Here is a 288,358-nt window from a genome sequence, read left to right on the forward strand (position 1 = left end):
TCCAGGCTGTGGGTGCAGTGATACTCCACTGGGACTTCCGTGATCCTGCAGGAAAGTGCCCACTGTCTAAGCAACAGATGAGGCCATGTGCTCCTCCCTTACCTTGGTGATGGAGTGCATGGCCTTGAGCATGGAGTGGGCCACTCAGCCACCTCCCCACCCCCACCATGCACCTGTCCCCCTGGCTTCTCCTCCGAGTCCCCCCAGGAGCCTCCAAACATGGGGCAGTGGGACCTCGAGGGTAGCCCCATCCCTTGTTCCTGTTGATATAGTGTGAGGCATGGTGGTTGGGGGCCAGGATGGGGATGTGGGTGGCATCTATGGCCCCCTGCAGTTGGGGAAACCCATGGCGGCAAAGCCATCCACGATGGTGTCAACCTTGCCTGGAGTGACAGCCCTCCATAGCAGCACATTATTAATGGCCTTGGCTACCTGCAGAAGCAAGGCCCCGACTGTGGATTTCCCCATGCCGAACTGGTTCCCCACAGAGTGGTAACTATCCAGTGTGACGAACTTCCACAGGGCGATGGCAACATGCTTCTGCAGGGGGATGGCAAGTCTTAGCCAGGTGTCCTGTCACCTGAGGTCAAGGGCGAGCCATTCACAGAGCTGCAGGATTGTGGCCTTCCTAAAGCAGTTCTGGAGTCACTGCTGGTTGTCCCATCGCTGCAGGATGATGCAGTCCCATGAGCCAGAACTGGTCTCCCTCTGTCAGAAGGAGTGTTTCATGGTGTCCAAGGGATTTAGGGGCATTTGAAGCAGCTGGTACACGAGGAACTGGATGAAGCGGTTCTTTGGTTGGGGCTGGTTGTCATCCTGCTGGCAGTGTGGATGAACTCTGCCATGAGGTGCAGGACGAGGTCAATGAACCTGGTACTGCTTTGCAGCAACTCTGGCTCCATGATATGAGTGCTGTGGCATTTGCAAGGGCAGCCAGAGCACCTGAGTCTGGTGTCCCACAAAGGGGGAAGTAGTGGAGGAGCGGTGTGTGAGACGTGGCCATGGAGAGGAGCCCCTGAAAGCACAGGGGCTGACCAAGCAGCCAGACGAAGTGTCCGCCATCCTGGTGCCCTCCCCAGAGTGATTTTAGGGATTCTAAGTCTGAAGCAGGTGCCAATCAATGTGGCCACACGATTTTGAAGTAATTCTGAGCTATTTCAATGATCCCTTGTAGTGTGGACACGCTATTTCGACATTTTTATTTTGGGAGTTATTTCAATTTTACTTATTTTGAAATGATTTCCTAGTGTAGACATGCTACTACAGACTAATGAGTTTCCTACAGCCTTAGCTAAGAGTCAGGTGGCTTTTAACTCATGCAATAGAGGCTCATGCATTTAATTCCAGAGGGCTGAGGTTTGATCCTGCCCACTGATGACCAGGTTCTGTCAGTGTAGAATTAGACCCAGTATATAAATTGGCTTATATATGTAGACCTGCTTGAAGAGCCAATTTAATCAAAGTGCTACATAATTGCGAGCTACAGTTTGACTAAAAAATAATCCAAAAATGAAACCAAATGGGTCTGATCATCAGACAGAATAGTTCTACTGATCTCAGGGGTGAAGTCCCGACATCCCCCACTTGCAGATCTCGCTGAATGAGGTGAGATGAATGCAGCCAACAAAACTGTCGTGAATGACCAAACTTAAGTTGTCATCTTAGAAATCTTAGAGACAGAAGACCACAGAACAGATTCTTTCATGAAGGACTACAGTAGTGTTTCATTGGATTACATCAGCACATGGCTACTAGAGAAGTAGAGAAATATGCTAGAAAAGCATATTTACTTTTTTGGAGGTGTTCAAAGATCTTACAGGACGGAATCAAGATGCACAGAATACTAAATGATCACCATAGTGAAAGGCCATGCATTATTTACAAGCACAGTGTGAGCTGTCAGGTCACTTAAATCAATTATTCACCATTTGTTCAATTTAGCTTTGTATAAATCTTCTTTTTCTCACTCAGCGAATTCCAAATTTACTACACAGCCGTATGCTGTGTCTATAACGAGAACAGACTGGAATGTACAAAAATGCAGACAGCTTGCTAAATTTATAATTGATTGCTTGGCAAATTATTGGTGTCTACCTCTTGCTCTGTTTCGTCCATCGTGTGATTTTTTTTTAAATGCATAAATCAAATATGTGGTCTCTCTAAATTTATTATTTGAGCTCGAGTTCTATGCTGCTTTCAACTAGCGTATATAGCACACTTCAGCCAAACCTGGAGAGCTCCCCATAAAGACTCAGCAGGAGAGCATGTATTCATAGGCTTATAAATCCAGAAGGTCCATTATGGCCCTTTACCTCCCGCAATAATTAAGGCCATAGGAGAAAAATGCAAACCACGAGTCAAATGACCATCCCTTGATAATCTGGTCCAGCTGGTAGAAATACATGTGGTGTAATACTATTATCCATAGCCTGGTGTTGATCTTGATGACAAGGCCAGGAAGTATGACTTAAACAGCAGCAGGCTTAGGTTCTGCTGGATCAGTGGGAGAAGTGAATTCCTGAGCTGAGGTCTATCATTGAGAGTAACTCTGCTCTGGCTCCCTGATTCAATGTGTGGTTTAGTAGCTGAAACACTTCAGACAGTCTATGATGAAAAAGGTGAACTCTAAAGCTCTGGGACACATCCATTGCTGTCTCTAACATTCCTTCTGCAAAGCCACGCCAGCAGGCAGCCACAGTCCGTATTGGCAGGAGCATTGATTGGCGTACATCAGGAGGCATCACAGGTAAATGGCTCATTGTGTCAGGGTTCATATTCAAGAGGTGAGGTTGCCATTTTCTGGCTAACCACAGATGGGCGGGAAAAATCCTTTAACTGCCCAAGATATCTGCTGGAAAACTAAGACAGCAAAACCCAAAATGTCCAGGAAGTTCTTGGAATGTACTGGCAATAACTTTGTGTTAGAAGGTGAGGAAGTAACCAGAGCACCCATTTTAGATGCAATTCTGACTAACAGAAGAATTGGTTGTGAATCATCCAAGTTGCCTTCCATCTTTAGAAAGTGATCCTGAAATAAGGGATTTCGTGATTCTAAGGAAAAGAAACAATGAAAGCAACAGAAAAACAAACAGTGGACTTCAAGAGCATGTCAACACTGCGGAGAAGAGCATCCCTCTGGAGGTTGATCTAGCACTTGATTTAGTGGGTCTAGTATATCAAATCAAATCTAGTATGCCCAAATCATATGGTGAGGGCAGCCCTCATTCTGCGAGGAGTAAGGAAAGCCAACAGGAGCATGTGCTCCTGTTGGCCTCCCGCAGTGTAGATGCAGTGACTGGGCTTAAAGTAAGTGAAATCCAACTACACATTTTGTGTAGCTGGGTGGTGTTCCATAAGCCGACCTGGCTGGTCTAGTGTAGACCAGGCCCAAGAAAGCAGACTATAACAAACTCAGTGAATGGATAGTTAAGGCCCCATGGGAAGAAAATCCAAGGTGAAAAAAAGTTGTCAGGAGAGCTGGCAGTTTCTGAGGCAAAGGCACATCAGCAAACAAACCTGAGGCAAAGGAAAGATAGAAGGAATAGTACGAGTCTTCTAAAATTCCATCAGGAGCTCTTTAATGAATTGAAATGAAAAAGGAATCCTACAAAAAGTGCAAATGTGGAAAACTTGTGAAGGAGGAGGACAAAAGAATAGCCTAACTGTGTAGAGACAAAACGAGCAAGGGACATGAAACATTGCAAAGCTCTAGAAATATATTAGGAGCAAGAGAAAGATGAAGCAAAAATATAGCTCTCCTGCTTAGTAGGGAAGGAGAGCTAATAATGGAAGACAGTAAGCAGGATGAGGTGTTTAATGCTTGTTTTTCTTCAGGATTTGGTAAAAAGGTAAATTGTAACCAGATTCTTAACAGAATTCATATTAACAAGAAGGGGGAATGAACACAATCCAAAATCATGAAAGAACAGATTCTAACCTAGGCACTGACTCTGTGAGCTGGAGCACCCATGGGGAAAAAATGGTTAGCACCCACTGGCAGCCCTGTGGATCACCTCTTTTCTCACCTGAGGCCCTGCTGATCAATGGCTCCCCCTCCCTCTTAGCACCTCTCCCCATGGTGATCAGATGGTCAGCTGTGTACAGGAGGTGCTGGGGAGGAGGGAGGGCAGGAAAAGGCTGGGGAGGAAGATGCAGAGATGGAAGCTGGCAGAGGGACCCGGGGCGGGGTGGGAGCTTAGGGAAAGACGGAATGGGCGTGGGGCCTGAAGTGGAACAGAGGTTGAGACCTCAGCAATGGTACTCTGTCCAATTGTGGGTGACACACTTTAAAAAAAGTTGGGAACAAATTGGAGAAAGTCCAGAGGACAGCAACCATAATGATAATAGGTTTAAAACTATATCCTATGGGGAAAAGTCTTTGAAAAAAACAACCCTGGACGTTAGAGAAAAGAAGACCAAGGGGTGAGCTGATAACAAACTTCCAATATGTTAAAGGCTATTATGGAGAGAGGATGGGAATCAATTGTTCTCCATGGCCACTGAAGGAAGACAAGACATAATCAGCTTAATATGATGCAAAGGAGATTTAGGTTAGAGATCAGGAAAAGCTGTCAAACAATTAGTCTAATTAATTACTGTGTTAGGCTTCCAAGGGAGGTTGTGAAATCCCAGTCACTGGAGATTTTTAAGACAGGTGAAAGAAAAACCTCTCAGAGATAGTTTAGGTTTATTTAGTCCTGCCTCAGCACAGGAGCCTCAACAAGATAACTTCTTGAGGTCCTAACAAAACCCCCAATGCTTTAGGAAAATTGGTTGGTGAATATGCATCTGCATAACTCAAAGATGCTTTATGCAAAACAGGTCATGTAACATATCCATTTTACAGTTACAATCTGATATATCCTATTTTTGTGCATGTATCATTCTTGTACGTGAAGTTAGAAATATGAGGTATGACTCTGTATATAATTCTAAATGTGCCACCATTAGTGATAGTTGAGGTGCTTAATGACTCAGGGTATGTCTACACTACAAAGTTAGTTCGAACTAACGGACGTTAGTTCGAACTAACTTTAATAGGTGCTACACTAGCGCTCCGCTAGTTCGAATTTGAATCGAACTAGCGGAGCGCTTAGTTCGAACTAGGTAAACCTCATTTTACGAGGACTAACGCCTAGTTCGAACTAGCTAGTTCGAACTAAGGGCTGTGTAGCCCTTTAGTTCGAACTAGTGGGAGGCTAGCCCTCCCCAGGTTTCCCTGGTGGCCACTCTGGCCAACACCAGGGAAACTCTATGCCCCCCTCCCGGCCCCGGACCCCTTAAAGGGGCACGGGCTGGCTACGGTGCCCGTGCCAGGTGCAAGCCTGCCAGCACCCAGCTAGCAGACCCTGCACCTGGCACGGCACAGAGCCACCCACCCGATGCCCCCCAGCCCACCCCCTCTTGCCGGGACCAGGCTGGCGGCTCCCGGGAGCTTGCCCTGGACCGCAAGAGGCGGGCACCTTCCTGGGCTAGTGCGGACATCGTGGACCTCGTCCACGATCTCCGCACTAGGCACAGGAAAGTGGCTGTCTAGGGCAGGAGAGCTGCCAGCCTGGCCACCCACGAGCAGGTGTGCATGAAAATCAAGGGGGTCCACTGAGACCCCCGACACTGAGCCCTGAGCTTACAATGGCCGTACTGGGTCAGACCAAAGATCCATCTAGCCCAGTAGCCTGTCTGCCAACAGCGGCCAACCCTAGGGACCCTGGAGGGGATGGACCGAAGATAATGACCAAGCCATTTGTCTCGTGCCATCCCTCTCCAGCCTTCCACAAACTTTAGGCAGGGACACCACTCCTACCCTCTGGCTAATAGGACTCCATGGACCCAACCTCCATCACTTTATCTCACTTCCCTTTAAACTCTGTTCTAGTTGTAGCCTTCACAGCCTCCTGCAGCAAGGAGTTCCACAGGTTAACTATTTGCTTTGTCAAGAACAACAACTTTCTCTTACTAGTTTCAAGCCTGCTACCCATTCCTTTCCTTTGGTGTCCTCTAGTCCTTCTTTATGGGAACTCAGGAAGAACTTTTCTGAATGCACCCTCTCCACCCAACCCCTGCTTTTAGAGACCTCTATCCTGTCCCCTCTCCGTCTCCTCTTTTCTAAGCTGAACAGTCCCAGTCTCTGTAGCCTTTCTTCATCTGGGACCTGTTCCCAACCCCTGATCATGTTAGTTGCCCTCCCCTCTCCCAGCCTTTCTCTTCCCCTCTCCCACCTCCTTTTCCCAGTGTCCCCCAGTTTTTTTCAATAAAGACAGAGTCAATGTTGGAAGAAACGTTATCTTTATTTTGTACATCAATAAGAAGAGGGGCTAGGGAAGGGTAAGTGGAAGGAGGTGAGGGAGGAATGGGGTACGAGCCCCCGATGGGGAGGACTGGGCTGGCTCTGCGGGCTTCTGGGGGTGGAAGCTCTCCTGCAGCCCCCCAATTACTCCCTCTCCCCAGATGGCAGCCTGCGGCAAGTGCAGCCGGGCTGATGGCCGAGTGGTGTGATGTGCCCAGTGTGGGCACTCAGGGCACTCCAAGCCAGAACTTCTTTGGAAGCGGGGCACCCCTTAGAACTGTGTGTCCGGGGTGGGGGTCGGGACCCTTTAAGCGCAGCCCTCGGCTAGCCTGAGACAGCATCTCCATGCTCTAAGTCCTCCTTTTATGCCCTGCCGGCACTGCTTCCGGCCATCCTTAAGCCCTGTTCAGAGTCCACTCAATGTGGACTTACTAGTTCGAAGTAGCAAAACGCTAGTTCGAACTAGTTTTTAGTTCTAGACGCGTTAGTTCGAACTAGCTTAGTTCGAATTAACTAATTCGAACTAAGTTTGTTCGAACTAGCGCTGTAGTGTAGACGTACCCTCAGTACGCAAACCAACGATCTGTGAATGGTCAGGTTTGGCCTATAAGCCCAAACTGTGGTTGGTCAGCCCTGGGGGTGAGTCTATTTAAGCAATGAGAAGCCATCAATCCTTTTTCAGCTGGCCTTTGAAATGGCAACAGACACTGGTGTAGATGTACTGAGCTGTTAGTATAGATGCAGCCTTGGAGGGCTCTGATTAGTTATCACCCACCCTAGCTGTTCAGGTTTTCACCTGCCAAGGGCACCTGTCAGCAAGGGACACCCTAGCTGTTCATCACTAGTTCTTAGAGTGCTGGCAAACATGGCAAGACAGACTTGTGCTGCAAATGGGAAGGTTTTCCATGCACCACCTCTCTCTTCTCTAAGGGAGCCTCTCGATGTGGACCTAGCTTATCCCACAACGTTTACTATAAGAGCCGCGATATCAGTGTATGTCAGCCAAAGTGTTTAGCAAAACACCCTTATGGAGAGGTCGCTGAGAGTAGAGACAGGGATCCTGATGAGATGTTCTATTTTTCAAATAAAGCGCCTTACAACACACCAAATTTTGTTTTATCGTGTCAAGTTAAGGGGTGAGAATTACATCAGCTGCCTTTCACAACACATTTTAAATCCCCAAGTGACACAATACATCAGTGATAGAAAGCTTCCTCCACAAAACCCCGGCAAGACTCCCAGCTAATGACGTTCCATGAAACTTCTTCCAGGAAAATTGCTTGAAACCGCTGAAGTAATATCTAGGATTTCTGCAGCCTGTTCTGCACGATTCATTCAGCCCTCGGTAGCTTAGACGTTATTAAATTTGCATGACTTTGTATTAAATAAATAAAGTGAAGCACAACAGCTGGGGCTACTCATCTCTCAGGCATATGCCATCCTGTGTCAGATCCAAGAAGGACTTGACAGTGTTGTAATTACCAAACTGGGTCAGTGGTTAAATAGAGTGCAAGGATTGTTATAACACTGACCACTTGGGCTTTGCAACTTTCTTTTTTAGTAACAAAATCTCAGCGTATGCACTGTATCAGAAGGTGCCTATGGACTCCAGCCTGTCTGCGAGGAATCCTTATTTATAGGACTAGCCTCTACTTATACAAGTAAGAGTATGTCAGACCAAACTCTTACTGAATAACACCATGCACTGAATAGGGTTCATGTTGCAAAATGTTTACTTGCAGAAATCCCATTCAGACATAGGAGAAAAGGTGACCTTGTGGGTTTCCAAGGTTTTGAGACCTACTCCAGATTCTGCTACAGACTGCCTATAAATCCAGTGTTCTCCCCAAGCTACCACCCATGTAGCATCAACAAGGTCTCAGTAGAGGCAAAAAAGTAAATAGGACAAAAAGGGGTGAGGTGTGGCAAGGGCACCAGATCATGGCACAGAAGTTTGGAATACAACTTGAGAGTGTCATTTGTTTTACTAGACCATACAGGCCATTGGGTTTGCCCACACAACACACCAAGCTTGGATCTAAGTGACCCATACCTGAAGACCTGCTGTGTTCAAGCCCGTACTTGTGCATCTGCACTGCATTGGAAACCTGGACCTCATAACCACGCTGCTTTGGCTGTACTGCACTGTTCAGACCAACTCAGAACTTCAGCATCTGGTGTGTATCCCAGGGCTGCCAGTGCCCTCACCAGCTGTAGCCATTCAAGAGCTCGTGCCATAGGGGACTGTGCACTTGTCTGTTGGTGTGACCCACAGGACTGGACCAAAAGAGGGTTGGGTGGCTTTAGACTGCAAACACATGCAGCCAAGCCATCAACAGAATCAGGTAGATTGTCTGTGAGGTGCTAGTGGACAGAAGGTTTTGACCGGCCAAGGGATTTGCAACCCAGCTGGTTCAACTGGCTCATGCCTTTTGCTTTAGCCTCATATTCCCCCTACGCTTCTGGAGAAGAGCCACAAGCACAGACAGGTGGGATTGTTCTGAAGACCGGGAATGACATGACTAACATTGGGTCCCGAACTTTCACATGAAGAAGCAAACATTCCTGGAGGTTTGTGATCAACTGGTCCTCCAGGACCAGAGCACTCACATGAAGGCCTACATTTTTAACTGTGAGAGTAATTAACCACTGGAACAACTTATCAAGGCTCCTGGCCAATGTTCCCTCTAATTTTTTTCATCCATATATGGATTTTCCCCTCTGGGTGCGGAATAAATTTTACATGCACCAAGGCATATGTGAATGTGCACCACCAGTAAAAACAAAACCTAGCTGTGGGCACTCTGCTAACCAGCTGGGCAGCATCTGAATCTCTCCTGAGTGGCTGCCCAAGAGCGCAGGTTACAGGGCACACAGATCATGTCAGATTCTCCAGCCTTGTCAACTTTTCAATCAACACTGGATGTTTCTCTGAAAGATCTGCTCTGAGGATTATTGCAGGGAGAATCTGATATGGTAGGAGATCTACTGATTTAGGTTTTGCTGGGATAACTCAATCCAATGTTGCAATCCCAGAAGTGTTACGTTAAGCTACACATTCAGATTGGCTTGTCGGTTTCATATCTGTATATAATCACAGGGCTAGATTGTGGCTTTTCCATCACAGCCCAGGGTAGTCCTGAGCAGCTCAGGAACTGCACCTGGAACACTACCTACCTGAGACACACAGGCCTGGAGGAGGGATTACCCTAGGACTAGGGGACCCTCCACTCCATCTTCTGGTGGATCATTTGGGAGGCTTTGACCATGCCCAGGATTAGGAGGGTAAGTGGTAGGAAGTGTCTAATGGAAGCAGGCACAAAGCACTCCTGGGTGTTTGATTTCATTGCCTTTCCCTGAGCAAGAGCTTGATGGAGAGGGAGCGCTTGGCTTTCTGTGGTCCTTGAAGGGGCCACAAAACTGGAGATGAGGGAGGTAGAGACACTAAGCCCTGAGGTGAGGGCAGGTAGCCTACACAGCCCAGGATGTGGGCTGAAGACTTTATTTGGGGAAGACATTGGACCTGTATATTTTGTTGGTCTGAATCCCTGGAAAGGGCTGGACTCAACAGGTGACCAGAGAGCTGAATCACTCGTCTAGAAAGGAGTCTGCCTGTCCACCACAGCGATCACCAGCAGGGGCTGCTAGAGATAGGGCAGAGTTGGGACCCAGGTACCTAACTACAAGGCAGCATCACTGGTAAGTGCTGCTGGCCATAGCTGCTTATGGAACCAATAGCATGGTAATGCAGAACTGCCTCTGTTCCCTTCCTTGGGGAGTAAATTGAACAAAATATAAGAACGCGAGAGGTTTTGGAGCTTGGCTTAGCTTCTCCATTTCGTGTGAGCTGCTTCAGATTTGGGCCTGGGCCAGTAGCTGAGTTTTGTTTATAGTTTAGAACAAGGGTTGGTGATGGAAGGGAGGGCGAGAGAAGCGAGTTTGCGACAGCGCTGGTGCTTTAATCTCTCGGGCTGCATCACTCAGCACCCTCATCCAGCACCTGCCTGCGGGAATTGGTGCTAGCCCTGACTAAGGCAGCCACGTCTCTTCTTCAACCGCAGGAGCCACGCCCCATGGGAGACGAACGTTACACCCAACAGAGTCAGGCTGGATGCATGCACCAAGTTCACATGGGAGCAGCACCTCCCCAGAGGAGCTCCAAGGGAAAAGACGGAGAGCTTAGAGCATTGCGACAGTGAGGATTCCCTCACCAAAGGTACCAACTAACTAAGGACTTGATGGTGCCATTTAAACATTGCCTTTGTCAGTGGAGCTACGCTTATGCTTTCTGCCTTAGGTGCCTAAGTGTACAGAGATTTTATACCGCTCAGGACCCCACAAAGGGACAAACACTTATTTCCCACCATCCTCTCTCTTGGTCAATGTACAGGGTGGTGCAAAGCTATGGTCCTGCAGTCTGCAATTGGGGGAGTAAGGAGGGAATGGTCCATTTGCTCTCTCTTGAGAGCAGGGCCTTCTATTCTGGCTGGAAGAAGAGGTGATATTCTCATTTCTCCCCCACCCCTCAGGGTACACCTACATATGGACCAGACACAATTTGGTCCTGAGGGAATAAATAACAAATACCTGGTGTTTTTAAAATTAGAAACTAGTGCGAGGGAGATGCTGAGTAGGACTACGCTCCTAATAGCACTTGTACAGCAAGCTGCTTCGCTGTGCTGCTAACATGTCTCTGCACGCACTGTGAGGTTAGTAACATGCCCATTGTGTTTGTCTGTTCGCTCTTCCATGAGTTTATAGCTACTTTATGTAACTAGCACACAGGGGCCACATACTACGGAGCTGGCTGGTGACATTTTTAGCTGCAGCTGGAGTTTTCTAAAAGCTGCACTCCTTTCCTTTTAGTTTTAATGATTCTTAAGGGCTAGTTCCAGCACTCTGGAGGAGAAAGTGTCCAGGCAAAATATTTTAGTGTGTCCCTGTGTGTTTGTGTCACACTCTGGAGGGTTCTCATGAACACTGAGTACTGTCTTCAGACACTTTTGAGCAGAATTTGGACCTATGTGTTTCAGATGCAGGAGAGGAGGACTTCTTTCTGCTCACATCAGAGTGCTCTGTGGTCGGGTCCGTTTTTTTCTATGCATTTTTCCAATATTCCTTGATCTTTCTACTCGTCACACTTGCTGACACCAGGAATGACCTTCCAAAGGCCAGGGCTCAAAGCTGCGGCAGTCTGTGGCATTGACATACATGTGAAGTGAAAGCTGTGGCCCACTGGGCAATGACATTTATGTCACTGAACAGCGTGCTGTAAGCTACAGCATGTTCTGAGAGTCTAAGGTCAGAAGGGACAGCTCTGATCATCTAATCCGACCTCCTGCATAACACAGGCCATAGAAATTCACCCGGTCACCCCACGTTCCACCCAGTAACCAGTGGTGTCTAGACACATGTAGCAGAGAATCACTTTATGATTGGGCATGATCTACAGACCTGTAGCAATCACTCTTCAGTCAGAACACAGAGTGAGGATCGCTAATGGATTTTAAGTGCCAGCCACCTCTTCACCCCACTGGGGCTTTGGTTCCTCTTCTGGAAAAAAAAATGGATCTAACTCTCATTTAATGAATAACTCTCAAAAGCCATGATGTCTCAGGTTAAGGGCTTTGCCGTGTCCTTCAACTCAGAGGCCATTCTTGAGGGCCTGGTGGGAGGAAGGACAAAGGGTAGTGGGAATCAAGCTAGCTTGTCCCCATTAAGGTTTCTTTCTCAGGAACAAATCGTATGAATTTAAGATTATATTTCTTATTCCAGGCAAAATTACATTGAAATAAACCCATTTGGCCTGATTTGCCACCTGAAGCCACTTTCAAACCACTTCACTAGCCTAAAGGGGGCAGCAATGGGGGAATCTTCCTTGGCAGAGGCCTGTGTAGCCAAAGTCAAGTGGCCCTGAAAGTCCTTTACTCCCTGTCCTAGAATCGGGTATGTGCCAGGGGAACAAAGGGGCAGGCTGGCAAGGGCTGCAGCCAGAACCCATTGCACTCTGATTGTTCTCTCTTTGAACCTGCTCTTGCTTGTGCTGAGGGCAGAGCAGCTCCCGCGCTGCCCTAGAACACCCATTGAGAGCAAAGGTTTAAAGGGCACAAGTGCTGCCACTTTTCCTTCCTGGCTCCAAGCCCAAGTCTAATGAATCAAGCCCATGGTGTCTCCATAGCTGAGATGCGCTATTCCAGGTCAAACCACACTCCCTATGGGCTGCTGAGTCCACATTAGCAAGATGGGAACAACTGTCCTCCTGCAGACTTCAAAAGACACCAGGAGCGCACAGCCTGGAGTGCAGTCAGTCTGCCAGGGAGCCTGATCACACCATTCGCAGGTGAGAGCAGCGTGCATGTGAGGGCAGGATCAAGCCCACAGCTCATAGCCTATGTGGGGGCTAGATTATAATAATTGCTGGGTGGATCTTAGTGTTGCTACATTCATATCACAGCAAAAACTCCTACATACGTTGACTGGCTTTTTGGTAGAATGTAACAGGGATGCTTCCTGGAGAAAAAAAAAAGACTCCAGAGCAATTATCTTGTTATTTCATTACTCTTCCCAGGCTGCTTTGTCATAAATCGCATTTCCATCCTTCGGGCTTGTGGGTGCAGAGCTGCTGAATGTGTTTAACATCTTTTCATCAGCTGACTACTACGGGATGACAGAGCTAGAAACTGAATAACTCATTAATAGTGCTGGGCGAGGTAGAGGGATCTTGTGGGCTTTAAGGTGGACCTCACACTCTCAATTATTTGTGGAAGGAATATAAGCTCTTTTCAACTTGCACTAGTTACCACTGAGCATATTTTTGTCACCAGTCCACAATGCAAGGAAACTGTGGGGCTGCTCTACATTGTTGCATCTGTTACCATTACATCTTCTCCACACTAGGGATGGTCTGCAAGAAAACTCCCCATTGCCAGGAGCAGTCCAGATGCACTGGTGTTAGCAATGGGCAGACCCCTAATGCAGCTGTACTGCCCACTGGCCATTTTAAACATCGTAACAGTGAGACCTGCTCTGCACAGGGTAGGATGCCACATGGTTTAAAACACCAGCAGGAGCTCATGGTCCTTTCTAGGGAAGGGCTCTTCATGTTGCAGGGGAATTTACGCTAGTGACTCTGTGTGTATGTGTGTGTGTGTTTATGCTAGTGACTGTGTGTGTGTGTGTGTGTGCGTGTATGTGTGTGTGTGTGTTTATGCTAGTGACTCTGTGTGTGTGTAATATTGCTAGCATAAGCACAGAGCATACACAAGAGGCACAGAGCCCACGTCCTGTAACAATGAATGGTCATACTGCCATCAAGTGGGCATACAGTGGAAAAGCAATGGGAAAGGGAAACTAGGTGAAAGTTCACAGTGCACAGGCATAGCTCAGGGGCTAAACATATCCACCTTTGTGGAAAAACCACAGAAGGGAAAAACTGGTCCAACCCCACAAGGGACAACTGAGGTGTAACCTCCTTCCCCCGTGGTGAGGATGGGAACCTCGTGAGAAAGGCAGGAGATGGGCAGCTTTATCTATAGAGGCTGGAAGTCTCTGGGAAACTAGGGTGTCTGCTGCATGGATCCCCAGCTGGGAAGGTGGAGATGAACACCGCTTGTCTTCCTCCCCTGGAGGGATATGACTCATCTGCCCCACCATTATCTTAGCTGTGCCCTCCTACTCCTCCCTGCAGGGGGTCATGCAGCAGTCTGCCATTGAGCTGGTCTCCTTTCCCAACGGGAGCATGGCCGATAGAGTAACTGCTGTCCGGCCTGTCCAAGCCTGTCCCTCTGTCACACTTGCAGCTCCCTTCCCTAGGTGGAGCTCCCAGAAAGCATGTGCAGTGTGACGGAGGGGAGGTGTATGCACTTCGGGCTCTGGACCCATCCCTGCAGTTATGTTGGGAACTTTCTATTCCTTTCCGCTTCTTTTCTCCCTTCTCAGTGCTTGGGCAGGACCATAGAGGCCTGGTTCACAGGCCTTCCAAGTGTCCTCTTCAAAAACTTAGCAAATGTGACAGTCCCAGCAAAGGTGTATCCAAGTGGGTGCCCACATGTTCCCCACACGCTAGTTCTAGTCCATCTCTTCTCCTGCAATACATTGTCTAGCCTTTTTCTTTTTAAATGCCAAGCCATGGGAGTCCCAAAGCTTTCGTTTGAAAGACTGTTTTTTTCTGTCTCTGAGAAGAAAAGGTCCAGGCCCTCTGCAGTATGGTAGCATTTCACAACAGCTATATATTTTACTTTAATATACAAACACAGTCGCAGATTATTCTAAATTGCAAATGGGCCTGTAGACAAACTGCAGATCCCAGCAATCTGGGATCCTTGTCCCAGCGTAGTGGCCATGTCCTCAACAAAGCAAATGCCCTCTTCTATCCTGTCAGCCCCACACAGTTCATACACTTGTGGGAGCTGAGCACACAGGAAGCGTCAAATTGATCTGCAAGCTCTAGACAGTGGGTAAGGGGTGCAATATATTCCCATGGTGCAAGGCTGCATGTGCATGGTCCTCACAAAGACACTGGAACAATTTGTATAGTGGGGGTGTTGAGAGCCATTAAACCAAACTGTAAACTCTGTGTATCACGGAAACCACTGCAAGTCTGGAGGTGCTGCTGCACCCCACCTGCCAGCCCCTTTGAAACCTCATATACCGAGATTAGAACAAACTTCTTCGAATTCTTCACCTTTCCACACCGAAAAGAACAAAGCAGAGAAGTTAGCCATGTTGGTCTGAGGGGTGTTCAGTGCATTTGGGGCCTGGCGATTTCTGCTTTATGCCTGTCAGCGTTTCGCACAGTGGAATTTGCCACAGGCCAGCTATGCGAGTTCCACATTCCAGATGACTATCGTGTAAGACAGTGTGTGTGAAATGCTCTAACGTGCAGGAAATTGTACCTTGTTTTTCAAACCATGCTGAGGGAAGGACCCTCTGAGGCCTCATCTGAAGGCACCTATTGTCTGGTAGCTGGGTCACTCTGGATCTAGGGAAACTCAGTGAACTGTACCTGCAGAATCAGATACAAACACTTCTGTCAGGTGGGGATGAGACTGGTTCATGTCTCTGATGGAAGAATTCAGGGACCAATCCTCAAAACCATGTTATTGCCCCAAATCCATAATGGCTCCTGACTCTGCATACAACACAGATCACCATCCCCAGGAGCTACTCCACTGGAATGGAGGGTGGAGACCACAGGAAGGGAAGACTGAGCCCAATTAGTCCCTATGAGGGGGCTTTATGAGGAGAAGTAATACTGTGGAGTGGGACAATGGGTCGGCAGCCTACTTGCCACACTGGACACCCTACTGAGGGCCTTTGAGAGTCTTGCTGGAAAGGGAAAACAACGTATTGAAGCTGGCCTCCCTACCAGCAGACATCTAGTAGGATTGCATCCCCTCTCCTTCCGGTGATGAGGGGACCCTCATTCTGTGAAGCTGAAAAAGTCCTCCTCTTTGGACAGTCTAAATATAAGCAGGAGTCAGGGGCCGTTATGGATCTTAGGCAATAAGATTGTTTTAGGGTTTGGTCCCTGGATTCTCCCATAAGTGGAAGGAGCCAGTCTCACTCCCATCTGACACAAGAATTTGTATCTAACACCTGCAGAATTTAATCATGGTGAATGGCCCTGTAGAGCTGAGTATGGAATTACAGCCCTGCTGTGCAATATAGTGGGATTATACCGGTTGTCTAAGGAAGAGGCACCATTTGTTCTTTGCTACATCCAGCAGGTTTTCAGAGTAATTTCTGTAGTACTTGTTGAGTTCTATAATTTTACAATTATACAATTTACCTTACAGGTAAAAAATAGTTTGTTTAGGCAGCAGGTTTTGAGTCGATCCCTATTTTGTCAATGGGAGTATTTCCCTCCAGTGACTTTAATTGTGTTTGAATCAGTTTCCTGGTGAGATGGGGCTGCTCCCACTGTCATATTCCCTCCCCATTTCCCTATGTAGCATTGCTTGGCTGGCTATCGGCCTGATTTGCAATCAGAAAGTTAGTTTTTTGGCTTCACGTGAGAAATCATCCCTCCCCCCCAATCCTTTGACTGTTTGCGTCAAGCAGTGCAGAGTGTCTGCAATGAGGCAGTTCTCCTGCGGTGGAGCCAACTCTGTGCGCCGAGCTTCAGCTGTTTTTTGGAGCGTGTCTGTTCACATCACTGAGCCGAGACTGAAGTAATGCAAATTACGAGATGTGGAAATGTGATCTCTTTATTCTGTAATTACTGCACTGTGAAATCTGAGACTAGAGATTTACTTTAATATTCTCACAGAGCAGGAGGTCCCCAAGATAGGGAGCAGGGGGAGGGAAGGCCAGCAAGGACAAATAGCATGGACCCATTTGTACTTGATTAAATATGTTGACTATAGATCATACCCTCCAGGGCAACAACCATCAGCAGCAGCATCCAGCTCATACCTTGGTGTTTGAAAGCAACTGACACTTTGTGGATACGTTCCTATGTAGTAGTTCAGGGATGGGGAGACTTTCCCTGGTGGCCTTACCAACTCTTGTGACGTCATTACAAGTTGCACAATTTTTAGCCTAACGCCCCAGGTTCTGGAGTCTTGTGGTTACATGAGCTGGTCAGCTTTTGTACTCGTCCCTCTATCCCCACTCTGATACGGTTCTAGCTATAATGAGCATGGAGAAAATCAAGAAAACACCTTAATGGCCTGAAAACCAGAACTCAAATAAAGACCCAAAAATGTGTAATTGTTTTAGTCTCACAAGTAGGAAGATCAGTATTGCTGATATTATAACAGCTTCTAGAGGCTTCAGTGAGGACCCTGCTGTGTTAGGTCCTCTATGAATATCGCCATGTCTCAAGAGGCCTATGTACCCTACTCTTCATTGCCCCAATATGGCTTAAAGTCCAGGTTAAAAAGTGAGAATTATTTACCATACACTGTGATCTTTCCAAGGGTGAGGTATACAGAGTTCTGCGGAACTTGAGTGTACACCGTCACTTAAGCCACTGCCAGTCTGGGTTGGGGGCAGGGGAGATGGAAAATCCATGCTAGATCTGCAAGACACTTTGATCTTAACCATGCTGATTTTCTTGTGTGTGCCTCCTCTCATTGTTGGCCTTCTTTTGCGGGGAGAGAAACTGGTCCAAGGACTACCCTTTGAATTTTTCTATGGCTTTAGGATCTCTTTGCTTTCACTGTGTACAACATATTCCATTTCAGGGCTATTGTAGCTGCTGCTTGGTTCTCTTACTAAGAAAAAAAAACCCGCACACAAATTGCAAAAAAAAATTACAGTCTTTCTTGTGTGGCACATGGTGGTTCCTCATTGCCATATTGGCAGTGCTACCCCTGCTCTCCCTGTGAGGTAACAGCATCCCCAGCCTGGACAGGATTTGAGTGTGGGGTAGATGAGCCCTGATCCCTGCCCTGGGCCAGCCATCAGTGGGTCACCCCGCCAGCCCGCCCCCTACCACTAGTGGGGTAGGCCCGGACTGCTAGCTCTCTACAAACAGCTGCCACCTCAGCACAGAAGGGTTGTGGGGATGCTGACATAACTTTGCCAAGACCCCCAGATTTTTCTGAAATGATGCCTCTCTTCTCTCAGTGCAGATCAAGAGGAGAGTCTGAGCAAAATATGGCCTGAGACCACTTTTATGTCGTCCCCCCCTCTTCACCTCTGGGGCTGGCGATGGATGTGCCAGACTCTGGTGTAAGTTAATGCTCTATGCCACCTTGGCTTCTCTCCACACTAGAGGGGAGCAAATCTTTAGGGAGCTTGGAGTGTACTTGGTTTCCAGCTGCTTTGTGCAACCAGCTCAGCTCAGCACAATTAGAATGCGAGGCAGCATGTGCACAAGAAGTTGTGAGCAGTTCTATTTGAAAACAGCTTTTCAGCATGTAGAATTGAAGCCCTTTATGCCGATCTCATTTACACCTGTCTAGCAGTGGGATAAGGCCATTGCCTACAATGGCATTGCTTCTGTATGTAAGTGCAAGTGCTATCCAAAACCAGCTCAGTGTCAGGAAAATGAGACGCAGAAAACACTGATTAACAGCATTGTTCTCTACAGTATATTTTCTAAATACATAGCATCTGCTTTGCCCTATAACACATTAACGGCTCCAAAGAAGCCATTCCAGTCAATTGAGTCAATGATGCCCAAACTAATACTCTCTTAAGTAGAATAGTGATAGAAATGTAGCCGTGTTAGTCTGGTGTAGCTGAAACAAAATACAGGACTATGTAGCACTTTAAAGACTAACAAGATGGTTTATTAGATGATGAGCTTTCGTGGGCCAGACCCACTTCCTCAGATCAAATAGTGGAAGAAAATAGTCACAACCATATATACCATAGGATACAATTAAAAAAAATGAACACATATGAAAAGGACAAATCACATTTACCTTCCTCCCCCCTGCCCTGTATTCCCCTTCTGTTCTGAAATGTGATTTGTCCTTTTCATATGTGTTCACTTTTTTTTTAATTGTATCCTTTGGTATATATAGTTGTAACTATTTTCTTCCACTGTTTGATCTGAGGAAGTGGGTCTGGCCCACGAAAGCTCATCATATAATAAACCATCTTGTTAGTCTTTAAAGTGCTACATAGTCCTGTATTTTGTTTCTCTTAAGTAGGGCTTTGATGCAATAAACTACAACAGTTCTAGAAGGAGTTGTTACAATTTACTAGAAGGTCACTCAGTTTCTCTGAGTGGCCTGTGATCACAGCTATTTTGGAGGCATTATAAGTGTCTGATGGGTTAATGATCTGCTAAATAAGAAGTCTTGAAGCAGAGACCTTGGCAGAGTGCATGCTACTGGCTCAGTCATACCAAAAATGCATGTATTTATAAAACCATAAGTATTGGTGGTAGTTATTACCCTGTCTGGAAGCCCTAGTCTACACTAGGGAATTATTTCAAAATAACTTCCCTTCTTTCAAAATAATAGGTGGGCCGTCCACACTACCAAGCCCGTTATTTCAAACTAACAGGCTGGTTATTTTGAAATCTGTACTCCTGCTTTCCTCGGGGAACAAGCTTATTTCAAAATAGTTATTTTGGGAGTTATTATTTCAAATGTAGTTATTTTGAAATAATTTCCTAGTGTAGACATGCCTGAATAGACTTGCTTCTATTTTGTGCTATTTATTTTGTCTTTTATTTAAAAAACCTCCTCGTCATCAACCAGTCTTGCAAAGTCATCATGAAAACTGGTACTTTCAGAGCAGGAACAAATCTGTTCATCCATTCTTACAGCAAAACATTGAAAAAATGGATAGGGTCCAGCTCCGAGGTCTGGCCACCCTCCACGCAGCACAGAACTGGAGAGGTAGTGATAAAGATGGCTTTGCAGCTTCAAGGCTGCTCTAACTTTCCATCACAGTGCAGCTTTCTGCCCCCTTTCCCTCCTGGCATGCACTGAGGGAGCTGACAGGAGGACAGTGTAGGTTTAGGGCATTGTGAAATATAAGCTGAGATGCCCACAATACATAACACACTGAAGTACAACAGAGGCAACCAGGGAATGGCAAGCAAGTTTTCCAGCACTTATCTAAGGGTAGAAAGACCATTTTTATCCACTGACTCGAGCAGTGATGTTTCCAGGTAGATTCTGGATGAATCCCCACTCTGCAGACGTCTCTCCTTCCCTCTGTGCTGTTTGTGTGGATTTTCTGATACTACTGGATAGAATATGGAGCTGTGAACTCCAACAATAATCCTCCATTTTGGAAGGTGGGGCTCTAGCCTGCCTGGGGCTGAACAGATTATGGCAGATCACAGTTTACAATAGCCTCTCAGGACCATTTTATGTTTTAATAAAGATAATCACTGTTAAACACACAGCTCTTGCTGCTTAATGTAAAGAACACCACTTTATTTAGGCACTAGAGGATTTACCCCATATTGCCAGGGTCCTGGGGGGGGGGGGCACTTAGGACAGGGAGTGGTGGTGAAGGAGTCAGGCAGGGGGTTAGGTCTGTGGAGGCGGGGTTCAGGTCAGAGGTGGGGTGCAGGATTGAGGGCAGGGAGCTGAGAGGATTCGGGAGCTCAAGATAGAGGGCTCCGGGGGGGGGGGGGGGGGGGGGACACCTCAGGACAGGGGTCTCAGGGCAGAGGGTGGGAGTGTAGGATTCAAGACAGGAGGTGGAAAGCCAGAGGGAGGGAGCCTGAGGATGGCACTCCTCCAGCAGTGTCTCCTCCCAGGGGGCTGGGGTTGCACACCCTGACCAGCAGCTCCTCCTGGGGAAGGTTCTGGGGACTGGCCCCAGCCTCCAGCCGCTCCCCGCCCCCCCCCCCCCCCCCCCCCAGCCTGCAGCTCTTCAGAGCCAGGCCACAGTTCCTGGTCCTGGTCTCTCCTTGGGAGGGCCTGTCCTCTGGGTTGGAAGTTAGGCCGTGGGTCTCTTCCTCTCTTGTGGGGGTGGCATCTCCTCCAGAGTGGGTGGGGGGGCACAATTCCCTGTCCCTGCCTTTTGGGGGGGGCATCTCTCAGAGGGGGAAGTCTGGGTGGCACAACCCATCCCCAATGCTAGTCCCAGGGGAACCATGATGGCAAGACCAGTGGGCAAGGGGCTTCCCCGTCCAGCACTGTTTGGGGTAGGGCAGCACTTACCCAGTCTGGTGGCCAGGAACACGGGAAGCCCTGTGCCTAGCTGGCCACTCTCCTGCTTGTGTGGGTGCCCCACAGTGGTCACTCTACCACATAGCTGTCCCTCTGATCAGCCCTCTTTCTTTCTATGTTATGGAAAACAATCCCATTCCAGGCACTTCCCATTTTCCTGGCACAACCAAACCCTGACCTTGCTTTAATTTAGGATGAGAGGAAGCTGCATGCCAAATTTGGTGGTCCTAGTTCTTACCATTTAAGAAGAGTTCTTGAACAAATGCACTCGCAGATGGATGGGCAGACTCAGACAGACAGATACACAAACTCTCTAAGGGTATGTCTAGACTACATGCCTCTGTCGCCAGAGGCATGTAAATTAAACTACCCGACATAGTCAATGAAGCCGGGATTTAAATATCCCCCGCTTCATTAAAATAAAAATGACCACCATGCTGTGCCAGCTCAACTGAACTTTGGCACAGCGTGCGAGTCAAGACATGGATCGGTTGACAAGGGAAGCCTTTGTCAACCGCTTCCCTATGCCTCGTTTCACGTTTCACGAGGCATAAGGGAGTGATCAACAAAGGCTTCCCTTGTCGACCAATCCGTGTCTTGACTCGTGCACTGTGCCAACAATCAGCTGAGCCGGCACAGCGCGGCGGCCATTTTTATTTTAATGATGCCGGGGATATTTAAATCCCGGCTTCATTGACTATGTCAGTATGTCTAATTTACATGCCTCTGACGACAGAGGCATATAGTCTAGACATATGCTAAGAGGTAGATAGATTAACATTGTAAAACACAAATATGTTGAGTTCATATTCCATCCCTCCCGTATTGTTTTTTATTCTGAATCTCAGCTCTGAGTTGGCTGGACATTGATAGTTTGACTTCCTCTGCTTTCTTTCTTTCAAGTGTATTTACATGCTGGTAGCTGAAGCCAGGTTCTCACAAAGCAAGGCCACGTGGCCTTTCTGAAGCAGCAACAGGGTGAGTATTCTGAGGGGTACATGTGTTCATTGATCATCAAGGTGTTGACGCTGTGAAGAAGAGCAAAGGCTTGTTAAACCCGAAAAGAATTTTTTCACTTGACAGTTGTGCTTCGCTGCTGAAGTACATGCCAGACAGTGACTGATAATATATTGATAGTTGTACTTTCTTAAAAATAAACTGTGCTATGTAGGACATACCATAATTATTGCCACAGCAACAATTTTTCATTCTAAGATGTGTAGGTGTATTTAGATGGGAGGCTTAAAGGGCTGCCTGGAAGAACACAGTCTTATGATTAATGATTAGAAATAGCATACATATTTTATATGTACTAACTGGGATGGTTCATGATTATATGAATCCCTGATGATAAATCATCACCTTTCTTCCATTGCTTTCTATATAATGTGGACAACTCTAAACCCCTGAATGGGTATCCAGCTATAATTCACTTCACTGGGTCTGTTTATGTCATAAATAGACAGATCATGGTTCAGTCAGTTTATCTGCTCTATCCACTGCTTGCTAGCAGCAAATATAAACTAACACAGAAGAAGCCAACAGCAACATTCAGAGCTGGAAACAGTTTTTCCCAAAGCACAAAGGAGTTCAGAGCTTGGGTGTTAGTTCAGACCTGTCTTTGCAAAACTAAAATATATAATAATAGCTTAAGCTTATGGGATGTTACCTTTTTTCAAAGGATTGTAAAGCTTTTCACAAACTAGATACACAGAGAAATGCACCTACCTTTCAGGGTGAGTGTAGCAGGCAAGTGACATAATATATTATGAAATTGAATGTGGAGGAATAATTACAACCAGTAGCACAAAGGCATAAGGGAACCATCACTGAATCTGTGAGACTTAGTTCTGCTCTCATTTACACTGGTTTCAACCTACTGTAACTCCAGTGACACAACCATGGAACTACACCAAAGGAGTTAACACAGATAAACACATAACGCAAAATAGAACAAAACTAGGCTTTTAAGCCATGTCTACATTAGGGGTACGTCTAGACTACAGGCTTTTGCCGACAGAGGCTTTGTCAACAGATATTGTCGACAAAGCTTCTGTCGACAAAGAGCATCTAGACTACATCCAGTTCTGTTGACAAAGCAAGACGCTTTGTCGACATGAGAGTGTAGACGCAAAAGACAGTGTAGATGTGTGGGGGTTTCCGGGTGCGATCACCCCCTCTTGGGCCAAGAGGGGGGGTCAGCGAACCCTCGTGTCCCCCTTTTTGGGCCTATTCGGCCTCGGAGCCCCCAACGGGGAACCCCCGGTAACGGGTGCGATCACCCCCTCCCAAGGGGAGGCGGGGTCAGCGAACCCGGCGACAGTCACCCGCCCGAGCGGGGTGGGGCAGCCGGCCCCTGGTCCAACGTTTCCCCTTGTGGGGTCGTAACTCACTGCGGCTCTCTGCGCCAGCCGCGGGGAGTGGGATACTCCCTTCGGGGAGGGAGGGGGACCCGGTCCCGCCCTCTCTCCGGGTCCCAGCCCGGGGCCCTGGGTGCCGGGGCTTGCTAACGCCCCGACGCGGTGGACGAGGGAGCTAATCCCTCCGAAACTCGTCCACCCATGGTCGCCAAAAGCGCCCTGCCCCGGACTCCTTCCTCCCCCCGGGCGGTGCCCGCCAATCGGGCCCGCCGCCTTCCCACCTACCCTGGTTCGGGGTCTCGTGGGGTCTCGCTTCCCGACGTATCCTCGGGGGATCGCTCTGAGGCGCCGTTCCGTCTCCGCGCGTCCCGCTCCTGCTGGGCGCGGCGCGGTGGGGTACGCCCCCCATCAGCCGACGGGCTGAGGGACCGCCAGGGGCAGTGGCTGTCCCGAAGCCCCCGGGCCCAGCGCCGGGCTGGTAGCCGCGGGGTGTGCCGCCCGGGCTCCGTCCTGCCTCCGGCTCGGTTCCTCTGCTCCTGCCGGGAGCCTGCCTCCTCCTGTGCCGGCGGCCGGCCCTTTTGAGCTGGCCCGCCGTATTCACCGCTCCTGGGGACTCCTCCCCTTCCGGGCACGCCGCCGTGCAGCGTCCTGCCGCCCAGCCGATCCGCCCCCCCCCCCCGCCCCCGCCGTCCGGCAGCGCGGGGAAGGAGCCGGCACGGCGCAGCCGGCGCAGGCGCAGGCGCGGGGGGAGTTCCCCCGCCCGCCACCGCCGCCGCCCGCGCGAGCTGGGGAAACGCCGGAGAGCCGGTTCCCCGGCGGCAATCTCCGGGGGATCGGGGTTCTGGCCGTCCCGCCCCCCGATCAGTGACAAGCTGTCACAAGATGCAATAACACCTTCTGTCGACAGAACTCTGTCGACAAAAGGCATTATTCCTCATAGAATGAGGTTTACCACCGTCGACAGAACTCAGTGGTAGTGTAGACGCAGGTAGGGTTTTGTCGACAAAATTGGACTTTTGTCGACAAAAACCTGTAGTCTAGATACACCCTAGGAAATTATTTCAAAATTACTAAATTCAACTTAATAACTCCTGATTTAATGCATTCGAACTAGCATGTCCACACTACGGGGAAGCCTCAAAATTAGTTGGAGGCAGGCTCCATTACTGGAGATGCGCTATCTTGGACTTAGTGCCCCAGAAAGCTCTGGGGAGTAATTAGTTTGAATAGCAGCACCAGAGCATCCATACTATCGCTATTTCAAAATAGCTATTTTGGAATTGGTGTTACTCCTGATGAAAAGTTTCTCTCGAATTGTTGCAAGTTTTTTGATCAGCAGTAGAGCTTATCATAAAAGATTCTTTTTGAACCCCAGCATATAAAAAAGTTTGGACCAAACTTTGGTGAATCCCCCACCTTTTTCCTGATGGCTTGCCTCATTAGATAAGGGTTAATGCGGGGGGAGGGGCGGAGGTGCTGAGGCCATTAAGCAAACATTTCAGAGTCTTCATACAGTTGCAGTGATTCCAGTCTAAAAATGGGATGGGAGATTTTTGGTGGGAGGGAAAGGTTCCACACTCATCTCATATCTCATCTAATTAAATCAATCATTTCTTAGGCCAAATGGGACCATTGTGATCCAGTCTGACTGCCTGAATAACACAGGCCATAGAATTTCCTCAAAACAATTCCTAGAACAGATCTTTTAGAAAAATATATAATCTTGATCTTAGAATTGTCAGTGGTAGAGAATCCATTACAACCCTGCATAAATTGTTCCAGTAGTTATCTATGAATCCATTCTCTTAGCAATATCTCCCTGCTAATTCCCTATTACTAGGGCAGATCAAAATTTTCCCATCAAAACTATTTTTCTATGGCTGGGATGGGATTTGGGTTTTTTTGGAAGTCTGCTTCTGTAAAAAGTTCATTCAGATATCCTACCCAAGTGCATCATGAGAACTGTAGTTTGGGTGTCTAGTCTATTCTTCCTATGGACTGAGCTCTCTTGCCAGATTACATCTCCCATGATGCAACACTCTCTCTTCCCTATGAAAAATCATGGGAGTTGTAGTTCAAGCCAAGTAGCTTAGCTTAAAATATTTCATTTCCAAATAGTCAAGATTTGTTTCCCCCTCTGTCAAGGTTCTTCCCCACTCTGGCATTCCGAGTGCAGAAGGTGGGGGCCCATAGGAAAACTTAAATACCTTGCCTCTATACGCTTCTGCTTACACAAACTCCCCAAGCTCACAGATTTCCTGGCCTTGGGAGGTAGCTGCCACCATCAAATGTAAAAAAACCCACCCTTCTTCTTAAACCCAGAAAGAAGCACTTGAACTTATTCCAGAGAGGTCTCCTTCCTCCCCCCCCCCCCCCCCAAGCTCTTTTACCACAAGAGAGCTTGAAGAAAAAAAGAGAAAGCAAAAAACAGCAATCTCCGATAGCTGACATTTCAGTCTAAGCATGCATACACAGACCTCCTGCTACATTCCAGGACACAAGAATCAAATCATCACCTTAAAAAGATGATTTTATTAACATAACAAAAAGATATACTTGATAAAGCATACTTGATTGCTAGGTGTTACAGAGCAACTAAAAAAAGAACAGATTAAAACACAGAGGAAAAAGTGGTAACTCTGGGTGCAGCTTAGATATAGTGAAGTGGGGGCACATGGATTTAACACAGAGAAATTTAATCAAAAAACAAAACAAAGAAAAATAGCCTGATCATGACTAATACATTTTTCTGTCTACTCATGATCCCTACTGATTCGTACTTCCAGATCTAGTCCATTTCCATGCCCAATATTCCTTGTAGACATGGTAGTTCTGCCTGGTTCAATTCATCTTGCTTCCCGCAGCTCCTTATTTAAAACCTCACACAAAGGAAACAGCAGGCAGGTAAATCTTTCAATTTAAATTTCAACACCTTCTGCCATTAGCTATTCTGGCTCCCTTCTAGCATCCCCTAACTACCTGAGTTTAGCTCTTTAGTCACCAAATGCTGGCTATCACATGCCCCCCAAATCATAGATGATGCTGGACAGGCTGGCCCACAATGGCTGTGATTTCTTACTGGAGGTTTAGGAGAGAACATAGTTAATAATATACATGCATACACTAAATTCACTATTGAATACACAAAGAACTAAACACGATCCCCCACATGCATGTAATACATGACTTCAATACAGGAAGAATTTTAACTGGCTTAGTCTGGGAAACTTTCACACGCCCTTAGCTGTGCTCAGACCCGGCCTGGTCCGTCACACTCGCATGCTGTGCCGATGATCAGCTGAGCCGGCACAGCGCGGCGGCCATTTTTGTTTTAATATTTAAATCTCCACTTCATCGACTATGTTGGGTAGCCTATTTTACATGCCTTTGCCGACAGAGGCATGTAATCTTTGTTAGAAGCTCCTGACGTGTTCTATGTCAAAGACCAAGTCTTGGTGAGCCAACTTCCACCTAAGGAGTTTCTTGTTAGTCTCTTTGACTGTGTGAAGCCACTTTAGAGCAGAATGGTTAGTCTGCAGATGAAAGTGCCATCCCCAAATATATGGTTGTAGCTTCTTTAAAGCATACACAATAGCATAGCATTCCTTTTCGGAGACAGACCAGTGGCTTTCCTTCTCCAAGAGCTTTTTACTGAGGCACACAACAGGGTGGAATTGTTGATCTAGCCCTGTTTGTATCAAAACTGCCCCCACACCACCCTTTGACACATCTGTGGTGACGAAGAAAAGTTTGTCGTGGTCTGGGGCCCTTAGGACAGAGTCAGACATAAAAGCAACCTTAAGCTGCTTAAAAGCTTCCTAACACTTCTCAGTCCACTTAACTGCATTTGGCTGCTTTTTTTTCTTGTCAGGTCTGTCAGTGGTGTGGCAATCTGATTGTAGTACAGTACAAATTGCCAGTAATATCCTGACAAGCCTAAGCAGGATTGGACCTGTTTTTCTGACTTAGGGTCAGGCCAGGTTTGGATAGCCTCTACTTTAGCCTTTAGAGTATTGATAGTCCCTTGACCCACCTGATGTCCCAGGCAAGTTACCCTGTTTAGGCCTATTTGACACTTCCTAGCCTTAACAATCAGCCCTGCCTCCACTGGAAGACAGCGTGGAGGTATTCTAGGTGTTTTGCCCATGAATCAGAGAATACAGCCACATCATCTAGAGAGGCTACTGCAGATTTGCCAAATCTAGCTAGCAGATTATCTACAAATCTTTGGAAGGTTGCAAGTGCATTGCATAGCCCGAAAGGGAGAACATTAAATTCATACACCCTCCACATGTGTAATGGAGGCTGACTTTTCCTTGGCTAACTCATCCAGAGGTATCCCTTGGTTAAGTCTGGGGTGGAGATGACCTGGGAACATCCCAGTTTCTCTAATAGCTCATCTGTGCAGGGCATTGGATAGTTGTCTGGGCGAGTTACGGAATTTAACTTACAACAGTCCATGCAAAAGCAGATTTCTCCATCTAGTTTGGGAACTAGGACTACTGGAGGGGCCCATGAACTCTCAAAACAACAAATTACACCCATTTCTAACATGTCCTTGACCTCCTTTTCTATAGTAGGTCAGTGCCTTTTCTCCGGCAGTGCCTTTTGTGCTGGTGCAGTTGCTGCTGTAGGCTCTATGGTGCCCACAGCTGCTGGTTCCGATTCTGGCACTGGCTGCTCCATCAGTTCCTGCTCTTGGGCTGGTTCCACCTGGATTCCAGGAACTGGACTCACTGCTGCTGTTGCAGTCATTGGTCTGAGGTCTAGTTCCGCTATCTCCGTCTAGGACTCCAGCACTGGGGTGTCTGGGGATACAGACTGGACCCCTGTAGAAGACTCAAGAACCAGGTTAGGTGTGGAGGCCTGCTTAGCCCTGCTGCAGGTGATCATTCACACCTTCTTAGCCTGTCTCACATGGTTGGCTAAGTCCTCTCCCACTGGCATAGAAATGGAACAATCATCCTAGACTATAAAAGTCCAAATTCCTGACCAGCTCTTGTACATAACATGGCTGTAGGCAGGTCAAAAGAGTCTGCCTTGGAAGTGTAACTTGGGCCTTTGTATTGATGAGTCCAGGGTCCACTAGGGATTAGTGGATTGCAGACACCTGTACTCCAGTGTCTCCATGCAATCACCTTCTTTCTGCTCACACTTACAGTTTCCCTTCACTCTGGGGGTATTGGGGAGGCATCTGGGCCTGAGGATTCTTGGTGTGACCCCGGTGGAATGAACTGCCCTCTGCTGGTGCTCTTGGGGCAGTTGGCCTTCACATGCTCCAGCTCATTACATTTAAAACATCACCCAGCTGGCCTGTCACTGGAGCGAGGTGGGTTGCTAGAGAATAGGGTTGTGGGATGGGAGGGTGTCTGGGGTGCAGAGGGCTCCTCCCTACAAGGTTGGCCCATGGATTGCCCTCGGTGGTGGGATGTCATCTCTGGGCCCCTTTCCGATTGTCCCTCAAATGTCTGTCAGTTTTGTTTTCCTTTGTCACCTCCATCCACCCAGCTCTGATTCTCCCCATCTCCCCTATCTCAGATGTAGCTCTGCAGCCCAATAGGAAGGTCCCCCTAGGAACTGTTCCATTTGTATCAGGAAAGCTAGCTCTTTCATAGTCTTAAATGTCTTCTCCTGATATCCATGCTCCACAGTTCATTTTAATCTTGTAGGCACACTGAGGCAACTCCATGTCCAATTTCCACCTTATGGCTCTGAAATGGCGACAGCCATGTTCGGCGGTGAGCTCCATCCTAAGTCCGGCCTCATTTAAAAAATTCATAGTTATTAATGTGTTCCCTAGGCATTTCAGCCACCACTTTTGTTAAGGGTCCACTGAGTTGTGATTTCAGCTCCATCATGTACTGGTCTCGGGGTATGTTGAACCTGAGACAGGCCTACTCAGAATTCTCTAAGAAAGCCTTTACATCTTCTTCCATCCAGTACACCAGGTATTTCTTGAGATGGGGAACATTAGTGGGAAGAGGGCTGTTAGTTGGTGTAGTTGGAATGCCCGGCTTCTTAGCTTTCTCCAGTTCAGCTTCTAACCACCTCATTTCCACTTCTGCCTTCACACGCTTTTGCTTCTCCTTTGATTCTAAGCACCTGGTCTCTGCTTCTGCTTCTAAGAGCCTTTGCTTCTTCCTCTCCTCTTCTTCTAAGTGCTCCATCTGCATTAAAAACTCCATCTTGTTCCTAGTTAGAGGTCTGTCTGTCTTAAGGACTCTCTCCCACTCTAATGACAGTGGTAGGGTAGGGGCATGGCTGCCATCTTCCGCTCCTGCCCCCACAAGATTACTTCCCCCTGGCCTAACAGGGACATTCTCCTGTCCCTTCACTTCATATGAGTCTTCCCTGGAGGTAGACATCTCGCCCTGATCTGAGACTGTTTTCACCTCAGTGTGTTGTTTTGGGAGGGTTGTAAGAGTGAGGGTGGAAAAACACACTAGTAGTTAATGTATGATAGAAAAATTCCCCATTTAGCTGGAAAGACAGAGGAAGAAACAGCATTCTTAGTTATCCAGTAACATGTTGGGCCAAATTCTGCTCTTATTTAAATTGCTGCAATGATGCAATTACGCTGTTAAACCAATAGAGTTAAGCCAACTTTTCACTGATCTAACTGAGATCAAAATTGGACTCATTGTTTGTTTAAATTTCTGTGTACCCCACATAAATAGCTTAAACAAATACTCTTTGCCCTCAAAAGGGCTTGAACAGCTGGTCTTTATCAACTTATCTAAATGTCAAATACCATTTGCTTAAATTTGCATAGGATTTCCATATTTGTCCATTTGATTAACTATCCAGTCATCCACAGCTGCAAAACAAAAGGTTTTATGAGAAGCTTTTGGGGAGGAACTAAGAGTGGGATTCATTCTTTTCTTCTTCAGCAGATATTTGCATGCTGGCACATACTCTGATTCCATGTGAGAAAGGAAAGAAATAGTCAAAATGAAGCTTATTCACCACTATATATATGACTATTAAGATAGAGATGGGAATTATGGTCCAGACATAAGTGTTTGAGAATGGTGTTAGTGCTCTGTTGGTGGGTACAGGGGTTGCAGACCCAGCATCTATTTCACTCTTTGCCACTGACTTGCTTTATGGCTTTAGTGAAATCACTTCTCTTTTCTGAGTGTCTGCTCTGCCTTATACCTTTTGTTAGTCTTGTCTCTTTTCAGATGGTAAGCTTTTCAGGACAGGGACTGTCTCCTACGATATGTTCGTATAATACCTAATACAGTGCCGTCCCAGTCTTGATTGAGGCCTATAGCAGATGGATCAGTAGCTGGGAAAGTTTTGGATATTTGTTTGGGGTGGGGGGACAAGAAGAGATTAACTGTTTCTTGATATTCTTCAATTCCTCCACCTGTTTATTGTGGAGGAGGTTGCTTCTCCTCGGAGCTGTAAAAGTTAACATACTTTTGGGCTATTGTTTCTAGAAATGATTGGAATTAACATACCAGGTTGCAACAGTGGCGAGATAGGCTGGTATCTTGTCTCTGAGGGTACATCTACACAGCAACATATTTCTAAATAACTAGAGTTATTTTCAAAATAACTTAGTCTGCATCTACTCAGTAGGCGGTTATTTTGAAATAATGTTGAAATACTGTCAAGCTGGCAGACTTCTTACTCTGACTCCTGTAACTCTCATTGTACGAGGAGTAAGGGAAATCAGAGGAAGAGTGCTCTATTTGGAAATAAGTGCTGTGTAGACGCTCCCAATTTTGAAATAAGCTATTTCAAAATAAGCTACACAATTGCTGTAGCTCAATTTGTGTAGCTTATTTTGAGTTAAGCCCTGCTGTGTAGACGTACTAGAGGGTGTTCAGTAAGTCCTGAGCTGATAGAATCCCCATAAATGACAACCATAGAGCAACTACTCCATAAGAGAAATTTCTTCCAAATCCTAGGCACGAAGGTTTACATTCCTTAGAACTTGTGATATGCTATCTGTGACTGTTGTTCTCATCCACATAGATATTTGACCAATACTTTTAAACCAATGTGCTTAATTGTAGCTTACTTAGATGCCTAAATATGGAGTCAAGAGCCTAACTTTAAGCACCAACGTTTAAAGCTTTTGGCTATCTTATTAGGATTTTTAAAATTCTGCTGAACTCATTGAATTCATGTGGCAATGAGTTCCACAGATGAATTATGCATCATGTAATTGAAAAAGAGTGTTCTGTATATATGTTTTAAATTTGCCTATTTTATTATCTCCTTCTCATTGATTAATGAGAGCCAGCAAGTAAAAGAACATGATTTACTTTTTCTGATTTATTAATTTATTTTCTACCCGGTTACAATTTTCTGTCTTCTTTCCTTTCTAAATGAGATGCTCTCAGCTGATGTAAATTAGAGCATTCTCGAGGTCAATAGAACTATGCTGATTTTGATCGGCTGAGATTTCAGCCCTCAGTTTTTCTGCATGGACTTTCTTTCGTGTCCTTGATCATTTTTGCCATAGTCTCTGAACCCTTTCTACTTCTAGATCTCTTTGTGGCTGCTGTGGCCAGACTTGACCATAGAATTCAAAGCATGCTATTAAGTAGTATAATATTTTCAGTATTATTTTCTATTCCATTAATTGCATATCCTAACTATTTGTTAGAGTCTGGCTTCTATGGATGAATGAAATGTTAATACTGAGCTGTGCAAGAAGGGACTTTCTTTCAACAAGTAAAATGTCTTTTGATCTGTGATCCAAACAGGTGTTTGTAACATTCTACACTCACTATTTTACCTGTGGAACTTTAAAAAGAAAGGATCCAATCATAATGCTCTTTGAAAGCAAACATACTCCTAATAATAATGAATAATAATAATAATCACCCCTTGAGGAAGTTCAAGTGATTTTTAAGGGAGGTGTTTCATGCAAATTTTCTCACTTTCACTGGTATTTATTTGCATTATCCACATTCCTTTTCCTGAAGTGTTTCTCTCCTTCTTTGCCCATAAACTTTATTTGGGTTCTGTAGTTAGCATTTTATTTCCTTAATAGCTGACTTCATCTCCTCAATGGTAACTGTTCTTTGTTAGCTGATAGTAATTGATAACTTTTAGAATCATATGAAAATCTTAATCTTCATGGCACAAAGAGAACAAAACCTTCTAGCAGTAAATGTCTAACAATGGGTGCAGCTTGCAGAATTTGTTCATGGAAACGTTTCTTTGTCTACAAACTCATATTACCAGGCAATAGGTTATTACAGAGGAATCAACATACAATATTACATGGTGTGGCTTGTCTTAAAAAAATACAACACATAATATGATTTAAAGGTGGAACAATGTTGCATGTTGTGCTTCTGCAGAGATATTATTTATAACAGTAGCAACTCATTGTGATCAGGCTCTTAAGACAAAACCTTTCTTAATAAAATTGAGCTGCCATAGAGATTTCACTGCATTCCCTTTATTGTAAGAGACACTGGCCTATATATTTATAATGCTGTTCTAGCACTTAGCACTTTCCATCCAAGCATTTCTGTCCTTTGCATGCAGCTACAGTAATTAATTACCATGCAGCACTACCACATGGGAAGCAGGAAAGTCATACATCCTCATTTTACAGACCAGGAAACTGAGGCACAGTGAGTCTTCAAGACCACACAGCCAATTTGTGAAAGGGGTGAATTCTAAATGTATTGATTCTCATTCTGATGCTTTAATGACTGGACATTCTGACTCTCTGAGACCTAGATCTTGCAAACACACACATGCTTAACTTTAGGCATATGAACAGTCCTACTAATGTCAAGGGGAGAACTCTTGGATTTCAAGTTAAGCACAAGCATTGAAGCATAGTAGGACTGGATAGGACCTTGAGAGGTCTTCTAATCATGTTTTTTTTTTTAAATTTGCCATCCTAGGTCATGTTTTCTAGACCTTTAATCATTTTTGTTGATCTTCCTTTGGACCTTCTTCAATTTATCCACATCTTTCCTGAAATGTGGCACCCAGAGCTGGACATTACACTGCAGTTGAGGCCTAGGCAGCATGAAGTAGAGTGGAAAAATGATTTCTTATCTCTTAGGGTATGTCTACACTAGCTCGTTAGTTCGAGCTAGGTAGGGTAATTAGGGCAAACGGGTAAACACTCCTAATGCCTGCTATGATCTCCCCTTCTTATCTCAAGGAGATGCAGCTTCCTTCTGCAGGTGGGTATATGGTTCAGTTGTATAAGGGCGCTCAGCATCTTGTGGAAGCATTTGACAGGACCAAACCCATACCCTCCAATCCAGCACAGCACTGTGGAAAGGGATTTGTGGTACGTAGTAGACCACAGGCTGAATATGAGTCAGCAGTGTAACACTGTTTTAAAAAAAGGGAAATATGGTTCTGGGATGTAGTAGCAGGAGTGTTGTAAGTAAGGGTACGTCTACACTAGCTCATTAGTTCCAGCTAGGTAGGGTAATTAGGGCAAGCGGAGTTACAAATGAAACCCGAGATTTAAATATCCCGGGCTTCATTTGCATGTTCCCGGGCTCTGCCATTTTTAAATCCCCCTTAGTTTGAACCCGTGCCTGCAGCTACACGCGGCATGGAGTAGGTAGTTTGAATTAAAGATCCTAATTCGAACTACCTACTCCGTTCCATGTGTAGCCGCTGGCACGGAGTTCGAACTAAGGGGGACTTAAAAATGGCGGCGCCCAGGAACATGCAAATGAAGTCCAGGATATTTAAATCCCGGGCTTCATTTGCAACTCCGCTTGCCCTAATTACCCTACCTAGCTCGAACTAATGAGCTAGTTTAGACGTACCCTTACTTACAACACTCCTGCTACTACATCCCAGAACCATATTTCCCTTTTTTTAAAACAGTGTTACACTGCTGACTCATATTCAGCCTGTGGTCTACTACGTACCACAAATCCCTTTCCACAGTGCTGTGCTGGATTGGAGGGTATGGGTTTGGTCCTGTCAAATGCTTCCACAAGATGCTGAGCGCCCTTATACAACTGAACCATATACCCACCTGCAGAAGGAAGCTGCACCTCCTTGAGATAAGAAGGGGAGATCATAGCAGGCATTAGGAGTGTTTACCAGTGGGAAGGGATGAAGATATAATGAGCCTGTTACAAGATGATGACTTCAGGGCTGCTTTTTTCTAATACATTTAAAGAGCCAGTCCTACATTTTCATACCACATATGCAGTTGCTGTAAATGGGAAGTCCTAGAGTTGGCAGTAAGGGGAGAACGTGACCAGGCACGAAGGAAGGTGCTCCAAGGAAAATAGCTGCTACTGCATGTTGAATATCACCAATGTAGCACCTGGTGGTTATCACATACATACCCAGGCCTAAAAGTCTGAGAAGCTGGCTCTTAGCAGTATAACACAGAAGTGACGCTTTCAAAGAGAAGTCCACATCAGAGTCAATACTGAGCAGCAAATTATATGCTGCCTCAATAAGAGAAACCAATGTTATGTCTCATCAAATGCCACCAAACATTCTTCTTACATTCCATATTTTTCAAGGTTATTCAGTCAGATTATTTTGGCTCACATTTTCATACATCATGTATCCAACTGTGAATGGGAGGTAGTTTAGTCATTCACTGGGAAAAGAAAGGGAAGATTGTTTTCAGTCTATATTCCATCATTTGAGCTCAAAATTAACTTTTGTTTGAGTATATATGCGAGAAGATATTGACCTTATGAATGCGAGCAGAAAGCAAATACAAAACTCTCACAGACAAGGTAGAATATATATATTTTTAATTCAAACAAATGGAATTATGGAAAATGATTTTGTACTGGCTGAGCTTCCATTAAGAAATAATACTGAGCCAGTTACAAACATCCTTTCAGGTAGGTTCATGGGTAAGCTGAGTTGTTTCTGTTGTTATCAAGTGCTAATCAGTTCTAGCATTCACAATCCCATTATGTCATTGTGTCCTATGCAACAGGAGGCGCTCAATGGCAAACCCAGCCTGACAATTGCATCTGACATCTCAGTGGGTGTGTCAATAAGGTCACAGTAGCCTGCTAACAATTCATTTTCTTCTACTACTAGGCTTTTGCCCAACTCACAGCTTTAATAGAATGCTCGGCTTTGGCCAAGGAATATTGCTTTGAGGATGGCGTTCTTTGGTGTCTTCAATCTCATTTGAAGACTCAAGGTCAAATCCTATCCTGATTTACATCCTATGCAACCTCATTGGCTTTAATGAGATTGTGCTGGATGTAAATCAGGACAGCCTTTGGTCTTGATTTTATTGATCCTTTTGAGCCTGTTCTTGTAAAAGAGCATGATATATTACTCTATCCATTAACAATTAAGTAACAAAGTAAATAAAGTTAATGATGCTACAAGTACAGGCCACAAAATTAATAGTCCTTGGAAAGAGATAACAGTTCTGGAGACCTGAAATGAACAAGGGGTCCCTTAAGCACCAGTTACTAATTCTTAGTATTATTAACACAGACTACAGAATAGGGTGAAACCTCATAATTACAAATAGTGATATTTGACATAAGACAATGCCTTGTTTGTTGCATGGGTGAGGAGAATAGAAAGCAAAATAACTGGGATAACTCAAAATTTCTTGATTCTACCTTGACTCAAATTTGCCAATACTCATGAATACAGACCTACACAAGAAAATGCCTTGCATTCAAAAGTTGCATCTTGATTAGTTCACAAATTAAGTTTGTCTAGAAAGCCAGTTATCTCACAATCAGCTTTTATACTCTTTTATCAGACATACATCATCATGCTTACAATAATTACAGCATGGAGCCAAGAAACAGAGTTTTTAGATGCTCTGGTGGGCATAACTGTTCCTTAGCAGCTTCAGAGTGGTAGTCGAGTTAGTCTGTAAGTAGAAAAACTTAAAAATAAAGAATAGTCTAGGAATTAATGAGTGGTTCTTTTAGACATCAAGAAGTCTTAAGCAGCTTTTCCCCCTTTTGATTCCACTGCCAAATTTCTGTACCTAGTACCTCATTTATTTACACATCTATTGTCCATCACTTTCATACATCTCCTTTACAGCCATTTCAGATTACTGTTAAGGAGCAACAAATAGTCTAGTAGCACCTTAAAGTCATCTGAAGAAGTGGGTTGTGCCCACGAAAGCTCATGATACGATATACATGTTTTGTTAGTCTTTAAGGTGCTCCTAAATTAATAGAACCGTTGGTGCTGGATTTATGGCTTTTTATACTTAAAAAGAATGGGATGAAATGGGATGGCAGGGGGTTAGTCTGTAATTACTGCTAGAAAAGTGGACAATTGCCCCATTACCTTTCTATTGACATTGTGGAACTGACAAGTGGTTTCTTAAATAGGCTAGCTTTTAAAATCTTGCTTAGAAATGATTTCCTTATAAATGCACACAGCCGCAAAGGTCAGGGCAGGGCCTTTGTAGGATAAGCTTCAAGAAATGCATAAAACTCTTATTTGACATAGAGACAGTGGCAACTGAAAAAGCAAAGACTGGGAAGGTTAAAAGCTAGTTACAAGAAGGAATCTGGCCTAAAGGCCTAAGGTCTTTTAAGCAGTACTATAGTTGTGTGAGTTGTGGGATTAATTGGGTGAAAGACATTGTCACCTCTCTTCACAAAGACTCTCTTTCTGGGTATGTGTACACTGCAAAGTTTTTTTCAAAGAAACGGCCGTTTTTCCGAAAAACTTTGCTTATGTCCACACTGTAATCGCATTCTTTTGAAAAAAAATCAAAAGAACAGAGGGGTTTTTCCGACATTGGTAAACTTCTTTCTATGAGGAAGAAGCCTTTTTCTGAAAGAGCTTTTCTGGAAAAAGGCATGTGTGGATGGGAAAGAGGGAGTTCTTTTGAAAAAAGAGGAAAGAGGAAAAAGCACAGGTGCCCTGGTAGCCACTCCGTCCATAGTAATCACAGTTTACATGCGAGTTAGTGTCCATTCATTGTGGATGCTATCTTTTGAAAAAGCAAATCGCTTTTTCGATGTGCTGTGGCAGTGTGGACACTCTTTTGGAAGAAGTTTTTTCGGAAGATCTCTTCAGGAAAAGCTTCTTCCAAAAGAAGCTTGCAGTCTAGACATAGCCTCTGTTCTAACTGTTGACAGATATAACAATTAAAATCTTCAAGGAAAGCCTCTGAAAGAGGGGGTTTTTAAGTTTATAAATGTCTCCAATATACAGTAATAAGAAACTGTATGGCTCAAGGTCAAAATATTAAAGCACTTGACTGCATTATAGTGTATAGTGAAGTGCTTGCATGTTATAGGCTCTGATTCAGCAAAATATTTAAGTCAGAGTTTAACTTCAAGTCCATGCTTACGTGCTTTTTGAATCAAGGCCTTCAAGAGAACTTCTGGTGCTAGTGTGGAGCCAATGAAAAGATCCTTGGATTTCTAATACATAGTCAGAGATTACTGCTGTGTGACTTCGGGCAAGTCACTTTGCCTCTGCCTCAGTTTCCCCAGCTGCAAAAGAGCGATAATGATATGCCCTCTGGCCTTGTAATGCAGCTTGAGAAATAAGATGAAAGGAGCACTATAGCTGCTATTATATCCCATATCCTTAATTATTTGAGTTGCGGTCTCTTGAAGAAGGGGTCTACTCATTTTAAATAAGAAGCAAATACATTGTGATGCTAAATGAGGGATGGGCAATAATTTTAAATGGGGGGGCACTTCAGAAATTTGTGAAGGGGTCCTGGGCCGCTCTGGAAGGGGTGGGGCCTCTGGTGGAAGGGGCAGGGCCAGGACACTTCCGTGCTTCCCCACCCACAGACTCTGACTGGCTTGGGGGTAGGGAGAGTGCATGAAATCTTTGCCCCCACCCCTGCAGAGAGAACTGCAAGCTGTTCTGAACAGTGGGTGGTTCCCTCTAAGCTCCTGCGCCCTTAGTCAGTCAGGGCCTGGGGGATCACAGGAAGTCTTTAGCTCCCTAACCCCACTCTGCAAGTGGGTACCACGCTTTGAGTCAACCACCAGCTCTGCTCAGCTGGTGGTTGATTCTAAGTGCCGCATTCCCTTTGCAGGGCAGTGGCAAGGCGGAAGGAGACTTCATGCACTTCCCTCCGCCCTAGGCCCTGATTGGCTGGGTGGTGGGGAGAGCATATGAAGTCTCTTGCTCCCTCCCACTGTCCTGCGAGGGATGTGTGGCACTAAGGGTGAGTCTAGACTACATGGCTCCGTCGACAGAGCCATGTAAAGTAGTTTACGTGACATACTCAATGAAGCTGGGATTTAAATAATCCCTGCTTCATTAAAATAAAAATGGCTGCCACGCTGTGCTGACAATCAGCTGATCCAGCACAGCGTGGCAGTCTAGACACGGATCAGTCGACAAGGGAAGCCTTTGTCGACCGCTACAGTATGCCTCGTGAAACGAGGTTTACCGGAGCGGTCAACAAAGGCTTCCCCTGTTGACCGATCTGCGTCTAAACTGCAGCGCTGTGCCGGATCAGCTGATTGTCAGCACAGTGTGGCAGCCATTTTTATTTTAATGAAGCAGGGATTATTTAAATCCCAGCTTCATTGAGTATGTCACGTAAACTACTTTACATGGCTCTGTCGACGGAGCCATGTAGTCTAGATACACCCTTAGAGTCAACCCTGGCAGTTGACTCTAAGTGCCCTGCACCCCTGGCAGGGGAGGAGACTTCGCATACTCTCCTGTCCCAAGTCCTGATTGGCTGGGGGGTAGGGAAGTAGCAGGGCATCCGTAGGCCAGATCAACCTGCTTGGTGGGCCAGATCCAGCCCAGGGAGGCCCTTTTCTCCACCCCTGTGCTAAACATCTATTAAACAGATGGTGTAAAATGCTGCCTCCTTTGAAGTCAGTGGGAATTTAACCATGGGGTCAGGAACTGATCCGCAGAATGTTAACGATAAGTTAAATGATGAGCTAAGACAGACACAATTAGGGATCGCTAATTTTCTCCTAAATTTAGAGGGGTACAAAAGCCCAATATAGGTTGTAAGTGCTATTTAAATGGCACGTAGAGCTGATGGGAACCCTCCATACCAGAGTGAATTTCACCTAAAGGGAGGAAAAGAGAGGAGAAATTAGAAATTAGTTGGCATCTCACTTCAGTATCCTCAGACTGAAGATATGTGTCCAGGTAATGCTATGCTATAGATATATGCACTAACTACACTATGCAAGCACTATGGGGTGAATCAAGGATGACACAGCAGTCATAGTTTGCATTTTCTTCTCTTTTCACTTTACCTTTACATTTGCAAACAGGACCCTGAAATGTAGTTGCCTGAGTTTTACTGAGTTTTGAAGCTGCAGCATTTATTTCTCATATCACTTATGGGCCCCCTATTTTAATGTGCTTGTTATACATTACACCGGTATTTTGTAAATATGCTTTTGTGGTTTTTCATTTCTATTAGGTTTTAATTTGATCTACAGAAAAATAAATATTGCTTTGCATTTAAATATATGCTACAAAGTATTATGACTATATTATTGCAGAAATTAAATAACAGTATATTTAAAGTGCTCAGAGATTAATGCTTTAAGTAATTTTGGGTCGTGTTTTTATATTAATACCAAAATAATGTGTGACAAGTTATTTCCAACATGGACGAAAGTGAGAGGTTAAAAGAAACAAAATGAAACACTTCAAACAGAAACCTTCTTTTCTTATGAGATCATTAGACTAATGTTCAGTCAAGTTTGGCTAACTTCAGATTTTGGGTGATTATCCCGTTTGAATTTTTTTTTTCCAATTCACCCAACACTAGTAAATTCATTCGCAAGAGTAGCCTCTTTGAAGTCAGCCAGATTGGATCACAGGAGCGGAAGAAAAGTTGCTAAAGATAAAAAGCAAGAGTGATCCATTGATGTTGAGTAGACTTGACAAGAATCCACTAAACACTTCTTCAATCACTCTTATTCTGAAGACTGGGTTACATATCTAAAAAGGGCAGTCATTGAAGGTGATTTTTGTTTTTTGCTTGACAAAGCATAAACTCATATGCCTTCTTTCTAGATCTACCTGGACATAGAAGATATAAAAATGGTAATTTTGTGAAATGTCTTTCTTTATCATCTGTGTACATTTTGTGACTCTGTGAGGAATGTTTCCCACTCTTTGCTTTTCTCCACTTGTGAACATGATGAAAGATCACTCATAGGTTTTCAATGAAGTCACTGACAATCATGAATGCTGGAGACAACAGCTGTTGAGGACTGACTTACCCCCTGGCTGTTTAATCTCTTGGCCTCTCACCAGGATGATTGCTAGAAGAAGGTAAAGAAGCACAACTAAAATTGTATAGCTTTCAGCAGCTGTTGTTATTACTGAAAGCCAAGAATGGGTCAAAAAATGTGATGAAAGTCCTGGATTGTTATCAGCATTAGGGGTGGCCAAAGCTTATGGCTTCTCTTGGGAATAGGATTTCCTTTGTGGAATGAAACATAGTAAAGTTACTAACTCCACGAGGGCTTAGTTGCCTGGGAGTTACAGTGAAGTGTATGCACGCCTTGGAATTTCTAGCATTAGAAGTGCATTAAGTCAGTGCACAAAATGATATTGGTTGTGAAAGACGACCCTTGTGTTTGGTAACGGGAACCGAGACAATTGGATGGCAAGAAAAGATAACATGAAACGTTCATTAAAAGAGTGAAAAAATGAGGGCCAAAGTACAGTGCAGTTGCACATGTCAGTCAGGATTTCAGAGAACTTCCCTGCTTCCCCTGTGAAGCTTTGATTATCTTACACAGCACAACCACACATGAGCCCCCTTTCCCTTTCAAGGCATTTGATTAGTTAGCTTAAGTTCCCAGCAGACACATGGTTCCCAGTGGACACTTTTATACCTACACATTTTTCACAATATGACAGCAGAGGCTTTGAGAATGAAGTGTTAATATGGACTGTGCTTTCCATGGGAAAATATAGCATATCAAATTTGTGGTCACCTAGGATTTTGTATTGAGAATATGCTATGCTCTATAGTCACACAGATGTCAGTGGGAACAGAATTTGCATCCTTCTTCAAAAGTGCAGCCCACAAGAGCTAAAGTACAGTCTTGACTGTTTGCAGTAGAGGGCCTATGAAAGTAGTGGGCACCTGTGGCCCGCACAACTTCTGTCTGTCACCCTCTTCCACATGCCTCAGATTAGAGAGGGGCCTGAAAATGGCAGGTATCCTGGAGATACCTGTGTTTAGAGGTCTATATGTAGGTTGGGAGGCTAACATTGCCTCTGAAAAAAAATTAATCAAGAGAGGCAGAGACGAAATCCTATTCTAAAATAAAAGGCTTTTTAAATGTTCTCCACACACTGACAAATTTACAAAGCCAAATGAAGGAACATCAGAAGCTACGTCTACACTACAAGTTTTCTCTGCAACAAATATGCAAATGAGGGACTCATTTGCATGAGTCACGATCTCATTTGCATATGTTATGCCGATCTGCAGACACTATGCAAATGAGATTGTGGCTCATTAGCATATTTTTTGCCAAGGAAACGCGTAGTGTAGACGTAGCCAGAGTGCTCAAGATCCCAATGTGTTCTACAAGAAATGTCATGCTCCACCTCTCCTACATGCACAGAAAGCAAAGTTAATAGTGCAATGCACTGACATACAATTTTGCAGCATAAACTAGCCCAGTAACAACCCCCTGCAATGAATTGGGATGATGGTTGTGATGGATGGTTTGACTCAGGGGCACACAATTTGGGATGTTTAAATTCACATGCATATCTCTTGAGAAAGCCCCTCCCCTGCCTCTTCAATTCCTGTTAATCCCTCTCTCAAACAAATACCAGCATTACAAGCTCACACTTTCTCATGACATTTCAGCTTCTAGGGCAAACTGGAAAGAGCGAAAGTAGAGAGATAAAGAAATGAAGGGAAAGCAGTTAGGATCCTGATTCAAATTTCAAGAAGGCTAAGGAAACTCTTTCCCCGATTTCACAGCACTGCAACCTTTAATATCTTGGTAACTTCTTAGTGATACAGATATATGGCTGTGCAAATTCTTTTCTATACCTATGTGCCACTAATAAATTTGTCATTTGCATCAAGATCTGTTTCCAAGGCCAAACTTGGGTAGGGCCATTTTCTGTCTGTGTCTTAGTTTTGGTACCTAGATAGCTGGTCTCTCAAGTCTACACCAATGAATTGACATACATTAATTAAATTAATTAATTTGAGAGAATGGGCAGGTTCTGTAGCAAAAGAACTTTTTTCCAAGAGAGAAGAAGGAATTTTGATCTAGTCAAGTAAGAATATGGTCTTATTATTTCATTCTCCAAAAACCTCTAATTCTTCCTTGAACAGCTGGGAATAAATGCAGTGGACCTGAAAATAAAACAAACCTCCCTCCTGCAGAGACAGAATGATAAAAATAATATCTCACATTTATTTAAAAATCTTTTAGCCCAATGGTCTTTAATGGCATAGGTATGTGGATTCCTTAACCTTCTGTTGAAATGCAACTACCTGTGGTGCATGGCCATTCTTTCCAGTCTATAAGAATTTTGGGATGTAGGAATATCCGCTTAGAGGCAAGCATGTACTCTCCATATGGTGGCCCTCTAAATTCTCGAGGAGAGGAGAAGGACTTGTAGCCAGTTGAGGTAATTTCTGGCTGGTTTAAGCAGTAGTATGTTCCTTTTGGCAAACAACTTATGCCTGAGGAGTATATACTGTTTCCAGCATCTTCCCTCTAGCTCCACCCCTCACTCTAGAACTGCATAATCTTGATTCCACAAAAAGGCCCTCATGAGATGTGCAGTGCAGGGAGATGGCAACAGAGTGGCCTATGTTCTGGTACATTTCGCTACTATCTGTGGTAGGTGTCAGAACTAGGGGTGCTGCCGCATCCCCCTGGCTTGAAGTAGTTTCCATGATAGACAAAGGTTTCCAATTTGGATGAGTGGCTCTCAACACCCCACTATACAAGTTGTTCCAGGATGCCTGCCTGAACATAGTGAAGAGTCACGTATGGGCCATGAGTGCAGCTGGTTCCCTTAACATCCTGCCAGAACCAAGGAAGCCATCTTGAATTATCCTGTCACCAGGAGCCGTGTCTGGCTTTTACTGGAGAATGATTAAAACAAGCAGTTGTGATTTTTCTTTTATTCTTTTACAGAGGCTTCTGTGCTCTCCTTGCATAGCTCACTCCAGGGAGTGAAACAGCCAATGATGAATGTGGATGAACTATCATTGTAATAGAGTAGCAGCAAGGACACTTACGGCCTATCTATACTATGAAACTGACCACATGTAAGCTCTGTTATTCCCAGTGGTAAAAGTAATTTAAATATTTTACTAGTACAGGGGCCTAGCTCTGGGCCCCTGGAAGGGACAGGCCCTTAGGCAGAAGGGTGGGATTGGAGGCCAGCCTCCTCCAGACAGCCTCTCAGAACTGCCTGACCTGTGCCATCTGGGGCTCTGGTGGCAATTTAAAGGGCTCCAGGATCTGGCTGCTGTTGCCCCCCCACCCCTCACACCCATTGGCAGCCCTACCCGTATAGTTCTTAAGGTGCTGCCATGCTGCCCCAGCAGTGTTTTAACATCCCCTATGTACCAGCCGCCACTTTCTTACCAGTATGCGATACCAGCCCATACTGGCCCACTTTCCCCACTGATTGTTCCACATGGTTGGGAACAGATCTTGTGTTTGAAATATTTGATCCTGTTTTCCATGATACACTAGTCTCCATCAAGCTTACGGCCTGGTTTTGTTTTCTAACTGGAAATAACATGGTTTCGTTTCATCCTGAGGCAGAACTGCCCAAGGGTGGACACAGCCGGGTTAAAAATCCATGCTGTAATGTAGTCACTTTCCTAGTTTAGGCAGAAGGCTTAAGGGACGGAAAGGATTGCACCTGCATGTGCACAATTGATAGAGGAAGAATGTCAGAGGGTCAGTACCTGCCACCCGTGAAAAATGAGCTGCAACTTGCAAAGTAGGTGCTTAGCAGGCAGCAACAAATTCCTTCCTCTCTTTAGAGACACGTTTGTCTACCGCAGCATCATTTTCTAGAATCTGGCTTTGAGCTCCAAGGTTATTTTGATGATGGAAGAAAAACATCTCATCGCTCTGAAGTAATAGACTTCTAAGCTGCTTTCTGTGGTTGTGGCCCCACCGGTCTAAGGTACAATAACAAGAAGCAACTCATCCAGTGAGGTTGCAACATCATGACTTTTCTTGTGGTGCATCAAGAGGTCAGCTATAGGGAGTGTGGTGAGGAGAAAGGGGGGACAGGTGAATGCATGGGCAAGAGGAAAAGAAAACATCACCCTTACTGACTTCCAGCTAGAAAGTGCTGGTGATACAAAACAGCATATTCCCTAATGTGGAGAGAAAACAGCTTTCACAACCTTTTTGCCTTTGTATTGGACTTTGGTGGCAAGGGAGGAACAGAGCTGCTGCCCCATAGCATCATAGCACTGTCCCTGGGGGATATTCATGCAATCGGCATGAGATCACACCAAGAACAGAATCTGTTCAAATCCCAGGGAGAGACTTGGCTTCTGAGCAAAGCTGAGTCAGCTAGGACACAATAAAGGTACATAAAGTGCAGAAAAGCCAAGAGAAGGTAAAGCCGACCTCCTAGTCACCCTTTCTTATACTACAGTGCAAGGGACTGCGCCTCTAAATGCAAAAGTTTAAAACTGACTTAAGGAAGCAATTTTTTGCCCAACATCCAGTTGTACTGCACAATTCCATTGGGCTCAGTGATCTCTTTCCTCTCCAAGGAAGAGTCAGAGAAGGATTAGATGCAGATAGGAATAACATCCAGAGTTACAGGAGTGAGAATAAAAATGATTTAGAGAAGTAACCCTCAGCTTTCAAGGTATAATCCAACGCTAACTCAGTGGAGTTAAGAAGGACGATCTTCCGTTTGCATAATATCGTATAATCGCCCATTGTAAAGAGTTTGTAGTAGCTAAAGCATGTAGTAGCTCAGTAGCACCACAGTTGTAGCATATTATGTTTCCCCTGCAGACAGTTGGGTTGAGGTGGAGGAGTTGGGAGGAGGTGGAGAGGAAGGGATATTCTGCCTCACACCTCTCATTTCAGAGGGCTCCCAATCTGAGTGGTGTTGAATTTTGCACAAAGGTCTCAAAGCCACGTAGGTTTGGCCTTGATGGAGGGGCTGACGGGCCAAATGTGAGTGATACAGCAGCCCCCGTAGGGATACTGGTTCAGCTGTGCATAGCATGTGAAAATATTTATGGGGGGGGGTGCCCTTGCTACTCACCATTTCTGGTCACTGGTCGTCAGCCAGATGGGCCACTGATTTGTTAAGACAATTCTTGTGCACCTATGAAATTTTGGCTTCTAACTCTTGGATCTCATTGAAGTCAAGAGGGAAAGCGCTGGAATCTCAAGCTTAACATTTTCAGCTTCCCTTTTACTGAGGGTATCTTGAACGAAATATTGCCGGACAGGGTTGCATTAACTGCTTAAGAAAACAGAACAAACAGGGCCACTTTAATTGTAAACTGTGGAGAAAACATCACAGTCAATGCCACACTGAGAATGACAACCCTGGCCTTTAAATGTGACCAGGGCAGCAATTACATCAGTCCAGCCACAGAGATTTGTCCCCCAGATTGCTAAGCAATACATAGTGTCTGGAATGGAAGAATTGGGTTACAGAAACATTTGTCTGATACTGCATGTAACTTGAAGTCCTAGCTTGCTGAGAATGTGGTGAAAAATGAGAATGATGCTTGGGTCCAATTTCTCCATTCCTTATGGAGCTTTGCGCGACACAATCATCTTTCCAATCTGGACTAGCAAGAAAAGCCCTCTCCTGTGGAATATTTTAGCACAACTGGGTACATTCTGGCTTCGCATCAGGTATACATTATTTTCTGGTGTAAAAGATGCTGTTCAGATCTGGATCCGGATTAGATTTAGGATGGGGTTTGAGCTCAATGCCACATCAAAGCTTAGGTTCTGATTTGTACCATGCACTTTGAAACTCTTACAAGCTCTTTTGAGATTTCAGCCTGACATGGCAGTAGTCTCTTGGGATCAGCTGATTGTTGTGAGCTAGAAACCAACCCCCTTTTCAATTTTGCATCAACAGATCTGGTTGGCTTCACTGCCCACCCTCACAGCTTCCAGAAATTTTGGAATATATTTCCACTTTATGCCCCTTTCTGCTAGTCTATTCAGGGTTCTTCTTCCCTCCCCCTCATCAAAGTAGAATTCTTGCCGTTAGAACAAGCTGAATCTTCATCCTAATAGAAACAAGGGAGCCAGAGGGGGAGGGAACAATAACTCACTCCTCGGCCTCGCTGGAAGGAATGTCTGGAGATTCTTGCCGATAGACAACAATTTTCTAAGGGAAAGTGGATGTCATGTTCTTTACTACAGCTTGTGCGGCTAGTTGGGAGTGGAACAGAAGTCAGAAGGTTAAAAACGCGGAGACACTGATTTTAGCTGGCTCTACAAGTTAGACGAGTAGCCACTTGAACAGTTTGTTTGGTTTTGGAAAAGGTACAAGCTGTACCCATAACTGAGCACTGCTTGTGCACAAAAGAAGAATACAGATAGGTCACCTTCTCACCTTTGGACAGCTTTAGGAGTAACTGGTTTGATACATTTTGCTGTGGGATGCTGTAGACTCAGTATAGGATTGGGACTCAGGAATGTCTTTCATTAGTCTATTTGCTATGTGACCTTGAGTAAGTCTGTTATACAATTTTTATCATATCCAGCAGCCTAACACTAGGCACTAGGGATGTTAGATGTTGGGTAATGGAATAGTCGAGTAACCGCGTGAATTCTTAGCAGTTACTCGACTATTCTATAGTCCCCAGGAGTGGGGCTAGCAGCTCCACACCTGGGGAGCCCCCTGCCACCCTGCCCTGCTGTATCAAAGGCAGCAGTGTGGGGAGTCAGGCAGGAGTCGGTCTGTGAGGGGAGTCAGTTTAAAAACCAGCTCCCCATGCAGACTGGCTGCCTGCCACACCATGCTGCTGCCTCTAATATAGAGGCAGCAGCATGGGGTGGCACCAGCTTCTGTCCACAGGGGGTCCGAGCTCCCCGCAGACAGAGGCTGCTGTGGGGGTGGGAGGGAAGGGTGAGGAGCTGCCACAAAGCTGTATCAGAGGCAGCAAGGGGGGAGGGGAAGCAAGAGTCGGTGCTGGGGGGAGCTGGTTTAAAAGCCGGTTCCCCCCAGCACCAGCTCCATGATGCCACCTGCCTTGTTCCCCCCACCCCACGCTGCTGCCTTGAAGCAGCCTCTGTCTGTGGAGGGACAGAGCTCCATGTGGACAGAGGCAGCTCCACCTCCCATGTGGTGGGTAGGGGGGATGTGTGTAGTCGGCAAGATTAACCAATAATTGGTTAATCGTATAGTCCACCAAACATCAACATCCCTACTAGGCACCTGAAAAGCTGGCCTGATTTTCCACTGAAATCGGTTTGGAATCTGTGTGGGGAAGAGAAGGTACCAGACTTGAGACTAAAATCTGTTGATTCAAAGCTGTACGGAGTCAGTTTTCTAGTTTACAGGGGGGAAAATGATGAACCAGATTATCCAGCTGCGTCCCACCAGAGTACTCCTCCATCCAGCCATGTATCTATTTATGTAACCCGTACACATTACCATGGCGTCTGCCACTTTCCCTCTTGGGCTTCCTTATTCCTGATTTGGCACAGTTTTTAGCTGCAGCTTTGGCCTGCCGGCTGGTCTTTTACAAAGGTATATTTCAGCTCTGTAATTTCAGCTGGAATTCACTTGGGTTGCTTAGAGAGTCCCTTGAAAAGATGTGCTGCAATGTAGCATTTCTCTCTCCTATTTTGAAGACATTTGTGCTGCTGTGTGGCCTACAATAGCTAAGATGATGGGGGAGGATTAGCCTGTGAAGCTAGTGATGAGCTGCCCCATCAAAGAATGGTACTGCCAGCCTCCTACTTTGATCCTCACAGACCGAGAGAAATGCTTTAGAAATAACTCTATGTTAAAAAAAATGGAAGCATTCCAGAGAACTCTACATCAGATAGCATAACTTACAGCTGGTGTAATTCAATTACATGATAAAACACACCACTTTTCTTATGTGGCAGTGCACAGGCCAGATTTTGCATTCAGTTAAATAATCTGTTTCTCCTCTTACGTGGGGTGTAAATTAGGAGTAACTCCACTGAAGCCAATAGAACTAAATGGGGGTAAAAATGGACAAAAAAGAGACAACTTAAACCCATAATAATTCTATTAACTTCATGGGAATTACAGCAGATTCCCACCAGTATAAACGAGAGAGGGTTTTGACATTTCCCAGAAGGTCCTCACACCTAATTTTCCCTTCCTGCATGAGCTGAAGCTCAAAACTGACACTAATGGACAATACCAGGCAACTATGTTATGTCCACATTTAATACATACCTACAACCACACCAGAAAGTGTAAGCTGGATCAAAACAAATCCATGTAAACAGAAAATACACCAGAAAAGAAAGTGTACCACAAAAAATTACAAATATATAAATTACTAGCAGATTTACCCAGCATTGCTCAGGTCCTTAACTCATTTTTTTTTCCATTTAAATCATTGCTCTGGGGTGAGGCTGGGATGAACCGTTTAGTATACAGACTCCCTGGGGAGAGAGGACTACACCAGCCCTCTCTCACTGCAGCAGATTAGAGACAGGTGAGATGCGCCTCTTCATGGCCACTTCAGCTCCAGAGGGTACAGCCGGGGGAGAGGTGCATATCCCCTGATTGGGGCAGGTCCAGGTTTGTCTGTCCTCTGCACTCCCCAGCAAGAGAAAGGAATGGAGCAAACTGTTCACTTTCCCCGTGCTCGCTGACGAAGGGAAACAGGCATCAGTGCTCCCTTATGAATCGAGGGTGTGAGGAGCTTTATCCCCCACCCTCTGTAAAGGGCACTTGAAGGGGTGGAGGACTTGGGGCTGGAAAATCTGAGGGGATGTATGCCCCCAGATAGCCCCTTTCACCTGTCTGGTGATTCTGTCTCTTTTCTGTATGATTTTAGGAGAAGCAATCCCATTTCAGGCACATCCCATTTTCCTGGCACAACCAAACCCTGACCTTGATTTAAGTTATGGTAAGAGGAAGCTGTATATCGAAGTTGGTGGTCCTAGCTCTTACCATTTAGGAGGAGTTCATGAACAAACAGACAGACACAGACACAGACAAACTCTTTCAGATATATGGTAGATTGTATAAGGCGAGATTAATCAGAGAAAGAACTAGATTTGGTTTAGCAACTGAGAAAGCTGCAGACAGAAATAGCACTCAGCAGTAGAGTGTACGATATAGTTGTATTGCATCTGCTTCTCATCTTTCAGTCTTTTAACTGATGCCATTCCTGTGCCATGCCCTATGGGTCTCACAAATATATTGCTGTTACCTGGAGTGTACCCTGCATGGGATCCCAGTGGCTGCATACCGGATAGGCGATAAAGGGCTGAGAATGATATTTTTCTTGTGTTGATATTGGGGGCTGCACATCTTACACTCAGCTGTGATTCTTACTGAAGAGTAATAAACGTTAGTGGGGAAATTGTGATCTTTGGCTGAACTGCAGAATGCCCAGAGTGCAGAATCTTCAGAGATCAGCTGTATGCAAGGGCTGGATGCAATACTAATGTCTAACAGAAGGGAAGAGAGGTTTGGAAGTGATTTGGTGCCCTCTAATGGTACGGATGTTTTTAACCAAATTGTTGAGATGGATATACCTCAATGCAAATGTAGCCATTGTCTCTGATAACTTGACAGTGCCAATTGAAACACGTCTGCTTCAAGCACGGGTGTAGTTCCCTGTCACGATTAATAAGAACTCTGTGGAACTTTGGAACTTCTGTTTTACTCCATTATCCAAGTTTTGTTGAGGCTGCTCTACTAAAAAATAGAAATGTAGCCGTGTTAGTCTGGTGTAGCTGAAGCAAAATGTAGGACTATATAAAGTGCTACATAGTCCTGCATTCTACTAAAAAATATGATCCTCATGATGCCATGCCATGTATACTCTGCACAGAACCCACTGCCGTCAGCTCTTCCATTCCTGGAATAATGTCATCTTTGCCCCAGTTTGATCTGAACTGGATACTTTGTACTCCATATTTAAAAGACTACAGATAAACCCTGGACATGCATTGGACAGTGTAACTGAGCATACGTGCTCTGTTGTCAGACGACATACACAATGTCATTCTCTGTTCAATTGTGTGTCATCAAGTACACCATTAATCACTTATTTTCTCCCCAAACTATATGGGGGGGAGAGATAGCTCAGTGGTTTGAGCATTGGCTTTCTAAATCCAAGGTTGCAAACTCAATCCTTGAGGGGGCCATTTAGGGATCTGGGGCAAATCTGTCAGGAAGGGTACTTGGTCCTGCTGTGAGGGCAGGGCACTGGACTCAATGACTTCTCAAGGTCCCTTCCAGGTCTATGAAATGGTACATCTCTATATTATATAGCAAACCATTTTAGTTAGTGTCTGGGGCTAAATCTTTGGGCCAGAGTGTTTTGTCTTAGACAGCCATACAAACTGGCTGCTGGCTGAACTACCCAACCCTGAGGAAAGGGGTGAGCTTGGCTGAACAGTCCCTGTTCCATGGGTAGTAGGCACACAGCTCCTAAGTGGACTGGAAGAGGCAGGGAACCCATAAGTCCTGGCCTTCCCTATAGAGAAGGCGATGGGAATTATTGCAGCACAAGAGCTGCAGCAACTCACAGGAGGCAGAAAGGTGAGAGCAGGTCTAACTTCTTGGGAAATCCTTCCTGCCACAACCTTTCACCCTGATTTGGGGTGATTAAAAGGGACTGCTGAAACGGGGGGATGTGATTCTTTGTTTCTCACACCTGATATGAAGGATCTTGGTACCACTGGATGGGTTCTTTCTTCATATGCCTTCTTCCCTCTTCTCAATCATCTACCTCAGCTGTCTACTGAGGCATTGGTCTTCTACCTGCATGGCCTCTTTAGTTCTTCCATAGATGACAGGAGCCCCACACCTAGCCTCCCTGGGTGTCATCCCTCAAGAGCAAGGCAGCCATATATGAAAGTTCGCTTGGTTGGTTATAAACTCCACCTCAGGGGAAGCGGAGAGGGTCGATGTTACTTTGTGAACACGCATCTGTTACAGGGTGAACCTGCCCCACACAGGGCCTTCTTAGGTGAATGAGGCTGTTCTACCCACACGGGCATTGAAACTCCCATGTGAATCACATCAGTGACAATATCGGAGCCAGCCTTTGTCCTGTGCTAGCCAGCACCCTCTAGCGAGTTCATCGGTACATCTACAAAGCACCGTTCTGTTGTATGCGCTCAGTGTACAATAAACATGTTTCTGCCACTTTAATTCTACCCCTATTGCTCATTATACAGCTTGGGAATGTGTTTAATTGGGACAAACTTTCAAAGGGGTTGTGTTTGTACAGTGCCCAGCAGAAGGGGAGCCTTGATCCAGGATTGGGGCCCCTACATGCTACAGTACTGCAATACAAATAATAGGTAAACCCTGTGACCACTTCACCGAGATTGATGAATAACCGCAAATATGAAGTATAGCCTCCTTTAAGGGAAATATCTGAAACAGCATTAAATAATTTTCCAGCGCATGTTTTCAATTGCCTTCAATGGATCACGCAAAACCACCTTTATGTCTTTGCTTTCCTTAAAATGACCACAGGGTGGCGATGTATCACTATGAGTTAATTTTATAGTCTGAGTCTCAGCAGTCAAAACTTGGTTAAAGAAGTTGATAATTTACAGCACCGCACATCTATAGGGATGCCTGTAGAGGGAAACTTCTGGACCTATTTTACCTCACAATTTGTATTTATTGCTTGACTGCACTGTTTACAAGACTGTGTGCCTTACTCGTCAAAGCAGCCGGGAGTTTCTAAGACTAGCGGTGGTAGAACAGGTGTTTCTGCTTAGCAGGTGTATCCAAGTCCAGAAGCATTCTGAGATACATAGAGATGATTGTTCTTAGTGTGCCCTCCTGATCCCTCTTCCAATTTTCATCCTGATTTTCACCATACCTGGGTGCAACTCCTGCCAAAATAAAACACCTGAGAATTGTATAAATACCCACCACTGTAATTTCTCATTCTTTCAGATCCCTTCTTAAATTATTTCTTCCAGCTATAAACCAACAAAGGCAGATGCAAAACCACATGTGTACTGCTTTGACTTTGGGCTTTCAGATGGTGCATCACATGGATCTAATATATATTAATATGTGTATATTGACATCAGGGGGCATTGGATCAGGCTCTTGAAACCCAAATACAACCAACAATATAGGATAAATAACTGTTAGATCTTTATATTTATATATAAATATTATAATCTTATAGTTATTTATGATTTCAGTGGATCTAGTGTCCACTGAAGTCAATGGGAGTCTTTTAATTGGAAATGTCACTGGGCATTTGGAGGTTGAGGGACCGGAGCCTTTTCTGTGTTCATGCACAGATTTTTCTCAAATCCAGATCTAAGTTTCAGGTCTAGAGGGAACCATTATGATAATTTTTATAAACAGGTCAGAATAGATTAAGCCAGAGGGATCTGTCTCAGAACCAAATGGAACCAAGAAATGACCTTGTCATGACTGAGTTTGTCTGGATGGAGGGCAGATGGTTAGTGGGGATAAGAGAAGTGGTTTTTCCTTTCATAAGAAGCACACTGTTTCCCAACCCCAGAATGCTGCACGCTCACAATGAATTTTGAAAACTGATAAATTCACACGTTTTTTCTTTGCATTGCCACTGCTTCTCTACTGATATTTTCCAGCGAGGACCTGAAGGAGGGCTCACAATGCCCCTGAAAGAAAGTTCATTTTGAGGTAGTTTGGGCCTGAACTAGGAAATACCAGGAATACCATGTTCCTGGGCAAATTCTAGCCCAAATTTCCATAGGATCTGATAGGTCAGACAAGCACCCAAATAATAATATTTAGACCTTCTCACTGAAGAGCTCACTGTGCTTTGCAAACACCAATACATTTACCCTCACAACATCCTTTTGGCATAAGCAAGTATCATAGTCCCTATTTTCCGTGTTAAGAAATGGAGGCACAGAGAAGATAAGCAATTTACCTCACAGTATGTGGCAGAGATTAGATCTAAATGCCATTCTTATATCTAAGCTTCAGGGCCTTCTTCAAACACTGGGGAGTCTTATCTACACTGAACCAAAACTTTAAACCTTCGAGGGTTTGCCCATCACTTGATTTAAGAGGAACCTGTGGTTTCTCTCAACACATATAGTAGTGACATAATTCTGAAGTTACCCTGTTATCACAGTACTCTACTTCCAGTCTCTCTGTTCTTTACAACTTTATTGATAAACTGAATATCAAACTCTCTCTTCAAAGCTTTTAATAGGAGAAGACTCCCAATACTTTAACACTGCCCATCCAGAGAGCTAGTTAATTTTTAAAGGGCTTCTATGTCCTACGGATGTGGCAAAGCTTACTACCTCATTTCACATAGGGTGAGACTGAGTACCGGAGACTTGAAATGACCATTCCCAAACCACCCATTGTGACTGGCAGGTTCAGTCTTGCACTCTCTGGCCACTAGACTGATGGTGATGCAGCCTACTGAGGCTCTACCTGCAGCCTACAGACCTCCTGTCTGCCTCTCTCCACAAAGTGCCTCTCCCACTCCCCCCCTTCCCTCCCAGAGCTGGAACGCCACAAATCAGAGCTCTGAAACTGCTGGGAGGGGAGGAGCTGGTAAGTGTGGGGCTCCAGTGCCCCTGTGCAGGAGAGGCATGGGGGAGAAGGAGATAAACATGGTGGGGAGGAATGCAGAGCTGCTGCAGCCCACTGAGGTAAAGGAGGCCCACTCATGATTTGTGGTTGCCAATGACTGTACTAGACAGTCCTCCGTTTGTCAGCCAGGATGTCTGATGAATACCGGCTCAGGCAAAAGTTAATTGGAGCCTGGTTATACAGACAACAGGGCCCCTACTGTCACTCGCCAATAGACTTCTCTTCTCAGTCAGGCAAGTGGTCATGGGCTGTACGCTCACTGCCACGGCGCCTCCCACTGGTCACTAAGGGAATCATCTCCCTGCCTCAGAGTGCCCTCTGCTGGTCCGTGTCCTAGCACCTGGTGCAGGTCTTCTGCTGGTTCAGCCAGGTGTCACTTTCTGCCTACAGTGCCCTTTCCTCCTAGTACTGCCCTATGTCAGTGCCCCTGCACTCTGGGGTCCTCCCCTCTCCTCCCAATTCCTCGATACCCACCTTGCTTCAGTGACCCACTGAAGGAGTGAGGAACATTTTGGAATAGCAGGTTATTTCGAAATTTGGTGCTGTTGTAGACAGCACAAAATTACAAAATAAGCTATTTTGAAATAAGATCAGAATAGGATACGCAATTTGCTCAAATTGCATACAGGCAGTCCCTGACTTACGTCGGATCCGCAGTTACGAACGGGGCTGCCCCAGGGTACACGGACTGCGGGACCTCGCGGTCCTGCTGCCCGTGTACTCTGGGGCTTTCTCTGCGTCTCCCTGGTCTGCAGACCAGGAAGATGCAGAGCAAAGCCCCGGAGGGGCTTGGGCAGCGGGCTGGCCCGCTGCCCGAGCCCCCTTCCCCTCCCCCAGCGGCTTTGCAAAGCCTTGGGGAAGCCGGCAGCGGGGCAGTCCAGGGGCGCCTGGGCTGCCTCGCTGCCCAAGCCCCCCCCCCCGTGGCTTTGCAAAGCCACGGGGGGGCTCGGGCAGAGGCAGCCCAGGCGCCCCTGGACTGCCCCGCTGCCAGCTTCCCCAAGGATTTGCAAAGCCGCGGGGGGGCTTGGGCAGCGAGGCAGCCCAGGCGCCCCTGGACTGCCCCGCTGCCAGCTTCCCCAAGGCTTTGCAAAGCCGCGGGGGGGGGGGGGCTCGGGCAGCGGGGCTCCCCAGTTGCGCCTGGGCTGCTCTGCTGCTGGCTTCCCCGAGGCTTTGCAAAGCCACGGGGGAAGCCGGCAGCGGGACAGCCCAGATGCCCCACTGCTGTCCTGCTGCCGGCATCCTCAGAGGCTTTGCTCCCCATCTCCCTGATCTGCTGGTCTCCAGCAGACCAGGGAGACTGGGAGCAAAGCCGCGGAGGACCCAGGCGGCGGGACCGCGGTGCGTCTCGGTCCGTCGCCCGTGTCTTCCTGGTCTGCTGGAGTGGGGGGGGGCGCAGCTAGTACGCCCCCCTCCCCAGCAGACTAGGCTTTTCTCCGGACGCCTGTGGCAGAGCAGCTGGGGTGCTGCCGGTTGGTCCCGCAGCGCTGCTCTGGGCGCTACTGGTCCAACCCAGCAGCACCCCAGCTGCTCTGGTCCTGATTCAGCCGCTGCTGGTCAGTTTCAGCAGCGGCTGAATCAGGACTCCTGGGGCAGAGCAGATGGGGTGCTGCTGGGTTGGTCCAGTAGTGCCGAGGAGCGGCGCTACTGGAGCAACCCAGCAGCACCCCAGCTGCTCTGCCCCAGGCATCCTGATTTAGCCGCTGCTGAAACTAACCAGCACTGACTACAGGAAGCCCGAGGCAGAGTTGCTCTGCCCCGGGCTTCCTGGAATCACCTGCTGATCAGTTTCATCAGCAGCTGACTTGGGGAACGCTTGGGGTTCTTAAGTTGATTCTGTATGTAAGTCAGAACTGGCGGTCAGTTTGAGCAGCGGCTGAATCTGGACGCCAGTTCCGACTTACATACAGATTCAACTTAAGAACAAACCTATAGTCCCTATCTTGTACGTAACCCAGGGACTGCCTGTATCTTATTTCGAGCTGTGGTGCAGTGTAGATGCACCCTTGGAGGATTGTTGTTTTAGACCCTGTAGAGCAGGGGGAAGGATAAGATTGGTGGAGTGGCTTGTCTGTGTCTCCAGTTTATGCAAATGAAAGAAGATGGCAACTTCGAGCAGCTTTGTTTTGCTAGTCAACATATGGTAGAGGCTGAGGAAGAGAAAGGTGAGAGCCAGATTTTGCTCACATGAGGCTTCTCCTAGTCCTCTCTGTCTTGTAAAGGCCAAATTGTGGCAACCACCAGTTAGAGAAAAGGCACCAGAATTGCCTATGACTGGCAGGGTGGGTATGCAGGTTAAGGCTGTGCTTTCAGAGGTCATTTCTCTAGTGAGTGATTGGAGAAGGGTGGTTGTGAAAGACTGGTCTTGCTAACCACAATAAGGAGCTGTAGTCAGGGCTGGTCCTAACCAATTGGCAGCCCTGGGTGACTGTCTGGCTCACCTGTAGGATTGCCAAATGGTTAAAAAAAACCAGACAAAAATTTGTCAAGCAAAAAAAAAAAAAGGGGGGGGGGGTTGGGGAGTAACTAGGGAAATCTGGGGGAAGGATTCAGGAGGTCAGGCCAAAATACCCAGGGCAGCCCCTTGAAAATGTCAGTAGTGATTCCTTCTAAGCATGGCTTTGGCAAAGAGTGCTGTGCTATGGCAGTTGTTTCTTACTGTAGAAGTATATCATAATTTTTCTTGATGTAGTCCCCTTATTAAAGGTGCCTCTGACTTTTTCTGGGAGGATCCTGTGTGCTGCAATCTAGCCCTAGAGACTACAACTCCCATGAGCCCTTGAGGAAACCAGGAAAAGAGGGTTTGTCTGGGTATGTTGAGAGAGGGTCTCAGCTGTCTGGGGCTCTCCATTTTGGGGGAAAGGAGCCAGACTGCTCTGGAAGAGCCTTATATCCAGCCCAGGAGCTGTTGTGTTGTGGCTACAGCCTGGGACTGAAAGTCTGCAGTGCTTGGATCTAGTAGGCTGCTAATTAGTCAGGGGAGAGACTCTGGCTGCACCTGTGGCTGAGGAGGACTACACAAAAACCAGCATACAGGAGGAGGCTGTAAGTAAATGGGCTCTTTGGGAAAGTGCTGCCTGGGTTTTGGTTTCTGATGCATGCTTTGGGTGTCTAAAGCTGTATTGGGTCAGGTTTCTAGAGAGCTCTTAGCTGGGCCAGATTGATGCTTGTTGTCTTATACACAGTACAGCTGGGAGAGACAGAAGATTGGTGGAGTGGCCTGTCTGTGTCTTCAGTTTATGCAAATAAAAAGGGATGTCTACTTAGAGCAGCTTTGATTTGATAAGCAGCCTATGGAAGGGACCCAGAGCTGAGAGCCAGGTTCTGCTCAATGTGGGGCTTCTAGTGTTCTCTGGCTTCTGAAGGCTAAATTGTAGCAACCCCCAGTTAGAAGAAAATGCTCTAGCATGGCTTGTGACTGACAGAGCATGTGCTGATTAAGGCTGTGCTTTCAGGGGTTATTTCTCAAGTGAGTGAGTGGAGAAGGGCGGTTATGAAAGCCTAGCCTTTTTAACCACAGTGGAAAGCTGTAGTGGTGGGGGTTTTTTCTGAGCATGATTGTGGCAGGGAGTGCTGTGCTATGGCAGTTGCTTTCTGCTGTGGAAGAGTGTCTTCTTTTTTTTGAGAAGAGCAAGGGAAGGGAGCATAGTCTGAGTGGTTACCTTTGAGCTTGTTTTATGTGAAAATCAGCTTGGGTATGGCTGCTAGGAGCTGTGCTGCTTGTGAATTTGATGAGTCTCTAGTTATGAGATATTTCCTCTGCTTTTAGGTGCTATGTGACTAGCCTGTATTTTTCATCAGGCTTTAGAGAAGGACTTCCTTGCTATACCTACTGGCTAAGTCTACACTGGCAGCTTCTTGCGCAAGAACAGTCGTTCTTCCGCAAAAACTTGCCTGCTGCCTACACTGCACGAGTGTTCTTGGCGCAAGTAAATTTACAGTATGGTGCTGTAAAACAGGGCTTCTTCTGGAAGAGCTCTTCCTCTCCCCACGAGGAATAAGCCCTCTTGCGCAAGAGCTCTTCCACAAGAGGGCAGTGTAGACAGGCAACATGAATTTCTTGTGCAAGAAGCCCCTATGGTTAAAATGGCCATCAGAGATTTCTTGCACAAGAGAGCATCCACATTGCCATGGATGCCCTTTGCGCAAAAGCACATCTCTTGTGCAAAAGCACATGGCAGTGTGGATGTGCTCTTGTGGAAGAGTTTTTGCACAAGAAGCTGCCAGTGTAGACGTAGACACTGTGTCTGTTATAGCTTTGCTCCCAGTTTCTGCAGTCAGCAGGATTACCTTTCCCCTTTCTTTCTTCTTCTGCTTTGTGTTCATAGCTACAGATGGAACCTCTGTAGTCTGGAACTCTTCGGTGTGGCAGCATCCATGGTCCGGTATGATTTTAGTTAGCTGGATGCTCATTTATCATGGGTGTGGCCAACTTTCCCACAGTCCCATAAAGTTTGTCTACAGGCACTGGTTCTGGCTCTCGGAGTTCTGTGCTGTTATTTAGCTCCAATTTACCTCTAAATGTCTTCTCAGAGGTGGTAAGCAGTGGAAGTAGCCATGGAGAACAATTATTAACTGTGCTTTTAACATCTGCCTTTAATATATTGGAAGACCTGTGTCAGATCTCTGCTCATGTCTTGTTTGTTCAAGAATACAGGTCTAGTTTTTGTGCCTTTCCTAATAGTCAGTTTTTCTAAAATTTTTATCATTTGTATTGTTCTCTGAACTGTTTCTAATTTGTCCTTATCTTGTTGTGTGCTGACAAAACTTAGGCTATGCCCCAGCTAAGGCTTCACAAATGCTGATTAGAATGGAACAGTGAACCTCCAATATCTTGTATATCACATTCCTGTTCATACAGGATGATAACCGCATAATTATATTAACCTTTTGTGCAGCTGCATCACAATGTTGGCTCCTATTCAGATTGATCCATTACAACTCTGCCTCCTTTACAGCAGTTCTGTCTAGCAGTTATTTCCCATTTTGAAGTTGTGTATCTGATTTTTCTTTCCTAAGGGTAGTACTCTACTGAATTTTATCTTGTTGATTTCAGACCAATTCTCCAATTCATTGAGGCCATTTAAAGTCTAATCATGTCCTCCAAAGTGCTTACAACCCCTCCTTAATGGGATCATCTGCACATTTTATAAGCACACTCTTCACTCTATCTAAGCCATTAATGAAAACATCGACTATTACCAGACCTCCTAGCTATATCACCATAGTCTCACAGCAAACTATTGATATTTATTTTCTGAGCCTGGTCTTTCAACTAGTTTTGCTCCCAAAAGCACATTCATCGAGGCCGTATTTCCCTAGTTTGCTTATGCGAGTGTGTCAGGGGACTGTGTCAAAAGCCTTACTAAAATCGAGCTATCCTGAGCAGGTGCCTTACCTTTGTTCCACATTCTCACCACACATCTTCCTCACCTACTGAACATGACAGGAAAGGGACTGGGTGTATATTTATCTGCTGGGCATAGTCAGGAGTTGGTTCAAAACAGTGATGTCATCCAAAAAGGCCCAACCAACAATCAGCGTTGGCACAATCTCTCCCCCATTCTTCCAGACATGTCTGGCAAGTGACTGGGGCAATTCAGAGTTAAGCAGATGTTAAAGAATCAGGGCACATGTAGCGCTTATTTCATTTTCAATGAAAAAATTATTTGAAGTCCACTTTGGTGTTTGGCAGGAAGGGGTGGTCTTGTGGGGGAGGGGAGGCATGCTGGTGGTCCCTCTGCTGTTAGGAAGCTTCTGCCACCCCTACCCACTTCTTAGACCCTCTCTGTGAAGAACTGACTCATTAAGCCTTTATTCAGCTCCTAGTCCAGCTTTGTACATTTTGGCTGCTCTGAAGAATCTGTAGGTGCTTCTTTGTGCTGGGACTGGCCTGTGCTGAGAAGTGGTATTTTCCCTTTAACATCCTGCTTGTAGTGCTCCTGATCATCAAGCCATTAGACCACCTAATAGGAGTAGTAAAGCTGCTATATGGAACATTTATTTTTACTATACGATAAGACGCAATGTTAAAAACTGCAAAGTGCCGGCCGGATTTTCAGCAGTACATAATATGTCTTGCATTTTTACAGTAACCAGCAAGGCATAAACATGTCACAGAAATTGCCCAGGATGCAGAATTATTCCTCACTGAGCTATATAAAAAAAGTTGGATGCCGTTCTTTAAAACTGAACATACACAATTAACAGGAAAATATGTTACCGATAAAAAAGGAGAAAGATGGTTCATGATTACAGTTAGATGTGCTAGTTTAAAGTGGAGTGGGGTGGGGGTTCAGCAGCATTTAGCAGCAGAAAATGACAGTTCAGAGTATCAAAAGCACTTTTAAAGGAATTCGTGCTTTAGTGGTAACAATCACAGCAAGTTATCAAGTTCAAATGGAGAGACAGTTGCTTGCTGAAGCATATGGGAAGATTCTATGTGATAAGGATTCAGTAAAATCCTGGAAGGGCTTTATTTTTATTCATTTTTTTTTCAGAGAAATATTTATGAGAGTGAGGAGAAAGATTTCAGATTTTTTCCCATGCAAATTTAAGTGCTTATTTTCAGGTACGAGGCAAGTAATTTCGTCCATACAGGGAAGAACAACATAGAGGCAACTTGTATCTACTGACTCCCCTTTCTACGCTTTAACCATTAGACAATTCTTCCTCTGAAAGTATAATCTTTGTACTCCTGCACTCATCAGATGGCAATCTACGGTATTTCTGGTCCCATTATTGTAATATCTAAGCGCATCACAATCTGTAACATATTACTCCTCACAACTAGAGCTGGGTGAACAATGGATTGCGGGGTGTTGGCAATTGCAAATAGATGGGAAAATTATTTCAGGTTTAAAAAACTTCCATTTGACAAAATTAAGCCATGTTGCTATATTTGGACCATTTTTATGTGTTTTAATGATATTTAAATATAGTGGAAGGATATTTCAAACCAGAACATCAAAATGTTTAATTTTGAAATTGTCAGAATCAAATATTACAAATGTTTCAGAATGTTTAGGCTTTGTGGGGAAGATATCGCTTCTCCATCTCCCCGACTCCAAAACAAATAATTGGGTGAAATGAACAAGAATTCATGAAAGATTTTGAGCTCACTGAATCTGCATTTTTACCCCAAGAAGTCTGAAAAATATCACCCAATTGTATTGGCAGCAGCACCACATGAGATTAGGCAATGCTATTATCCCCCTTTTACATATGGGGAACCAAGGCATAGAGAGACTTGCCTGAGGACACACAGGAAGTCTGTCAGAGGAGGGAATGGAACCTGGATCATCCAGGATAGCAGCCTAACCATTGGACCAGTCTTCCTGTCACAGCTGATAGAAAGGCACCTGTTCTGAAAGCTGTTCCAGGTGGGCAAATACCTATGCTCGTGCAGATCGCCAGTGAACTCTAAGAATGAGGCCAAACATAATGAATTCAAGGCAAACATCCAGCATCACAAGTTCTATACAGGCAGTGCATTTCACAAAGTAAACGTCTCCAGTGCTTTGCAGCAATAAACAGTAAACATTTTATAACATTTTAATAAACAGCACATAATGCAATGATTTGCAAGAAGAAAATCATGAATGGAGGCATTGTCCTGGATAACCAGCACCGAGGAGACATGGGAGTAATTCACAGTAGGTTCCTTATTAAAATGTATATTGAACATGTTGATTTGGAGAAACATTCACTGGGAAAAAAATCTGGCTCAGAACTTGCTGCCAAAACACAGTAAGCCTAGATGTCAGTGGCACATTGCTGATTTACAGTAGCTGAGAATCTGGCCCAAGTAACTTCACTTAGGGTGGATGGGTAATTTGAATATTTAGGTCCTGACTATCCCAAGTTGCACCAAAAGAGTTCAGAGGACAAAATTGCACTAAAATGTAGTCTGAAAATGGAGCCTGTTGCCAACCCAAAGAGCAAGAGACTTGCTTAGAAATAAGCCTGTAAATGCATTAGTTTGAACCAGCTCAAAGCAAGAGCCAGAGTGAAACTCAGGTTATGTCTAGACTACGGAGTTTTATTGGAAAAAGATATGCAAATTGCGCTCCTCAATTTGCATACTTTTTTCCGATAGTTTTGTCGGGAGAGGCTTTTCTGAAATTTGGCTTATGTACACTGGACCAAATTTTGGAAAAACCTCCTCTTTCAGAAGCCCTTCCTCCTTGTGAAAGGAGGAAGACAGAGCTTCCAAAAGAGCGTGTCTGCTGTTCTGCAATAAATGTTGGAAGAGCAGACTTGTTCCTTGGATGTGGGGGAGTTTTTCCAAAATACCCCAGAAAAACTCTATAGTCTGGACAAAGCCTCAGTGTTAACTGCCCAGGAGAGGAAGTGTGTGGGCTGATAATGTGAAATCATGTCAGGGAGAGTGAAAAGGGGGGAAAAACCTATCAAAGCCACAAAAGCTCTTACCCACTTACAATACGCAGAGAACACTTGATACCCATCTAGACAAAACTGGAAAAGATCACCCACACAGAGCTCTACATATGGCAGCAAACCCTCCAGGACTGGCCTGGAGTCCCCTGGAATTAAAGGATAATCTTTAATTTGAGATTGTTATGTGATGAACTCTGTGGGAATACAGCCAACCAAAATTGGTGACCCTGGCATGGCTGCTGTCATATCAATGACTAAGGAAAGTTTTAGGACAACATATGGGCTACGTCTACACTGGCACCCTTTTCCGGAAATGCTTAAAACGGAACAGTTTTCCGTTATAAATATTTCCGTTAAAAGCGCGTCTACATTGGCAGGATGCTTTTCCAGAAAAGCACTTTTTCTGGAAAAGCATCCGTGGCCAATGTAGATGCGCTTTTCCGGAAAAAAGCCCCGATCGTCATTTTTGCGATCGGGGCTTTTTTTTGCGGAAAAGACTACTGTGTTGTCTACACTGGCCCTTTTCCGGAATAGTTTTTCTGGAAAAGGACTTTTGCCCGAACAGGAGCAGCATAGTTTTTCTGGAAAAACACTGACAATTTTACAGTAGATCGTCATTGCTTTTCCGGAAAAGCAAGCGGCCAGTGTAGACAGCTGGCAAGTTATTCCGGAAAAGCAGCTGCTTTTCCGGGATAAGTGGCCCAGTGTAGACACAGCCATGCAGGATACACTTCCCAATCTGCTTCTATGAAGTTGTGATGATGATACGTATCAAAAATAGGAGCCGTACTATTAAAACAGTGTCATTAACATGCCTGTAATGTGAGTTGTCTCCCTTATTCTTTTAACTAGCAACAAATAAACTGAAGATGAGCTCTTGTAAGCATGAAAGCTCGTCTCTTTCACCCACAGATGTTGGTCCAATAAATGCTATTACCTTGTGATGGGGTTTTCTACTCACTGTTTGGATGCCCCTTGTGATTGTGGCTGAGAAATAGCTATGCCCAGTCTGATGTCCCTGTGCTCTCTCCCTTGTGCTGCCGCCCCTTTCACCTTCCAGGTGCGTTCCCTTTGTGAGTTGGGATGCTCTCCTCTTCATGACTTGGTGTTCCCTTTTCCTGGCTTGGGCTTCTGGCCAGGTCACTATGGCTACGTCTATACCGCAGCACTATTTTGGGATACTGGAGGTATCCCGAAATAGCTATCCCATGTATTAACAGCAAGCTGGTTATTTAAAAATAAAATGGGCCCACTATTCTGCCTCATTCCATGAGGAGGAAGGAACATTTTGGAATAGCAGATTATTTTGAAATTGACTCGAAATAAGCTACACAATTTGCATAGCTTAAATTGCATAGTTTATTTTGAGCTACGGGTACAGTGTAGACTTCACCCTGTGTGGTTTTCTCCTAGGGGTGATCAAAATCTCACAGTACAAATTGTCTCAGGCAATTTTCTTCTCCAGCGCTTAATTTGAGATTGTTATGTGATGAACTCTATGTGTCCAAACAAAACTATTTCCCCAGTGGCTGAGAGCCTGGGCTCACCCAATACTCAACTATCTGGTGAGGCCACATCTGGAGTATTGTGTCCAGTTCTGGACCCCCCACTATAGAAGGGATGTGGATGCACTGGATAGGGTCCAGCGGAGAGCGACCAAAATGATTAGGGGGCTGGAGCGCATGACCTATGAGGATAGACTGAGGGATTTGGGTTTTAGTCTGCAGAAGAGAAGAGTGAGGGGGGATTTGATAGCAGCATTCAACTTCCTGAAGGGAGGTTCCAAAGAGGATGGAGAGAGGCTGTTCTCAGTAGTGATGGATGGCAGAACAAGGAGTAATGGTCTCAAGTTACAGTGGGGGAGATCTAGGTTGGATATTAGGCAAAATTATTTCACTGGAATGGGTTACCTAGGGAGGTGGTGGAATCTCCATCTCTGGAGGTTTGTAAGTCTCAACTTGACAATGCCCTGGCTGGGATGACTTAGTTGGGATTGGTCCTGCTTTGGGCAGGGGGCTGGACTTGATGACCTCCTGAGAACTCTTCCAGCCCTATGATTCTATGAGCTAATCAGCAGCTCAACTATATAATATAGTCTGCCCCGTCCCAACTAGTCTGCCAGTTCCCTTATCCTAATCCATCTCTAGCAAGCTTCCTGAACCACCAGCTGTCCGAGGAAAACCTTTCTGCAGAGCCAAGATCTCAGAGCTTCTACTGCACCCCTGGGATTCTGCCTTTTCCCTCTCTAAGCTCTGAGGGTAACTGCAAGCTCCCACACGGAACCTGTTCTGGCCTCTGTTTGTCCTTGTATTAGCTCTGTCTACTTCTGCTCAGCTGGGCTCCATCCTCAATCAGGGATTGCTTATCAAGTCAAACTCTCCCTTTGGTGTGATTACTCTTCTCCTGTTAGATTATTTAACCCCTCCTGGGCCATGTTAACCTTGTCATGTGATCACCCCTTCACACACCTCGTCCACCTTGTAAACAGTAGTAGTGGTATTGTCATCTCACTTGGATGTGATTCTCTGGGTCATGGACTGGTTCCTGTCTTGCACCAGGGATAGCTCAGCTATGCACTGCCTTGTACAAGGACTGCTAGGTTACAGCCTTGCCCTGGTCAGTGACCATCTTGCCACATTTAGTCTGGTTCTCACCAGTGGCAAAGGCCTTGATTTTCAGTTTAGAACGTTGTAGCAATTGTGTCTTGCTTAATTTCTTTGCCAGAATCTGAGTGATTTGTCATCCTTTGTTTACGTCTTCCTCCCAGTGATGGCGTATGCATTCCTCTGAGATACAGTAGCTCTGGCAGTGATTTTCCAACTCACAGATGTTTTGCTATCTGGTTTTTGGGAAGCCACATTCTGCTGTTCTGTTTGCTTGTGGGCACTCTAGGGCTAGGCAGAATCTTGAAATTCTCCATTTGCTCAGTGTTTACTTTGTTAGTTTCAGCTGGTGGGTTTGGGGAGATAATTTTTAGCTGCATTTGTTTTTTAAATAAAAAAGAGTTATCAGCCGTCACTAGAGTTAATGGATATCAGTTAAATGACAGGAATGCAACCCCCACCATATCATGCGACTGGTATTGGGGGGGAAATGAAAACCTCTCACTTATCAGCATTGATGTGTGTGTCACACCTTTATTCCAGGCCTCTTCTTCCACCACTAGGGTCACCAACTCTTCCGACTAGACAGCCCGGATGCCATTGCTGCAAATGGTCTCTAGACTGTCCAGTTGGGAGTGTTGGCAGCCCTAGCATACACCCTTCTATGTCCTTGGACCATTTCATATATGTGAGGAGAGCCTGAGATAGGGTCAATTACATGTTTTGTGCATTTCCTTTAGTCCCTTGTAACATGCCTCACCCTGTCTGCCACCCCATTTTTTCCTATGCTAGTGCCTTAGCCGGTAGTTACACAATGATGCCTGCATCAGCCCTCCTGCTCTTCTTTCAAATGTGCTGCATCTGCTCTCAAGTGTGCAATGGCCCTTCTAATCACAGTCTACCTGAGTCCTTATCCTCGCCCATACCAGATCTCTCAATCTCACTGGTGTGATGCAGCTAGCATTGGAATTCCTGGGCACTCCAAGGGGCTCTGACATCCCAACAGGCTGCAGGAGAAAACCTCTGTATATTTCAAGGACAACATATACTTGAAAATAATTTGTAGCAGTACTGGAAAAATCCAGTCACAACACAGTTCCACATTAAAGCACTAATTCTATCAATTAGTATTGCTGAAGCCCCAGCTGTCAGAAAACATTTGTTAATCATGTAGACAACTGAGTTTTCCCTTTAGTTATCTGGAAGCAAATTCTTATTAGTTACTACAGACATGGTTCCCCAGAGCTCTGCTTGATCCATATACCACCAACATAAGGAGATGTGGGGGATTTGTCCTATAGGCAGCAGGTGTAGGAGAAGACTGGGGTTATATATTGTATGGAAGAACTAATAGGTTTTTAGGGCTTGGCTCACTTTCAGAACTGGAAAAAAGCACCCTATTAACACACCCTGAGCATGTGCATGCAAAATTTTGGTCCAAATTTATCCCAGATGTAACTTCGTTGACATCAATGGGGTTGGGCCAGAAATTAATTAGTCCCTTTAGTTTTAGTGAAATTGTGTTCCTGTTCTACTTAAATCTTTGCCAGTGTGCATTGATTCTCTTTATCAGGGTTAGGCTAAGGAAGCAAAGGCAGGTCTGTTGCTACAAGGTGTCTCTAAAATAGTCCATAGTAAATGGAAATATGTAGCTTCTTTGTGCCAGGAGCATCCCAGAGAAGAAATTGCTGTCACAATCACTCCGTCCTGTGTCCCCTTTTCTTCATGGAGATAGGAACTTTCTGCTGGCTTCTAAGATCTTCAGAATAATACCATGCTTGCTCAGGTCCACTGGCCACAGAGCATGCAAGCATCCAAAGCTCTGGGGTACATGGATAACAAGAGGAGCAGGAGTTATAACAGTGAGGATTAGAAAATAATCAACAGCGTTCCAAGCAAAATAAATCCTCATCCCTCAGTACATAATGACCATCTAATGGATGATAAGAAGAAATGTTCCCGGAGGCAAAAGCAGGGTTCCCTGGATCTTCCTCATGCTGTTAGTCAGAATACTCAACTTGATGGACCAGTAAGCAATTCCTATGCTTTCTTTACATCCAGTCCCTGCCCAAGCACAAGGAGGGAATAAGCAGTTGCACATCATCCACTTACTCCTATGCACACAGACCCAAGGGTCCAGGAGCCATTGAACTGGTATAAGAATGATGTTCTTACTAGCCTTGGGGTCTTGTTGCCAAGTCACAATCTAGCTTTTTCAGGGCTGATGGGGGAACACAGAGCCTAGCACAGAAATCTTTAGTATCAGTTTACTGCTGGGTCCTAAATAATTCACTGAATTTTCTGTCTTACTTGACTCTAGAAGAGCTAAAGAAAATAAAAGGCATGGAGAGCCATTCCCTGGTTTGCACTCTAGATTAAATCCTAGGGGGGAAAAACATTTTAAAATGGTAACAAGCAACATCAAACACTTTTGTTGTACAAGAGGTGAAACATTCTTCCAAATGACATGCTAAAAGAAGTGCACAATTGGCTACATTTGTGTACTGGGGGGGAAAAAAAGATTATTTTTGCCTTCAGCAGAGAAGGAAAACAAAGCGGCACTAAACAGATTTAATAAAATGGAGGGCTGAATTCACGAACGTGTTGAACTGCAAAATATGCTGCGCTCTATCAATGGCTTTTTGTCTTATACCATCTGGGTAGTGCTAATAGGGACCACATTCCTATACTGCATACCGGTCAACTCACTTGGAATGAAAAGTAAAGCTTGTTATTTTCCAGTGCAAAAGGTTAACACTGACGCTTTACTTTATGGAATAGGAAATGACACAGTGAGTGCCACTAAGGCTATGTCCACACTGCAATCAGGACATATGACTGCAGCATATGTAGTCAGACCCAAGCCAACTTTGGTCTAGCTAGAGCAAAGCTAGCTTGAGCAACAATAGCAGTGCAGTGATGGCAGCCTGAGGAGACCTACCCTGGTTACATATTCAAGCAGCCAATGCTCATGCTCCCAGGTTTTCATTGCTATTATTCATGGGGCTAGATGACAGCTAGCTCGTGTATGTCTACAGTGGTGCATGCTGCAGTGGTATTCTGCTCTATCTGTGCTTAGCATGGGAAATACCATGGTGCATTTGGCCACCGACAAATGAAAACACTGAGATTAATTTGTGTTTGTCAAAAGACAGATTTGACATCTCCTTACACTGTTGAAGTGTTACACCCATTTGACTTCAATGGCAATACACTGGACAGTGCTAAATGGCTGTCTGGAGGAGGATGGCCCTAGCCCTGCCCTTTTTCCTGAGGCCACACCTCTTTTGGAGGCCTGGAAGCAGTCTCCCCAACCTTGTCTAGGGGCCCAGCAAATCTGTCAGCAGCCCTGAACTTAATCCTTCAGCCCTCATATAGATTGTGTCAATCACTTCCATTCTTCGCCTATTCCTATCTTTTTTCTCTTTTCATGATCAAATCTTCTCATCTTTTAGGACATCATCCGAGCGGTCATTCCAGTTTCCATGCATTCCACTCAGGGTGTGTCTAGACTACACCTCTCTGTCGACAGAGAGATATAGATTGTCTCTAAATTGCTCATTAAGCTGGGATTTAAGTATCCCGTTTACAGGATCTGTCGAAAAAGGGTTTATTTTCGACAGATCAGTGTCTAGACTGCTGTTTTTCGAAAAAACTCTGTTTCGAAAAAAGCGGCGGCCATATTTATGCTAATGAAGCATGGGATATTTAAATCCTGGCTTCATTAGCAATTTTGATGTGCTTGATTTGCATCCCTCTTTCGACAGAGGGATGCAATCTAGACGTAGCCTCAGCGACAGCCATAGTCCATTGATGGTCAGTGAGCTTATCTGACGGGCCCATCACATTTTACTGTACCTGCTTTCAGCAACAGTGTTCTACACGCCACTCCGCTGCCTTATCTCTTTATCAGGGTCTCAGACATGGATTGAAATCCCCAAATTCTTCTTTCCATTGCCCTTTCTGTGACAGACAGTAGTTGCTCCTCTGTCTTCCTCAGAGTCTGTGTGTTACAGCCATACAGCTTTGCCCACAGTACTCTTGAGCTGAAGAGACTGGTGCATGTTGTCTTGTTGATTTTCTTCCTCGGAGAATACGCTTGATAGAACTGATATGTCTACACTGTGGGGTTTTTTTTTTGCAGATGAGGATATGCAAATGGGGTGCTTATTTGCATATTTTCTTCCAATTATTTTTGCGGAAGAGCTTTTGCTGATAAACAGCCCCATGTAGATGAGGCCATTTGTCAGGAAAAACAAAAAACCTTTTTCGGAAGATCACTTATTCCTCAAAAATCGAGGTTTATAGGATATGTAAAAAGTGACATGACTTTACTAAAAATTATGTTCTTAAGGTCTTGGAGTTAAGAGAAGACAGCAGGAGGTGACATAACTCAGGCTATATCTACTCAGCAGTGTTATTTCGGAATGACTGACATTATTCCAAAATAACAAACTCGGCGTATACACTACAAGCAGTTATTTCAACATAATGTTGAGTTGGAGGACCTCTTACTCCAACTCCTGTAACCTCCATTATATGAGGAATAAGGGAGGACCTGATAGTGTCTTTCTCAGACTTCCTGCTGTGTAGACAATGCCAAAAGCCGAATAAGCTATTTTGACTTAAGCTATGCAAATGTCATAGCTCAAGTTGCATAGCTTATTTCAGCTTAGTCCTGCTGTGTAGACATGCTTTCAGGGATACTCCTTTCAGGCAGGAATGGCTGACCCCTAGCTCCTTGTCTGACCATGTCTGTATTGCATTTTATGTCTGTAGACCTATTTATATACTATGTCTACACCCTCTAGAGTGCACTTTGCTGCTTCTTCCATACCTCTTGACTAGGACTTCTGCTAGCTTTACCATCCATGCCACACAAATGCATGGGCATATGCATTTATGTGTATGTGTTGGGGTTAGACCTAGGTGCACAGACCACCTCCTTCAAAGGCTATGGGTCCTGATTCTGACCGCAGGCTGGTTTTGCTGATGTAACGAACTCCACTTCTTCGATGGAATCATTCCCGATTTATATTAGTGCAAGATAAAAATCAGGCTCTTGTTCTATGACCTGTCACATCAGCCAGTTTTTATCCCAAGTACTATGGATACAGTGAATGCTTTAGAGGCGGGATTCTGGTCAGGTGAGAAATATTTCTGAAGGCACCAGACTGGAGAGAAGGAGCCAGTGAAGGAAAAATAAAATATAAGACCTTCTTTGACCAATAGCTTTAAACATAAGAATATTAGCCCATACTGAGTCAATAGTTCACGTAGCCCAGCATCCTGTCCTCTGACTATGACCACTGCCAGGTTCTTCAGAGGAAAGAAAGAGAACAAGGCATGAGTTGAGTGGTCCATCCCCTGTTGTCCAGTCTTAGCTTCTGGTAGGTGGACATTTTGGGACACCCAGAGCACGTGGTTGCATCCTTGATCATCCTGACTAATAGACACTGATAGACCCAGTCTCTATGGACTTATTTAATTCTTTTTTAAACTCTGTCATACTTTAGCCTTTGCAACATCCTATGGCAATAAGTTCTATAGGTTGTGCGCTGTGTGAAGAAGTACTTCCTTTCCTTTGTTTTAAACCTGCTGCCTACCAATTTCATTGGGTGACAGCCCCTGTGTTATGTGAAGAGGTGAATAACACTTCCTTAGTCACTTTCTCCACACCATTCATGCTATATAGACTTCCCTCTTTGTCGTCTTTTCCAAGTGAAACAGTCCAAGGCTTATTATTTATCCCTTTCCTAAATGTTTTTGGACTGCTGCTGCATGCTGAGCAGATGTTTTCAGGGAAATATCCATGATAACCCCAAGTTCTGTTTCTTGACCGGTAACAGCTAATTTAGACTCCATCATTTTGTATGTATGGTAAGGATTATGTTTTCCAATGTGCATTCCTTCGTATTTATCACTATTGAATTTCAACTGCCATTTTGTCACCCAGTCTTGAGAAATCCCTTTGCAACCCTGGACAGTTAACTTTGGACTTAACTTTGGTATTGGCTCTAAATTTTGCCTCCTCGCTGTGACTCCTTTTTCCAGATGATTTATGAATATGTTGAACAGCAGTGGTCCCCACATTGACCCTTTGGGGTCTCTGCTTACCCATAAACACTGGCTCAGGTTCACATCCTTGAAGGCAGCATAAGTAAAGTACCATGAAATGTAATAGCACCATCCTGTAGCAACACACACATGTACATATATATCTCCCAGCCAGAAATATGTGGGGTGATTAAAAAATCCTGTAAAAGGGATAACATTTTCCATTTAATGCTGTAAATTTACAGAGTAATTTCAACAGAAGTACATTACATTTCAATATCATTTCCAAGGTGAATTTCTTAGGAATCTAGGCATTTATTTTTAAACTTGGAGTACAACTCTGCAACGTAGGAGTAACACAGAGGACTGAAGGGAGATACATTGCAGCTTTTTTTTTTTTTTTTTTGCATGTAAGAACAATTGTATAGTTTTATTGGTATATAACCGTACAACAAAGTAACAATGAAACCTTTCCTTTGCCTAGAGAGGCAGAGACAAATTCTGCTTTACACAGGTGGCATCCTTGCAGCAAAAAAAAAAAAAAACAAAACACCTGCAATAGAGCTCCCCCCTCAGCTATATGTCTGATGTCTTTTCCTGGAACATCCTTCTGTTTCAATTTCTTCTCCTTCCCTTTCTATGAAATCTAAAGTATGACTCTGTTCTCTCAACCACACTGAGAAACGAAGAATGTTGCAGAGGTTCACTTTGAAGGCATCCCATGCCGTGGATGCACAATGCCACATACGGATATGGACTTCAAGGTAGCCAGCTGGTTTATAGACCTCCCGCTGGTGGCCCATGTGTAGCCCTATAGTGTTCACAGACCTAGTGAGAAGAGGATCCTAGCAGGGTGCTTTGGATCTGTAAACGAGATGAGTCTTTAACCCATTAATGAGCAGTACATATCGAACATGTCTTTTCCTCAAAAGTTAGATGATTACCAGTGTTTCCTATAGGACAGAGCAGGGCAAAATACGGCCTGAGGGCCGGATCTGGCCCACCAAGCCACCAGATTCGGCTGGTGGATACAGCGGAAAGCCTGAGGAAGACTCTCCCCCCACATGCTGCTCAGAAAAGCAACTGCCGCGCCGTTTGTGTTTCACAGCTTTGAGCCAGAGGGAGGGGCAGAGAGGCATCTCATGATGCCCCCGCCCCCAACACAATCCCATTGGCCAGAAACTGGTGTATAATTGCACAACAAACAATGAAACCTTTCCTTTGCCTAGAGGGCAGAGCCAAATTCTGCTTTACACAGGAGGCATCCTTGCAAAAAAATAAGCCACCTGCAGTAGAGCTCCCCCCTCAGCTATATGTCTGATGTCTTTTCCTGGAACATCCTTCTGTTTCTCTTTCTTCTCCTCCCCTTCCTATGAAATCTAAGGTATGACTGTGCTCTCTCAACCACACTGAGAGGTGAGAACGTTGCAGGGGTTCACTCTGAAATGTCCCATGCCGTGGACATTTTGTAGAACAGGAAGCACCTGAAGTACCCTCCCCTCAGGATCTTATTCACAGACACAGATGGCCCCTGCAGCCAGTGCAAGGGTGGAGCAGGCAGGGAGGTTGCCCGAGAAACTTGTGGGCTGCTGGGCAGGAGTTGCCCAGGTAAGTCTCACAACCAGAACCTGCATCTGACATCCCAGCTTCTCCCTCCCCCAGCCCTCTGCCCCCCACTTCTGCCCCCCTACCCCACGTCAGACAAACCCTCTGCCCTCCCCCCCCTGCATCTATACCCTCTCCCAGACTCTGTACCCCAGTCCACGGCCTCAGGTCACAACCCCCTCCTGCCTTAGGACATAACCCAAACTCTTGTACCACCCCACCACTCCGCATCCCCATTCACTGCCCCAGGTCACAACTGCCTCCTTCAGCCAAACTCCTTCCCAGACTCCACATACCTTCCTGCACCCCAATCCTTTACCCCAAGCTCCCTTCTGAACCCAACCTCCATCCCAGACACCCTGCACCTCCTCCATTAATATAATGCAGGGGTGGGCAAGATACGTCTCACTGGCTAGATCCGACCCACGGACCATCCTGCCACACAAGCAGCTGCTGTTTTAAGCACAGGGCTGCTCTGTATGGCTTTCTGCTCTGGAGGGAGGGGGAGCCTTTGTGTGCTCTCACTGCCCCCCACCCAATCCTCACCTGAAAACAACCAGCCAATAGGAGCTGAGAGATTGGCCTGAGGGACAGAGGCAGCGCAAGCCTTTCCTCTCTCCCGGAGCTAAGAGCCACATGGAGACAGTAGCGATGTAGGGCTGCAGCAGGCAGGGAGCCCAGCCTGCCTTGGGGGTGCTGCAGGGCTGCTGGCTGGGAGATGATTAGGTAAGTGCATCCCAGCCAAAGCCTACCTCTGGCACCCCTGCCCCTCCCGCACTCCAGCTCCCTCTTCCAGGTAACCATCCAAACCCTCTGCACTCCCCTCTCTGAGGTCACAACTCCCTCCCAGACCCTATACCCCCTCCTAACACCCTCCCGAGGCCAGAATCCTCTCCTGCACCCATACTGCCTCCCTGACCCTCCACACCAATCCTGTGATCCAGGTCACAACCCCCTCTTTCACCCAACTCCCTCTCAGACCTCACACCCTCTCCTACACCCGAGTCCCTTACCCTGTGTGCCCTTCTGCACCCATCTTAGACCCTTAAACCTCTATCTTAGACCCTGCACCTCTTGTACAGACAAGTGCCACCCTTGACCACTTTCCAAAATCTTGGAGTGGCCCTCCATCAAAAATTATTGCCTACCCTTGCTGTAGGATCTCTCTGTCCACAGTCCTACTTATCTCTCCCATAGACACACTCCCGCTCCCTGGGATGTCATCAACATACCACAGGTACATTGTGATGTGAATCAGCAGAAATAGGACCTCATTTCCATGAAGAACTCCATCCTCTGCATACAGGGAGGATTAAGAGACTAACTCAGAGCCCTGATGTGTGGCTCAAGTGAGATTTACACTTATGAGGAGCTGAGCACTTTGTCACAAGTGCTATCAGGAATATGTTATGATGCCAGCATAAAGTGACAGCTACTGATAGGAAACCATTGCCTCTGTGCTAAATCTGAGGTTCTCAAACAGGAGGGTGGGCTCCCTTGTGGGTGGCTGGGATGTATTCAGTGGGGGGAGGGATAACTCAGTGGTTTGCGCATTGGCCTGCTAAATCCAGGGTTGTGAGTTCAATCCTTGTGGAGGCCATTTAGGGTTTTGGGGCAAAAATTTGTCACGGATGGTACTTGGTCCTGCTGTCAATGCAGGGGACTGGACTCAATGGAGGGAAGCAGCCAGATCGCTGCTGTACCCCTAGGTGGGGGTGTTGGCCCCAGAAATCTGTATGAAAGGGAGCCATGTGGGGTATTGAATGGGAGCTTGTTGTTTTCTGATCCTGTGTACACTGTTTATGTGAGTATATAATGTCTCTGTGTGTAGATCTGTAATCTGTGTGGAAACTGAAGATTTCCCTGCATGTGGTTAAGCATTGGGCAGGGCCGAGCCTGTGGAGCCTGTGGACATGCTAATTACCTGTGGGACAATGGTTCTCAATGGGCCAAAGACACACCCAAAGAATGGGGGCTGTCCTGAGAGCAGCCAGCAGGGAACACAGAGAGGCTGAGGACCAGGTGACCTGCTACATACTAGAAGAGGCCAGGAAGGAGTATAAAGAGGCCATGTGGTCGATGCCATTTTGTTCTCAGCTCAGCACTTCATCCCAGAGGCAGCATTGCAGGGATTGAAGAGCCCGGAAGACCTGTGAACCCATCCTGATCGTAGGATGTGCAATAAGGACTTTTAACCAGCAGCTGCAACATCTCTGCTAGAGCCTGCATCGAGGACTGGGAGATTCGGTGCATGTAACGTACTGTACTTTAATAACCTTACTCTCAGGCTTTTCTTTCTTGTGTTAATAAACCTTTAGTTTTAGATTCTAAAGGATTGGCCCAGCGTGATTTGTGGGTAAGATCCAGAGGGTAAATTGACCAGGGATCTGTGGCTGGTTTCTTGGAACCGGACAGGACTTGTTCGGGGTAGGTGGGATTGGGTGCTAGGACCCCCCACCTGTGTATGAGGCCCGGGGCCATCTGGGGCACGGATATTGCTGGGGTGTCGGAGGGGTTTTGCTCGGGAGGCTTCAGGCAGGCTGCTGAAGCGCTCTGTGAGACTGGTTTGTGGCCTGTGTGGAGAGGTCGCCAGTCAGGGGGACTGTAAAGAGCCCCGGATTTGAGCAACTCGCCCTGAGCGGACGCCCTTAGCTGTGCCCAGACACGGCCTGGTCCGTCACACCAGGGTTGTGAGTTCAATCCTTGTGGAGGCCATTTAGGGTTTTGGGGCAAAAATTTGTCACGGATGGTACTTGGTCCTGCTGTCAATGCAGGGGACTGGACTCAATGACCTTTTAAGGTCCCCTCAGTCCTAGGAGATAAGCAATCTCCATTAATTTATTTATAAGAGAGGCCTAAGGGCAGGAAAAGTGTATGGAGCATATTTTACCTGCAATAATGAATAACTAGCAACGCTGATTCCTGTAAATATATCAGGTCCTCAGACAGCTCTGTGCATTTGATTCTAAACGGCACTGTGTGTGTGGTAAAATTTCTGTTAAGCTTGCATAGCTTATATAATGTCATTCCCATCCTTTTGCTACATGTTTTGCACATTTAATTGTAAGCATCAACCACAATCACAGTTTTGCTCTTAATACAGTGGATCGTTGGCTCATTCGGGCAGTTTATGGAACTCGTCTGCTTCAAAAAAAGGTGCACACCCATCACACTAGTAACATTTGTGTGATGGCAGTAAGTTGGATCTCACTTAAAATTAACATTGCTATATGCTTAAATGGCTTTATTTGAATCAATGTCTTAGTGTTCTTAATGAAAGTTGCATATTGATTTTGTTTTATCGGTATATGAACTTATGTGGCGGGAAGGGAGTCATAAACTACTACAGAGACAAAGAAGAGTGGTGAGATCAAATAAATTTGAGAACCACTGCTCATATTTGTTACAAAAAATGAGAACCCACCTTGGGGAGAAGTTAAGTTGCAATAAAACACAAGGACTGGATTGTCTGCTCACCTGAGAATTGTGAAAGAACTAAGGCCACATGTCCACTTACTGGAAGATTGACTCTCTGGCAATCAATTTTCCAGGGTTTGATTTAGCGGGTCTAGTAAAGATCTGCTAAATCAAACACTGAGGGCACCAGGACACCTGTCTTGAGGAGTAAAGGAAGTTGATGGGAGCATTTCTTCTGTCGACCTCCCACTGTGGAGACAGTGCCAAGCTCAGTTTAAGGTACGTCAATTTCAGCTGCATTATTTACATAACTGGAGTTGTGTACTTCAAGTTGATTTCCCCCCACAATGTAGACCTGGCCTGAAGCTTGACTTCTTTGAGCTTCCACCCTCCACTGTGTTATGGATCAGTAACAGCACTTACTACAGCTGAGGACTGTAGAGTGCTCACTCAGTGCTGTGCTGAACTCATCTTACCAGTTGTTTCAGTACCAGAAGAAACTGCTAACACATTTCAGAGTCGAGCTGGAAAGTGTGGAGGTGAGTTTTATGTTATAGGGACAATGCAACATAGCTTTTGTAAGGCTGAATTATCCCTCTCACCAGTTAAAAGTTTTGCAAGGGCTAACAAAGGAGAAGGGATGGCTATAACCTGCAACAAGCTCTTGTACGGGAGCACCTGCAGGGAGAGGGCACAAGGAACTTATGAGGACACAATGGCTGCTCACTGCTAGCACTACCAAAGTATTTCCATAATAGAAACCTCCCCTTGCCTCTGACTCTCAGAGGACCTCTCTGGAGAGAAGGTACTGGGCATGCTCAGGAGGAGTGGGCAGGCCACAGTCAGATGTACATTGGTGCCTAATCAGCCCAGTGAAGTTTACAAGGAAGAGATAATGCAACCTGAGGCTGTATCATTTTTTCATGGATCTCCCTTCATGTCTGGATTCTAGCTTCAAGAGGCACTGCGGCTAGAGCAATGTGTTGGCAGCCTGTCTTCAACAAAACTGCCCTGCAAAGGAGTAGGGTCAGAGCTGCTGGGAACCAGAGTTACAACAGAGTCACATGGACTTCTGTGCACATCACTCTGATCTCCTACCATTCCCTTTGGGATCCATGTAGGTCCTGAGACATCTGTGGAGTTTGGTGGTAGGCTCATCAAAACAGACTGGGAGTTTCTCTGCAGAAGAGATGATCCAGCCAGTTTCACATGCGATAGCTTTGCAGAGACTAGATTGTGACCACAAAACCATCATAACTCTAGATGTTGCTTGGTCCTGCCATGAGGGCAGGGGACTTGATGACCTCTCGAGATCCCTTCCAGTTCTAGTAGTCTATGAATCTTCACACATGTGCGAGTCTTTATATGTCCTTCCTATTTGGAGCAGTGGTATCAGAATATCCTAATTTAAGACAAAAATCTACAAAGCCATTGACAATACTGACTTACCAACTCTCTACTTTAGATACAGCCTTCCCTTCATAATAGCTAATCTCATTATTGCTCTTTCATTTCTGTGAACAGACTTGCACAGTTGACATATCACCAACCCGAGGCTGAAGCATAAGCCATAGTAATGCTTTTAGAACAGCATTTCATAGAGTTTTCCCTAACTAATTCATGCCCTGACCTTTAACTGATTAACTAAAAGGTGGCTCTGATTGTGGGACTGCGGAAAAGCCTTATGTCACGAATTGATCGCCCCTAAGGTTAGACTACTGTGATGTGAAGCTGCTGTATCTGATATAAGAAAACACATCACTTGGCACATCAAGAGACTGTCAAGAGGGCCAAAAAATGAGGGGGGCAGAAAAGAATGTGGACAGCTCTGAGTTCCTGGGAGGGCTGGGACCAAGGGCAGTCGGCCTTCAATGCCACCCGGAGAGAGGTGCCCTTAGTGCTGCATGGAGTGCATAGAACGGTGGTTCAGGAGTGATTGAAAAGTCCCATGGCTCCAGCAACCACCACCACCAAGCCCCAGGGCAACTCGTCTCTTAGTCCCCTTTGTCCCCCACACTCATAGGCAGGCCTGGGCCTATACCATCAGCAAATTACCGCATCCTGTGTGCCAGAATATGGAGAGGGCAGGTGAACAAGAGTTCCACCCATTCCTCTGCCTGCCTGTCTGCTCGGGAAGGAGAGTAGTATGTAAACTCACACTCTGGATGTACTCCTCCCTGTTCAGCCTCAAGGTCCAAGTAGATCATGCAGGGATGTAAGCGGAATTTTAATTCCCATGAGTGGGTGTACAGGCCAAACCGCAATCTAGACATACATAAAATGTTCTGTAGGACCCTCTTACAAAGGCTTGATGGCTTCTGACCTGTGTCTCACTGTTCCCTAACACAATTAATATCTGACACATAGGATTAGCATTTTATCAGTAAATGTTGGTAAATGTCAAGTTCACCATATAATGCAAAAAACATTTTCATAAATAATAATAGAAATTTACAGCCAGGTAAATTACAAAAAATGCTGAAAACTTCTTAGAGTCTGAGGTAAGGACATTTACTTTGTATATTTTGATACCTGATGTTGCCGATTTGGGTTTTAACTATTTCAGATTTCATGGCCTAAAATTAATTAATTATTGTCTGATCCCTCCCTCCCATTTCCAGTCACTGTGAAAATGTGTACAGGTAAAAATTTAAAATACTTAAAAATAAACATATACATTATCCATCAAAATTGTAAAACAATAAAATTCTGCTAGAATTTAGAAAATTCTGATTCTGCTAAACCTACCGATACAGTTTAATGCATTAATCTGGAATGTGACATCACCTCATCCCACTTCAAAATCTCCTTCCCCCCTAATGGACAGAATATATCATCCTCTGAACTCCATTCAGTTCATTGTCTTCCTTTGGCACAATAAAATCTTGGTTTGACTTATCATCTTTGCTACAGTCCCACAGCTAGGTAAAAGCCAGGCTACACACCCAGCTATACAGTGTAGCTGGGCTTCATCGCCAATGTAAGGATATTGCAAAAATAGTAATAAAGTGGTAAAAATCAAAAGTGGGTAAAAGTACAGTGAAGATGTATTACTTGCCATTCATTCTGGCTCCACTCTCATATAAAGTTGCCCAGGGCTCCAATATACAATTAAAAGTAAAGGTATTAACGGAACAAATTTGGAGCCGAAGTTTCCTCTAAGATCATTCATCAGCTTGGCAATGGAAATGCACTCAATATAATACTTGAGAAGTTTGGGTTTAATAAGATAGCTTGTAACAGTCTTGCTTTGACTCCTTTTTTACTCAGTATAATCCACTTGGCAGCGCATAGTGACACCTAAGGCTTGCTCTTTGTTGTTCAGCTGACCAGTTTATTGGAGGTTATATAGTTCTAAAAACACTTGGCCAGTTTGTCACAGGAAAAGCTAGACGAGGGGACTTTGGAGAGGAAATCGCCATGAGAATTCTCCTGTGGGGTTTTCTAAATGGGATGAATGACATGGAGTCCCAACCTAAAGCTTGGTGGTTCCGAAGGGGATCTGTGGGAGGCCAGAGCCATCCATGTTAAGACTGTGTAGCCCCCAAAGGCTCCAGTGGTCCCATTGTTCCATGATGCCTGGGACTCTCCCTGACTTCGCTGTCCCCTATAGGGATGTAATACCCAGCCTGGAATTTTGTTAGCTATAACATGTAAGTTCTGTGGGGTTTCGGGGGGAAAGAATGATGTGTAACTCCCACACCTTTACCTGCACCCTCCTTCCCCAGCTTCACTCTTGGATCTTGGAGAACCCAGATCATGCAAAGGGAACCATGCAGAGAACTGCATGTAGGATGGAAGAATCCCATGCCCTGCTACAGGCGTGGGACTGACTGGCTAAGTGGCAGTTCTGCAGAAAAGGACCTGGAGATTACAGTAGATGAGAAGCTGGATACGAGTCAACAATGTGTCCTTGTTGCCAAAAAAGCTAACAGCCTATCAGGCTGCATTAGTAGGAGCGCTGCCAGAAGATCGATGCAAGTGATTATTCCCCTCTCTTCAGCACTGGTGAAGCCACCTCTGGTATACTGCATCCAGTTTTGGGCCTCTCGCAAGAGAAAGGATGTGGATTAATTGGAGAAAGTCCAGTGGAGGGCAGCAAAAATTATTAGGGGGCTGGGGCACATGATTTATGAGGAGAGGCTGAGGACACTGCAGAAGAGAAGAATGAGGGGGGATTTGATGTCAGACTCCAACTACATGACAGACTCCATGAAGGGGCATGACAAAGAGGAAGGAACCAGGCTATTCTCAGTGTTGGCAGATGACAGAATGAGGAGCAATGGTCTCAATTTGCAGTGGGGGAGGTCTAGGTTGGATATTAGGAAAAACTATTTCACTAGGGGGATGGTGAAGCACTGGAATGAATTGCCTAGGGAGGTGGTGGACTCTCATTGCTAGAGGTTTTTAAGGCCAGGTTTGACAAATCCGTAGCTGGGATGATTAAGTTGGGATTGGTCCTACTTCAAGCAAAGGTAGACAAGATGACCACCTGATGTCTCTTCCAACCCTCATCTTCTATGATTCTAACTCTGCAGGGTTCTGGCGGAAGGCCAAAGAGGCATCAGACCTCTTTTTCTACACAGGAGAGGGCAGCTTTGTGTATGGAGTACCCCTCACTGAATGGATCTCTGGCTGTACAATCTGGCCCTACAATAAGGAGTAGGGTTAATTCCACTTAACCATCACAAATATTGTTGCCTGGCTTCACACGCTGCTACATTGTGCCTAGAAACAAACCATGATGGAGACATGAAGATAAATGTTCTATTTATAGAGCTAGCAGAGGAGAGACAGACACAGAGGGAGCTATCCAGCACCCAGCTGTCTGCCCTGCTTACTTTCCTGTTCTGGCTGCAGAACTGAAACTAACATGAAAGTGAGGCTTTGCACCAGGAAGAGGGTTCTGCTCAAACATTTAAAGGGACAGCACATCACAATCAACATGAGGAAATGTTTTTGCTTAGGTGTTTTAACCTTGTTTGCCCATGGCTGCTTATGTGACTATAGCTGATAAGGGTGTCTTTCCTCAACCTATCCTCCATGTCCAGACTGGGCTTGATGATTCTGATCTCTTTTACTTTACTGTTTCACACCAGTGTGAGGTCACTTGGCTGATCACTGATTTGTTAATATGATCAAAGCATAGTAGGAGTGTGGGTAATTCTGCTTCCGCCCCTGATAAATTCATATAGTGACTCATGGGCTCCAGAGATGTCAGCAAGTTCAAGGCCTCTACAAGGAATCATTGTTCCTTAGGCAACTCAGAGATGCAACACTTTTTTTTATATAGTTCATGTTAGTCAATAGAATCTCTCAACCGATTAATTTATGCTTTGCAAAGGATGAAGTAATGAGCAAAGCGAACATTTTCTATTTAAAACATCTCTGTCAGGTGCATGCTGGCCTGTTGTGCATAATAATCAAATGTCTGTATAAATCTCATATACCACGTGTAGGTGTTGCTGTGCATTTTCCTCTCGTGTCTCGGTGCACAAGTTCTGGAACTCTGTCATCACAGAGAGAATTTATTGGTGAGATGGTTGCCAAAAGGTCAAGTGGTAAGGAATACTGCTAAAAGTTACAGAGCGGCCACTTTGTGTCTCTTCACTTGAGCAAAACAACCAACCTGGCAGCTATAAATCGCTCCTCTACCTGGAAATTTCAAAATTACGTGGTGTTGCCACACAGGGCTAAAATCTGCTCCCAAAAATGGTGGTGGTAAAAACCTAGAATCTCTCTACTAAAGTTGTTGAATTAGTCTGGATTTGACGCATAGTGATTTTGTAATGTGGAAGAATTTTTTTTAATTCAAGGCATTTTTAATCTTCCTCTATGCCTTTCATCAGAACAATTTAGGTGATCCAGATCAGTCTGCAAATTGCTACAGACTGTTGCTTATGAATTATCCCAGTGCCTTTGTGCCAGCATATTGATTGCTCTAATGTCAAGAGAAAATAGATGCATAGCCTAGGAGAGCCATAAAAAAAGAAAAGAAAACCCAACGGCAAGCACGGAGATTATTCATCCATGTAGCTTAAATATAGACCTTGTAGGTACATGGCTGTGATTAGTGAGTAAAAATAGACGTATTACCTACCATTCCAAAACTATGTCACATGCCACAAAATCAAACCTCTCAAATAAACTGTTAAAAACAGAAGCATTTTGGAGAGTTAATGGAAGAACATTCAGGGAAGGAAATGTATTTTTGGGGGATGTATAGGGAATTGAGTTGCACTGACATCTTACAATGCAAATATAATCAAAGCATTGTTTTAGATATATATTAGAATTGTTCCGGTGCCTGTATCCACTTTCTTCAGTGATCTGTTTATACACAGTTATAATGAGTGATAAGTCTCAATGTGCTGTAACCAGGGTTTGTTCCTTTCCCCTCCAGTCAACCCAGTTGGTTGTTATCTCTTCCATGCTAGATTAGTGCTCATTAGTTCTGATAGATATTACCCTTTCAAGTTATTGCTAGTTTAATGCTGGATTTGAGAAACACAAAAATTGTCTATTTAAACTAGAGCTGCAAGGAAGTGTTTCTCCTACCATTTTTTTTTTTAACTCTACTGCCCGGCAACTGGTAGCAAGTCAGCATGGAAAATGTGCGGTTTTTTGCTTTGCTCCTTTTTGATGAGATTATCTGAGTGTTCCAGCTGTGATACTTCTGACACCATCACTGAGCAAAATCCAATCTGGTCTCGCTTGGAAGCTGTCATTTCAAATTGGCCTCTGCAGTCCCACCCAGGATGGCAGTGGACTAAATATGGTAAACATCTGACAGCTGTTCAGTGGCCCTTATGAAATAAGGCCAGTTCCTAGGAAATAAGGCCACAATTTTGTGTATGCAGCATAAAAGCTATCATCTCAGTTAACATTGGCTAAACGATTTAGAAAGAAACCAAGGATTGAATGCAAGAGATTATATTCTTACACTGAAAGTGTACACACCAGATCAGGGTTATGGAATAGTCATGAGGAAAGCTGATTCGCAGGAGCTGATATACCGGATCAAACCATAGGTCCATCTTGTCCAGTATCTTGTCGCTGGCTGGCCAGCTTTAGAAGAAGGTAGAAGAATTCTTGTAATAGACAATTACGGCCTAAAATGCCCTCACCAAAAATTTCCTCCTAACCTCCATTATTTAGAAGCTGACAAGCCTCAACTATGAGCATTTACAGGCAGTCCCTGGGTTACGTACAAGATAGGGACTGTAGGTTTGTTCTTAAGTTGAATTTGTATGTAAGTCGGAACTGGTACATATTGTAGGGGAAACTCTAGCCAAACATTTCTCCAGAGCTCAGTTTTATTCTCCTACACCTCACTTCCCTCAGTCCTTTATTCTCAAGCTGAGGAGTCTGCTGCGAAAAGCCGCTCCGCGTCTCCCTGGTCTGCTGGGGGGCGCTAGCTTCGCGTCTCCCTAGTCTGCTGGGGGGAAGCAGCTAGTGTGGGGTTGCCTCACCCCGTTTGTAAGTAGGGATCCGATGTAAGTCGAATCCATGTAACCCAGGGACTGCCTGTATATCCATTCCAGAACTCTTAAAATATTAACCATGATAACTGAATAGTCTTGTCATCCATACACATCAAATCCCTTTTAAGATCCTGCTATACTCTTGACCTCTGTGATATCTTATGGCCAGGAGCTCCCCAGGGCTAACTGTGCATTGTGTGAAAAAATATTTTCTTGTATCAATGCCATCTTGTACAATATATTCATTGGGTAAATACAGGACATCACTCTCCAAGGCTGTCAGTCTGATAGAAAAGGCACCATGCTTGGCATGCAATGGAGGAGGTTGAAATATGTAAAGAGTGGCATGGTCAAAGCCTGTGAATCAGAAATTTCAGTGTCCATAGGAAAGCCTCCAATGCATGCTCCCCAGGAGACACTCTTTATTAGCGTCCCTTCTGGATGTTTTGTCCTGTTCACTCTCTGAGAAGACCTCTCCCACTTTTGTGTCTGTGGCAGCAAGTACCAGGCTCAAGGACAGAATGGCAGATGCTGGCAATTTATGCCACTGTATCTCCACAATCCAGATGGATTTACCCCTGTTGGGTGACATGAGACCTGAATCCATCTCTCCTTACGTATCCCACTGGGTTATTGTGAAGTCTAATCAGCTAACATCTCTAAAGTGCTTTGTGATCCTCAGAGGAAATGTCTTGCATGAGTATTAGAGATTGGTACTAGAACCAGTTCACTTTGCAGCTATGGTGGATTAAACAAACATGGTTGCCTTTGCTCCATAGCTGCCCAGGAGCAGGAGTCTGTCAAAGCAACACAAAAGTTGGGCTGGGAATATTTTTTTTAAGTAAAAGACAATAAGTAACGAGTCTCCAGGCAATGGCAGAAGGAGCCAAAGCATCTCGACACTCAGTGAACTTTGTACAATTTTGGAAGGACAGTCTTTGGCTTGTGCTGATTAGCTGGTTGCTCCAAACTTCACCTTCCCTCACAGTCACTTCACCTCAGTATCACTCCATACCTGCCCCTCTTTCCCTCTTCTCCCCAGTCTTGTCCCCCTCACCTCTCCCTCTGTAGCCCTCCTCTCTGTGCTGTGGCATATGCCTCTGCTCTCTTCTCTCCTTTGTGCTTGCTACACCCATACTTAGGCTATGTCTACACTACAAGGTTTTTGTGCAAAAATGGCTGGTTTTGCACAAAAACTGGAGGAGCGTCCACACCTCAATTGCGTTTTTGCGCAAAAAAAATTATAGTAAATCAAGAGGAAAGAGAACTTTTGCCAGTACGGTTATTCCTCTCCCCATGAAGAATGACTCCTTTTTGCGCTACAGCTCTTGCTCCACAGTGATTGCTTGTGCAAAAAGAGCCTATCAGAAAAAGCACAGGTGCTCTGATGGCCATTCTGTGAACGGCCATCAGAGCTTTCTTGCACAAGTGCATCCATGCAGTGTGGATGCTCTCTTGTGAAAAAGCACATTGCTTTTGCGATGTGCTTTTGGGGTGTGGATGCGCTTTTGCACAAGAAGTTTTTGCAGGAGATCTCTTCCACAAAAAGCTTCTTGTGCAAAAACCCTGCAGTGTAGACAAAGCCTTAGAGTGACTTCTCCCTCTTCATGTGTGGATTATGTCCTGGGTTCATCTTCTAGCAGCTGGTTCCTCTGCCCAAAGTGACTCCTCACTGTGCCCAACACAAGAAGGGTGCTGTCCCTTGGGAAAATGGAAAGGAGTCCAATACCCACTACACAGGGGACAATAAAGTAAATAAAACACAATCCAGCAAAGGAGTCACTTTCCAACAATAACAGCACAATGGAGCAGGAGACTACTGAGAACAGGAAAAAGAGGCTCTGAGAGGGAAGAGGCTGTGCTTAATTAGTAATAAATCAATCCCCCCACTTTTTACCACTCACAACTCCTGCAAAGCCCAGCAACCCCACTGGCCCATTCCTCCCGCCCATTTCTAGGCAGATGGCACACAGAGGTTTCACATTCTGAGGTGGACTGTTGCAGTACTGTGACATTGGGTTTGGACAAAAGGTCTTTCGCCTAGGCTATGTCTAGACTGCAAGCCTCTTTCGAAAGAGGCTCTTTCGAAAGTATCTTTCGAAAGAGGCTCTTTCGAAAGAGAGCGTCTAGACTGCACGTTGAACTTTCGAAAAAGCGGCTTGCTTTTTCGAAAGAAAGCATCCAGTGAGTCTGGATGCTCTCTTTTGAAGAAGCCCTATTTACATTGAAGAACGCCTTCTTTCGAAAGAGGAACTTTCGAAAGAAGGCGTTCTTCCTCGTGAAATGAGGTTTACCGCCATCGAAAGAAAAGCCGCGTTCTTTCGATTTAATTTCGAAAGAACGCGGCTTGAGTCTGGACGCAGGTGAAGTTTTTTCGAAAAAAGGCTACTTTTTTCGAAAAAACCCCTGAGTCTGGACACAGCCCTAGGGTAGGGCAGAGTCCTCTCTTGACTCCTACTCGATTCCCAGGTCTGGAACTCTGTTCAGCTCTCGCTCAGTACTTGGCGCGGGGTCTCTCTCTCTGGAAGCTGGGTGTGGCAGTGCTGGACCTGCTTGGCCCCACAGCTAGATCTTACAGCAGTGCAAGAATTCCCTTTTGTGGTGAGTGCGAGTTTATTTAGCAAGGACTCCCCCAACAGAGATGTGTGTCTCCCAGCCTCCAAATGGAAACCAACCCTGCCCAAGTGCAAAGTCAGGCTGTCTGTGCAGCTTTGGATTGTCACTGGTCCAATGGATTCTTTTGCGGCTCACTCATGCAGAAGCCTCCCTAATGGCTCCAGAAGAGGTTTCTAGTTCCTTCTGCCTCCCACTCTGGCTCCAGGCATGCTGGGAATGGAGTCAGAGGGCTCTGGTAGTCATCTTAATGGTAATACTTTTGGTAGGGCCCAACAGAGTCTCACTGCTCCAAGAGCTGGCATACCCCACGTAGGGGTTACTCTCCTAACTAACCCCACCTGCAAAAATCATGGCACTAACCTGATGTTTCCCACTGTCATGTTGTTTGGCCTGCTTGTGTGTGATACCCCTTCCTCACCCTACATTTTTCGTGTCTTTTCAGATTGTAAGTGCTCTTGGCAGACATTTTCTATTGTTCTGCATTTGGATAGCACCTAGCACAATGCTGCCACCATCCCATTCTTGATTGGGCCTTTTCTTTACTGCAATAAACATGACTAATGATAATAATAATAATGAAGTCTATTAACGTTGCAAGTTAGAAAAGGTATTTGTGTTACCGCTTCTACAGAGGAGTTATAGGAGAGGTTTCCCAGCCCTCTCAGCTCCAGTTTATGCTTCTCAGGAAAATTACATGACCATGTCAGGATGACCTTCCTGTGCAGAACCACTTCTTCACAGACTCAGCAAACCTTTGACAGATTACTGTAAATCTAGAAAGGGCCAGTTGTAAACCAAATGCAACAGCATTTTGTGCTCTCTTCAGCTTCTTCTGGCACCTGCTGATAACAAGCCGTAATTAATGTTCACGGAGTCTCCAGTGTCTTTTGCAATATTTAACTTTGGGACAAATGGCAGCTCTCTGCCTGGATTTGTCAGAAGGCTTACTCCCAAGACAGGTTGGGTGGAAGTTTGCCCAGTGAAGCTAAATAGTCATAGGGGAACACTCAAAAGCTCACAATTGACATTTTGGATAGATAAGCACCTGAAAGTGGGCAACACGGTTCTGAAGCAAATACTCACCAGCAACTGCACACCACAACATAGAAACACTAACCCAGGAAGCAATCCCTGCAACAAACCCTGATGCCGACTCTGCCCACATATCTACTCAAGCAGCCTCGCCATAGCACCTAACCACATCAGCCATGCCATCTGGGGCTCATTCACCTGCACATACTAATGTGATCTAGGCCCCGCTGCCATGTGCATTGGCCAAACCACACAGCCTCTTCACAAAAGAATAAATCAGACATCATGAATGGTAGCATACAAAAACTAATAGGAGAGCTCTTCAGTCTCCCTGGACACTCAGGCGACGTCTACATTGCATCCCTCTTGTCCAAAATCCTATGCAAATGAAGCACGGATTAGCATATTGCCTCACTTCATTTGCATAAATAATTAGTGGCCATTTTTTAGCAAGAAGCTTTTGCTCAAGAGCTGTTCTTCCTCATTTTTTGAGAAAAAACCGCTCTTGTCCAAGAAGGTTTCTTTGCGCAAAAAGGAGCTGTGTAGATGGCTCCTTTTTGCGCAAAAGCCTCTTGCACAAAAATGGCCCCTAATTAATTATGCAAATGAAGCACAGCAATATACTAAGCCATGCTTCATTTGCACAGGCTTTTGCGCAAGAGGGATGCAAGACGTAGCCTCAGTAAGGGTATGTCTACACTTCAGCACTAATTCGAACTAATTTAGCTTAGTTCAAATTAACTAATTCGAATTAAGCTAATTCGAATTAGTGCATCTAGACCTAAAAACTAATTCGAATGAGCATTTTGCTAATTTGAAATAACATGTCCACATTGAGTGGACCCTGAACCAAAGTTAAGGCTGGCCGGAACCAGTGCTGGCAGGGCATCAGGTTAGGACTTAGAGTGTGGAGCTTCTGCCTCAGGCTAGCCGAGGGCTGTGCTTAAAGGGACCCGAACCTCACCCCGGACAGACAGTTCTCAGGGTTCCCCGCTTGCTTGTCTAACTTGATGAGGGACAGCAAATCAGTCCTGACTTGGAGTGCCCTCAGTGCCCACACTTGGAACATCGCAGCATTCGGCCATCAGCCTGGCTGCACTTGCCACAGGCTGCCATCTGGGGGGGTCAATCGGGGGACTGTCAGGATCCAGGAGACCCTGCAGGAGAGCTTCCACCCCAAGGAGCCTGCAGAGCCACCCCAGTCCTCCCCATTGGGGGCTTGTGCCCCATTCCTCCCTCACCCCCTTTCACTTACCCTTCCCTAGCCCCCCTTCCTGAAGTAAAAAATAAAGGACACGTGTTCAAAAATAGAAACTCTCTTTATTTAACAAAACGGGGGGGGGGGGGGGGGGAATTAACCTCTGCGGAGATTGGGAAAAGGAGGTGGGAGAGGGGAAGGGAGAGGGTGGGAGAGGGGAGGTGGAAACCTGGGAGGAGAGAGCTGGAAGGGGAAAGCCAGGGGAAGAAGGAGGAGGGGAAGTATAAAACTATGGAACACCATATCTTCAGTACTGTTTACAGATGTGGTCTCCTCACCTCAAAAAAGATATTTTGGCCTTGGAAAGGGTTCAGAAAAGGGCAACTACAATGATTAGGGGTTTGGAACAGGTCCCATATGAGGAAAGGCTAAAGAGACTGGGACTTTTCAGCTTAGAAAAGAGAAGACTGAGGGGGGATATGATAAAGGTCTATAAAATCATGAGTGGTGTGGAGAGGGTGAATAAAGAAAAGTTCTTCATTAGTTCCTATAATATAAGGACTAGAGGACACCAAATGAAATGAATGGACAGCAGGTTTTAAACTAATAAGCGGAAGTTCTTCTTCACACAGCACATAGTCAACCTGTGGAACTCCTTGCCACAGGAGGCTGTGAAGGCTAGAACTATAATAGAGTTTAAAGAGAAGTTAGATAAATTTATGGAGGTTGGGTTCATGGAGTGCTATTAGCCAGAGGTTAGGAATGGTGTCCCTGGCCTCTGTTTGTGGAAGGCTGGAGATGGATGGCACAAGACAAATCGCTTGGTCATTGTCTTCAGTCCATCCCCTCCGGGGTACCTGGTGCTGGCCGCAGTCGGCAGACAGGCTACTGGGCTAGATGGAACTTTGGTCTAACCCAGTACGGCCATTCTTATGTTCTTACATTCTAAGCTCAGGGCTCAGGGTCGGGGGTCTCACTGGACCAACTTGATTTTCATGCAAACCTCCTCCTGGGTTTGCATGTGGCCTTTGGTGGTCAGGCTGGCAGCTATCCTGCCCTAGCCTGTTGTGGACGTTGAAAGCCTCCTCCCAAACCTTGATGAGGTCCACAATCTCCGCACTAGACCATGTGGGTGCCCACCTCTTGTGGCCCCGGGCAGGCTCCTGTGAGCCGCCAGCCTGGTCCTGGGAAGAGGCAGAGGGCTGGGTGGCAGTGGGTGGCTGGCTCATGCCATGCCATGACAGGTGCAGGGTCTGTGCCCCTTTAAGGGCTCTGGGGCTGGGAGGGGGGCAGAAAAGTTTCCCTGGTTTGGCCCAGAGTGGCCACCAGGGCAAGCTGGGGAGGGCTAGCCTCCCACTAGTTTGAATTAAGTGGCTACACAGCCCTTAATTCGAACTACTTAATTCGAACTAGGCATTAGTCCTCGTGGAATGAGGTTTACCTAGTTCGAATTAAACGCTCCGCTAGTTCGAATTAAATTCGAACTAGCGGTTTGCATGTATAGCCGCTATTAAAGTTAATTCGAACTAACGGCTGTTAGTTCAAATTAACTTTGTAGTGTAGACATACCCTAACAGATTTAAAAGTGGCCATCCTTCAACAACAACTACAAAAATCCTTCAAAAACAGACTTCAGAAAAAGAGAAACTGCAAAGCTGCAATTCATTTGCAAACGTGACACTATTAAGCTGGGTTGGAGTGAGGACTGGGAATGGCTAGCTCATTACAAAACCAATTTTCCCTCGCTTCGTATTCACACCTTCTCATCAGCTATTGGGAGTGGGCCACATCCACTGTGACTGGATTGGTCTTGTTATCACCGGTGTAATGTCAGAAGTTCCTACCTTATAGGCATCTGGGCATGCTCAGTAATCAGGAAGTAGCACAAGCTCCCAAGTAGGAACTCTCTATATTACACCAGTCCGCCTCTTGATAAGCAACTCCATTCTTTTCATGTGTTAGTAGATTTACTCCTGCCTCTGTAATTTACACTCCATGCATCTGACAGAGTGGAGTTTTGCCCGGGAATATTTGTGTCCAAATAAGTCTTGTTAGTCTTTTTTAAGGTGCCACAGGACTTCTCTTTGGTTTTGCAGATAGACTAATACAGCCACCCCTCCGATACTTGTCGGCCTTGTTATTCACATGCCCTTGACATGCTACCTCCTACTCTTTGCTACACCCATCGGGGTCCCTGTCTTGGCATTTGCAAGGATGGCATTGGCTGTGCCACATCCTGCCTGAACCAGTGGAATCATAAGCAGATGCCAAGAATCCCACTCCAGCAGAGGCTGCTGCAGACAGTCTGCCATCTAGGCAAAACTTCAGTGTCACCCCCTCCTAGTCCCTGCAACAAAGTCACGCCTCAGTCGGGGGCGTGTCTGGCTTTCTGGGCAGACTCAGCGAGCTCTCTGATGGTTCACAGAGGTTGTGGGGGGAAGGGTTGGCAAGGAGGCTAAGAGTCAGATCACAGTACCACTCATTGAGGTCTGATCTGGCCATTCCTCAGTCTCTGGGGGAGGAGGTGTATGGGGTGGCTGCCCAAATCCAAGTGAATGGCATGGGGGTTTGCAGTGCCACTCTGGATTGGCATAGTTGGCTCTGTCAACGTAGGCAGAATCTGTCACTAAGCACCTGCCTAGTGCCCACTTTCCAGATCTGTAGAGTAGCATGACTATTACCCAGGCTGTGAAAGAAGGTTCTCTTATGAGGTTGTCCATCTTTCCTTGTCGTGGTTAGGTCATAAAGCCCAATTCTGGTCCTGGCTGAACCCTGGTAGTGCACAATAATATTAATTGTATGTTACATTCATATATACCGCTTCCCATTTGAGGATCTCAATAGACTTTACTAATCTGAGTTAATTAAGCTCTGCAACTTTCCCCTGAGGTGGGGGCACATTTCCCTATGTTACAGATATGGAAACTGCAGTACAGAGATCCAAATGATTTTCCCAAGATCACCTAAGAAACTGATGGCAGAGATGTGTCTCATACCACGACCTCAGTCCCTCTCTTGTGATATAAGTACAACACAAGAATTGGGCCAAATGTTCACTCATTCCCACATAAAATCAGGGAATGAGTTTCAAATTGGAATTTAAATTTAAACTTTTCCCAAAGTTTGAGGTTGTTTGGATCAAGGCTATAGATCCATGGTGTCCAACACTCTAGCCACTAGCCACATGTGGCTATTTGGCTGGTTGAGTGATTATTTGCCTTGAACAACGTGGGTATTTGGCCAGTTGAGTGTGTCTAATTTGCCACTATAGTGGCTGTTGCTTCGGAACTAGTTGGACACCACAGCTGTAGATTCAGCTCTCCACAAAGCCATCCTTCCCACCATCTGAAAAACATTGAGTGGAAAGGAATTAGATGAGCATTTCAAAACCTCCTACTGAGTTTAGCTCAGGTTTGACTCCAGCAGAGAGCAGAGAGGATAGAATGAGAGGTTCTTATTTTCCCCCAAGCAGTTTTCTCATTGCTAGAAGTGAATACAGTGCTGCGTAAACTATATTCCAGAGAGACAGACAGACAGACACAGAGACAAAATAAGATGCATTTTGCTTTCCATATTGGTCCCTTGCTAGAGAAATTGAGTATGTTACCAGTAAAGACACAAGATTTGTCAGCACTGCATCATGCAAACCCAGAGCCAAAAGCAGCTTTACAAATCTGATTGTTCACGCAGCACACAAGGTCCAGCTGTGCACATATTGGAGATCCTGCTGGAGTAGGCAGCTAAGATTTCCTATGAAATTCTTGTTCTCTGCTAAACTTTGATGTGCGAATGATCTCAGTAGTCCAAGTTCTGAACTCCATTATATGTGTGCAACCTAACTAACATGAGCACATGGATATAAATGAGAGCACAGTTTGGACAGTACTGCATTTTGGAAGACGAAACACCACTATCCTCATCAGCACCATCTTTGTTTCTTGTCCAAATCCTATTGCCCTTTGTATACTGTCTGAACCTGGAAGCAATTTGTGATAGGCAAATTTCATAAGCGTCCAGAAGTTTGGCGATGGTGCTTTGAATGGTCTGCAAATTAGTTAAAAAATCTCATGAGATGACTTCCTATATTTCTTTATTTCAGCTAGTGTGGAAATAGCAGAAGAATGGCCTCAGATATCAAACACAAACAAGGGCAATCGCCTTTTTAATCCCAGTTGCTCAATCCTGTGCCAAGATCCTAATGGAGGATGTATGGAGACATCAGAGCAGTTTCAGTTCTCAGTTGCACTAGGAAAAATCCAGAGTAGGTGAACTGGAGCTCATAAAGTGAATGGGATCACAATCTGGCCGACTGCCTGGATGCATCACTGTTCATTCAGAAATGTACATGAAGATAGATGTAGCTGGTAGACAATATACATAATGTTTTCCTTCAAAACAAAATTCCCTTAACACATGAGCAGAGGTTTTGGACAATTTGATCTGGAATGTTTGGAATGCCTTTAAATAAACATCTACATTTTAATGATCTTATCTATTAAATGAACATGTCCGGACATTAAGAGTTGAGTTATTTTTACTGATCCCTGGTGATAACTGTTGATGATAATCTGGCTGCAAAATAGTTTCTATTGTTTCTAGTGAAACTGTTTTAATAAAATAGCATGAATTTGCATCAGCATTGCCTATAATGATATATAGTGGAACATGCAAACAAGGGGGGAGGGACAACAAAACTTAGACAAACTGTGAATAATTAAACCTAATATGCATTAAATCAGTATGTTAAAGTCTTTGCAATGTATACCATTCTAGGTAGCTTTGAATATATGCAAATATATGCAGCTGAAACACACTGGAATTTCATTTCAGAACCGCTACTTTTTACGCAGACACACACATATATAAATTAATTAATGCCCTCATTGTGCAATAGCCAGGAACTCTCTTAGAGAACATGAATATGAATCATTCGAGTTTTGCATTAACAGTGCTGGCTTTTAGTGCACAGCATCTGTATTATTAGTCACTAGCTGTGGAATTCATTCTTACCCTGGCTCCATTTGAGTCAGTTTACTAAATGTGAAATGCATCCACTCAGCTACAGATCACTGAGATTGTTTGGAGGGTTTAGAGCAATAATTACTGTTGCAGAAGGAGAAAAGAGCAATAATAGCAAACTGGCAAATGAGTCTGACTGTTTAAGGGAATAAAGAGCTTACCAAGTTTGCATGGCATGTGAGTCTAACTTCCTGACTGCCAGAAAAGATCCTTTTCAGTTGCAATGTCCTTAGAGGCATATTAGAAAAGGAGATTTTAAAAACTAAAACCAGCTTTTTTATATTAAATTATGACATTTTTAACCTTCACTTAGCCATGACTGATTCAATATTCTAAACAATCTGAGACACGCAAATTAGAGACTAGCAATAGGTCAGATCTCAGTTACACCAGGATTGGAGTTACTTGGGTTTACTAATCAATCAATTTACCTGGAGATGGAGATTGATATTTTTCATGTGGGCTAGGGGATTAGGTACTCAGTGCCCCCCGACAGTCAATGGAATCTGGATGCCTTAAGGTCAGAATCTGGTCCAATGTACCATGATTTCATCTGGACAGGACAGAATTTTTTTTGGCCAATTTTTCTTTTTTTTGGTGAGGGAGGGCAGTGGTTGAGGAGTACATGTTTGATGATACTGAAATGCTTTGTGAATTTTTCTTGGTCTTACCCAGTTGCTTTTTCTGAAAAAAGTCTAAACATTTCATCTCGGCATTTTTAAATGAAATGTTTCAATTTTTCAAGTTGATTGAAATTACTTTTTGTTTTGAAATTCCTTCAATGTAATTTTTAAAAATGCAAAATCTTTTTTTTTAAAAAAGCTCTCCATCAAAATGAAACATTTTGCTTGATTTCAAATAAATTATTTCCCACTTTTTAATTTGCCAGAAGCTCTGCAAAGTTTTGTTTTCAGGTCAACTCTGATACATTTTTTTCCAGTTTTTTAGAACTGCCCAAGAACAACATTTTATTCCCGCATCCCAAGCCATGATTGCAAATGCTGACAGGCTACACGTTCTATTCCGAAGGTTACTGATTCAGCCACACTGGGTCAAATTCTGAGTCTTTAATCGAGTAAAACTCCCACTGAAGTTAACAGGACTTCCAGTCGAGTGACAAGTGAGTAAGGAATTCAAGGATTGCCTCATTGCTCAGTTTGTCCTACACTTCAGTCTGTATCATAATAGCAGAAATCGGGGACTAAGTTAGTGCAAACTGGTGCAGCTCCATTGAATTATCTGGACCTGCATCATCTTACATCAGCAAAGAATTTAGCCCCAAATAATCAAATTTAGATATAAGAGCAAAGCGCTGAATAAATAACGTCTCCTGAACACTCCTTTTTCAATAGCATATCTGAATCTTGAGTGTTTTCAAAGCTATATACAGTGTGTTCCTATAAAGAAGGGAGAAATATGAGATTTAACACACTAGGGCTTAATATCCCTAAACCCTAGACATAGTAACCTCACATCCCAAAAAACTGTACAAAGCTATTCTGCATTATATTAGCTACTGTTCAATCCAGAATGATGATTATGTTGCTACTGGGAAATCTTTTCATTTGGGTTTCTGTGACAGGTTGTCTGCTAACCTCTAGTAGTCAGAATAGTGAGTAGGTGGCAGCCAGTTTGACTTGGGTGAGTAGGAAAACTTCCTGCTTTTCTTTTTCTTTTTCTTTTCTTTTCTCCTATTCACTACCCCGCAACTTTCTATGATTTTCTTTTATGCTGTTTTTATTTCTATTCTGCCCTTTTCCAAAAGAATAGGTACCTAATTTCTGAGCTAATTAGTCTGGCATAATGACAGTAGAGAGAAAAAGCTTGTGTTCAGATATAGAGCTGATGAGGCCATATATGCAGGCAGAATATTTTCTATTAGGAAGCAGCATGTTCTGGAATTGATGCAACAAACAACAAATTTACTAAGTGATCTAACTATAGCACTTATATTGTCACCACAGTCTTTAGCATCTCAAAATCTTTAATGTATTGAGTCTTATAGTCCCTCTGTGAGTAAAAGAAGTTCAGATGATGAACATCTTTAGTCTGACACTCTCAGGTCTGGCAACATCTGTGGTCCGGCATGATTTTAGTTAGCCAGATGTCCACTAATCATGAGTTTGGCCAAGTTTCCCATGGTCCAATAAAGTTTGTTTATAGCCACCAGTCCTGGCTCTCAGTGTTCTGTTCTGCTATTTAGCCCTAATTTACTCCTAAATGTCTTCTAGGAACCCAGTAAGCAGTGGAAGTGCTGGTAGTGCTCCTAGACTATATTGATCTCCCATGATTTGGTAAATTTTCTGGTTTGGCACTGGTCAGATCCCAAGGGTGCCGGACTAAAGAGATTCAGCCTCTACTGGCATCCCCATTCACAGAGTAGGCCCAGAAAAAGAGAGTCTAGTTAATGCTCCAGAACATGTCTATCCAGCAAGTAGCAGCCAGGGGCGTGGGTCGACAGATTCAAGCTTTCCAGACTCATACTATGGTGCTAAAAATTGCTGTATAGACTGAGGCTTAGAAGCCTAGAGTGGGGGCAGGCTTAAAAGTCCAAGTTGCACAGCTAGCGTTAGCACTTTAGTATGAGCCCCACGAGACCGAGTCTGTCAATCCAGGTTCTGATACATGCTGCTGTGGGCTGCCAATGACAGTGTAGACAGGGAGTCTGTGGCAGTGCAGGGAATTGGAGGCAGGTTTCCTGAGTGCCAGATGGATGGCCAAACAACTAGACCATCTTTCTTGTCTCCTAGTGCTTGACTTCCCCTCAGTGTATACTAGTCTTCAAATGCTAACTTTCTATGATATATAATTGGGGAGGGCCAAATTGTGCCTGGTTCTCACCGTGATACACAATGTGTGAGGAAGCAGGGGAGTGATAAGAGCCCTCTTTTCCCTACTACAGTGGCAAGGATCCAGATTAGGACCAAGTAAAAAGGCAGTCGCTGAATTCCAAAAAGAGCTAAGAAGGTCAAAAGAGGCCAGGCATAGCCTAGCCCTTTCATTCCCTGTAATAGCCCTCTGAGACCGAGAGAATGCTGCCCAACATGGGATGCAACAGCAAGTAGGTAATCCTGATGGGATAGTAAAAAGAAGGTGCTGTGTGGGACAGAATTTTCCCCAAATATATGGCTCTCTCACTACTTTCCTTTCAAATCAATGAATCTAAATATCTCCCAGCTTTGAAATCTGATCCAATTGAAGATTTACTATTTTATTTTGCAGGTACATTTATTTGACTACTAAATGCTGGCTCCTCACTATTTCAACCAGAAAGGGCACAGGAGAATTTTCAACGACAGGTAATTGGGAAAACTTGGCTCATAGAACAAAAGCATCTCATAACAAGCTGGATCCTTCACAGAGCCGGGAAGGAGCATTGTGCATCGCTAGGTAAGGTAAAATGTCTCTATCATGCCTATGTTTCATCATACCTGGATGCAGAATGCCCTGATGTTACTCCAGGCAGCCTTTTGCAATAACATAAGCACGGCTTCTTTTTCACTTCTGTACATTCTTCTCTGCAACATACTGATATAAAATACCTGGTGTACACATGCAGTCAGGAGGTATTTATACTCCTATCAATTCTGAATATGGACAGTGAAGAAAAAGAAAAATGCTCACATCTGATGGTGATAATGATGATATGGTGGAAATAATGAATGAGGTGAGTAATACACACTGCAGCTGTACATTGGCAAGGAATTCAAAGTTGCTTCTAACTAAGAAATGTAGAGGTGGGTAGCCATCATATCTCATACAGTATCTGACATCCTCTTGTGGCATAGATGAACCCATGTAACCTCTTCAAATTACTTCTAGAAGGCACTGTTGATAAAGAAAATGGAATAGAAGTGCATTGTAAATTATTGATATCATTATTGAATGTGAACTTTTGACATGACTAGCTCCCTGCTGTCATTCACCATGTGCCTCATTCCTTCCTCCTCCATCCAGATTTCAATCTGTGCCACACAACCCAACTATTATCCTAGCAGCAAGGAAATTCAATAGCATCATAGATTTTGAGCAACAATTGCATTTTGGATATTATGTCCACAGTTAGCCTTCTGGCAAGCATTCATTTAACACATTTTAACCACTTGTGTTTGAATTCTGATGTGTTTATGGCTCTGATCTTTAAAACGACATGATCCTGACTTCTTACAATGAATATCTGGTGGGTTAAAGAGGTCGGAGCAGGATTTTCAAGCACCCTCAGTAAGTCACAGCTCTTCAAAAGAATGATGCTCCTATTTAAGCCTCTAAAGAGGGCGTAGGTTTTCAAAAGTGCTCAACGTCCCACAGCTCACATTGTGATATTTATAACTAGATTTTCAAAACCCTCCATCCTAAGCTCTGAACATCTGGCCCCACTGGTGGGAATCGAGTCCTTCTGAAAGTTCCAGCTGAAGAGGATTCAGGAAGGAATTCTGAAGCCTGAAAATTAAAGTTAGAAAATAAGGCACAGTGCTGCAACCTCAACTCATATGAGTCATCCTTCCTGATGCCACTAGTGTCACTGAAATCAAAGTCTAGTAATTACAGCTGGCTGGGAAATTTATGTCAAGGTCTGTTGGAAACATGCAGTTTCCAGACAATCAAACTTTTCTGTGGTTTTTTTTCCTCAAAATTTCTTGAATTTTCCACAGAGAAATTTGAAACAAAATCCTTTGTTTCATATTGACACACCCTGAGTCAGAACATTTTGGTTTGTCAAACTGAATCAAAACATTTTTTAGGTCTGTTCATCTTTGATCAGTAGCTGCCCGAGCTATCATTGTGACGCATGGGACTTACAGTTTTGGTGTCTCAAGCCATCCTCCTCCTTCATGAACTGGGCTCCCTGGTTGGATTATATCTCTCATGGTGGAACTTTGTCTCGCTTTTGATTGACCCAACATAGTGCATCATGGTCGTTATGTGTCCAAAGTGAATTATGGGAAATGAAATGTAGTCTGGCTAGGAAGCCCACCCCATAGAAGATAATCAAGACATGAAACATTCCAATTACAACTCCCACGAGTCATTCCAGCAACTCAGGGGAACACAGATTAATGCTGAGTCAATGAGAAATGAAGCATTTCAATTTGGTTCAGCAAACTGAAAGGAAAGAGTTTGATTTGGCAGCGTTGAAATGTTTCATTTTAATTGGAAATATTGAAGCAAAATATTTGGAATCAAAATATTTTGGACAGTTCGGATCATTTTGTAGATTCAATACTTCAGCAAATTCAATATTTCAACTTTTCATCCTGAATACATTTCAAAATATTAGAATTTTCTGCTGAATAGAATTCTGATTAGCTGTGCTAGTATTGGTAACTAGCCAATTAGCTCGTCCTAAGATGGGATTTTCAGGTCTTCTCTCCTGAGCTCTCTCGCTCTGTCTCTCTCTCTCCTCCTCCTGCCTTCCCTTCTCTCTCTCAGCTCTCCTCCGCCTCCTGCCTCTCTCTTTGTCTCTTTCTTTCTCTTCTCCCCCTCCTGCCTCTCTCTCCCCTCTGTCTCTCCCTGCCCCCCTTCCCCTTCCCCTCCCGCTGTGGCACTCAGCCTCCTGCAATGAGGTTTACCAGCTGATTTGATTTAGGGCTTTAATTCGGAATCCCATTTCACTGCCACGTGTAGACGCGGGCAGTTACTTCGGGCTAGTCAGTTTCTAAAATGGCGACCGGCCGGGAACATGCTAATGAAGCGTGGGATATTTAAATCCTGTGCTTCATTTGCAATTTCGGTCGCCCTCATTAGCCTCCCTAGATCGAACTAGGAGACTAGTATAGACATACCCTAAGATTCCGGTTTTTAGGTTACACTGTATGGGGCAGGGGGAACCACATGGACTTAGCACAGAGAAGTTTAACCAAACAACAAAACAAAGAAAATAACCTGATTGCATCTACATAAACATTCCCTACATACTCCCATATCCATACTCCAGGGTTCCATCCAATTCTAGGCCCAGGTATTCCTTTTTGTTTTGAGGCATCTTCTTTTCCCCAGATCCTGGTTTAAACTCACACAAAGGAAAACAGCAAGCAGGTACCCCTTTCAAATCAAATCTCAGTACTTTCTTCCCATTGGTTCTCCTGGCTCCCTACCAACATTTTCTTGCTACTTGGGTTTAACCCTTTAGTTACTGAATGCTGGGATGTTTAGAAAAGGACAGCACTCTTCCCATCCATCACACAGCCCATGGTGGCATGAATTTACTGTTTAAAAATCAGCTGATAAATAGTAAAATCCTATGTCTTGCATTGTTCTCTGTTCCCTGTAGGCCAGAGGGATAGACTAAAGGTGTAAAACTTCATGTGTGAAGTACCCAGGTCCAAAGAATCAGTAACTAGATAGGAAAAGTTTGCTGCTCCAAGGGCTGTTACCCCAGATGGTCATTATTCCCATATATCAAGGCTATTCTTACTACACTTGATGTATGGAAAAAGTAATGTTCATAGATTATTTAGGTTTGATGTGAATCAGAGGTTCCACTTTATCCTTGGGATGGGGTCAGTCAGCTCTCAAGTCAAAGGAGTTGTACCTGCTCATACCCATGGATGAATTTGGCCCATTTTGGTCAGTGCCCCACTAAAAAAGGAAATGATTAGGATAAAGCAATGGGAATCAGCTGCTGTGCAATATTAAGATCCTGGGGGAGACCCCTCTGAAATAAATCTTTTGTGAAGACTGAGAGGCCAAGTTCCATCAAGGGCTGAAAGGGAATGAATTCCCTAGCAATAGCCAGAGTGAAAATGTTTGGGGGAGGAAAAATTGGTTGCTGTAAATAGTGAAAGCATCGAGAGCCTAGGTTAAATATGTTGTAGTGCCTAATGCATCAGAGAAATTACTCAGAAAGAACTCAGCTGTGAAAATATGGCCTCTGCCTTGCAGCCAAGGTGAGCGAGCCCTGTTATGATCTGCTGGGTAAATGCTAGTAGCATAACCTAAACCTGCTTGGGTAAATCTTTAATGTAAACACAATTCCCTACTGCCCCTCTAGATTTAAATGCGGAGAGAGAATTCAGGAACAGGAATCTGCTTTATGGATTGCCTGCTTCTTTTTATTCCTTTCTTGTAACAGCCGGGAGTTAGGACAAGCACGCAACCACTCTTCCCCCTCCCAACCTGAACTGTGCTCCCCAGATGTGCTGCAGATAATAGGAAGCAGAATGCACATTTCAGTGTGCAACCACTTTCTCATTCAAATTACCTCTTAAATTGGCAAAATCCAAGGTGCAGATGAAGGCAGGATACAGCCTAAAGAGTTGTAATAAAAAATACCTAATAAGCTTCTGTGGAATGTGAATTAATCTGTTTCATGAAAGGAAAGATGTTGGATAACTTAGTGAATATTCTAGCAGGGATTCATTTCACACCTACAGGAATTTACTATTCTGCATACTGTGTTTGGTAGAAATATCCCACTGGATTTTACCCTCTAATGTCTATATAATAAAGGTAATATATATTCTTAGCACATAAGCAATAAATAGGAAACATTTGAAAAGAATGTCTTCTGGAGGAAATTCTTGATCTTATGGGATACACATTAATTCCTACAATAAAAGAGCACAAATCAAAACCAGCCACTCAACGGTGAATGAATGAATGATTATTGTGGACTTCTAATGAAACCATACTATGAAAGGCATTAGAAAGATTGATTTGAGTTCAGTTAGCTGACACACAATGCCCGCTGTGTCCATTGTTGTAATGAATCTACCCAGAAATATATGTGTGTGTGTGTGTGTGTGTGTGTGTGTGTGTGTGTGTGTGTTTTGTTATAAGTTATGCACTGCAGGCTCTCTTATAATATAGTAAACAAACCAATTTGTAGCTCTTCACACTTTCCATGGCACTGTGAATATACTTCCAAAGTGTGGCTCCAAAAATGACTCACTTTCCCAAAAGTCTGACAGTCATTTCAATTAACACATTTACTAAAGTATTTACAACAGGCATGCTTGTTTAGCAGAAAGCAAGATGAATCAAGCCTATCACCTGTGTTGTTTTAAAAAGCAATGCTAAAGTAAATCATTGTCACAAGTGATTATTGAGGGTAAGAGTGCAGTAGGATTAAAAATGACTGTCTGTTTCTATTATGAGATCACTCTGGGCACATCCAGACTACGTTCTTCCTTCGAAATAAGATATGCAAATTTGGCGCGAATTTGCATATCTTCTTACGATTGCTTTTTTGAAAGAGGTTTTTTCCGAAAAAACAAGCAGTCTAGATGTAGTTCTTTCCCAAAAAAAGCCAAAATTTGCACCAAATTTGCATATCTTCTTTTGAAAGAAAATGTAGTCTAGACATGGCCGAAGAGAGTTACAGTAGCATGGATTTGAAAATAAAACCAACAGCCAGATCCTCAGATGTACAAATCATGTGAATTCCAATGGCTCTGGTAAAGCAGTGCAGATTTACACCAGTTGAGGATCTGGCCCCAAGAGTTTTGGAAGGAATTTAAACTCTCATGCTTCAGGGCATCTCTGATTATTCTGGCTTAGGAAGACATTTTTCCAGGTGAGAGGTTCTCTTATAACTACCCACTGCAGGGGTCCTTGCACCTTCCCTTGAAGCTTGTGATTCTGGGCACTATTTGATGGACTATGGACCTCTGCCCCAATCCTGTTTGTCAGTTCCTTTGTCTCTTTATCTCACAGTGTGCAATATCTAATAAAGCTGGTGATGCTGCACAGATCGTTAGGAGTTCCATTAAAGGACACTATTATCCAAACCATTTTTATATGCTGTTAAATGTAGCATATTTTTCTAGCTTTGCAACTACATCTCCCAATAAACCCATTGTAGGATCTGCTTCTGATTCTCTTGCCGCCAATGGCAAAACTCCTACTGATTTCCATTCATGCAGGTTCTAGCTGTTTGAGGCAAAACATGTGTTGATATGCGGTGATATAAACAAAGCAATATAGTATAAATGGAGATGAAAGTCACTGTTGTTTGTCCATGTTTCCTGTGTGTTACAAGCAGCCCAATGCTCCCTGACCTATCCTATTATGCTGAGCCCTATTGCAATGGAAGAACAAGGGCTTGGGTAGGTCTCTGCCTTAGTTTTCCTTTATATTAAAACTAAAAGATTTACCTTGGGTCCTTAATTAATTTTTGTTTATTTTGAAAATAAAATGAAAATGTACATGCTCAATTTAAATCATGGCTCTGGGGTGGGGTTGTGGATGAGGGGGCCAGTATGCAGGCTGCCTGGGGAGAGAGGATTACTCCAGCCCTCTCTCACCATTGCAGGTTGGGGCGAGGCGGCTGGGTCTCTCCATGGCCACTACAGCTCCAGTACGCAGAGTTGAGGGAGGGGTGGATGTCCCCTACCTGGGGCAGGTTCAGGTTTGTCTGCTCCCAGCACTCCCCAGCCAGAGTGAGGAAGGCAGCAAACTGTACATTCCCCCTCTCTCCTTGATTGGGGGGGACAACTAACAGGCTGTGTCTAGACTGGCCAGTTTTTCCGGAAAATCAGCCGCTTTTCCGGAAAAACTTGCCAGCTCTCTACACTGGCCGCTTGAATTTCCACGAACGCACTGACTTTCTACTGTAAGAAATCAGTGCTTTTTGCGGAAATACTATGCTGCTCCCTTTCAGGAAAAAGTCCTTTTGTGCAAAACTTTTGTGCAAAAGGGCCAGTGTAGACAGCTCAGATTTATTTTGCGCAAAAAAGCCCCGATTGCGAAAATGGCAATCGGGGATTTTTTGCGGAAAAGCGCGTCTCGATTGGCATGGATTGGAGTGGGGGGCAGGTAAGTGTGCTCCTAGCCAGCCTCTTTCACCTGCCTGGAGATTCTGTCTCTTTTCTTTTTAAGAAGCAATCCCATTCCAGACACATCCCATTTTCCTGGCACAACCAAACCCTGACCTTCCTTTCAGTTATAATAAGAAGAAGCTGTATACCAAATTTGGTGTTCTTACCATTTAGAAGGACTACTTGAGCAAACAGAAAGACACATAAACTCTCTCAAATATACAGTAGCTGGGGATGATAATACTTGTCTACCTCATGCCCTTGTGTAAATTAGGGAAGGTCTACACTGCAAGGACAGATCGATCTAAGCTATGCAATTTGAGTTTCGTTAGTAACTCAAATTGACGTAGCTTAGATCTCCTTATCACAGGGTGTACATTGTGGGGGGTTAATAGAAAAAACTCTCCTCCTGACTCCCCATACGCATGTCATTCTGCTGAAGTACTGAAGTTGACAAGAGAGTGATCCGTGGTCAATTTATTGGGTCTTTCCTATACTCGGTAAATCAGCTACTGGTGGGTTGATCATCTCAGCATCGATTCACCCTGTAGTGGAAACAAGCCTTTAGTTTTGGAACACTTCTGCAACAGAAGTGCTAATATTATAATTGGCTCTGTGGATGTGCTTATGCCACGAGCGAGAGGAAGAATGGCTTTGTTGAAAGATACAATAGGATAAATTAGCTGTTTAGTGCTGCTAGTTATTCAAAAGCGAGGCTTTTGAGCAATGACACTTAGGTACTGAGGTCATTAGGGGCCTATGAGAACCCAGATAAATGGAGAGAAAATTCTTAAGGGAGCTTTAGTGAGACAGGCTTTTCAATCTATTTTCATGGGATTTGCGGGACGCCATCTCGAGATATGCAAAGGGATGATTAATATCACGCAAAGGAGGCTAATCTGAATGGAGAAGGCTTGACTGAATAAAAGGATGCACAAAATCCCACTGCAGTGTTTGAGCTGTGGTGCTGCCTCATCCTCTCATCAGCACTGAAGAACAGTTCCAGCTGTCCTGGACTAATGTTTTGGGCAGCTTTTCCTTGCCGGGTGAGCAGGCTGAGGGGCACTATCACTCAGCTGTGTGCAGCATCAGAGCTGGAGCGAGGTACATGTGGGTACCTCTCTTGGACTGTCAAAGCAAGAGCTACAGGAGTATGTTTAACATAGATAGACCTCTCCTATGTGGTGCCAGACAAGCTGTCCCTGGCATGCTGCCTTGAATACTCAAAGGAACATGCTCCCTTTATTTGAAATTCATGCTCGGGCAAATGCTCAGCCAAATCCTCTCTGAGCGTTTGGATTCCTACTTCCTGTTTTAGGAATCTATCTGTTGACTTTGATTTTTATCTGTTTAGGTGTAAGTACTCATTCTCCAGATACTTAATGATGCTCCATCTCCCACCCCCTCCCTTTTTCTTTCTCTCCCCCTTCCCCTCTCTTATTAATTTCAAATTTTCATATCCCCAACTCACAACTCCGGTCATCTGAAGAAATGAGTGGTGTCAACGAAAGCTAGTCTATAAAGTGCTACCAGACCATTTGTTGTTTTTCACTTTAACTATGGAATTTCTCAATGGCAGATCAAGCCACCTTTCTGGACACAGAGGGTTAAAAGTGAAGATGATGCCAGCGAATGAACAGAGTAACGGAAAGCGGGCTGTAGTCTTCTTATGACTGGAGATTTCTGTGTTCCACGTTGCCATCACAATAGAGGCTAACTTTACCAACCATCCTGTGGAAATTTGTCGACACTGCTGGCCAATCCTTCTGCACAACGAGCTGCTGGGAGCTGTGCACAAAGATCTGTTTTCTTCTGTTAAAAATCTTATACCATGACCATCACCATGGTTTGTGTTAGACAGTTGCTAGCTTTCACTTCACACGAAAATACCAATTTTTCATGAATTCATAAATTCCAAGGCCAAAAGAGACCCTTGTGATCATCTAGTCTGACCTCCTGTCTAGTAAAAGCCAGAGAACTCCTCCAGAATAATGTTAACAGAGTGTTTTAGAAAAACATCCAATCTGGATTTAAAACATTGTCAGTGATGGAAAATCCCCCACCGACATTGCTAAATTGGGGGGAGGGATAGCTCAGTGGTTTGAGCATTGGCCTGTTAAACCCAAGGTTGTAAGTTCACTCCTTGAGGGGTCCATTTAGGGGTCTGGGACAAAATCTGTCAGGGATGGTAGTTGGTCCAGCTGCAAAGGTAGGGGATTGGACTCAATGACCTCCCAAGGTCCCTTTCAGTTCTAGGAGATTGACATATCTCTATTATTATTATAAATTGTTCCAATGATTAATTACCCTCCCTGTTGTTAATGCATGCCTTGTTTTCAGACTGAATTTGTCTAGCTTCAAATTCCAACTTTTGAGCATGCAACCCAATGGACACTTTGAGCTAAATCATGTCTTTGCCATAAGCCCTGTGTAAGGGACACCATTAAGGTGAGCTACTCTTAGAAGCAGCATGGGGGAAGTGGTTAGAGTCCTTGCCTAGGTCCAGTTTCATCTCTTTCGGCTAACACAGATTTCCTGTGTAACCTTGGTCAAATCCCTTAGCCTCTCTGTGCCTTAGTTCCCTATATGTAGAATGGAGAATAATAGTTGTGCCCCTTCTCACAGTAGCATTTTGAGGATAAATCTATTAAAGATTGTGAGACACTCAAATACTGTTGGGATAAGTATCTTAGACAGGAAAAGCTTTTCTGGACTGGGCTGGCATAGTAATTTTCAGGTGGCTTATACCTTTTGCCTAGTGTGCTAGAGAAGCCGAGTTAACACTTCCACCATTTTTAGCATTTGTCATCTTCACCCAACAGAAGAGTCAACACAGCTGTAACCACTACTAGACGTGCCTAATGATTCAGCAGGAAAGGCTGAAAGCCTGTTTCTCTTCTTGAAGATAAATGAAGACAGGAGGAAATCAGAAACAAACTATTCTGAATGTGATTTTCTCCCTTTGGCCTTACCCCCTCTCTCAGTGGCCCTACATGGAGAGCTAGACAAATTCTGAAGGAAGAAGGATGGATTCCTGGTTAAGCCCCATATTTAGTTCCTAGCTCTGCCATGGCATCCTTAGATACATCATTTAATCGCTCTGTGCCTCAATTTCTCAGCTGTAAAATGGGCATAGTGATATTTCCTATTTTACAGTGCCTAGCAGAATGGAGCCCCTAAATAAAAATCAAGAGAGCTGTAAGTCACAAAGACTGAGTGCCCTTTCTACTAACCAGATTGGCTGGCATTTTTTTAAAAAAATTATCTCTTTCAACATTTATTAAATAATTACAACAGAATTTTTTTTCAGAGTATGAGTGGCATAAAAACATATTAAATCTCACTGGTGGTTAGCTAGAAGAATTATATTTCATGTGTGTGCTAGCTTCTGTTGTCTCTGCCATCAAATAATGTTAATCCAGCTGGACAGTAGCATGCAAATGAACTCAAGTTAAATATAGGTGTCCTGGACCCTTGGAATAGAGGCCAAGGAGTGTATGGGCCATGGAGACTGAAGATCCCTGTAGGTCAGAGTTGAGGCAATAAATGGGAAAATGGGGATGCTACTGCCCTTACTGTACCAGTTTGGAGAGGATTTCATCCTTCCTGAGGTGGGTCAAGCCAGTACTTCCCACCAGCACTGCTGTTCATTCTACCAGAGTTTGAAATCATTAAGGCACCAAGAAACTCAATGCTATGTCCCACCTTGCCAGCCAACAACGCCAGTAGATGGCAGGAATATGTACAGAGGGCAAGGCGAAACTGGAAGGCAGGAAGCAACCATCTACAAAAACAAAAGTCAGAGCCGGTGTCTAGGACTGCCTTGCAGTCAAAGCATAGGCCAAATCTTTAGCTCTGTTAGGACACCTTTATGATGCCACACTGACACCAGCTGCCTGAACTATCATTAAGAAGGTGTTACTGGCATAGCTGCTTTTGCACCTCTTTCTCTGTAGCTGGTGTGGGAGCATGGCCGGGGCAGTGTGGGTGTGGCATCCCACTGTTCTGCTGCCTGCTGGGATATCCCCTTGGCTCATTGGCTATTAGTATAAATCAGAGCAGCCCTTAGGCTGTTTTATCTTGCTTCAGTGGACTGAACCAGAAAAAGAAAATCCTAATATTAAGAGAGAGAATGCAAAGATAATTTTTATTATCCATGTCTATCTGTTAAAGCTGCTTATATAGTCTTCATTAAGACAGTATCTAAGCACCACAAATGTTTTAATCTATTTATCCTCACAACACTCATGAGGTAGATTAAGTGCAATTATTCCCATTGTACAGATGGGGAACTGAGGCAAAGAAAGGCTACGTGACTTGCCAAGGTCCTACAGGAAGTCTGTGGTAGAGTAGGGAATTGGACCTTGGTCTCCCAAGACTCAGGCTAGCACTCTAGCCTATGGACAATACTTCCTCTCTTATTCTTCCCTTAATATTTGTATTGTGGTGGTATTCCAAGGACCCACTTGGAATCTGTATCCCATTCTTTTAGTAGCCATATAAACACATTCCCTTCTCGAAAGAGCTTACAGTCACAAACCATGACCCTACAAAGTCTTAAAGATGCTCTACAAGAAAATCCCATTTGCTTCATTCTCCTCTTAGGGTATGTCTACACAGCAATATTATTTTGGAATAACTGACATTATTCCGAAATAACATACCCTGCGTCCACACTACAAGCAGTTATTTTGACATGTCAAAATAATGTCGAGCTGGAGGACTTCTTACTCTGACTCCTGTAACCGTCATTGTACGAGGAGTAAGGGAAGTCAGAGGAAGAGTGATCTTAGACTTCCTGCTGTGTAGACCATGCCAAAAGCCGTAATGAACTATTTCAACTTAAGCTAGGCAATTGACGTAGCTCAAATTCCGTAGCTTATTTCAGCTTTAGCCCTGCGGTGTAGAAATGCCTTTATAGTGCAGTGGAATGAGAAATAAATAACCCCCAGTCCTCTCCTGATTCCTTTTAATCCTTGAGGATTAGATGCTTCCAGAAAGTCTGAAACCTGTTGGTGTATTGTTTATTGTCTTATTGTTTTAGGGTTCGGAGCAAAATGCCCAATACACTTAAGCACTGCAGCTAGGGGGAGTTTGTCAGCCCAGTACAAAGTCAGTGCAAAAAGCTGTACTTTTTCTACCTACTTTGGGTGGGTGTCACTTATGGCCCAATATAGAGGGGAATGGTGAATCTCGCCCAAAATGCTCAACTAGTTTAAACCAAATTTAGATTGCAGCTACCAACAAATGGCTTTTCGCTGGTTTAGATGAACAAAAAAACGATGTGATGAAATTGTACCAACCTGACCCCCAACTCTGAGTCTATGATTCAGATTATGAATAGACTAAACAAAAATAATTTTGCTAACAAGTGATTATGCAATATTAAAACACCATTATCACATTTATATGTTTACCAGCTGGAGTTCTAATTGAAATTTGTTCAGAACTCCTAATAGCATTAGGTCATGTTATGCTTACAGCATTAAGCAATGATTACATCTGTGGCTTTTGTTTTTAATTAGCTTTTTTTCAGTTATCTGGAAGAAATAGACCTTATAAGATCATCATTCACTTTTGTTTACAATGGAAAGAAAACAACCAAAGCATTGCTCAGGAATTATGTGTACATATAATTTACACTCCTGACTCTTGGGCTATTAGATCTGGCTGTATTTTGTTTCTTGCTTCTTATCAGTTATGTTAATGGCTTTTTGAATGCAATGAGGTGCTAGCATTTGTATTTTCAGGGATCTAAAATTACTTTTTTTTTTATAAAGACACTTGCTTGGATTATGTTTTACTTTTCCTTTGGCAAGACAGGAGCATTAGCTTTGGGTTATTCAGCACGATGAATTCCAAAACAGACAGCCTCATATCAGCCTCTGGGCAGAGATTAGCCAATGATGAATTTGAATCAAGATTTGTACTGTGAGGTAAGGGACTTCAAAACCAGGGCGTTGATTCTGCAAGGTACTTATGCATGGGCTGGACTCTGAACACATGAATTACTCTGAGGGGTGACTCACCTGCGTCAGGTTGATGAATCTAGGTTTATATGTGGGAACAATACAAGTGTGGTGAGGGAGCAGAGGAGGGCACATTAAAGGAACTTTTGGTTGTAGAGATGAAAAACCTGAGCCAAAGGATGCTTCCAGGTTGGGTATTTTGCTCATGGCTGAATTCTGCCGGTAGTGTTTTCCCAAATTAATACTGAGTGACTTCTCTCCTTTCATTAAAAGTTTCTTATCTACGCTCAGACTCTGTGCTTGCAAGAGGGGAAGCATTGTCTCTTCCAGATTCCCCAGGGTGGTGTGTCATTTGCCTTGGCTACTGGATAGGTCTCACGCTGATTTTACATTGCATTGTTGAAAAGGAACCCCTAGATATTGAACCTACTCACTGCTGGCTCCACAAGGCAGAAGGTTTACGTCTACTCTGCAAAGACAACAAAAAGACATGTAGTTTACTTGAGTTAGCTAACTTCCATTAAATGAACTTGGGTCAACATGAAGATATGGTTTTTAATTCGATCATTCAGCTCAAGATCAACCTCAGGCCTATAGACTGCAATTCGACTTGCTAACCTGAGCTAAAAAATTAGTTGCTTTGTCTTCACTGCTATTTCAACCTGATTTAGCATAGAATCATAGATTACGTGAGAGGTTATCAGGTCCCGTCCCTCACAGCAGGACCAAGCACCATCTAGATAATCCCTGACTGTTGTTTATCCAACCTACTCTTAAATGTCTCCAATGATGGAGACTCCACAACCTTCTTAGGTGGTTTATTCCAGTGCTTAACTATCTTGATAGTTAGGACGATTTTCCTAATGTCCAACCTAAACATCCCTTGCTGCAATTTAAGCCCATTGCCTCTTGTCCTACCATGAGAGGTTAGGGAGAATATTTTTTTCTCACTCTTCCTTGTAACATCCTTCAGGTACTTGAGAGCTGTTATCATGTCCCCTTTTAGTCTACTCTTTTCCTAACTAAACAAACCCAATTCTTTCCATCTTCTTCATAGGCAATGTTTTCTACACCTTTAATCATTTTTGTTGCTCTTCTCTTGACCGTCTCCAATTTCTCCACATTTTCCCTGAAATATGGTGCCCAGAACTGGGCACAATACTCCAACTGAGACCTAGTCAGTGCAGAATAGAAAAAACGAATTACTGTACTTCTTATTCCTTGCTTACAACACTTCTGTTAACGCTTCCCAAAATTATGTTTGCTTTTTTTGCAACAGTGTCACACTGTTGACTCATATTTAGCTTGTGGTCCATTATGACCCCTAGATCTCTTTCTGCAGCACTCCTTCCTAGACAGTCGTTTTCTATTTTGTAGGTATGAAACTGATTGTTCCTTGCTAAGTGGAGCACTGTACTTTGCATTTGTCCTCATTGAACTTCATCCCATTTACCTTGGACCATTTCCAGTTGTTCAGATCATTTTGAATTATAACCCTATCCTCCAAAGCACTTGCAACTCCTCCCAACTTGGTATTATCTGCAGATTTTGTAAATATACTCTCAATGTCATCATTTAAATCATTGATGAAGATATGGAACAGAACCTGACCCAAAACTAATCCCTGCAGAACCCTTCCTGTTATGTCCTTCCAGCATGAGTGTCAGCCATTGATAACTATTCTCTGACAATGATTATCCAAACAGTTATGCACACACTTTATAGTAGCCCCATCTAGGTTGTTATTGCCCTCATTTATCTATAAGAAGGTAATGTGTGACTGTATCAAATGTTTTACTAAAGTCTAGATATACCACATCTACTGCTTCCTTTTTATCCACAAGGCTTGTTATCTGATCAAAGAAAGCTATCAGGTTGGTTTGACATGATTTGTTCTTTACAATTCTATGCTGTTACTTATCAACATATTATCTTCTAGATGTTCGCAGACAGATTCCTTAATTATTTGCTCCATTATCTTTCCTGGCACAGAAGTTCTTGGGTTGTCCTTATTTCCCTTTTTATAGATGGGCACTATATTTGCCCTTTCTAGTCTTCTGGAATCTCTCCCATCTTAGATGACTTTTCAAAGATGATAGTTAATGGCTCAGATACCTCCTCAATCAGCTCCTTGAGTATTCTAGGAAGCATTTCATCAGACCCTGTTTACCTGAAGATACCTAACTTTTCTAAGTAATTTTTAACTTATTCTTTTCCTATTTTAACTTCAGAATTACCTCCTTTTGTCCAGCATTCACTAATGTAGGCATCTAACACCACCAATCTTCATCCAAAACAAAGATGTCATTAAGCACCCATGTCATTTCCACATTTTCTGTTATTTTTTTCTCTCTTCATTGAGCAATGGGCCTATCCAGGCCTTGGTCTTTCTTTACTTCTAATATATTTGTAGAAAGTTTTCTTGTTACCCTTTATATCTCTAGCTAGATTAAGCTCATTTTGTGGCTTCATCTGTCCAATTTTGCCCTATATACCTTTTTCATTTGTTTATATCATCCTTTGTACTTTGATCTAGTTTCCACTTTTTATATGACTTCTTTTTATTTTAAAATCATTCAGGATCTCCAGGTTAAGCTAGGGAGGTCTCTTATACCTCCTATCTTTTCTACACAGTAGAATAGTGTGCTCTTGTGCCCTTTATAATATATCTTTGAAAAACTGCCACCTGTCTTCAATCTTTTTCCTCTTAGTCTTATGTTCCATGGAACCTTACCTATCAGGTCCCTGACTGCTAAAATCTGCCTTCTTGAAATCCATTGTCTTTACTTTGCTGTGCTCCCTTCTACCATTCTTTAGAATCATGAACTCTTATCATTTCATGATCACTTTCACTCAAGCTACCTTCCACTTTCAAATTGTCAAACGGTTCCTCCCCATTCAAATCTGGAACAGTATTCCTCCTAAGAGGTTGCTCCACATTCTGAAATAACAAAAAATGTTTCCAATACATTGCAATACATTCTATAACCTGAGCATAGGCTGAGTTAGCTAAGAGCAGAGGTAAAACACACTGTCTCCTTTTGGCAGTGTAGACATACTTTGAGCCTGAGACAGCCACATAACAGATCAGTCATATATGGGTCACAATTAGAAGTCAGTATTCTCACTGGTTCTACAAGCTATTGTTTTACTTCCTGCCCTCTCTGTTATTTTAATCACATGCAAATAAAACTTAATACCAATCAAACCCAATGACAAAGTTACACAGTCAATTAAAAACTTCTACCAATGGGTATAGAGGGTGTCCTAGACAGATGAGAAAATTATCCTGCTTCTTATTGGACATACATCATTAACTACTGCTCCTGAATACAAAGGGCTTTCAAAAAACGTCTCTGCCTCTTGTTCTTGAAACAGGTCCTCCTGAAATGGCCTGTTCAGCTATGATAATGGTTCTGCCCCCAGGTCCGATATCCATTGCTCCAGATGTCTGTTGTCTGCGAGTGATAGGGGGTGGAGGTATGTGCTACTCCTCCTATCAGGCAAGAATGGCATTCTGAATGTCCTCAAAAAACAGAGCTAATGTTCTCCTTGGTTTTGTTTCAAGGTCTTCTGTGCCTCCTGTGGGTCTGGCCCCTCAGAGGGATAATTATGTATGATTCTGAGGCAGTGGTTTCCTCAGCAGGTTGACAGTTTGGGATCTAACACTCTCTCCCAACTGCAGGGAGTGTTGTAATGTTTCTTCTGCTTTTGCTTCCTGCTGCATAGATCTTTTATAACACTTTTCAGGTTAACACATTCCTTGACATTGGCGCCTGAATTGTTGCCCGTGTGCCCACGAGTCTCTGAACCAGTGACCCTAACAAAGCAACGTGAGGTGCATTGCAATGATCTCACAATGCTCAATATGGGTCTCTTGAATCTGCTCGCCCCTTTTTGTACAAAGCAAGTTCTTTACAGTCTCTTCTTCCACATGTGTAATAAAATAGCAGTTCTTAGAGCAGAGCTGAACAGATGTATTTGCTGCTGTATCAAGCAGAATGGAATCTGACACATTCGTGTTAGTAAAGCCAGCTTGGATGGAATGGAAGCCATGCAAGACAGCAAACATATGGTAAGACTATCACTTAAAGCCTTCACTGAAGCTCTCTTGTTGAGTTCAGTGAGTTTTGGATCAGGCCTTTCATTATACTGGTGTAACTCTAGAACCATTAGGGAGCAGAAAGGTTAAGATTTCTCCTTTTGTGTAGTTGCACAGTAGAGGATAAAGGTGGATGGGAAGAGTTGCAGTTCCTGTCCTCAGTCACATCTGTGCACATTTCCCTGAAGTCACTGGTGATGGCACTCATGGATTGAAGGGCTTCTGAGTCCTCTCAGAGACTTCAGAGCAGCAGGAGTGCATTGCAATGGTGTCACTAAAAGAATTTGGCCCAAAGAACCTGAGACACAAGGGCTTTAATTATTCCCATTTTTACTCCTCAGCAGCCTCATTAGGACTAGAATAATTGCATCCCTTCCGTTTTTACTCTGTCAGTGGAGCAGAAAACGGCATGCATGAGGATTTGTATGCTCTCTCCCTGTTGTTTCTTCTTAGGTACAACAAATACATTCAGCAGCTTCCTTCCCCTGACACAGCAGGCATTCAATATGCATCACTCACGAATGCTGCAACCAGAAGCACAGAGGTGGATTTCCTTTTTGTCTCCGCTCTGTCCTTTAAATTTTTTTTTTTAAAAATCAGCTAAATTGCAGATGGCACAGCGGCTGCCTTTCTGTGTATGCATGTCTAGACAGAAAAATTCCCCACAGCTTGTGCAATTTTCTTGGCTGTCTATAGTTCACCTCCACCTCCTCATTTTCCTCTTTATATGGATTCTGTATTCTCCATGCTGCTACCGGTCCTGTGGAAATGAACACATCAAAGCCATAAGTATTAGTTCTTTCACTGCTCCTATGTCCCCACTTCCCCCTCCCCTTCTGCCTGTAACATTAATATTAATAGCTCCTGTACCTTTCTTAGCAGTTGCTTTCTTCCTGATCCTCAAGGGAATAAAGTCTTTTCTTGGACTTTCTGCTGGAGTGAATATTTGTTTGAAGGACTGCTAGGGCATGCTGGGAAACACAACTAAGGGTAATATGATGTTGGGCCAAACAGCAGAGGCAATAAATGTTGTTGAACTGTCAGAACAGTCAAACATTGGGTCCCCCCTCCCTGTGTAGCTTTCTCTAGCAGGGACATATATACAAACAGGCTAATGATGCCAAGTAGAGATTTTTAATCATGTTGAATTCCCCAAGGAAGAGAAATAAAATAGAAAATTTTGCATTACTTCTGCTGTTTCCACACAGGGATGCAAACTGGCGAGCAAAAGAGCAAGTGCGTAAGTAACATAATCTTAGGCTTTGTCTATATATCTATCTCCCAGAGAGGGACAAGGATCTTGCGCAAAAAGGGTTTTTTGCACAAAACAGATACGTCCACACTGCCTGTTTTTGCGCAAAAACCTCTTGTGCAAAAGGCATCGGAGGAGATTATGCAAATGAAGTGCAACAATATGCTAATCAGCTCTTCATTTGCATTCCCTCATCCAGCAAAAACTCATAACGTAGACATAGCCGTGTTTCTGCTGTGCAAACACACAACCATGCACACTCATTCAAGGGGAACATACCAACAGCAGCAGCAGCAACTGTTATATTGTTCGGAGTTCCACAATTTAGAAAGAAATCACTGGAAACACGGAGAGCTTGAGCAGTTGCAAGTGCCCATTTTATTTCATAATCCAGAACTAACCAGAACCAGCCCAAATCAGCTGGACTGACCCCCAGTGACCTAACTCAGTTACTATAACAAGATTTATATCTACAACCCAATACACAACAGTTGTATATAGAATTATACTCTAATTAGCTCTCCAGCCCTTCAAAGGTTGGCCAGCTTGTTGCTATTCTTGACATATATTTTGCACTCCAGTAATTTGCTGTAGCCAGGATTTGACACTGTATTCTCTGATGAGGTTGTGCATCTGAAACACCCCAGAGAAATCCTCTAGGTTCGAGCTTGCTTAGTGTGAGCTATACCTACGCTGGGTTCCAAAGCCAAGAGAGTCAATTTACTCTTGCTGTTGTCTTAAGGAGCACGCACCACTGTAGGAATGGAATTCACTGTAACAGGATCTGGGCTCTGAATGAGCCATTCCAAGTGTAAGCTCCCATTGGGTGGACACAAAGGCCACGGTTTGTCTCTTCCTATGACCTGCTCCTGCTCCTTTGGAATTCGAGAGCAATCTCTCATTGACTTCAGTGGTGCAGGCTCAGGACCCAACGGGTATGTCTAGACTACATGACTCTGCCAACAGAGGCATGTAAAATAGGCTACCCAACATAGTCAATGAAGCAGGGATTTAAATATCCCCAGCTTCGTTAAAATTAAAATGGCCACCGCACTATGCCGACTCAGCTGATTGTCAGCACCGTGCGGCAGTCAAGACGTGGATCGGTCGAAACAAGGTTTACAGGAGCGGTCAACAAAGGCTTCCCCTGTCGACTGATCCATGTCTTGACTGCCGTGCTGTGCCGACAATCAGCTGAAACCGGCACAGCGCGGCAGTCATTTTTATTTTAATGAAGCCGGGGATATTTAAATCCCCGCTTCATTGACTATGTCAAGTAGCCTATTTTATGTGCCTCTGTCGGCAGAGGCATGTAGTCTAGATATACCCAACGTGTGCAAGAAAGGACAAAAGGAGACTGGCTTTCGCCCTTTTTTTTGTGCAGCCAGTTTAAAATCCCTCTACACATTGACCTTATACCTCACAGTGTTGTCAGGTTTTGATCCAAAGCCCACTGCAGTCAGTGGAAAGACTCCCGTTGGCTTTACTGGGCTTTGGATCAGGTTTTAAAGAAGAGATAGGCGGAAATGAACTACAGCTGTTCCCCTCAAGAATGGACCCATCCTCTCTTCTTCCCCTAGCTAGTGCAGGCCTGCCATTATGCTGCACCTCCTGGAGGGCTGTCACAGAAGGTATAACGCCTTTCAGCACCAGGGAGCTCTGGGAAGAGCGGCACTGCCCCCAACACAGAGCACAGGTACAGCCGAGCTCTTGATCTGGAATGACACCATTGAAAACAATTGGAGTCACATGGGTATACAGCTGCTGCACGTAAGAAAATCAAGCCCCAAATTTCCCAAGTATAGGGAAAACATATTTTTCCAAAAGGAAATGGGTCACCCCAAGGCTAGCCCCACCCCTCCTCCTGCTCTGTGAGTGCCTGGATCCACCTGAGGCCACCTTTTCCCCAACACTGGGCTAACACAAGCCACCCTGTGCAGGACTCCTCTGCCGAGCCCTCTCCCCCTTTCTACCATGCATGGGCTGGTCCTCCAAGTTGAACCACCAACCACTCAAGCATGGGGCCAGCCCTTGTCCCCACTGTCTCCCATCTGAATGGGGCTGGTCCGAGCCTCCCTGCTACCAGCCAGTGCATGGAGCTAGCTGGCCCAATCTGCTCTCCCTGACCCTCCTTCCAGTGCAGGGCCAGCATTGCCATTTGATTTCCACCCCTGCATATTCCACTGCACCCCACCAGAGGTCCCACCCCACCTTTTTGGCAAAACTGTGCGTTTATCCAGTTTGCTCTTGCCGCCTGAGGGTCAAGAGTAAATGGGGCGAATACCCAGTTTAGCCAAAAAATTCAGGATGGCCAGGGCAGAGCCTAAAAAAGGGACAGTCCCAGCCAAAATGGGATAGATAGTCACTAGGGTTGCCGATTCTGAGTGAAGCTATTTCAGAAGATTTCCCTCACCCCCTCCCCCGCAATACGACATTTTCTTAATATATTCTAGTAAAATCTCCGGGATTGCTTTCAGTAGACAGCGGGAGATTGAGGCCAGTTCCGGGAGACTCCAAGCCAAACCTGGAGATTTGGCAACTCTAATGATCACCTTCCCCATGTAGCCTGAAGTCTGACAGAGAAGGAGTTCACTGTTGTCACCCCTGCTAGAAACCTCAAACCCTTCCAGCCCAGGACAACTTAGCTACTCTCTAGCTTCTCACAATAAGAGGCTAGAACATCTCAGCCACTCATTACTGCCAAAGGAGGACTGAGATTGGGGCTACTTTTAGATACCCTGGGGGAGCTGGGCATCTTACTTTATAGAAATTGTTACTTTGTTGCCGGTTTTCCCACAAATTATGTTGTTCCCACTCCCCTTCTCCTGACTAAAGTTTTTTCTTTAACTTTTGGATTCAGTGCTTGCACGTTGGGAAATATGGCCCATCAAGGGCTCCCAGGGTGTGTATAGAGGGGTTGGGGCATCAGGAGGTGGTAGTTAGTCATCAGAAAGAATCCCTAGAAAACTGAATTTAGACCTCTGCTGCCAACAACACCTGGCACAAGGTTACAAATCTGCGGAGTATGTCAAGTGCCTGCTCTAAAGCTCAATAGTAGTTTTCCATGGACTTCAGGGGACTTTGGAGCTCGAGGTGGATTATGGTTTTGTGAGGCCCTGGGCCAGAGCAAGTGGGGGCTCCTCCCCACCCTAACACATGCAGTCCCTCCTACCCCCGGCCCCATGCTCCTACCTGGGAAATGGGGTCAGGGAGAGGGGGCTGTCCTAGTGCCTCAGCAGAAGCACTGGCCAGGAGACAGGAGCAGGGTGTGTCTCATCCCTGCTCTCTAGCAGGAGTGCTGGGTAGGTGGGCAGAATGCCCATTTTTCTAGAGTGCCCCAATTGGCTGGAGCCCCTGGGAACAGGCACTTTGGGCCTCATGGCTCATCCGCCACTGTTTGGAGAAGGCTCCCATTACAACCTTTGGGAGAAGGAGAGTGGAATTCTTTTCAAATTAGCGCTGTCTCTCCCAGCGACAGTCCCAAAGCCCACAGCTAAAATCAGGGCTACTGAGGTGCTGAGAGAAGACCAGGAGAGTATTTCCTATAAGAAGGAAGAGAAAGAAGCACTGGCATTTCTTATTAGTAGTACCAACAAGGAAAAGAACAACCACAACAAAAACTCTTCTATTTGCTTGTCTTCCACAAATAATTACCAGCTGGATGTTTTAAGAGAGATGCAGCAGCAGCATGTAATTCTGATGTAAAAAAGCTGCCTTCAGTTTGCAAACATAAAACCAAAACAAAATTCCAGGTAGTGACTGATACCAAGGTGTTTGAGATCTCTGCAGGAATCCCAGTCGGAAAATTGAATTGAGACATGCCTTGCTTCAGGTCTACAGGATTCCTGATAGCTCTCTCTCCTCCTCAAGCTTATGCGCTTCCTGAATCCTACCCACCTTGTTATGTGACCTGGCTTCCTTACCTGCATGTCAGACTCTTCACTTCAGACTGCCCAGGCTCAGACTTTTTATGTACTTCTTCACACAACAATGTTACAGGGAGAAAGCCAGCTACCCAGAGGCCTAGCACCTCAAATGGGATAAATCAATGCAGTGTAAATGCCATAGCAAAAACCTTGGATTCTGCACCATTCTGGAACAGCAGGCTTCCCATTCAATGCTGAGCTTTTTACGGGAGCTTTCTGCCACTGTGACCCCTTCTATGTGTTGAGGTTACCTTTGGTTTTGATTGGCTTGGTGGAGCCCTCTTAGGGGATGCTACCCTTTTCGCAGACTTGAAGCAGGCTGGAGAAAGAGTCCAGAGTGACAGGGTAGTGCAGTGGTTAGGACACTAGCTTTGGAGTTTGGAGAATTGCATTGATTTTTTTCCCCTCTGCTATAAACTCTGTCTGACATTGGCCAAGTCTCTTAGGCCCAGACCCTCAAAGCTATTTAGGTGCCTTAGTTTCTATTGAAGCAAATAGGATCTGGGCCTAAATTCCCATCGGTAAAAGAGAGGTAATAGCATGGCCCTACCTCATTTATACTATGGTAACAGGAGCCATATAAATACTTTAAACAGATAGATTTTCATTCCAGCTTCATTTAGAATTAAATATGGCATTGCATAATGCAATCAGGGCAGGCACCGCGGTGTCATTTATTTTGATAGCAAATTCTCACCATGTTACAATGTTACCACATTTTCAGTATGCAGCAGCTTTTTGTATTTCCGATAATGGACAGTTGAGAGAAAGGCTAACAAGTGCACAAGGACTTTCTGGAAAATGAGTAGAAGCTGATACCAAAGGGTTTCTTGATACAAGAGAGCTTTATACACAGGAAAATATGCATGGTTTTAACTTAAAGGACCCTGTATACCTTTTGGCATGGTACACAAAATATGTATTATCTTAAAGGCAAACAGTTAGCAATTCATCAGTCACACTTTATACTAAGGTTCCAATTTCAGGGCTTAGTTTTATGAGATGTTATAAGCCAGTTACAGACATGAACAGCATGTGTCATAGTCAATAGCAAGTGCTTAAGTAGAAGCTGTCACAGAAAAATAATCTATTGACCTATTAGACTCTCACAGTCCATAGCAATTGATGAATCATTGATTAAATGATTTATTAACCTTTTACTAACTCTATGGATTATTTATGAATACAATCTTAATTAACCATGTATTAAAACATTTATTAACCCCCATACACTATTTGTAAATGGAATCTTGGCATAAAGAGTGACTGATACATTTAATTCCAAAGAAGACTAGGTCCAAGGCCCCAACTGCAGCATAAAATCATGGGAAAGGGAACCAAGGGAAATATTCCGCAGTTCTTCATCTCCACATCCCACTCAGCTTTTCCATGCATTCAGATCACAGCTCCAAACTCTGTGTCCTGCTCCAGATTAAAGACACCCGTCCTGCTGGGGGACTATTGTACTGGCCTTTATCCTGCAATCTGATTCCCTAGGCACATTACCATCAATGGCACTCTGTGTGGACACTGCCAAAATGAGCTGAAGTCACTGGGGTCTAGCCACCATGGATAAGATTGCAGCATCTGAGGCCTAAAATGGCAGAATTCAATACAAAAAATTCCCCCGCAAGTTTGCAGCTACAGCTACAATGAAGTAACCTAAGGTATTACTATAAACAGTGTAGAAAATTCATTATACAATGTATTCTTTGGGCCTGATCCTACCACTCCTTACACACCGAGTAACTTTACTCATGTGAAAAGTCCCACAGCAATATTCATGTGCAAGTTGGTAGGACCAGGGCCAGATTGTGAACCCTTTACTTACACAGGCAAGCCACTACATGCATGAGCAGACCCATCAACTTTCATGAGCCTCCCGGCAGAATGCTATTTGGTTGTATGTGATTCACCATTGCCTTGTGCCTTGTACTGTCATTACACCAATGCAACATGAGTGCAGAATTCTAGTGCACCTGAATGTACTATAGTGCAACATGCACTTTTGCATTAGTGTAAGTGGCTGTGCAAGGTGAATGACAATGGAGAACCAAACCTATGTCAACGTAGGTAAGGGTGGCGTGATTTGGTTTCCAATTTTGATCTTAGGTATTTATATGGCCCCCATCACCATAGAATGTGAACATGTGACAGTCTTTATTGTATTTATCCTCACAAACCTGTGGGAGGTGGGGCAGTATCTCTTGCCACTTTTTTCAGATGGTGATCTGAGGAACAGAGAAACTAAGGCCAGGTCTACCTGCAGGGAGAAATTCGGCTTAAGGTATGCAATTCCAGCTACAGAAATAATGTAGCTGGAGTCAATGTTCCTTAAATTGAGGTTGGCATTGTTTCCACAGCAGAAGGCGATGGGAGAAACACTCCCATCCACTTTCCTTATTCCTCATGACAACGAGGAGCACCGGCTCCAATGAGGGCACCCTCAACACTCAATTTAATGGCTCTTTACTAGACCTGCTAAATCAAACCCCGGAAGATCGATTGCCAGAGCATCGATCCTCCAGTAAACATAGATGTGACTTAAAGCCCTGTTCTTTAAAGACACTTAGGGTATGTCTACACTACCACCCTAGTTCGAACTAAGATGGTTAATGTAGTCATTCGAAGTTGTAAATGAAGCCCGGGATTTAAATATCCCGGGCTTCATTTGCATCTTGCTGGGCGCCGCCATTTTCAAATCCCTGGTAGTTCGGATTTGAATGGCGGCGCCCAGCAAGATGCAAATGAAGCCCGGGATATTTAAATCCCGGGCTTCATTTGCAACTTCGAATGACTACATTAACCATCCTAGTTCGAACTAGGGTGGTAGAGTAGACATACCCTTAGGCATTTCTGAAAAAAAAAATTCAGAAGGTCTCAGTTTTTCCTTGATGTGGAACAGTAACACTTTTGAATTGTGTGAATTCTTGTGAGATGGGAAAACTTCTTTCCTGCCTCACCCTTGTCACTCAGAGATGCTTGTGGAGATCTTCATAATATATTTCCTCTCCATTCTTTCATGTTTGAAATAGTTAACATTTCATGTTGACATTAGAAGTAGCATCCTGGGCTTCTGCTTTAGCACCCATTGAAATGAATGGAGCAATTCGTACCTTAGAGCTATTGTTCCAGGCTCTCTTCAAATTCAGACAGACATAGCTGCCTCGGGAGGCTTTCCTCGGGGGTCATATTTTCAAGGCTTTCTTGCAATCATAACAAGAAAAGGCTTCCTGTTTTTGAAAAATATGAAAGCTGAGATCTAGAGAACAATTGAGAGATTTGGCTGCCCTTTGCAACTCAGTTAGTCCTTCATACCTCATGAAGAGGACTGCATATTTTATCAAAGGGATAATAACTAATTAATATTTTCCCACTAAATAAAATACAGGACATAACATTGTAATGCAGTCCACTATGTTCTAAGTGCCTGTTAGCTGTTCTATATTCATGTTCCTGAATATTAGCCTGTGCTAGTACTTACCTTCCAATTGGGAATTATGTGCAAAATTTCTTCTCTTCTTCTAGCTTATTCATATCCTCTGTGGATATTCTGAAGTGTTGCTAATGTATTTTCTTCCATTTCCCTTTTGTCTGGTCTCCTCTCTCAAAAATCTCTATTAGTCACACATTCCTATTTAAAGCTCTTTAGAGCACTTGGCTTGCCCAACTGCAAAATTTGTTTGGATTGCAAAAGTTGAGATTTAACTGAGCTCTGAATAAGAGTTTGAGATCTTGTGTTTACTTCTAGGAAGAATAATACACCACACAGTAAATTCCTGTGCCACTTCAATTCATTAAAAGTTCAAGCAAAGTTTTATTTTCTATTCTAACTTTTTCCTACTGCCCATGACAAGAAAAGTCAAAGGCAGAGGGACCACAGTCTAGTGACTGGAATAGGAGATTTATGTATTGTCATTCCCAGATGTGCTGCTAATTTTATTATTAACAACTAGTACTATTAGGGTAGCCTCATTGTGTTAGGCTCTATACCAGCGATGGACAACCAAGACTAGTGAGTGGGCTGAAAGAGTGGACCTCCTTTGTCTCAGTGGGCAACATGATTGAAATCCAGTGGTGGGCAACCTGGTGTTCCACCTGTGCCCTGTGCACCCCTTCTCTAACCTCTTCCCCCATGCCTCTGGCACATTGGAGCACTGGAGCCTACACATACCTACTCCTCCCCTTCCCTTCCCTTCCCTTCCAGCACTTTTAGAGTGCCATGGATCTGCTGATTTGCACTTTGTCCCTGCTCCCTCCCCCCCCCCTTCTTCCCTTCCTTCCAGAGCTTGAACAGCCATGAACAGCTGTTTGTGGAGTTCCAGCTCTGGCAGGAGGGGGAGGAGTGGGGACAGAGGCATGAATCAGTGGATTTATGGCACTGTGAAAGTGTTGGGAGGGAGGGTGAGGAGTAGGAAGTATGGGGCTCCAGTGTGCAAGAGGCATGGGGGAGGGAGACAGACAGGGGGTGCACGGGCCACAGTGGGCTGCATATGGCCCACAGGCCACAGATTGCCTACCACTGCACCATACACACATGTAATAAGAAAGAAAGCTCTTCAGCTTCTAGTCTTTGCATGTGACCAAAGACAATGCATGGATGCAACAGATTAAAAAGGGTAAATGAGAGAACAAGGCTCAAGGAAGCAAACACACTTGGTATATTTAATAGCAGTGTTAGTACACTGACAGCTGCCTATACCTTGCTGTGTTATCTTGGACAAGTCAGTTAGGCCCTGATCCTGCAAACCTGTAGGGACAGGTTTACCTTTACTAAACAGAAGTCAGTAGGACTCAAAATAGTAAAGGTAAGCAGGATCCTTACCTATGATCTTTCAAAAAGCGTGTCTTCAGGATCATAGCCATAACTCTATGCCTCAGTTTGACTGTCTGTTATGTGGGGGTAATAACGCTTACCTTCCTGCCAGCAGTGTGGTCAGGTTTAACTAATGTTTGTAAAGTTAATTTAAGTACTACAGTGAAACCTCTGTTATCTGGCACTCTGTTAACCAGAAAACTGTGTTAACTGGCATTGCCCCTAGCCACAATACAGTCACATCTTTAGGCGTACAGGCCTGGCTTGATTTACCATAATTGGCTTAACAATTTTTTATTTAAGAAGTACTAATTATCTTTAACTCAACTGCTTCACACTACCAAACTACCAATATTAAAAACTTGAGTTTTACTATTATTGTCCATTGGGTTTTCCTAGGTTGATGGAACCCTCAGATAACCAGAATTTTTAATAACCGGAACGCCCTAATCCCCAAGCATGCCAGATAACACAGGTTTTATTGTATATAACATTTAACTTCTTGTGTCACACAAGAAAAGATGTTTTTCTTTTCGTATATGAACTCCCAAAGCTCCTTATGACTCCTCCAAAACAATTTGAAGAGGCACGAAAGATGCAGCAGAGCCTAACTTTCATTTCTGTCGTTGCATTGTTTGGAATAGAAGCTGTAGGGATATAGAGGATCACAATCAGCTACCACCCTTTGATTTCGGTGACACTGCAGTTCTAACACAAGCAGGCTGTTGGCATATGTGCTGCCACTGCTACTAGTGGATTATCCACTTTCCATGTGAAAAAGACTTCATTGAAAGAGGATAAGACCACCCTGGCATTAGGAGAAACTGGATGAAGCTCTCAGGACCCTTCTAACTGTTATTGTCCATCATGCATATCTATCAGCAATATATGACTCTGAGAAGGTCACTTGCATTCACTTTACATCTACTTCAAGTTGTCTATGAATGAGCTGGATGAACGCATAGTCTTGTAGAGACATGCCCTCCCAGCTGAAGTGAGTTGTCAATTATATTTATATTTAAATCATATCTCCTGCAGTTGCTGAAGAATGGAAAAGGTTTTCACTTAGACCACAGGGGGCAACCCAGGCTAGTGAATGGGCCAGCCACATGAGTGGCCTTCCTTCATCTCAGTGGGCAAAAATATTGTCATAACCAAGATGGTCTCCCAGGATCGGATAGGTTTGCTAACTGCACTTGCAGGCCTAGAATTGATGGGGTGTGTGGACTGAACCATAGCAGCGCTTTGATTGGATGCAGAGGAAGCACCTGGTTCTCAATGTTGTTTTCAATCAGCATGTTCATATGCCCTTGCTTTAAGTGTGTGTCACTTTAGTAATGCCGGTAGGAAAACAACTACACAGATGAAAACCAGCAGAATCTGGCAACCTTGCTCGTGGGAAACGGTAAACAAAATGTCTCGTGGATTACACCTAGAACCCCAATGAGCTGCATGTGTCCCTCAGGCCACAGGTTACCCACCACTCACTTAAACACTACTGAATTGCTACTCTGGCTTGAGAACTTCCACTGGCAATCATTCTAATGCCTATTCCATTGGACACATCTCTGTTAAGACTTCTGGCTCCATGTCTGCAGTCCAACTCTGCATTCCTGTGACTCAGAGCAGTGGGATCCCTCCTGAGTTCTATTATTATCTATATTAAGTAGCGCCTGATCAAGATTGGCACCTTGCTGTTTTCAGCACTGTATAAACAAATGAAAAATAAGTGTCTGGCACAAATAGCTCACAGTCTGTACACAGTCATGTAAGCAGGTATTTGCCAGGCATTGCCTCTACCCTGCACTTCCTTTTAGAAGTCAGCAGTCACATCTCAAAACTATTGCATTTAAATGTCACAGTGCAAAATCCATACCATTGATTTGCAAGAACAATGGTGTTCCAGTGCGGAGAAACTCAGTTTTTTCTCCACATAGTGCTTCATTTCAAAGTTCATATGAATTGATATGAAATCAACACTGGACTTTGCTATAGGACAGCTGCTTTTAAAAGGTCAATGGTACAAGAAGGTGCATTGCAGAGATGGGTTTGGCTCTTCACAGAGTATGTAGGGTGATTTGCTTTGTTCATAACCATGAAGACTGCTATTCAGAGAATCCCATTTTGGAGAAAAGGTGCTTGACTAGCATGTTCCCAGATTGTTTTTACAGCTTGGTGCTGTGTCCCTGTTTCCCAGGCAAGGAAAGAAGAGGCCTGATTCTCCTCTTGCTTACATAGTATAGATCAGGAATAACTTCACTGAACTCAATGGAATAAAAGCATTTTTAATTGAGAGAAGGATCTAACCCAGGGAGACAGACTTTATCATCTTGAAATTCTGCTCTCCTGGTGCTTGTGCAGCTACAGCTCTCTTGTGCAAACCCCTCTGTGGTATGTAATTTAAATCCAATTGGACTTAAGTATGAGCTAATAAACAATTCTCTATGGTACTTCCTTACCTAGCATGGCATAAGCCCAAGCTGCATTCTGGCATGGGGTCCCTATGGCATTTACAATAAATGGATGGGCAAAATCCCCCATGCAAGCTTGCAAGACATTATATTAAAAAGAAAAAAGGAAAACACAAACCTCTCAGCAGGGACCAATAATGTATAAGTCTATCATCTCACTCATCCCACTAATGGTTTGACTTCTGGAGATATTAAAGGCTGGATTCTGCAAACTTTTTGATGAAGAACTCCCACTGAAGTTGAGTGTTGTGACTGCTGCTCATCACATAGGTCACACTCTACCATACTTTACCTTGTGATTCCCCCATCTGCTGTACGCACCTGTTGTCCCAGGGAATGTAAACTTCAGGCTGGGGACCAACTATGTCCTCTATTTGCACAACACTGAGCACAGAGGAGCTGGGACCTTAAGGCACTAATTGCAGCACAAGGGATTTATACTAAGGAACTGACAACAAAGTCCTTCCAAGTTCTGAGCAGGACAACAGAAGAATTGCAACACCAGCAGATAACACTTGTCCACCAAGGGCTGCAGCGTCTCTCTGCCAATAGCCAGTCCCAGTTGCTTCAAAGGAAGATGCTTCAGTTGTGCAGGAACATGCCTCAGAAGCCCAATTGGAACGGCCTTGCTGTGTAAAGAGGACTGATCTCTTGCAAGTGTAACCCACACACTTTCTGGGTGTGGTGCACTGTCCCATCAAATAACACCAAGACCACTTATGGAAAGAATAATGAGTCTGCTCTACAGCCTTAGCTGAGAACCAGCTGGCTTGTAGTGCCTATGATAGAGGCTCATGTACTAAACTCTAGAGGTCCCAAGTTCACTTCTGCCCGCAGATGACCAGGGCTTGTGAGCATTACACCAGCACCATGAAACCAGAGTGATTGCTGAGCATGGCAGTGCCCTTGCAGAGCCTCTCTGTAGTCACTGGTGCTCTGGGCAGAAATGTGGGCCTGTCTGTGGGTGTTTCGCTGCAGATTCAGTGCATTCGATTGTCAGCCATTTCTCTCTGTACATTCTCTGCCTGTCATGTGTCTACTTCCATACTGAGGCCTGGTAAAACAAAGATCAGTAATGCACTTCCTAAAGCTGGGATGTGGCATGTATTCCTCTCCATGATAAGCAGGCATCTTTGCTGGCCAGCGCATGGGGGTGAAGTGGGACAATCCATACGCCTTCCTTCCTGACCACTCCCCAAGCTTTCTGCCTGCAGCTATGCTCTAGCTGGAAGGCAATGCTTGCACTCTTCACACAAAGGATAGTTGCTTTTATTAATCTCACTATGTCACTACTATTACAGAGTTAATACTGTCAGTATTTGCTACTGCAAAGTGACACATCAATAAGCCCAAGCAGAGCAATGCATAAGAGAGCAACAGGCACTTAGAAATGCTTATGCCCCTTCAGTCTGCAGGGAGTCCCGTTCCTGTCACCTCACCCCAGGCTACAGTGTACATGGCTCCAGCTGGGGGAAATTCCATCGACTACTTGACTAGTCAATTAACTGATACTTAACATACTTATTTCAAAATAAGCTATTTTGAATGATTACTTCCGGAACAGCTTATTTTGAAATAAGCGTGTAGTGTAGACGTACCCTAAGAGAGCCTGCCTTGGACTAATTTCAAGGATTCCCTGTAATGTGGACATGCTATTTCAAAATAGTTATTTCAGGAGTTGTTATTTCAAAATAAGTTATTTTGAAATAATTGCCTAGTGGCCCTTAGGTTATGTCTACATTACCAGGTTATTTTGAAATAAGTTATTTTGAAATAATAACTCCCGAAATAACTATTTCGAAATAAGCTTATTCCTCTTTACAATCATGCATTATTATTTCAAAATAACAAGCCCCTTATTCAAAATAACAGGGGGTATGTCTACACTACAGCACTAATTCGAACTAACTTAATTCAAATTAGTTAATTCAAACTAAGCTAATTCGAACTAGTGCATCTAGACCTAAAAACTAGTTCGAATTAGCATTTTACTAATTCGAACTAGCATGTCCACATTGAGTGGACCCTAAACCGAGGTTAAGGATGGCCGGAAGCAGTGCCGGCAGGGCATCAGATGAGGACTTAGAGCGTGGAGCTGCTGCCTCAGGCTAGCCGAGGGCTGTGCTTAAAGGGTCCCGACCCCCACCCCGGACAGACAGTTCTCAGGGGTTCCCTGCTTGCAAAGCAGTCCTGGCTTGGAGTGCCCTGAGTGCCCACACTTGGCACATCACAGCACTCAGCCATCAGACCGGCTGCACTTGCCGCAGGCTGCCATCTGGGGAGAGGGGGCAATTGGGGGGCTGCAGGAGAACTTCCACCCCCAGAAGCCCGCAGAGCCAGCCCAGTCCTCCCCATCGGGGGCTCGTACCCCATTCCTCCCTCACCTCCTTCCACTTACGCTTCCCAAGCCCCCCTTCCTGATGTACAAAATAAAGAAAACATGTGGTCAAAAATAGAATCTCTCTTTATTGAACAAAACTCGGGGAGACTGGGAAAAGGAGGTGGGAGAGGGGAAGAGAGAGGGTGGAAGGGGGAGGGCAACTAAAATGATCAGAGGTTTGGAACAGGCCCCATATGAAGAGAGGCTAAAGAGACTGGGACTTTTCAGTTTAGAAAAGAGGAGACTGAGGGGGGATAGGATAGAGGTCTATAAAAGCATGAGTGGGGTGGAGAGGGTGCATCAAGAAAAGTTCTTCATTAGTTCCCATAATAGAAGGACTAGGGGACACCAAAGGAAAGGAATGGGTAGCAGGCTTCAAACTAGTAACAGAAAGTTGTTCTTCACAAAGCAAAGAGTCAACCTGTGGAACTCCTTGCTGCAGGAGGCTGTGAAGGCTACAACTAGAACAGAGTTTAAAGAGAAGTGAGATAAAGTGATGGAGGTTGGGTCCATGGAGTGGTATTAGCCAGGGGGTAGGAGTGGTGTACCTGCCCAAAGTTTGTGGAAGGCTGGAGAGGGATGGCACGAGACAAATGGCTTGGCCACTGTCTTTGGTCCATCCCCTCCAGGGTCCCTAGGGTTGGCCACTGTCGGCAGACAGGCTACTGGGCTAGATGGACCTTTGGTCTGACCCAGGACGGCCATTGTAAGCTCAGGGCTCAGGGTCGGGGGTCTCAGTGGACCACCTTGATTTTCATGCACACCTGCTCCTGGGTGGCCAGGCTGGCAGCTCTCCTGCCCTAGCTGGCCACTTTCCTGTGCCTAGTGCGGAGGTCGTGGACGAGGTCCATGATGTCTGCACTAGACCAGGCGGTTGCCCGCCTCTTGCGGTCCCGGGCAAGCTCCCGGGAGCCACCAGTCTGGTTCCGGGAAGAGGGGGAGGGCTGGGGGGTATCGGGTGGCTGGCTCGAGCCGTGCCAGGTGCAGGGTCTGCTAGCTGGGTGCTGGCAGGCTTGCACCTGGCACGGGCACCGTAGCCAGCCTGTGCCCCTTTAAGAGGTCCGGGGCTGGGAGCGGGGGCATACGAGTTTCCCTGGTGTTTGCCAGAGTGGCCACCAGGGAAAGCTGGGGAGGGCTGGCCTCCCACTAGTTCAAATTAAGGGGCTACACACCCCTTAATTTGAACTAGTAAATTCTAACTAGGCTTAGTCCTTGTAGAATGAGGTTTACCTAGTTCGAACTAAGCGCTCCGCTAGTTCGAATTAAGTTCGAACTAGCAGAGCACTAGAGTAGCACCTATCAAAGTCAATTCGAACTAACGTCCATTAGTTCGAATTAACTTTGTAGTGTAGACATCCCCTGAGAGACCTGATGGGCAGAATCCCCTAGGATGCTAACATGAAGGGGAAAGGAGTCCAGGACAGCTGGCAGTATTTTAAAGAAGCCTTATTGAAGGCACAGAAAGAAACCATCCTGATGCGTAGCAAGAGAGGCAAACATGGTAGGAGACCGGATTGGCTTACAGGGGAAATTCTTGGTGAACTTAAGCACAAAGCGGAAGCTTACAAAAAGTGGAAACTTGGACAAATGACCAGGGAGGGGTTTAAATGTATAGCTTGAGAATGCCGGGGGGTTATCAGGAAGGCGAAAGCGCAGATGGAATTGCGACTGGGTAAGGATGTGAAGGATAACAAGAAAGGTTTGTACAGGCATGTTAACAAGAAGAAGATGATCAGAGAGGGTGTGGGGCCCCTACTGGATGAAGGAGGTAACCTAGTGACAGATGATGTGGGGAAAGCTGAAGTACTCAATGCGTTCTTTGCCTCTGTATTCACGGACAAGGTTGGCTCCCGGACTAATGCGCTAAGTGACGCAAGATGGGATGACGATGGACAGCCCTTGGTGGGTAAAGAACAAGTTAGGAACTATTTAGAAAAGCTAAATGTACACAAATCCATGAGTCCAGACTTAATGCATACGAGGGTACTGAGGGAGTTGGCAAATGTCATTGAGGAGCCTTTGGCCATTATCTTTGAAAAGTCGTGGAGATCGGGAGTAATCCCGGATGATTGGAAAAAAGCAAATGTAGTGCCCATCTTCAAAAAAGGGAAGAAGGACAATCCAGGGAACTATAGGCCGGTCAGTCTTACCTCGGTTCCTGGAAAAATCATGGAAGGGATCCTTAAGGAATCCATTTTGAGGCACTTGGAAGAGAGGAAAGTGATTAGGAATAGTCAGCATGGATTCACAAAGGGCAAGCTGTGCCTGACCAATCTGATTAGCTTCTATGATGAGGTAACTGGCTCTGTGGACGTGGGAAAGTCAGTGGATGTGGTATACCTTGATTTTAGCAAGACTTTTGATACGGTCTCCCACAATATTCTTGCCAGTAAGTTAAGGCAATGTGGATTGGATAAATGGACAGTAAGATGGATAGAAAGTTGGCTAGAAGGCCGGGCACAGCTGGTACTGATCAACGGCTTAATGTCAGGATGGCAGTCGGTTTCTAGCGGAGTGCCCCAAGGTTCGGTTCTAGGACCGATTTTGTTCAATATCTTTATTAATTACCTGGATGAGGGGATGGATTGCACTCTCAGCAAGTTTGCAGATGACACTAAGCTAGGGGGAGAGGTAGATACTCTTGAGGGCAGAGATAGGGTACAGAGTGACTTAGACAAATTGGAGGATTGGGCTACAAGAAATCTGATGAGGTTCAACAAGGACAAGTGCAGAGTCCTGCACTTGGGATGGAAGAATCCCAAGCATAGTTACAAGCTGGAGACCAACCAGCTAAGTAGCAGTTCTTCAGAAAAGGACCTGGAGATTACAGTGGATGAGAAGCTGGAGATGAGTCAACAGTGTGCCCTTGTAGCCAAGAAGGCTAATGGCATATTAGGTTGCCTTAAGAGTAGCATTGGCAGCAGATCCAGAGATGTCATTATTCCCCTTTATTCGGCTTTGGTGAGGCCACATCTGGAGTATTGTGCCCAGTTCTGGGTCCCCCCACTACAAAAAGGATGTGGATGCATTGGAGAGGGTCCAGCGGAGGGCAACCAAAATGATTAGGGGGCTGGAACATATGACTTATGAGGAGAGGCTGAGGGAATTGGGTCTGTTTAGTCTGCAGAAGCGAAGAGTGAGGGGGGATTTGATAGCAGCCTTCAACTTCCTGAAGGGAGGTTCCAAAGAGGATGGAGAGAGGCTGTTCTCAGTAGTGACAGATGACAGAATAAGGAGCAATGGTCTCAAGTTGTGGTGGGAAAGGTCCAGGTTGGATATTAGGAAAAACTATTTCACTAGGAGGGTGGTGAAGCACTGGAATGGGTTACCTAGGGAAGTGGTGGAGTCTCCATCCCTAGAGGTGTTTAAGTCTCGGCTTGACAAAGCCCTGGCCGGGTTGATTTAGTTGGGATTGGTCCTGCCTAGAGCAAGGGGCTGGACTTGATGACCTTCTGAGGTCTCTTCCAGCTCTATGGTTCTATGATAAGACAGATAGCTAAGTATCTCCTGTCTGAAAGCAACTTGCATCTCCCCTTTTGGTGACCTGCCCCAGCTCACAGACCTCAAGAACATAATTTTCATTATAGATACACATAACTCCTCGCATATCACCCAGATATATATTTCACAATGACTAACTCACTGGTATGACACAGGCTTTCAGTGGAGACCTTACTGGCCACCCTTATGATCCAGTATATAGCTATCAGAACTATGGGAATCTTGTAGCCCTTATACACCCTTCCGTGCCTATCTGTTAGCATCAAGTGGTCCCTGTGTCACAGCATTCCTGCAATACACCTGTAGGAAATTACAAATACATTTTTCACACGTTTCATTTTGTTAGGAGCCAGATTCTGACAGCTCATGCCGAATAATATTTCTGTCCTCCACTGGGGTTACTCATTTCACCAGGATTCCTTGTGGGTGTGAGGGGTTTCGGGTGCGATCACCCCCTCCCAGGTCGAGAGGGGGGTTCAGTGGACCCCTTTGCCTCTTTTGGTTCGTCTCATGACTGAGATCCTAGTCAGAAGCCTGGGCAATCAGGTGCGATCACCCCCTCCCTGGAATGAAGAGGGGGGTCAGCGGACCCAGTAGTCGTTACCCGTCCGTGCGGGGTGGGGCCTGTGCCCCTTAGGCCGACCTCCACTTCCTGGAGGTGCGTGACTTGGTTCTGCTACACGCCCACACCGGCGTCGCTCGGAGCTGGATGCTCCTCTGGTGGAGAGAGGGGGACCCGGTCCCGCCCTCTCTCCGGGTCCCAGCCCGGGGCCCTAAGCATCGGGGCTTGCTCGCGCCCCAGCGCGGTAGACGGGGGTCACTCCGCCCGTAACCCGTCTACCCACGGGCGCCAGAAGGCTTCCGCCCCGGGCTGCTTCCTCCCTTCACCCCACGCCCTTGGACGATCCGTCCATTCGCCCGGCTTACCGTGCCTCAGTTGGAGGAGTTGGGAGCTGGTCCGTACCAAACCCGGGGGCCAGCCGTCTGCACGTCTTCTCGCCCGGTCGGGCCGCTCCCTCTGTGGTCGTCGCACACTATCCGGGTCACTACTGGAGCCTGGGCTTGTCAGTGATGGGGGCTGGCTTGGGATCCCCGAGCGTGGGGCTGCGCCACCGGCCACGCTCGGGTGCGTCCCTGGTCCGTCCTGAGACGCGACCTACCTCCCGCTCCCCCGGAGGAGACCTCCTCTCCCTGTGCCGGCGGGCCGTTTTAAACTGTCCCGCCGGCTCTGACATCAGCTGCCAGCCCCGCCCCCCTGATGACGCTGCCGGCATGTCGGCGGAGTCCCGAGCGGCGCTCGCGGCCCCTCCCCCTAATGCCTCAGGGTGGGGGCTGCCTGCCTTGCGTCGGCGCAGCCGCGGAGGCAGATTCCAGCTGCCGCCGCGACTGCGGCTTCAGCGCTGGTGTTTTCTGCCTGCCACCGCGCAAGGCCCCCGGGCAGCTGGACCCCCAGGAGTGCGGGCCAGCATCGGCCCGTCACAGTGGGGTAAGGCATTAGGTGACCTGATTGAATGTACCAGAATCTGACTCAGGGTATGGCTACACTACCCTCCTAGTTCGAACTAGGAGGGTAATGTAGGCATACCGCACTTGCAAATGAAGCCCGGAATTTGAATTTCCCGGGCTTCATTTGCATAAGCGGGGAGCCGCCATTTTTAAATCCCCGCTGCTTCGAACCCCGTGCAGCGCGGCTACACGGGGCTCGAACTAGGTAGTTCAGACTAGGCTTCCTATTCCGAACTACCGGTACACCTCGTAGTTCGAACTAGCGGGGTAGTGTAGACATACCCCCAGTGTTTAGCCTCCTAAATTACCTGCAGCAGCTTTTCTGGAAGGAAATGCTCCTCCCTTCTCCTGCCATGATCCTTCTGTCTTCCAAGGGGGGAGGGGAAGAAGACCATTTCCCATCAGGCACTGCTGCAACCCCACCCACCAAGAACAATGCTGACCTAATTTAACCAAGCCTTGCCTTCTGTGCCATGCCTTTCCATTGCCACTTGATGCTGAGTCTCAGAAAATCCTGTCTCTGTAATCCAAGTTCCTATTGGTAGGTCTAGGGTAAATCTCACTTGGATGATACTATTGATGATTAAGCTGGTGAATGATGAAAATGAAATGATGTTGATATAAAGTGAGCACAGGACTGTCTCTGTTTTTCTTTCAATTAACAGCACAGTGACTAACTGCCCTGTGGTGATGTAGATTTAGTCCATCATTAAGATCTCAGATTCCATGTGGTGCCCCTGCCCTCACACTCCCCAGCTATCATGCCTGTTTTTCAGCCTATCACAATGCAAACTGAAACAAAATCACCAGGGGTTAAGAAAATGAAATTGGATTACAGTCACGCTCTTCAGAAAACAGAGTATCGCTAGTAATTGCATTCCATTGAATAAATATCCCACATTAGTTTCTATCACTTTTAGTATTCTGACAGTGATTATTTTCATTGTAATTTGCTTGTCCAGGGATAAGTGCAACATAGTGCAGGGGAGACCAACAATGCTTTCTGAGCCTTCATGTTTTAAAGATGGACCTGGGTCTTGGGTACAGCATTGATACTATCTTACATTTTAAAAATTCCTTTCTATTTCAGCAATGCTGGAGACTTAAGAGCCAAATAACAGAGGGTCTGATCCTGCTTTTAACCTCCTTGGGCACACAGTTTCAGACTTGCAAGTTGCCATTTTCAGACAGAAAAACTTCAAAAACAGCCTGCAGAGAGAAACCACTGAGCTGGAATTCATATGCAAATTTGATACCCTGAACCAAGGTCTACCCTCACATGGAGTGGTTCTTGCATTACAGTAGGTAATTTCCCATTCAGATACTCTCACCTTCTTTCCACTCTTGGAGAAGAGTCACATCCATTCTGATTTAATTAGCACTGATGTCACAGTCTCTTTTCTGTATCATTTTTTTCATTTTTTTTTCTTTTCAGCATCTGAGGAAATGAGTTGTAGCTCACAAAAGCTTTAGCTATAATAATAAATATGTAAGTTATCACAACGGGACTTCTGATGGTACAACTCAAGATGAATGAGGTTGCTGTCATCTGGCTTTTAGGAAGACCCAGTGCTTAGCCCAAAGAACGTATAAAATAAAAACCCAGAGACAGAGAGGGTGGAGGAAAGAGTGCTACATAAAAACAAAGAGATCAGGGTAATGGTAGGGATGTGACTTGCTGGATATAGGTTTATGTGCATCAGATTTGAGAAACATGATTGTCCCTAAACTGAATACAGCATTTGCAGTCTGACCATCACCAATGGTCAATGGCTGGGAGCTACTGTCTTTGATAGCTAGGAGAAGGATACTTAGCTCCTATAGGTTCTTTACTAATAAGTTACATGGATAGAAGGGGAGCAAAATGAAGCAGAGAAGCATCCTACGTATAGATGAAAAGGCAGATGTTGAATTGGACCAGTTTGCAACAGCTCAAGGAGCCACCATTACAACCTCTTCTAATTCTTGTGATTGCAAAGAAAACCTTCCAAACGAACTGCAGCAGTGCTGTTTGCTGGAGGCATAATCATCTGATGAATATCTGCACAACCTGCTGTGAGCAGCATCTCATGTTGGTGGCACAAATGAGCAGAGCCTGGGAAAATGCTGCATTTATTTGTTTATTTGTTCCTCTTGGGGGGAGCAGTACTACCACAAGATGCTCCACCCAGCCCTTAGCATCACTAAAGGCCCTCTAGATTTCAGTATAAGAACCTAGTGATTAGAGCTCTGTAGATCCAGACAGGATCCAGAATCAAGAAAGGGCAATATCTTGATGGTATGCCTGCTTCCTGGGACCTCATTACCATGCCTCCAATCCTTTTGGGGATTAGGCAGGTGTATTGCTAGACTCTTCCAATGCAGGAACTCCATGAGGATGGTCCAGGAGCTGCCCCACATGGTCAGGCCATACAACCATGCCTGAGGCTGGAATGAACAAGGCAACACAGACTTGGCTCTAATCCCTCTGAAGATCTGAGCCATTCCTAAAACCTCCTCACTTTCAGGTGGAAGAAGCTCTTTCCATTTCACTGCAGGCCAGGGCCACCCAATAGACAGAACAATTCAAAGGAAACCACTCCTGAGCCCACTCCCATTGGAGTCAACAGATATATTTGTATAGGTTTGACCTCCCTTGTCCAGCACCCTCAGGACCTGACCCATCCTGAATGAGAGAATTTGCCGGATATGGGGAGGTCCTCTGCCACTGGCCTCCCAGGACACTCCCCCTCCCTGAAGATGACTCTGCTCCTACCCCACTGCTACTAGGCTCCAGCCTGCACAGCTTGGACTTGGGGTCTTGCCTGCTGGGGCTCCCCACGACAGAGCTCCCCAGTTATCACAGCCTCACTTCTCCCCCACCTGACCAGGGATCCCCAGGGACGGGGCTTACAGGCTGCCCCACTTTTGCCGCAATCCTGCTGCTTTCCCATCTGGCCAGGGCTCCTCAGGAATGGAGCTCCCCAGCTGTGCAGCCCCACTTCTCTCCCGCCTGACCGGGACTCCCCAGGGATGGGTTCGCACTCCTGGGCACCAGGGCTCTTTGAGCCAAAAACATCCTTGGTCCTGGTGGACCACAGATGTTGCTGGACCATAGAATCCCAGATTTCAGAGGTGCAGCCTGTATTGTGTTTAGTGGGAGTTGGATCAGTCTTTCTATGAGCAGAGACACTATGGGTGTGTCTAGACTACATCTCTCTGTCGACAGAGTGATGTAGATTAGGCACATCAAAATTGCTAATGAAGCAGGGATTTAAATATCCCGTGCCTCATTAGCATGACCATGGCCGCCACTTTTTTTGAAACAGAGGGTTTTTTTTAAAAAACGGCAGTCTAGATGTGGATCTTTCGAAAATAAAGCCTTTTTCGATAGATCCTATAAACCTCATTTTTTGTGGAATACAGGATCTGTCGAAAAAGGCTTTATTTTCAACAGCTCCGCATCTAGACTGCCGTTTTTTTTTTTTTCAAAAAAATTCGGTTTAAAAAAAAAGCAGCAGCCATGTTTATGCTAATGGGGCACGGGATCTTTAAATCCCTGCTTCATTAGCAATTTCGATGTGCTTGATTTGCATCTCTTTTTCGATAGAGAGATGCAGTCTAGACGTAGCCTAAGGCACTAATATGGCATGCACGCTAATGGTGAGATTTAATAGTGTTGGGTCGCCATTAACTGAAATGAACTTTAGGTAATGATACAAGACATAACAACTTGGAGGTGGGAGAAGAGAAGAAGGAAACAGAGCAGACAATACAGGAAAAGGGTTTAACAATAGCTGATATACTCATACGTGACATCAGTACCTTGGCTCAGTAGCCATGGATATCATAAAACCATCATGTACAATTAGACACAACCTGCTATCTGTATTTCATTATAAGACCAGAACTAACACAACTAAATTCATTCTCCTGTCTTAGAGACCACATGGTCTTTCTAGGTCAATGTTGAGGTCACTGTCTTGTCTCAGAAAAAATCTTCTGTTTTCTGCTTGGTTTTTATAACCTTGCCAGCATTGAGTTAATTAGTTAGATTTTATTTTTGCATATGGCATTAGCCTGGGGGAAAAAACAAAACAAGGAAATGAAACAGTTTAGTGCATGCATAAAAACACATAAAAAAGGATGTAAACCCATACATCTGATCAGCGTGCCTATCTGGGTATTTTATTAATTTAAAAAGAAATGAAATAAATTACATTTTAAATAGCTCTCCACATTGTAGCTGTTTTGACTCTGTGTGTTTAGAACAAGTAGTAGAGGGTCTTCAGTAGATTTTTATTTTTCATTTTAGTAAAAGTGTGCATGGTGGGGAAGGGGGAAGGATTGTGCCAGGGGCAGAAAAAAAGGCCCCAAACCACCATGTTGTTAACAATCACATGCAGTTCTGATCCTACGTTAAGCACAATGTTCTCTAAGCACCTTTGCTCCGTCTGGCAAAAGAAAGAGCAATAATCCAGGTGCTGGTTGGTCTTTGCAATTAAATCAAATCCAAGGAGCAAAAACACTTTAATCTTAGCAACAAAAGGATTTGGTATTTTGGGCCATGAGCTTTGAGCAAAATAATAACCCCCCCCCCCACCACCACCGCTTTTTGGAAAAGTTAAAACAAAAGCAATAATTTTTTCAAAGCCTCCTTTGGGGAAAGAATGAGGGCTTTGCTCCAGCACAGGTGAATGTGCCCAGACATGTCTCGCACAATATGGCTTCATTCACATAGAAAACGTATCAACTCCTAGTAAAGACTTTCTTTTTTGCCTCTACTGCTGGTACCAACTGAAATGGCCAGGTTCTATCTAATAAAACTTACACTGGCACACACTTTACTCTGTGAGTAATCGTATTAAGATCAGCAAGAAAGGGATGGGGAATTTAGGTATGTGTGTATAATACACACCTATTGCGTGTATACACTTATCATGCACACCTATCGCCACGGCATGTATACGTAGTTTTTAAACAATACACAATGGCTGACATTCATGCATGTGCAGTGCACATGCAAGGTCAGTATGCCAGTTTTGCCCTGGAATCTGCACTTCTACACCATGGAACGGGAACAAAATGTCTTCATATTTGCCATTTCTTGTCCATTTTGATAACTCCTCCTTCTACAGGTCCCTTCCCCATGCATCCACCAGGTTGAGTGGCTTCCCTGCCAGACAACCAGTTCACCCTTGAAGTCCTGGTGAGTAAGAAATAATGCAACTATGTTCTCATATCTCCTCAGACCCAGGATAAAGGAAAAGCCTCAAGGTCTGATAGGCATCATATTAGACAGATCTAGTATGCCGATTGGGTATAAAACTATTTTTCGTTGCTTTGCTTAATCTATGTTAGTAACCCTAAAAACTGCAAGGATTCTTTAAAATGTTAGAAGCAAAAGTGAAACTGACTCAGAAGACATTAATCTATCCAGCTGTCCTGGGCAAGCAAGTTGAGCAATAGAGAAGTGCATAAAAGTAGACACCAACTGAAATGCAAAGAAAGTAGATTAGTTGTTATCCATGACATGTGGATGGACACATTTCTTTTGAACATATGAGGTCGAATTCTCATCCCATTTACACTGTCACTACAGTATTGTAGTCCATGACATTTTTATCTTGACATGGTTATTTTTCTTGGATTTTATTGTTACATCTACGTATTGACGGTTTAAATAATCACCTGCACCTTCAGCAAAATAATATTTGGCCTAACCTTGATCAGATTCCTGTAGGATCAGGAGCTCATAGCTGTTAGAAAGGGAGAATACTTATTAGAGTTAGATCATTGAATCAATGCATCTTTCCAAGTGCAAGATGTAGAGAGCTTGATCCATCACCCATTCAAACCTATGGGAGACTTTCCACAGTCTGTGAAGAGTTGGATTGTGTTCCTACCCCTTATCTGGAGAGTCTCTGTTTTTGAAGCAGTATTTTACATCCTGCTTTTATTGGGTTTCTTCTTACTGTCCCTTTATTTTTTTTAAAAAATTGCATAGTAACCTGGCTTTCTATTGAAACTGCTTTGCAGGAATTTGATGCAGGTGAGATAAGAGCAAGAACTTATTGTGGTAAGCACTTTGTGTTCCCTTTGTGCCAAGGGCTTTCTGCTTTCCAAAAATAAAGAATGCTCCTTTTTCCTGATACAGGGTATTTATCTTCATCCACAGCCTTGTGCATTCTGTTATCTCCCCCATGTGGAACCTCAGCAAAGCTCTTAAATCATGATGAAATAACACACTGCAAAGAAACGGGATCTGGTGCGGAGACAACAACTCGGATGTGCACGGGAACTGTTTGAAATAAAACACTGCCGGAAGTATGGACATCCAGCCCTGTCTGCAGGGTGGGGCAGCCCTTTCCCTGGGGGAGGAGAGGAAGATTTATTAAAATTCTTTCATTGAACTCAGCCGAGCTGAGAGGAGTGCCAAGCACTGCCCTGCATCTCTATGCTGTGACAGCCAGTGGAGGAGCATGAACTGTAATGGCTAGAGGGCTTCCCTGCAGCTGCTGATGCACTAGTGTCAGACTGCTGTCTGGCAGACAGCCCGAAAAGTAAAAGAGCGAGAGAAATGAATGATAGCGTCTCCCTCACCCTCCTGCCCCCTTCCTCCTCTTGGAATCAATTCACATCACCAGGCAAAAGAACATCTGTCTCCTGGAAGGAGCACATGTACAGCTGTCAGTTCTAACAGGTATTAAAATCATCATTATGAGCACACACATCATTATCCGCGGAGCACTTTGTAAATCCATTCCTGCAGAGCCATCCGGCAGGACAGCAGTTTCCTCTACTCTAGATTTGACCAGGGATATGATTTTCATCTAACAAGTTCCCAGGGCTGGAGGAATATCCATCTGCACCTGCCTCTGCTCCCCAAAGTGCATGCTGCAAGAGTCTTCCAGGAGAAATGGATAATACAGCTGCTTGCTTGAGCCTCATGCTGTTTCCCCATCACGTGCCTTCTTGAAAGGGATGGTGATTGTTTAACTCAGCAGCCATCGCGTACGGCGCCTTGTATCAGAAAGCGAGCTGATTGTCTCGTGACTCAGGCTTAACTGAGGTAGAAAATCATCATGAGTTGCCGTGACAAGTAAATCCTCCCAAGCAACATAGGGGTGGCTTGTCCTCATTAGTCACGGGTGGTGTCTGAGCATAGGACACCACTGCTATCACTCTGCAGACACAGTGTTGGTTTCAGCCCCACAGGAATATGCATGATTGGGTTGTTCTTGTCCTGTATGTCCGTGCTACTGGTAATGGGCCTGAATAAAGATTCAAAGGCCTCCCTGGACATCATGGAAGTGAGTGTGGTGATTCAAATTCTGAGGCTCCCACCTCTGGAACAGGCTGCACTTTGGAAGTCATCTGCCTTGCTATGGAACACTGCTGGGTCCCATTGCTATGATCTCCGAGCACTTCACAATCTTAAACAGATTTGTTCATTCTCACAACACCCCTGTGAGGTAAGGGAAGTGCTTTTATCCTCATTTGACACATGGGAACCAAAGGCACAGAGGGCTAGATCCCCAAAGGGACTTAAGACTCCGAATTGCAACATATAAGCCCTGGGCCTGGGAGGGTGAGGGGGGAGAAGCCTCAGCCTCAAGTTAGGCACTCTGGCTCCGTATACAAAGCATGGACTGAGATAAACACCCGAGAAGAAAGGGATCCTCACAAGCCAAGCAGAGTGGGTAGCTGCCTAAGTTAGCCAGGAGGGATGTGCAGAGGAAAAGGATGAGGTGTAGGGACTACCTCTCTCAACTCTCATTGATCTGGGCCTTCAGCACCAGATTGGAGTTGGGCACCTAAGGATATGTCTACACTACGGAGTTTTGTTGGAAAAACAGCTGTTTTTCAGACAAAACCTGAGTTACGTCCACGCTGCCATCACATTCTTCTGAAAGTAAATCGAAAGAACAGAGGGGTTTTTCCCGGCATTGGTGATCCTCTTTCTACGAGGAAGAAGCCTTTTTTCAAGAGTTCTTTCAGCAAAAGGTGTATGTAGATGGGGAAGAGGGAGTTCTTTCAAAAGAAGAGGAAAGAGACCACTCCATCCTTAGTAATCACAGCTTAAATGCGAGATAGCGTACATTCAAGATCAAAGGCAGATCGCTTTTTTGATGTGCTTTTGTGTGTGGACGCGCTCTTTTGGAAGAAGTTTTTTCGGAAGATCTCTTCCAAAAAAAGGTTCTTCCGAAAGACGCCTGCAGTCTAGACATTGTCTAAGTCAGTTAGCCCTTTATTAGGAGAAAAGAGACACCATCCTCCTCCTGTTATAGCCAGTAGCCCTGGGACAGGGACATAAACACTGATCTCCTACCACATTGAGCTCACAGCCAGGCTACTGTCTCTCATGGAGTGGAACTGACTTAGTTACTCCTGTTTAAATTTTCCCACTTTGTACTAAATAATTATTAATTGGGCCACAGAGCGAAAGAGAGAGATGGATGCTATAGCCCCATGCATTTACTTGGCATGTGAGATACTCAGACTCAAGGTACTGCTTCGCTAAATGTTTAGTTATTGGTACAAACTGAAAAACCTTTAATAGGAGGAATTGAAAGGGAGCAATAGCAGGGACTCCCAGGCAAGTGTCCAAACCACTGGCCTATCAATTTTGGAAACACACGCCTCAGTCTGAAGAAAAAATTCCTGACCTACATGTCCCAGCTGCCTTTTGTGCAAGGTCCAATCCAGTACATGCACTCTGAGAATGCTCACCAGGTCTGGTTTTGCTGGGGAGCTAGATAGGGAATGCTTCCTTTGGAAATTCTGCTGCAGTGTGAGTGGGAGCTCCCTGTACGAAGGCATGAGGGCTGAGTCAGCTTTGTGCTAGACCACCAGCGGAAAGCCAGGTGACGTGGGGAGTAGGTGCCTACTTGGCTGGGCAGTGGTTCTGAGCATGCCAGCAGTGCCATAAAGTGGATTTAGGCACCTAAATAGGCCATAAAGCACCTAAGTACCTTTGTGGACCTAGCCCTCAGAGACTAAGGCCCTTGAGAGTCAGGTGCTTATCCAACTTTGAGAGCTCTAGGCCTAAGTGACTTGCCCAGGAAGTCTGTGACAGAGAAAGGAAATGAACTCAAAGCCCCAGCCTGATGCCTTAAACCATTGGACCATGACTTCTCTTGATTTTTTTTCTTGTGATATCAAAAGAATCCTGCCTTTTGGGGACATATGAGCCTTGATCGGGACTTGATCTCTCTGGGGCTTCTCTCCATTCCGATGTAGTAGCTGCTTAGTCATTGGAGAGAGACGTTTGCTTAAGGCATGAAGGGCTGGAAGTAACAGCACACATTAACATGACTTACCACACACATGCTGCTTCAGGGCTTGATTCAAAACATGCAGAAGACAATGAGATTTTTTTCTATTGGCTTCATTGGGTTTTTGGACCACACCCTTCATCAGGAAGGCAATTACTAAGTGCAGGAGCTGTCCAGCTCCTCCCTTGTTCATCTTCCTTGCTGGTTCTCATTGATGGATGCTTACAATGGATTCCCATTGACCAAAAATAGCACATGAAGATAGGGGGAGAAGAGTTGATGTGTCTTTTTTCTGTCAAGGTGTAATGTTGCAGTGCAATTTTTGCTGCAGTTAGTACTGCAGTGACCTCTGACAAAAAGTTGAGCTGTGTAAAGGAGAACTAGTCTAGTACAGGGTTCTTCAAACTTTGAGTCACAGCGTAGATGGGTAAGCCGCTAGCTGGCCGCAAGATGCTTTGTTTACCTGAGTGTCCACAGGCATGGCCGCTCGCAGTTCCCAACAGCTGCAATAGGCTGTTCCTGACCAATGGGAGCACCACTTCCTACAGCTCCCATTGGCCAGGAATGGCAAACCACAGCCACTGGGAGCTATGAGCAGATGCTCAGGTAAACAAAGTGTCTCATGGCCAGCTAGCACCTTATCCTTACAAGCCATGACCCACAAAAACCCCTGGTCTAATGCTTAGAGCAGTAATTGGGTACTCCCTGCTCGATGCTACTGCCTTGCTGATCGACACACTCTGCCTTAGTTTAGCCAGTTGTAAAGTATATATATACTGATACCCAGTGCTTTTTTTATTAAAAAAAATGCCAGTACTCCAGGGGAAAAGTTGTTGAGCAAAAAACAAGGGGGGAGAGGGATTGCCCTTTCAAGAGACACAGCCCCTTTAAGATGGCCATTTTCATTACAGAGATGCCAGTACGCTCCGTTTTTTCCAAGTAAGCTCTGACTGTTGGTGCCAGTACTGCATACCAGACAGTACTGTCACAAAAAAGCACTGCTGATATCTCTCTGGAGCATACTTAAGGTAAAATTACTGCTTGCAAACCACTTTAAAATCCTTGCCTGTAAAAGGAGAGGTCTTGTCCAAGTGCTTAGAGTACAAGATGAAGAGTCAGGAGCTACAGTCTATTCCTAGCTCTGCCACTGACATCCTCTCAGTCCCCAGGCAAGTCACTTTACCACTCCATACCTCAGTTTCCCCATATTCAAAATGAAGATAATAATTCAGGCTAACTTACCTCCCAAACATGTTGTAAGGATTCATTAATAAGCTAAAGTTTAGTTAATATTTAATTGCTTTAATATTTCATGTTTAATTAGCAAAAAGGAAATGAGAGTCGAGACGGCTCATTCCCTTTGCTGAATATTTTCTGTTTGGGGCCTCCTAGGCTGGGTGCTATGGTGTTTTGACTGGTATATTGAATCCCCTGCAGTTGCTAGATAGCACTGATATCTCACCATCACTATGCCAGGCTATTATGGTAGGATTACCCCCTAAGGTGGGAGCCCACATTCTCAAGTGTCCCGATCTCTGCTACACACTGTATTTGAATGACTTTGTTTGCATTTGTGGCAGTGAGATGATTAAAAAAAACCTCCAGCGAAGCTGCTGAGGTACAGCTTGGATGCTTTAGTCATAAACGTTGTGGCTATGGCAATCTCAGCCCCCACAGTTCACAAGTAGTCACAAATTACAATGTCAAAAGTAGTTAGCAGAGTCTTAAGCTTCCAGAAAGACTTTCAGGGGAAAAAAACGATGTTCACTGATGTGATAGACGTGGCAATTAGAGGCCCCATTTGGACTGTTTTTAACAGAGATGATCTGTACTGCCTTTCCCTTTCAGATCTTCCTGGCAACAGCATGGTGGTTTAGCTGTCCTGAGTGAAGCACAAAGGGCCAGATTTTTAAAGGTAGTAAGGCTCCAAAATACTCAGATAAGTGTCCATGGCTAGACCAAAGAGATTTAGGCACCTAACTCCCATGATAGCTACCTACGCCCAAAATGTAGTTCCTCAAAACCCTACTCAGTTGCTACCTACCCCAACAGGCACTTACATTTCCACCAATTAAGTCCATAGGTACCTTCAATTCTGCCAGTGGACATGCACATCGGCTTTTTCGCAGGATTACCCTACAAATGCTTCTCTGGCTGTGTCTAGAGGCTCTTTCTCTGCTTCTATGGCGCTTCTGAACCTTCTCTTACTGTCACACACAGCTCCATCAAACAATCCCCACATCACTGCATTTGCACTCAGACCCCAGGGAAAATCTTCAGGTGGCATGGCTCAACTCCTGCTCCAGCCTAGCACTTGCTGTATGCTTTGGGTGGTGGCTCCTGCTCTTTCAGCTATCTAGTCTATAAAGGAGTTTAATTGCTTTTCACACGTATTCTAAATGAAGACTGGCTATTATGTCTCCCAGCTTCCATGGAGTTCACCAAAGCTGCAGCATAACAATACCTTTAAAACTCTGGTCCAAAGACTATTCAAGTGATACAGCTGCACACTGGCCAACGTAAAGGAATTGACTAATGTCACCTGCAGACTTCAGACAGGTGATGCTGTCCTTTGCTTTGTGATGCTGTTAAAGTCAGAAATGAGAAAGACCTATTTGGTTATTGGGTTATTAGGGCCAGGGGAGAAGAGCTCTGTGTGGCTCAATAGCTTGTTTCTCCCACCAACAGAATCTACCTACCTAGTGTCATTAAAGGACATCTGAGATATGTAAGCCAATGTTGTGCTTGGTTTCAGCAAGAAAAATAAGCCGCAGCGCTGAAAGAAGACTTTATTTGCAAACATAGGATAAAGTACTGGCTTCATTGAACTCAGTGGTGATCCTGCCACAGACTGCAGTGGAGCCAGGATTTCACCCAAGGCTATGTCTACACTGCAAGGCTATGTCTACACTGGCACCCTTTTCCGGAAATGCTTAAAACGGAACAGTTTTCCGTTATAAGTATTTCTGGAAAAAGCACGTCTACATTGGCAGGATGCTTTTCCGGAAAAACGTCTGTGGCCAATGTAGACACGCTTTTCCACAAAAAAGCCCCGATCGTCATTTTCACGATCGGGGCTTTTTTGCGGAAAAGACTACTGTGCTGTCTTCACTGGCCCTTTTCCGGAACAGTTTTTCCGGAAAAGGACTTTTGCCCGAACGGGAGCAGCATAGTTTTTCCGGAAAAGCACTGACAATTTTACAGTAGATCGTCATTGCTTTTCCGGAAAAGCAAGCGGCCAGTGTAGACAGCTGGCAAGTTATTCTGGAAAAGCAGCTGCTTTTCCGGAATAAGTGGCCCAGTGTAGACACAGCCCAAGGTTTTTGCGCAAAAACCAACAGAGCATCCACACCTCAAGTGCATTTTTGCACAAGAAAATTGACAAAACAGAGGGCCCTTGCCAGTAGAGTTATTCCTCTCCCCATGAGGAAGAACTCCTTTTTGCGCTACAGCTCTTGCACGAAAAGGCAGGTGTGGATGCTCCCGAGAGGTTTTTGTGCAAGAAATCCCTATCGGAAAAAGCACAGATGCTCGGATGGTCATTTCTTAGATACGAGTGTCCATGCAGTGTGGATGCTCTCTTGCGCAAAAGCAAATCGCTTTTGCAATGTGCTTTGAGGTCTGGATGCGCTTTTGCACAAGAAGTTTTGTGCAAGAACTTTTCCGCAAAAGGCTTCTTGTGCAAAAACCCTGCAGTGTAGACAAAGCCCATATATTTTAGATGAGATTGTACCATAAACATTCAGAAGTAGCTCCTGTTGGGGAGAACTGGCCCAGATCCTAAAAGGTATATAACACCTAACAGTTAGTTCAGAACCTACCTTTGAGGATCTGGCCTTGCTCCTTGGAATCATGAAGAACAATGCAACAAAACCTCTTCTCATACATACACCATGTTCCGAACTTTAAATCTAGATCCAAACCAGCATCAAAATGTTTTATTTTCTAAGTTAAAAGAACTGCAGAAAATGTATGTGTAATGTTGAAGATGGCAAACTGTTCATGCCCAGCAGCAAAGCTGTGAGCAATGCACTAGGCTGGTAGACAGAAAAGTTGCACCTCAGGATCTCAACCTATAAAATGGAGACAGTGAAAGTTACCCTTTTTTGTAAAGTACTTTGAGATCTATGATGAAATCCTAATTATTACAAGTAATTAGGGATTTTGGTTTTCAGTTTCTGGGGGGTTAGTTTTAATTGATTTTCGGTGTTCACTTTTGGCTACTTTAATGCCTTCTAAATCCACAGATAAATATTTTGGCCAGAATTGTGTCCTGCAGCCATTCAAAGAGAAATTCATTATTTCATTAGGAACAAAATAAGGTAAAAGATATAAAATGAAAACACAATGGAAAAGAAATACTATAAAAGCATACAGACCACGACACTTTTTAGTATACGAGAAAACAGGTATTAATACATATAAACGTAGTACTTGTTTTAATGAGAATGTGTATTTAATAGACTCCAGATGTTCAGAAAATAATATCCTGTGTTATTTGAAGGGGAAAAGCCTCTCCTACATGTACATCATCACAAGGAAACCTATTCAATGACTGGTATGTGTCTAAACAGAGTCCTTCCAGTTCCTTTTGATCTTCTCCCTATCACCTTAACTCAATAACCCAAGCTTTATTCCAAACATGTTCTGAACCCGCTTTTCTTTCCACCTAGTCTATCAATCTTCCTCGAACCCTCCACCCTCTAATGAGATGTCAGAAATTTACTGAAGCCAAGTGTAATCATACTTACATCAATTATTTCTCAAATGCAATACCCTCCACTTCCTTCATGATCTGATGTCTTCACTAGCTAGGTTAGTGCTCTGAATCAGATTGTAAGCCTGTTGAGAAAGAGGGCACCTAGGTTAAGATCCTCAGAGGTTTTTGGGAGCTCAACCCGCACTGAAATCAGTGGGAGTTCGACACCTAAATGTCTTTGAGGATCTCACTCTTGTCTTCTATGTTTGTTGCTGAAGCACCATATACACCTGATGTCAGTAACACAAATCATGCTCTACTATCAATGCACTTTCATCTTGTGACAGTTCTGTAACCCACAGGGGATGCCTTTACTAGAGTAACAATGGTCCCGTATCAGTATTTTTTTACAATCCATCTAGGATTCTCTGTCCTTCTTCTATAAAAGAAGCAGATGCAGCAATGACTGGGGATTCTAGGCCTATGCTTAGAAAGGAAACAGTGTCACAGCAAAAGGATCAAACGAAAAAAACCAGCTGGTAAGGTGTTGAAGGCTGAAGGAAATTAACCAGTTTTGGGGGGAGTTGTTAAGCCAGGAAGGAGGAGATGAGAGCAGAGCTGGAGAACAGTACATCTACAGCAGAGCAATCACCCAATTTGAAATTGATTCAGATAATAAACCCTGATCCCAGTTGACATATGGCCCTTAAAAATGGTACTGCCAACCCCTTGGGACCAACAATGAATTTTAGGTAAGTGGTAGTTAAGTAACGGTACGTCTACACTGCACGCTTATTTTGAATTAAGTTATTCCAGGATAGTTATTCTGATATAGCACATCTACACTGCAAGGAAGCCTCAAAATTAGTCCGAGGCAGGCTTCCCTAATGTAAACATGCTATCTCAATCTAGAGCTGGGGAGGAGTAACTTAGAATGGCCCTGTTGAGGGGCTATTTCGAAATAGCAGCAGTGGAGTGTCTACACATGCCTTATTTTGAAATAGGCTATTTCGGAATAGGCATTATTCCTCATATAATGAGGTTTACAGATTTTGGAATAAGCCGTCCATTATTTCAAAATTATTTTGAAATAATGGAAGGGCTGTGTAGATGCTCACATTGTTATTTTGAAATAAGAGTGTGATGTAGATGCTCTCTAAGTTACAACTGGCTGGAAGCAGGCTAATAAGTTCCATGACCAGAATGGGAGAAAATATTTTGTCTCTGGAGCAGGGAGATCCTTTTAGTAGGATCCCACTTTTGAGTCCCATTCATAGATTGGGTACATTGTGGTAGGGACTGTACAAACAGAAAACCAATGGTCCCAGACCCAAAGAGCTCATCCATGGTCATCAACTTCCTGGATTTTGTGTGTTTCCCTAACACGCAGACACAAAACACCAAAAGGTATTCTGAAGAACACAATTCTCATCTCACGCGCAAGCTGATCTAAAGAAGTAGCTAACCCAAGGGTGGGCAAAAGGGCCTCTGCGGGCTGGATCCAGCCCGTGGAGGCCCTGCTGCTCCTCCTGCCCCAGGCCAATTAGAGTCTGGGGTTGGGGGAGTTCAGAAAGTCTCCACCCGCCCTGCCAGGAGCACATTAGCACTTTGAAGCGCTGCTGCTCTTGTAACCGCCACCAACCTCTGAAGCGTAGTATAGGAGCCTCTACCCTCTGAGCTAAAAGCCAGCTGGCTCCCAGCCCATGCTGTAAAGGTGTCTTGATATTTACTGTTGCTGTGGTCTAGGTACCACTTGCATTGCTCAGTAACCACACTCGTGTGTGGGTTACACTGGCAGGGTGGAGGCAGAGCAGAGAAGACTTCCTGCGCTCCTTTGCCCACAGGCCCTAATTGGCCTGAAGGCAGGGGGAGTGCGGGAAGTCTCCTCCCACCCAGGGGTATGGGCACCTAGGGAGAATGTGGGGGAAGGGGGAGAACAAAGGCACTCGGTCATCCTCAGACCAATCATTGTCTGTGGGTGGGGAACTCAGAAGTATCTTGGCCCCGCCCCTTCTGCTTGATGTCCCGCCCTTTGCTGTGTGGCCCAGGGCCACTTCAAAAATTTCCAAAGTGGCCCTAGCAAAAAATTATTTGGCCGCCCTTGAGCTAACCTTTCCTAATATCAGTTGTGTATTTGAAATCAGAGATGTAGACTATTTGAAATAAACTATTCTATTCAGTTTCTTATACAGTGCTCATCACTGTAGTAATGCAGGGCCATTTTGGTTCAGATTATGCTCAAAACCGGATCTGAATATCTGGGTTTGAAAATGGCATGACAATAAAGCTCTGCTTTCAGGGGCCAAATACTTCCTCTAAAAGTTCTGTTTTAGAGATTAGATTTGCTAGCAAGTCTTAAAAATAATAAAGCTCACACCTAGATAGTAAATAAGAAAGCAGAATAGAATCTTGCATTATCTCCTTCAACCAGAAGAATTAAAAGGAATATTCCGACCAGCAGTGATCATTTATATCTAGAAGCAAAGACTAATAATGCCCCGCATTGAAATAGAAACACTTCTCCTGGTTTAAAAAAAAAATAAAATTCATATTAAAACATAGGCACTGTTTATGGTGGCATCTAACAAATCAGGTCAGCCCAGGAGAGCAGAGGTTTTCTCTTTTGTTTCTTTTACAACTGTTATTTTTGGGGGCTGCCTCAAAGAGATGCCGTGCCTTTCACCAGCCCAGTGGTCACACACGGAAGGGTCTGACACCCCGTGGAAACAGCCCTGGGAATACAAACCGGAGCTGCGGAACAGCCGGGGCTCCCTTCCAAGCAGCGAGCTATAGCCCGCTGCAACACGAGGTATTTATCACCATTACAGCTAAACCCCACTGGTAAAAGGCTGATCAATATTAATCTGAAGAATAACAGATCAGCCTGGGAGGGGGGCTGCAGCCGGAGCTTTTCTTATTGCGGTGCCCGGGCTCCTGCCAGCCGCGCTGGGATTCCCTCTGAACCGGGACAGGCAAGACGGAGGAGGGTAAATCAATGTCCGGCTGCTGCGAGTTTTGTTGTCCCGGGCAAACTCCGGATCCCAGTGAGTTTCCCCCACGCGGGCAGGCTGCTCTTCGGTGGCGCCTCGCCCTTAAAGACACAGCGTGCTCCCCACTCCACCAGCGGGCCCCAGCCACCGGATCCCGCCTGGGGGCAGGGCGGACGCACGACTGGCCGGCCGGAGGAGCCCAGCTGCCGGGGGCCGGGCGCGAGGAAAAGGCGAGCGGTCTCTTTAAATGCTGGGGGCTGAGCTCTCGCCGGGGAGTCCACAGCCGGATCTAGAATCCCTCCCCCTGCTCCGGCTCCAGCGCTTGTTGCTCAGCCCGGCCGGAGGGAAGCGCAGCCTGCGGCTGGCCCGGGCGCTGGCCAGGTGAGAGCAGGGGGCGCGAAGGGGGAAGGAGACATGAGCCGGCGCCACGCCTCGCCCGGCGCTGGGAGCAAGGCGGCTGCAGCCCCAGCCTGCTGGCCCTAGCCCCGCGCCGGGGAGCAGCCGAGCCCTTCCCGCCCGGTAAGTTTCCGGGCGCCCCGGTGGAGGAGGAGCCGGCGGGAGGAAGCGGGACGGGGCAGGCGCACCTGGCCGCGCTGCGCTTGGCGCAGGGTGAGTGGCGGGGCGCTGGGCGGGCTGCAGAGCCGGGCGCTGCCCTCGCTTCCCGGCGCGTCCCGCTCCTGGCAGCCGCCAACAGGTGGGTTCGCGCCTCCCGGCGCCGCGCTCCCTGCACCCTTGCTGCGCTCCGGCCTGGCGCCCTTCCCGCTCGGCTACCAGGTGGAAGTGCGACTCCCCGCGCTAGGGCTGCGCCCGTGAACAGGTGGCCCTGCCCCGCCGCGCGTGCCCTTGCCAGCCCTGGCTTCCTGCTCGCGCCACTCCCCGGGGGAGAGCCGCGCCACGCGCTGCCCTGCCTTTGTCTCTGTGCCCAGGGACCCGACCGCACGGCCGGCCGGGGGCCCCGCGCGCTCCCCTTCGCCTCGCGCCCCCTCGAGGCTGAGCCCGCGGAAGTGCAGCGGGGGGCGCCCGGCTCTGCCTTTGCGTTGCGCCCCCGTGCAGGAAGCAAAAGGACCTCCCCTCTCCCCAGGGAGCCAGTGCATATTCCCCACGTCTGCTCTCCCAGCGCTGGCGCTACCAAAGCTGTGGAAAGAGTGTGCTGCAGCTGCTGCTTTGAGATCCCTGCCAGGGCAGTGAAGTTTGGGGCAGGGTGGCACAGCTTTGTCTCCTTCCTCCTTTTCTGCTGGCCCATTGGTGCAGGCCTCTTGCTGATGGCCGCCTGTTGTTTGTGTCCTTGCAGTGGGCATGGGGAACCAGGTGGAGAAACTGACCCACTTAAGCTACAAGGAAGTTCCCACGGCTGACCCCACGGGTATGGACAGAGACGAGGGCCCCCGGATCGGGGTGTCCTACATCTTTTCCAATGATGACGACGAGATGGAGCAGCAGCAGGACTCGGTGGCCCAAAATACGGGAGGCGAGTACCCCACACCACAGCCCTATGATTCCCGCTTGCACGAGGTGGAGTGTTCGGTTTATTACCGGGATGAGTGTATCTACCAGAAAAGCTTTACTGGGGATGATACCCCAACAGATGAGAGGGATGGAGGAGGTGGGGGACACCTGACCACTTACACACCAGAGAACTTGCTGAACAGATGCAAACCAGGTGACCTGGTGGAGTTTGTGTGCCAGGCCCAGTATCCACACTGGGCAGTGTATGTTGGGGATTTTCAGGTAGTGCATCTTCATCGGCTGGAGGTGGTGAACAGCTTCCTGACTGATGCCAGCCAGGGCAGGAGAGGTCGCATTGCCAGTTATTTGTACCGTTACAAGCCCCTGAGCCCAGCCACGGTGGTGCGGAATGCCCTGGAGCAGGTGGGCTGCAAGGATCGGGAGCTGAGCTGGAGGAACTCTGAGTGCTTTGCTGCCTGGTGCCGCTATGGCAAACGGGAGTTTAAAATTGGTGGGGAGCTGCGCATAGGCAAGCAGCCCTACCGGTTGCAGATCCGGCTGGGGGACAAACGCAGCCACACGCTGGAGTTCCAGAGCCTGGAGGATCTGATCATGGAGAAGAGGCGGAATGACCAGATTGGTAGGGCTGCTGTGATCCAGGAGCTTTCCAGCCATCTGCAAGCTGCAGAGGAGGAGGAAGAAGAGGAGGATCCAGGGGCCCAGACAGCTGCTGAGTAGCAGAATCAGTACCATCATGCTGCTTAGGCTGGGTGATGGGGATTAAAACTGAAGGCTGCGAAATTGAGCTGTTATAAGCCCTTTGGGCTGCTTCAGTGCAGCTTCATTCCAATCACATGTGAAAGGAAGGGGGAAAGCTGATTAAGTGTCTGGGCTTTAGCACTTAACTCCTTCAGTGCTTGGTAAATTGCTGACTTATTTGAGGAGGGTAAAACTCAGGGAGTTACCACCACCCCATGTATTACCCTCCTCCCCAAACCATCAGTCCTTTGGCTGTGAGTAGGTGTAATCTGACATGGTGCTGAGAGCTTTCAGTTTCTACTGACTTCAGTGGGAGATGCCCTTGTAGGATAGAGCCCTATATCTCAAGGGCATGATTGACTGTCATTGCTGGGAAGTTCATTTTCCCCCACCCCCTTCACTTGCCTCCTCTCCAGCTAGTTATCTTGTGGTTCCTGTTTGTATTTCAGCAAACTGTTTACCTTGGTCTGCTGGTGCCAGATCTTTGTGGCTTCCCACCCAACCCCCAATCCTCAAAGGATTTAAGGGATAAATCACAGTTAACTTTGTGAAATAGGGTTTGACATGCACAATGTTCTTAATTAAAATAACTTGCAGGTGGGCATGGGGAATGCCTGCCTGTGTGGCTTCCTTTTATGTACAATGACCCTTTTTTAGAGCTAAATTGGCATAGTGGGGGTGGGAATTGACCCAAAGGGAGGATTTCCATAATCAGGATTGCTGTGTCTATGCATGGTGATGCTCTGAAACATTTTGAGATTCTCCCTATCACCAGGTCTTAATGCACAGCATTGGTTAGGGGCTTGACCCTGTTACCACTGACTTCAGTGGTAAAGTTCCCATAGACTTTTGTGGTGCAGGATTGGGCCCTACAAGCAGCTTCTTCATGTGTTTCAATGAGTTTGGGTGAGCTAGGGATAAGTTAACCTTGACGGGGTGGCCTTGCATTTTGGTTAAGTCCCACCAGAGATGAGAGCCTTTAGCCTTATCAGCAAGGCATCAGTCTTGTTTAAAGGCTATAGTACAAATAGCACTTTGATTTGTTTGCTTAAACACTTAATCATGGGGAATAAATCATGTCTTGAATCTGATTGCCTGGAATATGTGGGCTAGTGACTGACTAACTGGTAAAATTCCTAGTGGGAGGAGTCAGGAGACATTTTCCAGTATCTTTGCACCATGGCAGACAGTGCTGTAATAGGAAGTGATTGTAGGTAGGAGAAAGACCAGTATAGTGAAGAAGGAAATATATTCCTTGACTGCAAAGTTACTGAAAGCTGGGGAAATTCTCTGTGTTCACCCACTACAAATAAATCCCTAATGAAGAGTAAGTTCACGGTTCTGTTTTGTTGTTGTTTCCCTGGCACACTGCTGAGCGATGTCACTAGGGGAAAGAAAGATGGAATAGTCATTCTCCTTGTGGGAGCCATCTCTTTAAGGTTGCTTGAGTAGTCCTGTCAATTAATGCATTTGGAAGAGGGCAAGGTACTACAGGTCTAATATGATGTACCAAAACAGCACTGCTATACAGAATGACTCTTTTCAGAACTGGACCTTTTTTCTATAATCTCAATGCGCTGTAATTCATACTTGATGGATTCCAAATCTGTTCAGCATGTGATTTTCTGTGGACTGTTCATATAAACTTTCCTCCCCTTAAAACAAAATAGCTACAAAGCTAACCTGACTGACTGAGAGTTCATTTAAATAGCGGAAATCAATATTTTAACGTAAACATGCAGCATAATTAGTCAATGTATTAAAATGACTCTCTTTTCCCTAGAGGAGTTTACTTCACTGCTTGCAGCGTAATTCTACTCTGTAATCTCTGTTCTTTAATATTAGGGCAAAAAGCCAGTCAATCATAAATAAGCAGATACCAACCTTGGAGTAATTAACACTATATGAAGCAGCTTTCATGTGTATGAAAGAAAAATAGGTTCCAAATAGACTTCCATTGTTGTGACTCTTGAGTGGACAATGCACAGTAGGGTTTCTTTTGTTTTTGTTTTCCCCTCATTAGAAACAAATTGCTCTGAAGAGTTCTGGGGGGATCAATTTACAGGGTTACCCACTTAAAATGCATTGTACCTATTCCCTTATACTTTCTATGGTTTAATTTTAGGATGTGAATTTTTGGCTCCTACGGAGAATTTGTTAAACATAAAGCTCCTTTAGAATGTTGTAGCTCAGGCTTTTGTACTTATGAAATCATTCCTCAATATGCAGTTGAGACATACTCCAGTTACTGTGACCATTAAACATGCAATGTTGCTCAAAGAGCATGAAAACTATCCATGGCTGAACTGATCCGTAATAAGGTTAATGTGTGGCTACTTCTCTGTTCAGCTACCATTAACTATTTAAGGTTGTAACTGTTGTATTACTAAACAAAATGGAGAACTTCTCTGTATATTGGCTATCCTGAATAGGATACAAGAGGCTTAAGGTCACCAGACCATGAATTAATGTTTAGCTATTGTTCCTAACCCTGAAATTTTGTACAGAACAAAGTTTATTCACTGTGTAATATATGTATGTAAAATAATATTTTCTTACAAATATTTTTGAAAGTTAAAAATAATTCCATCATGAGAATCTTACATTTTGAAAGTAAATTTATGCATATTATTCTGATGTCTTCTCAATGGATTTATTTTTGTCATTAATGATCTAAAGAAGTTTCTACGTCCTACAGGATGGAAACTGTTATAGATGTCAGACATGTTTGCATCGAAGAGATACTAAACTGTGTGTGGGTTGTGAAAATGTTTTCCTTCTATGTCTGAACATCAGAACTAACACTCAGACCTCTCTTCTTCTTCTCAGGCATATTTCTAAAAACAAGTCAAAAGCTGAGAACTGAGAGGAAAGCCCATTAAGATCTAGGTGAAACTATTTTGTTGTCTCATGTACTTATTTACGTGCAACTCTCCCAAGTGCAGTTTGGTACAAATCCACACAGAGATATTGTGACTCAAGCTTCAGATGTAGTTGCAGAGCTCCATGAAGAAGCTCACCCAAATAGTGAGACATACTAAAGTATTCCTTAACATCTACATTTCACTGTTTCTTGAGCTTCCTGATACTTATGCTGTGAAATTCAGAACATTTCATGTAGTCTCTTTGCACCTAGAATAAATATGTATTTTTTGCATTAAAACATGTAGCTAGAGAATGGGTATAACTGAAATATGGAAGTGTGACCTGCAGAGGATTTTTTTAGATATAGACCCTCTCCTGGTACTTCATAATACGTGAAGAATGACTAAAAGTTTTGCGTTAAAGCTTTTTGCCGTCTCTGTTTGACCTTACTAAGATCAATTAGGTCCAGTCTGCTTTTCATGTGTATTAGAGGACTGTGTTGGAAAGGGGCTGGGTCACATGTATTATTATGATCAGTCATACCTTTAAAGGATATCTATTGAATCTTTAACATAGACATATCTTCTCCCAATAATTAATTTAGGCAACATTACTAAATAGTTGCAAACTAGGCTTAAGCAGGCCAGGAGTTCACTGCAGGAGAAGTATTGTAGTTACTCAGCTTTCAGTCTCCTGTGACTATTTTCCATTAGCCACAGAATCTTCCAGGGTAAACTATACTGGACTTTCTAGTGTTTACATTTAAAATAAAAAAACAGGAAGACCCTTTTTGTTCAAGCCTTTCAGGCCTTTGTTTTACAGCAAAGTGAGGAAACAATGAATCCCACTTCCATTTTTCATTGGCAGGTCCCATTTTAAATGCAGGCCTGAGCCTTCTTCTAAGCTGCATTAAAATCCTGACTTAGCAAGGGCTGTAAGCATACACGTAGCTTTTAGCTCATAGGTAGACTCCCTTGAAATCAATCACTGCTTGATTTCCCCGCTGAATCAGGGCCTGCTGTTCTCCACTTAGACCCACAGTGGGATTGGAAGACATGATGCTGATGTAAGCAGGGGGGGAAAATCCCATTGAGGGGTATTTTAATTTGGGAGGGAATCAGGATAATTCTAAAGAGAATGAACAAAACTGCATCCTGAAATCTATGGATGGCACGAGTTAAGCAGAGGGCAGCAGTCTGCCCGGCAACTTAGTTGTAAAGCAGAATTTTAGCATCACAGAATATCTTCCATACTCGTCTGTCTGGTCATGTTAGAGCTTTGTCTTTGCATTTTGAACACTAAAGTTAAGATTTCCTTTTTAAAAGCCTTCTGATCCTACAGATGCTTAATTGTGTATGTTAATTTACTCTCAGTGGTAATCCCATTGCCACTGAGCTAACTACTCTACTCTAGAGAGGATCATGATGCATATGCTCAGGCCATGTCTACAGTACAGATAAGATCAAAATAGCCGCAGTCGATCTTCTGGGGTTCGAATGAGCAGGTCTAGTGAAGACACGCCAATTCAAATTGAGAGGGCGCGCCCATTGATGCAGATATTCTTGCTTCTATGAGGAGTACAGGAAGTCGGAGGGAGAGCATGCTCCCTTTGTCTTCCCACAGTGTGGATGGGACCAGAATAAGAGTTAAGATACTTCTACTTAAGCTATGCAAATAAGGGAGCTGAAGTTGCATATCTTAATTCGAACTCAACCCTTAGTGTAAACCAGGCGTCAGAGTAGTTGGGCCAGACTGTCCAAGAAGTGTAAATGTGACTCTAGCTAGGAAATGCAGATGAGATGTATTTTTTTTTTTTTCCTCAGGCTGACAATGTTTTTGATGCAAATCATTCCCCTCCCCCTCTACCCCCCCCCCCCCCCCAACCCTTGGAAAAGGCCTTTGAATAAAAGCGCCAACTACAGTAAACTTCCGATAATCCGGCACCTTTAGGACCCAGGGGGTGCCGGATTATCAGATATGCCGGACTATCGGAAGGGGGGGGCTATGAGGGGTCTGGGGTGGGGTGGGGGAATGCCACCCCAAACCCCTCATAACTCCCCCCTTTGACTGTGCCCCGGGAGTCCCTGATTCAGCCGCTGCTGGTCAGTTTCAGCAGCGGCTGAATTGGGGACACCTGCAGCAGAGCAGCTGGAGTGCTGCCATGTTGGTCCAGTAGCGCCGACCCTTGACACAGCGAGACAAATCCGACAGCACCCCAGCTGCTCTTGGGACGCCTGGGGCAGAGCATTTGGGGTGCTGCCAGGTTGGATCCACAGCGCTGCTCCTCGGTGCTACTGGACCAACCCGGCAGCATCCCAGCTTCTCTGCCCCGGATGTACCTAAGTCAGCTGAATCGGGACGCCTGGGACAGAGCAGCTGGGGGGCTGCCAGGTTGGTCCAGTAGCGCTGAGGAGCGGCAGCACCCCAGCTGCTCTGTCCCAAGTGTACCCACGTCAGCTGCTGCTGAAATTGATCAGGGGCTGATTCCAGGAAGCCAGGGCAGAGCAGCTCTGCCTTGGGCTTCCTGGAGTCAGCTGCTGGTCAGTTTTATCAGCGGCTGAATCTGGGAAGCTGGGGGCAGAGCAGCTCCAATGATCCTGCTGACCGGAGCACTTCCCAGTTCCTGATGTTGCCAGACCATCAGGAGTGCCGGACCATCAGATGCCGGACCATCGGAGTTTTACTGTATTGCTTGATTAACTTGTTTTAAAAATCTGATGTAAACAGGTATCTTCCAGTATGTGTATGGGGGGGGGGGGGGGCGCGGAATAAACTTAGAACTACTTCAGCTTATCCATTCCTGATTCTCTTTGAAGGCAAAGTATTGATTATAGCAACTCTTCAGAAGTTCAGGCAGAGTGATGAGCTGCTTGGTTTAAAAAAAAATACAAGCAATTTCAGAAACTATATTTTCTTACTTGGGGGGGGGGGGGGATGTTTTCTTCAGAGTGAAAGAATACAGACAGTGAATCTGAACTTCCAGTTATACACAACAATTTTGTATTAATGAAACACAATGTGTCTTTTTATTATGTTCAGATTTAATTTCAATGTTCTGTTTCAGTATTAAAATAGGTAACAGATTGGAATACATTTCTCCCAATAAGATGCAAACTTTAAATGTGGAAGTTTTTTTTAGTCTTTATGAAAGACTTGTCCCTGGTGCATAGGAGCTCTGTTTGTCAGGTGCTTTGCCAACTGTGCTTTTTGACAATTAGTTGCACCAACCATAATTATTACAGCCATGTGGGAACAAATATTTTTGAAAGCAGAATTTTAATTTTATATGGAAGATCAGCTGTGAAAAATTTAAGTAAATGTAGGGAATTGCATAGTTTCAAATGCAGTTTCTTAAAGGAACCTACTTTATTAATATTAAATCAACCAGTCTTATAAATTATACTGCAGTAAAAAATCAGATGTCACTTTCATCAGTGAATAGTTTTTGTTTTTAAAACCATAGACTTTTATTTATGAATTTAAACAAAATCAGGGTAACTTCAAACATGTAATTCAGACAATTCTCTTCCATTGCTGTAGAATAAGAAGTTCTCTACACATACCTGAAACTTTTATTTAACATTGCAACATTTCATTAAATCATAACAGTTGTAACTGCATAGTGATTTTTTTTCCCCTTGATGAGCTTTTTTCTGTAAGCAGTCTGTCAGTAAAATGTTGAATTGTTAGTGCTAATATCACTTCTTTTTTTGAGAGAGAAGTACAGACTCCTGATTGTACCATTTCCTTCAAAATGAAGGGCATTGCATAGTAACTAAACTGAAATAAAAGATTTATAATATCTTTCAAAATCTCTTCCTTATTTGAACTATATTTTTCCTCTTGCTTGTTTTGGAAATTGTAGTCTCTCTCAATGTGGCTGTAGCAGGTACGAAACACTTGACAATCCAGATGCCTCTGTTTTTCAGATGGGAATCAAACCATCCTTGGTCACATACTAGGTCTGAGGGTGAGAAAAGCATTTTCAGCCTGGAGTGGATCCTAAATTGGTCTAATTACGACTCCACTGAATGAGAATTGGGCCCATAATTTCATTCCAAAGGTGGCAATGAAGTCATCTGAAGATTATATATAATGTGTTGACACCCATGCATGCCCTTGCAGTTATAAGTGCTGTACTTTCTGAGAGTTTACATGAAATCTTCACATTTGGCATGCTAACTGAATGAATGTTTCACACTGTGGATTTCGACTCTGGAGGTTCTTATGGGATCTGTATTCTGCCCTTCAATAAGAGTTCAGATCAGGAACAAAAAGTTTAATAGTGAAGGTTAGGAGGGCTATGCATAATAATAATAATAAGCCCTTTATATCCCTAGAGTAAATGTTGTTAAATTTGTATGTCCTCCACTGCTACAAAACATTTATAAATAAGGCTAATGTACTTGTTTCTGGTGTCCAGTGCCTGGCTTTGAAAGAGTTATTTGTCTTGCACAAATGGATTGAGTCTACCTATACTAGCATGCTCTGTTGAATAAGTTTATATGTATCAAGTGTTTTCTGTAACTAAATATGTTGGCTGTGTCTAGACTGGCAAGTTTTTCCGCAAAATCGTCTGCTTTTGCGGAAACTTGCCAGCTGTCTCTACTGGCCGCTTGAATTTCCGCAAAAGCACTGACGATCTCATGGAAGATTGTCAGTGCTTTTGCGGAAATACTATGCTGCTCCCGTTCGGGCAAAAGTCTTTTTCCGAAAAACTTTTGTGCAAAAGAGGCCAGTGTAGACAGCAGAGATTTGTTTTCTGCAAAAAAGCCCCGATCACGAATATGGCGATCGGGGCATTTTTGTGGAAAAGCGCGTCTAGACTGGCCACGGACGCTTTTCTGCAAAAGTGCTTTTGCGGAAAAGCGTCCTGCCAATCTAGATGCGCTTTTCTGAAAATGCTTTTAACTGAAAACTTTTCCATTAAAAGCATTTCCGGAAAATCGTGCCAGTCTAGACGTAGCCATTCAGTAATCGCTCTAACAAACCTCCTCATGAGGATTCCAGTTGTCCTTGGCACTCTACATAAAGAAGTACAAATACAGTAAAACACAGGGTTCGAAGAATGTAAGGAAGGATAGTGCTGCACTAGGCCTTGGGGCCTGGATTTTTTTCTACGAGCAGGATTGGGCCCAGTAATAGTTGCATACGTCTGTCACTGAGGGCTGAATCTGACCTACAATACAGCTATGTTTTGTTTTGTTTTAAACTACAAGTCAGGATACGTGCTACAACTGGAGAGTGAGTCGGTGGTAATCCTTGTTAGCATCTGAGCTAAAAGCAGATGGGTGTTTAGCCCTTCTACATAGAGGCACTCTTAGGCTGTGTCCAGACTCAGGGTTTTTTTCGGGAAAAGTAGCCTTTTTCCGAAAAAACTTCACCTGCGTCTAGACTGCAGCCGCGTTCTTTCGAAATTAAATCGAAAGAACACGGCTTTTCTTTCGACGGCGGTAAACCTCATTTCACGAGGAAGAACGCCTTCTTTCGAAAGTGCTTCTTTCGAAAGAAGGCGTTCTTGAATGTAAATAGGGCTTCTTCGAAAGAGAGCATCCAGACTCACTGGGTGCTTTCTTTCGAAAAAGCGGCTTGCTCTTTTGAAAGTTCCGCGTGCAGTCTAGACGCTCTCTTTTGAAAGAGCCTCTTTCGAAAGAGGCTTGCAGTCTAGACATAGCCTTAATGTTAAAGTCGAATTAAGCTGTGCAATTTAAGCTATACAATTGGAATAGCTGAAGTCAAAATAGTTTTTCAGCTTTTGGCATATTTACCAGAAGGAAATCGAAGGAAGAACACTTTCTTCAACTTCCTCTATTCCTCGTGAAATGAGGACTACAGGAGTTGGAGTAAGAAGTCCTCCAGTTTGCCATTATTTCTAAATAAAGACTTGTAGTGTAGACACTTTTTGTTACTAAATAATGCTGCTGTGCAGGCGTACCATAAGAGGGCATGTCTACACTAGGAAATTATTTCAAAATAACTAAATTCAAAATAGCTCCTGAAATAAAATTCAAAATAGCATGTCTCCACTACGGGGGAGCCTCGAAATTAGTCTGAGGCAGGTTCAGTTATTGTGGATGTGCTACCTCAACTTAGAGCTCCAGAAAGCACTGGGATGTAATTACTTCAAATGACCCTAGGAAGTAGTTATTTTGGAATAGCCGTAACGGAGCATCCACACTAACACTATTTTGAAATAACTGTTATGTAATAAGTGTTAGTCCCCAAGAAAAGCAGGAGTACAGATTTTGAAACTAAATAATGAAATATTGCCTGAAATTCAACAGCTGCCTCTAGACTTGGAAATGACTCTGCAGGGGGAAATACTTAAGAGTAGAGGAAGCCTAGGCCACACTACAAATGTGCCTTATGTATATGGCCATGGGCCTGCTCCCTGAATACTGGACATAATTATTTTTAGTCTCTATGAAAGGAAGACCAGTTATCCCATTATATTTGAAATTGAATCCGTTACATGAGACCACACAGCCAGAAGAAAGCTGGTATGTAGTCACCTGTTGGAAACTTGACACCAGAGCAAGAAAATGGTGACCAGACAGGTGATCTGTGCAATTCCTATGGGATTCCAAGGGGACACTGCCATTTGGAGAACTGATTCAATTACTTGCAATTAGGAAAGTGACTAAAGAGTACATCTCATGTATTTGATGTATTTAAAGCCAGAGCAAGAGTCTATGAATTAGTGCAAATTCCTTACCTTGGATATGAGGCTAGATAGCAGCTATGTATTTCTGAAGTGTGGCTCTGCAAAAGATCCATATCTAAAGCCACCTAATGAGACCCAAATTTGGGCCCTATTTCACTGAAACCTTTAAATACATGTTTAGCATTGTTTTGTCCCTTGATATAGTTTCTTGTTACTGTGCAGGTCTTACCACCATGTAACTTATTAAATATTTATATTTAGCACACTAGGTGAACACAAAGTAGAGAGAAAATAAATTGGGGACTTCAAGTCCCATTGAAAGTTATTGGGGATTGTGTTCCTAACTCTCACAGCTTTTGAAACCCCCACCATAAGTCCTAACTGAAAAGCTTACAGCAAAAATAGAGAAAGCCTTCTACTTTACAGCCCAGGACATATAGCTTTTGTAAGAAGTTTGCTTTAAATGTGTTTGCCTGAGATTATAATTTTTCTCCGAAATTTCCATAGTGGATTGTCAAATTTTCTGCATAGGGAACTCCCCCCTCCAATAGTACAATGTATAAGAATGGCCATGCTGACTCAGACAAATGGTCTATCTGCTGTCAGTATCCCATCTTCTGACAGTGGCCAGTGACAAATACTTCTTAGTGAATGATCAGAATAGGGCAATTTAGAGTGATCTATCCCCTGTTGTCCAGTCCCAGCATCTGACAGTGGGTGGTTTAGGGACACCAGAGCATGAGATTGTGTTCCTGATCATCTTTTTTTAATAACCATTAACTTATTTAATTCTTTTTTTGAAACCAGTTATATGTTTGGCCTTCACAACATCCTATGGCAATGTGTTCCACAGGCTGACTGTGTATTATATGAAGAAGTATTTCCTTATGTTTGTGTTAAACCTGTAGCCTATTCATTTCATTGGAGACCCCTAGTTCTTGAGTGAAAGGATAAATAATTCTTTATTCACTTTCGACATACCATTCCTGGTTTTATGGACATCTATCATCCCCCTTTAATCTCTTTTTCTCAAGTGACCAGTCTGAGTCTTTTTACTCTCTCCTCATATGGAAGCTGTCTCATAACCATAGTAATTTTATCACCCTGCTCTGTGCCTTTTCTCAATTCTAATATATTTTTGTTTGAGCTGGGGTAACCAGAACTGCACGCACTATTTAAGGTGTGGCCATTTTGTGTATTTATATAATGACATTATGATATTTTCTTTCATTACCTATCCCTTTCCTAATCATACCTAACATTTTGCTGCACATTGAGTGCATGTTTTCAGAGAACTAGCCATAATTACTCCAACATCCCATTCTTGAGCAGTAACAGCTAATTTAGACCCCATCATTTTGTATCTATAGTTGGGCTTATGTTTTCCAATGTGCATTATTTTACACTTATCAAAATTGAATTTCATCTTCCATTTTGTTGTCCAGTCACCCAATTTAGTATGATCCTTTTGTAACACCTCACAATCAGCTTTGGACATAACTACCTTGAGTAATTTTGTATCATCTGCAGATTTTTCCATCTCGCTGTTCATCCCCCTTTCCAGATCATTTATGATAATAATCAGCATGTTTCATCTTTAAAGCACATTATAGTATTGCTGGGCTTTTTACAAAGCCTCAGCCAAAGCCCAGTGAAGTCAATGGGCTTTGAATCAAGCTCATATAGTACTTTTCAGATGTTAATATTGTTAGTTAAGTATTATCCTCTTTTTCCAGGTAGGGGAACTAAGGCACAGAATAAAGTGACTTGTCTTAAGTCACACACAAGATAACATAAGAAGGGCCATACTGGGTCAGACCAAAGGTCCATCTAGTCTGGTATCCTGTCTTCCACCAGTGGCAATGCCAGGTGCCTCAGCGGGAATGAACAGAAAAGCCAATCATCAAGTGAGCCATCTTCTCTCTCATTCCCAGCTTCTTGCAAATAGAGACTGGGGACACCAACCCTAGCCATCAAAGAGCAAGTAAGTCCTCACAGCTGCCCCTAATAAGGGACAGCCCTATTCTACCAATGAGGACTCAGACTTGAATGGTTATCTTGCCTACTTTAAAGAGCTGAGGTCGCTCATGACCACTCAGTTAAGTGGTCATCTCCTCCTTGGCCAAAGCAAGAGAGGGAATCTATTTCAGAGCAGAAATTAGAACTCAAGCGGTCTGGATCCGTGCTCCCTATAAACTGTGCACTGGTGCACATCGATGGAAAAGATAGAAGGAACATTGGTTCTGATACCTCAGCCTGTATTCAGACTGCTAGTCTATGTAGCTCTCCAGTTAATGTATCAAAACATGTTTAGAGTTCAGAGTTATCACAGTCACCTGTCAATTGGAAAAGGGTTACATGCCTGTAGTTCCATTTACAGGGACTATAAAAACATTTAAAAAGTCACTTCATGTAACAGGGAATGAAGTGCTGTGTCTGGACAGCAGCCCTTGATAGTTCCGCTGTTTGTCTAATACTCAGTGGTCAGCCTCATGAAATGTCAGTGGGTATTATTTTAAAATTTCACTGCACATCAATGCATCACTACGCATTTCTAAGCCCTTTGGCAACATGTCATATATCTGTCAAATGTTTATTTCGCCACGTTGGGTTCAGACATGGTTCTACAGGGACAGAAACATACGGAGACTGATAATAGAGGGTTAGCAGGTTTATGATAACATGCTGCTGAGTTATGTTCAGGTGAATGGCAGCAGTGAGGCCTGGATTCCGTTTAGGAGCCCTCTTATAAAACACATAAAGCAATGTGAGTCCCACTTCCCACTAGGGATGTGAAGGACCAGTCGACTATCTGATAAGTTGATGCATATCGGATAGCTGACAAGCTTGACGACTAGTCACTTCCTCTGCTATTCGCTGCCTCTATCAGAAAGAGGCAGCGTGGGACGGGCAGAGGGGACTTCAAAGATGTTTGGGAGGCAGACTTGATAAACAAGTTGAGCTTAGCCAAAAGAATGTGGATTCACTTGTCTGGGTTGAGCTTTGTAAGCCAGCAGATGATGAAAGTATATTTATACACAGGCCTGTACATGGGGGGTGGGGGGGAAACGCCCTCCCACAGCTCCCCACAGCTTGCAACTTCCCACAGAAATTCCTGCATATGGGCCCGATATATAAGGTAAATAAACCTTCATCATGTGAGCACATCAGGGAACAGAGTCCACATCCCCCAGTCTTCCTGGCTCTTCTCTCTTTTTCACTTGCTTAGTACCATTTACTGGTACTTCTCTGTAGGCGCCAGCCTTAAGAGACCTTGAGTAAAATCCTGGCCCCACAGATGGTTTGCCCCGATTTCAATAGAATAAGCATTCCATCCTGTACACCACCTTTCATGTGGAAGGCCCGCATGTCATTTCTAAACATAGGCCTGTAACAGGGTGTGAGTCACTGCACAGCACCTCCTGCTGGTGACTCTGGGAATTAGCATTTCAGTCCTGGAGCGCCCCCTTATGGCCACTGTCTCACCTGCTGTTTCCTGTGATTCTCAGCCACTATGTATTAGGACCCATGTTCCTCCCAGATCATGGCACGCTTCCCTCCAGGAACTGCTCTGCTGCAGTGCCCCCCACACTCTGGGGTCCCCCTCAGGGAACCCGCAGCCCCCTATGTCCACCTTGCCTCAGTGACCCTACTGCCAGCCACCATCTAGCCCCTTACCTCAGAGGCAAACTGCAGTCTGAAATGGCCACTCATCATTGGCACGGGGATGTGGACCTGCTGCCTTTGCCTCCCGGCTGTCTCTCTGCAGCCCTAGGACTCTCAGACCTTGCTTCAGTCCTGTAGCCTGGGAGCTTGCCTGGCCAGACATCCCCAGCTCTGCCTGCATTTCCCCAGCACTGCTCTAACTCAGGAAGTCTCTAGCGTCACTTGCTCCAGCTATGGAGCAGGAGGGACCTGGCTGCTAGAGTGAGTCTGCGTGTCTAACCCTCCAGGAGCTCTTAGTTATTCAGCCCCAGCTGGGCTGTGTCTGCCTCAGCTGCTGGCTCCACCACTCTAGCCCTCTTCCAAGGGTCGGGTTTTAACCCTTAAAAGGCCAGTGTGGGGCAGATGCCCCATCATAAGGCCTCAAACCTCATGTCTAGACTGACATGATTTTCCGCAAATGCTTTTAACGGAAACGTTTTTCCGTTAAAAGCATTTGCGGAAAAGAGCGTCTAGATTGGCACGGACGCTTTTCCGCAAAAGCACTTTTTGCGGAAAAGCATCCATGCCAATCTAGACGTGGTTTTGCGCAAGAAAGCCCCGATCGCCATTTTCGCCATCGGGGCTTTTTTGCGCAAAACAGTTTTCAGCTGTCTACATTGGTCCTTTTGCACAAAAGCATTTCCGGAAAAGGGCTTTTGCCCGAACGGGAGCAGCATAGTATTTGCAGAAGAACACTGACAATCTTACATTAGCTCATCAGTGTTCTTGCGCAAATTCAAGTGACCAGTGTAGACAGCTGTCAAGTTTTTGCCAGTCTAGACGCAGCCATGGGATTCTTTGAACAGGCAGGCTTCTGGACCCCACTGAGATTCATTGACTTCCACAATATCTACTAACTATGGCTGTGTTTACACTCACGCCTTCATGCGCAAGAAATATGCAAATGAGACTAAGTGTGGAATATCTCTGAGCCTCATTTGCATTCCTAATGAGCCACCATTATTTTCAGGAATAACCGAATTGTGCAAGAGTGTAGACATAGCCTAAGGAAAATAAGGGCCATTAAAGAGCTCACCAACTTCGCTCACATCACTCAGTTTCTTCACACTACAGCACCAACTCCCCAAATGCTGGCATACGCTTAACACTTGTTCGTGAATAGTCCTAGTGAAGTCATAAAGTTCACACGTGCCCAAGCCTTTGCAAGATCAGAGCATGTCACATATACAACATGTTCACTTGGTTCGTCGGAGAAACACAGCCCCCCTTTGCTAGCGTTGGTCAGTTTCCTACCGCACAAGTTGAGCTGCCATGGTTGTTCCTCAACTCTCATCTCTTCTTGCCCTGACCACAACAAAACAGCTTCTGTGGGTTTGAGGGGAGGGAGGACTGATATCTAGTTAGCTCCCTGCATCTTGCTTCTGTGCTTACTGGACAGATTTGCCTGGTAATGATATGAGTGCCTGCCTATGTTCCTTCTAATCTTTTCCATCCATGTCTGGAATAATTTTTGTGTGTGTGCTGAGGCATGTGTGAATATGCAGCACCAGTAGACACAAAAACCTAGCTATGGGCACTCTGCCAGTCAGCTGGGTGGCATTTGAATCTCTTTGGAGCAGCCGCATGAATGCCCAGCTTACAGGGAACAGTAGTGCTTGCTCTTCTGGACCATGTAGGAGAAAGGATGACCCAGCCCATCTGTTATGACGAATGTCAGTTTGTAAGGCACTTTGGGGATCCTTTGGGATTAGTGAAGCTATAAAATTGTATCATTATTATTGCCTGCTGCATTATTGAGCAGCCGAGCAGGGTCTGGGAAAATGTGCACACACCTTTGTGTGCTGACATTTTAAAAGCATGCTCTGACTCTTCCGTTCACTGCACACTGAATACTAAACCAAACCTGGAAATTTTCAAGCCCACTGCCCAGAACCAGCAATTCATTCTCTCTTCAGTGCTATGAATTTTTTGGCTATTTTAGCCATCTCTTCCATACAGAATTCACTCAGCTACTGCAGAACCACTGAAACAATTCCTTTCAACTGGACGTTTTGCAGCTTGAATAAACAATGGCCGAAGTCTTCAATCTTGACTATCAGTGTAAGGTGGCCTGGACTTAAAGGGTACATCTAGACTACAGGGCTACATCTACACTGGTACCTTTTTCCGGAAATGCTTAAAACGGAACAGTTTTCTGTTATAAGTATTTCCGGAAAAAGAGCGTCTACATTGGCAGGATGCTTTTCCGGAAAAGCCCTTTTTCCGGAAAAGCGTCTATGGCCAATGTAGACGCGCTTTTCCGGAAAAAAGCCCCGATTGTCATTTTCGTGATCGGGGCTTTTTTGCAGAAAAGACTACTGTGCTGTCTACACTGGCCCTTTTCCGGAACAGTTTTCTGGAAAAAGGACTTTTGCCTGAGCGGGAGCAGCATAGTTTTTCCGGAAAAGCAGCTGATTTCTTACAGTAGATCGGCAGTGCTTTTCCAGAAATTCAAGGGGCCAGTGTAGACAGCTCGCAGCTTATTCCAGAAAAGCGGCTGATTTTCCGGAATAAGGGGCCCAGTGTAGACACAGCCCATGTGTCTGGCGACAGAGGCATGTAGATTAGGCTACCCAGCATAGGAAAATGAAGCGGCAATTTAAATAATCGCCGCTTCATTTAAATTTACATGGCTGCCGCGCTGAGCCAATGACCTGTTTGTCGGCTCAGCGTGGCAGTCTGGACGCTCCGCGGTCGACATCAAAGGCATTTGTCAACCTCCCAGGTATGCCTCATCCCATGAGGCATGTAGTCTAGACGTACCCAAAGAGCGGAGCACCCACAGCTCCTATTAAAGTCAACAGGAATTGTAGTCTCTCAGCACCTTTGACTGTCAGTCTTCTTCTAAAGTTTCAGAGGGTTAGCTGCGTTAGTCTGTAACAGGAAAAGCTTAAAAAACAACAGATAGTCAGGTAGCACTTTAAAGACTAACAAAAAAGCTGCTGCAACTGAAAGCATGTAGGCACATGTATTGTATGCATATAAGCAATCACAGCTGCAAAGTTATGTGTTTGCAAGAGCAGAGCCTTAGCTAAGTATCTGAATAGGATTGCAGGAATGGGCTTGACAAAGGAATTTAGGGGCCTAACTGCCAGTGATTTTGATGGGAGCTAAGTGCTTAAGCACTTTTTTGAATGCCACACTACATGCCTAATTTTAGGCGCACACGTTTGAAAATTTTGGTCTAACCCAAGGAATTCTGTGTGTGTGTGGAACCATTGCTTCACCTATGCCATGCGCTGTCTCCAGCTGCTTGCTAACATGCAAAGCAATGGCTAAGCAGGACCTGCACTGTGAACCCCCACACAAGAGCCACAAAGCCTTATTGTGCCTGCAGGGATGGGGAGTCCATGGACTTTCTATGCTGCAGCACTATCGCTAAACTGAAAAAGAATTCTACAGAAATATGGTTCAAAGGGGCAGTCAGTATGTTAAACATATATATGTTTTCTGGTAGTGCAGTATGTTGGGGGAATGAAAGGGTATTTTTCTATATAATAACAAAAGGGTTGATCTGTGGATTATGAAATGTGAGGACATGAGAGTTTTGTGCAGGACTGGGCAAAATACGGCCCGGGAGCCAGATCCGGCCCAGCAAGCCACTGGATCCGGCCTGCGGACCTCCCCTGCCGGGACCCTCAGGCACACACAGCTGTGCGGTTTGATGCTCAAGCTGCACATCTCTCTGCTCTGCAGGAAGGGGGAGGCTTTGTGTGATCTCCCTGCCCCCCCCCCCGCCCGATCTTCAGCTCCGATTGGCCAGAAACAAATGGCCAATAGGAACTGATCCCAGCCACTCTTTCAGTTCCTATTGGCTGAGAAATTGGCCTGGATGATGGGAGCAGTGCAAATCTCTCCTCCCTCCCCAGCTGAAAGCCACTTGGGGTTTGCAGCCCAAAGTTGTAAATGATTTGGGGCTGCAGCAGGTAGGGAGCTCAGCCTGCCTTGGGGATGCTGCAGGGCCGCCGGCTTAGGTAAGCGCCTCCCAGCCAGAGCCTGCCTCTGGCACCACAGCCCCTCCTACAGCCCAACTCCCTCCCCAGGTCACCATCCAAACCTTCTACACCCCTCTGCCCCAGGTCACAACTCCCTCCCAGACCTTGTACTCCCTCTTACACTGCTGTCCCAGACCAGAATCTACTCCTGCACCCAAACACCCTCCCAGACCCTGCACCCCCATTCCCCTGCCACAAGTCACCACCCACAAGTCACCTGTGCCCCCTTTTCTCTTTCTCCCAGGTCACAGCTCCATCCCAGACTTTGCACCCCCTCCTAGTGCCCCTCTCCCAGGTCAGAATCCTCTCCTACACTTATACCCCCTCCCTGACCCTACATCCCTATCCCCTTCCATAGAAAAGTGCAGCCCTTGACCCCTTTCCAAAATCTTGAAGTGCCCCCCCCCCCACCAAAAATTATTGCTTACTCCTGGTTTGGTGCATGCATGCAGACCGTACGAGTTTATATTTTAACTATATTGACTAAGTCATCCATAGCTATTCAAAATGTAAATATTTTGTAGGAATGAGTAATGTTGTATTATGTTAGCACTACACCATATTAGAAATGCTTAAACTGAAAAAAGGAGGTCAGATAATTTCACAGAAATTTATTTTGAAATTGTAGAAAGCTTTGCCAGTGTTAAACAGGGAAAATGACAATAATAGCCCATAATTTGGACCATTGCAACAGAATACCACAGTTGGATTTTTGTTTTATTTAACACTGAAAAAGTTTTCATTAACTAACACACGATTCCACCACTGATATTGTGTACTTGTGGCTCATGGCTCCTCTGCATTTTTTATAGGAAACAAAAGACACTTAAATGTGGACTGTGCATTTTAGCAGCAGTTATACAGAGGCAATTACTAAGGGGAAGGGACAGCTGGACCAGTGGAATCTTTTAGAACACTGCCTATTACATTTCCATGTGTTGAGGGTTGCTGTTAACTGATCAAGCTGCAACCTGAACATGGGGCTAAAGTTAGTTTCTCACAGGACCTGCTGCCATAATAGAGGGAGTGGGATAAAAACCCAACAAACAATGTGGGAATGGGTAGGAGTGGGAGTGAGTATTGCGGGGCAGGAGAGGAGCAGGATAAAAATTTAACCCTGCTCAGGGATCTAGCCCAGATTTGCAAAGGATTTCAGTGAGAGTTAGGTACGCAAATACCCTTGAACATCTGGGGTTTAGTCCAAGTTGTTTATACAAGACTCATTTGCAAAATGGAAGTAGAGTCGGTGTGTGACACTGCACCTCACCCAGAAAATAAACTTCAGCCAGAGAACGGGCACGTCCAACTACTTCAGAGCAGCCAGTGAACACAGGCTACAGTACCTTGCATGATTTGAAAAGGATTTCCCCATTATGCATCCTTAAACATCTATTATTCAAATTAAAAGGCAATTATAACATATATGATTGGGGTTGTAGTAGTTCAGGACAGCGATATAGAAAATTCAGGATTCGCTGGTGTGGCATCTGGCAGGTCTCCTGCTCCGTCAGTGATGATAAAGTTTGTATTCTCCCTCAGTATATTATGCCATCTCTGTGCAGGTAGCTAGCATAATAGACTTCCCAAGAGTCCCCAAAGACCACAGACTTAGATAAGACACAAAGGCACCTGAGTCTGGTTTATTGTCGAATGAAGTACATTAATAGTTGTCGGTAGCCAGATGGCAATGGATTTGGCTTAATCAATAGTATGGATTTTACTATTGCCCCCTAGGCCGGCCAAAGAATTAAGTCAAGGTACCTCAATATTTACAGACTGAATAAACAATTTATGATACACACTATACGTATCATCTTAAGCATTAATGGCAGAGTTGGTATCTCCCCTTGTACTTTCCTCCAAAGCATTCACTACCTCTTGTTAAGCATTTAGCTGGGTGTCCCTGTACTGTCCCAATGTAATGTATTTACATACTTCATGTATTTTTATCAGTGCTAGCCGTTCTAGTGCCAAGAGACACTGACTTGTAGGCAAACATTTGCTTTTGACACAGCCTATTACTCATAAATAGTGTAACTCTTGCTTACTTTGGTTCAAGCACCAGGCCCATGCTTCAGGCTCTTTCTTTCTCCTATGGGGTCTTGCTTGCATATAAACTTATAAAATTCACTCTCATTTATTTTGGTGAAACTTACAGAAATGAATTTTTAAAACTACTTCGTCCTTTGAATAAGGAACGGGGCTGAAGGCACTAACTTCAGCCTTGTCTTCTGATCTCAGTTGTTTGTAGTTAACATTGAAATACTTCACTGTACTTCAGGTACCACCCGAAGGAAGAAATGTAGGCCAGGAAGCAAATCCCTTATGTGTGTCAAGTATTCATCCTACAGGATTCCTTTGCCCTTTTCTTTTGAGAGGATTTACTGCTGGAAGAGCTTTAGGCACAGTTAGAAACAGGTGCTTGTTGTTAGCCTGGACAAAGTTTTGTCAAGATTTGATTTTTCAAAGCTAAGGAAAGTGTGTTAGAGAGGTGCAAGTTGTAGCAGAAAGCAAATCACAGCTGTGTGAAATACTCAGATAAATTATATATAATACTATGTACCAATTAGAATCTCCTTTCAGTTAAAATTTATGGATTCCTAAAACAAACATCTTTTTATCAACTTAAGGCAAAACTGAGGTAGGCACAATGCTAAATTTTAGACTCAGATAAACTTAGGTTTTGTAAAAGAAACCACTCTTCAATGGAATAACAAAGATCCTCTGATTTTGTAATTTTTAATTCCAACAAAACAGCATTGTTATTGGATTTACACATAGCTTCTGCAAGCCAAACACTGCAGCACTGTTTGTGTGCCTGAGAACCTGAAAATGAAACTGACTAGACACTGATTGGAAATAAAGGTGAAAGTACACCATTTGTTTCCATTGCCAACCCTGATTTTTCCTTTCATCCAAACAAACAATCAGTGTTAGTGGCAAAGTAAATTAGATTTAAAGTACCCTTTGAGAACAGTAGTCTACAAGGTTATTAATAGTTTGGGGAAGGAAATATATTTCTGAAACTAGGATTTTTTTTTACTTGGCAGCATTTCTAAGTTAAAAAGAGAGAATCAGCCACAAATTAATGATGCTAAAGGATCTTCTATAGATTCTAGAAGGTTGAAAACATCAGGTTGATTCCATTCCTATATTTTATACTTGTATTAGGGTACCCTTGCATTAGGATAAATTAAGGCAGAATCAGGCCCAAAGGTTTTAAAAATAAGATGGAAGTTAAAAATAAAAAAATCTGGTGGCACTCTTAGCCTTATAAGCATTTATATATACCAGTTGAGGAGTAGGTAAATATGGTAAATAATTTGAGTTCCTTGCAGGTTATTGCATTAGAATCTTTGAGAGATTAACTTAAAAATCAGGCTCAAGTTGGTGGTAGGACACCAGAGATCTTACAGCACTTTTCATAAGTGCAAGGTTTGTTCTTCCAGTGTCCTTGGACCCCCCCCCCCCCAAAAAAAAAATCCTTTTCTTTGCTGGGGGGTCAACATGCTGTACGGTTGGCATGCTCCACTCTGCAGATAGCTGCATAAGCGTTTATGCTACATGTGCAATTTGTAAATGATACTGTGCTGTGCTTGGGATAAAATGCACAACCATATGTGGCAAATGTACTCATTGCTCAAATTGGGGGAAGGGGGACGGTCTTTTAGCACACAAACTACTCAACACTGAGGGGTTTTTGGTATTTTTGTGAAGTCATGCCAAGAAGGAGAGCAAAGGGGACAGTTACCCCACGACATAGTGATTCTAAAGGGCCTGGGGTTCCTGGCCACCATTATTGTGACTACGGTGTCTGGGTGACTCTAAGAGCTGCCTCAGGGAATTGAGGGAAGGTGGCGTGGCATGACATGCTCCAGACAATGCTGAGAGCTGGCTGCCCTGATCCTTCCCCTTCTGCCTGAGGTCCATCCCTTTTTGGGAGTGCAGAGCCACTCCTCCATCCCCACCTTGTCCAGGAGCCTGGCGTGGCTATTAGCTCCTCTGGCACAGGACACTGATTCTCACTTTATAGCAATATCCCATCAAGTGCAGGCAAATACTTATCTATTTAGCTAATGTAATTGGCAAGTTTAGGGATATCTGTGATAGCCTTTGAGATCCTTAGATAAAAAGAGCTGGTGGAAGCACAAGCTCTATTTCAATAACAACAAGCACTAATTTAATCACAAATTGATAACCATTTGCCTCTTTTCTCCTTGGGTTCACTAGTTCTTGGGTAAGATGGCTAGAAAAGAGCACCAACTTTTTAGCCTCTCTCTCTAGTGAAGGGATAGAATATAGGAAATTCTCAAAAGCACTGGACAGAAATTAAAATCAGTTGTCTTTTCATATGAATACAACTTAAGTGCTTTAGAGATTGTCCAAATTGTGCTCCAGATACCTCAAAATAAGGAGAAATTTAAAGACTGACATTATAGATATTTCTGCGGTGGTCCAAATTCTGGATGACTGAATCCTTGTCCTAGCTTGGATTAGTTTTTTCTTTAATGCATTCTGATAGAAGGCAACAGCTACATTGCTTTGAAGCTGTTAATTAAGTATAGATTCATTTTGTGCTAATTACAGTCAAGTCTGTATGTATGATAGATAGCTGTATGTAATAACTACAGAACATGTGCACAGTGATTTACAGAATACAAGCTGTCATATGATGGTTTCAGAGCCATCATTAGTATTACCACTGAGTGGTGCTGGTTGCTTCCAGTGGCCACAAACAAAATGCAGTTCCAGGATTGGAATAGAAAAAAAAAACCTCCCTGATTTATTAACTGTATCACGCAAATCCTGTTATTCACCTGTCTGTTCACATGAACTTTCAATTCAGTTTGCCTTATCATGCTGTTAACTGGCCTGAGCTTTTATGCCTGGGAAAAGAAGAGTCAAGCTTGATAAGAAATCTGTTTGGGTAGAAAGGTGACCTCTAATTGTTAAGTAAACACACAAAACAGTTGCTGGAGCAGATGCTTCTTCCTAAAGACTTAAAAAAGAGGGGTTTTAAAAGCATTCCCAAACATCTGATATTGAAGGTAAAACTAAGCAGCAGAGTTTTACTGAGCATATCTAAACTGAGATGACTTGACAAATAAATCATGAGCTGACGGCCTAAGTGGTTTATCTCCCTGTCACTCGCAAGCTATGTTTCTGTTAACTCTCTTGCTCCATAAAGCTGGATTTTCTTGGTTTTCATCTATCAGGCTATTTCAAACTCCCTCCCTCCCTCCCGTTTTTCAGAAGTCTCTCTAGTCTTGCTTCTCTTTCTCACTCCTCAAATCCATTTATTCCCTTGCTAATTCATATCACTCTTGCAGTCTATGTCCCCTTCCCACAGCTCCCCAAAGTGGGTGGGGAGAAATCAGTCTTCTGCTAGCTAGTCCTCTTTTTGAAACTACCATCAGCCCAGAGGTTGAATCATCTCCCCTTAAAATCTTCCATTTCTCTTTGTTTGGAGTACAGTTTTCCATTCCACTTCTTCAGATTTATACCAGTGTATTTCCATTGGGTCACTGGGACCATCAACACCAACTGGCAAAAGGCCTACTGTACTCTGACTTCTATCAGCCCTGAGAGTAGGGCCAGTTTTAGACCAAAGTGAGGGAAGTCTTCACCTTTTGAATACTTTATTTTGTATTGCTTTTGTAGCCTTGTAACCTTGTAGTGAGTAGCTGCCCGACTCTGGGCCGAAAAGGTCTGGCTGAAGGGACAGACATAGAACCCTGGCCAATTCTGGAGAGGCTTGTAGGGAGCCAATCGGAGAATTGCTTTCTGGGGCAGCCCTGGTTATAAGGAACTGCTCAGCAGAGCAGTGGGCAGTTAGGGCCTGACCAAGGAGGTGCAGTTCTGCTTTTCAAGGAAGCATCTTAGAGAGAACAGTGCTAGGCAGGCTCAGGGGGTGGGAGAGAAGCACCAGTCTTATACTTGCCAGGCTTCAGGCTAGGAGGGTGCAATGGTCACAGGGGAAGTGGTCCAGGGAACAGGCGGCAGTAGAGGGGGAGAAAAGGAGGGCAGGACAAAGCTGGCACCAGAGGGTCTCAGACCAGAGACCAAGAGTAGTGGGTGGGTCTGAGTCCTCCCCCTATCCCTTTGCACTGCACCTAACCACACTGCGGATCAGCCTTTATGGACTGTGGCTTGCCCCTGAGATGAGGGGCTAAACTGAGGCTGCAACTGGTCACAGTGGAAGGTGTGAGGCTGTGAACTGCTGATACCCCCAGATGTAGGGTAAGAAAATGTGTGGTAGGCACTTCTAGGACACTGTGAGCTGGGGAGCAAGACAGGTCCAGAACAATGCGTGAAGAGAGTATGGGTGAGAACAATGGGTGAAACACTGGCCAGAAGGGGGTACCCTGCTGCAGACAGGGCTAACTCCCAGTGTAACCAGCAGGAGGTGCCAAGGCAGTGAGTCTTGATCCTGTCACAAGCCCATTTCACAACGTTGATTTATGATTTGCCTGTATGATTTACAACTGTTATATAAGACAATAAATCGGCACACTAGGTTTTATATTAGAGCCATCTAAAGAAATACAAAAAAGTCTTCTGAACTTATAGAAACTTCATAATTTTAAGAACTAAATGAAGACATCCGAGACCAGAAATTTGAAGTCAGTGATCTGGTTTGCCAGGCGCTGTGCCTCGTGTCAGATTCTGGCTTTATTCAACTGTGCCAGTTCTATCAGGTCGTAAACCTCAATCACTTGGCACCTCACTGGCTTTATGCTGTCAGTGTGGCTCTCCCAACGGAGTGTCTCTGGGTCAGGTTTGTAATATTGTCCATGAGGCTTTCACCTAAGAGTCGATGCAAAAATGGAATGTATGCTCTTTGCAGTTCTCAGAAAAGAGATACTGAATTTAAAGATGACCCTGCATCTGACTTAGCCGGGCTGAGGGAAAGGCAGTCACAAAGCACAAAGAAAGATCATGAATTTGGTGCAAGGCTCCTTGCCCAGACCCCACTTCTCTTCATGTTTGTGCTATTGTCATAACCTTGGCTGTGTCAGTCCTGAAGCTTTATTTGATTCTTGTTCTAAACATTCATAAACAGTTCTGTTAGGCCTTTTCCAGTAGAATCATCCACAGACCAGAAACAGATAAAGTGTTCCTTTACTTGGCTACAGTCATCCTCAACAAGTCTTACAGAAAATGACATCTTTTCACTCTGACTAATGTCAGGAGTTCAGTCCATTATTATGGTGTTGTACTTCGCTTTGCTGAGCCGCATCAAGCACTTTCCTTGCTTTAAGGTCAATTAATTTGTTTTTAATTGTTTTCCTGCAGTAATGGTCCATAGCTTCTGTATGAACTATTCAGTGGAGGTGTTCATGCATGACATCATCCTATTTCCCAAAAAGCTCCATCACACTGAAGAAATTACCGTTATTTTCACTGAACAACTTATTCTAGTCATTCTCAAATGTTTGTATTGGTGACCTCTTTCACACCACAAGCCTTTCAGTGTGACTCCCCCTCATACATTAAAACCGCTATTTTATATTTAACACTATTATAAATGCTAGAGGCAAAATGGGCTTTGGGGTGGAGGCTGACAGCTTGCAGCCTTCCTCATAACCTACTGAGGGATCAGGACCCTTAGTCTGAGAATCACTGACTTATCTGTGGCGCCTCAGAAAACCAAATTATTCTTTGCAAGGAAGAGGATACATGAGATCAGACCTTCCAGCACATTCCACCAATGCTGGGTTAAAATATTAATCATGTGCTGTTTTTCTGTATCTCTGCATTTATTCAGCTTGAGACTAGACTCATCCTCTAACCCTTTGGAGTAGGCTGTAAAATGGTCAGATGACTCTTCATGTTCCTTCAGAGCATCAACTATGTTAAGCCAGTAATTGTACCTGGAAAGTGCAAGCAACAATTTGGTATTCTTAAATATTTTGCAACAAGAACAGAACTTTGTCAGTTGATTTTGAGTAAATTAGCCAACGCAAGTTCATTTTCTCACCATTCTCGAGCACTCTTTCACAGTGTGAATTTGAGAACCATCACTTCTGTTCTTTTACTGGAAACATCATCTTGATTTCCCCCAGTCCTTTCAAAATTGTGCAATCAATATTGGCTGAGTCTAGGATTGCCAGTTTTAAAGTAGCATCTGAGATGTCGATTTGTGATGTAAAGTTTTTCTCATTGCTGCTTCTGTCATCATACACGGCTGATTCCTCTTTATTGTTTCTCTCCTTTTTCATGCAAACCATTTTCTGTGTCATTACTCTCCTTTTCATATGAGTCACGTTCTCTTTATCACTTTTACACAGCCCAGAAAACTGGACAATTCTTCATCACTTTTCTTGATTTTGACTGCTTATATTCAGGTATATCTGCTAATTCCTTCGTAGTAGGACTTCTATCATTTCTGTTTTGCTCCTCAATATCATCTTCACTTATATAAAAGTTGCTGACTGTATGGGTGCTCCAGGACTGGAGCATCCATGGAAAAAAATTAGTGGGTGCTTAGTACCCACGAGCAACCACAGTACCTCCTGCCCACTGAAGCCCTGCTGGTGAACTCTTCCTCCTCCCTCCCAGTGCCTTCCACTCACCACACTCAGCTGTTTTGTCCACCTCTCCCCTCCCACCAGGATGCTCTGGTGGGAGGGAAGAGGTGGAAATGGGGTGTGCTTAGGGGTTGGGGTAAAACTGGGTGAGAAAGGGCAGGTTTGGGAAGAGGCAGGGTGGAGACGACGGCTTGAGAGAAAGGATGGCATGGGTTGGAACTGTTACCCACCAGCTCTGTGATTCTTGGGGAACCAGAACATGGTCACCTGTCAGCCTTGTGCTCTTGGGGAGTCAGGGAGTGACATTCATGGAAAACCATCCCCCTCCCTCAGGCCTCTGCTAGAATCAAAGACAAAGTAATGAAAAGTCCGGGGAAGACACACCTAGCTGCTTCAGACAAGGGTGATACAATTAAGGAAACACCCCAGCCTCATTTACATTCAAGATGGAACAGAGGGACATCTCATTAGCATACAGAATGGAGAGCAGCTCTTCCAAGCCAGGAACCGCACTGAACTATGGGACACCGAAAGCAGAGAAGCACTGCCTGATGGGAAATCCCTGCTCCAGATGCTAATGAACCTAGGCCTGCTCACACCCAGATGAGTCATTATCAGACCAATTCTAGTAACGATCCTATTGACATCTAAAATACTGAAACTGCCTAGTTGCATTGTGAGCTCGTTCAAGGAACATCACCCATAACCAGGGGTGATCAGTCTCTATTGTCTCTCCTCTTTCTCTTTGAACTATCCCTATAAAAACTCTTGTCCTTGCCCCAAGAAAACTGTTCTGATACCTGGACTTAAATTGCATCAGTTCCATTGAGACTTCTTCATCTCCTGTCTGATCGTGCTGGGGGCTCTGTCCTGCTTTTCTCCTGCCCTCTGGACCCCCGGCTACCATCATCATCTGGGAACCCCGATCAGTGCAAGCTCCATGGAGTGGTGAGGTCTCTCTCTCTCTCTCTCTTTCTCTCTCTCAACTATCTCTCTAAGCATAGCCTCCTGACCCTGCCCTGTGTAAACTGTTATATGGTTACCTAACATTTGTAATCAGCTTCAATTTAGATTTAATAATATTGTAACTGTTTGATATCTATTCACTACTCAGAAATAAATCACTTTCATTGTTAAACTGGTTGCTTCTCTCTCTTTCTTTCTCTTTTGCTCACTCTTCCTTAAGGGGTGTGGTTTTGGCTTCCCCATTCGCTCTGCAACAATGCTTCTTGTACCCAAGCAAAAGATCCCTGTAGTGCCCAAAATCCTGTGGGGTTTGCTCATCGTGTGGTTTACCTGTGAATGACTGTGGTGTGAAAGTGGGGATAGGGGGTGCTGAACCTGGGGGCTTATGAGAATGGCAGCTTAAAGTGCTGTTTAATCCAGCCCACGGAGTCCAAAGGCACATGAGGGTGCAGTGTGGCATTGCTGTGAAACCCAGCCAGCTGAGTCCAGGGACATATGAGGGGGTCAGCTTGTGAGTGCTGAGTACCCAGTCCTCTCAGACGTGCTCTGATTAGTGGGTGTGAGTGTCTGTGTGTGTTGCTAAGGTAGGAAGAACCCCATCCTAAGGAACCTAGTTCCTGCAGGAGCGCTCCAGTGGGAGGGGGAATTGGCAGCAGGGAGAATTCAGCTCCATATGAGAGCCCAAGTAAGCACCAACAGCACACTGATAGAACTGTTAACCTTCCCCCAGTCCCATAAGGGTAACCCTGATAAATGAGCATACCCCAGAGTATTGGGCAAATCTGGTAACAGAACCTGGGGCAGAGTGGGAGTTGAGCACCCTGGGGCAAGGAGGAAGCCAGCAACTGTGACTTAGACAACTGCTACTGTCTAAAGCCTGATCTATGTTATTCTGTTTCAGATATTTTCTCCTTGATTCAAACTAGATTGCAACTGAGCTTTTCACTTCCTATACTGAACTCCTACTGTGTCTACACTGGGCCACTTATTCCGGAAAATCAGCCGCTTTTCCGGAATAAGCTGCGAGCTGTCTACACTGGCCCTTGAATTTCCAGAAAAGCAACGATGCTCTACTGTACAAAATCAGCCGCTATTCCGGAAAAACTATTCTGCTCCCGCTCGGGCATAAGTCCTTATTCCGGAACACTGTTCCGGAAAAGGGCCAGTGTAGACAGCCCAGTAGTCTTTTCCGGAAAAGCTCGTCTACATTAGCCACAGACGCTTTTCCGGAAAAAGGGCTTTTCCGGAAAAGCAGCCTGCCAATGTAGACGCTCCTTTTCCGGAAAAACTGAAAACGGAATAGTATTCCGTTTTAAGCATTTCCGGAAATTCATGCCAGTGTAGACACAGCCCTAAAGGCTTCTTCAGAGCCATCTTTTATTTTCTGTGGAAGAAAACAGAGAAAAACGTAGTCTATGTTCTACAGTCTTAGAAAGTCGTTAAATATTATGTGCTAAGCATGGCAAAATAAAAAACAGTATTGTTGCATAGATAGGGGTTTTATCGATATCCTTGGCTTCTCATTAAATATATCTTAAACAGACATTAGACAGACACCTGTCAGGGATGATCTAGACAGTGCTTGGTCTTGCCGTGAGGGCAAGGGACTGGACTCGATGATCTCTCGAGGTCCCTTCCAGTTCTAGTGTTGTATGATTCTATGATCTTTTATTAGTCACTGCTTAGACTCTTGAAGTCTTCAAACACAAACTGTAACACTTACACAACAAAACAAAGTTCACCATATCTCAGCTGTGCTCTCACTTCATTTGATTCTTGTATTTCACTGACTGACTGGCATTGACCCACCTCTTATACAGTAGACCCACTTGGGCGTGGCTGCTAACATTCCGGGAGGTTTAAGAAAAGTGTAGTTTTCACAAAGTCTGGAACATTCCCATGAGATTCTACAACGGTTCTGAACATTCTAGGAAACAAGTGAAAAATTAATTCACAAATGGAATACTTCAAAATTCTATTTTCCCTTTTGTAGCGAACAACAAAAACAACACCTCAAGCCCAGTACACCTCCTGAATTGCCTGCCCCTAAATCTTGCCCGGCTTGAGATACTCATTACCTTACCACATTATTATGGTGCTATGTATCTAAAAGAAGGCATGTATGGTATCAGGTAAATCTGACACACACTGGTCCTTAAAATTATTGTGTGAGGGATGTATAGGTTGCATACAAAGAGTTATGCATACGTGCTAGAAATACGTTCCCCAAATGTGTTTGAGATGAAGTACATTAACCCAGCAATACTACACAAAAGAATGTGTGTTTCCCTGTCTGACTGGCTTGATAACTGGCAGAGGACAATGAAAATACGTATATACATATGGGAAACAAAGCTATGAAGATAACAGAAGCTTAGGCTGTGTCCAGACTCAAGGGTTTTTTCGGGAAAAGTAGCCTTTTTCCGAAAAAACTTCCCCTGCGTCCAGACTCAAGCCGCGTTCTTTCGAAATTAAATCGAAAGAACGCGGCTTTTCTTTCGATGGCGGTAAACCTCATTTCACGAGGAAGAACGCCTTCTTTCGAAAGTTCCTCTTTCGAAAGAAGGCGTTCTTCAATGTAAATAGGGCTTCTTCAAAAGAGAGCATCCAGACTCACTGGATGCTTTCTTTCGAAAAAGCAAGCCGCTTTTTCGAAAGTTCAACGTGCAGTCTAGATGCTCTCTTTCGAAAGAGGCTCTTTCGAAAGTATCTTTCGAAAGCGCCTCTTTCGAAAGAGGCTTGCAGTCTAGACACAGCCTTAGTGAGTGTACTGGAGAACAGGCTCCACCCGAGGAATATTTCCTGGTTCTTGAGACAGTGACAACAGCCTTTGAATTATATAAGGGGCATAAAAAGGCATTTTAATTATCCATTTATTTTTATTTGTAATGAGACCTATTTTTTTCTCCTGCTTAGTATTGCTTAAATCTCTGCTCTTTGTTAATACACAGAGCCTACGTCTACGCTGCAGACTTTTTGTGCAAGAACAGGTGTTCTTGCGCAAAAACTTGCAGAGCGTCTACACTGCACATGCGTTCTTGTGCAAGTAAATTTACAGTAAAGCATCAGAAAACAGGGCTTCTTGCACAAGAGTTATTCCTCTCCCCACGAGGAATAAGCCCTCTTGCGCAAGAGCTCATACACAAGAAGGCAGTGTGGACAGGCACCAGGGGTTTCTTGTGCAAGAACGCCCTATGGCTAAAATGACCATCAGAGCTTTCTTGCACAAGAATTTTTGCACAAGAACTCTTGCACAAAACAGTTCTTGTGCAAGAAGCCAGCAGTGTAGACATAGCCTTATTGTTTTGTTAAAGAGTCCTTCAGAGTTGCATAATAAAGTGAAGTGCGAGTCTAGCTAATTTAACAGGCTTGTGTGTCCACTGTCCTTTTGGGGGCAGTCAATCCTACTAATTTCTGTGAGAGGAACGGGACACTGCTGAAGATGTCTCTGCGGAACCCAGGAACTGGGGTTTACAGCTTGTTACCTGCAGGAAGCTTTAGCCTAGCAGAGACCTGGATAGTTTGCTGGCAAGGCAAGGCAGACAAACTGGAGTGTCAGGGAGTTGCCACCCAGCTAAGCAACAGATAAGCTCTCACTCTTGCTTAATGCAGAGGGGAAGCACAATGGTTCATAATCCTGCATAGCTGAACAGAGCAGAGAGTGGGAGAGGGGGGTTATTTCCCCCCCATTTTATCACATGGCACCTCTTAATTTCCAAGCAGAAATGCTAAAAACAAGGTTAAGCACCTGCAATTTGTCAGGTGCACCCAAGGCCTAAATAACTAACAGAAACAAAACAACCCCCCCTCAGTGAACTCACAAGCAGCTCACAAGCAACCCCTTCAGAAAGACTCTGCAAATCAAGAAACTGGCACTGCCACTCTGAAGGTAAAGAAGTTCCGGCTCTCTTGGCCCCTGAATAGGTGCTGCCATGACCCTCCTCTGAAAACACCCTGCTCTTACGCTTTATTCATTAAGGTGTTCAGCAGCGCCATGAGGTAGCGACGATGGTCACAGCTGGAGCAGGGACACCAGATGGGGTGGCCAGTGCTGAGTGGCAGCACAGAATTCTTTTTCAGATGGTTGGCAGGTGAGTTTTAGGCTACGTCTAGACTGCAGGCTTCTTTTGGAAGATAGCGTCCATGCCGAATGGACGCTATCTCGCATTTAAGCTGTGATTACTACGGACAGAGCACCTGTGATTTTTCACAGAGCACCTACATCAGGGCACCTGTGATTTTTCCTCTTTCCTCAAAAGAACTCCCTCTTCCCTGTCCACACACGCCTTTTTCTGAAAAAGCTCTTTCAGAAAAAGGCTTCTTCCTCGTTGAAAGAGGTTTACCAATGTCGGGGAAAAAAAACCCTGTTCTTTCGATTTTCTTTCAAAATAACATGATTGCAGTGAGGATGTAAGTGACTTTGTAGTGTGGACATAGCCTTACTCACCTACTCAGGCTCATCCTGATTACTGTTTTCGGGGTCAGGAAGGAATTTTCTCTCCAGGCCAGATTGGCAGGGACTTTGGGATTTATTCACCCTTCTCTGCAGCATGTGGTGTGGGCCACTTTCTAGCTCTGCCTGGGTATGTCTCACTAAATCTATTCCCAGCTACTGCAAGGGCCTCAGGCACTGCTGGCATGCAAGCCCCTGCTGTCCTCTGCCTGTGGCACACAATAGTTTTGTCTCCAGAGTATGGTAATATTTTAAAATAATCCAGATTATGGGGTTTAATGCAGGGATAGGGTTTAGTGGCTTCTGAGGTGCAGGAAGTCAGACTAGATCATAGAATCATAGAGTACTAGGACTGGAAGGGACCTCGAGAGGTCAACGAGTCCAGTCCCCTGCCCTCATGGCAGGACAAAATACTGTCTAAACCATCACTGGTTTAGACATTTATCTAACCTACTCTTAAATATCTCCAGAGATGGGGATTCCACAAGCTCCCTGGGCAATTTATTCTAGTGTTTGACCACCCTGACAGTTAGGAACTTTTTCCAAATATCCAACCTAAAGATGTTCCATGGTTGCTTCTCGTTTTAAAATATATGCCTTAGTAGATAGATTTAGAGGGGTATCTTTGTGGACCAGGGTTACTTAGGCTCTTTGGAATGACAAATTCCAAAGTCAGCACTTCTCCTTTCCCAGATAAGTAAATTTAGAGTCATGAAATTCAGTGTGCCTGGGACTGTTACCGAGATCACTTTTACATAAGAATGGCCATACTGGGTCAAACCAAAGGTTCATCTAACCCAGTAACCTGTTTTCTGACTGTGGCCAATGCCATGGGCCCCAGAGGAAATAAACAGAACAGTTTATCATCCAAAGCTAGGGACATCATCACTACCCAGCCTGGCTAAAAGACATTGATGGATATATCCTCCATGAATTTATCTAGTTCTTTTTTAATTAATTTAATTTTGGGTACAGCTACACTGCACCATAGCGCGAAATAAACTATGCAATTTGAGCTAGGCAAATTGTGCAGCTTATTTCGAGTTAATTTTGAAATACAGGCAGTCCCCGACTTACACGGATCCGACTTATGTCGGATCCGCACTTACGAACGGGGCTGCCCCGAGTACACGGACTGCGGGACCTCACGGTCCTGCCGCCCGTGTACTCTGGGGCTTTCTCTGCGTCTCCCTGGTCTGCAGACCAGGAAGACGCAGAGCAAAGCCCCGGAGGGGCTCGGGCAGCGGGGCAGCCCAGGCGTGCCTGGGTTGCCTCGCTGCCCGAGCCCCCCCGCGGCTTTGCAAAGCCTCGGGGAAGCCAGCAGCGGAGCAGTCCAGGCGTGCCTGGGCTGCCTCGCTGCCCGAGCCCCCCCTCCTCTGGGCTGCTCCGCTGCCGGCTTCCCCACAGCTTTGCAAAGCCACGGGGGGAGAGGGGACCCGGGCAGCGGGGCACCCCAGGCGCGCCTGGGCTGCTCCGCTGCCGGCTTTCCCGCGGCTTTGCAAAGCCGCGGGGGAAGCCAGCAGTGGGACAGCCCAGATGCCCCACGGCAGGCCCGCTGCTGGCATCCTCAGAGGCTTTGCTCCCCGTCTCCCTGGTCTGCTGGTCTCCAGCAGACCAGGGAGACTGGGAGCAAAGCCGCGGAGGACCCAGACGGCGGGACCGCGGTGCGTCTCGGTCCGCCGCCCGTGTCTTCCTGGTCTGCTGCGGTGGCGGGGGCACAGCTAGTACGCCCCTCCCCCCCCCAGCAGACTAAGCTTTTCTCCGGACGCCTGTGGCAGAGCAGCTGGGGTGCTGCCGGTTGGTCCCGCAGCGCCGCTCTGGGCGCTACTGGACCAACCCAGCAGCACCCCAGCTGCTCTGGTCCTGATTCAGCCGCTGCTGGTCAGTTTCAGCAGCGGCTGAATCAGGACGCCTGGGGCAGAGCAGATGGGGTGCTGCTGGGTTGGTCCAGTAGTGCCGAGGAGCGGCGCTACTGGAGCAACCCAGCAGCACCACAGCTGCTCTGCCCAGGCGTCCTGATTTAGCCGCTGCTGAAACTGACCAGCGCTGACTACAGGAAGCCCGAGGCAGAGTTGCTCTGCCCCGGGCTTCCTGGAATCAGCTGCTGATCAGTTTCAGCAGCAGCTGACTTGGGGACGCTTGGGGTTCTTAAGTTGATTCTGTATGTAAGTCAGAACTGGCGGTCAGTTTCAGCAGCGGCTGAATCTGGATGCCAGTTCCGACTTACATACAGATTCAACTTAAGAACAAACCTACAGTCCCTAACTTGTACGTAACCCGGGGACTGCCTGTAGCTAATTTCGCACTGTCTGCCGCACCAAACATCCCTTACTCCTCATGGAATGAAGTTGGAATAGCGAGCCTGTTATATTTTAAAATAATGGACTTGCTGTTAAGATGTGGGATAGCTATTTCAGGATACTTACAGTATCCTGAAATAGCACTGCAGTGTAGATGAAGCCTTGGTGACCCCTAGTTCTTGTGTCATGAGAAATGGGAGTGTTATTTATTCTATCTAGTTTTTCCACATCAGTCATGATTTTATAGACCTCTATCATATCCCCCTTAGTTGTCTCTTTTCCAAACTGAAAAGTTTTACTCTTATTAATCTCTTCTCATGTCAGCTGTTCCATATCTCTAATAATTTTTTTTGCCCTTTTCTGAACCTTTTCCAATTCCAATATATCTCTTTGAGATGATGACCACATCTGCATGCAGCATTCAAGACATAAGCATAACATAGATTAATATAGTGATAATATGATAATTTCTGCCATATTATCTCTTTCTTAATGATTCCCCATAGTTGTTCACTTTTTTGACAGCTGCTGCACATTGAGTAGATTTTTGTAGAGAACTGTCCACAATGACTCCAAGATCTCTCTCTTGAATGGTAGCAGCTAATTTACACCATGTCATTTTATATGTATAGTTGGGATTATGTTTTCCAATGTGCATTACTTTGCATTTATCAACATTGAATTTTATATGCCTTTTTGTTGCCCAGTCATCCAGTTTTCTGAGATCCTTTTGAAACTCTTTGCAGTGTACTTGGGGCATAACTATCTGGGGTTATAACTATTTTGAGCAGTTTTCTATCATCTGCAAATTTTACCACCTCTCCATTCTGAAAACTATTTATTCCTACTATTTGCCTACTGTCTTTTAACTAGTTACCGATCCACGAAAGAACCTTCCCTCTTATCCCAAGATAGCTTACTTTGCTTAAGAGTCTTTGCAAAGCAAAGGCTTTCTGAAAATCTAAGTATACTTATATCCACTAGATCCCTTTTGTCCACATGCTTGTTGATCCCCTCAAAGAATTACAGTAGATTGATGAGACATGATTTCCCTTTACAAAAGCCATAAGAACATAAGAATGGCCATACTGGGTCAGACCAAAGGTCCATCTAGCCCAGTAGCCTGTCTGCCGACAGTGGCCAGCACCAGGTGCCCCAGAGAGGGTGGACCGAAGACAAGGATCAAGCGATTTGTCTCCTGCCATCTTTCTCCAGCCTCTGACAAACAGAGGCCAGAGACATCATTTCCATCCCCTGGCTAATAGCCTTTTATGGTCCTAACCTCCATGAAATTATCTAGCTTCTCTTTAAACTCTGTTATAGTCCTAGCCTTCACAGCCTCCTCTGGTAAGAAGTTCCACAGGTTGACTACACACTGTGTGAAGAAGAACTTTCTTTTATTAGTTTTAAACCTGCTACCCATTAACTTCATTTGGTGTCTTCTAGTTCTTCTATATGGGAACTAATAAATAACTTTTCTTTATTTGCCCTCTCCACATCACTCATGATTTTACATACCTCTATCATATCCCCCCTCAGTCTCCTCTTTTCTAAGCTGAAAAGTCTCAGTCATTTTAACTTCTCTTCATATGGGACCCATTCCAAACCCCTAATCATTGTAGTTGCCCTTTTCTGAACCCTTTCCAAGGCCAAAATATCTTTTTTGAGGTGAGGAGACCACATCTGTACACAGTATTCAAGATGTGGGCGTGCCATAGTTTTATGCAGGGGCAGTAAGATATTCTGGGTTTTATTTTCTATCCCTTTCTTAATAATTCCTAGCATCCTATTTGCCTTTTTGACCGCCTCTGCACACTGTGTGGAAGTTTTCAGAGAACTATTCACAATAACTCCAAGATCTCTTTCCTGATTTGTCTTAGCCAAATTAACCCCCTTCATACTGTACGTATAGTTGGGGTTATTTTTCCCAATGTGCATTACTTTACACTTATCCACATTAAATTTCATTTGCCATTTTGTTGCCCAATCACTCAGTTTGGTGAGATCTTTTTGGAATCCCTCACAGTCTGCTTCTGTTTTGACTATCCTAAACAGTTTGATATCATCCGCAAACTTTACCACTTCACTGCTTACCCCTTTCTCCAGATCATTTATGAATAAGTTGAACAGGACTGGTCCCAGGACTGACTCTTGGGGGACACTACTAGTTACCCCTCTCCATTCTGAAAATTTACCATTTATTCCTACCCTTTGTTTCCTGTCTTTTAACCAGTTCTCAATCCATGAAAGGACCTTCCCTCTTATCCCGTGGCAATGTAATTTACACAAGAGCCTTTGGTGAGGGACCTTGTCAAAGGCTTTCTGAAAATCTTAGTATACTATATCTACTGGATCCCCCTTGTTGACTCTTTGCTTTATGTGAATGTTCATGATTCTTTTCCCATATGGGAAGACTTGGGTTTTTCTTATATTCTGTGCTATATATCCTACATTATGGCTTCTCCCCTCAAGCCCATTAGTGTAGTGGAATAATTGCATTTCAATGAGGCTGCTTGAATGTGGCATTGCTGTCAAATGCTTCTTTAGGAAGAAAGTTGCTGTGTATATTTTATTAAAGTATATTGCAATAACATTTCAAAGATTTCAAGCAGAGTTAAAAAATCTTAGCTCAGCCTTGTTCCAGCACCAAACTGAATTAGTATTATGCTATTGGGTCTTTTCCAGGCATGGAAGGCAATGTACAGTAACTGCTAAGTGCATATACTGTACTAGCACAGAAGGATGCAGGATTTCAGCACATGTGCATGTTTGAGACATTCAGGCATGGGCATCATAAACCATTTTCTACAGTGAGGACATTTGTGTTCAATCCTCATGGGGGGGTCTTTATGTACCATCTTTTAAAATAATCCATAAATACCTAGCATGCTATGTTGTTTCAAGGTAACATTCCCAACATGCAATCAAAAGAGGAAACAGATGTATTAGAGAGAGCCTAACACATTTAGAGATGGTTGTTTTCACACATTTTCCTACTCCTATTTGTGTCCTTTCTTTTACACTATGGTCATGTATTCATAGCATTACATGCACATGTATCTGAGGATTATTACAAAGGGGTAAATTTTCAGAGGGTATAAATTGGCATAGCTGTCTTGACTTCAGTGAATTGATGCTGATCTACAGGCACTCTCCTGTCCCATATTTACTAAACACACACCCCCTACTAGCATGTTGTTGTATACATTTTTTATAACCGATTGCATTATCAGTATGGTAAAACAAGCCACCCACAAATAGCAAGACTTACACAGCTCAGCCCAAATTAATGTTTTTATAGTCTAATCTGCATGCATCATTGCATAAAGCACTGTTATAGACATTCTTTATTTTTATTGGTATTTTCATATTTTTCCACCTGATTTAGTTACCATGACTCCAAATGAAGGGTCAGAGTGGGTACATCTACACTGCGAAGCTATTTTGGAATACTAGAGGTATCTCAAAATAGCTATCCCGTGTCTTTTGAATGTGTCCGCTATTGCAAAATATAGCAGACCTGCTATTTTGGCATCCCTGTAAACCTCATTCACGAGGGATAAGAGATGTCTCGAAATGGTGGGTTATTTCTAAATTTGGTGCTGTGTAGATGTGCCAAATTTCAAAATAACCTATTTAGAAATAAAATCAAAAGAAGATATGCAATTTGCATAGTACAAATTGTGTATCTTATTTCGAGCTAAGGGTGCAGTGTAGAGGAAAATGATACGTAATTTAAAAACTTCTAAAAAACTACCATAATGAATCTATTGCATATAAAAGTGGTCAGTAAATGCCTCATGCTTACTTGGGGCTTTCCAGAGGTAGAAACAGTGGCATGTCTCATTGGGAAGTTCTTGTTCCAGTAGAATTTCCCTGTTTTCTAGCCTCCGAAGAGCATGGGAAATATTAAAAGATTAACTTGTTGTTGGTACAGTTCTGAATACCACCCAGTATGTGCTCCAGGCTAGTGTAATATGGGAAGAAAAGAGGGTGAAAATTCCATGTTGCGGGGGAAGAGGGGAACAAATATTGCTCTGGCAGGTTGATTTAAAGAAAGAAAAATTACCCCTTTTTCAACTTTTTGAATGTTAAAAAAGTTGCAGTAAATCAGTGGGCAGGGGATCAGCAGTGAGGCCAAAAGTGGAACTGTGTGTCACATATAAACACAGAGCCCCATAAATACATACACACAACAGCCCCCAATCCTGCACATCTTTTCACATCAGTAACGTTGTGACTTCAGTGGAGCGACACCAGTTTACACCAGCTAACACAGGTGGCTCATGGTAGCACCCTGAAGGAACACTGGCCCCCCATGTGCCTGCCAAAATGTTAATTGCTTAATGGGGTGCCCCCTGCTTGTCCCTTCCCTGCCCTTCTAGGTGTCTCTCCCTGCATCCCATTCCCTGCCAGCTGAGGATTCAGCCCTTAGATTTTAGTACCTTGTCACAGTCTTGAGTAAAAGATCTCTATCACGTGGGTTTGGAAAGAACCAGTTCAGGGTATAGGAGAAGGAACCAGTGGTTCTCAACATGGGCCATATGGCTTCCCAGGGGGCCACGCCTTACTTCTAGGGGGCCACATGGAATAAAATGGAACATTAGGGGGCCACCCAAACTTAACTGCCAGGCGTATGATGAATGAGGCTCTGAAGGGGACCATGAGCAAAAAAAGGTTGAGAAACACTGGATAAGAAGACTAGCAAGAGTGTGAATCATAGAAAAAATTACAAGCAATGAAGTACAGCCTGATGTGCTCTCATTTCAGTTTCTTGTCTCCTCTTTGTGGCTGTTGCAATCAAAAATTGTACATGGCCCAGCAATACTATGTACTAATATGTGTTGCAACATTTTGCCATTACAAGTGCCATGGTATTTTGTGTGTACAGCACACCATCCTCTTACCAGCTTGAATGTCATTCCTAAGATAGCTTTAATAATTCCCACTAAAATGAACTTATGTTTTTTCAGGTGATCACTCTAATATTTATGCTAGATACCAGCACATTACAATTAAAAACCCTAAAGTGTTAAATACTATGAAAACGGCCCACAGAGATTATATATTCAATTACCCTTTCACAGCGTGCATCTAGTTAATGACAATATAAACAAACAAGCATTCACAATGCACATTTTACAACTATACTTAATCAGAATCCATAGCACACATTGGGAATCTCTTAGCCGATCCACCACACTTTAGCAAATTCACATGATTGCAGAAATATTTGTGTTAGTAATGGAGTTATAAATGTGCATTAAGTTTAGTGGTGATTAGTTAAAGCCCCAACCTTACCATCCAATTCACATACAACAATGATAGAAGAATTTCACTGACCAAGGCTGGGACCACCTTGAGTAGATTAATCAGGTTGCTGTAATGTGCACTACATGGAGCGACACCTTCGGACATTCCAAAAGCTGACACAAATGCAGCCCACTTATTAAGTAGAGTTTTATTGCTGGGCATATTAGACAAGAGTTCATGATCTGCCCTGGCTTCCAATAAGCTTCCAGGGGGAATTCAAGGTATTGGTTTTAACCTACAAAGTGCTAAGTGGTTTGGGACCTGGTTAGCTGAGAAACTACCTCTCTCTTTGTGATAGACTCTTATGTCAGAGATCAGCAGAGACGCTCCAGAGGGAGCTGCTACAGGCAACTGGTGATGTACATGTGACATCTGTATTCATACCCTATGGACTCTTGTACAAAATAAGCATTATGAGGTACCACTTGAAAACTAATAATGTAGTGGTGAAATGTATGTAGCAACATTATATGTAATGTTATTAATTATTTTTGTATGAGGTTGCTAGCACATGTGCAAACGCCCACAGCCATGACTAGACAAAAGTTGTTAAACAAAAGAATGTGTGTTTACTTCAATTTAGATATAAGTAGTAAACAAGGTCCTTGAAACAGCACAAGTTGGGAAATGGCAGGAAATAAAGCAAATCTGCATGTCAGTATACATAGGGGAAAAGAAAAAGCATGGAGCCACCTTCACTACCAGGCTGCATGTCACCTTCTTTATTGTTTGAATAAACTTTGCTTTGAAAATTCATTTCAAAGGATGGCTCGATTATAGAAGTGAACTGTGAACACATCTCAAGGCATCCCTCTGTCTCTCACCTGACAAAGGCACAAGCCCTTTGACTATGAGGGGAGTTCCTGAGAATTTGTTCAGCCGTGCTGAGAACGTATGGTGGATTTTACCTTGAACTAACTCCAGCTTGTTAAAAAGCATTTTAACTGTAGTTTTCTTTCATACTTTATCCTTCCACTCACTTATCTCTCTCTTTGTCATTAAACTTGTTTGGTTTTTAATCCACACTAATCCGCTGTGATGTTTAAACTCTACAGTGTGGCAACTAAAGTTAAAATACCAAACGGTTCAATGTTGCTTGGAATTCCAAGCAAAGCGACCCCACCGCCGAAGAGGCTACCCGGTGGAATTTCTTGGATAGCAGGAGTTTTTAAATAAGAAATGGAAAGGGCAGAGAATTTTAGGTGGTGGCATGAAAGCATGTCTTGTTCAGACTGTTGAAGCCTGGACAAGAGTCCCCAGCAGATAGAATTCATTGCTGAATCTAGGATTAGGTGATTTGGCACAGTGACTGTGTGGAAATGGAAGTGACTGCTGCTCAGGATTAGTTTTTAAACACATCATTATATGAACATTCATGTATCTGAGAAGTGGCAGACTGTCACCAAAATATGATTTGGCCAAAACTTTCAACAAAGCCCTTTCTGACAAATATTGTTCAGCTAGGGAAATTTTAAGTGATGCAGCAGAGATTTAAATATCCACGGCTGTTGTCTATTCTTTGAATCCTTAGCTGTCACCAGCATCAATCCCCCAATGTATCCAGATGAGGGGAAAATATTATTCTTGTGTAAGGATGTAATTTAATATCCTCTCTGATCCCTCTTCCTGATGAAAGATTTTCCAGACTGAGCTGTTTAATGAATGCCCCCCTATTTTTCAGTGCACAAGTGCAGGTTCTGAACATAGTAGAATGGCAGAAGAATCCCACTCTCTGGGTTAGAATTATGCATCATTTCAGGAGACGGTGGAATTCCCCTTGACTCCCGCCCATTGTGCTGATAATTCAGTTCTCCAAGAAATCCTGTGCCAGAAAAGCATCCCACTTTGGAAACAGAGAATTACAGTAAATGAAGGTGTAATCTGCTCAACCAAGCAAATTCCTAACTCTCAAAATGTGATTATGTCTATAGCCAAGGCTAGGATGTACTGAGCATATAGAGGTGAGATATAAATATTGATTAACATTGTAACAATAAGGGATGTAAAATATTTAGCTTAGTCAAACAAGGCCTTAGGCCTAAAGATAGATTGACATGAAAAGCTGACTGATAAATGTAAAATGTAAAAAATGTTCTCTTGCAGTAAACAGATGTGTTAACCACCAATATTTAGGATATATATATTACAGTGTACCAGTTAAAGCTGGTTAGAATATTTTTGGGCTTTTTGTCATCATAGGGGCTGTGTCTACACTGGCATGAATTTCCAGAACTGCTTAAAACGGAATACTATTCCGTTTTCAGTTTTTCCGGAAAAGGAGCGTCTACATTGGCAGGCTGCTTTTCCGGAAAAGCCCTTTTTCCGAAAAAGCGTCTGTGGCCAATGTAGACGCGCTTTTCTGGAAAAGAGCTCCAATCACCATTTTCGCGATCGGGGCTTTTTTCCGGAAAAGACTACTGGGCTGTCTACACTGGCCCTTTTCCGGAACAGTGTTCCGGAATAAGGACTTATGCCCGAGCAGGAGCAGAATAGTTTTTCCGGAATAGCGGCTGATTTTGTACAGTAGAGCATCATTGCTATTCCAGAAATTCAAGGGCCAGTGTAGACAGCTCACAGCTTATTCCGGAAAAGCAGCTGATTTTCCGGAATAAGTGGTCCAGTGTAGACACAGCCAGGGTGCTAGCCATCTGCTGGCCACAAGTTGATAAGCTGATCAAGTGACAAGAAATGAATATAAGAGGAACAAATAAGTGAATATAAGAGGAACAAATAAGTTGACCTATCAAAAACAGAGCAGCCCAGATTTAGTGGGGTGTGGACATATAGGTAGGGAAAAGGGGTTCATATGTATGAACCCTAGTGGGCATCAGAGTAACACATTATAAAATGTATAACCTGGTTTATGCACTGTGCATAAATGCAAGAATGACTACCACTGGTGCTGATAGCAACCCCTGCAAGGATGAAATAAAGATGATGACGAGAGTGACTGACAATTGAGGGTTTACCAGGAGGAGATGTGAGTGGTGCCAGTCTCAGGGCTAAATGATTTGCATTCTCTCTCTATCTGCTGTTGTATTTCAGTGTTTGTGGGACTGTTTATCTGCTTAGTGTGTTTGTTAATAAAGGGTCTTGGGATAAATTGCAGTTGGTTCTTGTGTGACCCTCAGGACTCTTGTTCTAATAATACTGGCTATAGTCTGCAGGTGCTTAGGAGACAGAACCTTTTTTGACCACTGCAGTATAAAAAATTAATACCCCAAACCATTAATTAGACTGCAATCCATTCATCTGCCTCCTTTCAAATAACTGTCTCCAGCTCATCACACAGGCCAAGAACCATTCTGGTTTCATAGACAAACCAGCCTACATGTACATATTGAAGTGGCTTTTCATCCCAATAGTGGTTCTCTAAGGCTTTGTCTAGATTACACCTCTCTGTCGACAGAGAGATGTAGATTAGGCATGTCAAAATTGCTAATATAAGCATAAACATGGCCGCCACTTTTTTTCAAAACGGAGCTTTTTCGAAACCCCCCCGGAAGTTTAGATAAAACCTTTTTTGAAAGATCCTGTAAACCTCAAAAAACAGCTACAAACCTCAAAAAGCCCTCTCACAACAGCTACAGCCTGCAACCACTGCTGCACCTGACTCTGGTACCCCTGTTGAAGCTGATGTGAGAGATACTGTCTTCCCGCAGGTACCTCCTCCCCCTCACACACACACACATACTTGTCAGGCTACACACTGTCAGAGAACCTATGATTTGTCCCTGAGAACAAATTACCACGTGCATTCCCTAAGAGGCCATCTACTGTTTTATTAAAAGAATTTTAACACTGGTTGTGAAATCAGGAGATTTCCTTCTTCACTGAGGAACAATTTGCCAGATAAGGCTAGACAAGCGTGAGGAAACGAGTCAGGTGATAGCAGAGAAATTGCACTGGTTGCTGTATTATACATTTAGGCCAACTACCCCTCATTTATTTAGTCCACCTCGGTTTAAGAACTACAGTACCTATATAGGGAAACCACTGTTCGAAAAAGAAAAGTCTACTAGATTTGAGACATTTTAATAATGGAAAACACAATCTATTGGAAATATGTACAGATATTAATGAGGAACATAATACTCCCATCTATGAGATGGAAAAACATAATTAACATTTCAGAGCCATAATTAATAAGAGCTATTTCTTAAAAAATAGCTGTTGAGTAGAATTCTTAATGATCAGAAAACCCCATGTTCTCTGTCACTAATGGAGTAGGTCTCCCATCGGCTTGCTGTCAGCAGGGCTGAAGGCTATTCCCAACTCAACTGCCACAGACTCTGTGTGTGTGTGTGTGTGTGTGTGTGTGCGCGCGCGTGTGCGCGCACAGGTATATGTAAAAAAATACTCTACACATAGTTTTATCATTAAAACTCCTGCATGGACAGAAAAGTTATTAACTTCCCAATGTTTAAATATCATTTAAAAGTTTCAATTTTATCATAATTCTCCTTAATGGTGCAAAATTCACCACTGGTCCTCAGTCCTGAAATTGCATTTTCAAAGAACCCTGTGCTTTAAGCCTCAAATTACCTAATTACCATATTTATTGCTGGATTCTGTTTTCTAATCCCCGATGATTTTGTCAGATATATTTATAATTCCCTTCATTTTGCTCTTATGCAAGAAGGGCATGCAGTAGTTTGTAAGGGCAGAGTGTTGCAGCCGGAATTGGATAGGTTGCTGTTATCATACAGTATTAATATGAACTCGCGATTCTGCAGACTATACACACCCACTATAGGACAAAGTGTAGCTGCTTTTTCCATTTAAGCATTATCAGTGTTACACTTACAATATAGTTATAATTGTTATAAATTAAACTTCAGAATTAAACCGTCTAATGGCAGAATCCATATATTTTTTAAAAACAAAGCTACTATTAAACTCTGATTCTCCTATAAAAAAATGACCATATAAAAAGTGGCTTATAAGATTCTATCTTTATTGCCTCTCAATGACTTACCCGCTACTTTACAAGTATTGAATACTTTTTTTTCTAAGACCTAACCTTGTGAACTCAACCTGCACTCTGACAGATCAAGTTGGGTTTTTATTATAGTTGACTAGAACACAGTTTTCCTAGCCTAGGAACTATTTTCAGATTTCAAACATTTTTCCAGTTCCAAATTGAGATGAGAAGTTAAACATCTTGAAAATGTTCACAAACTGATAATTGCATCAGGTCAAGCAAAATGTTTCATTTTCATAATTCTAAAATGTTTTATTTACATTGAGGTTTTTTTACATTTTAAAATATAAGTTAACTTTAAATGTTAACCTAAAAGATTTTTTTTATTTCAAAATTTATTTGAAATGGGAAATTTATCAAAATGGATCTTTCCCCCCAAATAGTTACAGATTTGACAAATGAGTCAAAATTTTGACAAAGAATTCACAAGAACATAAAAACAGCCATATTGGGTTAGACCAAAGGTCCATCTAGCCCAATATCCTGTCTGCTGACAGTGGCCAAGAGGGAGTGAACAGAACAGGTAATCATCAAGTGATCCCTCTCCTGTCATCCATTTCCAGCCTCTGACAAACAGAGGCTAGGGACACCATTCCTATCCATTCTGGCTAATAAGTATTCCCAACAAGTGCTAGTTCCTACCCTTGGCATATAATCCTCACCACTAGTAACAAATGCTTTATTGTAGACCAGATTATGTTCTTGCTGACTGATCCCTGTGAAATCCCCAATACTGTCATTTGGGCTGTACAAATGTAGCTCACTGGCACTAATTAATTTTAATTTTGTTGATGTACAAAAGAACCATTAATTCCTTTAGTTTGAAACATTGGCAGTGCAGGGCTAACGGGGATGGATGCTCATATTAGGTTTTAATTATTTGGTTTTAAGAATGCAAAAAAATTGTAAAATGTAAAGTTTTTAGCTTGAAAATAGGGGCATTTTGAGTGAAAACAACCCAAAATGAGGTTGCAGAATCCAGAAAGCATGAGATCTAAACTGTACCTACTCCAACAGGATCTTAAGACATGCTCTGGTTTCCCAAGAAGCCTCTGCTCTTGTTTAAATTAGAAGAGAAACATTAATGCTTCAGTAGGAGCCATATGCCCATGGGAGCAGATTGCCTTTATTATTATTGCTGCTCTGACTCCTTAACAAAACAGCAAATCAGCTGATAATTATAATTGCAAATAGAGTCATGAAGTTGAAGCCCAGAAGGGACCACCTAAATGACATCTATATCAGCTCACACATTTGCTGCTCTGTTAACATTCCAGACATGCTAATTTCCGGTGCTGTCTTTACCATTTGGTACCAATGTAGCTTCACTGTGCGTAACTAGTTGACTTTTCAATGTGAGAAAGAATGCGAGTGAACTGGGGTGGGAAGAGGGGGTGGGTATCAGAGTACACTGAAGCTCTGAATTGAACACCATGATGCAAAGAGAAAATGTATCCCTTTTTTATATTTAGCGGTACAGTACAGTAGTTACTTAAAACAGTGGGTAATGTTTTCTCGGAAAATACTGTAATTCACAAATAAGTTTTACATGCCACGTAATTACCAAACTGTGAGGATTTGTTTACAAAAATTGACAAATGGTAATTTACACTCTCCCTGGTTTCTAGAAACTATGGCTAGGAGATAAAAGAAAACCTAAGTAGTTTTATTTTTTTCTGTGTTGAAAAGTGAACCAGCAACCAGTTGGTGCTAGATGGAATATCCCTCTTGCTCACTTTCAAGCTTTAAAGGTAACATCCTGATCATTTCTGGTCAGTCCACAGCATTTTTTAAATAAGGGTAGTAGCCTTGATCTCACTGTCCCAGCCAAATCCGATTACATTCTTCAATCTAATGTCCCTCTGTAGTCTCAGCTGTCCTAGCTCTCCACTTGGTCAAACAGGTACTTTCCCTGTCTTCCCCTAACTAGAGGATTCATTCTGTCTCACTAGTGGCTAATTTCATTGGCTCACATATTGTTTTCATTATTTGTTCCTAGCCCTACTTCACAGAGGTATGGGAGTCTTAATTAACAGATGTTTGCAAAGTGGCTTGAGAACTTAAATGGAAGATGTTATGGGGGTGAAAAGTATTATGATAGTGTAAAAGCTAGTCTGCGACAGGGGGCAGTCAAGGCAACAAAAATAAAATTGCATCAGGATAGAAAAGGATAAGGAGACAGAAAATCCTCAAGCAATAAAACAAATGATTAAAAATACAAATAAAACTGAAAGCCAAAAGGTACTACTTTTGGTAAACATCATTGCACTCAGTATTGTACAACCACAGATTAGACAATGAGGGTGTGTCTACACTGCACCCTTTGCTTGAAATAAGCTACACAATTTGAGCTACGCAAATTGCATAGTTTATTGTTAATTTTGAAATAAGCCTCTATTCCAAAATGTCCCTTCATTCTTGTGGAACAAGGTTTACAGGGACAATGGAATAGCGGAAAAGCTATTTTGAAATAACAGGCATGCTGTCAAGATGCAGAATACGCTATTTTGGGATACTGGAAGTATCCCAAAATAGCTCCACTGTCTAGGCGTACACTCCCTGTCCCAGTGGGTCTACACAATTAAACCAAGAGTAGGGAGCACAACCATCCTTATGAATTCTGATGCCCTATGCAGCCAGAGCACCTGCCCCCCCATCTCCAACTGGGGGTAACGGCTCTGCGGGGTAAGGGAGCTGTGCTCAGGGCTGCAGGCGGCAGAAACTGTGGGGGGGGGGAGGGGAGGAACAAGACAGAGAGGCTCGTGGTACCGTAGGCAGAATGAGGAGCTGTGCATCCTGTCAAAACCGTGAGCCAGGGGGTGGAGCTGGGCCAGAAGACTGGCGAAGCAGGGACTGGCATTAGGCATACACAGCATAGGCCACTGATGCCCCAAAGTTAGTGGTGCCCTACGCAGCTGTGCATTTTGCGTAGGCCTAAGAACAGCCCTGATAGGGAGAAGGGGATCTAAAATGCAAACAAATAAATTTGAGGGCAGATCCACATCACATCTCAGAAGTGGCTTCCTCCTTGGAAGCAGCTTTGTTAGTCACAAGTTTTGGTTTTTAGGTGAGGTAGAGGCCAGGTGAGCAATGCCATGAATGGCAGAGTCCCTTGGTTACACAGCCCTTAGCCTCAAACTAATTTGTGCCAATAAGCAAGGCAAGCAAGAGCTTGTTGTAGGAGTTCTTGTGCAGTTTATTTACAACATCCTTGATTACCTGAATAAAAAAATGCAGTTACGTAGGTAGAAAATATTACAAAAATACATTTATGTCCAAGAGTTATTGTGTAACTAGTCTATAGCATAGTTTAAAAAAATAATCGTCATGTATATCTTTATAATTAACATGAAACAGCTACCAGACTTCAGATCTAAACAGAATACAACTTTTTATATTGCTTTAGTGTTTGCTTTGTGCAATAAATACTTTTTTCAGGATACTAGAATGTTTCCACTTGGCAGCTGTGGGTGGCAACATTGTGCTGAGTCACACATCCACAGCTTCATTGAGTCAAAGTTTGTGATTATTACTTCCCCATTGGCATTTAATCTTTACAACATCATTATAAGTCATCTTTACACTAATATTTTTGCTAGACTGCGTTATCATACCTGAAAACTCAAGCAAGATGTAGCCAGAATGGAGTCATTACAGGAAATTCAAACGTCTACAGAAAGCTCTTCCAGTGTGTGGCTATAACTCTGCATGTACTGGTTGTGCAGCAGCAGCCCGGATTTAAAGATGGGCAGACATGGAACAATGTTTACTTCTGCCATTTCAGCCAGCATGTGTAGAACAAAATACTTTTCTCAACAAAACAGGCTTCAGTTTATACTGGAAATAATATTACCATGAACAGGTTTTATTCATTGTTTCATTTGACCCCGATTCCAAAATGATATTGGACATGTAAATGTCTTTACCTGAGGCTGAATGCTTCACAAAGCGATCCGCTCCATATCTGACCTCTCGGCCCTCAGCCTCAAATGAAAACTGCACAATACCTTCAAAAGACAAGTCTGCGAACTTAAATTCCTAACTCTGGTTGACACTATAAACCATGGACTCAACAGAGACACAGGTTTTATGGCTCATTACAGCGATGTATAACACACGCTACCTGCTAACCCATAATAACCCACTTCATTTTAAATGGTCTACAGCATGGGTGGGCAAATACCAGCCCGTGGTCCAGATTCGGTCTGCCAGGTTACTCTCTGGTGGGCCTCCTTACCTCTGTATTTACCTGTGCCTCTGAAGGCAAGGGGATCATAGCTCCCATTCTCAGCAAATGGGAGTTCTGATTGCTGTACCTGCAGAGGTGCAGGTAACTGTAGAGGTAGCAGAATCCTGGTTGAACTGCCGCTGTTTTATTGCTCACCCCTGGTTTAACCTGGGTGAAACCTTTATGTCTCATTATTTGTCTCACCTTGTAGATCTGTGAAGATCAAATCTTATCCCTTCCACCAACAGAAATTGGTCCACTCAAAGATATTACTTCACCTACTTTGTGTCTCATATAATCCTGGGACCCAAATAGCTGCAACACCACTACTGTTTACATATGTATTTAATATAAAGCACATGTGTGGTCCCATAAAAACTAAATCTGTGCATATACACCAACCACGGTAGGGGGAGGCTAAGGAAATTATTGAAAACCAGTCTATTAAACTTGCTTTTTCCTACACCTTGGTTTAACTCTGCTAAGACAAAGGCCAGAGTTCTGTCCTTTTAAGACTTTTCAGAAAGCATTACATAGCTTTAAATTTCATGATGATTTTATGCCAATCCCTAACAAATAGGTATTGATAGTGCCCCCTCAGCTTCAAGCAGAGTAATATACATATTTAGTAAACAAATGTGTCATATGCACTAGTCATTGTAAATAGCACAAAACATTATTTGGAGTACTTACAAATAGTTCTTCAGGGACATGTTTACATAAAGAAATTATTTTGAAATAAATACAATTTGATGTAATAACTCCTGATTTTACAAAATCCTCACTGTGGGGGAAGCCTCAAAATTAGTCCGAGGCAAGCTCCGTTAATGTGGATGTGTTACCTCGACTTAGAGTCCCCAGAAGCACTAGGAAGTACTTAGTTGGAATGACTCTGGGGAGTAGTTATTTTGAAATAGCAGCACTGGAGCATCCACACTAATGCTATTTGGAAAGAACTATTTTGAAATTAAGTGTTATTCCCCCAGGAAAGCAGGAGTACAAATTTCAAAATAAGCAGCCTGTTTTGAAATAACAGGCTTGGTAGTGTGGACACTCCACTTATAAATTTGATTTGAGGGGGTTATTTCAAAATAACGCAATAGTGTAGATGAGGGCAAAGGATGCTAGGCAGTAAAAATACAGATGTTCCTTTTACAGACTTTCACACTTTTGATTGCTTTTAGAGTCTTCTGTCTGGTGGAGTTAGAAGCAACAAGGGCTGAGTTCAATGCCTAGATGTTCCTCTTCACAATACAAAACCAAACAGGATGGATCTCCTGCCCAGTAATTTGGGAAAACTAAATACCACTCCTGGAGGGAATATTTCCACACCTGCAAGCTGCAAGTCTATATATAAAAAGGAATGGTTGTACTAAACTGGAAAGGGAATAGGGTTGCCAGATACTTTCATAAAAATTGATTGAGAAAAAAAAACAACTACCAGTTGTTGAGAAAAAAATGCACAAAAATAAGAGTCACTGACCCTTTAAATTCCCATGCTCCCCCGAACAGAAACAAGGGCCAATCAGCTGTATCTTTAAACATTACATAAAGCAGACCAAAAGGTTTGGAAGCTTTTAGGCAGGGACCATGCCCTCCCAATAGAATACCTTCTCTTGCTAATCAGGGATGAGAACAACTCTATTTAGGACGATCCCTCAATCAGTGAATCAAAAGTACAATTCTTTAGCCCTTTACATTTACAATAAGGGTAACAACATTGCATTACCCCGCCTTCAAATTCAGAAATTTGATTAAAGCTTGTGCTAAAATTATCTAAAAAGTTAATAAAGATTCTCAGAGGGGTAGCTGTGTTAGTCTGTAACTTTAAAAATGAGTAGTCCTGTGGCACTTTTGACACTAACAAAAAATATAGAGAGAATCATGAGCTTTCGTGGGAAAAAAACCCACTTCCTATTCATCCTGGTATAATGCTTAAATTATCCCGAAGTAGAAAGTTTAGTTTAACAAGTCATAAAATAGATATAATGCAGTACATGATCTATAATATCCCAAATTAGGATTAATAAATTTAACAGTACCATTTTAATATCAGCATTCAAATACTCAGGTACATCACTCATGGGAAATTATGCTTGGAATAGCTTGTGGAAAATGAAAGCAGTAATAAATTTAAATTGTCCCTCAGTCATTGAGAATTTAGTGTAGATTGTTCCTGAGCAAACTCAGTCCTCTATACAAGTATTTAGGGTACTTTTCTGTCTTCTTTTCTCATTGGCACTCTAGCTCATTTCTCTTAGGGCACGTCTAGACTACATGGCTCCGTGTAGATTAGGGTTGTAGGCAAAGGGAGCCATGTAGATTAGGGTTGTAGGCAAAGGGAAATAAAGTGGCGATTTAAATAATTGCCGCTTCATTTAAATTAAAATGGCTGCCGCGCTGTGCCAATCAGCTGTTTGGAAGCACAGCGTAGTAGTCTGGACGCTCCGCGGTCGACAGCAAAGGCATTTGTCAACCTCCCCGTTATGCCTCGTGGGATGAGGTTTACTGGGGAAGTCGACAAATGCCTTTGATGTCGACCGCGGAGTGTCCAGACTACTGCGCTGCGCTGCGCTGCCAAACAGCTGATCGGCACAGCACGGCAGCCATTTTAATTTAAATTAAGCGGCGATTATTTAAATTGCCGCTTCATTTCCCTCTGCCGAGTAAACAAATCTACATGGCTCCCTTGACAGAGCCATGTAGTCTAGACGTGCCCTTAGTATTGTCGATGCCTGGTGATTGTTCTAAATAAATGTTGCTTGACCACCTCATGATGTCCGACACGATGAGCCACATCAGCCAGGCATAATCTGGTTGATTCCACATTCCTCTAGCACTGAGTATTTTCTGGGATCTCAGGTACACAGAGCTCTGGTGATCAGTACACATGTTTGAACCTCACAGCCCCGAGCTCTATTTTTCCATCTTTCAAACTCTGGCATTGTGGAAGGCCAGGGCCCTGTTCTCAAAGGAAACTATAACCTCCACCATGACAACCTTCTTCTGTTCTTCATTAGCAACGACAATGTCCAGTCACAGTTGACTCTTCATTCCAGAGATGGTGGAGCTCATGGCAACCTTCTCCATGGATGCTGAGATGGCTTGGATGGCATAACACAGCTCCCAGGCTCTGGAGAGGAGTTTACACAAGGGATGGGATAGCATCTCCTTAACATAGCTGCACTTTTTGCATCACTTATCCTGATTCTTGTGCTGGACAGCTCCATTCAGTGGGGGTGCAATTGAGCCGGGCCCTGTAGATAAATCTCCAGTTGGCAAATCAAGTGAAGCAGCCCCAGGGCAGGAAGTGGTCACTAGCAACTCACTTCCACATTGCCATATTTCCCTGGTCCAGCTTCCTTGTCAAGTTTTCCACAAACGGCCAAAGGATAGAATCCTTCCAGGCCCTCCCAAGAATGGCTCTCATTCTCAGAGCATTCCTTGGACCAGCAGCTGTCCATACAGTGTCTGAAGTGATTGATAACCCAAACCCAGGCAAAATGGATCACTTTTCAAAGCAGCTCCATCAGCTGAGCATGAAGGCAGAGTAGGTGTGTTTATGCAAATACAGTCTGCTCCTGAAGACTTTTCCTACAGCTCATGGCTAGATGTCATGGGAAAGTTAACTCAGAATCTGCTGACAGACATTTCCACTTAGTGTTTACACTGCTATATTTTAGCATACACACAGATTCCCCCTGTGATCTTTCAGAGATGATTTTTCAGTCTTTGTAGAATGGGCATAAGTCACAGGGGGTGTGACATGGACTCTGAAGAGATTGAAGTGAATGGTGGCATCTCAGTACTTTCTCATTTGCTTCAGGAGTTGAGCCCTGTCAGCAAACAGACACCAGGGATTTATATAGTGAACACCACTGCAGCCTTTGAGGTAACTGCAGACTGGTCTGCAGTTGCTGGTGAAGTAGAAATCCGTAGCATGTATTCAGCATGGTACCATTCTTGGAACCCAACCCCAACAGCAAACTTATTATGGATCAGCTGCTGAGTTAAACAGGGTTGTATTTGATTCCTACATTTATCATCTTTCCCTGCCTCTGCATCAGCTTGGCGAGTGATTACATGAGATCGACCTGCCACCTTTGCCCACCATAAGTGCAAACTTGTAATGCAGATTCAGAAAAAGCAACTAAAATGTCTAGCAACTGCCATGCCCTATTTCTGGGTCTTTCTAAAGGAATTTGCTTGTCCTGATATCCATATGTGTGCCGGGACATGAAGCATTGACTCCCTACACCATCACACAGCCCCGTTGGTTTGCATGGGCACAGAAGTCCACATGGGTGGATGTAGTTGTAGAATTGGAGTAGTAGGAAGAGCATGAACCAAATATACATTTCCTTCCTATGTTCTTTGCTCTTACTCTTAAACCTATCCAAGTCTAACACTGTGGCTACGTCTAGACTGGCATGATTTTCCGCAAATGCTTTTAACGGAAAAGTTTTCTGTTAAAAGCATTTGTGGAAAAGAGCATCTAGATTGGCACGGACACTTTTGCGCAAAAGCATCCGTGGCCAATCTAGATGCACTTTTGCGCAAAAAAGCCCCGATCGCGAAAATGGCAATCGGGGCTTTTTTGCGCAGAACAAATCTGAGCTGTCTACACTGGCCCTTTTGCGCAAAAGGACTTTTGCCCGAATGGGAGCAGCATAGTATTTCCACAAGAAGCACTGATTTCTTACATGAGATTGTCAGTGTTCTTGCGGAAATTCAAGCGGCCAGTGTAAACAGCTGGCAAGTTTTTCCGCAAAAGCAAGCGCTTTTGCGGAAAAACTTGCCAGTCTAGACACAGCCTGTGTCTCTAAATTTGTGTTAATACAAAGAGCTGGGAGCTGGTTCTGAGTGCTTACAACTCTTTCACACAGATGTAGCACTGTTGACTTTAACTTTCTCCTAATTTGCATGAGTGTGAGCAAGAGAAGAATTACGGTCATACTCATGAAAGATACATTATGAATTGCATCCAAACTTGGAACAAACTGGCCCTCCATCACTCCAATTGATCAACCACTTTTGAACCCTGGTCAATTGTCATGGGGCTGGTATACCCCATCATCCTTTGGGTGCAGGGAAGAGGTGTGTTACAGGCCCACAGTCGAGTATGAGGGGGTGTCCCATGTCTCAGGGCTCATGGGGGTTTGGGGACTTCGGTCCTTAATACGGCCCTTAGTAGTACAGTAGTGCAGTCTACTGGCCAAAGTCAGTATCGCCTTACTTTCAGGGCAGTGCAGCCCAGTGTTCAGTCAATAATATAGCCCAGGCTCTTAGGTCAGCAAGGCCTAGTGGCCAGAGTCATTACTACAGCCCTTACTGTCAGGGCGGCATGGCCCAGTAGTCAAAGTTAATAATATGCCCTGGCTCTCAGGCAATGAGACCTAATGGCCAGTGTCAATGTGAGCAAGGCCACCACTTCAGGGCAGATGGTGGCCAGGATAGGAGACCTGGGCCTGGCCACTCCACTGGGTAACCAACCCAAGGCCACATCAGTGGCAGATTTCTCATCACCAGTTTGAAGGGGGCCTGACTAAAACATGCTGAGCCTTTCTCCTGTTCGGTCACTGTTTCCCCACAAGCCTTCCCTCGGTTATTTCCTATCCGCATCTCTGGAGTCCTATATCTCTGGGACTTTCCAGTTTCTCCACAACACCCCACACCTGTGTGTCAGAATCCACTCAAGGTCCAGCTCCATCCGCTTGGTCTCCATGTTTTGGAGTGCAGGCAATCCTCTTCTAGGAGCTACCAACACACCTCCTTCCCCTCCAGCAGTCAGCCGAGACTGAGCGGCTCTGCTGCCTTTTATAGCCTGGCTCATGGGGGAAGCATGCCCAGCAGAGATGTGGGGCATGGCCTCCTCAGCTAAGAGAGAAGGGTTAACCCCTTCTCTACCAGAGCGGGGCTCATACACTCCATCATAACAACCATAAAATACACAGGGATAAATCAAAGGTCCTATCAATTGCGAGAGACATTTTTAGGTCACAGGTTATTAAATGAAAATGCTGATAAATGCCAGAGGGCTTAAATAGCTAGGACTAATAAGTAACAAGGGCACAATCAAACTCAGTCTGGGGCCAATAACCCACACACAGAGCTGGACTTAGTGTAGGAAGCTGGGGAGAGCCGCATCAAATGTTATGATGTAAAATCGCTTTTATCAGACAGGAAGTTTTCACTATGGTGGCCCATTCGTATAAATCAGGGGTGGGGAAACTTGTTTGGGTCAGGGGCTACTGACCCATAGAAAAATCAGCTGGGGGCTGCACACAAATGAGAAGCAAAGTGAGAAGCCCTTGACTAAGAAGGAGAAAGACACTCCTCACATTCCCCTCACACACCACAGCCAAGGGGAAACTAGGCTAATAAATTTGGTGTGCTCCAGCCCTGCAGGTGGGTAACAGGGAGTCTGGAGTGCCAGTGCAGGCTCCCCAATGCTGAGCCTTGGGAGCTGTATCCAGGCAAACCAGGGGTCACATCCGGCCCCTGGGCCTGAAGTTCCCACCCCTGATATAAATGCTTTATAGACATCCATTTACATTCCCCTGTGTTTATCAGATGACCAAGGAAGTAGGAGAATAACCCTCTCCTGTTCTGCACTGACAATTCATACAAACAAGGGCTCATTTGCAATGAAGCAACCAATGCATTAAAGAAACAAACATTCCAGGATGTGCTCAAACCAACCCCCTGCTGTTGTCATCATTCAATAGGACTGTGAGAGCATTGGGAAGCAGCGCCCCATTGTGCTGTAAAAACAACAAAGCAACGATTCTGGCCAAAGGCTTGTTTCATTTGGTTTTTATCTAGGAACAATCTAGCAATTTATGTGCCCATCTCAACTGCCGTAACACATTCTACACATGGAGGACTAATTCTAGCAAAGTGCTGAAATGCCCTCTGACAGGCCCACTGATGGGGTGGAGGAAAGGGTTAGTTTTCCTGGGGCCTGGTGATACAAAAGGGCCCGGGAGTTCCAGCCTCCATCACTGCTACTGTGGCGGTGGCTAGAACTCTGGGCCCTTTAAATAGCTGCTGGAGTGCTGCACTGCATACTCAATGTGGCTCTAAGGACCAGGAGGAGCACTGCACTCCATGCTCTGGCTCCGCCCCTTCCACCAGAGGCCCCGACCCTTCCTGCAGCATGAAGCCAACTCCACCACACCTTACGCAGGAGCCCATGGAGATTGTCAGCTCCCATGCCTTCTGATAGGCAAAGTCTTGATTGTGGAGTGCTGAAATTCATTCGGTGAAAAGGAGAACAGACCTGTAGACACATGCTTGCGTTGACCAAATTTGTCATTGATGGATACCAGGACCTTCACAAATTATTCCTCACTTGGACCCCAGTTCAAGTCACCACTGAAGCATAGGCTGTTATTTTTCATTGGTCAATAGTAACTGAATTTTTTGCCAGTTGATGCTAATTTAATGAGCTGGGAGTAATAGGGTTTCCTTCTCAGAATCAGGCTCTACAGGGTTAAAAGTAAGAAGTTCAATATGCTGAACTGTGAGGCCTATTGCAAAGATACTCACTCTGAGGCCTTCACCACTTTTATTAAAACAATCAGTAAAAATAAGAAAACTCCAAAATGCATGAACAAATAGCACTAATACAGCATTAGGGGTGTCTTTGATGTCATCCCCTATATACATGTATATGCTTACAGCCTTTCTTGGTGAGAGACAAAAGGACCAGCCATGTCCCTGGGATGCCAAATGAGCCCAATACTGCAGAATCCTAATGCCCAAGGGGAAGTGGTAGATAATACTGAAGAGCTGAAGGGTGGATGACGGAAAGCTAGCCCCTGCTACATGATGGCTTGGACTCTTAGGGTATGTCTACACTACAACGTTAATTCAAACTAATTAATTAGTTAATTCGAACTAAGCTAATTCGAACTAACGGATCCAGACTAAAAAACTAGTTCGAATTAGCGTTTTGCTAATTCGAACTAGCATGTCCACATTAAGTGGACCCTGAACCAGGCTTAAAGATGGCCGGAAGCAGTGCCGGCAGGGCATCGGAGGACTTAGAGCGTGGAGATGCTGTCTCAGGCTAGCCGAGGGCTGTGCTTAAAGGGTCCCGACCCCCACCCTGGACAGACAGTTCTCAGGGGTGCCCCGCTTGCAAAGCAGTCCTGGCTTGGAGTGCCCGGACTACCCACACTGGGCACATCACACCACTCGGCCATCAGCCCGGCTGCACTTGCCGCAGGCTGCCATCTGGGGAGAGGGGATAATTGGGGGGCTGCAGGAGAGCTTCCACCCCCAGAAGCCCACAGAGCCAGCCCAGTCCTCCCCATTGGGGGCTCGTACCCCATTCCTCCCTCACCTCCTTCCACTTACCCTTCCCTAGCCCCTCTTCTTGATGTACAAAATAAAGATAATGTGTCTTCCAAAATGGAATCTGTCTTTATTGAACAAAACTGGGGGAGACTGGGAAAAGGAGGTGGGAGAGGGGAAGAGAGAGGCTGGGAGAGGGGAGGGCAACTAAAATGATCAGGGGTTGGGAACAGGTCCCATATGAAGAGAGGCTAAAGAGACTGGGACATTTCAGCTTAGAAAAGAGGAGACGGAGCGGGGACAGGATAGAGGTCTCTAAAAGCAGGAGTTGGGTGGAGAGGGTGCATACAGAAAAGTTCTTCATTAGTTCCCATAAAGAAGAACTAGAGGACACCAAAGGAAAGGAATGGGTAGCAGGCTTCAAACTAGTAAGAGAAAGTTGTTCTTCACAAAGCAAAGAGTCAACCTGTGGAACTCCTTGCTGCAGGAGGCTGTGAAGGCTAGAACTAGAACAGAGTTTAAAGGGACGTGAGATCAAGACATGGAGGCTGGGTCCATGGAGTGGTATTAGCCAGGGGGTAGGAGTGGTGTCCCTGCCCAAAGTTTGTGGAAGGCTGGAGAGGGATGGCACGAGACAAATGGCTTGGTTACTGTCTTAGGTCCATCTCCTCCAGGGTCCCTAGGGTTGGCCGCTGTCGGCAGACAGGCTACTGGGCTAGATGGACCTTTGGTCTGACCCAGGACGGCCATTGTAAGCTCAGGGCTCAGGGTCGGGGGTCTCAGTGGACCCCCTTGATTCTCTTGCACACCTGCTCCTGGGTGGCCAGGCTGGCAGCTCTCCTGCCCTAGACGGCCACTTTCCTGTGCCTAGTGCGGAGATCGTGGACGAGGTCTACGATGTCTGCACTAGCCCAGGAATGTGCCCGCCTCTTGCGGTCCCAGGCAAGCTCCTGGGAGCCACCAGCCTGGTCCCGGGAAGAGGGGGAGGGCTGGGGGGCATCGGGTGGGTGGCTTGATCCGTGCCAGGTGCAGGGTCTGCTGGCTGGGTGCTGGCAGGCTTGCACCTGGCATGGGCACCGTAGCCAGCCCGTGCCCCTTTAAGTGCTCCGGGGCCGAGAGGGGGGGCAGAAGAGTTTCCCTGGTGTTGGCCAGAGTGGCCACCAGGAAAAGCTGGGGAGGGCTAGCCTCACACTAGTTCGAATTAAGGGGCTACACACCCCTTAATTCGAACTAGCTGGTTCGAACTAGGCTAAATCCTCGTAAAATGAGGTTTTCCTAGTTCGAACTAAGCGCTCCGTTAGTGCGAATTAAATTTGAACTAACGGAGCGCTAGTGTAGTGCCTATGAAAGTTAGTTCGAACTAACGTCTGTTAGTTCGAACTAACTTTGTAGTGTAGACATACCCTTATAGAGCCTGGATACTAACATGTATATTCATCCAGACACCCAGCCTTCCAAGTCTAAATCTAACTTTCACACCCTCATAATACTGGGGTGAACATAGAATCATAGAGCTGGAAGAGACCTCAGGAGATCATCAAGTCCAGCACCCTGTCCAAGGCGGGGCCAGTCCCAACTTAATCAATCTAGCCAGAGCTTTGTCAAGTCAAGACTTAAAAACCTCTAGGGATAGCGATTCCACCACCTCCCTGTTAATGTCTTTTAGCTCACTATCATATAAGCCTCCTACTGCTAAAGTAAGTTTATGGTTTGACATCAGTCAGCGATTCCAGCCTAAAATATCCAAGCTCAGTATCAGTTTAGTGGTCTTGAAATTGCCAAATATATGAATGTACCAATGCCCTCTCTTGAGCAAGCTATTCTCACGTCCCTGAAATCTAGGATAGCTGTTGGGCTATGTTATCTGTGCTAAGGGTCAGAGGCCTAATTCAATTATATTAATTTGCTTAAGCCAATGTCTTATAGTCGCGTTTCTCAAACTGTGGGTCCTAACCCCCTGGGGGTCGTGAGCAACTTAGAGGGGGGTCACGGTATCACAAAGTTTGAGAACCCCTGTCTTATAGAATATAAGGCTGTAGATTGATTGTGTTGCTACAGAGTAAAATAAAAGGCTAAAATCACTCTCTGGGCTTCAAAACGTAAGTACATTTTTAAGCCCTCTCTATGCTGCAGTGGGCATTTGGATCACATATATTATATTTCATCAAAATAAAGGAGGCAAATTATCCCACTACTGCCTTACATAGTACATCTTCTTCAGGAACATTGGGTGCTGTCCCTGTCAGACAGTATACTGGACCAGATGAACCTGAGGTCTCATCCTATGTTCTTCCACCCAAGGATTTGAAGTATCTTCACTCAAAGTGGGCAATAGCTCAAACAATGGGACTTGACTGGAAAGATAAAAATACTTAGCACCCAACGGTTTTCAAAGAACTGTGTTTACATTGCTCCTATTGCTGATCTCACTTATTTTAGGCTGGTGTAACTCCACTGACACTAATCAGAATCAGGACTATTAATGAAGTAATTATCCTTATAGCCTCGTGAGGTGGATAGTATCATTATGCTCGTTGTACAGGCAAGGAAACTGGGGCAGAAAGAGTAAGCAATTCGCCATAGGTCACATTTGCTCTGAAGCTGGAAGGTGTCATTCCTAGCTTTAATGTGTCTCCTCAGGCTCTTTGTAGCACACAGTATTAAAACGTGGTGTGATTTAATTATTAACCAGACTAAGTTATTAACCAACCACGGTGCTTTTACTAGGTTATTCAGCCATTGTAGTTGAAAAAAATAATACTTGTTCAGTCACTTTGCTGGGACAATATAGCTACCTCTCTCTCTCACTCTCACTCTCTCTCCAGTATATATATAACTATATAAATATACATCTGTATATAACTATATAACTGAATAACTTGCTCTCCCTCCATATATATCTCAGAGAGGTAGCCATATTAGTCTGTAACTTTAAAAACAACGAGTGATCCTGTGGCACCTTAGGGTGCATCTATACTGCACCGTTAGTTCAAGATAACTAGCGTTATTTCAAAATAACAATGTGAGCATCTATACAGCCATTCCATTATTTCAAAATAATTTCAATAATGGATGGCTTCTTCCAAAATCTGTAAACCTCATTTTATGAAGAATAATGCCTATTCCACAATAGCTATTTCAAAACAAGGCATGTGTAGAGACTTCATTTCTATTATTTTGAAATAGCCCCTCACCACAGCTATTCTCAGTTATTCCTGCCCAGTGCCCCCTACATCTACATTAGGGAAGCCTGCCTTTGACTAATTTTGAGGCTTCCCTGCAGTGTAGATGTTCTATTTCGAAATAAGCTATTTTGGAATAACTATTCTGGAATATCTTATTTTGAAATAAGGATGCAGTGTAGATGTACCCTCAGGGTACGTCTACACTACATGCCTCTGTCAGCAGAGGCATGTAGATTTGTTTGTTCAGCAAAGGTAAATGAAGCTGCGATTTAAATGATCGCGGCTTCATTTACATTTACATGGCTGCCGCGCTGAGCCGACAAACAGCTGATCAGCTGTTTGTCAGCTCGCCGCTAGTCTGGACGTTCCCCCTGTCGACATCAAAGCCCTTTGTCGGCAGCCCCGGTAAACCTCATTCCACGAGGAATAACGGGGCTGCCGACAAAGGGCTTTGATGTCGACAGGGGGAACGTCCAGACTAGCGGCAAGCCGACAAACAGCTGATCAGCTGTTTGTCGGCTCAGCGCGGCAGCCATGTAAATGTAAATGAAGATCATTTAAATCGCAGCTTCATTTGCCTTTGCTGATCTGTCTAATCTACATGCCTCTGCCGACAGAGGCATGTAGTCTAGACACAGCCTTAGAGATTAACCAAAATATATAGCATCATGAGCTTTCATGGGCAAAACCCAGAACATGAGATGAATTGGAGTGCAAATAACAGAAACCAAGAGATATAGATAAAACAGCAACAGAAGCACCCTGTCAACTGTAGGACCCATGCTAATGAGGCTAATTAAGTGGGCTGGAGGTGTCCCATACATAGTTTTTTATGTGAAAATGCAGATGTTAATATCAGGAGAAACTGGCTTTGTAATGTGCCAGCCAGTTAATGTCCTGAATCATTGAGTTGTGTGTATCATTATTTTAAGGTTTATGTAGCACTTTCACTTTCAAAGAGCATTATAGACATTAGCTAACCCATCCTCACAGCAATACTCTGATGTAGACAGTTGTATATTATCCCAAAATTACAGGTGGGAAAGCTGCAGGAGAGTTTACTGTTTGGGTCAAATTTTGAATGTCAGCCTATAATTTGGAGTGCCTCATTTTTGGGGGTTCCCAAATTCAGTTCCCTCTGCCAACATCATCCAGGAGTGCTTGCCAGGTGTGAACCCATCCATGGAATCATAGGGCTGGAAGAGACCTCAGGAGGTCATCAAGTCCAGCCCCCTGCCCATAGCAAGACCAATCCCAACTAAATCAACCCAGCCAGGGCTTTGTCAAGTCGACACTTAAAAACCTCTAGGGATGGAGATTCCACTACCTCCCTGGATAACCCATTCCAGTACTTCACCACCCTCCTAGTGAAAGAGTTTTTCCTAATATCTAGACCTCTCTCCCTATAACTTGAGACCATTGCTCCTTGTTCTGCCATCTGGCACTACTGAGAACAGCCTCTCTCCATCCTCTTTGGAACCTCCTTACAGGAAGTTGAAGGCTGCTATCAAATCCCCCCTCACTCTTCTCTTCTGCAGACAAAATAAGCCTAAATCCCTCAACCTTTCCTCATAGGTCATATGCTCCAGCCCCCTAATCATTTTGATTGCCCTCTGCTGGACCCTTTCCAATGCATCCACATCCTTTCTATAGTGTGGGGGGGGGGGAGGGGAAGAACTGGACACAATACTCCAGATGTGGCCTTATCAGAGCTGAATAAAGGAGAATAATCACTTCTCTAGATCTGCTGACAATGCTCCTCCTAATGCAACCTAATATTTCATTTGCCGTCTTGGCTACAAGGGCACACTGTTGACTCATATCCAGCTTCTCATCCACTGTAATCCCCAGGTCCTTTTCTGCAGAACTGCTACTTAGCCAGTCAGTCCCCAGCCTGTAGCAATGCTTGGGATTTGTCCGTCCCAAGTGCAGGATTCTGCACTTGTCCCTGTTGAACCTCATGAGATTTCTTTTGGCCCAATCCTCTAATCTGTCTAGGTCACTCTGGATCCTATCTCTTCCCTCCAATGTATCTACCTTCCCCCTAGCTTAGTGTCATCCATAAAGTTGATGAGGGTGCAATCCATCCCCTTAGCTAAGTCATTAATAAAAATGCTGAACAAAACCATCCCTAGAACCAATCCTTGGGGCACTCCATTAGAAACCAACTGCCAACCTGACATCGAGCCATTAATCACTACCCATTGGGCCCGACAGTCTAGTCAGGTTTCTATTCATCTTACAGTCCATTTATCCAATCCATACTTCCATAACTTGCTGGCAAGAATATTGTGGGAGAGTGTATCTAAAGCTTTGCTAAAGTCAAGGTATATCACATCCACTAACTTTCTCATATCCACAGAACCAGTTACCTCATCATAGAAACTAATCTGATTGGTCATGCATGGCTTGCCTTTGGTGAATTAATGTCAACTATTCCTGATCACTTTCCCCTCTTCCAAGTGCTTCAAAATGGATTCCTTGAGGATTCCCTCCATGATTTTTCTGGGGACTGAGGTAAGGCTGACTGGTCTGTAGTTCCCTGGATTGTCCTTCTTCCCTTTTTTAAAGATGGGAACTACATTTGCCTTTTTCCAATCATCCGGGATCTCTCCCGATCTCCATGAGTTTTCAAAGATAATGGCTAAAGGCTCTGCAGTGACATGTGCCAACTCCCTCAGTACCCTTGGATGCATTAAATCCAGGCCCATGGATTTGTGTATGTCTAGCTTTTCTAAATAGTTCTTCCACTCTTGCTTAGATACCTAAGATCTGATTTATCACACCATCAGCACCCTTAGCTCCCCCTGAATTCAATTTCCATTGAATTATAGCTCTTCACTGGCTTAAATATGAGTTAGGCTCTTTGTTGCATCATATAGTAGAAATCAAGACTCATTCCTTGTTCTATAAATCTATTTACCCCATTTCCACGGGCAATGATCCTCAAGATATACACGCATATAGTTCATTGAATCACAGCCACAGTATATGGTAACTTTTGAAATATGTTCATTTACATTTGACTTTAGTTAATTTGTGTGCGCTTTTAAATTAGTCATTATGTAAAGTCCCTTGATATCTTAAGCAGAATAAGCTTGGCTATGTTTAGCTTTAAATTGTTTTGTGCGACTCAGCGAACAGAACACTCATAAAAGAATACCTAGGAGAGCATGTCTGTTGGAGAGGTAACCAATACATTTTAGACTTTGTTTTTAAATAATAAGAAACTACTAATACACAGTAGTAATTTCCCAGAGTAATACATTGATTTATCCACAGCGAGGTACATCACATTTCCCTCTGATTTGATGAGCAGTTGTCTTTGATATTAAGCCACTGAAATTTAATCAGATAGCTGTCAATCATTGTTAAAAAGAGAGAGGCAAAGAATAGCATGAAAGAATTGTCATTTTTATGTACTCAACAGCAACGTGTTGTTTTATACATTGCTTTTTTCAAAAGAAGTCACTATGTAAAGCTGTCACTGCTTTCTTTTCACTGAGCTGGAAAACAGAGACACATCACAGATACACTAAAAGCCCTGGTGAAGAGTCAGATTTCACCTAGCACAAGATCTGTAGGTAATCTTTCTATACAGTGTTGTCGCTGTGTGGGTCCCAGGATGTTAGGGAGACAAGGTAGATGAGGTAGTTTCTTTTGTTGGACCAACTTCTGTTGAGGAAAGAGACAAGCTTTAAGTTGGTGAGAAAGATGAGCTTTTGAGAGCTAACCAGCAAAAGTTGGTCCGATACAAGATATAACCTCAACCTCCTTGTCTTTCTGAACTTTAGTCATGTGAGTTGTCCAGATGAAGCCAATAGGACTTCAATTTAAAATACAGTATACAGCTTCCTCCAATCATAACATAAAAGCAAGGTAAGGGCTGGGTTGTTCCAGGAAAAATGGAATGTGCCTGGAATGGGATTGCTTCTCATAAAAACATACGGAAAAGAGACAGAATCCCCAGGTAAGTGAAAGACTGGCTGGGGGCATCCCTGCCTCCACCTCCCATCCAGGACTGTCCCAGCCATGAACCTCTCACCCCACAGGTGCCTTTTAGGGAAGATGGGGGACTGAAGCTCCCCCTACCCCCCACACATCCAATTCATACAGTGCTGGCTATTCCCCTTCACCAGGGAATGAGGGGAAAGTGCACAAAATTCCTCACTCTGGCTGGGGAGTGCAGAGGGCAGACAAACCTGGACCTGCCTCAGCCAGGGAACATGGACCCCTCCCACAGCTGTACCCGCTGGAGCTGCAGTGGCCATGGAGAGGCACTTCTCACCTGCCCCCAAGCTGCTGAGGTGAGGGAAGGCTGGGGTAGTCTTCTCTCCCTGGGGCAGCCTGCCAACTATACGCCTCCCCCTAGCCTCACCCCACAGCAATAATTCAAATGTAGCATGTCTATTTCCATTTTAGTTTCCAAAAACCAAAAATGAATTGAGTTAAGGACCTGAGCAATGCTGAGTAAATCTTCTAATATTTTTATAAGTAGAGGGTCTGATTTTGCGACACTTCACTCATGTACATAGTTCTTAATAACAAGCCGTCCCAATGGCACCAAAGGTGCTATGTTCACAGCCCTAAAGCCAACAGTTCTGACAGTACTACTCAGGTGAATAAGCATTTGCAGGATTAGGGTCTGAATAATGAATAGGTTTTCTGTACCCTTGCACCCGGTTGCAGTAGTATTAGACCAGGCAACATCTACATCTCAAAGAATCATCTACTACATAAACCATAGCACCTGTGTGCGAGATTAAACCTGCCAGAGTAAACCCAAATTGCAGTGCATTGACCGAGGGCAATGAAAACAACTGTTTACAAGTGCGTGTTACAAAATGCTTCATCTAAAAATTACTTTCTCAATGATTTTCATAGGAAACTGCTTTGGTTTGTAATAAGACCATGATACATAAGAAGTATGAAAATGAATATATACATACCATGGTCCTATTATTTACATATATAAAGAAAAGTGGCTTCCAATGCAGCCTCCCAATAATCATAATCTATCATTCAAATCTATGGTTCAGGCAGTTATAGTGAATGAACTAAGGTACAGTAGACTTCTGATAATCCAGAACCTATGGGACTTAGGTGGTGCCGGATTATCAAATATGCCGGACTATCAGGAGGTACTATAAGCAGGTTATATATATATTGTATACATTATATACTGTATATAAAGTGTTCTTAACCCTTTTTATTGTACATACTGTATACAGTATACTGTAATGTTTTAGTTTTTTAAGCCTTTTTTACCCTTTTTGCTCAGTTCAGCTGCTGCCGCTGTTACCTTGTGACTCTTTTTTTGCCGAGGCTCACTCACTAGGCTCTTGTCATTTTGATGCCGGACTATCAGGAGTGCCAGACTATTGGATGCCGGACTATTGGAGTTTTACTGTATATGGGGCACTGCTTTATTTAGTACAACTAAGACAGGCGGGAGGGGAGTGAAAGTGGCATTACATTGTCTTTGCATCCTTTGGTTCCTGGCTCCTTCAGAGACCATACCCAACTGACTCTGACCCCCAAAGGATAACACACTGGTCAGATTTGTGGAGCTTGGCATTCATTGGCCATGCATACTTCTGCTCCAAGTAGATCCTAAGTGGGAAGGGATAGAAGCAGATGGTATAAAATCAGCTATACGGGGGCACCTGGCATTGGCCACAGTTGGCAGACAGGATACTGGACTAGATGGACCTTTGGGCTGACCCAGGTTGGCCATTCTTATGTTCATCCCACAAAGGATACTCTCATGACAGGGGAGTGTCCAGCTGGCTGTTTAAATCAGCTCTCTATCCCTTTTGCAGCAATGGAGCAGCACAAAGAGAATGGATTGGGAGTCACTTTCTAAAAGCTGCTTTTGAGTTTACATATGGAATAGTCTCCCATACCTTTGGGTATTAAGTCTGCATTCATCTCTTCCTTTAAAAAACTTTTGTAAGCTTATCAACCCCCAAAAACCACCCATCACCAATGAGTAACCTTGCAGCTCCCTGAACCTATCTTCACAGCACTCACCCCTTCATGTATCTTTTGCTTTTCAGCTCCTCTGGGCAGGAATTTGGGTTTTTCCCTGGGAACAACTGACCCTTCCCAATTTATGGAACTATCAACATCCTTAATGCATAACAGGAGGGGTAAACAAGAGCAATATGTGTGACAGAAAAATCAAGCTAAAGATGAAACAATTTTTAACAGTGAAACTCAAGTGTCATGAAGATAATCTCAAATCCTGTTGAAACTACAAAGTTGGGAACATCTCTCTTTTCATGGAACACACCAGGAAGTCTTTAAAGGCTCTTGTGTTTGTATCCCAACAGACAATCAGCACCTCTCCCATAACAGGGGCTCATGTCAACTTTTCCTTCATGCTCATTTTTGGTTCTTCTTTCCTCTGGTTATGATCATTTTTTACTACCAGATTTACCCAGTGTTGCTCTGGTGTGTTCAAGAAATAGTTGGTTGGGTTTTGTTGGGAAATAAAAGGAGAAGTGGTGCGAGGGTGCAGTGGGGGAGGATGTCATGGCTTGCCATGCCGGGGGTGGGGGAGAGTGGAAGGGAAGCACTAGGCCCTGAGAGTCACAGTGTATGTGTGTGGGGGGGAGAGAGCAGAAAAGGGAATCCCTACGCTCTTAACCCAAATGCATGCCAAAGGGGGAAACTGTTAGGCCACGTAAGAGCCTCATAGTAGTAGGGGGGGAGAAGGAGAGAAATTCCATGTGCTCATGTGGAGCAGTGGGGGGAGGAGGAGTGTGAAGGCCAGTTTAGGCAGGGGGAATCCCCAGGTCCCATATCCGGGTGAGGGGCTAATGTGTAGGCCCTGTGGCTGTGGCGGGAGGGGAACCTTACCCACAGAAGATGGCCTGGCCAGCAACATGCAGAGCCCCATTCCCGTCTGGTCTGTCTCATGCTGGTGTGGCTGTCTGCAGTGCTCATTCTTCAGTATCCCAACCCTGCTCGCTGGTCAATGTGAGGACTAAGTCCTTTCTCTCTCTATCCCTCTCTTTCCATGTTGGGGGAAAAAGTCCCATTCCTGTCACTTCCCACATACCCCACAAAATCAAAGGTTGACTACCAAGGCTGTGTCTACACTACAAAGAAAGTCAGAAAAAGATACACAAATTGCGAACCACTGCAGTGTAGATGTAGCCCAAATTTAGTAACCCTAGATGTTACCATTTAAGAGGAGTTCTTGAACAGATGGACAGGGAGAGGGATGGACACACACTACATTTCTAGAATATAGATAGAGATTTGTTCAGCAGTGTCGCTCAGAGGAACAAGCCCCTTTGTGCTAGATGCTACACAGTCGCAGAACAAAGAACCATTCCTAGACCCCAATGGCTGCAATCTAAGACAAAAGGCACCAGGTGGATGCAGCAGTGAGAGGATACAGATCAGCACTATAGGCGGCAACCAAAGCACACCACTATACTTAACCATGTACTTTGTCTCTCTCGTTCATGCTAAATGGTGATTAACCCTCATACAGAGGTTGGCAAATACTCCTTAACTGTCACAGTACTCCAAAGACAGCTCTTATTTTCAGTTTGGAGAAAGAAAGATCCAGGGAATTAAAGCCCCAGAGGAGGTCAGCTTCAGAGTTGGGATTAGCTCTGAAGTCATATACAAACCCTTCTGGGAAAATCCAGAATAAACATGCCACAAGACACAGATTTCAAAGGTTCCAAAAGCTAGCTATAAGCAGTAAAAAGGGGGGAAGTGGGACTTCTCCTAAATGTGGCTAACTTTAAGGAGGAGAAGTATTGTGATTTGGGCAGTGTGCAGTTGCCATACACAACAAAATGGGATTATAAATAAAACCCTCAAGTCACACTCATCTCACATACACAAACAGCTTCATGAACAATCTATATAGAGCTGAAAGCCAAGCCCTTTCCACTAGCATTCCAAACAGAGATAAAACAGGACATCACGTTATCCAGGTGTCATCCTGGACAGGCACCTGACCACTTGATTAAAGATGTGGGTTGCGCAAGTATTCTTGCGCAAGAGGGCTTATCCCTGAGTGGGAACGTCAAAGTATTTATACAAGAAGCACTGAATTCTTACATTAGAATGTCAGTGCTCTTGCGCAAATTCAAGTGGCTAGTGTAGACGCATCCATAGACTTTAAGGTCAGAAGGGACCATTATGATCATCTAGTCTGACCCCCTGCACACAATGCAGGCCACAGAATCTCACCCACCCACTCCTGGAATAATCCTCTCACCTATATCTCAGATACTGAAGTCCTCAAATGATGGTTTAAAGACCCCAAGATGCAGAGAATCCTCCAGCAAGTGATTGACTTCCTACTTTTCTGTGCCTGAGGCTGTTAACAGTGATCCACACTATGAAACAGTTGTCCTCCTGCTCTTTGTACCAGTTGGAGATTTTTTGCAGGGAATGTAACTTTGTTGATTGATGTACATTACTCAAGCTTGGAGGCCATAGACACACGACTCTCTGTGGCCAGGTCTGCTATTGTCAGCATGGGGCACCATCTTTGGCCCAGTCACAGTAGAAGATGGACTGTTTTTAAAGATGTGCCTATTTGTGCACTGGAGCCCCAGGCTGTGGACCAATTCAGTAATGTGAGGGCAGAAGTTTTTACCAGGGCATTCTATTATAAAAGCATCATGTTTTCTCTTCCTTGTAGCGTCACTGCTTGTTTACAAACCAAAATATACATTGAAGTGTTTGGCTTTAGACACATTATCTGAAAATTTGGGCAGAGACCCTTATTCTCTCTGAAAATCATGTGTTATGTGAGGGTGTTATGAGGGCCTAATGTGTTATATACACATATAAGAGAAACAACTAACATCCAATCAGAACCACATTTGAACAAACATCTTAAAGGTAATTTGTTGATCCCAGAGCTAACCAGCCCTCAGTTAATATTACAAATATTTTCTCAATGCTTGACGTCTTTGTATTTAAAAAAACACATAATCATTCTGCTACATAGAGCTCCACCTGGACCCATCATTAATAATTTACCAAAGGAAAAATATGTATTCTGGGAAGGAGAAAATGCCTTTTAGATTACCAATGTTAATGCCTCTTAACAGAAAACAGTTTAAAAATACATTTGCAAACAATAGAAAAGCAGAAATAATAGAGAATAATTGGCAATTTTTATCTCATTTTCTCTCAGTGAAATGACAGTAGCTTTGAATGGTTTGATTTAAACCAGACTGAAAGGAACTTTGCTCCAAATTCAGGCAGATGAGAGAGTGTTTTCCTTTTCAAGAGCAGGGAATTTGCAAGATGCTTGCAGTGATTTGGGCGTAGATTTGGTCTCTTGAGCCTGTGGAGTAGCAAGAACAGAAGCAGAGTGGGTAATTTTTTAGCAGAAAAGACAGTTTGAAATGCAGGCATCAAGCACCTGTGAGATTCTGGAAGGGAGACCAGCAGGAAGTGATCACAAAGAGTAGATTGATGAGCTCAGAAGTTCTCAAACTTCACTGGACCGAGACACCCTTCTGGCAATGAAAATTATTACAAGACCCTCAGGGGGAGGGACCAAAGACTGAACCTGCCTGAGACCTACTGCCAGGGAGATGTGGGTGAGGCAAAGCCTGAGCCCCACCACTCAGGACAGAAGCCCTTTCGTTTTGGCTTTTGCCCTGGGTGATGGAGCTTGGGCTTTGGCCCTGGGATGCAGCAAATCTAAGCCAGCCCTGGGAACCCCGTTAAAATGGAATTGTGTCCCACTTTGGGGTCCCGACCCACAGTTTGAGAACCTCTGGTCTCCCCTCCCTACGTGAATGGAAGTCGACTTCATGGAATAGATCCAAAGTATGGTCACACAGATGGCTTAAACACTGTCACTGGTAATGAAGGTGCTGCCTGTTTACTTAGAATGCAGAGGCTCCACATTTGGGGTCAAGAAGCTTTAACCTGCACTTTGGTGCAGGATTTTTACTCCCAGAATATCCTTGGCGTTTTGACCAACCCAATGCAATGCTATGGTGTATTTCCCTTTTACCCCATGATCTCAAAGCACACTGCAAACCTATCAGCTGGCTGGCTGATTCTTACATAGAGGTCTCTGAAATGCAGCAGCCTTAGGAGTGAAAGGCAGTAGCCGTTACATAGCACTCTTAGCATCAGCACTTGAAAAATATTAGAAATTGGCAAAAGACACTTCCCCAGAGTGGCAAGGACAGGGAGAGTTTTAAATAATATCCAGCAGCAAGGACCCCAGTTTCACATCTCAGCTAGTCACCAGTTGTGCTAGCAACAACGTACCCTCCTTATAGCTGTCGTTCAGTACTGACTCAGAGATAGAAGAATGCTACCTTGTCACCCGTGGCATTTCTACCAGTTATCGGGCTTTTCTCTCTCAAACTACAGAGGAGGCTCAGTCTTGCTTCATATAGGTGTTACTGTGACTCTTGCTCCAGCCTGAAGGCCCAATTCACAGAGGACTTTCCTGTGCACCATATTTCAGCAAGAGGCTCCTAACTTTGTTTTAACTTTCAAATATGAAAATCAGATGTGGACGAGTAGCCAGGGACATCCCTAGAAGAGTGCAGGGCCCCAGAAGAAGTGATGAATCCATAATTTCAGGTCAGATCCACTTTTTCCATGATGGCCAAACATATTGACCTGTGGGGCCCCCTAGAGCATGGTCACCCCAATTGACCATACCCTAGAGATGGCTCTGAGAGTAGCAATGCTGTATCCTGCACTGCTCCCATCAGCTGGAGGAAGAAACAGCCCCGGCTGCCTCCCAAGCCCAATTTGTGAACAGCCCGCAAGGGAATTCATTCTTCTTTTGTCCTCTGTTATTTTAAGCCATAGTGACCCCCCAACAAACCAGCAAAAGCATTGGCAGTGGGTCTTTAACTGAAATTTAGCCCAGACATTGGAGATTTAAGCGATTCCCCAGGCCAATAGGTTGCCTTTTGGAGGGAACTCTTTGGTGTTATTACAATAGAGGGTGCTGCATTTTCTCTCTGTTCCAAACCTAGCAGCCAGTCTTTCAACCTGTGTTAAGATTAGTCCTCTGCCTCTCCTCCAAAAGAGAAGACAAAGCCAGCCCAGGAGCAGCAATGGTAGGTAAGAAAATCCAGATTCAGATCTAGAGGCTCAATACCAGTATGATGTCACAAAAGGATTCTAAGTCCACAATATTTGGTACAGTGTCAGCACTGCAACTGAACAAAGATGTCCCCCACCCCCACCTCAAGCACTGCATCTTTGCTCCCCTAATGGTAAGGGGAATTTGGATCCTGGACCAGACTTCGGGGCTTGGATGTCATTGCTGGCTGTGACTCTTGTAGCTGCCTAGGTGGACCTAGACTAACACCCATCAACTTCCAAAGGAAACTACTAACCAGTTCAGATTCCGAAGTTTGCTAGAAGTGCTTTCAGTTCTGACTGAGATACACTCCTGTCCTGAGTCAGTGGAGGGTGGTGAGAAGGAGGAATCCAGTCTGAGCCTCCATGGAAAGGTGTTCATCACAATTAGGGGGCTTTGAGGAATGAAAGATGAAAAAGAATCAATTAAGGCAGGCAGGATGAAGGGAAACAACATTGCTGAAAAACACTGACCTCTTCCTGACAGGCCTCTGGTACTTACAGGCCTGTGGTACTATGAAAGACACCAAGACTCTGACAGCAGAAACATCCCAAAGAGAGGAGTGGGAAAAATAATAAGAAAGCCTATTGGAATTTGTGACGGTTCAGCACAAAAGCCTGAAGCTGTCTTTTGAGACGTCAAATCGGCTTTAATTACTGTGCTCCGGGGTTATTCTTTTAAAATGCTCTGTGCTGTGAAAGTTTCTTAGTCTGAGGGAGGGAGATGCTGTTCTCTCCTATCATTTCCCCTCGCTGGTGCAGACTTCAGCACATATCATATGTGCATGAGAACAAGCAGAGCTGCTGTGTCTTTCATTTCAAGTGCTATTTTTTCCTTTTCATTACCAGCCTTCAAGAATAAAGACAACTACTTAGGGTAGGGTGGGTTTTTTCTTTTTTTCTCCTTTCAGCAGCCTGGGTGAGCCCTTCATATTCACTGTGCCTTGTTATCTGAAAACCCATATAATAGAGATACACAGATGCTCATTACTAGTAGTTACGCCGTCCTAGTGCTTCTTATAATGGTATTTTCAACTCACAATAGACAGTGGCCAATCTGTGTTGAATAGAGAATGGGGAGAGTGACTCTCCTCTTGCTTACTCCAGTAAAAGTCAATGGAGTTGCTCCTCAATTTGCAAGAGTATACAAAGAGCGGAGAATCCAGCTCCTGGGAGCCTGCTTAACTTTGCACAATACAGCCGCTATAGCGCCTTGCTCTCTGACATTAACAGAAGGGTCTTTTCAGAAAGATGGTAGAATGCACTGCATCTCTGGACCCTACAATGAGGAGAGGAATTATGTTTCCTAGAGTGAAAGGGATCTGGAACCAGAAAGGGAAGGAAGGCAAAGTAGGGGAAGAATCAGCTCAGTTTTCCTGAGCTATCGTTTCAGAATTCAGTAGTATGTAACATAAAGGGGGCGGTGGGGAAGCAAAAGTAAACAAAACATCTCAATGGGAGCAGAGTTAGTGAGACCTGTACCTCATTGGAGCTCATTACACATGTTTTCAAAGAGTACTAAGGCAAGCGGTAGTGAAAATTAAAAACAACCACAGTGATTTATGGTTAGTTAATTGGATGCAGAACTGTGGTTTAATTTGCCTCTGTTAAGGCATCTGTTCCGTGATATCAGCTTATCAGGAGCAAGTTTAGCAAAAGAAACTTGCACCTAAAAGGAATAAGAAACAAAAAAAATGCTGTCAAAATCTGGGAAGATTGCAGGTACCCACAGGATGAGCATCCCTGTTACACAGGGGGTCTATCAGTGCCTACAAAAGAGTCTGTATGTTCACCTCTCTCCTCTGCACATTTCATCTGCTCATGTGGTCCTTAGGGTCCTTGTTGAATGTGTCATTCAACCGCAATTTCAATGGTGTGTACAAGAGGCCAATTAAGAGACAGTGGATGACTATGTCTGTTATTATTTATCTGGTGTAGATTTGACCTGTCGACTAGAGATGAAAGGCTCCACAGCCTATTACCAGTCTCCATAGTCATTGAATTCCTTCATAGCATTTCCCTAGTGCGCTTCTACATGATCTCTAGTGCAGCCCTGTGTTCGTTATGACCCAACGGCTGCAAAATGTGCTCCTTGCTAATTAATGTGGACTCAGGCATGCAGGCCCATAGAACTCACTTCCGCTGCTCTGCTGGTTATATGAGTGCTTCTATGCTTCATCTCCTAGTGAAGGGTGGTGGGGTCAGAAATCAGAGTTTGAGGCTTCATGGTTAGAGAGTAAGATGTACTTTAAATCCCTTTTAGTCTTTCTGAAGTGGCCTCCTCTAGTGTCAGGCTGGACTTGTTCCACTCCTGTCCAGGTAGAACCTCAGAGGTCAACCACTCCTACTTTGGGTCTCTGGATTCTAGCCCCTGTTCCTAACCATGTTAAGACACGAGGCCCAACTTTAGTTGGGTCTTGCACTAAACTCTCTCTCAGGAGCTTGTGACCAGAGATTGATCAGAATGACCCAAAGACAGCTTCTTCAAACCAAATGTACTGTTTATGCACCCAAAGGTACATAGCAAGCTATAAGAAGGGTTAAAACAAAAGAGATATATAAGGGGTGTTACTTTTCTTCCTTGCAAAATGTTGGGTAAATTCTACTCAACTCAGCCATACCTATTCCCGGGCTGGGATAGAGACATAGTCCTTGTAGCATTCTCTGTCTCTCTGTCAGAGATTCAGCTTCAACTTCTGCTACCTGTTCAATATCCTCTTCCTCCCTTGGCTGAGATCATTATCGTTTTAGCACCCCCAATTGATTACAGATTTGAACCTGGAAAGAGTAAAATCTTGCTAGCATGGTTAAAGTCATGCAAGTGGGCATTCCCCAACGACCCTTGGCCATCTCTCTGCTGGTGCATTATTTTTATCCTTTGTTTTGTTTTGTGTTTGTCCTTCAACATTCTCCTTTGATTTAACTCTGTGCAGTCAGGCAGGATAATATCAGGCAAGTAAACTGAAGTGCATATGATATTCATAGAAATGATATGGTTAGTCTCCCCGGGAGGAGAAAAAGGAAGTTAAGAGTCTGCTAGGAGAGGGAGGAAAGTGCAGAAAGTATCAGTGAGTAACCCAAAATGAACAGAAAAAATTTAAAAAACAACTAGTCCTGCAGTCCACATAGTTAAGACCAAAGCAGACTGTGAATAGCTACAAAAAGATCTCACCAAACTAAGTGACTGGGCAACAAATCATTCCAATTATAAGTACAATATCATGGGGACTAATTTGGCTACAACTACTCAAGAGAGAGATCTTGGAGTCACTGTGGATAGTTCTCTGAAAACATCCACTCAGTGTGTAGCGGCAGTCAAAAAAGCAAATAGAATGTTAGAAATAATTAAAAAAGTGATAGAGAATAAGACAGAAAATATTGTATTGCCTCTATATAAAAACCATGGTATTCCCACATCTAGAATACTGCATACACATGCAGTCACCTTATCTCAAAAAAGATATATTGGCATTGGAAAAGGTTCAGAGAAGGGCAACAAAAATGATTAGGGGTTTGGAATGAGTCCCATATGAAGAGAGATTAAAAAGACGTGGGCTTTTCAGCTTAGAAAAGAGGAGACTAAGGGGGGATATGATAGAAGTCTATAAAATCATGACCGGTGTGGAAAAAGTGAATAAGGAAAAGTTATTTACTTACTCTCGCAATATAAGAACTAAGGGTATGTCTACACTACCACCCTAGTTCGAACTAGGGTGGTTAATGTAGTCATTCGAAGTTGCAAATGAAGCCCGGGATTTAAATATCCCGGGCTTCATTTGCATCTTGCCGGGTGCCGCCATTTTTAAATCCCCGTTAGTGCGGACTCCGTGCCCGCAGGTACACGCAGCATGGAGTAGGTAGTTCGAATTAGGCTTTCTAATTTGAACTACCGTTACTCCTCGTGGAACAAGGTGTACCGGTAGTTCGAATTAGAAAGCCTAATTCGAACTACCTACTCGGTGCCGCGTGCAGCCGCGAGCATGGAGTCCACACTAACGGGGATTTAAAAATGGCGGCGCCCGGCAAGATGCAAATGAAGCCCGGGATATTTAAATCCCGGGCTTCATTTGCAACTTCGAATGACTACATTAACCACCCTACTTCGAACTAAGGTGGTAGTGTAGACATACCCTAAGGGGGCACAAAATGAAATTAAAAGGCAGCAAGTTTAAAACAAACAAAAGGCAGTATTTCTTCACTCAGCATACACTCAAACTGTGGAACTCCTTGCCAGGGGATGTGATGAAGCCTAGGACTTTAACAGGGTTCAAAAAAGAGCTAGATAGATTCATGGAGGCTAGGTCCATTAATGGCTATTAGCCAGGATGGGTAGGAATGGTGTCTCTAGCCTCTGTTTCTCTGGATGTGGGTGACAGGGGAGGGATCACGTGAGGAATACCTGTTGTGTTCCTTCCCTCTGGGACATCTGGTATTGGTCACTGTCAGCAGACAGGATACTGGGCTAGATGGACCTTTGGTTTGACCCAGTATGGCCATTCTTATGTAGCACCTTAGGGTATGTCTACACTACCCCGCTAGTGCGAACTAGCAGGGTAATGTATGCATACCGAACGTGCAAATGAAGCCCGGGATTTGAATTTCCCGGGCTTTATTTGCATAAGCCGGCCGGCGCCATTTTTAAATGCCGGCTTGTTCGAACCCCATGCCGCGCGGCTACACGCGGCACGGGCTAGATAGTTCGGAATGGCTTGCTAGTCCAAACTATCTAGCCCGTGCCGCGTGTAGCCGCGCGGCATGGGGTTCGAACAAGCCGGCATTTAAAAATGGCGCCGGCCGGCTTATGCAAATAAAGCCCAGGAAATTCAAATCCCGGGCTTCATTTGCACGTTCGGTATGCATACATTACCCTGCTAGTTCGCACTAGCGGGGTAGTGTAGACATACCCTTAGAGACTAACAAAAATGTAGATGATATCATGAGCAGGCACAACCCGCTTCTTCAGATGAATGCAGTTTAAGGGGTCCAGTTCCAAATAAATAGCAGAGAAAGAGAGAGGATTTGGAGGGAAAGGAAAAGAGAAAAAATGGGAAAAGTATAGTCAATTTGGGTTGACCATCTACATTTTTTGTGAGTCTCTGAGGTGCTGCAGGACTATCTGTTACTTTTTATTTTTTTTCTATTAGGGTATGTCTAAACTACATGGCTCTGTCAATGGATCCATGTAGATTTGTTTGTTTGGCAAAGGGAAATGAAGCCGCGATTTAAATAATTACGGCTTCATTTAAATTTACATGGCTGCCGCACTGAGCCGACAAACAGCTGATCAGCTGTTTGTCGGCTCAGCGCGCTAGTCTGGACGCTCCCCTGCCAACATGAAAGCCCTTTATCGACCTCCCCAGTAAACCTCATCCTACGAGGCATAATGGGGAGGTCGATAAAGGGCTTTCAGGTCGGCGCGGGAGCGTCCAGACTAGCGCGCTGAGCGGACAAACAGCTGATCAGCTGTTTGTCGGCTCAGCGCGGCAGCCATGTAAATTTAAATGAAGCTGCGATCATTTAAATAATTTCCCTTTGCCTACAACCCTCATCTACATGGCTCCATTGATGGAGCCATGTAGTTTAGACACAGCCTTTCAGACTAACACAGCTAGTCCCCTGAAACAAAATAAACAGCCGCATTTGACCATGTACAGCATGTGGGATTCTTTAGAACCCCAAAGACCCTAAAGGGCTGAGTTCTTACTGCTCCATCTAGAACAATATGTAGCGCCCCCTCTCCACCTGGTTACCTTCTTTTAGAGCCAATCTCCTTTCAGGTTCGGATGGATAGGTCTGGGTTCTTCTGGATCCCGCCACCTACTCAATTTTATTCTTTCTGATTGATGTACTTGGCGGTGCCTCCACCCCCCTCACTCCTTCCTAGCAGGGTTGCCAGGGCAGCTTGGGAGGAAAATTCTAGCCCAGGATAATCCCCACGTATTCGCCAGATAGTTGGTGACTCCCAGAAAATAACACAAACACATACACTATAATAAACACAATTATATTAAACAGGAGACAATTATAACAGAACAGGGTAAAACATTATTTTTAGGGTCACCGGTGCCCTGCAACTGTGAAGTTAGTGTCCCGTTGGTACACGTACTTTGTTGGGGCCCTTGATGACTGTTGACCACACAATCCTTCTCTGCAGAGGTTTAGCAGTGGGGCTGACTAGGTCCAGTACAGCCCAAAGGACTCACAAATGGGAGAAGGCAGCAAATCCCTCCACAGTTTAATAGGCTGCAGGTAATAAAATCCCCAAACAAATTCCCTGACTTACTAACTAAAAATTGGTGCACTCACACACTCCATGAATGAGCCTCAGGTTGAGAGATGACTCAGTCTCTGCAAAGGGGCTGCTCTCTTCTCACAGGGGTCCTCTTCAAGCAGGAACCAGGCTGCTTCGGTCCCAGAATTTCCCCTCACCGTGAAGGGGTGCAGGGCTCAAGATGCAGACCACACAACTGCACCAAAATTCAAAACTATAGCCTCCCAGGCCAGCCTCCAGACCCACACAGCAGGCAGCAGCCCTGAACTTGCTGCTAGAGCCCAGCTGACCATGCAGTGACACTCTCACCCAGGGAGCTGGAGAGCCAACTCCGCCTGGCTGGGGAAGCCTCCCAGCAAACTCCACAACTGGGAATCAACAGTGGAGACATAAACCCAGCTGAGGGATCCTGCCTTCAGGTCCCTAGAGGCTAGCTCTCAGGGGGAACCCTGCATGCAGGCCTGGGGCTTACTAGCTCCCACACACTCAGTCCTCCCCTTTTCCTGGCTGGCTCTAGACTCCCCTCAACAATGGTCTCTCCTTCCCCCTGGGAGGGGCATCTCACTCCCTGTGGGTTGCCAGGCAGACTCTGGCCCTGGTAGGGAGGGGGAGCCAAGGCAAACTCAGAGTGCCTCTCCCTGAGCTGCCAGCAGACAAAGCCCCGGGAATCCAAGCAATCTCCTTGGGGGTTACAAATATAATGCTGGCATCCTCTTCTCAACGAGGCTCCAGGGACAGAGTGACAGCAGTGTTTAGCAATGGACCTTCTACAGCTTGAATAATATTGGGCATGTATGTTGGGAAACTTGCCTGGTAATAATATTCACCTCTTATACCCCACTCTCCATCAGTACATCTGAAAGTGCTTTATATAAAGGAGATCAGCATTATTAACCCCATTTTACAGATGGAGAAACAGAGAGGTGAAATGACATGTCCAAAGTCATCTATTAAGCCAGTGAACTGTGTCAATCAAGACCCCAGTCCCATGTTCTAGCCACTGGAATAAAATGCCACCTATTACCTACCACCAAATAACTATTCAAAGCAAAGAGGCACTATTAAACAAATGTTATGAATTAGCATTTACATGTAACAAAGTCAGGAACTTCTATCTCTAGCTCCTGTAAGCAATTGTAATGTGTCTCCAATGCCCTCTTTGCAATTCGCTGCTGGCTTATTCCTACAGCACACTACTAACCCTTATACCTGAGCTCTTATCAACTGGATGGTGTATTTGAGGGGTAGATCCAAGCCTCCTCCTATTTCCAACCCCCTCCTCTCATGACTACAGCAAGAGGTCGTACCTGACCTGCCTCCTTGTATGGGTTTAAAGCACAGTGCAGGGGTGTGATGCGAAGGAAGGATTTGGTTCTATCATATAGGGAAAGGAATGTCACGTCTAGCCTCATATCGAAAGAAAAAGGGAATTAAACCAAGAGACAATATGGTCTCTATCATTACTGAGTCAGACATCTTTAAGGGAAAGTTATTACAGTTTCCTTAGTAAGTGTTTCATAAAGCCCAGATTTTATTATACATGTCTCTATTATTTCTCCATTACAGCAAAATTACCTGGCTCAGACATCCATTCTTTATGTGTCAGGCAAACAGCATGTTTCCATAATTCTCTTAGCTGCACAGAGACCAACCATGGAGTAAATGAGGAAAGATGAAGGCTGGGCTCTGCAAAGCTGAGAATACATAATTTAGGCAATGACACCAATAATGAGATTTCCAGAGAACTGGAGAGGCATTTGCAAACATTGAGCCAATATTTCTAAACTTTCGGACAAGAACTATACCCCTGACAGATTCACTGGCTGCCTCAGTGAATGACGCCTCCAATATCTGCTGTCAGGGGAGAGACCCACCAGGCATTTCTCTCATGTCTTCAGTAAAACCTCCAGTTTTAGGAGTCCTTTTCTGGAAGAATGTAAGCAGTGGTGAATTGAGTGCATAGTTCATTGCTCCACTTTACTTTACTTTCCAGCAGGCTGAGCCATTTATCCAGTATGTTTTCCCAGACAGATGCTTCTGTGTCTTTATCTTTTATGAATCTTTCTGCTGACGATACATTGTCTGTAATCTAATCTGGTTTTACACATCTGTCCAATAAATCAAGCAGTTACTCAGGCCAACTCACACTTGAAGGATGGTACATTTTGTTTAGAGCCTTGATCAGGGCCCAATACTGTGTGCATGAAGCAGGTAAAATGCCTACAGGTTGCATCTTCCTAAATTGGGACTCTCTGGTTCGGCAATGTTCGTAGTCCAGCAGGACCATGGATGTTCCCAAGCCAAAGAGCACCTGGTGGTTGGGAGTCAAGCAGCAAGAGGGTAGGCAGCTGGGAGCCCTGGGAGCCCAGCAGGGTTAGCAGCCCTCCTGCAGGGAAGTCAGGGCCATGGCAGCATAATAGCCTGGCAAAGGATCTGGAGCTGGGGCCGTGATAGCTCAACAAGGCCGGCACCACCCTGGGGAGCTGGGACTGTGGCAGTGCGGCAGCCCAATAGTCTGGTGGGGGGGCGCTAGGGTTGAGGAAGAGTGGCAGCCCAACAACCTGACCAGGAAACTTGGGTCAGGCAGTGCAGCACAGCAGGGTGGTAGGGGGGCCAGGGCTGTGGCAGCCTGACAACCAGCTGAGCCTGGGCCAATGGCAGGCAATCCATCTGGGACTAGAGCAGGGTGACCAACTGGGGCTGGAAAGGGAGCCAGCTGAGGGTGGGGGGGATGGAGAGAAATTCTCCTGGTCTGGCAAATTCCCGCATTCAGGATTAATCAGGTCCTGAGGGTGCCAGACCAGGGAGGTCCAACTCGTATTAACTTCGCTGGGAGTGTCACATACGTTAAGAGCATGGATTAAAGCCATTTAAGCTCACTGTCTGATTGATTGTTAATAGGAGCCCTTGATAAACCACCTTTACTCTTTCCCTCTCCGACAGAGATAGTTTTATCTCCATACCTAATGTTAGGATGACGCCAAATTGGAGGATTTTTGTGACCCTTTTAGTCTAAACTTAGTTGGCCTGGATTCTGGTCTGGTTGATACTTGATTTGAGTGGAGTTACTCCTTGTTTACTCCAGCATAAGGGGGGGGGGGGGGGAATCACACCTAAAATTCCTTACAACATACAAGCAGCATGAAATATAAGGTTTTTCCACCTTGGACTAAGTCTTTGGTTTAGAAACTAGGATCCCTTCAGTGTTTCCAAAGGTGAGAGAAGATCCCAGTTTGACCACTAAACAGTGAACCGCAGAAATCCTCTTGTGATGGAAACTGACTACAAGGTGAAATAGAAGAGAAACATTTGTATGCAATGCACGGCTTCTGGTATTAGTTTCTTTTCAGTTTTGAGTCTCATAAGAGTCTATCTGATATGAAATTTATAGTCATTTGTTTGTGTTGTAACTTTTTTTTTTTTTTTTGGTGCAGAAAATACCTAAAGGAAATCATCACTACCTGCAGTGCAGAGATATGCTTTTAGGATTTTCTCCATTGACTTCAAAGGGCTCTGGAGCAGATTCTTAAAATAAGATATCTAGGTCTTATAGTGCAGGTAGGTCTTGTGCATCCATCTCATTTTGTTCTTCCAGAGAAATTGATTGAAAAGTAACATGCTAAGCTTACCAAAAGCTGCTTTTCTGAAGGACATAAGGATTCCAGAATTGCTTAGCATCACCTGCTGCTTCATTTACAATTTAACTATCCTTTTTTTGCTATAGGTACAATAGTAGTCTTACCTTTCTACTTGAATTCTATTCATCAATATTCTGCCTGCTTCATCTAATGCTGCACCCAATCAACATGATCCCCAATGGATTAGTAAACACCTAGGATAGGCCTTTAGGATTGGAAAGGTACCTAGAGGTGAGATCACTGTCTCTGCTTAGGTCAGACCAGAGTCCAGTGAGTCGTATGTTGATATTTAAGGTAAGTCAGGGACAAAGCTGGTCTGCTCTTCCTTGGATCAGTCTTATGCTCTTTCTCTAGATCAAACATTTATTTTTCCAAAGGCTGTTAACAGGCCTTTTGCCTGGAGAGGCTTAACTGACTATATTAATCACTAGAAGATTTACCTGGTGTTGCTCGGGTCCTTAACTCAAGTAAGTTTTGCTTTTCTTCATTTAAATCATTGCTCTGGGATGGTGATGGGGGTGAAGGGTTCAGTATGGAGGGTGCCCCAGGGAGAGAGGCACTCTCTCACCATAGCAGCTTGGGACTAGGTGAGATGCACTTGTCCATGGCTCTGCAGCTACAGCAGGCATAGATGGGGGAGGGGTGCTCCCTTGGCTGGGGGACAGACAGCCACACAAAGACACACAAAAGACAAACTCTCTGAAATATTTACTAAATAGGTGTTCCTTTCCCCATCTCTTCCCCCTGCAGGCTCAAAAGGGTTATTGCTTTCTTGTCCCCATCTCTGGCCTCTTGCTGCCCTCTGTGGTCATTCTTCAGTTTAACTGTTCCTTCTACCAGACCCCTCCTTTTCCATTTTATGAGAAACAGTTGAATTCCAAGCACATGTCATTGTCCTGGCACAACCAAACCAAACCCTGACCTTGCTTTAAGTTATGATAAGAGACAGCTGCATACCAAATTTGGTGGTCCTAGATCTTACCATTTAGGAGGAGTTTTTGAACAAACAGGCTTACAGACAGATAGATGCACAGTTCTAAAATATACAGTAAAAAGATGAAAGGCTGTCTTAAGCATAGAAATAGCCTAATATTGTGAAGAGCACCCAGAAGCATTCATTGTATTGTAAAACCAAGAAATTCACTTCCAACCTTCGTTCATGGAAAGACAAAGGGACCTACTTTTTGTTGGAAGGAGATATTTGGAGGAATAGGCAGGAATTACACAGAAGGGAGATGGGATTTTCATTGGTGGTTCAAGTCTGTTGCCTCCAAAAGAACTCTACAGGGCTTGGTTCAGTATTCCTCTTTGTGGCTCAAACCTGCGGTGGGCAGTTCACGAGCAACTTTCACTCCTTCCTTTGCAGGATTCCCACAGCTCTTTCGCAGGTTTTTTAAAAAAGCTATTCTACCTAAAATGGGAAAGAAGTTGCTTGGAGCAGAGGCTACACTTTTTCTGAGGATCCTGTAAAGAAAATATACAATAGAGCAACAATGTCTTTTATATATTGGTGCCCACACAACCCTCATCTATATAGTATCTGAGCTGCTCCCAATAGCACAGTGAGCAGCATGACTTACATTTTTCACGTGAGGATCATTCTCTTTCTCTCCACCTCTCCTAATAGGAATGGATGTGTGCATACTGGAGGATTGTATTGGTACAGGTTTGTTGATGGGGATTTTTTAAGTCTTCAGAAACTTCAAGTGGTCCAGAATGCAGCTGCTCTAGTTTTGATTAATAACCATTATACGGAGCACATTATGCCAGTGCACTGACTTCTGGAATGTTTCTGGGCACAATTTATGGTCTTGGTTATGACCTATAAAGCCCTACATGGGTTGGGTCTGGAGTATCTGAAGGACTGTCTTCTCCCCTGCTTGGGGATTGAGGTCAGCTGGGGAGGCTCTGCTCACTGTTCCCCCACTTATGAAAATACGATTAATATCAGCACAGAACAGGGCCTTCTCGGCTTTTACTCCCAGGCTGTGGAATTCTCTTCTTTGGGATAGTCGCATGGTGCCAATGCTAGCATTGTTTCAGGCTAAAGCCATCCTTTTTACTCGTGCTTTTATTGGTGTTTGAGTTTATATGTCTATGTTCCTCTTCTTGATATTTTTTAGCAGGTTTTATGTCCCTCTGGGGTCTCATATTTTAAATTTTTTTATATATTGTGTTAAAATTTTTTGTAAGACGCTTTAAATATTTTAAATAGAGAAGCGGGGTAAACATATGTAATTATATAAATAAAATAAATAAATAAACACATCGGTGAAATGTACACATTGCTTTGACTTTAAAGGGCAGAAGGCTGGTTGGAGAAGTACACCTTGCACTTAGAGGAGAAAGTCCTTAGTTCCTATGGAGTTCATGCCACAGTCGCAAACCAGCCCTGGACAAAGCTCTACTCACATGCAAGAGTTTAATAGAATCCTAGGGTTGGAAGACACCTCAGGAGAACTCTGCTGAACGCAGGACCAATCCCAACTAAATCATCCCAGCCAAGGCTTTGTCACACGGGGACTTGAAAACCTCTAGGGATGGAGATTCCACCACCTCCTTAGATAACCCATTCCAGTGCTCTGGTGGTTCCCAGTGACTAGATAGAGGGGTGAGGAACAGATCTCCACTGCTGGACATCTCAATCATTAGCTCAAAGGAGAAACATTCACCATGGGGGAGGAAGATGAAATATTTATGCGAGATCTGCACTAAGCACAAAGATTTTCTAAATCACGAGTTATAAAAATAATGGGCACAAGCTACAAGTGGTAAGTAGAGGAGTAACAACATTATTTATTTGCTACCTATCTAGCTTCTGTGAAGTTTTCAGAATAAAGGGGAAAGAGGCAAGGGTGGAGGATCAGAAAGAATGATGAAAGAGCTGTGTGGGCTGATAATTAAATCTGAACTGAAAAGGTCATGAGATATTTTATCAGCTTTTGAGTTGAATTCTAGTGAACACAGAACATTATCAATCCATTGTCATTAGCTGCAAATTAGAAATAAACTATCTGAAATAAAAAACCGGTGGTGCAGAGGATGCTAAATGAGAATCTCCCATTTAATTTCTGCTCATCACCATTAATTTGCCACTCATTAATAAAAGAACAATCAATCTAAATAGAGTCCCAGCTATTGATTCCCAATAAAGTAAGAAAGTGAGACTAAAGCACTACAAAAGCTACTGGAGATATGTTACACATGGGGGCAGGGTAGAGGAGGAAGGGGAAGTTATCAGAACAGTAGCAGGAAGTAATTTTTATTTTACAGCTTCTCTTGCTGATGAAGCTTCAGCTGCTCCCAGAGGCAATGTCATCTCTGACGCTTGGTAAATCAGCTCTGAAAAATATCCTTGTCATCATCAAAACCATGAGACAAATATCTTTAAACCTTCCATGGCCACTGCAAAGCCTTGTTCAAACTGGATTATATGAGAGCAACATCTCAGCCTTAAAGCGTAAGGATTCAGATTTCAGCGTTGCACATTTGCACTGCAGCACCTGAACAATGCATAGTGTGGGATGATGGGGAAAGGCATAAAAGTGTTTAATGGCAAGGGACATGTTTTCTCACCATGTTCAGACTCTAGCTCCATGTGACATCATGACAAGTTTGATGCCTCAGGCTATGTCTACGGAAAAACTCAGCCATGTCCAGGGAACGCGTCTGCTCTTCCGCTTTTTTGTGGAAGAGCAGATGCGCTCTTTCAGAAGCTCTGTCTTCCTTCTCCCACAAGGAAGAAGGGCTCTTCTGAAAGAGGAGGCTTTTCTGAAATTTGGCCCGGTGTAGATGGGCCAAATTTAGGAAAAGCCTCTTCCAAAAAAACCTACCTTTTTCCGATAGATCAGTGTACTGTAGACATAGCCTCAGTGTTTTCAGGCTGGAGGCAACTCACATTAAAATCAACAAAAAGGTTCTCCTTGATTTTAAAGGAGGTAGATCAGCTTTTTTTAGTGCAGCAAATTATGAAGTGCCTTCTCAAATAAGGAGCAGTCTTCTCACTATAATTTCAGTAGGAAGAGAGGCTAAGGAATGCCACAAATAATTTGCCTTTATGATTGATGAATTTATCTATCAGACATTGTGTTTGAGACATGGAGTGGGTGAAATTCACCCCTGGGCATTCCTAAGCCTGTACACGCATGATGTCCATTTTATAAAGAGATCATCTTTTGCCCTACATTTTTTATAGTTTTCTAAGTTTTACTCTATGTTTGGTTAGCTTCACCTTTGTCATCTTACTGCATATGTCCTCTTAGCACATACATAGTCATTTTCTGCTAAATGATTTACAGTAAATTGCTTTGTAGAAAATGGAGTTACTGCACTGAAGTGAATTGGGATGTGCCCATGTGTAACCCACATACCTTGGCTACATCTACGCCGTAGAGTTTTTGCGCAAAAACTCGTGGAGCGTCCACACTAAAAGCGTGTTTTTGTGCAAGAAAAAGTACAGTAGATCGTCAGAAGACAGGGCATTTTGCGCAAGAGTTATTCCTCTTTCTACCAGGAATAAGCCTTTTTGCACAACAGCTCTTGCTCAAAAAGGTGTGTGTGGGCGGACAACGGGGTTTCTTATGCAAGAAACCCCTATCAGAAAAAGCACAGGTGCTCTGGTGGCCATTCTGTTAATGGCAATCAGAGCTTTCTTGCGCAAGAGCGTCCATGGCAGTGTGGACGGCCTCTTGTGCAAAAGCACATCTCTTGCCCAAAAGTACATGGCAGTATGGGAACTTTTTTCAGAAGATCTCTTCTGCAAAAAGTTCTTGCACAAGACACCTGCACTGTAGACATAGCCCTAATGTGGTTCACTGTCCCATGCAGTGGCACCTAGACCACAGCAACAGATAAGATCAAGAGACCTCCACAGGATAGATTAAGAAGCTGTGGGCTTTTAGCTCAAAGGGTAGAGGCGCCTATTCTAAGCTCCCGAAGTCTCAGGTTCAAATCCACCTGGTGGACAGTTACACATGTACATCAGCTGGGCTATGGCTCACTAGTACTTTGGTTGGAAAGTGTATTTTCTGGTTGCAGAATTGTTTGCCTAAACACCTCCATAAATGCAATTTTGATTTCCGTGTCTGTTTTAGTTTGAGCACAGTGAGGTCTCGGCATCTCTGGGGACGCAGACTTACGTATATGTAATGCATTGCAGGCTTTCTTTTTAAGAAGTGCTTTTCTGGGGTTTGATAACAGCAGCAGGGGACTAGCAAGAACAAGTATATCAGCTTCCATTCAAGCAGTTTTCAAATTATATCAGCCCAACCTCATCCCTTTCCATCAAGATTCCAATTTGTCTCAAAATCTGTAAGCACAATGCTGTGTTTAATATTCACATTCACATGTTGTCCTAAATTAGGAAAAGTCTCTAAAAAGGGGAAAAAATCCAAGTTGTTTCTACATAACATTCCCAGAAGGCAAGCAGTAGAATTCTAGTGGATTTCAAGCCTATGTAGTAATAGGTTAACCTGGCTACCTTTGTCATACATAGAGATCTAGTCTGAGTTTTCATTCTCACGTGCCTGTAAAGGCCAAATTCTGCTCTTAATCAAACCTGTGTAAATCCATAGCAGCTCCCCCTGACAGATATAAACATGAGCAGAATTTGTGCACCATTCCCTTACAATCTTGAGCCCAGGATATTCAGTGTTAGCTGAAGAGAACTAAGCACAAACAGCAACAAATAAGCAGGGGGTTTGGCCAGCTGCATTTTTGAGCCTGGGGATTTTTCATTTTTTGACATGAATCCAACACTTACTGATGCATAGCACATTTCAGACCAGGTGCTTAACTTCATCTACTGAATGAAAGCTTTGGCTTCTGCAAAATCATTATTATGCTAATGGGCTGGTATGCACCTAACAACTCGGACACAGATATAAGGACCATGGTTTTCAGAAGTGCCTAGTGATTTGGGGTGCCTCTGCTTTTGGATACCCACCTTAATGAGGCCCATTTCTTAGAGGGTGAGGATGTCTCCAGTGGACCACTTAAAATCACAAATCAAAGTTGATAGGATTGTTGCTGCAAGATGGCACTTAGTGCGGGTTCCTCTGTTAACTTTTTTTTCTAATGTATCTTATCTGTGTGGCACCTCTGTAAGTCCTATTATTCCATTTTACAGATGGGAAACTGAGTCATGTAGAGCTTGCGTGATCTGAGTAGGGTTAAACAGGAATCATAGAACACTAGAAATGGAAGGGACCTGGAGAGGTTATTGAGTACAGTCCCCTGTCCTCATGGCAGGACCCAGTACCATCTAGACCATCCCTGATAGATGTCGATCTAACCTGCTCTTAAATAGCTCCACAGATGGGGATTCCACAACCTCCCTAGGCAACTTATTCCAGTGTTTAAACACCCTGACAGTTAGGAAGTTTCCCTAATGTCCAACCTAACCATCCCTTGCTGCAGTTTAAGCCCATTGCTTCTTGTCCTATCCTCAGAGGCCAAGAAGAACAATTTTTCTCTCTCTTCCTTGTGACACCCCTTTAGAAACGGAAAACTGCTATCATTTCCCCTTACAGTCTTCTCCTTTCTAAACTAGACAAGCCCAATTCTTGCCGTCTTCCTTCATAGATCATGTTTTCTAGACCTTTAATCATTCTTGTTGCTCTTCTTTGGACCCTCTCCAATTTCTCCACATCTTTCTTGAAATATGGTACCCAGAACTGGACACAATTCTCCAACTGAGGCCTAATCAGTGCAAAGTAGAGCGGAACAATGACTTCTCATGCCTTGCTCACAACAATCCTGTTAATACATCCCAGAATCATGTTTGCTTTTTTTGCAACAGTGTCACACTGTTGAGTCATATTTAGCTTATGGTCCACTATGACCCCTAGTTCCCTTTCTGCAATCTTCTGGACTCTCTCCTGTCTTCGATGATTTTCCAAAGATGATAGCTAAAGTCTCAATATCTCCTCTATCAGCTCCTTGAATATTCTAGAATGCATTTCATTAGGCCCTGGTGACTTGCAGACACCTAACTTTTCTAAGTGATTTTTAACTTACTCTTTTTTTATTTTATCTTCTAAATCTAACCCCTTCCCACTAGCATTCACTATGTTAGGCATTCCTTCATCATCAGACTTCTTGGTGAAGACCAAAACAAAGAAGTCATTCAGCAGCTCTGCTACTTCCAAGTTTCCTGTTACTGTTTCTTCCTCCTCACTGAGCAGTGGGCCTACCCTGTCCTTGGTGTTCCTCTTGCTTCTAATATACTTATAGAATGTTTTCTTGTTTCCCTTTATGTCTGTGGCTAGTTTGAGCTTGTTTTGTGCCTTTGCCTTTCTAATCTTGCCCTTGCATAACTGTATTGTTTGCTTATATTCATCCTTTGTCCGAGTTTCCACTTTTTATATGACTCCTTTTTTATTTTTAGATCATGCAAGATCTCCCGGTTCAGCCAAGATGGTCTGTTGCCATACTTTCTATCTTTCCTACGCAGTGGATTAGCTTGCTTCTGGGCCCTTAATAATGCCCCTTTGAAAAACTGCCAACTCTCTTCAGTTGTTTTTCCCTTAGGGTATGTCTAGACTACATGCCTCTGGTGACAGAGGCATGTAGATTAGACTACCCGTCATAGGAAAATAAAGCGCTGATTTAAATAATTGCCGCTTCATTTACATTTAAATGGCTGCCGCACTGAGCCGATCAGCTGTTTGTCGGCTCAGCGTGGTAGTCTGGACGCTCTGCTGTCGACATCAAAGGCATTTTTTTCTATGCCGGGTAGCCTAATTTACATGCCTCTGGCGATAGAGGCATGTAGTCTAGACATACCCTGAGTCTTGCTTCCTATGGTACCTTACCTACCTGCTCTCTGAGCTTACCAAAATCTGCCATCCTGAAATCCAGTGTCTCTATTTTGCTGCAATCTGTTGCAGAAGGAGTTGAGTCCAAGTCATTTAATTCCCAGGCTTGTGCACTAGTCACTGAACCCCACTTCTTGTATATTTACTGGGGATATGGATGGTGTGTATAAAGTCTATCCCTCTCATCACCCCTGACGGACTAGGTCAGTCTTCATCCTGCTTCTTTTGGGACACAGCTGTAGATTCAGTCATTCTATTGCAGTTATCCAGTAGTGTAGCTAAAGAAATAAATTGTCAGTCAAATCAGTGCTATTCTTGCTGGCTAGCGGCCCCATTAAAGGCACTTCATTCAATCCATATTCAGTTCTAACACTGAATTAAAGGAGCTGTGGGCCAGCTTGCAGAACATGAGGCTGATTGGCATTTTCCTCCTGCAGAAGAGATACACCTGAACAGAAACAGAGTTTGTGAAATGAAAATTTGCACCTATGTCAGAGAAACTGAGTGAATGAAAATGTCATATGTTCCAAGCCAGGTGAGGGAACAACAGAAATATCAAACTCCACCAAAAGAATGATAGAGCAAGCGTTTTGGTGATGTCCTTTCTTTAGTCTGAAAGGATCATTCGTATTGAAACTTGTCACTTGTAAGGGACATTTCCAGGTCACATCTCTTTAAAGATTATTGCATTTCAAAGTTTTAAAGGAGCCATGGCTCTATCACTTAAAATTAAAGCAAAATTGACACTGATAATCCTATTGTACTTTAGATATATTTTAAAGCGGATGGTCCCAAGAGAGACATGGGAGTCAAAACATCTGGCTTCCATTTCTCGGTCTAAGCTTGCTTCATGGTCCTGGATAAATAATATAGGAAGCAACTTTTATTTCATGTGCCGGAGTATTTGCATTGAATGATACAAATGCTTGTACTCTGCATGTGCGCAATATGAGCATAGACAAGTCTCTGGTTTCCACAGGCACATGGAAGTCCCTGTTTGTGGATGCATGTGGGTAGATAATCACATTTCCAGTCATGTGCATGCCCCCTATGTAAAATAGAACATCATTAAAAGCAGGGCAGTGTGCCTTGGTTTCCCCATCCATAGTAGGAGGAGAACTTTTAGGGTACGTCTAAACTACATGGCTCCGTCGATGGAGCCATGTAGATTTGTTTGTTTGGCAAAGGGAAATGAAGCTGCGATTTAAATAATCGCGGCTTCATTTACATTTACATGGCTGCTGCGCTGAGCCGACAAACAGCTGATCAGCTGTTTGTCGGCTCAGAGCGCTAGTCTAGACGCTTCCCTGTCGAAATGAAAGCCTTTTATCGACATCCCCGGTAAACCTCATCCTACGAGGCATAACGGGGATGTCGATAAAGGGCTTTCAGATCAGCGTGGAGCGTCCAGACTAGCGCGCTGAGCCGACAAACAGCTGATCAGCTGTTTGTAGGCTCAGCGCGGCAGCCATGTAAATTTAAATGAAGCCGCGATTATTTAAATCGCGGCTTCATTTCCCTTTGCCTACAACCCTCATCTACATGACTCCATTGATGGAGCCATGTAGTCTAGACACAGCCTTAGGGTATATGTCTTCATGGTACGGTTAGCCCACGTACATGGTTAGATTAGTCTGGCCCAGTGCAAGTGTGTCCACAGCAAAGGCCGACCTGCACTACTGTGTCCTCACTGTTTTTGCACTCCATGGTTCTTTCTGTCAAGGTGCTCTCGGCTTTTTTTCCCCCAATCAGGAAAGCACTGGCTCTAATATTTCCCCACCCCATCCTATCCAGACAGCCTAAGGGTCATACTGGTTCAGAGGCTTTCTGTGTGGAAGTGAGGTAGATTGGCCAAAACCACAGTCAGCAGGTAGAACAGGCTGGGGGAGGTTTAGCCTTCCCAAACAGCCAGCCCACTGCCATAGGAACACGCTGCCACTGAAAGGGTGAGTACTGCAGCCACGGCCCCACCCGCACTCCACCCTGAGACCAGTCTGTGCTCATCCCTTTCCACCAAGACTCTGTCTCTTCCCATCCCTGCTCTGCCCACATGGGAATCTCATGGGATGAGGTGAAGTGGTGCATACAAATCGTGAGTCGCAGGTGAGGGAGACCTCTGAGAGGGGAACAAATGGGGTTGGATGTGGAGCAGGGATGCGGCTTTGGGTGGAAGAAAGCTGAGCTGGCACAGACCTCGGGACAGGGACAGGGTCTGGGTACATGCAGCCTCCCCAAATGGAGGAGTCACACACAAACCATCACTAAAACCTGAGTAAGAGCCGGGGTTAACAATGCAAGGAAGACAAGCTCAGCTACGACAGAATACTGAGATGCTTAGTGCCCTACAGACGTCAATGGGAGATTTGCCATCAATTTCTATGGAGCCAGGATTTCACCCTAAACATTTGCAAAAGACTTTTGAGCTCCTTGGAGGGCACATGCTATAGAAATACAAATAAGGATTATTTCTGAGAACCAAACCATTTTTATTCCAATGGTTTCTGTACTGAGAAGAGATGTAGTATAAAATGGCTAATAATGATTAGTGTTGTAGGAAAGATTAAAATACCTCAGCTGGTGATATAGTGAATAGAGGGGCTCTCTCTCTTATCCATTAATGCTTGACAGCTTTTGAGGCTACTGAAACAAAACAGCTGTATAATTAAGGATAGGTGAACCAATTAGAATGGACTCAAATCTATGCTTAAGACTACACCTAAAGCATCTAATTTTTGAGTTCTAAGGCTTGGTCTACACTTAAAAATTGGATTGACCTAGGTTTGTCATTAAAGCTGAGAAAAATTGAGCACTGTAATAGATGCAGCTGGGTCAAGAACATTTTCCCATCAATCTAACTATTAACTCTTAGGGCTTGTCTACACTACAGAGAAGATCGACACTGGGGTTCAAATTAATGAGTCTAATGAAGAGCCGTTAATGTGAACCATCGACACCAGTACTTTTATTCCTGATGAGGAGTAAGGGAAGCCAACGGGAGCACGTGCTCCCGTCGACCTCCTGCTGTGTGGATGGTGCAAAAATACTATTTAAGATACTTCGACTCCAGCTACGTGATTAACGTACGGGCCTGAGCACAGCTAAAACAGATAGATCAACAGGGGTTTCTTGATTCAAATGCAGAGGCTAGGATACTGATTTGCAGGCTTAGCATGCTGGTTTTAGACGGGGCCATGGATAGACTTGCTGAGCCCCTGGAGAAGGTGGGAGGTGGTCTGGCTCCATGTCCTTGGAAAAGGGCAGGGCCTTGTGTGAAAGGGATGGTGATATGGCTAGCCTCCAGCAGCGATTTAAAGAGCCCAGGGCTCTGACTGCTACTACCATTTCAGTAGCAATGGTGGTGTCTGAAAGTCCTGTACCATTTTAAAACACTGGGCCCTGGGGCAGCTGTCTCCTTTGCCTCTCTGCTATGGGAGGTCCTGACAGGAGAAAACTAGGAGAAGCTGGTGAGAGGCTTGGGCTACACTTAAAACTTAGGTTGACACAGCTGTGGCCCTCAGGGTGTGAAAAATCCACATCCTAAGTGCTGTTATAGGCTAACTTAACCCCCAGATAGACGCTATTAGACTGACAATAGAATGGTTCCCTCAATGTAGCTACTGCCATCTCTTGGTGAGCTGAAGTTCCGACAGTGGCAGGAAAAACCAGCTGTCACCTCAGTCTGCGTCTACAGTACAGGGTTACAGGGCATAGCTGCAATGTAGTAGCTATGGCTGTGTAGTGCCCATCTCATAACTATGGCCTGAGTGTAATCCTGAGAGGAAACAGAAAGACAGAACTTCTGAGGCACAGAATTTTCTGGAGTGGCAGTTTCTGAGAAGGCAACTGCCTGCCTGCTGTTTATTCCTACTGTATTCAGGGAGCCAGGACTTCACCTCCTGTATATGCTCTTCGTAAATAAACCAGATTATACAGAGATTATACCTAATCTTTATGCTCAATCTCATTGTAACAGAAATGGCCCTGCAAGTACTGTCTATTGGCTAATTTAGGCTACGTCTAAAAAGCACACTATTTCACGATACCGGAAGTATCCCAAAATAGCAATTCTCCATCTTTAAAGATGCCCATTATTTTGAAATATATTTTGAAATAACAGGTGTACTATTTCAGAGTCCTTGTAACTCTCGTTCCATGAGGGTTAAGAGATTTGACAGAATAGCACTTTATTTTGAAATTACCTTGAAATAAGGTACCGTATTTTCCAGCGTATAGGGTGACTGGGCGTATAAGACGACCCACTAATTTTTTAATTAAAAGATAGGGTTTCATCTTATACCCCAGCGCCCCTCCGCCTCCTTTGCTCCCGGTGTCCCTGGTCTGCTGGAGACGGTCCCCAGCAGACCAGAGGCACTGGGAGCAAAGCCGCAGCAGCTTTGCAAAGCCTCGGGGGAAGCCGGCGGCGGGGCATCCCAGGCGCGCCTGGGATGTATACCCGGTGTACAAGACGACCCCCGATTTTTGGGGGATGTTTTTTAACATCAGAGGTCGTCTTGTATGCCGGAATATATGGTACGCAAATTGAATAGCACAAATTGCGTAGCTTATTTCAAGGTAAGGGTGCAGTGTAGAAGCACCCTTATTGGTCCTTAAGGCAACAATACATATAACACTGGCCTATGATTTTGGCTTGTGAAAACAGTACTTTTCCTTCTGCAAGTTCTTGGGCATTTTTACAGCTGGTACAGGTTTGTCTGGCAGGGAAATCCACATCCAAAGAGAGAAAACTATATTTCATGATCAATCCATTAACTAGAAATTTTAAAAAGCATAATCACCATTAGACTTGAGGCAACTTCAGTTTGTTTCTGAACCTAGGTTCCACACTCAGTACCTAGGTTCCACACTCAGAACCTAGGTTCCACACAACTGACGTGGCTTAATTCCCACTACTTCACAGGCAGACATTCCACCAGCAGAAAAAGAGAGTAGATATTTTCCCTAAATTATTCCTGGTGAACTTTTCATTTGGCTCCTATGAGAAGGTTAAGACTTGGGGAACCAATCTGATTCCGTATGCAATTCAACTTATTTCAGTGGAGTTACACCAGGGAAGAATTTGTCTCAGTCACTTTGGCTGTCAGTACACTACTCACAGAATCCTGGAAAACTTTTGAATAATTTAGCTCATGCCAGTTTTTCCATCAGAGTTCTGACAGTATTGCTGTGTAATTCTGAGCAAGCCATGTAGGGACCATTCGCATGCATAAAGTTACTCAGCACATGTTTACAGGACTAAGCCTTGTGTTTCCTGAGAAACAGATAGGCAGGCATGATTTCTTTTGAAGCATGCTGGTCTCAAGCCATAGAACAGTTTGTATTCACCGACAACTATAATGGCAAACTTTTGTACAGTGCAAAATAGACTAAACATTAATTTTTATGTTTAAGTAAATATAACAGATTCTACTTAATACAGATCTAAGGCAGTGACATACTGTCACATAACAGGCATCCATTTATCACTCACATGGCCTTTATATTATAGCAGCATTGACACTAATCTAGTGCTAGTGCATTCTCAGTGCAGGTGCTAACTCACAGTAAAGGTTAACCACTAGACTTTGCTCAGTTACATGTCTTTATAGGCTTCTTTTTACTCTTCCTAACAGAAATTACTTTGCCTTATGAGGCCTTGAACAATAGAGACATTTTCCACTTGTTTCTCATGTCCTTTGAAATTGTTGTCCTCTATGCCTGCGTCTATGCTCGGAGATGCTGTTAGCCATATGATAAATGTTAGTTCTTCCCTGCTGGAAGGTTTCTGTCTCTCGCTATACAATACATTCCCACTCCTGTTTTATGTTCTTCAGACACTTACAGCCTCTATTTTTTAAAAGTGGCCATAACCATTATGTGTTGTTTGCACATGAATGTATCATTAGTAAAATGGCCAGTTAGACGCATAGGTGGCCATGCATACAGAACATGCTCATTTATAGGGAAATAGGTGTGATTACATGGGCCAATTAGGGACAGGTTCTCCATTCTGTTCCCTGGCCTTTGTGCTATTTGGGAAACAGAGTAACTACAGTCCCTTAGCCAACTTAGGGAAAAGACCAGTGCGCTTAATGTTGGCATGTCAGGCACTTATACTACTCTCCTACCAAACCATAGCAGAGAATGGGAAGGGTCTAGGAAGGGAAAGGTCAGGAAATAGACACAACTATTTTCAGCTGGTGGATGGTACCTTGGAAAACATTCCCAATCTGCATTTGGGGCTCCCACACACAGAGTATCTTGGTGCTAGGGCCAGGCCCTCACTTCTCTCTGCACTGCCTAAGAATCTACTGAGAATGTGCATTTATGCCCTTCCAGCTTGACTGTGAAGCACTGAAAACTACTCTCTGGAAATGGGTTTCCAACCAGTTATGCATTCATCTTATAGAAGCTCCATCTAGGTTCTGACTCCCTAATACGTTAATGAGAAGGTCATGCAAGACAGTATAAAAAAAAAGTCAAGATAGACCACATCTATCACTTCCCCTTATTCCAGAAGGCTTGTTATCCCATCAAAGAAAGCTATTTAGGTTGGTCTGACAAAATTTGTTCTTGACAAATCCATGTTGACTGATAGTTATCGCTATATTATCTTCTAGGTGTTTGCAAATCAATTGCTTACTTATTTGCTCCATTATCTTTCTAGTTCCTGAAGTTAAGATGAGTGATCTGTAATTCCCTGGGGCATTCTTATGTCCTCACTTCACTTTTTATAGATGGGTCTATCTTTGCCCTTCTCCAGTCCTCTATAATCTCTCCCATCTTCCATGATTTTTCAAAGAAAATAGCTAATAGCTCAGATACATCCTAAGGGTATGTCTACACTTGCAGCCTATTTTGGAATAAAGCCCTATTTTGAACTACCTGTTAAACCTCATTGCAGGAGGAATAACAGGTAGTTTGAAATAGGGCTTTATTTCAAACGCCCGTTTCACTGCTGCGTGTAGACATGAGCAGTTACTTCGGGCTTGTAAATTTTAAAAATGGCGCCTGGCCGGGAAGATGCAAATCAATCACGGGGTATTTAAATACCGGGCTTGAGTTGCAATTCCGAATGCCTACATTTGCAGCCCTATTCTGAAATAGGCTGAAAGTGTAGACATACCCTAAAATATTCAAGTTGCTGACTGAAGAGGTATTTCATTAGGTCCTAGCTGAAGACATGTCACTTCTTTAAATACATTTCAACTTGTTCTTTTCCTATTTTAGCCTGTAATCCTATCCTATTTGTACTTGCTTTCACTATATAATCTTTTTCTGGTGAAAACTGAAAAAAAAAAGTCATTTAGTACTGCCATTTCTGTGTTTTCTTTATTGTTCCTCCCCCACATTAAGTAATTGGCCTTCCCTGTCTCTGGTCTTCCTTTTTCCTTCAAATGTATCTGTAGATTGATTTCTTGTTACTTGCTTTATGTCTTTAACTAGTTTAATCTCATTTTGTGCCTTGGCCTTTCTAATTTTGTTCCTAGATACTTGTATTATTGACTTATGTTTATTCTTTGTAATTTGACCTAGTTTACTTAAACCAGGATGGTTTCTCGCCATACTTCCTATCTTTCCTAGGAAGTGGAATAGTTTGTTCTTGTGCCTTTAATAATATTTCTTTGAAAACCAGTCAACTCTCTTAAACTGTTTTTCCCCTTAGACTTGCTTCCCATGGGATCTTACCTATCAACTCCCTGAGTTTGCTAAAATTTTCCTTCTTGAAACCCATTGTATTTATTGTGTTTTCTTTTCGACTTTTCCTTCAATTCATGATCTCTGCTATTTCATGACAACTTTCACCTAAGCTGACTTCCCCATAAGCTCTCCATGTTTTGCACACTAAAATGTTTTCTCGTCTAGAAAGCGCAAAGTCTTTTTATGGAGACAAGTCCCAGCCTGTGCCCAAAGTTTCCCTAATTCAGTACCTTGTTTTCTAACATTTTGCTTCTGTTCAGTTACTGGTCTCATATTATCTGTATATCTCCCTTCTCAGGAGTAGTTGTTTCCTCCAAGATACTTCAGCTACATTTAGACTACAAAGAAAAGTCAGAAAAAGATACACAAATAATTGTGGTTTGCAATTTGTGTATCTTTTTCCACTTTTCTTTTGAAAGAGGCTTTTCCAAAATTTGGCGAATCTACACGGCACCAAATTTTGGAAAAATCTGCTCTTTCGAGTCATCCCTTCTTCCTCATACAATGAGGTTTACAGGGATGACCAAAGAACACATCCATTTTTCCAAACAATTTTCTGGAAAAACAGATGCATTCTTTGGACACAGCTTTGCTTTTCTGGGATACCTGCAGTATCCCAGAAAAGCACTGCAGTCTAGACGTAGCCTTCCTTAGGCTAGGTCAATACTAGACCTGGAAGGTCAGTTTACAGTACACAGCTCCAGCAACATAAATAACGTAGCTGGAGTCAATCTGCCTTGAACCGTGCTTGGTGCCATTCCCACAGCGGGGAAATCGATGGAAGCAAATGCTTCTGTCAGTTTCCCTTACTCCTTGTGAGGCACCCCTAGTATTTGATTTAGTGAGTCTTTACTAGACCCTCTAAATTGAATACTAGAAGATTGATCTCTGGCACAGCAAGTGAAGACATGGCCTTAGTGTTCCCACCTTGAATATTATTTCTCCTCTTGCTACTATTCAGTGAACTAGGTCTGATTCATATCTTTAGGTGTGCATATATTTTTTCACTCATGTGACAGTACATGTGAGATAGAAGGGAATCTGGGAGCAGTCAGGAAATGAGACTGAGTAGAGGAAGCTGGGGAGAGGACAATATGCTACTGGTTGGGCAAAGAGATTGGAAGTTGGACAAGAATTCTGAGACATGGAGACCGGGATTGGGATGATGAAGCAGGAGTGGGGTAGAGACTGGATTGATATAAGGGCAGGTTAGAAGGGGTAAGATAGGAGGAAGTCAGGCTTCAAGGGAACAGACAGAAGGACCCGTGCCTAGTAAAGCCCATCCCACACCAGAACTAGGAGTGAAACTCAAGATTCCCGAATGTCACCATTTCTCTGCTGTCAGCAAAAATCTGTAAAATCCACTGGCATATTGTGTGTCTCATACCCTCTTGTATTGGTCCCCATCAAAGATGACAACCTACTACTGTGATCTGACACTCGGTTAGTCATTGAAACGACCACATGCACTAATTGTGTGTTTCTCATTTTCTATGTCTGATTGGCAAAGAAATTGGGTTCTCACAGCAGCAACTGAGATCATTGCGGTCTGTGGTTTGAATATATAATGCTAAGTACTCTGAAAATATTAGGTCCCAAATTGGGCACCTAAAATCATTGGGCACTTATAACTTTTATTTCTCTGTGTGCTATGCTTCCCATCTCTAAAATGAGGCTAATCCCAGCCCCTCATCTCACAAGGGTGTTGTAAAAATAAATAACGTTGGCAAAGCTCTCAGAAACCTAGCGGTGAATACCCTTGATTCTGTCTTCAGAGCAGGGTTTGAATTGTGCACAGCAAACAAAGCCTGGGGTCATATATTGAACAATGAGAAGGAAATAAAATATTGATTTGCTGCATATTAATTAAGCACCATCCATCATGTGCACTGAATAAGGCAGGGATCCCAAAATAGAATGTTATAATGTAATTAAAGACTGCCAAAATGCAAAAACATCAGAGGGTGCATTATCATAGAATCATAGCAATATAGGAGTGGAAGGGGCACTCAAGAAGTCATTAAGTCCAACCCCCTGTATGAAGGCAGGACCAAGTCAGCCTAGACCATTCCTGATAGATGTTTGTCCAACTTCTTTTCAAAAGTTTGTAGGGGTGGGAATCTCCCTTGGAAGCCTGTTCCAAAGTATAACTACCCTTATAGTTAGAAAGCTTTTCCTAATATCTAACATAAATCTCCCTTGCTGAAGATTAAGCCTGTCACATCTTATCCTACCTTTAGTGGAGATAGAAAACAGCTGATCACCAGCCTCTTTCAAACATCTCTTAACATATTTGAAGACTGTCATCAGGTCCTCCCCTCCCCCCCTCCCCCGCTTCAGTTTTTTCTCAAGACTAAACAAGCCCAGTTTATTTAACGGTCCTTTCCTCATTGGCTGCGGGACAGACAGCCACCACAGGCCCTGAGGCAAGGTGGGGAGGAGGCCTGGCTCCATGCCCTAGAAGGGGTGGGGCCTTGGGCACAGAGGGCAGGGCCTCAGGCAATCAGCCCTTAGCACCGTCCAGACCGTGGCTTCTCACCCTGTCCTCATAGCCGCGCATAGTGATGTTCTGGCGGCAATCCAAAGGGGCGGCCACAGTTGCAGCGACGATGGCCAGAAGCTGTGGGCCCCTTTGACTCTCTGGGCCCTGAGCAATTGCCCCTTTTGCCCTTCCCCCCATGTTGGAGGGTCTGCTCACAGGTCAGGTTTTCTAAGCCTTTGATATTTTTTGTTCTCTGAACTTTCTTCACTTTGTCTACATCTTTCCTAAAGTGTAGCACTCAGAATTGGGCACAGTACTCCACCTGAGGCCTCACAAGCACAGAGCAAGACAATGATTTCCAACTTCTTATACACAAAACTTCTGTCCATACAAATGCTATTAGCCTTTTTTTTTTGCAGCTGCAACACATTGCTGATACAAATTCAGTTTTGATCCATTACCACCCACAGATCCTTATCAGCAGTACTACTCCCTAGCCAGTTATTCCTCATTTTGTAGTTGTGCATCTGACTTCTCCTGCCTAAGTGAAATACTTTGCATTTTTCTTTATTGAATTTCATCTTGTTGAATTCAAACCAATTTTCCAATTTGTCAAGGTTGTTTTGAATTCAAAACCTGTCCTCCAAAATGCTTGAAAGCACACCAGCGTGGTATCACCTGCAACTTTTATAAACATGCTCTCCACTCTCTTACCCAAGTTACTAATACAAATATTGAATAGTATCAGACTCAGGACTGACTCTTGAGGGACCGCACTAGATAGGCCCTTCCTTTTAATAGTAAACTATTGATAAGTCGTCTTTAAGTATGGTCGGTGATCTTTTGTCACTTTCCCCCTGGGAACCTAGTTTAAAGCCCTTCTCAACAGGTTAACAAGTTGGTGTTCAGAGATGCTCTTCCCCTTCTTGGTCAAGTAGGCCCCCTGTCTTCCAAGCTGACCTTCTTCCCATAAAAGCATCCCATGGTTGAGGAATCCGAAGACTTTCTGTCTACACCATCTGTGCAGAAGTCCCGCACTGGCCCCAGACTCCATACTGCGCAAGAGCCCCCTCTGGGGACTCCTGTACTTTTCAAAGCTGGCACTCTGCGCAGAGCCCAGGCTCCACCTGGCATTTCAAAATGGCAACACACACTGAGCCCAGGGTCAGCTGGGGGCCCCCCAGCTGATCCGAGGCTCCAAACCGCATTGAAATGCCATGCGGAGCCCAGGGCTCTGGGTGACATTTCAAAGCGGCTTGGAGTTCAGGATCAGCTGGGGACTCCCCAGCTGATCCCAGGCTCCACACGGCATTTCAAAGCAGCAGCACCACTTGAAGCCCAGGATGATCCCAGGCTCCAGGCGACACTCCTGCTTTTAAGTACCCCCCTTTTCTCCCCTTCCCTTGTTGCTGTTATCTGATAGAGGCAGCTAGGGGCGGGGGAAAGGGGGGGGCAGGGGGAAGCAAGCAGTCGACTATCCTGTCGACTAGTCAACTTGTCCTTTACATCCCTACTGTGTATAAGCCTCCAGGATCAGGCAGAGGAAGAGATAGCAATGATGTTGGTGACATGCACTTTTCCTCCTAGGCTGGGTTCTTCCTTGTACAGTAAATGCCACTTACGGAAACAAACAAACAAACAACCCTCCCCCACACAACCTGACCTCACTGACTCTTTCTGCTTGTGAACTCCCACAGTCACCCAGCTGCCTTTGTCATACCAGCCACATGTCTGTTTCCTGTGTAACCTTAATTCTGGCATTTCTTAAATTTTGAGTACATGAATTTGTGCAACCTTAACGATATTTTAGAACATAGTTTTTGTACATTATATGTATTTGATCAATTTCTGTGGCGCAATGTTGCCTGGCACTATAATTTGAGATGACAGAAATTTCCTGATTATCATTTTCAGTGAAATCATATCCCTCCTCAAATGTGACATCTGGAGGGGACATTATCTTTAGACCTGAAACCATCAAAGACTCCAGACAGCTGTCCGAGACACACCACATTAGCCCAGAGACACTAATGATGCCAGGGGGAAAGAAAACTGTGGCACATAATTAATTTATGCCAGCACTGTTAAATACACTTGCTGTCCTATATATAGAAGCTTACACTGGAAGAAGGAGGAAAGCCAGGAGTTGCCTTTGTCTACAAATATCTTGGGTTTCCAAGTATATAAAGACGCAAAGAATGTATCAGAATACCAAAGTCATTTACCAACAAGCCTATTCCAAAGTACATTTTTCTGTCTATGGAAATTCAGGAGACACAGCCTGACTTCTGGTCAGTTGAATTTCACATATGCCCCACATCTTTGACACTGGCTTCTGTTCTCCTATGTACATTAAAAATGTGATGGCAAGTTTTGCAAGAGTAGTGGTTTGCCCCAGTGTCTTGGCTACTGGTAATTTCCCCTCCTCTGCATGGTGTTGTCCAACTGGCAGCTGCTGTATGAATACAGTTCACAAAGTGCTTTTGTAGTCTTCAGAAAGAAAGGTATTACAAAAGGAAAATATTATTCATCACCACTTCACAATTGCCTTAACCACCCTGCTGACATTCCATGCGCTGTATATGCTACTTGAAACACAGAGGGCTTTTTCAAAAGCAACACATTCTTTAGCAAATCATCTGTGGAATGTAAGAGGAGCACTTTCTGCACTGGCCACTGTGAAATGCAGAGGTAACCCAACGGTCTGACCTTACCAAAATAAAACATTCCACTGCACACACAGTTCTCTCCCTAAGGAGAGGGTGAATGAGAGGACAAATCACATGACAGATCCAGATTGGTCCCATTGCTTAATGAACTACTGGCAGGCACTCAGACACACCAATGTTAAGGACAGAACAAGGACCTATATAGTTTTAAATAGGTTTGTGTGTTTCATATCCCCTTTGGTGTCCAGTTCACAAAGGATATGAATCTGCTGTAGCACTCAGTTGAGGAGTTGGACCCTCAAGCTCATTCTATAGATGCTCCTGCCTTTAGCCCTAGAGGATCCCTGGTCAGTCTCTAGCTGTAGTTATTCCACAAATATTTCCATGCATAGAATAAAAAGGGAGAAATTAAATCTCACAGAGGCTGTGAAATATTCAAAGTTGTCAGATTAAACAGGAGTGATATTTACAGAATCTTACTTACATTAAAGGTTCTGTGATAGCAGGGGTGAGTTTCTGAGGTTCCTTCTATCTCTTAGTATGTCCTAGGAAAGACAGATCAAGAAAAACAGAATGAGGCCCATTTCCTGAAGTGTAGGTATAAAGAAATTAAGTAAGAGAAATTCTCATCTGGCATCTGACATTACTAAAAGGTGTTAATAGAAAGCTTAATGGTTTCCTATACTGCTGGAATAATCAAATTATAATTAATCAAAAAGTAGAACTGGTCAAAACTTTTCAGATACAAAATACTAAATGTTGATGGGATACGGAAAAAATGTTGAAAATATTATCTTTATTTACCGTGTCAAAGAAAGGGGGTGTAATATTAAAGGACAATCTGTTATGAAGTTCATGGTGGATAAGTCCATCAATAGCTGTTAGCTAGGTTGAGCAGGGATGCAATTCCATACTCCGAGTATCCCGAATCCAGAGCTGTCCTTATCCATATGCAGAATGTGCAGCTACATAGAGTATCCACACATTTGGGGTACCCTGGGGTCTTTATATCAACCTTCCTGCATCTTTCTATCCCTGTTCTGTGGCTCTGCTTCCTCTGGAGAGGATCTAAGTTAACTTAAAAGTGAAAAAACCTGCCAGAATTATTGGCAGAACACTGACCCTGTGAAAGAGCCATTCAAGTGGTAATGAAGCCATTTAACAGGCATTTGCCAACCTCAGGTCTATCCTGCCAGTTTTTTAATTTACTGAGTTAGTTCTACAGGACCTGAGTTTAAAATTTGCTTTAAATATTTCATTCATGCTTTGCTGAAGATTATACAATCATCCTCATCACCCCCCACCCGGGGCTGTCATTGGGAATAAAGGTCCCAGATTAATCGATTGTAAAGGCCCCATAAATTCTAAAGTTGCCCCTGCCCTACCCTCTGCTAGCTGGAAGCAGGGAGCGGATACCAGGGGATGCATTACATGACAGTTGCCTGTTCTCTTCATTCCCTGAAGCCCCTGGCATTGGACACTGTCAAAAGACAGCATATTGGGCTAGATGGACCATTGGTCTAACCCAGTATAGCTGTTCTTATATTCTGATAAAGATACCTGGTCAAAAGAGATTTGTTGACAAGACAAAAATTTCCTTCTCATTAATTGGAGGATTTTCCCCTTCCAAATTAAACCGACACAAAGCCAAAACTAATAATTCAACTATGTGTCTATAACAGACTTGAATCTTGAAAGCTCTTAAGCATATTCATTATTTTCCATGTGTGATTAGTTCTACTCAGTTCTCTGATCTGGTTTTAAGCAACTATTCAGAGAATTGTTAGCAAAATTGAAGAGCCTTCCCTCCCACCCCCTGCACACAAGGGCTGTGTCTACATTGGCATCCCTTTCCGGAAAAGGGATGCTAATGAGACACTTCGGAATTGCAAATCCGCGGGGGATTTAAATATCCCCCACGGCATTTGCATTTACATGGCTGCCGCTTTTTTCCGGCTCGGAGTTTTTGCCGGAGAAAAGCGCCAGTGTAGACGCGATTTTCCGGAAAATAAGCCCTTTTCCGGGAGATCCCTTATTCCTACTTGAATAAGCAAAAACAGCGGAAGAGCAAACGCGTTCCCTGGACACAGTGGAGTTTTTCCAGGATACCAGAGGTATTCTAGATGTACCCTGAGTTAGGCAGACATGTGACCCAACTTTTACAATGGATGACCTAACTAGACAAGCACTAGCATGGCAATCAAGAAGCGATTACCAGAAGTCAGTTGGTAGCGTGACAAGTAATATCATCCACTACCTGACAATCAAATGACCCAAGGAGAGACTGGAAAGAAATCCTTTCTACGTTTAGCATGGAGCTGAGATTACCATGTTTGTAATGTTATGACTGTCTGTTCCAGATATAGAGGTTTATTGTATTCTACTGTAACCCCCCTGGGCGCCTGATGTTTTCACCCAAAAGAGATCCTGAGCACCCCAGTGGTGATGGTGTTTAGTTGGGGAAAGCCCTATCCACCCCCTTGCTGCAGTCCCTTGCTCATAATGAATGTAAAATGGTGGTGCCTCCACCTGGCTGGCCTTGTACACACTCACTGGTGTGCCTTGAGAGCCTCCAGGAACATACTCATTCCAAAATAAATCTGGATCTAATTCCAGAACAACTACAAATCATATACATCTAATGGAACACTTTAAAATAAACAATCTTTACTTAACTTAACTAAACAGGGATTAACAGATTAGCAATGAATAGCATTAACCAAACACATAACAATAATTGAAGCTTATATAGCTAACATTTGTACAACAGTGACCTCACCCCAGAGTGTGCACACCCCTGGACTCCGAGTCCCAGACACTTGCTTGTGTTGGCGCGCTGATGGTGCAGCTGTAGTGGAGATTCTGTCCAGGCTAAACAGCAGCTCTGTCCCAGGTAGCACTTTTTTCAACAAGGCCCCAAATTTACTGCCTCATGCTGTGCCTATGGGAAGCAGCCTGCTAAATCTCAGTTCCAACAGGCATCTAGTCCGGGTCTGTAGGTGCACTCCAACAACCCCTGGACTGGATCAATGTCATTGGCAGCAGCCTGCTCCGCCTTCGGTTCCAAACTCCAAGGCAGAGTCCCAGGATACGTCTAGACTACATGCCTCTGTCGCCAGAGGCATGTAGATTAGGCTACCCGACATAGTAAAATGAAGCGGCGATTTAAATAATCGCCACTTCATTTAAATTTACATGGCTGCCGCGCTGAACCAACAAACAGCTGATCAGCTGTTTGTCGGCTCAGCGCGATAGTCTGGACGCGCGGGTGTCGACATCAAAGGTATTTGTCGACCACCCAGGTAATCTTCATCCCAGGAAGCATACCTGGGTGGTCGACAAATACCTTTGATGTCGACACCCGTGCGTCCAGACTATCGCGCCGAGCCGATAAACAGCTGATCAGCTGTTTGTCGGCTCAGCGCGGCAGCCATGTAAATTTAAATGACGCGGCGATTATTTAAATCGCTGCTTCATTTTACTATGTCAGGTAGCCTAATCTACATGCCTCTGGTGACAGAGGCATGTAGTCTAGACGTACCCCCAGACTGCCAGGCCTCTGTTCTCCATGCACATGGAGAGAGGCAGTCCTCTCCCACACAAGAGTCCTTCCTTCCTGTTTTTCCCAAGGGCTCATGGGAATTGTTGTCTGGATTGTAGCACACAGGGTCTTTTCAGAATAAAACAGAGGCCCCTTTAGTAAGGGGTCTACACTACTAATTCAATGTCCAGTCCTCTGAGTCTGGTATCTTAGAAACCACTGACTCCTCGACATCAGAACAGCAGCTTTTATTCAGATCCTTTAACATAGCTCATTGTCACCATTGGTGCTTTTCTTTTGTTTTACCCTGCACAAGATCAGTATCTAGCTTATTCAATGTTGTTTCTGCTACATAGGTCAAAATGGGCTTCATCTGTAAAGTTCACATATGGAAAAGAAATCCTCTGTCGTCCAAGTCTGCTTAGCCCAGTGCAGAGAGAAGAGCTATTTGCAAACTTTCTATGTCCATCTGGTCCAGGACACGAATTTCAGAAATTCCTGGGGTATTTCTGTTTGTTTATTTATTGATTTATAGTAGGCAAGCCCTTCACAGGTTAGGCATAAAAACTAGATCAGGATTGAAGTTTGCTCAGAATTTTTTCTCGTCAAAATGGAAATGTCCATTTCCGAGAACATTGTGGGGGCTTTTTCTCAAAAAAGGGGAAACATTTCATAAATTGATCAGTTTTCAACAAATGAAAACTGGAATGTCAGCCAAAAATAAAATTCCTGACCTGGTCTACTCATAACTCTTCTAAGAGGCAGAAAAGTATTGTCTCCATTTTATGGATGGGGAAACTAAGGGTGTGTCTACACTGCAGGGCTTAACTCGAAATAAGTTATGCACATTGAGCTACATCAATTGCATAGCTTATTTTGAAATAGCTTATTGAGAAATAGAGAGCGTCTACACAGCACTTATTTCAAAATAGAGCACTCTTCCTCCAACTTCCCCTATTCTGTGAACAATGAGGCTGTGTCTAGACTGGCAAGTTTTTCCGCAAAATCAAATGATTTTGCGGAAAAACTTGCCAGCTGTCTACACTGGCCGCTTGAATTTCCGGAAAAGCACTGACGATCTCATGTAAGATCGTCAGTGCTTTTCCAGAAATACTATGCTGCTCCCATTTGGGCAAAAGTCTTTTTCCGAAAGACTTTTGCCCAAAAGGGCCAGTGTAGGCTGCATAGGAGTGTTTTCCGCAAAAAAGCCCTGATCGCGAAAATGGCGATCGGGGCTTTTTTGTGGAAAACTGTGTCTAGATTGGCCACGGACGCTTTTCCGCAAAAAGTGCTTTTGCGGAAAAGCATCCTGCCAATCTAGACGTGCTTTTCCGAAAATGCTTTTAACGGAAAACTTTTCCGTTAAAAGCATTTTCGGAAATTCATGCCAGTCTAGACGTAGCCTGAGGGTTACAGGAGTTGGAGTAAGAAGTCCTCTAGCTTGACAGTATGTTGACACTATTTTGAAATAACCGCCTGGTGTGTTGACACGGACTAACTTATTTTTGAATAGCGCTAGTTATTTTGAAATAGTGTTTCAGTGTAGACATATCCTAAGACACAAAATACTAATGTGACTGTGGAACCCAGGACTTCTTACTCATATATCTGAGCCTTAATCAAAATCTTAATCTTCTCTGCTCAGAATCAAGGTTTTTGGCTTTGGGGAGGCATAGTACAGAATCTAGTCCACACTCAACCTGTGTTATTAATAAATAAAAATAATACATACCAATTCTATTATTTAATATTTCTATTGTTCAAGCACCTAATGACCTCTACTCTGCACTAGTTAGGCCTCAGCTGGAGTATTGTGTCCAGTTCTCGGTGCCACATTTCAAGAAAGATGTGGAGAAATTGGAAAGGGTACAGAGAAGAGCGACAAGAATGATTAAAGGTCTAGAGAACATGACCTATGAAGCCAGGCTTCATGAACTGGGCTTGTTTAGTTTGGAAAAAAGAAGATTAACGGGGGACATGATAGCGGTTTTCAAATATCTAAAAGGGTGTCACAAGGAGGAAGGAGAAAATTTGTTCCTCTTGGTTTCTAAGGACAGGACAAGGAGTAATGGGCTTAAAGTGCAGCAGGGGAGGTTTAGATTGGACATTAGGAAAAAATTCCTAACTGTCAGGGTGGTCAAATATTGGAATAAATTGCTAAGGGAGGTGGTGGAATCTCCCTCTCTGGAGATATTTAAGAACAGGTTAGATAGACATCTGTCAGGGATGGTGTAGACGGAGCTTGGTCCTGCCTTGAGGGCGGAGGGCTGGACTCGATGACCTCTCGAGGTCCCTTCCAGTCCTATGATTCTATGATTCTATGACCTCAGCCAGGTTGTCTCTACCACACTAGGTCCTATACAAATATACATTCCCTGCACCAAATGAGCTTGCAAACTAAAAGAGGGGACTTGCTTATGTGTGAATAAAATAACCTTTGTGAGTGACCTGCAAACTATATCAAGTAAGTAGAATCAGAGTCCTGATGTACAGGCAAGAAGAGCTAAACACAGTGGCATATGCAGAGATTCTATATAACCTGTGAAAGAGACAATATATCCCATATAAGATCTGGCTCCAACTCTCACTAAACCAAATAGAAAGACCTTCACTCACCTTAATGGGAGTTAGAAGGTCTTTGTGCTTTGCCCTCCTCCTAGCAAATGCTGCTTTTTTTGGTCATCAAACATTTTAAACGCCAATTTTTGATTTTCTGAATGCCATAGATCAGGAGCACCGGCAATCTTCATGGGCCCCCTGGGCAAGGTGTGAGGAGCCCAACTCCATGGTCTCAGAAAGGACAAAGCCTTGGGCAGAAGGGGCAGGGCAGAGGGCAACCAGCTTTCTGCACCGCGTGGTGCATGGCACACTTCCCCAGTCCTCAGAGCTGCCTGGAGTGTGTGGTGCAGCATTCCAGCGGTGATTTAAAGGGCCAGGTTCTTCGGCTTCCAGCATTATCACAGGATAGCCAGGAGCCCCAGGCTCCTGCATCGCCAGGCCCCCGGGGCAGTTGTCCTCTTTGCCCTGCATCAATGGGCCTGCTGAAGATTGTTATCCATCCGGCCCAAAGCTGGCAGAAGACTTAGATTGGGGAGTTTAAAAACATTTGGCTTGTTTACATTTCACCTCAAACTCAAACACACAGAAGCTGTATTTGCCAATGTAAAAGACACAAATGAGGGTGGGGGAATCATTCAGATCACACCAAAAAATGAAGCTCTTTTGTTGATCTACCATTCTAACATGTCTTAATCTCCTTGTTCTGTAGCATGCGGGAGGAAGGCCAAAATCTACCTAGAAGAATTTAGTGTGCCCACTTTGTGCTGATACCAGCATTCCATAAAGCCTCCTTATCCTTCTACAAAACCAAGGCGCTGTTCCAGAAACGGCAGGGTTTTGAAATACAAGTTTGACACTTTGCCCATAGTTTATCTGTAACATTCCTTTAAGTTTTGTACGCTGCCAACAGAGCTTTGAAGAATATAAACTAAAAAAGATAGGAGGAGATAGGAAGAAACAGAAGGAGATGGAAGTTGCCAATATTTTTTGGAGCCAAAATTGTTTCATGGCAGAAGAGGACTCTGTTCCAACACAAAGGGCTTGAAAAAAATGGACTATTTCAGTGCTTTCCAATGAGTCAGCTGGGTAGGACACACTGGCAGTTTTGACAGTCCCCGATCACGGAGACTTTTGCAGGCAAGCACGCCTGCTGGCACCCAAAGGGATGCAGAGCTGATTCAGATTAAGGGAATACATGCTACATCCTCACCATGATGGCATCCGGCCCTGTTTGGACCAATGTTCCTCCTAATCTTTTCCATCCATGTGCAGATTTTTTCCATTCATGCACAGAATAATTTTTATGTGCACTGAAACACATATGAATGTGCAACACCAGTAGAAACAAAAAACGTAGCTGTGGGGCGCTCTGCTAATCCACTGGGGGGGGGGAGAGGTGGCATCTGAATTTCTTCTGAGTGGCTGAAGAAAGCCATGCTCGGGGCTTTGCCGGCAAAAAGCGCCAGTCTAGACGGGAATCTTTTGGAAAATAAAGGCTTTTCCGAAAGGTCCCTTATTCCTCTTAAAATAAGGAATAAGGATCTTTTGGAAAAGGCTTTATTTTCCCAAAGATCCCCGTCTAGACTGGCGCTTTTTGCCGGCAAAGCCCCGAGCCGGAAAAAAGCGGCAGCCATATTTATGCAAATGAAGCGGGGGGGATTTAAATCCCCGCTTCATTTGCAATTGCGATGTGTCTAATTTGCATCCTTTTATGGAAAAGGGATGCAGTCTAGACACAGCCCTAGAATTTGTCCCAAAAGGGACTTAGCCTGACCTACGGTTGCCAACTCTGACTAAAGCTGATCCAGGAGAATTCCTCCCTTCCCCATGATGTAATGTCATTTTCTTAAGACTATTGTACTGAAATCTCCAGCATTGCTTTCATTAGTGTCTTGGAGATTGATGCTGATTCCAGGTGATTCCAGGCCAATCCTGGAGGGTTGGCAACCCTAGCCTGGCCTCCTGTCTATTACATGCCAGAGAACCCCTTTCATTCCTGTAGTAGGCCCATAACCTCTGGACGAGAAACTCAAATCCTCAAATCTAATGTCTTAAGTGGAGATTGTACCAGAAGCTGTGACAACAGCACAAGAATGCCAGACAGCTGTGTTCTGATATAGGCTCAAGGAAGAACATGGCCTCATCTAAGGGAAACACGGGAATAGTGGACTCAAGGAGTCCCACTCCAGCTATTCATTGTTGGTGCAGTTTCATATTAAGCCATGCTTAGTGGTTTTAAACAGATAGCAAACACATGGGCAAACCACGGAGCAAGTGTGTGGAGACCAAGGACCAAAACCTGCTGGTAAAACATGCAACTCCTACTGACAGCAGAAGAAGTCGCACATGCAAATGCCTGTTGAATTTGAATAACTGTAGTCCTTTAAAGATAGCCTTTAATAGTAATCACTCCTAAAAGCATAGGGTCCTATTTTCAAAAGAAGTCAGTAACCATTGTTGGGGTCAGACTTTTGTCTCCCTCCTCTTCCCCCCCAGGGAAAAATTCAAGTTTCTAGCAAAAAACAGAATGGCTGAAAGCGCAACATTTTCTATTTTCAGATAAAAAAGAAATTTTGATTCTGAAAGGCTGCTATGGTACCCCATGAAAGTTGTAGTTCTGGCTCCCATCCTCCTTTGTGAGTGAGGATCAGCAGCTGGACTACCTCGCTCATGGTTTTCCTTCTTGGTAAATCATAATGGGAGTGCCTCTCTCCCTTCATGTGATACTAACATTTACTCTACAACTGCAGGCATTAGAGAGTCTCCCAAATGAGAGAGAACCTGAATTTCTAATATAATAAAATAGCTTACTCTTACCCCAACCCAGAAAACAAAAACAATAAAACCCTCTTAAAAATGAACAAAAAACCCAAGGAAAATAAAAAACCCAAAATACTAAAAGAAAAAAAAATACTTTCAGGCCTTTATCCATCATAAAGAAGCACAAAAGAGCACACAGTCTTTTTTATTATTGTTATTTCTTTTTTCCTTTTGTACTCCATCTTTCAGTGTTGATGCTACATTTAATAATATGCAAAATAAAAAACAGACATTGTCTCCAAGAACGTACCCCTACTGAAATACTCATCGCATCAAAGAAATAATGTTATGTGGGTGAGGCAGCGTAAATTATGTTAATCACCTATTTGTGACAAAAACCTCAGGGATGGGATTTTTACCAAGAAGGCTTCTTAGTATTTGTAGGCTTGGGAGAACATCATGGAAGCAAACACAATGGTGGCCGAGAAAGAAGGGTTATAGAAGAGGGCAGGAGATGCAGTAAGACGAGTGCAGAGGCAAAACCTTCAAGGCAAGGCTGAGGAGGCTGAGTTCTAAAGGGGAGACAAAGATGGGAAGGAATTTATAGCCGTGAATGAAGATGTTGAAATAGAATGGGTCTGACTTGGCAAAAGGAGAGAGAGGATCAAAAACTTATAACAAGGATGGGGACCAGTGTGGATGGGAGAGTGGGGGTGATGCCACTGGCAAGAGAGAAGGGCAAGATGGGGAGATAAAGTGAAAAGTGGGTTGAATCACCCTGGAGTCATACCAAAGCAAGTACACTACACCTTAGCAAATTACCTAAATTCCTTCGGGCATATCTACACCAGGAAAATATTTAAAAATAACTTACTTTGAAATAATAACTCCTGAAATAACTATTTCAGATAGCATGTCCATGCTACAGGGAAGCCTCACAATTAGTCCGAGGCAAGTTCCCTTAATGTGGATGTGCTATCTTGACTTAGAGCTCCAGGAAGCACCGGGGAGTAATTACTTTGAATGGCTCTGGGGAAGAGTTATTTCAAAATAGCAGCAGTGGTGTGCCCATACTACCGCTATTTCAAAATAAGTGCTATTCCTCATGGAAAGCAGGAGTTATTATTTTGAAATAACAGGCTTGGTAGTGTGGACGCTCCACTTGTCATTTCAAAATAAGGGGAGTTATTTCATAATAATTTCTTAGTGTAGACCGGGGCATCCAGTTTAACTCACAAGGCTATGTCCTATTTCCACCTATTGTGTCCTCTGAGCCTCTCACAGATGTCAAGGGCCCTAAAGTTTCTATATTCAAAAGGGCTACAGATGGCTTTTTTTTTGGAGCCTGTCAACATCACCTTTGCACTGGACAAAGGGGGCTCACTAAAGAAAGATGGCCAGCATCTGAGTGTGGTGCCACGACGTGCTCTGCCAGCCTAGGAATGAACAGAACCTGGTCACCAGCTCCTGAGTCTTACACATGGCAACATAACCAAGTCAGACTGGGCCATACCATCAGTCATTGTGTGGGGGTGAAATTCACTCTTAAGCAGGGTCCCCACACCAAGCCTATGTATCATTTGAATCTGACTTAACCCCAATGAGAAGAACATAAGAGTGCATAAGATTTATATTGTCCCTGTGTATGTGGGTGATTTTCATGCCTGGTGTGTAAAGTTCTGGGGGTTGACACCCTGTGAGTTTGCCCTGCATTCCGTTACAGACATAATTATCAACTGTAACTGGCATGCTAGTCATAGTTAATGGCACTGTAAATGGAATACTGTCCCTAAAAGCAGTGTACAATAGAAAGCAGCTAGCATGAAATAAAGCAGATTACTTTTTTGCCTACTGGTATTAAGTAGAATTGGTGTCAGCCAGCTGTAAGCATGTATTGTGAAAGCCCCGAGTTCCTCAAAAGGGATTTTTACTGTTAAATCCTTTAGTGGTTATGAAATTCCAGTCAGAAGTAATCCCATGCTAATATGCAATTCTGTTTTGGACTTTTGAAGCAGCATATGTAAATTTAAATTACAGTAAAGCAAATTCAGCAGTGAGAAACCCATTTCTACTTTTCTGAGTGTATCGGATTTTCAGTTAATTTTCCTTACTACAAGTGTATTGTAGATGAAACTGAGCCAATAGCATCTATGACTAAATCTTGATGAACATACGAGTAAAAATGAGAGTTTCAACTTGCAAATGAAAGGTCTGTTTTTTCTACTTCTTATCAAATAACATGTTCTTGGTGTATTTGTCAGTTTCATTTTGCAGCCAGCTCATGGAGAAACTGAGATACACTGTATAATCACAGACATATTAGGCAGGAAGGGATCTTGAGAATTCATCAATTCTATTCCCCAAGAGCTATGGCCAGACCAGGTAAGGCTAGACTATCCCTGACAGGTGTTTGTCTAACCTATCTTTAGAAAGCTCATATTATGGGGATTCCACAACCTCCCTTGGAAGACTATATGTATAAATATATTATTTTTGGAAACAATATCTTTATTTAAGTGACGAGGAGTCCTGTGGCACCTTATAGACTAACTGAAGTGTAGGAGCATAAGCTTTCGTGGGCAAAGACCCACTTCGTTAGATGCATGCATCTGACGAAGTGGGTCTTTGCCCACGAAAGCTTATGCTCCTACACTTCAGTTAGTCTATAAGGTGCCACAGGACTCCTCGACGCTTTTGCAGATTCAGACTAACACGGCTACCCCTCTGATACTTAATATCTTTATTTACTGTCTGTTGTCACAGTATCACGGTATTCTCCTTTCTTTCTACACTGAGCACATTAGTGGATCTTTGTTACTTAAAAGTTCACCAGCTACTTCTGCTTAAGAACATGTAAAATCATATGTATCACATTTAGGGGGGGTTGTAAATCAAGGAGGGAAGACACAGTAGACTGGTGGAAAGATAGGTGAATCAGAGAAATGCTTGAATAGGCTGAGAGGGAGAAGGAAGAAATACATTAGAGGGAGGAAAAAGGAAGAGCTTCAGTTATGACAGATTTTTCCGTCTCCTGGTAAATATCTACACTTTGGGTTTGGTATGAATCTTTTGCTGTTGATCTATCAATAATTATTATTTCAGACAAGGAATAAGCAGCATTTGGGGCCAATGCACTGTGAAAAACTAAAGCTCCTCTTTCATGAAAATCTTTTCCAGTTTTTTCATGAGGCACCTACTGATTATTAATGAGCCCATTTGAATGTAATGGAGATTGCCTATCTCCTAGAACTGGAAGGGACCTTAAAAGGTCATTAAGTCCAGTCCCCTGCTTTCACAGCAGGACCAAGTACCATCCCTGACAGATTTTTGCCCCAAAACTCTAAATGGCCTTCTCAAGGATAGAACTCACAACACTAGGTTTAGCAGGTCAATACTCAAACCACCAAGCTATCCCTCCCCCCAATAATTGCTGCTCTTGGTACCAACTTGCATTTCAATGGTTGCATGGTTTAATTTCTTTCAAACACTAATGATTGGCTCTTACCTTTAAGATACAAAAAAAACCCAAAACTTTTCCAGGGTTCAGTTGAGCAGGTATAGTATAGATCTACTACATTGAACTCAAAGGGCAACCCCACTGGCAACAGTACTCCTGCAAATCGTGAGGAGTAAGGAAAGCCGGTGGGAGCATTTGCTCCTGTTGGCCTCCTGCTCAGTGGACAGTGCAGAAATGCAATGTAAGATACATTGACTCCAGCTACATAATTTACATAGTTGAAGTTGTGTATCTTACTTCAACCTTCCGATATAGTGAAGACCAGGCCAAAGAGCAAAAGCAGAAGTCATCTCCTGGCAGAAAGCAAACAACAGGCTTATACACCACTTTAGTCCTGCCGATGGCTGAGGTAAGATATAAGTAATGTATAGGCTTTGTGCTGGCCTTCTGCAAAGAGGTGAATTTCAACCATAGGTGAACAAAGACAAATGTTTCTATACACTATGGCTACGTCTACACTGGCCCCTTCTTCAGAAGGGGCATGCTAATTTTGAACTTGGGAATAGGGAAATCCGCGGGGGATTTAAATATCCCCCGCGGGATTTAAATAAACATGGCCGCCGCTTTTTTTCCGGCTTGGGGAAAAGCCGGAAAAAAGCATCTAGACTGCCGCGATCCTCCGGAATAAAGCCCTTTTCCGGAGGATCTCTTATTCCTACTTCAAAGCCCTTACTTCAAATCAAGTAGCTGATGTTATGATGGTTGGGTACTTCCTCTGATCAAAGGAAGCACATCTCGATCATCTGAGGCCCACAGCATTGAGAACACACACAGAACCTTCGTATATGACAGCTGCCTGCCACATTAGGTGCTTTTAGAACTAAAAGCATGAGCTGCTATAGCTAGAAATAAAGATCCAAGACAGTCTTCAGCCCAAAACAGTCTTCTGGCCTCTGCAGATCATGTGACTTATAACATACACAGTGAGTTACACTTATTCATAAGGACTACGTCTAGACTAGCATAATTTTCCGCAAATGCTTTTAACGGAAAAACTTTCCGTTAAAAGCATTTGCGGAAAAGAGCGTCTAGATTGGCACGGATACTTTTCTGAAAAAGCACTTTTTGCAGAAAAGCATCAATGCCAATCTAGACGCGCTTTTGCGCAAAAAAGCCCCGATCGCCATTTTCGTGATCGGGGATTTTTTGTGCAAAACAAATCTGAGCTGTCTACACTGACCCTTTTGCGCAAAAACTTTGCGCAAAAGAGACTTTTGCCCGAACGGGAGCAGCATAGAACTTCCACAAGAAGCACTGATTTCAGACAGTAGGAAGTCAGTGTTCTTGCGGAAATTCAAGCTACCAGTGTAGGCAGCTGGCAAGTTTTTCCGCAAAAGCAATTGCTTTTGCGGAAAAACTTGCCAGTCTAGACAGAGCCAAGGTATTCTTTAGGACAGATGCTGCTATCTTAGTTATATAGGGCATAGTTTGTGCCAATGTAGACGGCCAACAAAAGGAATGGAGCTTGAGTAGTTCATAAGCATCAACCCAGGGAGTGAATTTTATCCATAATAGAGCATCTTATTCTGAGAGTAGTCCCAAATGAATGACAGTGAAATTCTATTGATGACACTGCTCATGGAGTACAACACTACTCTGCATGAGTAAGGATGGTAGAATATGGTGATTTATGAAGAAACTCTGAGCAACTCTTGACCCTGGAGAAGGAAGGCTTCATGGTTAAAATGGCCTTTCTCTCTCGAATGTCCATTTTGAAGCCATTCCACTGACTCAACCTGGCTAACTTGTACTTAAAGAAAGGCTGTCCACTGAGAGAGGAAACGTGTTTGTGCATTCCCAAAAAACATCAGTTGTGACTGATTTTAGAAGCTATCACAGCATTGCATTGTGCATCCATTGTTTTGGCATCCTCTTCGACAGCCTTGTTTTCAATTTATCTCACTCCCTTCTGTGCTGCAGTGTTGGGTGTTTTTGTGGGATTCCTTCCAGTCACATATGTAAGGGGACTGTTAGCCCCTTACTAAAACTCTGTGGGAATTTTTGGTTCGCCAGCTCCCAGTATCAAAAGGGGAAGGGTCCATGAGAAATCAGGGCCCTGAGATTGACAGACCCTAGAGACAATGGAAAGCAGCCAACACTCCAGCTCGGCCTGATTGACAGGTTGGACAGGCCAGTGAGGAAAGCAAGAGGCCAGGCCCTGTCCTCCCTGTGAGCTGGGATTGTTTTGGGTCTCTCTGAGCAAGGAGAGAGCTGAAAGTCAGCTAAGAGGAGTGCAAGCTGTGTGGAGAAGAAGTCCTGCAGCAACAGAGCCAGGCACATACAGCCCAAGGAGTGCAAGCTGTGCTAAGGGGCAGTTTTGCAGCAACAGAGCCAGGCACACACAGTCCAAGGAGTGCAGACCCTGTGTTGAGCAGCAGACTGGCAGTGCTCAGAGAGCCAAAAGGGACAGAGAAGCAAAGCAAGGAGCTGGAGACTGGCAAAGCAGCACAGCCTGCAGCTGGGTGTGGTGAGCAGCTGGGACCAGCAAAGTGCGGGGAGAGGCTCTGGGCAGGGAGATATCACCAGCCAAGAGGCCCAGCAGGCCAAACTGGGAGAGGGGTCTGGCCACTTAGAGCTGAAGGCTGTGTAGTCACTGCCAGAGCTAGCGTGTCCAGCCTGCAGCCCCCCTGCAGCACATCCAGGGCCTTTAAGGGGCCTATAAGGAAGAGACTGTGGACTGTCCTTACACTCTGCAGACTGCTGTTTTGATGTCCCTGTGCTACAGAGCAGGACTGTGTATTCTCATTTAACCATTCTCATTTTTTCTTATTCTTTTCTCTTTAATCAGTTGATGTTTAATAAATTGTATTTGCTTAGAACCTTATGAAATGATCACTGGGCCAAGAAAGCCTGCAGTTTAAAGAGAGCACCTCGGAGTGGGGACACCCTAACTCCTGCCCCTAGTGACTACAAGGTCGGGGATTAAGCCCCAGGAAACCTGGGCCCAGCCTTGTTGGGGTTTCGAGGGCTCTGCTACTCAGGAGAGTGGAGGGGGAGCCCTCAGGATCAGGGAAGCTGTGGGGTAAAGGAAGTGGGAGCGGGGACTCAGATCCTTTCGCTGGTCCATTTCACCGGGGTGGTATAGAAGCCAGGAAAGTTCCCCACAATAGCGGGACCATTCCCCCACTTTCACATACACCAGAGCTGGCTGTTTCCAAGCATTTGTCCATAGGGAGACCTGGCTGAGAGAGAGAACTGCATTCAGTGAGCTGAGTGAAAAGTTTCAGACATAAAAGGGAATTGGCTGAGTAGGACATAACTGATGGCTTTGTAGTTGAAAACAAAAATCTCTCTCTTAAAATCTTGGTGTTTTTCCCACTGCAGTTTAGCATTAGCATTAGAAAGTTTGCTCCAGAGAAAAGGACTTGAACACTCAGAAGGGCCTGATCCATTGTCCACTGAATTCCCCTGCAGTCTTCCCATTGAGTGCAATAAGCTTTGGGTCAGGTCAGTTACTGAATAAATAATTAAGTATCATGCTACTGTGTTGCCTTATCTCTCCTCCTGCAATGAATAGACTTTAGGTTCCTTGAAATAATAACAAAACAAAAACAAAACATAGATCCAAAAGCCAGTGCACCACAGATCAAAAATGTGGTGGTTTCCCCTGCAGAAAGACCAAAACATATAAACACAGGATTTATGAGACTCTGCTGTTAAATGGGCTGAAAACAAAGTAGTAACTTTGTAAACAAAATAACAAGCAGGAGGAAAAGATTTACAGACCAACATTTTATATACCTAATTTACAATATAGCCTCTTCAAACCAATTTATATGGCTCTATAAAACTTCTACTACAAGCCTGAATTACAACCAAAGATGGAAGGGGAATATTTACAATTATTCCGGGATGGTAAATTGCACAGAGATCCTGCGTCTACCTATGAGAGAACTAAAATCCCAGAGCACACGTCCTGATTCTCAACAGGCTGGATGCTCAGCACTTTCTGAAAAAGTGGGAGAGGTCTAGGTTGGATATTAGGAAAAACTGTTTCACCAGAAGGGTGGTAAAGCACTGGAATGGGTTACCTAGGGAGGTGGTGGAATCTCCATCCTTAGAGGTTTTTAAGTCTTGGCTTGACAAAGCCCTGGCTGGGTTGATTTAGTTGGGATTGGTCCTGCCTTGGTCAGGGGGCTGGATTTGATGACCTCCCGAGGTCTCTTCCAGCTCTATGATTCTATGAAAAAAACTGACTCTAAGTGCTTTCAATTTGGGCTACCAAAATCACTACTCATATTTGAAAATCTCTGCCATATTAAAATAGCAAATATTACTATTGCCACCAAGAGCAGCATTCATTGATTGTACTTATGTAATGTGAATGATCTGAACTAGTGCTAACGTAGTGTGCAATGTAAAATGAAGCAAACTCAAAAGTCTGCTCTTGATATGAGTTTGGAAGTTCTTTTATCTAATAATTTATTGACCAATTAATCTGCCATACAAAAGAGCATGATGTGGACAGATGTAATGCTGTTTACAGTGCTCCCACAAAAGCAGCAAGAAATGATGCATTGGCTGTTGATGAAAAACTACAGTACATGCATGACTGGTTTGCATATTTCAGTCAAACAAAGATAAATGGTGTCTCACTCACAAAGTCAAAGACAAGAGTGGAGAAAGTGTTGCTCTAAGGCTATGTCTGCACTACAAGGTTTTTGTGCAAAAACCAGCAGAGCGTTCACATCTCAAGCGCGTTTTCGTGCAAAAAAAAAAATACAGTAAATTGACAGGACAGAGGGCTTTTGCCAGTAGAGTTATTCCTCTCCCCATGAGGAATAACTCCATTTTGCGCCACAACTCTTGCACAAAAAGGCATGTGTGGACGCTCCGCAGGGGTTTCTTGCACAAAAACCCTGCAGTGTAGACAAAGCCTAAGTGGGTTCAAGGATTTTAGAGAGAAAGGTGGTTGAGGTCCAATCTTTTGTTGGACCAATTTCTGTTGATGAGAAAGATAATCACAGGAGCTACGCAGAGGTCTTCTTACTACACTTGCAAAAGATTGACAAAACTTTTGTTGTTCATGGGTGCTTAAACTGCCCTCCCACCATAAAAGTTCAAGTGTGAACGCTTTGTCTTTGTCTACACTGCAGGGCTTTTGTGCAAGAAACCCCTGCGACACGTCCACACATGCCTCAGTCCTGTCGATTTACTGTATTTTTTTTTGCACAAAAAACTTGTAGCATAGACGTAGCCAAAGGGTACATCTACATTTGCTCCCTAGTTCGAACTAGGGATGCAAATGTAGGCGACCGAAATTGCTAATGAAGCGGGGATTTAAATATCCCGCGCTTCATTAGCATGATCTTGCCGGCGCGTTACTCCATTCAACAGCTGTTTCGAAAGTGAAGATGCGCACCGGGACACGTTAATTCGAACCAAACCCCTTGGTTCGAACTAATGTTACTCCTCATTTTTTGCAACGTTACATCCAAAAAATGAGGAATAATGTTAGTTCGAACCAAGGGGTTTGGTTCGAACTAACGCGTCCCGGCGCACACTTTCACTTTCCAAGCAGCTGTTGAGTGGAGTAACGCGCTGGCGAGATCATGCTAATGAAGCATGGGATATTTAAATCCCTGCTTCATTAGCAATTTCGGTTGCCTACATTTGCATCCCTAGTTCAAACTAGGGAGCAAGTGTAGACGTACCCTTAGAGACTAACAGATTTATTAGGGCATAAGCTTTCATGAGTAAAACTAAATCTGATTAAGTGGGTTTTAACCGTGAAAGCTTATGCCCTAATAAATCTGTTAGTCTCTAAGGCTGTGTCCAGACTCAGGGTTTTTTTCGGGAAAAGTAGCCTTTTCCCGAAAAAACTTCCCCTGCGTCCAGACTCAAGCCGCGTTCTTTCGAAATAATTTCGAAAGAACGCGGCTTTTCTTTCGATGGCGGTAAACCTCGTTTCACGAGGAAGAACGCCTTCTTTCGAAAGTTCCTCTTTCGAAAGAAGGCGTTCTTCAATGTAAATAGGGCTTCCTCGAAAGAGAGCATCCAGACTCGCTGGTGCTCTCTTTCGAAAAAGCGGATTGCTCTTTCGAAAGATCCGCCTGCAGTCTAGACGCGATCTTTCGAAAGAGGCTCTTTCGAAAGCATCTTTCGAAAGAGCCTCTTTCGAAAGAAGCCTGCAGTCTAGACATAGCCTAAGGTCCCACAGGACTCCTCGTTGTTTTCGCAAATACAGACTAACATGGCTACCTCTCTGAGATCCTTAGAATATGTGCTAACTACTTACGCTAAACTATCTGTTTGATCTTGTCCTTTGCTGGGACACAGTTAGTACTTTTCTCAGACCTTCAGAAGAGCTCCATGTAGCTCCATGCGTGACTTTCTCAAAAACAAAAGATGGTCCAATTAAAGATGTCACCCACTCTATTTCTTTAATAGTGGAGAAAGACACTCAGAGGCTGCCATATGGAGTAGGGGACACGGTTGTAGTAATAACTGCCTGGATATATTGAGAAAAAGTTACAGTCTGAAATGTCTTTAGCAGCCAAACAAAAGTACCTTTCTCGTGGCTGAAACAGATAAGAATGTCAGCCTGGAATGTTTTCATCAGCTATCTTAAAGAATACCCACTTTCCTATCAGCATTATTCTTCAGTGACATAGACCCAAGGTTTTACAGATGAAAACAAGTTGCAGCAAGTCTACATAAATACCATTTTTCATTTCTGAAACTCCAGGATGCATTAGCCACGGTATTGATTGATTTACTGAAGACAAGAAGGGTATGTCTACACTACCCCGCTAGTTCGAACTAGCGGGGTAATGTATGCATACCGCACTTGCTAATGAAGCCCGGGATTTGAATTTCCCGGGCTTCATTAGCATAAGCGGGGAGCCGCCATTTTTAAATCCCCGCTGCTTCGAACCCCGTGTAGCGCGGCTACACGGGGCTCGAACTAGGTAGTTCGGACTAGGGTCCTATTCCGAACTACCGTTACTCCTCGTGAAACGAGGTGTACCGGTAGTTCGGAATAGGCACCCTAGTCCGAACTACCTAGTTCGAGCCCCGTGTAGCCGCGCTACACGGGGTTCGAAGCAGCGGGGATTTAAAAATGGCGGCTCCCCGCTTATGCTAATGAAGCCCGGGAAATTCAAATCCCGGGCTTCATTAGCAAGTGCGGTATGCATACATTACCCTCCTAGTTCGAACTAGGAGGGTAGTGTAGACATACCCGAAGTTCCAGAGATACATACAGGTGTCATGATTATGAGGGTTAGCCAGCAGCCTGGGGATTAAGGAGTTAACTACACCTAGCCAGGTGGAGTGACCAGTAGGAATGTAGGTGGGACTTTCAAACTGGGACAAAGGAATTTGGTTTTTTTTCCTTTCTCCCTTTTGTCTCTCTGGGTGTGTTCTCTGCAGCTACAGAGAGGGACAAGCATGTCTCTGTCTCTCCAAGACACCATTCTTCATTTTCTGTAAGTAGGGTAAAGTTTAGGTAGTTTCGTTAGGCTTTATTGTTTTAAGGGTTGGATATGGGATCTGATGTCTGGCACTGCTTAAAAGATGTTTTGGCTTTTCTTTGTAACTAAGTTCTAGGCCCATGGAGTTTCTCCATGCGTATATTTTATTACCTTCCCATCTAGTCATTATGCCTGAAACAGGAATATTGTTGTAATAATAAAAGTCTTCTCTTTTCTTTCTATTAACCTGGCATTGGTTACTTGTGTGTCCTGATTTTTATAATAGGGGTGAGATTTCCCAAATGATCTTTCCCCTGATTTCTTTATCAACATTTGGGTGGTGGCAGCGGAAGTTTTATTCCCAAGATCTAGGTTTTTAAGATTTTGGGGGAAGTTTTATACCAAAGCCTGTTAGATAAGTCTTTGGGGTACACTTGCTGGCCCCCACTTCTGCATTTATCATGCCAGAGTGGGGAAGGAGCCGTGACAACAGGTTAGTGGGGAAATGGAGGCAACCAGAGTTCCTGCAGGGATTCATGCTATGGCATAGCTCCTCAACTGCACAATGCACCCATAGTTTAAGGGCAATATCCAACTCATAATCTAGAGCAAAGATGAGGTTGGCACATGTCATTCTGGTGCAGTGACCTACTGCTTTACTTTGGATGATGCCATTTTGGGCTCCAGAATCTAAACTTTCATTTAATAATACCAAGGCACACATTTGCAAAAATAACTTCAAATTTGGGGAGAGGGCAAACTTTTGACACACGGGTCTATATTTCAAAACTGGCTGTCCAAATTGAAAGGTCACTTTTGAAAATTTGAGCCTGACTCGCAAGCCTTTATGGTTACAAAGATAACCTTCAAAATATGAACCAACAGTAAACTAATGTGGCAATGTCTGCCTGAGACTACAGGCTTCTTGAAACAATAGCTCTCAGAGGGCATGTCTAAACTACATGGCTCCGTCGACGGAGCCATGTAGATTTGTTTGTTCAGCAAAGGGAAATGAAGCCGTGATTTAAATAATGCCGACATGAAAGCCCTTTTTCGACCTCCCCGGTAAACCTCATCCTACGAGGCATAACGGGGAGGTCGATAAAAGGCTTTCAGGTCAGCGTGGAAGCGTCCAGACTAGTGCACTGAGCCGACAAACAGCTGATCAGCTGTTTGTCGGCTCAGCGCAGCAGCCATTTAAATTTAAATGAAGCCGTGATTATTTAAATCGCGGCTTCATTTCCCTTTGCCTATCAGCCTAATCTACATGGCTCCATCGATGGAGCCATGTAGTTTAGACACACACAGAGATCTGACTTGCTCCCATTCATCTCAGTGGGCCACTAGATCTAAAACTTCATGATAACAATTAAAATGCCAGCACTCATAAGTATTTCATTCCTAATAAAAGCACCCCACACACAGGGACAATCAGGAAGATTTCAACAATCTACCATGAGTGGCAACTCATTTTGGTATCACACGTCATCATGGGCCAGATGCCTGAGTTCAAACCCATCTCAGATGCTAAGTACGTGCTCAGAGAGCTAGGCCATGCCACCATGGCTGGGCCACTATTTTTAGTGAGCTAGCTTGATCAAAGCTAGCTCAGGTATATCTGCATGTGCTGCAATCACACCTGTTGATTGCAATGTAGACATACCCAGAGAGTGCAGGTAATGGATATCATCTAATGAATCCTCACTTTAATGAGTTAGGTAATTACTATGTCCCCCATATTACAGATGGGAAAACAGAAATCACTATGGTTTTGTTTCCACTAGAATTGTTTTAAGATCTTCCACTGCTGCAGCTCCAGCAGGATTAGCAACTATGATTTCATTGATGCCTATGGTTTCATTGGTGCCTATGGTTTCATTTTAACCACTATACCAACTAGACTAGGTATGAGTAAGATTAGGTAACACTATGGTAAGAACAGTCACATCACTAAGGTTTTCAACAGTGGGAGATTTGGAGGGAATACAAATCATAAAGGAAAAGCCCATGGCATAGAGAGAGTGAACTAGAAGCCCTAGAAGAGCCAGCCAGTATATATAAAAGCCTTGTCTTCAGTACATCTACCAGATCATGAAATCCGCAATCATTTCTTCCACAAAGGCAAATCTCTTCCCAGCAATGGAAGATTCCCTTCTCTAGGTCACATCACAGAAGCCCTAAGTAAGCAAAGGGCTTGTGAAGTGCAAGCAAGTCTTATGCCTCCAAAGTATTGAAAAAAGAATGTCTTGTTAACTGAATTTTTCTGTATGCAGGGTTTTCCCCTATGTGGTATCTGACAAAAGTACCAGCTGTTGAATTCCTCAAATAAGTGTGACTATTAAAGTGATCACATCACTGTTTTTGTCTATATATTGGAGTCTACTTGGGTCTTCCTGAAAACCACTTAATCAAAGCGAGTTATACCCTTACTTCAATGGGCTTTGGATTAGGTCCTTTACCTGCTTAGCAGTGAATTTCTAGAATTTTGTAAGGGCTGCTGTGAGACACCACATAGTATATTTTCTTGCAGCATGGAATGGGATCTGGGTTACATTTTTCACAAGCTGCCAACTTGAATTAGTGGGATCCTGGAGGATATATCTTCCTGAGAGCGTCCGCAACTCAACTTGGAATCATTGCTTGCTCGTATTTACTTTCTGACCCTACCACTGTCACATCACTATACGTCAATATAAACATTTGATCAGTGAACTGCTCACTGCCTGCACCTGAGGAGGATATGAAGCAGAAGTTATTCCATTAGTATCAGCCTAGTATATGACCTTTGCTTTGCCATAAATACTAAGATAGGTGAGTGTGGATGATGCATTGAGCTAAAAATGCCCCTTTGGAGACAGACTGTATATTGGAGTCTATTTGGGTGCATCTATGATGTTGTGAGCAGGTTTATGGGAAACTCATTTTGAAACATGAAAGCATTTTTCCAGTTAGCAGGTGAGATGAGTCAACTAATATGTGTCTGACAGGGATCATGGGAGGATACACTCCATAACAAGTTAAACTTTATTCTTCCTGGTAAAATGTTTGGCTGACTGTCATTGTGCTCTCAAAGAAACTTGAGGAAAAAGAAGCTCCTTTGTTTCAGACTGAAATCCCAAAATAATGTTCCTTCCCATGAGATCTGCTCAATGTGTAAACAATGCTAGTTAAGGATGCCATGTGTCCTGTACAATTTTTCCTACCTTTCCTTGAAAGCTACATCTGGCTCACCAGAAATTAGCATTCCATTCCCATATTGCACTCTGTAAAATGTGAAATAAATTAACCAGGTTGCCAGCATATATCTCCAGCTGTGCTTCTCTATAGGAACCAGCTGGGCTGATGAATGTATTCACATCCATATTTTAAAACTGAAAACAGAAACTGTCTTTTAAATATAAGCAAACAGTATCACCTTATCTCAGCGAGACACCTTGAATGCCCCCAGTGAATTTTACTTCACACCCACACAAATAACTAGATGAAATGTCATACCCATTCTTTTTTCTTTTATTAGCATCTATAATACAAGATATGTTGTATGTATATTCAGCTCTGACTAGTGAGGCTATTTTCCATAAGGAGATTTGTCACAAGGACAAAAATATTTATGTGCGGGGAGAAGCCCTTAGTTGCGGTGAGTAATCCTTAGCATTGCTAGCTTACAAATCATTTTCCAGGACATAAGAAAAGTAATATTTGAAAGGCAACCCCAACTGAGTGATGTTTGAGTATTAGGTGACAGAGAGGTTTTAAGAAAATAAATAGCTTGTTTACATTGGGAATGTGTAATTAATATGTTCATGCTTCACAGCTTTGAGGGAGGGATTAGTGAGGCAATCAAGGCATAGAGAGAACTGTACTCAAGCGGTTTCATAAGCCTGTCAAGCATGGAGGTATGGACGATCTCACTGAGGTTGAATAAACATTCCAGAACATGTGTCTAAGATGGATAAGGCATTTTCCCCAACTATATCAGCTTAGTTCAATCCCTTGTTTTCCTCCCTTTCATATTAACCCCAGAAGTACCAATGGCACCGCAGGCTCAGCTTCAATAGAGGAGGTGGAAGGACCATGAAGGAACCACTGCCAAAGTATCATGGGCCATAATGTAATGCACAGTAGCAGCATAGGTTCTGCCAAACAGGAATTGAGAAAAGAATAGTTGCAGGAATTTACTAAGTGTAACTCAGCAGCTAAGTTGCAAATTCAAGTTAATATGTGTGACTAGAATGGTTTAAAATTGCTTTTAAACTCCGCCCCTTTTTGTGGCCTGTTATTTTCTATTAATGATGCCCATGTGCCCCAGAAACCCAGTCATTCTTATCTGCCACTTCTCCTCTGCCACTTCTCCTGAGAGACTCAAAGCTAAGGCTCTTCAGCTGATTTATCAGGGTTATAGTCACCCAATGAAGAAACAGAAGTAACACCATGTGACTTTATGACCTGTCATAAACTAACTGACCAACACAGCTACAGCTGCATTTTCAGACAGGTGAGTAAGAAATCCATGCCATCCATTATTAGTGATCAATCTATAAAAAGGGAGTGGTAGGGAATTTCCCCGTAACATTTGGTTATTATATTTGTACAGGCAGTCCCCGGGTTACGTACAAGATAGGGACTGTAGGTTTGTTCTTAAGTTGAATCTGTATGTAAGTCGGAACTGGCATCAGCCGCTGCTGAAACTGATCAGTTTCAACAGCCGCTGAATCTGGACACCAGTTCCACTTACATACAGATTCAAGGTAAGAACACCAGGTGTCCCCAAGTCAGCCTCGGGCTTCCTGTAGTCAGCCGCTGGTCAGTTTCAGCAGTGGCTGATTTTGGGACGCCTGGGGCAGAGCAGCTCGGTGCTGCTGGCTTGGTCCAGTAGCGCGGCCACTCCTCGGAGCTACTGGACCAACCCAGCAGCACCCCAGCTGCTCTGCCCCAGGCATCCTGATTCAGCCACTGCTGAAGCTGATCAGCAGCTGAATCAGGATGCCTGGGGCAGAGAAGCTGGGGTGCTGCCGGGTTGGTCCAGTAGCGCCAAGGAGCGGTGCTGCGGGACCAACCGGCAGTGCCCCACCTGCTCTACCACAGGCCCCCGGCTTTGCTCCACGTCTCCCTGGTCTGCTGGGGGGGCACTAGCTGCGTCCCCCCTCTCCTCCCCAGCAGACCAGGGAGACGTGGAGCAAAGCTGCGGAGGACCCGAGCCGAACCGTGGCGCTTCCAGATCAGCGCCGCGGTCCGGCCCGGGTCCTCCGCCGCTCTGCTCAGCGTCTCCCTGGTCTCCCTGGTCCCAGCGTCTCCCTGGGGCCGGACCCGCGCCGCTTCCAGCTGATCTGAAAGCAGCGCGGGTCCAGCCAGGTGCTCCGCCGCTTTGTTCAGCGTCTCCCTGGTCTGCAGACCAGGGAGACGCTGAACAGAGCGGCGGAGCACCCGGCCGGACCCGCGCCGCTTCCAGCTGATCTGGAAGCGGCCGCGGGTCCGCCCCCGGTGCTCCACCGCTTTGCTCCCGTCTCCCTGGTCTGCTGGCTCCGCCAGCAGACCAGGGAGACAGGGAGCAGCTTTTCTCGCCCCGGAGAAGGCGGGCGGTGGGACCAGGCGTCCCGCCGCTCGAGTCCTCTGGGGCGAGAAATCCCCGTTCGTAACTGCGGATCCGACGTAAGTCGGATCCGCGTAACACGGGGACTGCCTGTACAACAAATACATTTATGATCTACCCAAGGTCATGCCACAAGCAGAAAGAGAAGTGTTAAACTCAAATTATTCACTAGAAATTATTGACTGACTGGTATAAATCATTGAAAAAAATCACAATAAACCAGTCAGAGAAACTAGCTTTTCACTATAAATCTTTTTTTTCCCACATGCACATCCTCCCCCAACTCTTCCCGAGGAGAAGCAATCTAGCTCCCTGTAAGGTGATGTTACTTTCTGGGAGCTTCGTGAGTATCTGAGACAGGAGTCAGAAAATATCAGAGCTTTCATTTGTGCTGAATTGTTCTGAAGCTTTGTGGAATGCCAGCTTGCAGAAAGAGTATGGCCTAGAAACCATACTCTGTGATTTTTGGTGACTGCCTAATTATGGGAGATTTTTAAGATACTTGGTCCTTTAGGGCGTGTCTACACAACAAAGTTATTTCGGAATAACAGCCATTATTCTGAAATAACTCTGTGAGCATCTACACAGCAATTGCATTATTTTGAAATAATTTTGAAATAATCGATGGCTTATTCTGACTTCTGTAAACCTCATTCTGTGGAGAATAATACCTATTCCAAAATAGCTATTTCGAAATAAGGCACGTATAGACGCTCCACTTCTGCTATTTCGAAATAGCCACTGATCAGGGCCATTCTAAGTTATTCCTCCTGGGGCTCTAAATTGAAATAGCCCGTCTACATTAGGAAAGCCTGCCTTGGACTAATTTTGAAGCTTCCTTGCAGTGTAGACATTCTATTTTGAAATAAGCTGTTTTGGAATAACTATTCTGGAATAGCTTATACTGAAATAACAGTGCAGTGTAGACGTAGCCTAATTAGAAACCTCAACATCCTATAGTCAAAGGGTATGTCTACACTACAAAGTTAATTCGAACTAACAGCCGTTAGTTTGAATTAACTTTAATAGCATCTATACATACAAACCGCTAGTTCGAATTTAAATCGACTTAGCGGAGCGCTTAATTCGAACTAGGTAAACCTCATTCTACGAGGACTAATGCCTAGTTCGAATTAAGAAGTTCGAATTAAGGGCTGTGTAGCCACTTAATTCGAACTAGCTGGAGGCTGGCCCTTCCCAGGCTCCCCCTGGTGGCCACTCTGGGCCAAACCAGGAAAACTCCTCTCCTCTCCCCCAGTCCCGTGGCCCTTAAAGGGGTAGACTCTGGCCAGACCGCACTTCCCAGAGCCAGCCCTGCCAGCAGTCTGTGCCCCTGACCCAGTGGCCCCAGAATGAGCCAGAGAGCCAGTATCAGGCAGTTGTCCTCCGCCCAGTCCCCCAGCACCCAGGGGCCATAGACGTCGTGCACCCTCCTGGACTAGTGCGGAGGTCATGGACCTCATTGAGGTATGGGGGCAGGCCCCCAACCTCCATAATCTCCGCACTAGGTGGAGGAACGCAGCCGTCTATGGCCATATAGCGGCCACCATGGCCCGAAAGGGACACAGGCGCGCCCAAGAGCAGGTGCGCCTGAAAATAAAACAGCTGAGGCAGACGTATGCCACGGCCACAAGGGGTGGCGCTGCAGAAGGGGCTGCCACCTGCCTCTACTTCCCCGCCCTCAACCAACTCTTGGGGGGGGTGGGGCGGTCCACGTCAGCATGGGAGGCAGCGAGTTGGGACCGGAAGGCACCGGAGTCGGCAGGGTCATCCAGGGAGGCCATACCAGCTAAGTGCCAGCACTGTCCCCTGCCCGGGGGGGAGGTGGGGAGGGAGACCAGGGACCGCGTGCGTGCGCCATGCCTCCCACGGATCATGCAGCCACCTGTGCACGTGCGAGCACGTGCCATGCCACCCTTGGGCAGGTGGCTCCAGCTGCGTGACATCCAGGGGCCATGGCCCAATAGGGACATGCGTGTCTGAAGAGACCTGACATGCTCCCGACCCTGGAGCGGGACCCAGCAGGATGCTGTCCCTTCACACGCCCCCTCTACACAGAGGCAGGGGACATCTCCCTCCCCCCTGCCCCGGCCACACTATACACAGCACAGGGACATGGGTGCGGTCTTGGGGCAGCTCCAAGTCCCGGGGAGAGCCAGACATCCTGACCATGCCCTCTGGACAAGCACAACGGCTCTGACAGTGCAGGGCACGGTCACCCTCACGTCGCAGGGGGTGGGAGGAGAGGGCTGGGCATCATCCACTGTGTACCCAGGGAGAACTGACCATAGAATCATAGAACCATAGAGCTGGAAGAGACCTCAGAAGGTCATCAAGTCCAGCCCCCTGCTCTAGGCAGGACCAATCCCAACTAAATAAACCCAGCCAGGACTTTGTCAAGCTGAGACTTAAACACCTCTAGGGATGGAGACTCCACTACTTCCCTAGGTAACCCATTCCAGTGCTTCACCACCCTCCTAGGGAAATAGTTTTTCCTAATATCCAACCTGGACCTCTCCCAACACAACTTGAGAACATTGCTCCCTGTTCTGCCATCTGTCACTACTGAGAACAGCCTCTCTCCATCCTCTTTGGAACCTCCCTTCAGGAAGTTGAAGGCTGCTATCAAATCCCCCCTCACTCTTCGCTTCTGCAGACTAAACAGACCCAACTCCCTAAGCCTCTCCTCATAAGTCATATGCTTCAGCCCCCTAATCATTTTGGTTGCCCTCCGCTGGACCCTCTCCAATGCGTCCACAGCCTTTTTGTAGTGGGGGTCCCAGAAATTGACACAATACTCCAGATGTGGCCTCACCAAAGCCGAATAAAGGGGAATAATGACATCTCTGGATCTGCTGCCAATGCTCCTCTTAAGGCAACCTAATATGCCATTAGCCTTCTTGGCTACAAGGGCACACTGTTGACTCATATCCAGCTTCTCATCCACTGTAACCCCCAGGTCCTTTTCTGAAGAACTACTTAACCGGTTGGTCCCCAGCTTGTAACTGTGCTTGGGATTCTTCCGTCCCAAGTGCAAGACTCTACACTTGTCCTTGTTGAACCTCATCAAATTTCTTGTGACCCAATCCTCCAATTTGTCTAATTCACTCTGGATCCTATCTTTGCTCTCAAGCGTATCTATCTCTCCCCTTAGTGTCATCCGCAAACTTGCTGAGGGTGCAATCCATCCCCTCATCCAGGTCATTAATAAAGATATAGAACAAAACCGGTCCTAGAACCGAACCTTGGGGCACTCCGCTAGAAACCGACCGCCATCCTGACATCGAGCCGTTGATCACTACCCGCTGGGCCCGGCCTTCTAACCATCTTTCTATCCATCTTACTGTCCATTTATCCAATCCACATTCCCTTAACTTCCTCTTCTCTTCTTTCTCTACAGCTGCACCGGCTGCTCGTGCAGGGTGCACTACCCCACCCGGGACATGCTCCCGCACCCGCGGCCTGCTCCGGACCACCACCACGGAGCAGGAGTACTGGGACCAGCACCTGGGGTCTCTGCGAGCCCTGCACCGCACCGTGGATGCCTGGATGCGGGCAGACCTGCAGCTCCGCCAGGAGCAGCTGGCTGAGGTCCGAGCCGGAAACGCAAACCTGCAGGCCCTACTGCAGAGCATGGTGCCCCGTGCCGATCCTGCGCCTGCCACCCCCACAACCACTATCCCTCCTCCCACTTCTGCCCCCCCTCCCACCTCTTCCTCCTCAACCCTCACACCCTCCTCCTCAATGTCCACACCCCCCACCTCAACCTCTACACCCTCTACCCCATCCTCCCGGGGAAGCCAAGGCCCCGTCCCTCACCGTGCTGGGAGGTGGTTGGCCCGGTGAGACCCACACCCTTGATCCCTGAGTTTCCCCTCCCACTCCTTCCCCTTGCTTCCCCCTTCCAGCTCCCTCCTCTCAGGTTTCCCCCTCCCGTCTCCCACCCTCTCTCCTGCCCTCTCCCGCCTCCTTTCCCCCGTCTCCCCACAGTTTCATTCCCGCTCCCCAGTTGTGTTGAATAAAGAGAGCTGTTATTTTTGAAAATACGTGCCTTTTATTTGACATCAGGAAGCGGGGGCTAGAGAAATGGAAGGAGAGGGAGGAATGGGGCACAAGCCCCCGGTGAGGCAGACCGGGGAGACTGTTAGCACTCCTCAGGGTGGAAGTTCTCCTGCAGGGCCCCCTGGATCCTGACATCCCCTCGATGGTCCTCCTGGATGGCAGCCTGCAGAGAGTGCAGCCAGGCTGCCGGCAACGTGTCCACGAGACGCAGCAGAGTCCTCAGGGGCAGGTCTGGTTCCATGTTGCAGTGCGCCGTGGTGCCCCGAGTGAGGGCAAGCAGAGCACTCTGAGACACAAATGTTTTACTGTCCCTCAGCGAGGTAGACCAGCAAGCAGAGAAACCTGAGAACTGTCTGTGTGAGATGGGGGGTTGGGTCCCTTTAAGCACAGCCCTCAGCTAACCTGAGGCAGCAGCTCCACACTGTAAGTCCTAACCTGATGCCCTGCCAGCACTGGTTCTGGCCAGCCTTAACTTCGGTTTAGGGTACACTCAATGTGGACATGCTATTCTGAATTAGCAAAACACTAATTCGAATTAGTTTTTAGGTCTAGATACACTAATTCGAATTAGCTTAGTTCGAATTAACTAATTCGAATTAAGTTAGTTCGAATTAGTGCTGTAGTGTAGACATACCCATAATGTTTGGGAAGTCTAATGCAGGCATGAAAGCATCTGTAGATGCAACTGGAGGCAATCATCATGTCATAAATCTAGTTTCTAGGTGGGTATTAAACCATGTCTACAGTACTTGGGTTATATTTTCTGTGGTACTTTAGCCTTTTGCACCACTCACGTGGTGCAAAGGGATTCTCCTCCGGCTGCCAATGTCTAGCTGAGAATTCCCCCAGCAGACAAGATGTGGGTATGCTGAATCCAGGCCCAGTTCCTGTAGGCCCCACCTACCTTGGGGGCATTGGCAATGGGGCAGAGGCATGGATGACCAGAATTGAATCCAGGTGCCAAATTAAATTTAGGCACACCATGATATAGTTCTCATCTGGCTCTGCTTCTATGCCATGGTTCTGTCCCTCATTTGGAGTGACAAAGAGACGTGGCAGTGCATTTTGGAGTTAACACCCCTATTAAGATGAATGATTCAGTTCATGGTTCTTAATGCTGCTGCTTCATGATATCTGCAGACTTGCACAGATCCCTGTATCAGTTACACCCTGTTCACAGGCAGACTTTTCTTCATAGCCACAGGGGCTGGAAACTCACTTTTATTTTAAATGAAAGATGCAATCCAGGTGTGCTCTCACACCTGCCAGTAGAGGCCGTAGGCACAGGCCTATACAGGCAGTCCCCGGGTTACGTACAAGATAGGGACTGTAGGTTTGTTCTTAAGTTGAATTTGTATGTAAGTCGGAACTGGTACATATTGTACCCCAGGTGTCCCCGATTCAGCCACTGCTGAAACTGACCAGCGGCTGACTACAGGAAGCCCGAGGCAGAGCTGCTTTGCCCCGGGCTTCCTGGAATCAGCTGCTGATCAGTTTCAGCAGCAGCTGACTTGGGGACACCTGGGGTAGAGCAGCTGGGGTGCTGCCAGGTTGGTCCCTGCAGCGCCGAGGTGCAGCGCTGTGGGGACCAACCCGGCAGCGCCCCAGCTGCTCTACCCCAGGCGTCCTGATTCAGCCGCTGCTGAAACTGACCAGCGGCGAGAAAAACCTGGTCTGCTGGGAGGGGGGAGGTGCACTAGCTGCGCCTCCCCCCCCCAGCAGACCAGGGAGACCAGGACCGCCGAGACACGCCGCGGTCCCACCACCCGCGTCCTCCGCGGCTTTGCTCCGCATCTCCCTGGTCTGCTGGGGCCCCCCCCCAGCAGACCAGGGAGACATGGAGCAGCTTTTCTCGCCGCTGAGGACGCGGGCGGTAGGACCGTGGCGCGTCTGGGTGGGCCCGCCGCCCACGTCCTCCGCGGCGAGAAAAGCCCCGTTTGTAAGTAGGGATCCGACATAAGTCAGATCCACGTAACTCGGGGACTGCCTGTAGTGCATCTGCCTTGGTCTAGCCCTGACTACAATGCACTCACTGTAATGTAAAAGCAAGTCTCATGTAGTGAAATCAAAATGTGGGGGATTTAAAATATCCCCAGCTCCAAGGACCCTGACCACATTTTACCCTGACTTAGATCTTACCGGCTTTCCAGTGTTTGGAAATTATTTTTAAGCTGCAATTTCCTTGTAAAGGTTTTACCCTATTACATTACTGATACACATTCACAGTCTTTATTCTCACTTAGCACAGAGTTTGTTTTGGGGTTCTGGGTTGGGGTGTGTGTGTGGTTTTGGGATAGGAGCTATACTTTTAGTATACTTTTAGATTTCCAAGCCCTCAGGATACTTAAGAGGACTTGAAAAATAAGCCTGTGCAATATTTGTTTTGGCAATGCAAAGTACTGCCTATGTTCTTTGTGTGCTTTCCAAAGAGCAATGCCCCCTTTGGTCTCCAAACCAGGGAGAGATTTTAAAATAAATAGCAAGAAGAATTCTGAAGAACACATTAAATATTATAAAGAGTGTGTATTAGTCTTGCTATTCAAAACTTGTAAGAGGAACATCATGGAAGTAGGGCAGCTGGCCTACTTAGACCAGTGCTTATTTTAAGTGGAAGCATCTCATTGTTTCCTTGTGCTCTCCTATATCTTGTGTTGAACATTGATTGCAAATCCTTGGGGCTGGGACTGTGTTTTTGTTCTGTGTTTGTCCGATGCCTTGCACAAAGTGGCCAGGTCCATGAGTTGGGCTTCTCATCATTACTGCTATATAAATATTGATAATACATAATAGAAAGAGAACTGCCTGAATTTTGAAAATACTGCAGTATATCACCCCTGCAGTATTACAACAGACGTCTGCTAGCATTAGCAAAGGGTCTTTCATGGTTTCCAATATAAGCCTGAATTTGGGAAGATTTAATTTTAGAGGTCACTGTGGCTGGAAATACAGCACAATGTTGTCATAGGAAAATCATATGGGAGCAGAAAGAGGTCTAGATTTGGATATAAACTTTATATTTCTGTACCAGGTAGAAAAAAATCATGGATTTGAATTGTATATCTTAACTTTTTTTCTTTCTTTTTCCTTTCCCCTCATCCCTTCTTTGTGCTACTTATTTGAAAACTAGAACCCTTAAACTCCATTCATCTGAAGAAGTGGGTTGTGCCCACGAAAGCTCTTGATATCATTTGCATTTTTTGTTAGTCTCTAAGGTGCTGCTAGCCTATTTGTTGTTTTTATAGTTTTTCCAGTTACAGACTAACACAGCTACCCCCCTGAAATTTATCTACACAAGAAATAGTAATAACCTAAGATCGAACCACTTTCTGCACTTGGGAGTTTAAAATCTGTTGCCAAGACCAGACCTCCCCTAAGAAAGGATAGAGCTGGGGCCAGATTCTCAGATGGTGGCGCTATGCTGATTTATCTTCTTTTCACCCCCATGAGAATCTAGCCCTTCATAAGCAATTCAGAGATAGTTTTGACTAGTGAGTATGGTTCTGAGTACAGTTTCAGAAACTGTTCTTGGGTTTGGTTCAAGCTGTTTTCTAAACATTTCCTCAGAAGCATTTTTATGGTTTTAAATTGACCTGAATATGAAAAATCTGCAAGTAAACTTTTCTTTTCTTTTGAGTTATTTCCAGCAAATGAAAGTTTGCACTCCATTAGGCCATAATATAAACTGGAGGCCTTTGCCTATTGTGCTGTTAATTCAATGAAACATTGACTTGTTTATTTGTAATATTTGGTTTTAAATATTTTCATTGTTTTCAGTATATAAATCCCACCAAACAGAATTGCACATCCTTGTGATTCATTAGTATTCCACTATCATTTCATGTACACCAATGTCCTTCTGGCACCTGAGGACCAGACTGTCTTTCAACACATTTGAGGATTGATTCTTATTAGGAGACAGGGCTGGCCTTACCATGAGGTGAACTGAGGCAGCTGCCTCAGGTGCCAGACCATGGCGGGGAGGCGTCACTAGGACCAGAGTGTAAAAATTGAGTCTGCTGCTGGTGCAGTGAGGAAGTATGGAGGCATCATTTGAGCTCCCCGTCTCAGGTGCCAAAATGTTGTGGGCTGGCCCCTGTTAGGGGATCCCCAATACAGGAGGCAAATAATAATCCATGTAATTTAGATCCAGTGAGTGCCCACCACAACTGAAGATTGATTCTGATTAGAGCCTTCAGGTGCTGCCACAATACAGTAAATAATAATCCACATACCTTATACCATGTTTAACAAACAAGAATCCCTTCCGCTGTCCTGAGTCATGTGTGTTCAGAGAACTGATTCACTGCTTTCCATTCTAAAAGTACCGTACACAAGTAGGTACATTGGCCCCTGCTGCTTTATATGCAGTCTGAAGTTTTAAAAAGTCCATGTTTTGAGATAGGCACAAATGTAATAAGCAAAGGCCCATTCCATTTCCTTTGATGTCACATCCCTGAGGTACTTTTGTCAGCACAACTGAAGCTCACCCTGACCTTTTCTTGTCTTGCTTTGACATATTACATACGCTAGCAAAATGCACTGCATCAAAGGTCCAAGCCAACCCTCAGTTACGTACACGTGAGTTTTTCCATGGGCAAGGAGGAGGCAGGATCAGGCCCCCAGCTCTCTAAGCCATCGTACAATTCTTTCTCATGAACTGCATAGACTCCTAGATTTTAAGGCCGGAAGGGACCATCACAGGGGAGCTGATAAGAGTGACAGGCCCTGGGCAACATGGTGGGAGGGCAGCTCAGTGCTCCTGGAAGGGGTGGAGCCTCAGGCAGAAAAGGCAGGTCTGGGCAGCCACCCCCCACCACTGCCCCTCAAAGCCCTCCTGAGTGCACTGTGCGGGGCTCTGGACTGTGCTGAGCAGGGCTCCCCCTCTGATTCTAAAAAGCCCAAGACTCCAGCACTCAGTAGTCCCAGGCCTTTTAGAATTTCCAGCCCCCTGGGGTGATTGCCCCCTTTCTCCTCTCCCCAAGTCCTCTGTAGGCAGGTCTGCACCATCATTATCATCTTGTCTGACCTCCTGCACACTGAAGGTGACAGAACCTCACCCAGCCACTCAGACCCTCTAAACTCTGACCGAATTAAGAGTTCAGGTTACAGAGAATCCACCATTTACACTAGTTTAAACGTGCAATTGAACTACGTCTCAAGCTTCACAGGAAAGTGACCCTCCCCCTCTCAGGATTGCCAGTCTGACTCAAGAGGAAAATCCTTCCCGACCTCAAATATTACAATCTGAACATTCTGGCAAGACTCACCAATTAGGCACCCGGGAAGGAATTCTTTCTAGAGTCCTCCTCAGTTAGGGTATGTCTACACAGCAGTATTGTTTTAGAATAATGTCAGTTATTCCGAAATAACGTAATGTGCGTCTACATAGCAAGCCCATTATTTCAAAGTAAATTCGAAATAATGGGCTTTGTACTCCGACTTCTGTAAACCTCATTGTATGAGGAGTGTCCGAGTCAGAACTACAACAATGGCTGCCCGTCGCAGGGAGCCATAGCCTGTATACCTCTAAGGCTGGTATAG

General features: G+C 44.5%; 1 protein-coding gene, 2 long non-coding RNA genes and 1 other non-coding gene across 9 annotated transcripts; 3 read left to right on the forward strand and 1 right to left on the reverse strand.

The window, feature by feature from the left end:
• The first annotated feature begins 9,597 nt into the window (after positions 1–9,597).
• Positions 9,598–142,448, forward strand: LOC112545869 (uncharacterized). The gene is made up of 5 exons (XR_016348681.1): positions 9,598–10,502; positions 96,590–96,757; positions 138,166–138,236; positions 139,067–139,106; positions 139,206–142,448. It is a non-coding gene; the product is annotated as an uncharacterized LOC112545869 (long non-coding RNA).
• Positions 57,376–57,595, forward strand: LOC112545876 (small nucleolar RNA U3). Its single transcript, XR_003089448.2, has one exon. It is a non-coding gene; the product is annotated as a small nucleolar RNA U3 (small nucleolar RNA).
• A 2,961-nt stretch (positions 142,449–145,409) lies between the features above and the next one.
• On the reverse strand, positions 145,410–150,717 carry LOC106732055 (uncharacterized). Of its 2 annotated transcripts, none has more exons than XR_012901220.2 (3): positions 150,579–150,717; positions 147,057–147,147; positions 145,410–146,378 (listed from the first exon to the last, which is right to left on the reverse strand). It is a non-coding gene; the product is annotated as an uncharacterized LOC106732055 (long non-coding RNA). The 2 variants fall into 2 exon arrangements; XR_001368300.4 differs by lacking the exon at positions 150,579–150,717 and adding an exon at positions 149,751–149,889.
• Positions 147,144–154,836, forward strand: LRATD2 (LRAT domain containing 2). Of its 5 annotated transcripts, none has more exons than XM_089776174.1 (2): positions 147,144–149,813; positions 151,286–154,836. In XM_089776174.1, exon 2 carries the CDS (start codon positions 151,291–151,293, stop codon positions 152,176–152,178), a length of 888 nt encoding a protein of 295 aa, XP_089632300.1. In that variant the 5' UTR covers positions 147,144–149,813; positions 151,286–151,290; the 3' UTR covers positions 152,179–154,836. The 5 variants fall into 5 exon arrangements, with proteins under 5 accessions (XP_089632300.1, XP_006123624.1, XP_089632299.1 ...); XM_006123562.5 differs by lacking the exon at positions 147,144–149,813 and adding an exon at positions 150,237–150,375; XM_089776173.1 differs by lacking the exon at positions 147,144–149,813 and adding an exon at positions 150,380–150,513.
• Positions 154,837–288,358: the final 133,522 nt, after the last annotated feature.

The sequence above is a fragment of the Pelodiscus sinensis genome, chromosome 2, assembly GCF_052426305.1.
Source record: "Pelodiscus sinensis isolate ZL-2025 chromosome 2, ASM5242630v1, whole genome shotgun sequence".
In the NCBI taxonomy this organism is placed as follows: domain Eukaryota; kingdom Metazoa; phylum Chordata; order Testudines; family Trionychidae; genus Pelodiscus; species Pelodiscus sinensis.

Coding starts and splice junctions, on each gene's coding strand:
- LRATD2 (XM_089776174.1), top strand. CDS start 151,291: ATGGGGAACCAGGTGGAGAAACTGACCCACTTAAGCTACAAGGAAGTT.